The 288,358-nt window shown below is 40.8% G+C and overlaps 4 protein-coding genes across 8 annotated transcripts in view; 2 read left to right on the top strand and 2 right to left on the bottom strand.

The window, feature by feature from the left end:
- MYO1B (myosin IB) overlaps positions 1–110,310 on the bottom strand; it is a 114,196-nt gene extending 3,886 nt beyond the window's left edge. Inside the window, exons 1-29 of one of the 2 annotated variants that reach the window (XM_068407191.1) lie at positions 110,237–110,310; positions 93,753–93,893; positions 79,678–79,793; positions 61,051–61,145; positions 58,336–58,440; positions 54,023–54,069; positions 51,345–51,408; positions 42,284–42,382; positions 41,809–41,912; positions 40,776–40,923; positions 39,980–40,098; positions 39,376–39,462; positions 39,001–39,066; positions 26,823–26,927; positions 25,286–25,348; positions 24,377–24,577; positions 22,039–22,265; positions 21,661–21,861; positions 20,333–20,426; positions 19,324–19,473; positions 17,073–17,141; positions 15,311–15,397; positions 12,190–12,276; positions 8,981–9,055; positions 8,459–8,593; positions 7,444–7,550; positions 4,249–4,381; positions 2,543–2,695; positions 1,510–1,637 (exon numbers count right to left, since the gene is read on the bottom strand). In XM_068407191.1, the coding sequence (XP_068263292.1) occupies positions 1,510–1,637; positions 2,543–2,695; positions 4,249–4,381; positions 7,444–7,550; positions 8,459–8,593; positions 8,981–9,055; positions 12,190–12,276; positions 15,311–15,397; positions 17,073–17,141; positions 19,324–19,473; positions 20,333–20,426; positions 21,661–21,861; positions 22,039–22,265; positions 24,377–24,577; positions 25,286–25,348; positions 26,823–26,927; positions 39,001–39,066; positions 39,376–39,462; positions 39,980–40,098; positions 40,776–40,923; positions 41,809–41,912; positions 42,284–42,382; positions 51,345–51,408; positions 54,023–54,069; positions 58,336–58,440; positions 61,051–61,145; positions 79,678–79,793; positions 93,753–93,887 (3,200 nt within the window). In that variant the 5' untranslated portion in view covers positions 93,888–93,893; positions 110,237–110,310. The remainder of the gene's footprint in view (positions 1–1,509; positions 1,638–2,542; positions 2,696–4,248; positions 4,382–7,443; positions 7,551–8,458; positions 8,594–8,980; positions 9,056–12,189; positions 12,277–15,310; positions 15,398–17,072; positions 17,142–19,323; positions 19,474–20,332; positions 20,427–21,660; positions 21,862–22,038; positions 22,266–24,376; positions 24,578–25,285; positions 25,349–26,822; positions 26,928–39,000; positions 39,067–39,375; positions 39,463–39,979; positions 40,099–40,775; positions 40,924–41,808; positions 41,913–42,283; positions 42,383–51,344; positions 51,409–54,022; positions 54,070–58,335; positions 58,441–61,050; positions 61,146–79,677; positions 79,794–93,752; positions 93,894–110,236) is intronic. The other variant, XM_068407192.1, reaches the window with a different exon arrangement.
- A 37,905-nt stretch (positions 110,311–148,215) lies between these two features.
- STAT4 (signal transducer and activator of transcription 4) lies at positions 148,216–188,875 on the top strand. 3 transcript variants are annotated; one of them, XM_068408237.1, is made up of 23 exons: positions 148,216–148,343; positions 149,835–149,979; positions 163,387–163,485; positions 164,253–164,345; positions 166,304–166,382; positions 168,323–168,408; positions 169,200–169,351; positions 170,551–170,709; positions 171,533–171,625; positions 172,431–172,490; positions 173,288–173,305; positions 173,387–173,480; positions 174,301–174,345; positions 177,598–177,681; positions 178,430–178,528; positions 179,782–179,917; positions 181,067–181,116; positions 181,926–182,020; positions 182,464–182,600; positions 183,014–183,205; positions 184,389–184,455; positions 185,005–185,078; positions 187,224–188,875. In XM_068408237.1, exons 1-23 carry the CDS (start codon positions 148,216–148,218, stop codon positions 187,244–187,246), a joined length of 2,208 nt encoding a protein of 735 aa, XP_068264338.1. In that variant the 3' UTR covers positions 187,247–188,875. The 3 variants fall into 3 exon arrangements, with proteins under 3 accessions (XP_068264338.1, XP_068264337.1, XP_068264339.1); XM_068408236.1 differs by having other exon boundaries at positions 184,970–185,078; XM_068408238.1 differs by having other exon boundaries at positions 148,231–148,266; positions 184,970–185,078.
- Positions 188,876–191,404: 2,529 nt separating this feature from the next.
- On the top strand, positions 191,405–216,646 carry STAT1 (signal transducer and activator of transcription 1). The gene is made up of 24 exons (XM_068407351.1): positions 191,405–191,461; positions 193,492–193,620; positions 194,261–194,405; positions 194,916–195,014; positions 196,897–196,992; positions 197,729–197,807; positions 198,950–199,041; positions 199,659–199,810; positions 200,085–200,243; positions 201,616–201,708; positions 202,212–202,271; positions 202,806–202,835; positions 202,924–203,017; positions 203,919–203,960; positions 204,493–204,576; positions 205,091–205,189; positions 205,719–205,854; positions 207,702–207,757; positions 208,943–209,037; positions 211,349–211,488; positions 212,843–213,028; positions 213,668–213,743; positions 214,199–214,301; positions 214,890–216,646. Exons 2-24 carry the CDS (start codon positions 193,493–193,495, stop codon positions 214,911–214,913), a joined length of 2,268 nt encoding a protein of 755 aa, XP_068263452.1. The 5' UTR covers positions 191,405–191,461; position 193,492; the 3' UTR covers positions 214,914–216,646.
- A 783-nt stretch (positions 216,647–217,429) lies between these two features.
- GLS (glutaminase) lies at positions 217,430–284,532 on the bottom strand. Of its 2 annotated transcripts, XM_068407531.1 has the most exons (18): positions 284,177–284,532; positions 276,801–276,897; positions 276,161–276,282; positions 269,957–270,086; positions 269,139–269,218; positions 267,087–267,250; positions 260,149–260,207; positions 252,472–252,504; positions 252,159–252,217; positions 250,959–251,025; positions 250,368–250,418; positions 247,739–247,915; positions 245,796–245,927; positions 244,673–244,765; positions 222,428–222,489; positions 221,277–221,353; positions 221,048–221,111; positions 217,430–220,748 (listed from the first exon to the last, which is right to left on the bottom strand). In XM_068407531.1, the coding sequence occupies exons 1-18, from the start codon at positions 284,515–284,517 to the stop codon at positions 220,592–220,594; spliced, it is 1,965 nt and encodes a 654-aa protein (XP_068263632.1). In that variant the 5' UTR covers positions 284,518–284,532; the 3' UTR covers positions 217,430–220,591. The 2 variants fall into 2 exon arrangements, with proteins under 2 accessions (XP_068263632.1, XP_068263631.1); XM_068407530.1 differs by lacking the exons at positions 217,430–220,748; positions 221,048–221,111; positions 221,277–221,353; positions 222,428–222,489 and adding an exon at positions 243,546–243,842 and having other exon boundaries at positions 284,177–284,517.
- Positions 284,533–288,358: the final 3,826 nt, after the last annotated feature.

The raw sequence follows: 288,358 nt of genomic DNA, 5'->3' as shown, positions 1-288,358 counted from the left end.
TTGTGTATATAAACAGTGTGTCTCTCACTAGACATACCCCTGGATCAACAGCGCTCTTGCTTGTATCAGCTTTCTTCCCAAAAAGTAGTGACCAGTAGTCAAAGTAAGGCCACATTTTCTCCTCAATCCCTAGTTGGGCTTGTATCTAAACTCTAGCAGGGAGAAGAGAGTACTGCCTCACCATCAGAGATGGAACTGCTAACAGCTTAAAATTATTTAGTCTGGATAAACTCAATAGCAATACACACTTGAATGTTTTTAATCTGCAAGACAAGAAACAAAGCCACATCCCAAAATGCAAGACTCCCAGAATGCAGACTGTTTTCCAGAGCTAAGGCAGGCAGTCCAGACTAATGCAATGCATGCATAAACTCTGTTTTAATAATCTATTCCTTTGTAGCCATCATTAAACTAGAAACTTACTGGGGACAGCCACGCTCTTTTAGAGGCTAAAAACACACACCCTGGAGCAAATTAAATCACGTCTGGTAACAGAACGAAGGAAAATGGCAGTTGTCATTTTCAAGGAAAGAGCAAAATTAGCCTTTAAATAAACCCTCAAATCTGAACAGATACAAACTGTAATTGCAATCATGACTCTAAAATACCAGCAGCGCTGTGCAGCCAGATAAAAGGTTTTTGCCTACGGAAATTTTATTTCACTACTGTTAAAGGGTTCCAATTTTTCTTCTTTATTCAAAATTAATAAACCCACCAAATCAACACTACTGAAATCAGGGGGCACTTCACACAACAAACTGAGCGCACAACAATGGTGGACTAAGTGAGGGACTCTTACTCAGCAGGCTTTAGGACTTGACACACACAAACATTTTTATTCCATGGCTATAAACACTGCAAGTGCAGTCCTTGCTTAAGGCCAAAGTATGAAACTGCACCAAGCAGAAAGAAATACTAATTTAAGATGCAAGTTTTTTATCAAACAAAGCTTGTTAACAACCAAAAAAAACCCAAACAACAACAGGTGGTTCAAACACCATCAGCAGGAATTTTAAGAATATATTTTTCACCTTCACAAAAGAGAAGGTAGAGCTTTACAGACCTACATTACTGGCACCACATCATTACGTGTGCTTGGGAGGAGTTTTTCATTCTGTTTTGGTTGTTTTCACTAGAACTTGGCACCCAGTGTCCACTCTAATCAATGAACACCTCATAGGAATATGTGAACTTTTCAGTCACATGCAGAATTCTCTCAAATGTAGCATCTCTTAATTATTTCTACAGCAGCAATTCTGCTTCATAGCCCTATTTGAAACTACCTTAAGAAAAGTACATTTTCTGTAATGACTGTCAAGGAAATAAGAGCCAAAATGGATACTAGAAATGAGTACACATTGAAAATTGGACCCTTATTTACAAGTATGCTGTCAAGAGAAAAGAAGTACTAGTTACACAACAGTGTTTTGTTTTTCTAACATTAGATACTTGACTTTTTTAGCACGTTGCATTGAAGGAAATGCACTTTTAAGCAAGCAAGAAACATACTCATCAGATATCTCAATGTTGAGTTTCTGTTTGGTTTGGCTGAGAGTAGTGCGGTAAAGTTTAGTGGCCATTTCAATAAGGTGATCACTGCTGAGCAGGAAATCTCCTTTACCAGCTGCTCCTGAACCCTGAAACAGAAAGGAAAGTAGTCAGGACTACTAAAACCTGGAATATGAAAAATATTTAATGCTAGCCCAGCAGGAGGTTTTACAAGGAGTCTTCTTTTCCCAGAGCAATGAAACAACAGTCTTTTGTCTTCTGTAAATCAAATAGGGATGCAGTGCAGTGTATCGGATCAAAATGCAATTCACTCTCAAATAAACTACAAACCTGTTGAGAAAGTTAAAAACTCCTTCTGACCCTAAAGGAGGGTCACCTTCATTTGTCCTACAAAACTGTAGTGTTTCTGTATCCCTCCTTCTGGCTACACCACAGCAAGCTCTCAATATTTTCAGAAAGGAAGAGAAACCAATTACCAACAACAGTATCAGGACGAAGGTGGTCAGTATGAAAAGACACTATATATGACGTTCTTCAAATTCATTTAAGCTAGAATACAAAGGCCAGCTTAATGATTTTAGCAGAGCAATGCTGACAGTGCAGTGAAGCAAATATAGCACTGAACTAAGTTCTTTAGAACTGAGTAACCAAATCAGCTGTGCCATAACAATGATTTCTTGGCATCCCATAAAGAAGAGAGAAATATTCTGCCAGTGTGTCAGGAAGAATAGTATGAGCAGCTAAAAAGGAAAACGCTGCCACAAGGTATCCCAACCAGATTAAAGGTCCATATTACAAATGGAAAACTTCAATCCTGAAAAGGCTACAGTGAAATACGAAGTCTGATTTTCTCAAGTAAATGATTGTTCATACTGTAATACCTGGTCTCATTTGGCTTCAGTAGTTTTAAATCAAAGCTTTTACAGAGAGGGCAAAGTTCAATAAACCTACAGGCTAACCATTACAACTTAATACCACAAACATCACTGCGTGTAAACCAGTCACATTATTGTATTATAAAGTTGTAACCCACCTCCTTGAGGTGCACTGCAAAGAAGCCATCATTTTGGGAGCTCATGGACACTTTGGTAACATCTCCCAGTGGAACCTCTGACTTGATATTCCCAGATTTCTGATCCGCAAGAAGAACGTTATTTTTGGTTAATAAGAGAATCCTGGATGTAGCCTGTGAAAACACAAGAGCACAAACCATTATCTATACAAAGAGAGAACTGGTCTTTACTGAGCACCTACTAAGACTACAAGCAGTTCACAGAGTTAATAAGCTTGGCCCACATTAGTAAACATCAGCATCTGATGTTCAGTAAAAGCTGCAGATCAGTTAAAATCAGGTCAGATTTATTTATGTGTCTAATTATAGATTGAGAAGCTTAGCTCATTTTGGCACATATGCTTAGATATAAACAGTTCCTTTAATTACTAGCTTACAGTTATAAAACTCAGAAACAAACTCGGAAACTATGCAAATCAGGATAACCTCATTTCTCATGCTCTGTCAGTCCTCAGGAAAACCAATGTGCCTTTTCAGCAATAGCTAATTCAGGACTAAGCCTCACTGTTATTCACCAAAACTGTGTTGCAGAACACCACAAATCATGTAGGTATTTTCAATGTTATTTTCTCCTCCCTTTATCTATTGGAATTATTCTTTAGGAGCACACACATTCATATTGTCAAGCAACAAATATTTTTAAAGCGTGAATGTGTGTTCTTAAATTCATCTTAGAAAATAATAAGAGAAATGAGAAATTAATCTACATATAGCTTTTTCTCCTGTAAGATTTTACATAAAATCTTAACTATTATAATTAAGAAGTAGGTGTCTTAAGCACATAGAACCATAGCTCATTATTAATTTTTTTTTTAATCTTGAGAGCTGTAGCCTATGCAAGTACAGGAAAGGTATGGTCTTCATTTAATTAGTTTCTTCTAAACCAGAAAATTAACTTGGCATCAACAACAGGCAATCTAATTTCACTCCTACAAATGCATGAATGACATCTACATCCGAGAAGTTGAGATCTACTACTTCTAATATTTAGACAGATATGGTGAAAACAATTACATTTACTAAGGGAGGATAATACTTCCTGTTTTAATAAGTGTAATTTAAATGCAAAACAAGTTCTGTGTTGGCAGAATAAAAAAGTACCCGGCTTATTTAACAGCTTTATTCAAATGATACAAGAAACTTGCCTCTTGCTTCCAAAAAGCTTTTGGTATCAATCAGAAGACAGGCAAAGCTGGCAGAGTATGCCACTCACAATTTTAAAACACAATAAAATGTGATAATCAGGAGCTTGAACGACAGTGTGAACCTTGGAAGTTTAAGTTGTCTAAAAACTTGAACAAGAACAATATTCTCTAATATTTATTTTCTTCAATAGGCAAATAGAAGATCTAAGTTTGGTACTACATTTGGACTACATTTAGTTGTGAATCAATACAGCCTGTTACCAGTTGATGAGATACCATTTTTGTTTGCAAAAGTCGCTGAAAACGACAAACCTAAACAAGATTTTAGTAATCTTTATGTAAATTTAAAATGGGTGCTTAAAATCACCAGTTTATGGAAATCCAACATTTCCAGTCTTGCCCTTAAAAAAGGCACTTTTTAAAATCCTCAGACTATTACATGACAGAAACGAAGTCTCCCTCCCAGTTTATTTATAACAAAAATTATCTACTCTTCTGGATAAAGCAATGCCATTTTATTACCTTCCCATTAGCTCTGTTGATCTTATTCACAACTTCTGCAATAATGATCTTTTCATCCACAGCATCTTTAAGTTTTTTGTACTTGGGGTTTTTGCTGATTTCCAGGTAAGCCCCTTGGAATGGCTGCCCAACACTGCCCAACAAAAAGGCAAGAGAAACACGAGTTAAACATGAATCGCAGGGAAGCAGTAAACCTCCTGAAACCGTCACGTTCTGCTTCAGGCTCCGTGGAGCCAGGACATGAACCAAATACAGTTTTCAATGACTCTACACTGCCAGAAGCTTCCTTAAACTTTGATACACTCTCTGCCACGGAAAGTCATTTGCTGCCTCATTTTTAGCGAAAATACTCTCATCAACCCAGAAGCCTCTACTCACATTTTCCTACCTGTTTTAAACAATAGCAACGCAAAATAATTTGCAATTGTATAACAGAATAATTAGAGCAATACATAACTGAATGCAAACAGGGCTCTTAACGTGCTGTTTGGTTATGCAGCGCAATTGTCCTTGCAGCAGAGAAGCTGAAAACTGCAGCCCCCCGAGCTCTGCCCCGAGACTCTCCAGGTGGGTACCACCGTTCACTCAGCGCGGTGGTGTCGGCATCAGTCTGTGCCGTGGAGGCATACTATGTCAGCTGAAAATAACTTGGGAATTGCTACAGTGTGGATATATCTCCCAGCACATTATCCCAGGGGAAAGGAGAAAGGAGGAGGAGCGGTAAGAAACGGTATGTGTATTAGACACAGAATCTTGTACATATTAACAGCACAACGATGGTGAATAAAGAGAAATCTATCACCAAAGACAGTAATAGGATCTTTTTTTTTCTTGCTCTGGAAACATTTTCCAATTAAACAGGCCAAATTGCTATGGATATCAGACACAAGTACATCCTTCCATATGCAATCAATTTTGATTTAAAATCACCCAGTAAGAGTCTCTGTGAAAACAAAGGAAATAAAACTTCAGTATGACTGACACCTCTGCTCGTTCGCAGTATTTCCGAGTGACAGACAAGAACTTGCCTTCAAGATCTGCTGCTGTTTGTTAAATGTGTACCAGCTCTTTGTCAAGACTTGTTGTGCTTACAAATCACCCCATCTTTATCCACCTCAGGGTTATACAGCAAGAGCTTCACTATCAGTTAGGAACTGGTGAATACAGTTGCTGCTTGCTTTGCTTGGAAGTCACTTTAACTAATCACTTTGATTAAATGACAGTCAAAGCACTAAATGCAAAGCTTTGCCAAGACTAGAGCCCAAGAGGAACCAATATATTATGTGGAATAGCACTGCCTTTGTAATTGCATCTCTGGCACACAGGGAGATGGGAGAGAAAAGGAAGGGTACTGGTATTTTAGTACTCACAAGAAGTCCCTCTCTGTTCTTAAATAATTATATTATACACAGAAAATTAGCTACATCCTATCAATCATTATCACACTAACTAACTAGAAACTTTATATAGTAATTTCCTCCACCCTTAGGCCGATTAAAAAACCCAACAGGAGCTAATCAGCTCTGAATACAAGACAAAAAGAGATGGAAGTGTTTCTAAATGAGTGCAGGGTGGGGAAAGCATTCTAACTTTCTACCATGTTGGAGCTGTGGGGTTTTTGGTTTTGTATTAATTAGCATTATGAACCACAGTCACCAAAACAGAAGATTCCCTGTAGACTTAGTCCCTAATCAAACTATGATGACTTACAAGCTAAAATTGAAATGAATCCACAGTTACCCTCTATCACATATACCACTTAAGAATGTCTTGGACAAAAGTAACTCTGATACATATTTTTCTGTATAATATTTCATTGTTCAGTCTTGGTGTAAAAAAACCCAGGGATACCAAACCAGTAATATAAATAAAATTCCTTCCTTCCCAAGGAGCTCTACGCTGATCAGATGTATACTGACTCAAAGTAAAAAAAGCCCTGTTTGCTCCTAGAAAAGTCCAAAGGCAGCATCTTTCTCTTTTCCCAGCAGCATAAAGAGACTTCCCAAAGCAAATAAGGAACAAACCACAGGCTAACATATACAGCCATTAAATAAGTGATCTACTGAAGGAAAGAAAGAGAAACATATACTGAGCCCATTACAGGGAAAAAGGAAATGTCTCAATGAAAAATGAAACAAAACAAAACCAATACAACACACAAACAACCAAGCAGAGCTGGTCCATGCATGGAACTGCTCTCATCAACTCTTGCAGATTCCTGTCCCTCCCTCTACTGAACCTTGCTTCTTGCTTTATAGTGCCTTGTTCCTGCTGAGCTCAAACTATGGCTTCTAAAAAAAAGCTCTCCTCAGGTGGACAAGACCTTTGTTTTCAAGAAAACCACAATTTCTAAGCTCATAGTCACTTAAAAAGTTCAATTCAACTTCTTTCAAGGACATCAGATCTCTATTTTGTCAGTTTTCTTGCATACAAAAAAAAAAAAGAAAAAGTGCATTCCTTAAGTAAAATTAGATACTACTGCACTTTCTGGAGTAATGTTAGCTCTTCAAATAAAAACTGATAAATTCTTGTCATTGCTAAGAACTCAATAACCTGAGAAACAAAAAAAAACACCCCACTTATTTGCAGGGACTTCACATTTTTAAAAACTCCAATTAAAAAAAAAAAGATTCTAAAATGGAAATTAACTTCTAAGCACTTTTTGTTTAAGTATCCTTTCAAAAAGTTATATACCAATGTATTTAACTTAAATTACCTAGTTTTCACATTAGAGCATTATGCTGAATGTACTAAGTTTGAACAGAGGAGAGCTCCCTGGCACGCCTCATCTGGGAGTGACATTGTCACTTAGAGCCTTGCAGTTCACTCCACATTTATTGGTTGCAGGAATCAGCATGATGGAAACTAGGGGAAAGGCCGAGAGTTATTCCCTTCTACAAGTTCTCCAAACTTTTACGATGTGAACAGGTCACGGGGGGTTAGAACAACAAAACATAGTGTCTTCTGGGTAGAAGTGCTCAGTGTCACAGGATTAGTGGGCTGCAACAACATCTAAGTTAGAAGCAAACTGAGGTCAATTGCCAGGATTGTGAAGTAAAATGATGGAGGGACTTTGTCAAACAAGGAAAATGCACTTTCCTGCTGAAGATAAAAAGCAAAATCTTGCTTAGTTTCCTAAACCTATGTAAGCATATTGAATTTACTCTACACTAAACCAGCAGAATAGGTCATTACCTGGCTGGATATAAAGCCTTCTTGTCCTTGAAAAGTTCACTTGCTTCCAGTTTTTCTTCATATATAAGCTTCTGCTGATCTGTGAACTGGTCTCGGTACTTTTTACACTACAAAACATGATATATTAAATAAACCAAAAAGTTATCCTTCCAAATCTGATTTGAAGCAGCAGCACCACAGACCAATGTTTGCTTATTGCTCAAGATGCACATTCTTTGTATACTTCTGAAGTGACTCATCTCCATCCTACATGCCTCCATGTGCCTACAGCACAGTAACAAACAGCAGAGGTGTTTTTCTCCTCACCCGTTCTAGATACTTCTGAATTACACCAAAACCAATATCTAAACCATCTCATTTAAGCAGGTTGTGTTTGAACATGAGCTTAATCTATCAGATACCCATCATTGGAAGACTACTAAAAACATTCACAGAAACATATATAGTTCCACAATTGTGGAAGTTCATGTAAACAGAAAGAAACGCAGCTGAGAGAATGAATTTTGCAGGCTCAGAAAGAAAAACTGTGCCTTGACAATTCACGGAAAACATAGCCCACAAAGACCAGTAAAATGTCTCATCAGCACTTATACAGATTCTCGCCGTTCTCTCCATCCAAAGATCCAAAACAAATCTCAGCTAACCACAGTTCATAAGTAAAAAATTCCACCCGGTACTTCCAATGTTGGTCTAAGAGCTTGGTCCCAGTCCTGGCCATGGACACAAGTATTATAAGCTACCAATTAACAGGCAACAGGCATACTGCTTTACTATTAAGTTAAAGCCGATGGCAGGAAGCAATCCTCTCTCCCTAGCCCCAGAAAGGAGTAGGCAGGATAGTTATACCCCTTGCAGGCCAAAGACAATGATCAAAAGACACACTTCTTCCAAAGAAATAAAATCATCCTGGCTGGAATGGGAAGAAACACAACCTAAAAATAGGCTCTTCATGAACAAAACTACTGAAAAATCATGTAATGAAGTTCTGTACAGACTGGACCAGAATGTGTCCTACCCTCCACAAATGGAAAATCCTCTTTAGCTCCTTGTGAGTTGAGTCCAAGAAAAGGTAAGGTCTTGCTGGCCAGTTTTTATCTATTGGTGACAAAGAAGGCACCTTATTCTTCATTTCCAGGAAATATTTTTGCATCTGTGATAAAATTGAAGCAAGATCTTTTATTAATGTTCAAATACCAGAGTTATTGACATAAGCAAGGAAAAGCAGATGCTCTGTGATTAAAAGCACAATTACCAAACTGCAACGCTCAGTTTTAATAAACCTGAATATGGATTTAAAAAGCCAGCATCCCGACACTGCAGCAAATGCTTAGTTAGTGCCATTCTCGCACCTTCAAAACACTATTACTATCCTTTCTTTACAACATCAGAATATTTAAGTTGCCCATTTTCCATATGCTTAGCGTGGACATTTCCTTACAAAGACTATCAAGGCCATAATACAGCTGGTACTCTTGCTAGAAAACAAAAATTTAAAACACAGAAAATGAACATGTGCTTTGTATGGAGATATACATACAAGTCTCTGAAGGGTAAATTCATAAATTTTTCTTCCGGCATTGGCTCTGAAGAATTTCCTGTACTCTCTACGGACCTGAAAAGTTAAACAAACCCTTGAAGTGAATACAAAGAACGAATTTGTTTCCACAGGTACTCTTTTATAAAGCTCTATGGCAGAAAACACCAAAAAAGCATACAAACATGCAAAGTGTTCCCTGAAATAGGAACACGAACTGGGTACATTTAAAATATATGAACCAGACTGGGGACCAAGAGGTCAGAAAGTCACCTTGGATGACCTGAGTACAGTCATTTGCAAATCTAACAGAGCATTTTAAATACTTTCCTCTGAAAAGGCAAGATATTTAAATATTGTTGAATTCACAGCATGAATCCACTTTCATAGGCTTTTGCATAAAATTGGGCTGGAAAAAGTGAGGTATCATCAGTAATACATATTTTATTGTGTCTGAAGCAACACTGATATTAATTATATAGTTAACTGATGAACTGCTTCTGATTTTTCTCCTTTAAGATTCTTAAAACACAGTTTACTATAATAAAAAAGTGATTTTTTTTTTTCAGAGCAGACTTGTGCATGTCTTTTCACACAAGCAGTCTTCTTTCCAAAAGCAAAATAAGTTTTTGGTCTTTGATAAGAGCAGAGAATCAACACAAAGGTTGCTTAATGTCAGCAAGCTTGATATTTGCTCCTAAAATTTATTAAAAAACAAACAAACAAAAAAGTGATCACTGAGAACCATTTTTGCAGGTGATACTAATTTTTTACACGTGCTTGTAAACGCAAGAGGACTTGTTTTGCCCTTGGTATTTCCCTCCATGCTAATTAGCATAGTACCTAAATTTCCTGCCCTCAGAAAACCCAATCTGAGAGAGAGCACAACTGGTTTGCAGTTGTACGTGAAGCCCAGGCTCACGTCAAGTTAGCTGAAACATCCCCCAACTTTGATCAAACTTTGGCACAGCCTGCAACACACCTGTTAAAAGTTTGAGCAAAAACCAGGGAAAACATCGTGGCTTTGCATAATTTACCCCAGAGCAAATTTAGTGGTTTTAGCTAACTCGCTCTGTGTTGCTGAGTTCACTGGAACCAGAAAATAAAGGGAAATCCACAGAGGAAAAACCCACATCAGCTTATTAAAAAAAGTGCGCCTGACTTATCCTGGCACACCTTCTGCCCCATACTGAGTGTCATGCATTTTAAAATAAGCCAGCATTTTGAAAGCGAGAATCTGTCACCTTTCTGGGATTAAAAAAAACCCCACAGATGAATGGGCTTTGCTTAATTACACATTAAGATGCATCAACAAAATAAGGACAGCATTCAGCTGTCTTCATTCTATGCAAATACAGCACATAATTTTTTCTTCCTCATTTTATAAGAAAAATTATTAGAGTTCTTATTCACCAATCTTCTGTAAGGTTTAGTGCTCTATAATTAGTGTACATCCTTTATCTATTATTCAGGGATGGAAATTACACACTCAAAGCCACTCCTCCAACCACAATCATCACCATGTTCTCATAGACTCTCTCTAATGATGTTGCTTTGTATTATTCTTTGTGAGCTGCAAGGTGTGCAAATTAATTTGGAACAGAAGGACTAATATACACCCACACATCCTATTGGCGCTGCAGGGAAGCTGCAAAGCAAGCGCTGAGAAATGCAAGCCGTTCCAGAAAAGCCTAAATCCGGAAAGTACCGCAAATGCTGTTAAAACCTACTTATCACACAATCAAAAAAAAAAAAAAAAGACTCAAGAACTAATGGTTTAATCTTGGTGACTTGTATCAACTTTAAATCTTCACCAGCATATGTCATGGGTGAAAACACTTTGCCATCAGACAAATGAGAATTGCCTGTGGTAACAGGGATATATTGGAATCACAGCCTATGTTCTTATTCAGAAAAATCTGTGTGTTTCAGGTGAGAGAGATGTGCCGCTAACACTGCTTAAAAAATACATTGAAAAACCACACCACAGACAGGCAGAAACATATTCCTGCTGTAATGTGCCTTAAAGGTTTTGGATTCATCAGTTCTCATTTAAATGCCGCTGTTTGACATAAAACAGCCTCTAGTTCTCAGGAGGGACATATTCTTGTTTTAAACTCATAAAAACAGACCCACTTTGGCAGTAATACCTAAAGTGTGATTCTGATCTGCAGAACGACTTCTTAAAGTGGCTCCTTTGTATTTCCAGCTCTGGTTTCCCTGTATGTATTGTAATGGATTTTTTATATACATAATACACACAGATTATATACAATTATATGTTCTGTAACTATTTTTTCCCATTTCATCATTGTTAGAATAAGTATGAGAATATGAGAGCTGGGCTTTACTCTGCATTATCAAGCAAACTGGTCCCTTTTATACCTCTGTAGTCTACAATATCCGTATTAGCCAAAGCAACACCCAGCCAAACAAAACCGATTCGGATTTCCGCAGTTCTTCAGGACTGCATCTGAAAAAATATGTTTGAAAACTGGGTTGTGTAAATCATTTGGGCACAGACCTGAAACATCTCAAGGTGCCATTTTCATAGTCTATTTACAGAGCAGAACTACATTTTTCCAGATTACAAATGTGTTTTCTTTTGCCAACCAGTCCTTGAAAGCGAGGAACAGAAAACAAAAGGCTCTTGTACGTCTCAGTTTTTCTGGGAATTCACGGCTGCCACGAGCCATAGGTAACTGCATGCACTGCCATGCCCTAAAAAGGCTTGATGGAAGTGACAGGGCATTATCTTTAGCTTTACACCGTGCCCTCCACACTGGGGCCAGGGGTCTATCGTGAGCAGCAGTGGGAGTCAAACAGCTCCACCGTACTTCCCATTCAAACAAGCAGAGGTCACAATAAGAAAACACATCCTTGTAATCTTTCCGGATAGGATCTTTGCCAACACAGGTCAGGTTTTTAAGCCAACAACCATAATAGGGTCCCTTTAATCTGACATGTGTTTTTCACTTGAAAACTGAAATTCCTGATATGACAAAAACCACTGAGGCCTAAATATCGCTGTAAATGAGGCATTTTCGGCTTATGAGTTTTTCAGAAAAGCCCATGACAAAATTAAGCAACGTAATTCTGTATAAAAATCATCCCTACTAGTAAGCCCACATAACTGCTTGTTTATTAAGTGTTAGTAAGATGCCACGCTTTATTGAGTTCATGTTGACAGACAGGAGTGTTTGAGAAAGTACCTTCAGTCCAAGCCAGTAAGCCCAAATGACTGCAACAGCATGCTTACGCCTAGCCTCCTCCTTCAAGCGTTTCAATTCCCTTCGAGCCTAAAAGGTTTAGATAGTGAACAAAAGAGACAGCCCGATGCAGGTAGCACAACCAGGAAAAGGCTTCTCCCACATAGAACAGCCAACTTACAATCAAGGTATAGGAAGATGGAAGAACAGCCTTCAACCTTTAAAACCCAACGTGTCAGTGTGAATTGGTGTGAGGCCACATGGGAGGTTGAAAAAGCCTCCACTGCTGCTTAAGTGTCATGTACAGGTCAGAATTTTGTCAGCCCCACTATTCGCTATCACTGTTTCCATCTTCTCTTCCGTGCACACCTCACAACCAGTGGTATCTCATAACTTGATTCTAATGGAGAACTTTGCCTGCAGTTGCGTGATCAAAACGATGCGTATGAAAATCAAAAGACTTACTAAAATCTCCCTATCTAGTCACTTCTTCTATGGGCAAGTGCCTGGGCAGAACAGAATCAACTCTGACACTACGTATGTAATGATGAATTACCAGCGCTTTTATTCTGGAGGTTATTTTTTATTCTGATCTTTATGTACTTTAAAAAAAAATTCTCCAGCCTGATACATTATGTCTGTCTTTACGGAATGAAGGGGTTAACCCCGCAAACCTAGTGCCTTCCTGGTGTACAAAGAGACAGGCACCTACCTACCCTTCATCAATCATTCCCAGTTTAGGAAAGCAATTTGCAAAGTATTCTAAACACAAAGGCATGTGTGGGCAACTCAACAGGATCTCCCATTGTAGGAGATACCAGCATATCTGTTATTCAGTTATCTGATGATAAAAGTGAAGTAAAACGAAGAGTTCCAGTATTATGGGATCAGCAGCTCTGGCGATAAATCTGCAGTTGTCAAGTTACACGCTGTCAGACAGACTTGTGCAACAGCAGTTCCAGCCTGTGCCAGTTACACTTTTCTGATGTAGCCAGAAAGGTTAATTTGCATTAGATGTAGGCTCCCATAAAGAACACATTTTCCCTCATCAAAAGCTCCTACTACACAGCACTGTAAAAGCAAGGCCTCTGCAAAGCTACATGTTTGTCGGCCTTGTGAAAAGCAAAGAAACTGAGTACTTGAGGCCTATAGCTTTTTTTTTTCGGTAAAGCAAGTGATCTCTGAAGATAACTTTCAGAGATGTTTGTTTTAAATATTCCTCTGGGAAAAGATAAAACATCACACCAACAACAAGTTTTATCTTTTATCAGATACTCTTTTTCTAATATTAATTCAATTTAGATTATTATCTTTAGGGTTATATATATTGTTTAGATTATTTACATTTAAGGAATGTCACAAAATTCCTGTGAGCCAATTGATAAAAATAACTACTAAAACATTATCCAAACCTACTAAATATTTAAATCAGGAGCTCTAACAAAGTTAACACTATTGCAATTGCTTTCTGGATGTGTCTTTTTTAACTCTAAAGAACATGTTAAACCTAGGAAACAAAATATCACTTCTGCAGTAGTGAGCAATTTTTGGGGTGAAAGGAACTCTGGTTAAAAATAAAATAAATTATCAATGTATTGCATTTAAACAAACATAAGGGAAACAGTGTGTCCCAAATTACATAGCCACCTAAATATCAAGCTAGAACTGAGAAGATGCAAAGTCTCTCTAGTATGAGGGAAATTCCATACGTGTTTGTTTGGATTCCCAGGGCTGCCACTTCATTAGAAATCAAATAGATTTATATCAAAATAGCAAAGGCCAAACTCGGCATTAGTACTCCAGATGTAGTTTGAGCACATTTCTCCATCTGGTTGGCAAGGTGTTGTGACAACACACACCCCCCACCCCACCAACCTAAATAATAACTGGAAGATGTTTTAAACTTAATGTATTTACTGAAGGTGGTTTGCAACTAAGTTACAAATTTATTAATTGAAACCAATAAACGTTTGACCTCTACTGAACAGCATTTCAAATGTTCATATAACCCACAACTGCAGGCTGGGGATTAGCAAGAATCTTTCAGTGGGACTTTGCTTCTGAAAACAAACAGCTGATGCTGGAATTCCTGGGATTTTTCTAGGGCTGTAAGTTTAGAATTGCAAACTAACATCATTTTCTGCTAAAAGATCAGGTCATAAAACCGTGCTTTACTTGTACTTACTGACATTTTCTTACTGGTTCAAATCACAGCCAGAGAATCAATTAAACCAATTATAACTAAAATTTAGTAAAACTTAATAGCGTTGGTTTGCACTTGTAAATGAAGACTGTCCAGGGTGCAGAATACACAGCCCAGTGAAAATCTCAATTGGATCACTAACACAGTGTCACTGAAAGCACTTGTTGGGGGAGGGGGGAAACACACCAAAACCACCCAACCTTTTCTCCCCCCACAAACCATGCTTTGCATATTTACATGTAGTTAAGTGCATTTCCTAATTGGAGAATACTGTAGTCTAGTTGTTTTTAATCTAGTCTAATGGCTTGTTAGTGCAAATCACTACTTGGCTGCCATGCAAAGAATTTCCTACTGTACAAAAACTGACGTACAGAATGTTGTCAGATTTATTAAGTGTAGCATGAATGGAAATGGAAGGAATCAATGATCATGCTCCATTATTTTAAAGTCAATTGTTTAGTCATTAATTCTCACTGTTTATTACTGATTAAATACTGATGTTGTTGGGTAATGAAGGGGGGCATGTGATATGTGCATGAAGTACCTTATATCCAAGCCAGTAAGCCCAAATAACAGCAATAGCATGTTTATTTCTAGCCTCCTCCTTCAGTCGTCTCAGTTCCCTTCGCGCCTGTGATGCATTTGAAAATGGGATATAGAAAAGCTTAGGAAAGAAAAGGTTACTGCAAGTTCCCAACAGTGCAAGAAAGAAAGAAAGAAACCATTCACTACAAACAGCAAATATTAAAGCGTGTCCCAAGCTTCCCAGACTGCACCAGCTAAAACATGTTAGCAGCAAAGAGAAACATAAAAATCAGTAGTTTAAGCCACTGAAAATATCCCCAGATAACTTTAGCCTGAAGAGCCTTCTTCATTCTATGTAGAGACAATTATGTGCACAATTTGTTGCCATTTTCTTACCTGGGTACCATGCCAATAAGCAGCAATTATTGTGGCAGCCTCATTACAACGCTTCTGATGCTTAAGTTCCCGAAGAAGCTTCCGAGCCTGTGAACAATTAAAAACATTATTTTATTCAAATAACTAACTATAATTTCTTAATGATTTTACACTAAGGCACTGCAACCTGTAAATCTAGGCAAAACCAAAACACAATGCCTCCAAATCCCCAAGCAAATAAATTCATAAATGCTCCACAGCCTAACATTCACTGGTCCAGGGAGGATTGTGTGCACAAGTCAGAGCTTGGGACTGGCAGCTCAGGGGATCTTAGTTCAACGTTTAGTTCTCTCCCAGATTTGCTGCATCACCTGTATGTCTGTCTGTACAATGGCAACAATCCTTTTCCTCCACAGAGTATATGTCTTATCCATTTAGACTGCAATAAAGAATAAATCACAAGTAAATTGCCTGGCTTTCTGCCGTCATACCAGGCTTTTATCCATGGCAGTGCTACTGCAAAGGAGTGTGTTTTCCAATGACAAACAGAAAACCATAACTCAAGATGAGATGATGCTTTTACCCAGTTTTCTTCAAATTACACTCATGGGAAAAGACAGCACATCAATAGTTAGACTGAAAGGATATTTTAAACTCATTTAAACAAAATAATAAAGACAAAGTAAAAATAAAGAAAAATAGTAAAATCAAATTATGCTAGCTTATTGCTGGCAAACTTTAAAACCTTCTGGGCAGGAAAGGGCTGTTTATACCTACAGCTAGTAACTGCAGCCCCTTCCTTCTCTGCCTGACAGGAAGGGAACTCACTCCAGGATTAAAGGCAGTTCTCTCTTCCCTAAATAGAGGAGAAAGCCACGTTTAGTGGGGTGGAGAAAGGTCAATAAGGAAACAGAGGAGCCCAGGGACATTTTTTCTGAAGCTGGACAGCAGTACTTGCTTTAAGCACTAGGGCTGCTTTCATCAGAGTTGTTAACCTCATTTTTACCTCTTATTACAGCATCACTAAGTCTCTACTATGGCTGCAGGATTATCCCTTCACGAAGTACAAACCTCTCAGAGAAGCAGCAAAGTCGTAGCAAATTGAGGCAGAGGACAAGGAAACAGCAATAAAGTACTTGGCTCAACACAAGCAGACTACAGCACACTTCCCCCCTCTGCTTAGCACACAGAGGAGAACTGAAGTCTTAACCCAAGTAACATACGGCCCAAACTCTTGGTGATCCAAACTCTTTATTTTAAGCCTGCTTTCAATTTTATTCACTCTTTGAGACTCCTGCTAGCCGTAAAATAACAACCATCCACAGCTTATTTCTTCTAAATCAGTTCAACATTACAGTTTTCCTGAGCCCAGTGGCACAGTCCCGGACGATCCTGCTCCAGAGCTGCCAGGCTGCCTGGTTAGCACGTACCTAGGTTTGCTCTGAACACCACACTCACTCATTCACACTCCAGCTCATGTAAAGAGGGCACCTCTCTCCAAATTCTCTGGCAGAAGACGTGCCGAGGATAACCCAGTAGTTTAGTGTGGTCCCAGCCTTCCACTTGCACCATTTGCAGGGATTTAGAGGCCAGGCTACAAGCAGATATCCCAAACTCACCTCTCCTCTATGGCAAACACGAGTGTTTAACAACGGCTACGGCACAGCCACAGCTCAATGGACAGAAGGCATGAAAATCAGGAGGCTCAGGGCACTAGAAATGTGTTTTCTGAGCTGCTCCTTACCTCACCATGCAGACACAGCCGCAGTCACAGGAAACTCACCTTCCATCCTCTGATGTAAGACTGTACTATAATAGCCGAACTCTTTATCTTCTGATACTTTTTTTGTTGCTGTATTGGAAATAAATAAGTGATGCTTAGAACAGAATATTGCAACTATAAAATATTGTATAATAAAACTTTCATTACTAACATTTGAAAATATGATTAAGGATACAAGCACTAACTGTAAAAAGTGAACAAATTTTGACCAAGCAGATCAGAGCATAGATTCTTTGTTCAGCTCGAGGGGAAACAAAGCACATCAACAATGCTGCATGGACAATGTCACTCTCTCTTTACAGAAACACTAAGTTCATGGTCAGCAGCACAAAAGCTACATGGATTAAATACTAACAGTAACAGCTTTATTTGTCTTTCCCACCAACAGAGTAGCACACAAGCTTGTCACAAATGCTCAGGTTTGTTGGCTAAGCTTTTTACCACCTTTTCACAAAACTTGTGCTGTTCCTATTACCCACAGTCCCTTTATAATATCAAAAGTTGACGATAATTTAGGAATAGGAAAAAAAACCCCACGGATTCCTGAACAACATGCTGGAGTATTATCCAAGCATGCCACTTTGAACAATAAACTTCCTGGATAGCTGAGCATTTTCCTTCTAAAAAGCTCAGTTCTCCAGCAGACCAGTGGTTGGTATAATAGCAAGTGAACAACAGTTGATAGACTTTGCAACAAGGCTTTTAGACTTCACACTCAGCCCACTCAATTACAGTGAACATCTCTCTGAGTAAGCTGGAGAGAATCCCCTCTAGGCCACATCAAGGCCATGACCGATGCCTGCCATGCCTTGTGAGGGAACAGACAGACGAGTATCTGCAGATCCTTTAACCAAGCCTCCAGCACAAGCTGTTGTCAAAAAGCTTTGGTCATGGAAGGAATACACATTCGTTATGAAACCTTCCAAATCACAGTGCCGAGCAGTCACGTTGGGTTAGGAGAATGGTGCCCTCCATCTACACGAAGACGCTGAGGAAATATCTCTGTTGTCACTCGTAAGTAATTCTGAGGGTCTTGCTATGACTTCATCCTGCATTCAAAGATGATTGCTGCCATGTTTCACCAGTGAACCAATAAAGGTCTACAGTTAAGCAATCAACAATGATCTGAACTTGGTCACGTATTTGTTTTCATTTCTTTATATTAAAAGTTGTGCCAATCTAGCTATGGTAACTCCATTTTTAATTCATTAAGATTGTATGAGATCATAATGAAGCAGTATGGGCACAATGCAATTCTGTAATGATGCTGTTTGCAGAAACGGTGAATTCAAAAACAGAAGTTCAGAGAGAAGAGTTTTTACAGCGAAAAAGCATTTATTCATACTTTTCCCAAATTATCCAAGGTAACTGAACCAAATGCTAATGGCTTTCAAGATGATAAACAGAAGTGCTTGTCAACTGAAAAACAGTGAGTGTCAATTCTACAACTTGCAGTTTAAGAAGATGCGTTCTTTGCATATACATTTTATCAGGCTTCCTGATATGGACACAATAACAAAACGCAGCAGAGATGTTTAAGAATTGTTTTAAAACTTAAAAACAATAAATCTTTTTTTTTTTTAATCATATAAGTCAATGTTACTAACTGATGAAAAGACATGAAAGAGTCATATAACAGTACTGTTCAGTTCATGACACAGAATACTCAGTCTACAAACAGATTTGAAACTGGTTTAGAACTGTACCAATAACAACTACTAAACTATGAGTCTTATGAGCTAGAATTAAAATAAATCCCTGGGATCCTCCCAAGCAGCATTCTTGAGCCTCAAATGCAAAGGTTCCAAATAAGGCAAAAATACAAAAAGCCTTTGGAATGACTGAATTCCACAGAATTGCACATGTATATAACCGAACATTTTTTACACATTAACCATATGTTTTGAGAGCACTCTAAGCGCCAGGCAGAAGAGCATTTCAGCTGAACGAAAAAGACTCTTCCCAGCTGGGCCACAAAATCCTGCTCTCCCAGAGCTAAAGAGCTCTGGTGAGCTTTTTAATTATTTAAGCACAAAGTAAATACTTAATGGTGGTCTCTAGAAGCTAAATTTTCTTTTATTCACATTTTTGGTTCTTAAATATTAACATAAAATTAAATTCTTTCAACACTTCTCCATACATATCAAGGAAAAATATCCTATGAGGTTACAGAAATACCATATCAAGGTTATACAAAAAACCATACTAAACAATAAAAAGAACCCCCCATTTAGTAAGGATATTATCTTACCGCGTATCTCCTGTACCAGGAAGCAATCACAATCTGGCTTTTTTTCATTAACAAGAAGCGTGTGCGGCACTTCCAACCTCTATAAATCTTCTCAATTAGAGTAGCCAAGTCCTCCAACCGCTGCTTTCTCAGATCTTCTAGTTTGAAGAGCTGGGTGTGGGGTTTTGTAGGGTTTTGTTTGATGTTGGAAGAAAAACAGTAGGGGAGAAAAGACCAAAAAACCCATAAGCACAGCTATTGTAGGACAAATCTCCCCTTTATTCAAGTGCCCCTCAGACACCTTTTGGTTTATTCATCTTCAGAGCTGTAGGCATATACATCAACAGGGTTTGTGGCAGATAACGTTGCCACAAGTCAGTGCCCGAAAGTTACATTAAATTCAGGCTGACAGCTATTGTAGAGTCTTGATTCACATCAATTTTAATGGGTCGAACATTAAAAAATTTCTTTTTTAATGCTATATTGCGAGTCCAGAGGAGGGCAACAAAGCTGGTGAAGGGTCTGGAGGGTATGTCCTATAAGGAGCGTCTGGGGGAACTGGGATTGTTTAGCCTGGAGAAAATAACGCTCAGGGGAGACCTTATTGCTCTCTACAACTACCTGAAAGGAGGTTGTAGCAGGGTGGGGGTTGGCCTCTTCTCCCAAGCAACCTGCGACAGGACTAGAGGACATAGCCTCAAGCTGCGCCAGGGGAGGTTCAGGTTAGACACTAGGAAAAATTTCTTCACAGAAAGGGTTACTAGGCATTGGAATGGACTACCCAGGGAGGTGATGGAGTCACCATCCCTGGAGGTGTTTGAGAGAAGACTGGATGTGGCACTTAGTGTCATGGTCTAGTTGACACAGTGGTGTTAGGTCAAGGGTTGGACTCAATGTTCTCAGAGGTCTCTTCCGACCTAGTCGATTCTGTGATTCTACAGCAATACATCACAGCACTGTATCTAGAAAAATTGTAGCAACCAGCTAGTGAATTATGCAGTTCACAACAGGCTAGACATTTTTCACTTACCGTTCTTGGGTTGCGGATGAATATCTTTGATCTACCAAATGAAAATTCTTCTTCAGGGATTTCCAATTCATTAAACAGTACCTCTACTCCAGCCCTAAGAAGAAGTAAATGAGCTTAACAAACATGACTTCCAGCTCTAAGACTTCTTAGTTTACATATTCACAGATTAACTTACGGAAAGTATATGAAAGCATATTTTAAATTCTTAAATAGTGCTTGACATAAGAAGATTGAAAGCCTAACCCATTTACTCATTGGTTATTTAGCTAAAGGCAAGAATAACCACTGTAAAGATTCAGAACAATTTGATGAAAAAAGAGCAATTTTTATTTCATATCATCAGCAATGGCCTATTTTTTCCTCTTACATCTATACTGATTTTACTTTAAAAAAAAAAGAAAGAAAAAAGGTAGGGCGCTCACACTAACGTCCAAATGTGGAACAAAGACTGACGAGTTTGACAAATGCTAATGTTCCACACTCCACCAACTGCATTTAATAAATGTCCACAGAAAAGAAGAGAGGAATTGCACAGAACTTCGTGAAGATTGTATCGCTATTGTTGTCAATACTGCACTTCCACTGTTATCTTGATAACCTAAAGATTTAAATTATAGCTAAAGATATTAATTTATTATGAAAGAAGTTTAAATCATGCTATTGGTGGCCATATATAAAAAGAATTAAACTCATTTGCCTACTCAAGACCTCATCTGTAAAAACACATGTGAATACCATGCAATTTAAGATTACATATTTAATACAACTGATTTGAAAGAGGTATTATCTCATAGCTGTTCACAAATCATTATGTAAGATTTTTCTTGAAAGGACAGAGAAAGATTTCATGACTGTCTTCAAAGAAATGGGTGTTCCTACACTTTGAAAGCTGGTTATTAAAGGTAAGTGTCCTTCTGATCATTCCAGACCTCCTCGTCATTTTGATTCCACTCCAGTCTCCCTCTCCCCTGCTTTCTTTCAGGCCTAAATCAGTAAAGGCTGCAATATACTCTAAAAACAACATGCTCTCCCTGCTCACATGCAAAATCTTATCCATTAGTAGATTAGTTCATCACTAAAATCATCTCCTTTGCCAAGGAACTGTAATTTTTAGCCTACTGAAAAGTACAGGTTTCCCAGTAAAGGAACTCATCCAAAATCAGGAGCAAGATGCTAAGGAGCAACATACAAGTAAAACACTTCAGCCACACTGGCTCAGTTTTTAATTTACTTTTAAAATAATTGGAAGTTCTTTAAAACAGAACACATGGAAGATAGTAATTTCAATCATTGGAACAGGACAGGTAAGAATATTGATGGTTTCCTACCTGGCTGGCCCTCTCCAGTGGGGCCACGTCTGCTTACACAGCATTTTGTACCTTTCCAGGCAAGGCTCGTACGCCTGCCTGAATGCATAACCTGCCCTTCTGACCCGGACGTTCTCCAGAAGACCGAGGTAGCGGATCTGGTGGCACACCAGGGCGTCATTGAAAACATGTGCAGCCTTTTTGTCATTGGGTTTGATGCACCTGGAGAGGGAAATGAACAGGGACATGTGTTTGTTTGCAGCACTCTATGTGTCAACAACTACTATTGTGAGTTTAAACCATAGATTTCACTAGTTTGTCCTTTGGATATCAAGATTTTTTTTTTTTTTAACTTCACCAAACATAAATTCACCAAAGCTTTGTCACAGGGTAATTTACCTAATGTAGTTTGGATTTTTTGTCTGAAGATTTTTCATCAGGGTAGCAACCGAAGCCTTGAACTGTGAACCTGCCGTCGGTGGTCTCTTTAGATTGATCTTAGCGGGGTTACCTTCTGGGAACAACGCTTTGATAAGAGAGTGACTGGCCTTCCACATGGCCTGGGAGAGGTCACGGTACAGAAGATCATTATTTTTGTCAACAAATCCTTCCACCTGGTACATAACCTGGACAATACAGAAGGGTCTTATCAGAGCATGTTTTGAACTATAACATAGGCCAGTTCAAAATTGAACCAAGAAATTGATTTCTCCTTCTTTCTCACTATCCAAAACAAAGGAAAGAAATTTCAGCTTTCCTTTTAAATTTGACATTTGGAAGACTTTTTGTTGGATAAAATTCCTGTGAACATGCTTCCTGAGAGAGATGCATTTTCTCACACTGCTAACAGTTCTTTGTGCTGATCAGTTCTGGTTTCTCAAATGGAAAAAACCCCTTCTTCCATAACTCTGACACGCCACCACTTGCCAATACTCCAAAACAATCCTTTTTTGGCTGACAAAAAGTTTTCTCCCTCTCTTTTGAATCACAACAGCAAAAATACCCTTTCCCTTCAGAGTACTAATGCTTATTTGCCTAACTAAAACAAGACATGAAATATCACCTCTTGACATCACAGCAGCAAGCAGCTACCTGTGTAGTCCTCAGGGGACTGTTATTTTGAAGGACTTTGACCAGGAAAACAGTCCAATGATGACAAGCATGAATGCAAAGCTCTGTCCTGCAGCTGGAGACCCAGGAGGCATCCAGGGGAACTTCATGTAGATCTCAGATTGCTACTGGCTTTAGTTTTTGAGGGTAGGGAATTTAGTGTGATTAATTGTGACAAGTCATCCGGCTGGTAATACAGATTCTTCAGCTTCATGATTTCTCAGTTCTGTGTAGATATGTACTATGTACACAGAATACTGAATAAAACTAATACTGACATAGCCATATTTTACAGAACAGCAAGTGACTGGGAACTCAGGCGGCATTTTTCTTTGGAGTACACATTTCTGTTTCTGACAGGTGTGGTGAATGCCGCTACTGAAAAAAACTATTCATATGAACTTGCCTGTATTTCATAAAAGGAGAATCAAACTTTTGTTGTCCAGTGACTAGATCAAAATGTTCTCAGCTGAGGATGGAAAGAAAACATTCCTCCCAAAATAGGAGGAATTCGCTGACGGCTCTACTGGGTAAGTGAATGCCAATAACAATCGAAGACCCTGACTGCCGGCTAAGACACAGTCTGTTTGCAGTCCTGCTCAAAGCACTGGGGTATTTTCAATTCACTTTGAATTTGGGCAACGAAAGTAGTATCTAAGTATTAATCCCTGATAGATTATATGCAATTACAAAATATTCTTAGCAAATACATAACATCAAGTAAATGAATGGCTGCCTCAAAGGCAGAAAGTATGACATTTCCAGCACTGTTTTGAATGAGCAAATTATTGAACTATTCAAAATTGTAAGATTGAGAAAATGTTAAAAAATAGGGGAATATTAAACAGTCCTAGCAAAATGAAACACTTTCCAAATATTCATTACTCTGTGAAACTAGCACTTCAGCAGATTCAAACAAGAGGTATAGTTTCAGACCCTATGCTTACTTTCAATTTTTTTTTTAAATAAGTTGTCTTCTTTTTACAAATTTAATTATTTTTATTTTCACTAACAAAAAGTCATACTGAATTACACATCAAAAACTATCAGACTTGTATTTATTGATACCGCTTATGTTGTAAAAAGCAAATGCATTTGCAAGCCCTCTGTATAGCTTTCTCCTCCATCTGTTTAAACACACAGACTGTCAAAATAAACTCAGTTCCTTCAACTGTACAAAAACTCCACTTTCTCATCAACATGACTAAGGACTTCAGCTAGTTCAGTGACAAAGAACGTGTTTTCCAAAATATCTTGCCTTTAGATGTGTGTGAATTTTTGTCATTCTAAACAACATTTTTATTTCCAGAGACCTAGTAGCACAAGCAGTTCACCACCGAAGCACATGGGACATCTTTCTCCTTTGCTGAAAGGAGTACTGCCCTTGATTTCAAGTAGAGCAGCACGATCTCTGAAAACATTCCAGCCCAACTCACAAATCCTAGGCTTAACACAGAAAAGATTAAAAACAAGTCTGGATTTTTTGATCAACTATTGACTCAAGCAATTCTCCTCCATTACTGTAACACCATTTAATGGATGAAGAGCCTCCCCATTGTACCAAACCTAGGCTTCACACAGGTACAACACCCTCCAAACACCGCGTACTCCCCGCTTCACCAGGTACCTTGCCAGCATAATGCTGAATCCTGAAGCAGCTGTGAGGCAAGGAGGTGTCGTTGAGGAACCGGGAGCACTTGCTCATCCTGCTCTCAAAATGCTGGTGAGTGGCACAGACTTGGTTCAGTTTTTCTAAAAAGGTGTCATCGGTAACAGTTCCTGGTCTCAGGCATTCTTCGTCTAGCATGGCCAGGATTCCAGTTTGGTTCTGAAGTTTCGAGACAAGAGCTTTAGTGTTTCTTTCCATCCCATTTCCATCAAGGCATAAAAAGAAGACCGCTCTCCTGTTTGACTTCGGTTACCCAGAAAAATGTCCTTCAAACCATCTCAAAGTTTGGCTCTTTTCCTCATCCCCATTTCCAACAGATTTTTAGTATCTGCGTTTTTGAAAGACTGCTTCTGAGATCTGAATCTTGAACTTCGTGTTGGAATTTCGTCTCATTTACTCAGACTGTAGAAATTCCAACTTAACTTTTCCAATTCTTAAGGAATTTTATCTTTCTTGCTGTGCTAAGTCCATAGGAAGTCCTTTTATTAGATACAAGTACTTTCTGTACCTAAAGCACTCAGTAACAAGTCATTGGATTTTCTAGTTTCCATATAAAAAGAAATGTCATTTATAACGCAGCATGTGGTATCTGCTATTGAAAACAGCACTAAACGTAAACATTTAAGAGTTGTTTGGTAGGATTTTTTTTGAGTAGGTGCTGCTGAACATTTCTAACAAAGTAACATATAATCTTATAAAGAATTTCTTTTTAGCAAAATAAGCTTTTACCATACAAAATAAGATGACTAATACAATGAGTGGCTTGTTTTATAAAATCAAGGTGTGTGAGGATGCGTACAGACTTTACAGCTAAATTCAATCCATGCATTAAAAAATTATTCAGAGAGATTCTTCAATACGACTTACATTTTCTATTAGGTCACAAATTATAGCATTGTTGAAATATTCAATATGAGTCCATTCAATCCCCTATTAGAAAAAAAAAATAAATGTATGAACAGGAAAACAATCGAGGGATTTTTTCCTCTAGGCAATTTTAATTATATTCCAGTTAACTCCTGGAAAGATACTACTTTCAAATTTAATTCTATATGCTTACCAACATTTTATTTATTAAGAAAGAAATGCAATCATCTGCGACTAACAGTATCTGCGCAAAACGCCCGTCCTTGAGCGGCTGCCAAACGCGCTCTCCATTCCTTCCCCCCTCCCCGTGTCAGCTTCCCATGCACTCCCCTGGCACCCCGCCAGGCCCCCCCACCACTCTGCCCACGCTCCCACCCATTATAAGGAAATAAGCCCATTGCACTGCAAGCATCCGAGATCAAAATTTCTAAGCTCTTACTCGGCTTTTCTTAATGGGAGGAAGAAAGAGGGCTAAATTTAGATGAGACTATCTGAAAAATCTACAGTCTGGCTGTTGTTCGGATATTTCTAATACCCTAATTTTTTCAATTATCAGCGATGAAATTTCCAGGATGAGATGCCAATGCATCAGGAGGTAACACTGGTAGTGCAAAGGACTGGAAAAAGAAAATATTAACTTTGTTGTTAATTTGCATTCTGTGGTACATCTTACAGTTTAGTTTTTTCAGAGTGTTTGAAATACCGTTCAAGAAGCAAACTGCAGTTTCAAGAGTTTCACTGCTGAATGCAAAAATACAAAAAGACATTCCCAAACTTCATATTATCCTCAGGATTATAAGGCAGGAACTTTATTCAATTTTTAAAAATGTTCACGCAGCAAAGTGGTATCATCCAATTTGAGTACGGACAGCCTACAGTAGTTTCTACAGCTGTGAGCTGGTGTTTTGTCTGAGCTCTGTATATCATGGGGACTTACTGCCAAAACCTATTAAAACTTTAACTCCACGTACACTCACAGAGTAACAACAAACACCAGAGTCTGGGCTCCAAAGCACATCTTAAAATTTACCTGTAAAGCTTACACAGCTCCCTTCAGTACTTAACTGAAAGAAAACTAGAACCAAAACCTATTTGTAGTTTCTTTCATCTTGCATGCTATTATTTCACCCACCCAATTCCCTTTGGAAAGAGGATTAACTGCAGCCACTGTTGGGGTGTATCCCAGACTGTGTAATCCAAAACACAGGCTGTGGGGTAATGGCACTAACACCAGAAAGCAATATTAGTCTTATAATAAATTAATCAGCCCTTGCTCAGAACTGCCAGTCACTGTTGCCAATGAATGAGAGCTGGGTCTGGTTTATACCTGGAGAACTCATAATGTGAAACAAAACCAAAAAATAATGTTTTGCTTAATGTAACTACCATGCAGTCCTGCACAAACATGCTCCATGCCAGGCCTGCACTCGAAAAGTGACTCTATTCCCTGAAGAGAGGTTCCAGCATGCATTCCTGTGTCTTCATTACAGAAACAGGGGCAAGAGTACAGGATAAGGAAAGATCCATTAAGTATTACCTCTCGGATGTATTCCTCCTGCTCTTCTTTGAGGGTAAGTTCAATGAAGATCTGCTGCAACTTCTCATTACAGTAGTTGATAATGAATTGCTCAAAGCTGTTGTCCTGTCAGACAAAACATGTTGTGTAAACACCCTGGGACTCAGCTGGAGTAAGTTACTACAGCGGCTGCAAGTCAACAAGCCACTTTAGTAACTACTCCTTCCAACTTTGCGATGTGAAGGTTTGAGCAATATTTTATTGAGAATGAGATTAGTTTGGAAATTTTAGACCAAATCCTTCCCTGAGGCTTTCTCCATTGGGATGGACAAAAACTCTGTAGGTTTATATTTGTGATGCCTCTGTATTGATTCCTTGGGACAAGTCGTAAGGAGGCCTCTGGTGTCAGGGAATAAACAACAAAAGCTTTGCCTGCACTAATCTGTCCCCATGTGTAAAACATAGTTTCCTGCAGGTTCTGATAAATAAAATTATGAAGGTAGCATTAGCTCCTTTCCAGTCAGGCTCACTCAGTAGCCACTAAAGCATCCTATTTCGCTACAGATCGAGGCCCGAGCTGCTATTCTGGTTGCAGCGGAGCCTGGGTTAAGAGATTATTGACTCCAGAGGTCAGCCCACCTCCTCCCTGCCAACGAACTGCTCCTGTAATTGCTCCCTGAAATGATGGGAATTAAAAGAACTTTATCAACAAAAAATCCTTTAAAAGGCTAACTCGTATAAAACTGGGTTAGGGAGCAAGCACGCGTGTGACACTCCGCAGAAGGGACCAGGGAACGGAGCAGGCCCCAGGAGCAGGGGTGGCAGTGGGAAGGCTGCTCAGCGGCTGCAGCCTGCTCCATCAGAGCTGCATGGCAGGAGCAGGGCTGCGACACTACTGCAGCACGCTTCAGGAGGGGACACGTCACCATCGGAAACGATGGCCGCAGCAAGACACAAAATAGCACGGATAAAGCCCTTGCACTCGAGTCAACTGAAGCGTTGCTGCTACCATCACCAGGGCCAGGCCTGCAGCACAAAAGCTGCGGCTCACCACTTCATCCCAGTGCTTGAAAGAGTCATTCATATTGTAAGAATTTCATACACGTATCTGCAGAAATATCTGCAATCCAAATCCAAAATAATTTTGCAAATCCAAATCTGCAAATCCAAAATAATTTTGGATATCTGCTGCTGGTCTCTTCTTGGCTTTGTGGTTGTGGGGTTCCCTCCCCCCTGCCCTTTTTTTTCCCTTTCTTAATTCCTAGTCATCGAGAACACTTTGGTTATTTAGGAAGCCTGAAAATGTGCAGAATAAACCACTATGCCTTTTTACACTATCAAATAAATCTGCTATATAATAATACCTGTGAAGCTCAAGTTATGGTGACTTATTTTTATGACTAAGGGCAACTGCAAGCATTTAAATGTTTTAAATTAAGGATCTGGTTGCTAAAATGAGATTAAGAACACACAAGCAGATTAGAAAATATTGAGGTAGCACAGATTACTTTTATCATTTTAGTTTTAGGTAAAGCAAAATCATAGCTGATCACCAAACTTTCTCAGCCACATCAAACTCTGCCCCTCACACCAATTCCAATTATCAATCAGGAACTGCAAAACTTGCACAGCTCTAGATGAGAAAGTTAAAATTTGGCATGCATCAAAATCAGCACTGCAAACAAGTCATACTTACTCCACTCTGTTGCAAAAAGAAATTAATAAACTGCAGTCAGTACTTATACTACTTCCATACAACACAAAAAAAGATCTATTAGCATTTATTTGGCGTACCAAGTCCATCAGTCTTTTTATCAGACTTATATTTGTATGTCACTGAAAATGTGAAGTACTACATAAATGTTATGCATTACTTCTTTGTAGGTAAGTGTATCTTTAGGTAATACCCAAAGATTATCAAATAAACCAAGGGATTGAGGCACATCAGAGTGTAACACAGAACAGTATTCTTGCACCGTCACATCTCTAAATCACCATGTATCTTTTGTCTCAAAAAGCCACATATACAACCTTTGGTAGACACATCTCAGTAAAGGGAGGGCAGAATGAGGGAGTGAAGAGAGAGTACTGGAGGAAGAATGAGTAAAAGTGTATTTGATACATTCACATAAGGCCATCACTTTAGTTATATTGAGTGTGAAGTAAAAGTAGTCCAACTGACACATCACCTTGGCAAAGAGGAAGGGTAAAACATACTCTGCATCCTCCTGCCAGGCACACGCCACGCAACGCAGGAGGACTGTTTCTCAAAAAAAACATGTTATTCCAATTACAAGGACTGCACGGCTTTTTGCTCACACATTATACACAGTCTTTGTCTTCAAGAGAGGATGGAAACTGAACTGCATATCCAGCTAAACCACCTAACTAAAAGCTCATTAACAATATATTAAAGTAATTGCTGGATGCTTTTCTGATCTGCTATGTATCTGTCATACTTATGGTTTGCCAAAGAAAGGCAAACCAAAATCCACAGAGTTCTTCACAAATCCCTCACTTTAAGCTATGAAATTCTATCTGACATTGCCAAGCCACTGAAAATTGCTGTTCCAGGAAAAAAGCCATTGAAGACCAGTGGCGATTTTGTTCTTTATGTATGATACAGAGCAAAAGGCTAACAGTTAATTACAGCAAAGAAAATGAGGAAAAATGTTTGGAATTACTGAAATTCTCAAAACACTTAACTCTGAACGAACCAGAAGACATTTGGTAAATTAAACACACTTCAGAAAGCAGCATTTCCTTTCACAGGTTTTAAGAGACTGTCTGAAAAACCAATTTGAGTGTTTATCTCTGGGCAAATCCCAGTAAGGCAACAGAGATCGTGAATTTATTCTCCCTTACTGTATATCTATAATTTTTAATTATGTGAGGGCTTCACAAAGCATAGACGAATGCTCACAAATGAATTATCCCCCAATATGTTAATGGAGGCTCCTAGAAATTAATATGACAGAACTAGAAGGGTTCTAAAGGACTTCTGACATCGTTTTTTGGAAGGCAACAGCGAATGGTTAATATCAGTGATAGCTCATCGCTAAATCCATTCAAGAGAAATGGGCTGGAAGGACCCAGCTGTCAGAGACACTACTGGCTCCTTACGCTGACCATTCGCATTAAGTGACAGAAAGGGTTTTGACCAACACAGAAGCAGCACGGTCAGACCCAAAATTTCAGGAAGAGTTAATAAATTCAAATATTCTTAAGAAATTTGGGGGAAAAAAATTTTAAGACCAGCACTTCTCAAAGTGTCAGCTTCTCTTCCAGGCTGTAATTCTGCTACTTTAATGTTGAAAGCATCACTTCAATCCCTGCATTTTTATAGCAGCATTTCAAACTATCCCTTTGAAATCACTGTGGAATACAAAATACAACCTTTGGGGAAGAAAAAACCACTCAGTCTCTCAAATTAAATTAAAGGTGCTGGGAAACAGAATGTCACCTGAGACAGGCCTAAAGTCATGTCAAATTTATAGATACAGATCAACCAACCACCCACAGCTTATCCTCTCAGTCTTTTATCAGGTGCAACAATAAATTTAGACAAGCAGAAAAATTCACTGACAAAAATCAAAGCCTACTTCACAGTGTCTTGCTCATATAGTTTTATTCTTTATCAACCTTCAAACTACTGGGCATCAGGGTTGCAATTCATGAATAGCAAGTTTTTGAACTCTAAAAAACTCTGCTCCATGCAAAAATATAGTGCTTAGATAACCAAGCAGATCATGACGTTGTACTCAGGTTGTTAGAGTCAACCATAAAAAGATAAAAAGTTCTAGTTTTGAACCACCACTATTATGTGAATTACATACAGGTGCTTGAAAGTCTAAGGAAAATATTTTTCGTTCTTTAATATTTTACCTAATCTCTTCTTTGGAAGATTCCAGTCGTGTATCATGGAATTATCTGAAAAAACATATATAGAATCACAGAATCATTTAGGTTGGAAAGGACCTTTAAGATCATCAAGTCCAACCATTAACCTAGCACTGCCAAGTCCACCACTAAACCATATCCCTAAGCACCACGTCTACTTGTCTTTTAAACACCTCCAGGGACGGTGACTCCACCACTTCCCTGGGCAGCCTGTTCCAATGTTTGATAACCCGTTCGGTGAAGAAATTTTTCCTGATCTCCAATCTAAACCTCCCCTGGCACAACTTGAAGCCGTTTCCTCTCATCCCATCACTTGTTACTTGGGAGATGAGACCGACCCCCACCTCACTACAGCCTCCTTTCAGGCAGTTGTAGAGAGCAACAAGGTCTCCCCTCAGCCTCCTTTACTCCAGGCTAAACCCCAGATCCCTCAGCTGCTGCTCGTAAGACTTGTTCTCTAGGCCCTTCATCAGCTTCATTGCTCTTCTTTGAACATAAGGATGTTCCTGACCCTACACATTGTTACACGAGTAAAATACCAATAGCAAATAGACCAAAACAAAAAGTGGGTACTTTTCCATACTAGTAGGTAGGAATAAATTCTTATCTTCCATCCACCTATGTCACCTGCCTAATAAAGTCCAAGTTCACGTGTTCCACTTTCTTCTGTGCTTTCCACTTCACTGTCTTCCCCAAATAAAACAGATTTTGCTGACCCAAATCTACAGACTTTGCTATATCATCGGTATCACACCTTTAGAAGGTGTTTCTCAATATTTCCTCCTCCTTCTTAATCTTTCATCACATCAGTTCTTGTTGAAAGCCAATTAAAAAATCTACATATTGCTCAGTCTACAACCACACTGACACAAAGATGTCCAGCAACACCTTTTCAAATACTTTCAATAAACACATACATCTAAAAAATAGAGGAGAAGTAATTAAGGGAAAAGCACCATTTAAAACAAACCCCAAACATTTCAAGTCATGAGATTGTCTGTTGAAATAAACAGAACCAATGCAATTAAAATGAACTTTTTTATCAATATGGGGGAGAAAAGAAGACATACAGAGACTGATGCTTTTGCTCTAACACATACAGCCCCAGAAAGGAGCTTTTTTCAACATCAATGCAGCCTCAGGCATCAGAAGTCCCTGACCTCTTACTATCATAGGCAGATGATGCCAGGTGGTTCCATTAGGCCCCTAGATTACTACTGAGGCTCCGAGAGAAAAAGCCAGATGGCAAAAGTAATGATGATAAAAGACCAACATGCTTGCTTCACTGAGATGAATGGTGGAATGACTGGTGAAACCAACCAGTAAATTTAATTTATATCCTACTGTGGTGTCTGGGGATAGGGATTTTTATGTATGACCACAGAAGCGTATGAGTTTATGAGATGAAACTAAGAAATATAAATGCTAGAAAATGAAAATGAGCAAAATGGGGAAAGTGCATATAAAGAAAATGAAAAAAAGACACTTTTTATCTTAGAAAGTTATAAGCTACATGTGACCCAGTTATAACAATTTTCTAAATTTTTTTGCAAAGTTAGGGAAGATATGTTATCAATATTTATCCCTTACTTTTCTGTTTACATATACAAACATTTGAGTAATCAAACTTACACAAAAAATATCTCATGTAAACTAGAATGAGCTCTGTGCTTTTGTGTTAAGTATCTCTATAGGCAAAGAACCAGAGAAGCACATCATTTAACTATAAATACTCCACATATATGTAATCAAATTCAGTTTATCTAATGGAAGCAAGAAAGATATATGCCGAATCTTCAGGGATTATCCATTTTTTGTGTTTGTGTAGCACAACCAACGTCGGGCCCTATTGATGCTACTGGCACTGGCAGAGAACCAGGCACTCTGAAATCCACCTTGCTCTCAGCTGTGGTGTCCAGACACACAGGTCTAAACCAAATTTGAAGTTAAAAGGGCAAGAAACTACAGGGAATCCAGTGCGCACAATGCATGTGTGATCACGTAGAAACCCATGTCAATCACTTCAACAAACTCAACCTGATAAATTACAGTCCTGGAACAACAGGACTTACAAATAGGCAAGAACCTACCATATAATCACATCCATTCCTCTACTAAGACAGAATAGCTGCTGTAGGGCAAAACGTTGTTCTCGCAGCCTGGAGCAGAGCATTTGTGTGTATTTGCTCCAGCATTTCAAATATTCCCTCTGATGAAAACTGCCAGCCAATGGGATTTACTCCCTAAACCTGCATTTTGCAAAATAAGCCTCTCTAAATACTTAAATTATAATGTGATTAATTAAATGGTGATTAACTTCCTGGGATGCACCTCTGCTTCTGAGCATTCTAGCATTGAAGGAAATTATTGCTTTAACTGTATTTTAAAATCTCCATAGCACCTAGGAGCCCAGCTAAGGGTCCCTCTCTGTAAAGCTCCCCTCTTCCATAACACTTGCCAGCAGATGTAGTTGATCAATTATAGATTAAAAACTCAGTCCTCCTCTTTCACACTAGACTGGGCTTTGCCCTGTGCAATCAGATTGAATAGAGGGCTGGGCACACACTTTTTGGTGCTGCCACTTGCCAGTATATGATATGCTGATGGGCATCAGAAAAGGGTTGAACAATTTTGAAACAGCAATCTGTTGCAAGGGAGAACGCCTAGAAAAGGCGGCTGGAAATTACGATCTGCAGATCAAGGCAACTACCAGGACACCAGATAACCATGGCTGAGTTAGAGCCAAAGTCAAGACACGAATGAAGAAAGGGTCCCCAGAGCCTAAAAAGATGAAAATAACAGAAGATCCTGATAAGTCAATTTTCTCCATATGCTTTTTTTTTCTCTTATAAATTGTCTTTCTAGTAAATAACTAGACCCTTCTCCACTAAAACCATCCTTGAGTGGTGGGGGTTGGGGAAAGTCTCTGGGCCAGCAGCAGTCTCTCAGAGCTCAGCATGCTCTGCAAGTGTAACTTCCTTCACGGAATGAACAGCATAGAAAAAGGCAACGCAACTATTTAGCAACTGGACCAAGCTGTCGTATAGGTGTATGGTAAAAGTGGAAATACCTCCCCAATTTTTTCATGCCTTAAACATCTCTGAAACATATTTTCAATGTTTACTCCTTCCTTATATGGTTACCTCTCTCTAGAAGCAGATAATTACCACAACTATGAACATGTTAATATAATAAAACTGCATTCTTCATCTTTCTAACAGATTCCCACAAAAAAAATATCAGCATTTTACCAATGTCCAGAGGACAATTTACGTATAGCTGTCCATGCAATATGACCAAGCTTCTTTCCATCATCACAAGGGGCTTCTACACACAAGAAACAAGTTAATTGCCATAAATAAATAAAAGCACTATCAAAGTGCATCACGGACTGTGAGAAATGGACCTGGTTTTACTGCTGGGTGGCTTGTTTGGCTCTTTTGTTGGTGGTATTTTTATTTACTGCCGGGTTTTATGCAGAATGTGATGGATGCTGGCACGTCTTTGCATGTTCTTGTGTACCTGGAGCAAAAGGAGTTGGTCAGACGCTGTCCCAAAGACAAGGCGTCCACATCACCTCAGGTCAACCCTCAGCAGACGTCTGAGAGCCAAATGGAAACAGTCCCTCTCTTTCTGCAGCCTTTACTTTTGCAGCTATATCCCCACCGCACCCCCGCTTCTCGTCAGGCTAAAATACATGGAACAAGCTGCTCCGCCAAGGGACTGAGCAGAAAGCATTCGTACTCTCAAACTGTCTTCTCAGGGCCTGGCAAATTTCAAGAATAAGCCTTGTTTGGCAGCCTTAACTTTCATAAAACTGCATTCCAAATCATTAGCTTCATTGTATGGACTAGCTACCTCGTGGCGCCTGAAAATTCAGAATAAAGCCTTTAAGCCAACTAGCACAGACAGACATTTTTATCTCTGAAGGCTAGGCAGGATGCGATAGTCACACTTGCTCCGTGACATTCATTTTTACATACCCCAGCCCTTATCTACACAGGAAATGTACATGACAGAAAATTAGGTGTTCGAACTGAACAGAATGAGTCTTCTGCTCACCTCGGTTGAAACCTGCCAGGCTCTCAATCACAGAATGGTTTGGGTTGGAAGGGACCTCCTCTGCCTTCCACAGCCTTCATTTCTTTTCCATAAACCCCACTCCTTCCACAACCCTACCTCGATATTTGGCAGAGATGCGGAAGCTGCTTCTGCCCAAAAATACAGAATCAAACGTGGAATAAAATGGGACCAGCCCTAAACCTACCCCAGGAGGTAGGCTCGACCTGCAGTCAAGCTGGTTCCAAAATTCCCAGTGCCACCAACCATCATCCCTGCCCCATCTCAAATCACAGTCTAGACTGCAGACTGACTACGCATACAGTTGTTCAAAAATGTAGATAAACATATTTGGAGCAATTAATGTCAGGCTTCAATCCATTGCTCAGGCTCCAGCAGTGTTACACAACCAACCTGGTCCTGCAGCCTGCACACTAATCCTAGTCCCTAAATCCTTGCCTGCAGACAATCGACACAGAGACAATCGAAATTTCAGCATTTTGCCTTCAAAATGTTCAGTCCCAGCATACAGCTTACCACAAAGGGCATGGCAGGATTTAAAAAATAAACACAGCTTTACTGCACCTATTTTGTGGATTGTTTAGCCAAGCTTGCTGTTGACATCTGCCAAACCCACAGAGGCTGAGGATTATCAATAGATTTAAATTCCCTAATCGGAATTTTTGGACAGTCAAGTCCTTAAATCTGCTTTCTTGGATAGCTTTTGGGTTTGTCTGAAAGACGGGGTTTGTGCTTGATAAAAATACTGGCAGCAACCAAATCCCAAAGAGTATATGCCAGCATTATCAATACTCCAGTATCTTTCCTTCGTTAAGTTTCAAGAAACCTCTGGTGAATTTGTAAGTTAACTTCAGCTAAATTACAGAAAATTGTAGAAATTACAGTTGACAGTAAATAAAGTAATCTTTCAAGAATAGACGAAAAAAATCTCATTAATATAAGCTTCAATTTGCATGTAATAGAACAAGACTGCTATTGTCACCAGAAGGTGAAGTACAGGATCTTTCGGAATGGTAGATCTGGATTTCTTTATTCTTCTTATAGGAGGAACTGTAGGATGATCTAAGGAGGTATAAGGCCCAAGAAACATTGTCTGCCCTGCCCATTATGAAACAAACCAAAACCCTCAAAAATCTGTAGCAACCTAATTTTGCAGTGGAAGCAGACTAGTCCATAATGTATTCCAATAACTTTTGAGTGAGAACCTCAGGACAAAACAGGTGAACTAGAATATCATTAGTTTATTCTTTCAGCAATCCTGAGGGCTAAGTGTAATATTACAGAAAAAAAACTCCAAACCAAACCAAACCACCCTTCAGTAAACACATATCTTGCTACTTATTTCAATGGTCTTAAGCTTCCTGTGTAAATGTTTTGCATGTATATAAAAAAACCCTATTACACCCTCTGCGTTTTTTGATATGCTCTGTCTCCAAGGTACAAGGACACTTTAGGGCAAAGAACATGCACTAATGATAAACCTACCTGCTTCCTGAGTAGAAACATGATTAAAGTAGACCTTTTTACCTTCAGCGTATCAAATAGCTTACAGGTTTTAAATGTACAAGTTCACAGATAAAGAAGTCATTCAAATACATTTTTGCCAAAAAAACATTCTTTGTAGAGGTCATGTTCATTCTGACCTTCAAGGACATGAAAATCAAAATCTGACTTAAAAATTAGGTTCAAAAGGGAACTGCGCATTTTTAGTCAGAGGTTTTAAGTAATTTATAATTAGATGGATATTGTTACTGCCATTAGCTACACCTCAGCTAATACTTTGAATGTTTAGCCATCATGTTTACAAATGTACCACACAGCAAAACACTCCAAATTCCACTATACGTCTTATGCTATAAATCTTCAGACATTATTGAATTTTCCTTGAGTTACGGTATTGTACAGTGTTAAAATTGCATTCATTTATTGATTGGTTTAATATCAATATATGCTCCGTGAAGCGGTTACTTAAATTCTCAACGGTATTTGGTTTTTGTAAGCATTTTCTCAAGATCTTTAATAATTTTTGTGAGACTCGATCATTTATTACAAAACTCGACATAAAAATATTTGGCAGGCATCCTCTTAATTGACCTTACTACATGACATTCATTCAGGTGACCACGAGACCGGTTACATTTTGCCTATACAGTGTCCATTACAGAATTATTTTACTCAATTTAAGGATTATGACATAACATCATCTTTTGTTCCAACTAGAGCTGCACAGAAAATTAATTTTGCTTTGCCTTGAAAGAAGATCTTTGCTTTTTATTCAATTGAGAATAAGTCAGCAGTTTCTGATGATAAAATTAACCTGTGTGGAAACACAGGGATGGCCCAGTGTGCAGTACTGGAAATACAGCTGATTCAGGATTTTCTAATGGATTGTTTTTCTATCATTCATCCTTTGAATTACAGCACTGCCACACAGTCCCAATACCAGTAACTGTACTAGTTACCTCTAGAAACCTAAACTAATCAGGTCTCTTTTTCAAACGTCTTTAAATTAGAATATGGTATAGTACAAGCCATGTATGTTTCTGGCATACTACCTGAATCCCATTTTGAATGTTCAGAAATAATTCCATTAATACTCCATTAATTATTCAGAAATAATTCCATCATTTCTGTAAGGCTGAACCAAGCTGCTTGCCTACTGCTCTCACCACAGGGCTTAACTCATGAGAGGAAGAGTCCTGTCTTGTATGAATGTACGGATGAATTTGATCCTCAAGTCACAAGGCAAACCTTTCCCACCTTTTCCAGTAGAACCAACACTCAGCATCTAAAGGAATGAACAACTACCCATATTATTTTAAAGCTTTTGAGTTTGTATGAATCAGGAAAGCTATATTGTAATTTAGTATGTAAAGTAAGTGAAAAGACCCTCGTTTAATTTTTCTTCTGCAAAACTACATCTCCTGTACTCAGCTACTTACTTATGACCTTCTAAGATGTTGAACGCCTACAAAAAAAGAAAATTACATGCGAGAAACAACCTTGTTTCTGCAACACCATCCCACAAACACAATTACTCAGTTGGCTTGTGTGCTAGTGCAAGGTTCTGTCTCTCACCTCACCCTACATGTTTATCCTTATTCAAACATAAAAGAAAGAGCTAGTGAAAACAAGAGTCCTGCCCGAAGATGCCAGCAGTACCATTCCAGTGTCCAGCTTTCTAAAGGCATGCCAAGGACCAGCTCCAAAGAGATCTGGCACAGAGATCTCCCTTCAGCCACCTGACTACTTGCAATATATTTTCATAAATATGCTCTTATGTTTAATGCAAACAACACAACCTAGCTCAGTAAAACCCTTGAAGCAAGTATCATCTTTGTTTTTCCTCTTCATCGAGGTATTTTGATTTGCACATACTTTGATGTTATGCTTCTGAAATAAAACTTACACCACCCTCCCATGTATAATTACTCATCTGGATTATTCCCATCTTCTACACAATTTAAACACACACCCTGGATTTTCAAGAAGGATGTAGGGAAGTGGGTTAGGATTGCAAGTTTTGTACTGATTTTTCTCCCCAATTGAGTTTCTAGTTTAAACACTATATACAGTTTCCAACCGAGATCTATAAATCTCTTAAAATAAACTGTCAGGAGCAAGATTTATGAAAACTGCTCCTCCATGGTGTTCTCTAAGCCAATTAAGGATTCCTCATTGATTGTTTTTGTTTCAGAATACCACCAGTCTAAAAATACTATCATAAACAAATGGCAGTGAGCCACAGATTGTTAGCTAGGAATCGGTACAGAATATTTATCTAAGTGAACCGAGATGAAATGGAATTATAAACCCTGGTTTAATTTTGACAAGAAAAATGTATAGTTTTTGTTGTGTTTCTTAAAGGATACAAAGCTTGTTCAAAGGCATCCACAAAATGCCTCAGGGCAGAACTAACACTGCTAGAGTTTCTCTTATGCTCAGAATGTATGTCTCAACAAAATATATTTTGTTTACCCATCATAAATATTTATTTACCTGTGGTGTAAAAGCACAGGTTAGGCTTTCACAAATTTTTGTTTCATTTGCCAGACATGCTAAGACATCTCTCTTTGGCTTACTTTTCTATTGTTTTTTTTTGTCAGGAATGACACACTTGATTTAAATTACATGTATTCTGATTACACATTCATGAACTACTCTATTAAGCTTTAATAACAGCTTTCATGTTAAATGTTTACCATCATAAAGGCCTTACCTCAAAAATTTCAAAGCCATAGATGTCCAGCACCCCCATTACCTTCTTTCTCACTTTTGATTGTGCCTTTAAAAAAAAATAAAACATTGAGTCAGTCATCTGTACATTTCATACTGGGGAATCAAGAAAACCAATGTATCTCATAAGTAGGCTGTCAAATTGTGTAAACTAAAATGTTAAGTATGGTTTCCCAAAATGCACTTACCACGACTATTTTTTTTAGCTTAAAAACAGAGCAGACAGCAATTTGTTATTCACCTGTACCACGTGTAACACTGTACGACCACGAAAAATGACATTGCAAATACACTTTTACTGTCCGCTTTAATTTAAAGGATTTCTATTGATTTTTTTACAGGCACAAAACAACAATACCTTAATGCTCTCATTGATCCTGGCAACAAGCCAAGAAAACAGTCGACTGTACAAGTTCTTTGCCAGAGCATCACGGGCGTAATAAGCCTAAACAGAAGAAAGAAGAAAAAACGTTACAAATGCTGGGCTAATCCCAAACTTTTTCTGTTACTGCCGTATCTTAAAGGTGCCGTGAACAGAGTGAGAGTGGCTTGGGCAGCAGCAGTGCCTCCGCCGAAGCAGGCACTGGAGCCAGGCCAGGGGTGCCAGGACACTTCAGCAGCCTGGGGCGCACAGCTCACATCAAATTACACCAGTTGCTCTAAACGAAAACAGTCTGCCACAATACTTGCAATGTGCGTTTTGTGCAGAAATGTTTTATTTTTTCATTCTCTGCAACATTTTCCTATCCCTCATCTTTTTGAGGTAATTCACACATAAAACCAAAACATCCAGTATCTTTCAACACTTAGAAACTGCTGAAGAAAAAACACACCTATGCTAGTGATGTGTTTTATTCAGGACAGCCTATTGTAGTTTTTATTCAGGCAGTTATGGTTCAGACATGTAGAATAAATTGCCATTTAAAATTATTCTTTCCTTTAAAATCACAGCCTCCTTTTACCTGAGCCACATTTAGCGTTGTTGAAACTTTCTCTTGCTTGGCTTCAACTGTCCGGAAGCTGAAAGCTCTTTCCAATACAGACTGGTCTATACCCGTCAACTCGCAGATTTCCTTGAGTTCTAGCATGAAAAAGGACAGTGTAAATCTAACTAATCCTTTCATCTCTCTGCTTTTTCTTCCCCAAAACTACTAGCTTTTAAGTAGTTGGGTATTTTCCCAAAACAGGTTTTCTTCAACAGAGGTGCCCCCCATCTACACTCTCTCCCCCCTACCCTGCACCAAGCGAAGTGTTTAAAAATACACACAGCATGAGGAAACAGAGTTATTAGTTTGAAAGCACTTTGTATTTTGTTATTTCTGTGAAGAAGCTTTTCTTCCATTTATCACAGACTACTTTTCATCATGAAAAACTTTCAAATGAAAATAAATGAACTTTCAAAATGTATAAACTGCAAAAACTTGACCAAATGAATGTGATATTACAGACAGAAATGCCCTACTACAAAAGAACTAAAAGCCTCCACTGCAGAACAACCAAGCAGTTACACAAATGCATAGCACCATTTAACATTTCAGAAGGAAGTAAAGTGGGAAAAAAAAGAAAATAACCATTTTTGGAATTTCTAACAGAGCAACTGAAATTGTACAGAATTCAACCCATATTTGCCTGCAGGTGAGTTTTGGAAACAATCGAATTTAATTCATCTAAGAATATCGTATGTCTACAGAAACTACAAAAGTAATAATGTCTTCAGAGAAATTGGTGTTTTTCCTCCCATCACTGATCTCATCTTACCATTTTTATCTTTGATTTTACTTTCATCTAAGCCATTCACACGAGATTCAGGCTTAAACTCAATATTTCCCAATTTCAGAACGGCCGCCACCACTTCAAAAATGGACTGTGTTTCATGATCCATAAAACCAACAATCTGCATTGCATTCTGTAAAGGTGACAGATAAAATTATGAGATAAAAGAATCTACATTTAAACAGATCATGCTTGCAAAATTCACCATTTATTATTAGCATAAATTAGAAATGTTTTATAAACACTTTTGCTACAAAAAGAACATGATAATTACTACGCTTAGATAAGTAAGTTTTTTAATACAAAAGACAGCTTAAAGAAGATCTGGTAATGGAGTTGTCATGCCAGTCCAGTCCGCTTCTAGGATTCATTCAGTTTATGGGTTTCTAAAATGCAGCACTTTTTTTTTAGCCGCTTAATTTAGTTTACAACCCAACCCAATTTTCACATTCAAATGACCAGGTACTGCTGTCTTCTCAGTCCACTCTGTTGCTCTAAAAGCCAGTAACTTTTAGAAGCTAAATTTGCACACGCTGGGTAACAGGGTCCTGGATTCTTCTTGTCCCTGAGTACAACCAAGCAAAAAATTCACGGTAAATCATCTTGAGAAGCATCCCAGCTCTGTTTTCTTGCGACTTGGCCAGCATCATCTGGTTCATGAAGCTCAGCCACTGCCATCATAAGCAACTACACAATATAAGCTTTTCCATGATCTGATCAAGGGGTCTGGGCTTTTTTCTTTGCCCTTCCTTTTTTCTCTTTTCTTTTTTTTTTTTTTCTTTTTTAATATTCTCACTAGAATACTCCAGAAACCTGGTTCTTTCTATTCTCCAGTTGTAGCTAAGCTTCCCTGTGCAAGCATGCTATACCCTCGCGTGAAGAGCGCATAGCACTCTGAGAAGGACTCAGAAAAGGTGGTTGTCCCAGCACAGCGCGAAGAGCCAGACCGAGGGCGTAAGAACTCTGCATTAGCGTTGAGCCCTTTTGTGGTTTACACCCGACCCTTGTTACTTCTTACCCTCACTGTTCTGAAGTTTGCAGCATCATCCACTCCATTCACTTTGGCAGAATCAAGGCCCAGGTAGTTGTACCTGCAGAAGTCCCGCTCCAGTTTGAGTTTGCCTAATAAATCAAATAAAAATATCACTAGTAACAGCATTCTTGTTAGCAGCTCTTTTATCCCAGAACCAGTACTGTCAAGAACTGTTGTTATTAGTAGGATTAAGTTTTCTTTAGGGATCTTTTAATTACAAGCCTTCTGAATAAAAACTGGCTTTCTTCTTTGTTTATAATATATTGCAAAGCCAATTCTGACTCAGACACCTGGATAATACCAAACCGTAGATTTACTTCAGGTATTTCTATTGCCACTACCACCACTAATTTGAAAAATGAATCGATATCACATTTCCCACAAAAGAAGATGTGCACGGAACAGCACATTAAATATAAATAAGACTCATATCTGAAAATGGCACAAGGGCAACACTCACAGAGGAAGTCTTCCGAGGCACCAGACAGTATCTGATAGAAAATGTGGAAGTTTCTTTCACCTCTTGGCTGCTTAACAACACGAGACTTCTCTAGCAGATCTAAACAAACAAACAAAATCTCAGAGGTCAGGGAAAGACTGTTGGAACAAAACACTTCAATATGAATATAATCCCCCATTATTTAAATAATATATATTTATTAATATAATATTAATATAATCCCCAGAATTTAAACTGAATGATCATGTAGCACTTTGTGATCCTCACGTGCACCAGACTATGAAATAATCCCAATGGGACTGACAGAAGCTCCATCATAAGACATTTAAAGTGTAACAGGAAAGCAGAACTTCGAAAGCATCACTGCACTGACTGAGTAGTCTGACGAGAAGATCGCTTCATCCGCCGCCGTCAGTGACCAGCACATTTCTAAGCCTTGCCAACAAGGGCAGGAGGCCGGGAGGACAGCAGACGCGCGCTGACTTGTAACACACCGCAGCCCTTCAGGCTCTCCATTGTATTGACTGTGGCGGCGACAGCACAGAGGTTGCTCAGCCCGTACCGCGCTCACAGGCTGTGGAACCCAGCGCACCACGAGAGGGGACGGGTATCAGTGTCACTTGCTCCTTTTGTACAGAAAAAGGGGTTTTCTTCCTTTTCTCAGTGGCACACCATTTTTCCAGACAGCAAACCTGCAGTGTCCAGTACGCTCTTAAGCTACGTATATTCAGTCACATGAAGACAGAGACATTCAGTGCTGCACTGCAAGGGCGCAGCAAAGGAGCTCCCCACGCCTCTGCTGCTGCCTACGCACCACAGCTTGCTCTGACTGGGGCTAAGTTCTCTCTACATGGCGCCCATGCAAGAAGAAAGCCTCAAAAGGGAAATTACCACAGCTTGGACGTCACGCTTCAGAAGAGCTGCCGCAAAGCTGAGATCAAGCTTTCATAAAGGTAAACCACAGGGAACACATATCAATTTAAGGACGTGTGGGGCTGCTAAGCACTTCCTTGCCTGACTGCTCTAATATCTGATGTATATTCTACTGTACTTTTCCTCACATTCTCATTTCTGCTGAAACTCAACCTGTTTAGTCTTATCACTCCAGAAAGTTAGCGGAGGTGCTCGGTGCAGCCCTCCAGCCCCGCCACGGAGGAGCAGCTGGGCACGGTGCCTCTGCGCCGGGCTGCAGCCCCCAGGCTGCGCTGGCCTTCTGCCCTGCGGTGTGCTCCACGAACGGAGCAGCACGGAAGAGCGCGACAGAGTGTAGTCATATTGTCACTAGCTACAGGCAGCACGTTGTGTCTGTGGTGCCCACTGCAATTACCTAAGCTCACACCCCTTCTCGTGGAATAGGAACCAAAGACCCACAAAACTTCAACCCACAAAACTCTCCAAGCCTTAGGAGGCCAGCCTCCAAATGAACTACAGCAAGCCAGAACAAACAATTAATTTCTGCTCTAATAATTAGCCAGTGACAACAATGACAAAATTCAGACAGTATTATTAATCTTCTGGTTGGCTTACAGTAGGAGAAGTTTCAAATACTTTACAGACCAGCTGAACTGTTATTCCACCAACATGCAACTGCCGGAGAGAAGAACTGTAACCAGCGCAGCACGTGACAGCAAACGGAGCTCCCAACAATCAGAGCATCTGACTGTATCCGCACTTCAAGAAAGATGTTGAGGTGTTGGAGCGAGTCCAGAGGAGGGCGACCAAGCTGGTGAAGGGTCTGGAGGGTCTGACCTACGAGGAACGGCTGAGGGAGCTGGGGTTGTTTAGCCTGGAGAAGAGGAGGCTCAGAGGTGACCTTATTGCAGTCTACAACTACCTGAAGGGAGGTTGTAGTGGAGTGGGAACTGGCCTCTTCTCCCAGGCAACTAGCGATAGGACAAGAGGACATAGCCTCAAGCTTCGCCAGGGGAGGTTCAGGTTGGACATTAGGAAGCATTTCTTCTCAGAAAGGGTCATTAGACATTGGAATGGGCTGCCCAGGGAGGTGGTGGAGTCACCATCTCTGGAGGTGTTTAAGAAAAGACTGGACATGGCACTTAGTGCCGTGGTCTAGTTGACATGGTGGTGTCAGGGCAATGGTTGGACTCGATGATCCCAGAAGTCTCTTCCAACCCGATTGATTCTGTGATTCTGTATGAAGACGAACACCTCTTCACCAGCGAATGCATTGTGTGACCATGTCAGATCTTCAGCCTTGTTTGAATAGACATCTGTGGTTTTCTAACTCAATAACCCTACAGTCTCCTTCCTTCCAGAGGAAGGCTTAACTATCAGATACCTAATCCTCTCTAGTTTTTAATTCATAACTGAAAGGGAGAGGCTGGTCCACCATCCAAGTGTTAATACTTAGGCCGAGAAAGGCAAGGTGAGCACCAGGCAGCTCAGAGTCACGCTGGCTATTAAAGATTCTCAAGTGAAGTGCTGGAACGGATCGCAGCCAAATTTAATCTCAAAGAAATAAACAACTTCAGCTCCCGCAGTGGCTACACACACTTCAGGAAACGGCTGTATTCTCAAAGGATGTTGAAGCAATGCAGCTTGTGAAGCGGTTTGGCTTACTGGGGTTTAAAAATATTCTATATATAAATTTACTCAAATGCTGTCAGAAAAGCTTAGCTACATATCGTGGCAAAATAGCGTATGTAAGCCGCCTTCTAACTACATGCCTGCCTTCAGCAGATTTAACAAACAGTTTCTCGAGCATATGTCAAATGAGTTATGTCAGAAGGATAACTGCCTTGGATTTTTCACCGTAGTTTATCTTATTTATATATTTTTAGAAGCAAGGAGGTCAACTAATTATCAGTCAGCTTTCCAAAGTCCCAATATTCCATATTCTGTCAGCCTTCATAATTGAGGAAAAAGGCTCCAGAAAGCAGTTACTGACAGAAAATCAGGTATTTACCTTAACAAAGCAGCTGCTACCAATTCTTTTTAAATCTGTATAAATTTTCTGCCTTTTTTTTTCCCCTCTTTTCTTTTATGTTCACATGCAGACTGAAATCAGACTGGTAGAAAAGATCCAGACCATCTGCCCTACTCTTAGGAAACTTCTTCCCTTTGTTCGCCCTAATTAGCATTTTAATAAATCAACCAAATATATTTTCCTTAAAGCAGCTACTGCACAACCAGTAACTGTTGCGGTAACTCTCACATGATTACAAATTCCGTGGATTGAACAGTCAAAAGAGACGACACAACGGTGCACATCAGATTTCTGCACGCATCCACTTGGTAATTCTCTTTACAGTGGCACATGTGGACAGATGGTGCTTATCTATATGAAAACACACACAAGCAAAAACCCCAAACCTCTATACATATTACATTTTTATATTCTATATAAATTATGTATAGGGGCTATACAGAATAATCTAGTGAGAACGTACAGAACTACACACAGTGTATTTATGGATTGGGAATTCTTTCTGCATTACCTGACAATGCTTCTGCTTGAAGTGAAACTTTTAACGTGTTGGGTGTATCAAAGCAACTGTAAAAATTCAATTGCTTTTGAAAGGTCCACCCTGGAAACACTTCTGAAATCATATTGTTTGAATATCCATCGATTCAGATGACTCCAAATCCAACTACATCCCCCAGGTTCTGAAGACTACTTGCTATTCCTAGGTAACACTTGTTTAAATGCAAGAGATCTGTGTAAGCATCCTGCTAAACCATTCAACTGAACTCAACGTGAAAAAAAAAAATGATGCTGAATACCTCTGCAAATTCTAATGTACAAATTTACACTTCTTTTTGGTTACTTGACCAATGCAGAAAAATTTAGGATATTTGTATTCCTCTAAATATACTAGAAATTGAATCAACATTCAAGAAAGCAATAAGTAAACATTACAAACAAAAAATGACATCACCTTGGTACATTCTGAATAATCCAGAAAAGTTTCTTTTAGTCACAGTCTCTTCAGCTGGCCATGACCAAGGACCTTTTTAGCTATTCAACCAAAGTTACAGAACATGTCCTAGTCATGGAAGCTTATCTCTACACCAGCACTATGTTAAATTACATTTTCTGTTTTCCTACCTTGATTCTTCAGCTGTCATTAAAAGAAGTCACTGACAAAAATGAAAATACAGTAGTGGTTTCTCAGGAACTTTTTCCCATTATTCCCACCAAGTTTATAACCATGTTCTCTTGAATGAAATGATCTATAATTGTATCAAACAAAAACTACTATCTGGGCAGTATGTGCAGTGAAAATACCACAATGATTGCACAATTTTAAGAGTGTTAAATCCTGATTACTTAAGTGATAAATGATGTTTAAAAAGGAGCTAATCAAAATATTTAGTGTTGTTTGTTGGTGGTTTGTTTTTTTGGGGGTTTTTTTGGTTTGGTTTTGTTTTTTTTTTTTAAACACTTCCTAATTCAGGCAAGGCAATTGCCTAAACAGGGGCAACTGTGCTAACTGAAACACCAAGGGAGATGCTGGAACAAGTTAAGATTAAAAAAAAAAGTCAACAAGGATGAGTATCTCTTTCCATAATGCCTACTTGTAAAATTTGTGCAATATTTCCCTGAGCAAAGGAGATTACTAACAGCAATCACATAAGTAAAATCTACAGCCCGAGCTGTAGATTTCTCAGTAAGTGGGTAATTCCTTTTGTCTTTTAAAATGAACAAACAAGTTGTAAAGAAGAACAAGTTGTCAAATTATCGCTATCACTTTGGTAACTTAAAAAAGCTGTTGCTTTAGACAAGCATCATAGTTTTTTTTCATGTTGTTGTTGGAAAAGATGGTAAACCAGGGCCCTTTCTTAATCACTCATTATTTGGACTTTAAATACACCGTGCTGGTTAAAAATGGCTTTTCAAAAGCAGGCAGTACATACACTGTACTTCACCACCTGCACCACTGTTGTCTTCTAGTTAATCATTAAATCACTGAAAGGCTTAGGCAGATCAGGAAAGATCACCTAAAGCTAAAAAGCTAGGTACCTTTCACCAGGAAATCCCAGGTGAAACGTGAACTTTTCAGAGTTACAAATATTCTGGGAAAGATATTATAAGATCCCTACTTTTGAAAAGATCTACACAACTGCAAGTGTGAAGCATTTTGCACTGTACCATGCAAAACTATTTCAATCATAAAATCTAGTGTACGCAGAACCAGCCACAAAACTAGCGAACCAAGTGTACACACAAGCATCACCTGGAGTACAAAACAGAGGCAGCATCTGGGGACAGTCATATTTTAGAGCTGTACAAACTATTGCAATTAGCACCTATTACTTTGAAAACAAACATAGCTGTTTTTACATAAAATATATATTTTTCTGTAATTACAGAAGAACGGTAGTTTATTTTCTACCTTTCTCCTGCTCCTATCCCCACTATGCCATGGTAGTTATAATAAATGGAAAACAGAGTATTGATGGTTTCTGTAATTTATTTCCACAATATTACAGCCAGGTGAAAGCAAGTTAATTACCCAACACTCCAACTGCCTTTCCTCACAAGTCCTCTGGAAAAAAAACCTCTGAGCACGTAAGTGCTGACAAGAGTGTTCACTGCAGCAGCAGCAACTGTAAACACCCCACGGGAGGACAGAAAGAGCAGATACACCTTGGACTCAGTTCAGTGAGAGAAAATGTAAATGCAATTCACCCGTTTGTGACTGCATTTCAGAGCAGCAGCACACCTTTAAGCAGGGACTGGTGTTTGTTACAAGATGGCGATGGGATATCTACAGTCACAGGTGACCCATACAGCACGGGTTTAGTGTTCAGGAGAGCTCACAAGAGTCATTTGGGCTTCCCAAGCCCACGCGCATGGAACAGGTCAGCCCGTGAAGGCTGTGTGCCTCGCCTTACATGGATTCCAGCATTTCCCACCCGTCAGGAAAACGAGCTGGGACCTTCACAGAAAACTAACAAAAAGGAAGCATTCGAACGACTCAGGCCTACTACATACCTGAGCTTACTCAGCCCGTCTTTACCCTCCTGCTCACCTCCACGTCTCAGTTGCTGCCCATGTAGGGTCAAACAAGTACAACACATGCTACCTGGAATCATTTTTCTTTTGTAGTCTAAAGGGAAAAAATTCCTGACTGAAGTAATATACTTAAAGATTACATAAACCTCGTTCATCTCAAATTTTTCACTCTCAGTTTCTTTTTATGACTGTACATCATGATATGGCAATATGCCAAATGCCTCACAAATCAGCGCACTCAGAGGCTCTGAGCAGCCATGTAATGTACATGTAATGAGTCTGTACGTATTTTATGCTGTTCAAATATAAAATTATCTTACAGCTTGGGAACGTACCAGTTCTGACTCAATAGATGTTACAAACCCCTTCCATTACAATCCCTTCCATTCTATTATTCCCATTCTAATTTTACTCAAAAGATTTACCCTTCCATTTACGACACATTAAACATCCCAGCTCTATCAGCTCCTGCTAAAGCCAATGGGCACTTCCATTCACTGGGAACTGGACAGGACACACATGCAGTATGCATTGTCATGATAATCTTACTCTCTAGCTCCATCCCGTGAAAGGTTCACTTGTAGGTTAAACCTTGTCGTTAAGAAGTAAGAGCTCCTTGAAGGGCACCAGAATGGCCCAAGGGAAAGTCACAATAGCATCAGCTGCTACGTGAGGCGTCGGGGGCAGATTAAGTAGCCTTTCACAGAGCTTCACAGCATTTCAGAGTAGACAGACCAGACCATTTCAAACAAGACCTTTTAGCCTAATGGGTCTCTGCTTATCTTTACCCATGTGAGAAAATTAGTAGTTTATTTTCATTACCCTTCTTGCCATCAGAATAAACTAGATGTTCACCATGTCTGCTTCCAGCCACTCACAGTACGAAATACAGCTTGGCGACATGGGCTGTGATCCAAAGAGCCCACTAACTTCACTGGTGTTTGGAAATCAAGCTCACCAGACATAACTATTAAAGCTTAATCAAAATATTATGATATCATCTTCACATCATGTTAACACCAAACCAACAGATGGTCAGAAAGCAAAGAATATTTATGAACAAAATAACCATACTTTCCCTTTTAAGGATAGGAGACTTGAGCACTACTTGACTTCCTACTTGATGAATTAAGATGACAAACCGTAAATTTGACTAAAACCAGAGTAAATTATAAGTGGTGTAAAAGAATTTAAGCCCTTGATATCTCTAGAATGGAGATACCTCACAACAGAAACATTTCTCATCCAAATAAATGCTGTAGATATGTGGAAAAGTGTAAGGCAGGAACTGCACAGAATTCAAACCTGGTTTTTAAAGAGAGGTGGATGGACTATCAAATTTTGTGAGCATTAAATCAAAGATGAGATATAATAACATGCAGGTACAGGAACTCGGTATTTAACTGTGACATACCCTGTCAGTATGCGGTGTTTCATAGTTCAACAAGTAACATCTTTTCCACAACAGTGCTTACACATAAGGTCTTCATTTTTAAATTTATATTCATCATCTTGCTATTAGATATTTACTAAATGTGAGAAGACAGGGAGAATGCCTGATAGGAAGGAAGATCTAAAAATATGTCTGCCCTTGATTACACGTGTCATCACATCATTATAATTACATGTAATGCTGTAATTACAACATGCAAAGATTTATAAGGCAGATAAACTACAGAGTAACTATTTTCATCACCTTTTGATATGACACAATATTTTAATTAGAGGAGTCAGCACAGTACTTTCAAAGACAAATTGCTGAATGTCCACTTGGAAAAGAAGAGTTCATTTTTATGTACCTGTTTTGAATGCGAAATAAAAAGAAACAAACACCACAGCTAGCCTGCTAGAACCTTTTTGTCCACATTTAATTATTGATGAACACACTATGTTTGGCCTCTAATTTCTTTGACTGCCAAATGTCAAAGTTAAAAGATAGCCGTAAACACTTACACAGTGACTGCTTTGAGTTTCAAGACCTACTCTGTCACAAAAATCATGCTCTTTCAGGCACATGTCCAAAAGGTGACCTGGTCTAGAAAAAATGTTTGACCTGTGAAAAAAAAAAAAATCAATCCTCTATTTATGCATAAAAGCCTTCACAGTGTTTTAAAATGTTGATATTATATACGGAGAGTTCAGTTGAACGGTTCTCATTTCACAACCAGTAAAATGGCAGTGGAGTCAAAAGCCAGTCTTTACAAACCGCAATGAATTTGGCTGAGTGGGAAGAGAGGTTAAGGCTAGGTCAGTGACACCTAGTATAGTCACTCAGTGCCCTCCTCCATCCCTTTTTAAAAATAAGAAAACCAAACAAACATAGCTTTATATAGCACAGAAGAGCAATTTCTTTAAAAAGCTGCATTTCAGCTCTCGAAAGAAAAGCAAGTCAAAGCATCCTGGGCTGGCATTCAGTTCCCAGCCTCTTTCTTCCCAACAGACAGGTAGTTAAAATTCCTGAATTTTTATAGATTTCACAGCAGCATCCTCACATCAAGTAACAAAATCTGAGGCCACCTTTCCCTCCCTAAACTCAAGAGCTGTTCACCCTCCCTCATGATAAGCCTTCTCCTATACTGTGAGGTGTGTTAAAATCAGTACAGAATGCTTTGATTTCAAATAAGCACATCCACCTCATGGTCATGTCCAGCATACTTCGTGTCACTCTTATGAATTACAAACCAGCTCATCTCAGACGTCATCTATCATAAATACATGACCTACCAAATCAAGTAACACAACTGATCCCAGGGATTCAAGTATAAACAGAGTCTCATATACACTTTATCCACCTGCTACCAGCTTCAGAGACAATATATGGACCCATGCACCTTACTCATTACCTTTTAAAATAATACAATACATTCATTACTCACGCTTACTTCTTCAGGTCTGTTTTCCCTTACTCTAAGGTACTCTTTTCAGCACCAGAACAACAGCAAAATTAAAAAGCAGAATTTATCACACAGTGGAGATAGGTTTGATTAGAAAAACACAGCCGATCTTTTCAATAATTTAATCATCTTCCTTTTTGAACAAAACGTTTTAAGCTGTTAATATGCTGATACGAAGAGTAATACTCACAGTTGCTTATAACTCCTCCAAGTGGGTCACCCTTGAAATCAAACTCAATATCCATATATTTTCCCTGTGAAAGCAACATATTTTAAGACTGTAAGTTCTGTTTAAGAAAAACTGCTCAAGACATTTTTTAAGAAGCTAGTTGGTCATTTTTACAGGCTGAGAGAGCAATCTGGCAACCTCCTGTACACTCTGTCAAATTTTGAAAAACAGAAAATGATTCAAAGCTTCTAAGACAATTGCATTATCACAGCCAGAGATTTTCATGAGAACAGCTTTAATCAGGTCTGTAATGCAACCCAGTAATTTGCTCAGTTTCTAAGGTTATGTGAAGAAAAAGCACGTTACACAAACTCTCACCAGAATGCCAAGAACACCAAACAATACTTGTGGCCGTGTAGGTATTCCCATGCTTATCAGTGGAAAAATGCAGGAAGACATTATCTTCCACGGTAAAATCACCTCGGAGCGTGAATCAAGGCAGTTGAAGGATAGCCGCTCAGTTTGGCTCTAAGGACTGGCTGGCAAGGATTACTGTTAGCAATCATGGAGTGGCTGTCCCTAAGCGTGTGCCTGCCTTGTAAAAGTGATGGATTTTCCCCACTGAACTCTTGCCTTGTAACTCAGGAGACCAGAGGCAACAATTAACAGACTGTCACCACAAAAGCGATTTCATTTTTAGCTGTACTGGCGCAGCGTGTCTCCTTGACTTCTGTTTGACTTTTCCACATCGCAGAAGATCGGTCTGGTCTTTGCATCATTTAGATTTATCTGACAAGTGTTTAATGTAGTAACAACGACGTTTAACAGTGACAAAATGGACAGACCCATACTGTGTAGAAAAGGCAAAAGCAGCGTAACTCCCATTGGCAAGGAAGTTTAGAAAGATAAAAACTGCTGGTAGTAATTCAAACAAATTCGGCATACCACGCACAGAAATGATCTCACCACCCTCTGGTGCTTACTTAACAGAGGACAAAGCCAACCCAGTGAAAAGAGAAGCCTTATGTTTATACTTCCTTATTCACTGCATTTATGGAGTTTTCTTTTTTCTTTCTCTTTTGATTTTAATTACAGAATATAAAACCCAAGCACTTTACACTGGCTCTCTCAAAGATATTTTCTAATTTACTGGGAATTTTGTCAAGACTGGCTTGCCTCTATTTAAACTCTATTCTTCTCCTTGCTGGGAGCTGAGGCAGGCTAGACAGCACTTGTACTTTCTTGTTTGAAGTCATTTCTGAGTTGATTCAAATTTCTGAGATAAAGAATTAAACCAGATAATTAAATTTTAATTTCCCAAGGACTGGGCCAGCTGGACGTTTCCAAAAGTATTTTTAGCTTCGTGTTTATAAGGAAGGACTTGAAAGGCGAAATAGTAGTTGGTTGCACTTTGTCCTGGAAAGACTTTTGTTTGCAAACAGCACCTCTTCTCCTCTTCACTGTCTCCTCCTGCTTTCTGTAGTAGTCATCTCTGACAGTTGCAGTTTTTCTACCCTTTCTATAAAAAAAAAATTTCTACAGTGCCTCAAATTTTGGCCCTGACCTTGTGATGAGGACCCTTTGCTCTGTTCACAAGCAGGGGCAAAGACAGCACAGAAGGAGCATTCATAGCCACGCGAAACAGTATCATCAACCCTCGAGAATCAGAAGGAAGGGGAGAGAAGTCTCCCACGTGGAAAAAAAAGCTGCTCTCCAGTGTCACAATATCCCAGGCTTTTATCCATTTGCTTTTACCCGCAACACACCGTTTCCCCAGTGTATTAATGCGTCTTCTGTTGTCTACGCATCTCACGACATTACTTTTCTGCAAAGAAGTGAGCAAATTACAAAGTTGCATCCAGTCTTCTGATTTTAGAAGAAGAAACTATGATGAGTACTCACACTTCTGAATCTCCCAACTCTAGCTTCAACTTTTTTTTTTTTGGCCAATTGTCAATTCCTATAATTTCACATTCAGTTTCATGCTGAAAAAGCCTGAATTCAACCAGTTGATTATAAAGAATATAAGCAAAAAAGTAACATTACAAACGCTTATAGTAAAACTCAAGTTGTAAACACAGTTTGAAACATCACAGAAAGAAAATGAGAACCTGAAGTAGCAATTTTAACAAAAAAATGTATACATATGGATGGAAAATGAGATCACCCAGAAGGATCAACTTGCTAAGCAGACCAGTTGCTAGGCACATGTTTGCTGACATTAAAGTCACTAGTGCCAGAAAATTAAAGAATCCAGCTGCGCTGTAATTATGTTTTCATCCGGTCACAGACTGTCACATCCTAATTTTTTTTTTTTTTTTATTTTTTTTTTTTTTTTTTAAGCCTCTATTTTGATTCTCAATAGAACTCTATGCCCATATCAGAAACCAACAAGATTTCTGACACGGAGGTGAAATACCTGTTAAAACAAGGGGTGACCACTAATAACGCACTACTAACACACTGGGGAAGGAGACCATGCTCAAACATACAAAATGAAATACTGATCGCTGCTGAAGGTGTTTGCCTTCTCCAAACACCATAGTCCTCAGACAACTACAAGGAAGTTCTCTCTCCAAATTCTTCATTCCCTCCTTACAGATGCCTTGATGGCTGACACAAGGTAAAACAGAAATAGCCAACACTGTAACATGCTCCCCCAAAAGGAATTCAAATTGAGCCTTGAAGAAAATACTTACAAATCTAGAGGAGTTGTCATTCCTCACAGTTTTGGCATTTCCAAAAGCTGGAGAAACAGAAGAACAAATATGACAACCAAGTCTACCAGCAAAAACTATTTAAATGCTAAAATATCTATGACTGTTCATATATTTAAAGGAATCATAGACTTCTAAGAAACAATACCCTGTTCATTGTATGGGTATCAGTCACTGCGGATAGATAGAGTGTGACAGGGATGACCACAAAGGAGAAAACACCTATGGAAGTTCAAAGAAGTTTCGTCTCAATGTTTCCTTTGTTTAAAGAAGTGAAAGAAAAACATACAAGGGGAAATGGTTCCAAGACAAAACTGCACCTGGACTAAGCATATATCCCTGGGGTATGAATCATCAAATTTAAAATTTTACTACCCAAATGACTTTAAATATAGGAAATACTTCTTTCTCTTCAGCTCAGAGAAAGAAATTAATCTTAGTTCCCAGAACTGAAGATGGCAAAAGATGGAGGCCAGAACAGAGGAAATTACAGAATGACACTTAAAAATTGTTTGCACGGGACAGTTTAATCAATGCTTCAAAATTTATTTATTTCTGCTATTCCAACACATTCATCCCAGCTTAAGCTGAATATTAATCAGCTAAAATAAATCTGATTTACAACAGAAGTTTAACACACTCTCTTCAGCTTGATCTAAACTAGCTTTTTGACTAGTTTTGGTTTAATTTCTTCAGCTCAAGTTTTCTGACAATGAAAACTCTCTGAGAAAGGACTTCCCAGGGCTACAGGCAGATGGGCAGACATCAGCTGAGAACACAGGCACGATAAGGACTCAGACCAGAGGACAATTCAAGCTCTAAACATCACATATGTCAAAGCACAGAGAGTCAAACAGGAGTGTCCCCTACGTTATTAAGTATAGCACTCCCACTCCAACAGGAGACTTTATTTATCCCAGTATTTATTTATATAGCATATATATTTTCAAAGATAAGGTCAATGTTTTTTGGACAGAAATAAATACATGCTTTTAGGATTCAACAAACTTGCATGAGTAGACTTATTCTTGATCAAAGAACTGAAGCCAAAAGGAAAAGTTTGCTGCTCCCGAAGGCCAAGGATAAGTGAAAGAATTGTTTTTAAAATCTTTATGCCCTGCAATAAATCATCTTTTCAACAACCAAATCTCTGAGCTGTATTTTCTTAAACATAGTGCTGAACAGTAGCGTCATTTATAACTGCACAGAATCAAGCACAAGTGTTCCATTATAAAGCACGAGACACATTCCTCAGTTTTCATTTCACATTCCTTAAGTTCATTGTCTCTAAAAGTTAATTTACAGTAGCAACTGTAGTTAAAAAGAAAAGAATTCCCATAAGATAAATTATGCATATGTAACATTTATGTCATTTTCTTGTACTGCAGCTGAAACAGAACTACATAACCAAAGAAAACCAAATCTAACCACAAATGCTTAATTTCTGTCTAAAATGTATATAAGCAGCCAGGCTTGCTCAGCAGCCTCGTGGAATAATCCAGTGTCTTACCTTCCAAAAAAGCTAAACAGGCAGTTAGCACCACACCGAGCAGAACAAATAATACCCTAAAATGATAAGGCACTCTTCTGTAAGCTTACTCCATTCCTCTTGCATTAAAACAAAGATTCACAAACCAAAAAGAAATCCAATAAATCTGGCAGTCCCTGAGGAGAAACCTAGCTTTGGCAAGAAAAGCCTCCGTCCTTCCCATACTAGTTCTGTCTACATCTGAGATCTGCCTTCCAGGACAGTGATAAAAGCAACACAGCTCTTCATTGTGAATCCAAAACAATGGGAGACTGCAATCCCCCCATTCAGCTTTACGTGGAACGTATCTGATCATCAAAGGCTTATCCAGCATTTTTATTATTCTTAAATTTTAACATTTCATCCTTTCTTTACAAGTCTTTGCTTACAATATTTGGTTTGGGTACAGTCAATGACCACATTTTACCCATCCAGTTCACCACTCTTACATTCCCTTCCCTTTCTTCTATTTTTCTTCTCTGTTCTCACTTGTATAATACGTAGTCTCACTCCCTATAGACTCCAAATCCTCGCATATATATATAGAGATAGCTAGGCAATACATAAAAGGTTGACACTCAACAGTCTTACAAACACTGCATATCATCTAGCCATAATGCAAAATTATGGTACAGCAGTCATGAGAATTTGTCTCAGCACTACAACAGCTTAAGAGAACTGTGGGGAAGACCAAGCCGGGAACCAACACAATAAACCTAAATAAGTCAGTGCTAACCAAGGCACTTCTGAAGGCAATTATTAGACAATGGGATAAAACTGCAGGCTTTGAGGATCATATATCCTATCTCCAGGAAAAATGAAGATCCTGTTTCTGGCAGCCAACATCTTTAAATTAAAATGACTAATTAAAAAAATAAGAAGTCTTTCATGAGAGAGCAGGAAAGGCAGTTGTCAGGAAGACGGGCCAACAGAGTCACCAGACCCAGGGAACAATAAGTCTCAGGGAACAACATATGGATTGGCTTAGTTTTTTCTAAGATCCATTTCTTCACTTGTTTTTTTCCTAAAAGAAAAATAATGCTTTACAGAGCTTGTTTGTTTACTAGAGACTATAATAATGTAATTTGGAAGGAAATGAATCAGAGGGACTGAAGTTAAGTCTTTTGATACAGCCAAGCATCACCAAGGCAGGGTTAAGAAAGGGTACGTCCTCAGAGAGCAGCAGGAGGAGCCTGGGAAATATGACCTAACTTCCTAAACTCTCGCTTTGTGAAGGAAACAGTGTTGTTCTCATAGAATCATTTAGGTTGGAAAAGACCTTTAAGATCATCGAATCCAACCATAAACCTAACACTGCCAAGTCCACCACTAAACCACATCCCTAAGCACCACATCTACTTGTCTTTTAAATCCCTTCAGGGACGGTCACTCCACCACTTCCCTGGGCAGCCTGTTCCAGTGCTTGATAACCCTTTCGGTGAAGAAATTTTTCCTAATATCCAATCTAAACCTCCCCTGGGCAACTTGAGGCCATTTCCTCTCATCCTATCACTTGTTAGCTGGGAGAAGAGGCCGACACCCACCCCGCTACAGCCTCCTTTCAGGTAGCTGTAGAGAGCGATGAGGTCTGCACTCCGCCTCCTTTTCTCCAGACTAAACAACCCCAGTTCTCTCATCTGCTCCTCATAAGACCTGTGCTCTAGACCCTTCACCAGCTTCGTTGCCCTTCTTTGGAAGGGAAGTAGTGAGGGGCCCAAAACTGAACACAGTATTCGAGGTGCGGCCTCACCAGTGCCAAGTACAGGGGGACAATCACTTCCCCAGTCCTTCTTGCCACACTATTCCTGATACAAGCCAGGATGCCATTGGCCTTCTTGGCCACCTGAGCACACTGCTGGCTCACGTTCAGCCGGCCATTGACCAACACCCCCAGGTCCTTTTCCACCAGGCAGCTTTCCAGCCACTCTTCCCCAAGCCTGTAGCATTGCGTGGGGTTGTTGTGACCCAAGTGCAGGACCCGACACTTGGCCTTGTTGAACCTCATACAGTTGGCCTTGGCCAACCTGTCCAGATCCCTCTGCAGAGCCTTCCTACCCTCCAGCAGATCAACACTCCCACCCAACTTGGTGTCATCTGCGAACTTACTGAGGGTGCACTCGATCCCCTCGTCCAGATCACTGATAAAGATATTAAAGAGAACTGGCCCCAATACTGAGCCCTGGGAAACACAACTTGTGACCAGCCACCAACTGGATTTAACTCCCTTCACCACAACTCTTTGGGCTCGGCCATCCAGCCAGTTTTTTACCCAGTGAAGCGTATGCCCATCCAAGCCATGAGCAGTCAGTTTCTCCAGGAGATTGCTGTTGGAAATGGTGTCAAAGGCTTTACTGAAGTCCAGGTAAACAACATCCACAGCCTTTCCCTCATCCAGTAAGCGGGTCACCTCGTCACAAAAGGAGATCAGGTTAGTCAAGCAGGACCTGCCTTCCATAAACCCATGCTGACTGGGCCTGATCGCCTGGGAGTCCTGTACATGTCATGTGATGGCACTCAGGATGATCTGCTCCATAACCTTCCCCAGCACCAAGGTCAGGCCGACAGGCCTGTAGTTCCCTACATTCTCAAGAAAACCTCTCTGTAACTGAATAAAATGCTGTAGCTGTCTTCATAGAAAGCATCTCCTATGGTTTTGGACACCAAATAACAATGAAACAACCACTGATACAGTTCTCCAAACCAGCTCAGCAGGAAAGCTGATACACACAGAGGTAATACACTCATACATGCTCTATGAGATTCTTACCTTCAAGAACTGGATTTGACTGCAAAAGTTGTTCTTTTACTTGATTAACCTCTGCTCCTTTTCCACACACAGCAGCTACATATGACATGACAAGTTTGCTTGCCTCTGTGGGGGGAGAGCAAAATAAAACAGTGATAAGTATTGGCAAATAGGCCATAAAATTATTTGCAAGACTCGATCTCCATCACATTTTCACTATGCCAGACAGGAACTGTAAGCACATTTCATTTCAGTTTCCTTCTACATTGTTGTACCACCTAGAAATGAGGAAGGAGCATATCCTGCTGTGAGACCCATGTCATTGCATCAGCAGCCCTATCGACTTAAAATACCTAGAGCCCTCTCAAGCTAAAGAAGCCACCAGTGGATATGGCACATTACCCACTGCTTTTTCATTTAGCCTCAGTAAGAGGTATTCAGTAAGGAAAGAACATTATCCCTAGCTGACACGTTGGAAATGTTTTAATCTAGACTGAAAAAATAGGCCCAAGCAGTTTCAAGACGTAAAATACCATCAGATTATACCAGCAGATACACAATAACACGAGTGTAACCGTACAACACTATACACATGTAATAACAACTGTAAAATACACTACAAGTAAATGAGTGACTGCAACTCAACATCATATAACGTTATGCAGTCAGTTTCAAAGTACCACGAAGAGAGAAATCGAAGCATTCATTTAAACAATTTAAGTAATTTGAAGGTACAAACTTTTAACAAAGTCTGGAACAAGTTTTGGACTCTCAAAGTTGGGTTCATATGGGTGTCAATCATCCATACACAGACAGAAACAAATATTAAATAAGCCATGCACCCCTTATGTTTTTGATGGTCAGGACAAAGAGCAGCTGAAAGAGGATTCTGTTTATAAACAGAGTCTGTGATGTTTAGTGTGATGCAAGATAGTGAAATTTGAGGCAATATCAGCTGATATACAATGTAATTACTAACAGCTGTAATCCCTATCAACTCAACAGTGGTCATAAAAAACCCATTACTACTTCTTCAGAGATCTGTTACAAATTTAAGGGCTTCATTTCAGGGAAGAACTGACAAACAAGAAGGTATCCCTTGGATTTTGATTCTTTCCTATTTGATCAAATTTCTTTGCTAGTATTAAATTACTATCCCATATTGTAAAGAAAACTGAGCAAACCTGCAACACAGTACGCAGGCAAGGAGCAAGAACTGTAGGTGTGTCCATAAGGCCTCCCATCTCCTTTAATCGTGCCTTGAACCCAGCTCCCATTTTTTACAAACCCTTTCCATTCAGAGCTTGAAATTACCAAATTATTTGATTGGAAATATTTCCTAAAACAGTCAACATCTTTAAGCAGAGCTACTCAATCACTGAGAGAAGACAGCACTGAAGCAGCAAGTAAGGTATTATACAATAATATGCAAGTCAGTTATTGACTTGAATTTCAAATCCTATATTATTCTGTATGTATCCTTATAAAGGAGTAATTCATATTATGTCCCATATGGCCATGAAAGTTACAGAACAGTCAAAATCTCTATACAAATCTGAATCTACCAGAATCTTCTCTACAAATAGAGAAGTTCAGAAACTCAACCACTGCTACATCTTTCAACTGATTAAATAAATTAATAAAAGGTGTACCTCAGTTGTATGAGGTGCTTGATAATTCACAGTTCCTGAGAAAACCAAGACATAGAACGCCTTTCTAAAGGTTGAACTCCTAGACAGAATCCCTAACAATCATATTAATAAGAACTGGATTATTTTAATATACACTTTTACTGAACACACGTGTTTTCATGTTATTGAACTGAAAAAAAGGATTATATTACAAGATTTCAAGATCTCTCAAATTGGATGCCACTAATCAGACAAAGAAAAATGAAGGCTACACTTCATATTTTCATAAAAACCTGGAAAGCAACTTCTTGTTATCCATTTTAAGTCTTGCTCAGTATAAGCACACAAAGCTCCACATTTTCTAAAAGGAAAAATCTCTTAAATTACAGGGAAACAGATGTATGAGTTCCTACCCACTGTGTCTTTTGCAAGTCACCTAATTTTAAATTGTTATTTCAGAAAAATGGCTTCCTTCTTTTTTAAGGACTACCTAAAATGTTCTGCAGTTATACAACCCTCCCTTGATTTCTGCCATTCCAGTTTAGAAATTAGCAGTCATTTTCAAGGCAATTTCAGCTTTGCCTGAGAAACAGAGTGTTCTGGTACACAGGCCAATCTTAGAATTGCAGCTGAGCACAGCATGCAAAAGACTGATGAAATTTTGAAAGTAATCAGCTACTATTATTTATTTTCCTTGGATAAATGGCATAATCCAGTTTAAATGTATCTATTTATTAAAAGACATGCAAAAGTATCAAAGGATTTTCTTCCAGTCTAGAAGACCAAGTGCATTCAGTTTTCTCTGTCTTCATGTTTCCCACAGGGAGAGCCAAAAAGTTTTCTGGCCCTTGCAATACTCTATCACAAACCAGCATTACTTTAGTAGGACTTTGCGTACTGATGAGGATACTGTATTAACACACGATAGGACTGCAGCACGGTGACAGTGTGAAAAAACACCAGTTTATGTAAGTTCACACCTACAGCAACAAGCGTGACAGCATTCATTTTCTGCAATCACCACACAAAAACATACCAGTATGTCTCAACTCTTACAGACTCCAGAGTCACTTTGCAAGACTGAGTAGCTCCGAATGCTTGTTACCTGTTTTGCCAGCTCCACTCTCTCCTGTAATAAGGATGCACTGGTCTTTGTCCTGGTCCCTTAAGGATCTGTATGCTTCATCTGAGAGAGCAAAGCTGCAATGTAAGAAAGAGTCAATTGAAAATTAGATAAAACAAATACCAACACAATAACTACAATCTGTCCTTCACATCCAGGCAAAGAAAAAAAAATACAACAACAAAACCTAAAGGAAAAACCCCCAAGTGCTAATGTTCTGTAAGTGGTGAAGCATTCACTTCTCAGAATATAAAGACCCACAGAAGCAAAATGGCTACTTTTTCTCAGGGACTTAGACTTTCTCCAGGAACAAGCAAGAATAATCTCTAAGCTTTTCTAAAGATAGCAAGCTCAAAACAAATTCACAACATTTCAGGGAAATTTAGGTAGCGTTCTTCATTGAACAAAATGTCATATTCTTTGTTGAACAGAACGTCAATGCACCAACAGGCCGCATTCTGTCTGAAGACATTTAAGAAAAAGGAAACAGGAGCATCCTGAGCACTGACAATACCATAAGCTGCAATTTCTACTCCAAAAAGTATGAAGAAATCTCAGAACCCCATAAAATACTGAGCATTTCAAGCATTCGGGTATTGCTAGACTTTTGCACAAATATGCAGAAGTGTTTCCCACTAAGTGTGTTCTTAACTCAATAAGGGTGATGTCATGTAGTGAAATTAAATAATACAGTAAGAATCAACAGCTTTCCTGTACCAAAAATGCCTTTCCATGGAGCTCAGAATATCATGACCATGAAACTACTGGGCTGAAATTTGAGTCCTGATGTGCTTTGTTGCCATGCAGCAACATATATTTTGGAGAAATGCAGATGTGTTACTTATATTTAGTTTTCTTTAGTAGTAATTTTGAGACAGAGAAAGATTAATATTGATTTTGTTCCAACTGCATTTTTCAGTTCATGGAATAAAGGACTCTGGCAACTGAGCGTTAGAACCCCTTGGAAAAACTTAAGCAAGTAGTATCTGAAAAAGGGCATAAAAGCAAAATCCAAATAAAAAGGCACACTTGTCCTACCCAACTTAAAAAATCTGATAGCCAAACAGGGCATATTTTTATGTGAAATAAACAACCATTCAACAGGCCAAGAGCTTTGTTAGATTACTGCACCTAGTAAAATATTTAGTGTTTGTATGTACTCAACAGTGGCTATTGTTTACTATTTACAGTAAACAAACCATGTATGAAAAACAGAAAGTCTCAGGTCAACACAAAATGCATAATCCTTGCACCTTCAAGGCACCTTTTAGAAACTTGATTCTTTATTCTAACACGGTTCAGAAGCTTTGCATTCAGAACGACAAATGGATCAAGTATTTATTTTTAATAACTCAGCTTTCACAGGCAACCTTTATAGATAAGCAAGCTCTTGTCCAGGCCACCCCTAACTAGCTGCATAACAAACACAATGCAAGTAGTGAGCCACACAGAGCCTTTTCTAGAGGCTCCTACTGCTGGAGCTTGAAAGCTTCAAATATTAAACCTACATATACTCAAAATTAGTTCATACTCATTTCTTTCTTGCTACCACCGTCCTTTAACTCAGGCAGTTCTTCCTTCTGGCTTCTCTCGCCCAAAAAGTTTCTGGAGAGCACGTCATATTGTCCCCAGTTGAATCATCACAGGTGTGTGCAACACCATTTATACTTCCTTATCCCTCATCAGGATTAGACACATCTCATATTTGCTGATTTAGGTTTTGGCTTTGTTTGCTTGTTTGTTTTTACAGTTGCATCAGGTTATCAGCTCAGCCATCCCACAAGAGACCAGCATACCAAGTGAGTGGTATTCTGAAAAGGTTGGAAAACGGGTAAACGAAATACCTTATGGCTCCTTTACTGTTAAATAATCACACCTTCCCCTTCTTCCCTAGTTCCTGCTGATGATGCCCATGTCATTGACTCCCCTCTTTTTGTGTCCCTCCCGTCCTCTCCCGCAGCACATCTGCCTGTCTAGTTGCATGGCCAACCCAGGGCTCCGTCTCTCTCACTGTTTTTCTCACCAACTTCCATGTCTAAGGCACTACATTACAATTCTTCTCTCTGCACAGATGGTTGGGCCATCCGCTTAACAACCACGATCAAGGGTCACTAAGTCCTTTTGATACATACGCCATCGAACCCAAATTAAGACTGATCTCTCAAAACTTAATACCGCTATGGTGACTGAAGCGTTTGAACTCAGTAGTTCACCTGGAGGTGAAAATGTGTTTACGAGAAAGTAGCAGGCTGGAATAGTTTTAGCATTACAACAAAGTCAATTTGTGATGTGGCCAATATGCTGGAGCACTAGCAAAAAAAAAAATATTCTGCTGCTGCTGAGAGGCTATGACACAATTTCTGGCATCCACTTTACTGTCCGGAATCCAAACTACAGTAGCAATAACACTTTACCAGACTCTCTTACAGGACATATTTAGGAAATGAATAATATTTGTTGAACGCTACTGCAGATATACTTGTAAATTGAAGAGTACAATGGGCAACACTCAGAAAAGCTTATTCCAGCACACATCACATTCCTTTTTGCAAGGAAAAAAAAAGCAGTAGGATGAAGAGGGAAGAAATAAAACTACACTGAGCATTCACAGGCCATGTGAGAGAAGATTAATACTAATGCCGTGGTTTCCATGGGTTTGATTCAGGAAACTGGCTTTCAGCAGCAAGGTAAGGCTCTGAGATGCTTTTCAAACTTACAGACTGGATGGCTCATTCTGTGCCTGCTGTCCTTCAAACAATCTCAGCCATCAACTAGTATTTCACTGTTGAAACAACTTTCTTGGCAGTAGTTTCACGCCAGAAAATGAAGTCAGCATCAAGCACAGAGAAAGTATTCTCTCTGTTGATACACTAAGTTATCAGTTAATCAGCTTAGTAACCATTCATCTTTTCTAATACACTGAATTTTAGTTTCCCAACAGGCCCTGTCAAAATATATTTTACTGCTTGATGTATGTATTAACTGCCTGCACTGCATAGTTAAAAGCACCAAATCATGCTTTTTCTCCTCACTCAGCAGAGAAACTGAGAGTCTAATACTGCAACAAGACCTCTGAAGTTGAAGAGAATGGGATTTCATCCAGTTTTGGTTTTATCTAATCTAGTCAGAGATGCTTGGCATATATTGTCTTTTCCTCCAATCTTCTACACAATCCAGCAAAGCCTAGTACTCCACAAGCAGATAAATTATTATTGACTGCAGGCAAAAGAAAAAATAAGTTGACTCATCTGAAAAGAAGTTTTGCGTAATCACTTATCAAAAGTTACCTAGTAGAAGTATTTAAAATTTACCTCTGATGTTTCAACCACTGCTCCAACAATTCAATTGGAGGAGGCATAACCAAGAGTGTATTTAAATAACTAAGATTTCTTTGTCTTTCTGGCACTGCATAAACAGCATTAGACACATTTATGTCACAGCCTGAACAAAGATCTCTAGCTCAAAGAAAAAGATAGATCTATTCCTTTGTCACATTGGTTTTCATGGCACATCATTACACCTCTCAGTCCTTCCTATCTAGTATTGCCTTTTGTCTTTGCAATAAAAAACAAACTTTAAGTCTTTAGTTCAAACTGTATTTGTTCCAAAAATATAATTTCATGCTGCTCCCTATTTGTTACAAACATATAAAACAATTTCATTTAAGGTCATTTTAGTTTAACACTTTTTAATGATCCGTAGACCACAAAGAATCCTTCTATTCTTTTCCTTTTAGCAACATTAAGAAACATGGCTCTGTAAAGTCAACGCTTGCAACTATAGGTTCAAACCACATACCACTCTTTGAGCCACCTCACAATTACAGAGTCCAAGTAAAATTTTAGAATTTGTAGTTTAAAGAGCAGTTATAAACCATGTGTTTTGAATTATCTGGTGAGTGTGTCAGCAGTGTCACTTACCATACCTTATAATAAGTTCTCCTTTGATTTTTAGGTTTTCATGAAAGAAGACGGCATTTTCCTACCACAACACCCACAGAAAGATTTACTGGAGTTCTCTTTTAGCTGAGACTTAAGTATAGAAGCAATTTGACATCGAAACGCCACCCACACCTAGCTCAGTAAGAAGGCTCTGCTTTTTTATAGCACGGCTTTTTCAGCCACACAGCTCCAGATGGCCAGATCTGTCACAAAGTCCTAACCCAAAAATTCTAACAAAGGGAAACAGCAAATAGGCCTCCAAGGGCGATTTCCAAAGGGCCCCGGCAATTTTCAGCGCATAGCAGCATCTCTGTGCTCTAACAAAACACCGGGGTCAGGAAAAGACATGCGCAAGGTTCCCACCCACTCTCCCCCATAGGAGCATCAACTGCTACTGCTTTGCTTGAGTGCTCAAGATTGCACCCACAACTACACCCAGGGTAAAAAGCTTGCTGTTATTGTCACAAATTCAGCTCATGGGAGCAGCTCTTCTCTTCTGCCATCTTTTTCCTTTAAGCCAAAATCACAAGGATCACTATTTGCCAGCTATCAGTACTTATTTCCCCCTCTCCTTTCCTTTAGCATTCTCAATCAACAGTAACTAGTTAACACTATCTTAAACTCCCTCCGATTGCTTTTCTCATGCACTAATAAAGTCAATTCCCTTCATCCCATCTTCACTGGCTGTTAATTTGATTACTTTCAAAGGAAATAAAGAAAACCTCTCTTCTAGACCATGCCAATTCCTCGCGAAGCAGAGCTCTGGTACCACTTCACTTCTGCTCAACTGTGTCTAAACACACTGGGCAGGAGACTAGAAGTCAGTGCTTATCAAAGACTACATACCACGCTAGACTAAAAAGAACAGCAGTAAAACGTAAATTGTACATATATTTTTCATGTAAATTTTACATAAAATGTAATTTGTATTAATTCTTTCAAGTTTTTAAGAGCATCACAATTTCCTTCCTTTCTGAACGCATAGAAGTGTTCTGTAACTGGGTAACAGCAAACAAATGATTTCCTCCTCTCACAGAACACAGTGGGAAAACATCAGAATCACAGTTTGTTTGGGTATAAATATTCCTAATAACCTGAGCTAGGAACAGTGGAAGCACATTTTCTAAAGTGCTTTGAGATTTTACATTGTAAATCATCACTATTTGCTATATATGTTCCCCTCGTCCATTGAAGCTCAGTGGAAAAATCACCATTCAGGAAAATCAACGTAAGAGATTATTTATAGTATTAGCTCACAGCGCAGAATCATTTAATCTAATTGCCCTAAGGATAAAAAGTGTACTCCCATTTTCCATAATTACAAACTGTCTCATGTTCAGCACTTTGACACACTTGAAAAGAAAAGGTTGATTAGCCTGCCGTTGGAGTGAATAAAGCAACAGCTGAATTGATGGAGCAGCAGCTAGGATAGACCTTCACAGGCAAGCAGCTGCTCTGAAAAATGCCAATCAGAAAAAAAACAACACAAGTTTAAACACCAGGAAGAAGAGGTGTGCTGAGACAGATGGAAAGCCTTTTCTCCTATTCATATTCTCCAATGTTGTTTTCCTAGCTACACGGCTAATATACCCAGCAGAAGGGTACCTCCTGCGTGTGCTTCCCCACTTTGTCATTCTCGTTAGCAACTGTGACGTTATTAGACACAGAATAAAGCCCAAGGCTGTGTAAATCAGCCCATTTGATTTGTAAAAAGCCGCCGTATTTTATAGAAGGACACTGAGAGAGGGAAAGGGAGGAGGAAGAGGACAGACAAAGCCATTCTTGATTTTCACAAGTAAAGCACTTTAAAACACTGGCTAACATTAAGCCAGAGAGATTAATTTTCTGTTCCAGTAGACTGGGAATAAATATACCCTCCGATGCTCACATACACACTGCAGGTTTAGCAGAAGAGTTGATTCAGGCCAACATTCTGAGGTCTGGACAAAAAGAAGAAAACGTTCTTTCTGAAAATCTCGTCTTTTGTCAGGATGAAGTAGATTTCAGACATGTCCAATGGACTTCACCTCAAAAACCTCCCTACAGAGAGGTCCGGCCCATGCTTCTTCCCCAAATACCGTGCCTGCACAACCTCACAGCTCCCCACAGCCCAGTCTGTCCCCGATCCTCTTCCCTCTCGCAGGGTGGCATGCATTTCCCCTCTAAGCAAGTGGGAGGCTTTATCAGTTTTGATCACTACTTTTTTACCAACTGACAGTCCAAAAAAAGGTAATTTTTTGAAAACCAACAGCGGTTTCTCCCCAGGACTGTACACAAAAGCCAAAAACACAGCCTATGATTTTCTGCCTATTTCAACAACATCTAAGGCATCTCTTTAGAGCCGCACATTAGTATGATGGAAAACAAGAAATGCCTTTTACCAGGAGCCTATGACCCAGCTGTTGCATTATTTTCCTTCAACCAGTGGAAAACAGAATTTCTGAAGTTGAGGATGACCGTGCCGCTTTCTACTTCAGACTATAAAATAAATTCTCCCTCTAAATTTTAGCAAACACTATGAACCCCAGTAAGTGCGTCCATACCACATTCAACAGCTCAGTCCTGTAAGCTGGCAGTGAAATACACCCAGCAGACTGTGAGGAGAGTGACCTGGGCATGGGTCCAAGGCTGGGTCCTCCAAAGTAACGCAGTATGGTGGCAGAGCGGAGCAGTGGGCAGAGCTTTGGTGCTGCAGATAACCAAGCCAACAGGTCAGCCTCCTTTCCTGGTAACACACGTTAACCAAGGTGAGCCCACTGGGGCATACCAAACTGAACTAACGTGGCCAGTGCCAGCTGCACACACCATAAACACCTGCAGTTGCAGACAAATAACAGGTATAACTCGTGACTTGGTTTGCCTAAAGAAGCAAATTAAAATAGTGAACTCTCTTTTATTTGGAGCAGCTGAAGCAAATCTATACATAAACCAAGAAAGGGGGAAGTAAACACTTCCATGTCATGAGCTTTTCAGAAGAGCAGCTTGGCTTGGATTCCTCCTTGACTAGTCCCATTCCTTGACATGACATCAGCCAGCTGGGTGCCACGTAACCATCACCTCCTCACCCATACCAATACTCAGCCCGTGGGTCTAGCACGAATGGGTAACTCCCATTTCCAAGGCACAGCATGAACCAGAAGAGTCTGCAACCCAACCAGCCTCTCACCCCACATACCAGGCTGCATTACCCAAGGAGGCCAACCAGCCCCTACTCGATCCCACAGGAGGACACAGCTGGGCCTCTTACAGACCTACAGGAAATCAGTCTGCTGTAACGTGCACTGCAAGGATTGTAAGTTTCTTGGGGGAAAAGGCATTTCTGTTTACAAAAATAATAATTTAACTGGGTTCTGATATCCTTGAAAGGAAGTACAGGAAATGTTTTCTATTGTTTTATTAAAACCATATTTAATTAGAGGTAGTTTATTTCCTAAGATAAATCAGCACCTGCATGCTTGATTTAACAACTACCTAAAACAGCCAACCCTTTACACTCAGTGGTTTTACTGCTAAAGTATACGCTGAACCTCTTTGGTAGCCATATTTTGTGCCAGAAGCTCCATACTTCACCTTGAGCTGCCAGCCTGACTGCACCGAACAAGCCTGCGGCCACCTGCAGGGGACCAGTTTCATGGCACACCAGAAACAGCAGTGGCGAGTTTCACGCTCCTCCGTGGACCTTCTGAAGCTTTGCAGCCCCTGAGGTTGGGCGTGCGAAAATTAGGATTTATTCCATTAACAAACGCATTTCCCAGTTCAAATGGAGTAGCAAGGGGTCAGACAGCTGAATGGGACAGTGAGGAAAAAGAGGTGTAAACTGATTCTCCTTGCTTGGCTTCTGTCAGAGTTTAACTAGAGGACACAAATTTTTTTAAAATCCCAGTTTACTCTTTCATCTACATACAGCAGATCTGAATTGCACCTCTGAACCCTTGCATGTATTTGGAAATGAAGGGCTGGTGGGACAGGGAGGAAAAGGGGGAGCAAGGGAAAAGTCATTCCCTTTCTGTGCTGAAATATCCAGACTCTCAATATTTTACAGAAAAATGAATTAGTTTCTGTAACTAATACAGCATGTATTTGAAAATCAGGGAAGTTTACTGGTCAAACACACGTGTTCAGTTCATGTCAGCTTTGACCAAATTTTATGTAAAAGAAATCTTTTTCTGCAGAACAAGCCATGCTTTGAGTATGCTGCTGCCCAGTGTGAACAGTAAACTCCTCCAGTGAAACTGTAACTCAGCTTGACTTGGGTGGCTAAGTGTAATACACATTACATCAAAATAAAACACTGAGAAACAATTATTCCTCATTTTTAAAACACTGGTTGTGACCAAACACAGGTCCTTATAATTATCCATAGCTATTTCAGAAAAAAAACGGCCCAGAGTACAGGGCCAGTGAAATACTTAGGAGACAAGACTCTCTAATACTATTAGAGGAACAATGATCATTACAGCTTGGCTTTTCCTGTACAGATGGGAATATACTGTTAGTCACCTTTTTTCCTTTTCTTTTTAAATTTATTTTTAAAATAGGATGTATCTTTGGGCCTTATAGTTTGAGCTCGTCCAAATCAGCGGCAGAGCACAGATGCTCCATGTAAAAAATGCCAGCGACTTCTTGATCTCGCAAATGAAACCACGATAGGGCTGTACTGGTTGCAGGGTTTTCCTGAGGCAGAGGAGAGGGGAGTGCTGCTCTTATGATTTCACATGGAAAAATGCTTAGCAAACAGGCAGCGTTCCGTGTTGCTGCCTCAAAAAACATACTCCTGCTTAGCAAAAAAGAAAACCCTGATTTTATTTGCAGCCCTAAGAAGCATCACCCTGAAGTCAGAAGTAAGTAATTTCCTCCCGATGCTGTAAGGAAGAGATATTGCAAGCCAAGTTTTGGCTTCCACAATAAACGTGCATTGCTACCACATGCTCACACAGGGACTCCTCTCACTGAAAAGAATTTTACTGCAAAAGTAGCAATAGTGTCTTGGACAAGCTTGCTCTGCTCCGCTAACCAGAGAATGAAAAATAAACTTATTCCTTTATTCTAAAGTAACTAAATGTGTTCCAGCACTCAGAGGAGGATGAACAGTGAAGTAAGGTGCCCAGCTTCACACTCTCACTTCATAGAAAGGGACGTGCTTTCAAAGGTCTCACCTCACAGGACAAGAGCATACTGTAGCACAACTCAACTCCAATATGCTGCGCACACCTAAGAAATGGAGCGTCTCACGTAAAAAGATGCATCTTGGAGTGACTTCATAGCTCTGCCTGGTGAGACGGGCAAAGAAACGTCAGCCGTGCGTCAGCGCAACAGACTGCACTGGAAGGCAACGCAATTTGCCCTCAGAAAAAATGTCAAGCACTGCACCAAATTCATGTTACGGTATTGGAGAAATCACAACAGTGACAAAACCGCAACTAAAGTAACTCAGTTATCCGGAAAGCATCCGATGGGCAAGTCAACATTATGTAATTACATAGGTATGTTGCTACCTTACTTGGAGGAGTTACTGAATTTTTTAATTTTGCTTGTAACTCTTAAGTACTCTTAACAAAGCAAGTAGTTTGTTAGGAAGTTAAGCAGCCTTTACACAACTTACTTTTTGCCTCCCAGCTCTCTTTTCCAAATAAAGTCCCACTCATGAATCCCTGGACAAAGTAGGCACTAAAGCTTATCTGAGCTTCTGAGAGCTTGTTAGCTCAGGTACAACATCAAGCTAACGAGTCTATTGCGTCTATAAAATGGCATTTGCTCAAATTTGTGCGTGGGATTTGTGGATACGTATCCAAAATTTTCTTTCCATGACTAGTCAAAGCAAAAAGTGAAAAGTCTCCTTCAGATTGCTCAAACACCAGGCTTCAGTCCAGCCCACAGGGACTATTTCCAGGGACAACGTATTTCAACAACTACGTCCTTGGTTGGTCTGCCGATGCTCAAGGAGGATGTCAACTGCACACATCTTTTTTTGTCCTGTGGATACATCCTCTCTAAGAATCATCTTGGAGCAATTATGACCAGTTGCAGTTTGAACTCCAAAAGGTTTAGCAACTAAAACTCACTTCTGTAGTATATAAAAGCAAACTGTGTATACAAGAAAAATGCAGATTTGAACTAATTTACTGAAATGACCACAATTAAACTCTCTTTGTAGTTCAGACTTTTGTTTGTAAACCCCAGTCCCAGCTCTCTTATCTATTCAAAACATAAGTAGAAGATTATTCAGTGTGCTAGACAGTAAATATTAGGACTGTGTATTTCCTGATTCATAACATGAAAAAGTTTATCTTTAATAACCCAAACTACATTAACCATAATGTACCCAGAGTTGAAGAACTCGGAGCCTTTTGCATGAAGTTGCCAATAAAAAGAGATGGAATGGAAAACGTTCTGCCCCTAAAGGTGGTATAAGAGCTGGAATTTTACTGAAGTTTCTTTAAGGCTTTAAGCATAGCCTTGTTTACGCTGTATCTAAAATCATGACAAAGGCTCCTAGCAGAGCAGATGGGCATTTCCTGGTGTGTGCTAAATTGCTGAAAAAAAGAAAAAAAAAAGACAACCATTAAACACAATGAGACACTTCCAATGAAAGGACGACAGCTGTTCTCAATTGCAATTTGAAATCCCAGATCTTAAGAGAGTACCATGCTGCCAATTCAGGAAAGGCATAATGAAAATTCTGGTCGACGTACACAGAATGCAGAAAACGGGATTTCTCTCACTTCTGACACGGCCTCTACCTGCCCTCACTTTTCAGCCTGCATTTAAGAAGTGAAACATAGCAGTGTCTCCTTTTAAGTACTTCTCATACTTTCCAGTGTGCAAAAAGTCCCAAAATTCTAGTGAAAGAAAAAATGAAGCTAACAGATCCTTTTTTTTAAAAAAAAATCAAGTTATATTTAAAGCAGCATGAAGTATTCAAAAATGCTTTTATTTCCATGTCCCACCATAACATCAGTTAATTTTCTAATCGGAAGAATTTCATTTTAAGCAGCACAAAAAAGGCTTGTCTTCGTTCTAGCCTAGACGTACAAATGAAGAGCTGGAAGGAGAACTATTTGAAATGTTGAGAAGAGACAGAGAGCAGTTATGTACTGACAAATTTCAAGAACTGCATTACAAAACTGAAAAATTACTGCAGGTCCTTTCCTTTAGTTAATTAAGTGCCCACTTCATTCACAAAATTCAGTCATACTGAATGGATTCCCAAGCCTTTTGTGTGAATTGGAGGGATTCTACTTTATGTGACAATGTGAATTTATTAAAAAAAAAATCTCAGCATTTTATGTCCTAAAAATATCAATGGCATAATACGAATGCTAGCCAGAAGGTTCCAGTTCCAGGAAAATGAGAGAAATGGGATCTGGCAAAAAAGCTACCATTAGTTTAGACTACTGGAGCATTAACACACATCTCCAACTATCTAACATATATTACGGTGGGTTTTTTTGCTTTTTTTTAAAATTATCTTTGCTCTAACAATCTAGCCAAACCCCAAACTTTTTTATGCTTACAAATAAACACAGACTATAACAAATACACTCACATGCAAAAAAAAAAAGAAAGAGAGATCGTCACAGATAAATGAAAACATTTGACTTTCGATCCCGGGCATGACTGAAGTCAAACGTGAAAGTATGCTGTGTACAGAGGTACGAGTAAATATTTGAAAACAGTTCTGAAAACAAAATTATTTTGTTGAGGCTCTAAGCCAGCAGTTAATTCATGAAGGATGCCCCGAGATTATTTTTTTTCGTAACCCATGACAACAACTGCAGAAGCATCTGGAACAGATCTCAGAGTTAAGTGTTTCCCTTACAAACTCACTGTGTTTTAAAGGTACCTAATTCTTGCATTTTTTGCAAGCTGCTTCAAGAAGTCCCCTGGCCACGTGAGTGTTGGCTAGAACCACACACGGCTGGCCAAATGAGAAACTGATGGATGAGCAGGCTCTGCCGGAGGCTGGTGGTCCTGCCCAGAGAGCGGGGCCTCTGGCAGAGGGACTCCAGGAGCTGTGACTGACAGTACTGCCAACTGGTACGGCTGTGGAGACCAAAACCGTCTGTGAGCCAGCGGGTCTGGTGCTTTTGAATAATTTTGTCACGGCACTATATGCTGCTCTAGCTTCTGAGAGACAGAGAGATGCTGGAGGGTGAGACCAGAGGCAGAGTCCTGTCTGCTTCCTGGGGTATTTTGGGAGACAGTTTTGTCTTGATGCTTATTACATCCGTGGTAGCCTATATATACTCCTTCCTAGCCCAGGAAGTGTTTAAATGCCACAACAGCGCAAAAACCCACCTGGACTCCAGACCGCCTGATGCCTGGGTGAGCCCATGTGCGGGCAGCTCTGGCAGCTCCACCCCACCTGCACCACGGCCCTGCGACTACACGCAGCGTCGTACATCTTCATGTTGGAAATCCCGTGTCCTGGACACTTACACAAGAATGACAGCTCCAGTGCCATACACAAAGAACTTAAAGGACCTTTTCATTTCTTGATTTAGGCAGTGCTACTTAGAGGACCAACAGAAAGGCTCATTCCAGTGAACTTTGGAATCCAGCCTAAATGTCACTTCAGACCATTTCAAAAATTAAAATAAAGCACAACGCTCATCTACACACTGCTTTTCCAGGCTGTTTATACTTCTTGGGTGTTGGATGCATTTTTTGAGCCTCCTTATAACCATATGTCTTGCTATAAATCACTCCTGTATTATTATGCATTATTACAAAATTTCAGGCACTCTAATAGCGCCGGCAAACAAGCAACCACTGTTCTTGTCAATAAGACTACGTTCACCTCTGAAGCACTGGGGTGAGATGGCTGCATTATGTGCTATCCAAACCAACTGAAATAGCCCTGCTCAAATTTCAGGAAAAAGCTCTATTTATTGTTGCGTGCAAGAGAAACCTTGCTTTATACCCTACGCCTTCAAGTTCACAAATCCCTTCCAAAACACTCTTCAGAGAACCAGACGGTCGTTTCAATACGGCCACATCACAGCTGCCTTCCTCAAAACTCTCTTTTCTCAGAAGGACTTCTGAGATCTCCTACCAAGTGTAAAATTTAGGGAACTGTGCATCCCATGGGTGGTCTGCCAGCAGCCTGCAATAGAAGAGGCTCTTCTCAGTCCTTCTGACTCTTGAAGCAAGTGCGATGCTCCATCTCCTTTTCATCTATACTCTTGAGGGATTTGCATTCATGGATACACCATATCCAGCACTGCCTCACTACAGAGGTCAAGAGAGTAATAAGCCTGACCTCTTCCAAAATAAGACTTCAATATTCTCTGTAGGGGTTTCCCCCCCTCCCTTCTTCTTCCAACTCATTCCTAGCATAGGTTTAACAATTAAATACTGGCAGTCCTCCCTAATTGCTATTTACGCTTTCTGTCAGCCATAGATGTTCCCTCCCTGCCCAGCAGCTAATTTTGCCAACTAACCTCTGAAGTGATCATCTTCCCTCGACTATAAATCTCTTCTGAAAGGGGCACTCTGCTGAGCCACATGAACAAATCCAAAGACTGAGTCTCTGGAGAAGTCAGGAATTATTAGGAATAATAACAAAAGCTGTAAAAAAGGGGATACTGCAAGGTGAACCATAGGAGGGGGATTTAAAAAGAAAACAAATACCAAAAAAACCTCCAAAAATGAGAGCAAATGAAGATGAGGAAAGAACAAACTGAAAAGGAAATGTTAAAATAAACATCCTGGGGCAATGAAGGACACCAAACTACAGCACAGGCTCTCACCCCACCGTCCCCTTCTTTAACAAATGAGAGCTACTGTGTATCTTAAAACTCTGCTGCTTATGGGGAAAAGCTTAGTTTCACATATAGGCAAAAACTACTTGTCTCAGATGGTGCTTTATCATCCCCTTCAGACAAAAATATTTGCTTTAAATCAAGAAGGAAAAAGAGTTACTGTAACCTTGGTGTTTCCAAAGTCGTGCAATCCTGAAATAGCAGCAAAAAAAGCCAGAAGCAAAAATATAATTTCTATATTCACTGCTTACATTGGCTCAAAACTTGAAAAAGGAAACAGCAAATTGTATCTATTGTCAGAGTAATTGCAGATATCCATAGGGTAATGATTTGTCCCAATAATTATTAATATGATGATCACTGAAATGGGGAACATTACTAAGTTCCTCATTCCTGCATTTTAATTGGCATCAGGTTGACACCTCTGTGCTTGTATCCTATACAAAGGCAAGCTGGTTTTCAGGAGTTGCCTGCAAAAGTTTAAGTCTCTCTAAATTTGAAAGCTTTTACTGAAGAACTATTGCCTCTTCAGAAATATTTGACTTAAAAAAACAAGTAAAGAAAACATACAGCAAAATTACGTAAGTGGAATGCAACAGATGTCTGAGAAAAGCCTTCTCCAGATATCTTCCTGCCGTCCCAATTATTCCCCATAAATACTTCAGTGCATAGCTAAAAAAATGCACGTTGACTCTGAACTCTTATTTACTTGTAGCTCGCTGTTAGTAGTACAGTTGCCACTTCCTATTTTGTCCCTCAACTTAAAATAACCCGTGATTCCAAAGCGAGCAGGTAAGGTGTTTCAGAACATGCAGGGGAGCAAAAAGCCACATGGCACCCTACCTCCCAGAGACAGAGAGCTGCTAGTAGCCAGGAGCTGAGGTTAAGATGGGAAATGCAAGAAAGCACCTACTTTGCAATCCCTTAAAGCCAACCTGTTACTGGTAGGAACGTGGCACGGCATGATGGTTACAAGTACATGGTACCATAAGCTATTTATTCCCTATTGCCTTCACCTCAAAGATGCCAGCAGCTACCTTTGTCACTGGTGGAAGTCGAGGTAAATTAGCAAGATGGACAGCTTGGGTCTCTCTCATGTCTCGCTTACCCACAAGGTAAGCAAAACAGCAATTACATCAACTGAAAGAGTAATTGCATCAACTGAAAGAGCAAAACAGAAGTGTAAGGACTGCACAAATCAAGCGTCAAACTCTTTTAACACTAAAATGTCATACTCCGCCCTGTCAAGTCAGAGACAAGTTTGATCCTGCCTTGCAGATAAAGACAAAACCAGCAAGATTAACAAAACATTGAAAGAACAATTAAAAAGCTTAGTAAACTTCCTATTACAGCTATGCAAATAGCCATAGACTCTGAAAACAAGCGTTCCAGGAGACCTACAAAAGTAACACTTTATTACGTGGTGCCAGGACAACAGTGGTGTATTTAGAGAGGAATGAACTACTAAAATAAAACCTCTTTGATCAAATTTTATCAGGTATAACACTATCCAAAATCACCTGACCAGAAACATTCTCACAGAAATTCAGCCTGGCTGCCCATTCAAAACGTGTCCGTGGCCTTACTCTATAGTTTCCAAAGAACATTAAAAACAAAAACCCATCCAAAGCCTGCAATTAAGTATTAACTAGCGTCACTGAAAGCGTCTCTCACTCTCGCAGACGCTCTTGAGGAAACACAGAGCAGATGACTAGGTGTTCACTCCCTTGTCTTTCAGATTAGGGTGAAGAAAACACAGGAACAGATTTTTCACTCCCAAGGATATATGTTTTCTTCAATGACCATATATGGAAAAAAGTCTCTAGGTATGGATTTCCTTCATGGCATTATATACTTCTCTGTCTTTTTCCTTCTGTTGTCATTTGCTCACCAAGCCTGCTATTTCACTGGTACAGCTGGCGTTCTCAAGCACATCCTCCCTATACCAATCCATCACATTGAAACGCTTGCACGTACCTCGAGCATAGACAGCAGGTCACACCAAGCTACTGGAAAATAACCAAAACATGACTTAGATTCCTCATTTCCCAGGAGCTCCCACGCTGAGCCGGAGCTCTGGCAATGTCCCATGGCAGTCTGCTCCAGAGATGCTGACGCTTAAAACCTGGGATTCCTGAACCTGAAGGTCCTCTCCAAACTGACAGTCCTTGGAGAATATGAGCTATCATGCCAACAGGTGACAGCATGTTTCTTTCTGACCGAAGAGTTTTGGTGCCATACAGACCTGGTTTCTATAGGAATCTCAAACCAAACCACTGCTAGAAATTTTTTGCAATACGTTGTTTGCATTTTTCTAGCTAGCACTAGTAATAAAATTAGATTTGCACAAAGGAGATGCAGAAGTAAGAAACACACTATATAAAATTTTATTTCTAGACACACTTTCTAGGTCATATGCATTAGTTTCCTTACAAATGGTCAAGAGTTTTGCTTTGCTCAGGATTACGCAATAGGAATCAAAAGTCTTTTCCCAAAGCACACTCAAATGGTGCAGCGGGCTTACCCACAATCAATTCTTCTGAAGAGGCCATGGCTCAACAGAGATTCACACATCAAAGAAAAATAAGTATGTACATCTCCACAAATCAGTGTGGGGTTTTTTTACCCCCATGTCAGAAGAAATACCACAAATTGCCATTTGTCCCACAGTACCTCCTCATTAAAGTTCCTGAGCAGCTAAAAAAAAACCACCTTGAAGATTGCAAGGTCTCTGTGGAAGTGTAGCAACCCCCCCAGATATGCCTGAACCCTGCTTTTAACAGTGGCCTGCTACTCCCAAGATCAGTCAACCCTAGAATTATCTGCAAGCTCCAAGGCTGGGATGATGCCGGCTCTGTCCCAAACCCAGTTCTTGGCCTGTACTGACCAGCACGGTAGGCAAGCACCCCACTGGTGATCAGCCTAGGCTTGGCTGCAGCAGGACCATATGGACACCCTGTAAGCTCACTTCATGGTCTATTGAACAGCATTCAAGTACCAGCTCTACATTCACAGAGTGAACAACTGGACTGGCATGAATCCTTAGGCTATAGCACAAGGCACTATATATTAAAGGGGATGAAAAGTTGTTTAGGCTGGTCAGAGATTGCGTAAGGCAGCCTACGTGGCCCTTATTTTAGACACCTACAATATTTTAAAGTATCTTTTAAAGACAATGAGAGGTTTACCAATTTTAGCAGAGACAAAAGTGACTCTCTTGGTTCTGCAGTTCTCATAAGCATCTACAGACAGGTGGGAAGGAAAGCAAGGTCACCATAAGGTAAGGTCATTTTATATTTCTACAGTTTGAAAAGAAAACACTGTATCTGTAAAAGAAACCATAACAAAGATTATTTTGTAAGCCTGTATTTTTAAACCTATGTTGCCTACTTAGCAGGTGTCAGAAGACAAAATTTTCATACAGAAGCAATACCAAATAAAGAACATTTGTGGAGAGATCATATCCCTTCAAGGCAAATTAATCTTACACTTTTCATGACTTGGCCAGGAAAACTTGCAAGGAAAAATCTATTACTATGATGCAGTCGAGACTCCTGACATAAGTTCAAATTCAACATTATCTCACTTCAAACTGCTGCTCTTAAAGTGGATTTCTAGTGTTTGGACTCCAGAAGTTCTTGCTCAAGATGGCAGCCTCACCATACAATTATTGTCATTAGTGATGAATGACATTTATGAAACATTTTTCTACCAAGTTAAGGCTCTCATAGTACATACAAGAATGACTGTTGACCTTTTCTATTCTGGAAAACCATCTCTCAAGTAATATGGAAAAATGTGGAGATACATACATTACTATGCACTTGATTCAACATGTAGACAAATACATAGTTCTGACTTTCAGAATGTCAGACAAACTGTAACTCCCAGATTTTATTTTTAAAATCCTCCATCATACGACAGCAAATTTTATGCAGCTGAACAAAGTTAGCAGAGCAGAAAGTTCTTTTAGCAGGCAACTGTGTTAATTTAGCAAGCAATTGTGCTTGCTAAACAAAACTGTGAAGAAAGAAAACCTGAACATAGTCAGAGTTCAGATCCAAGAGGGCCAAGAACTACCAGAAGCTTATTTGATCTGTTCAATTGGCTGTGTGCATTTCAGTCAATATATCTGGAAAAGTTACAGATGAAGCGTGAAGGCAAAAAAATTAATCAGAACAAAATAACTTCCAGAACTCTTTCCACACATAATTTGCTTTTACCCTAAAATCTAACACTGAAGGAAGATGCATAAACTTATGGCCATGTTTAGACACTTATCTGATAGCTGACCATTCAAGTCAGTCTCCTGAATATGAACTACAGAAGGTGAATGAAAGTCAGAATAAGAGATTACACCTACTTCCCAGCCTTCTATTCCTCAATTCAGACTTGGAATTTACATACACAAATCGTATTTTGCAATATTATATGTCTGTATATATGCTACATATTTTAGCCTTAAAATTTACATTATATATTTATGGCATTCAGCCAGCCTGTGCTGGCTCATTTCCACCCAGCACAGAGGAGAGGAGACGAAGTTTCAGATATCAGAAGTAACACTAGATGACTAAAACATTTTTAACACCTAGAGGCTTTCACAAGGCAATCTGGGCTTTGAAAGAAACAGATTTCCTCAAAAACTGACAACTTACTTTACAATACAGTAATAAACGCTACTGCTAACAATTACAGGGAAGTGTTCTGAAATGCACACACCAGGATCTAAATACATGAAACAGAAAGAGTAACTCATCTTGACTTCTATTTAAAATAGGGACGAACTAGTGGTGCTGTGATTTTTGTTTGCTTTAATCAACACAGACTTTTTGAAGAGAGAGACAGCTGGTACCCTCTGCTTCAGGACAGAACGAAAATGAAAACTTCTTCGCTGTACTTACATGTGAGGACTCAGTTCATAAAAGTTTCGGTTTCTGTATTCTTCCACTTTCTCTGGAGTATAAATGGGTAGAGATCTGTAGGGGTTTATTGATATCACCACGCTGCCGATGTATGTCTGTTGAAGGAAAACAAAAAAATTATGGCGGATTTCTCTGTTTAACATACTTTTGCCACTTAAATATTATTCTCCCATTTAATACTTATGCAAAAAAAAAAAGGCAAAAAGCCTAATTGTAGCAATGAATAAACAGGTACACACACTCTGAAACACCTTTTAGATCTCTCTCAACAATCGCTGTTGGGTACCAAGTAGCAATTTCTATATAACCGAAAGCCTCTTACGAACGTTTTTTAAAAGAAAGCCCAATCGTACAATATTTCTGTGACGAACTCAGATGGGGGAGGGAAAAAGGACACAGATGTTCACAGAGAACCGACTCCATCTGCATGGCAAATGTCACCCGAGCTTCGCTGCAGCCCTTGGGCACTCATACAAAACCACGTAAAGGCAAGGCCGGGGTTGGACTGCGCTCCCTCACCCGAGGAGGAGCTTCATGTCATCTCTTCAAAGCCTCGGGCACAGAGGAGCTTTGCAGAGAAGAAACCCAAAGGCTAATGGCCTCTGACAGGTTTCTGTCAAAGGAGAGATTTCCTGCCAGGACTCAAGCCAGACTAAGTCCTGCTGCAGTTCCTCAGCAGACGTGAAGCGTCATTTTTATTTCCAGATTCTAACCACACTTGCCATCACCGTTGCAAAGCAGACCGAGTAACGCGTTGGTTTACTCTGTTAGGTCCCATTTACTACCAATATCCGAACACCACGATTACCACGTCAGCACACGACACAACTAACCTGCCTTCGTCAAGCCTGCTGCTGGGTGCCCTGCAGCTCTCTGTACCTCCCTCCAGCTGCAAGGGCTGCATTCGAATACACCCGAGCGGCAAAAAACACCAAAACTCCATTCCACCCTGCCTACAGATACTGATCAAAGGTTAATTAAACCCCAAGTGCTTGGTATCTCTTTCCACAACCATAAAATAAATAAATAACACGTGGTGAAACACGATTTTCCAATAACCAGGGACTCCCTGGGAGGTGTAAAGGTGCACACAAAAGCCTCAGGTTCCCGTTACTTGGATTACATTTGCTAGTAACTATGGAAGAAAACCAGTGTTTTTTACCAGAAAGCTATGATTTTAAATGGCTTCTTCGCAGTGATACCTTAGCACCTCTCAGTCACTATTTGGGTTTTCCCCACATTTTTTCCTACAGGGAAGTGCTGTAATATGCATTTTTAAATGGCAGCAGAGGCACAAGGAGCCCAAGTTACTCACCAACAGGTTCATTAGAGCCCTGAATTACCTCCAGAGCTGCAGTCACAAATTAAAAATATTAATTGCTGCAACCCTTCCCTATCTAACTTTCATGTCTAAAGCAATTTTCTGCTAAATGCTAACCAAATTTGGTCCTAGGCAGAAAGCCAGGAGAGCATGATTTCCCATTTTCCACAGCATATGCACAGGCAAGCTGTGAACTCACACGGCATTTTCTGTCCCATTTAAACCAGAGTTGAACAAACTAGACTGCAGTGATAAAATAAGTAGCACGAGGCTTCCAGAGACACTCGTAGTTCATCCTTGTAGCGTTTACTACCCCCAGGATGAAACAGAAGCAGCCACTGCTGACAATTCGTTGTACAACTGCTGCTACAATCAAACACAATCCTTCACTAATTGGGCTCAAGACTCACCATTTCTAAACAACGCTTACTTTCTCCTCTCTTTTAAAACTGGCCAGAAACATTCTGCAAAACATTTCCCCCCACCACGCATCCGAACCCAGAACAGCCCACAGACCCTAGAAGCAGGCTGGTTTCACACCAAGAGCCCACGCAGAGTGCTGCGAGGGGGAGCAAGCCTGAAGGTGCCTCCCCCCATCTTGGCAGCCAGGCTGAAACTCAAAGAGGGACAACTCCAACCTGCCTCACACTGCAACCCAGCAGGGAAGCACCCCCAAAGGCATTCAGATACAGACTGCTGAGAAAGTCCCAAAAGAATTAGGATTTTTGCTTCTTTCAAACACACACCACAGTGTGTGCTTATACATATATTTTCTTGAAAGAAAAAAAAAATTATTTTAGTTTTGTGGTCATCCTCCCCCTGAGGAGGAAAGTGTTTTCCATCTATGTCTAATCTCTGTGGCTGAACAAGAAAATGCAAAAATTGCCTTTCCACAGTGTTTACTTTGCTCTCTGAACACATGTGGCTTTGGCAATTTGCAATCCTACAGATTCTTGGCGAGAATAACAGATTCCCAAGAGTAAGAACCTTTCTAGTCTTCACAAGTGCATGAATACCCCAATTAGGACTCTTTCCTGATAAAACATTAATATATTAACTTGTTTCCTCACAGATCTTAAAAATTTGTGAATTCAGCCTGTTGTGAAATCAGCGCTGAAAAGCATCAGCAGAAGAGAGACGAAGGCCAGATCTTGAAGACAATATTTTGAAACAGGAATTCTTTGGAACTCGAAGACTTGCCCTTTTCAGCTATTCTGCTACCATAATAGCATACAATTTAATTGCTAAGCTCCTTGAAGTACCCTGAGATGCCAAGGTAAAAAAAAGCTGAGTGAAAGTGAAAACCTTGATTTTTAATTCTGAATACAGGCGTTAAAATGAGATTTATTTAGAACCATCTCTTCATCGCTAAGTATTGCTTAGATGATGTATTTTGGGTATTCAAGTCAGCTGTTTATTGTCAGACATGAACAAATACAGACCATTTCCTAAAATACCAATATTTCAAAAGGTCAAACAACTACACAGAAACAAAGACGTACTCATGTCCATTTTAAACACCAAGCTAAGCATGCCAAGAAGTCATTGCTTTTGCGGCAAAGTCGCTTGCAAGAACTAATACATTTCCTCTTCTAAAAATGCCAGTATCTCAAAGCTGATGCCTAATAGCTACTTGCTACTGGTGGTCTGTTAGATTCCACATAATGGGGATAAACAGATCCGGAAAATAGCTTTCCCACATAACATCTGCCTTCCCACCAGAACTCTATTATAAACAAACAAAATAAATGGCTTAAATCCTTGAGCAAGCGACGAGCACAGAAACATTCCAGCGCTGAAAGCAGAACACTCAAGAGTAGTGGGAGACCATACCGTGGCCCCCCAGGGACTAAAGAGATCCTTCATTTCCCCTCTTTAAGGAAAAAAATGAAACCCCAGAGGAACGGCCTCATGATGATGAACGCACAGAACAGTCAGGAGGTTTGATTTCTTTCCTGGCTTTGACACAGTCGCGTTGTGCGAGTTTGGACAAGATCTGCTGTCTCCTCAAGTTTTGCTAACTAGAGACTCTTTATAATACTCCTTTCCTCCAAATTTCTAATTTATTGTGATAACTCACAACGGCAAATTCTACCTCCTCGGCGTGTTTGTCCAGAACCCAAACCAAGAGGACTCTCACTCATCGCTTATCAGTGCATCTCTCATGTAGCACAGCAACACTGTAATGCACTAACATTTCATCTGCAGAAAAGAGCATTCACATTTCCACCAGGGCCAATGACAACACATTCTGCATTCTCCACCAAAACAACACGGACAACTCATTCCTGTTCAATAACGGGTGTAAGACCCTGAGTAGGAAGAAAATTCTAAATCACAACTCGACTGGAAAAGTTGATAATATTTGTTACATCACTCCTAAGTACTGCTGGAGATGCAACATCCAAGACACTTTGATGCCTTATTTTCTCCCCCTAGGACTGAAAGCAAACATAACCACTTGGGGCAAGATGCTACTGCTACTTCAAGCTTGTATCTGCCTTGCAAGGCCTTCTGTGCCTTTCTAACCCCAGCAGCTCTAAGACTGGCTTAAGAAGAGGCCTGAAATAGCCAGACGATGCAAGATTCCCATTGCCCGGCAGGAACCTACATGCAGCAGCCTCTTTCCAGCCAAGGGCTGGGGAAAGCTAATGCTAGAAACTGGCAAACCGCCTGAAACGCCTGCGGACCTTTCAGGGGAGAGGTTGCAAAAACCTTACAGGGAGCCCAGCGAAAGGTCCCCAAACCCCTCTGCAGCCAGGACGCACAAGCACTGCTGTGAAATCTGATTACACACAGAAGAGGCAGTACAGGCCAACTCAAGAAGGGGAGCTTTTAGAAGACCACTAGTAGAGCATATGGGAGAATATTTCACACCCTGGGAAACAGTATATTAATAAAGCTGTTTTTCCTCCTGGCAAAGTTAGTCTTGCAATACCCCAAGGGCCCAGAAGAGAGAAGATTGCAGCTGCAGAAGCCAGGGAATGTTAATCGACAGCAGTTGAGGCTGCACCACAGGAGCTGCAGAGCTGGGGCTATAGTAACAGCCTGCTCCGTATCCCTCAAAACTTTTCTGGATCTGTGGCATCCTCTGCAAAGCAACCTTCTGCAGAATTTAAAATCATTAAGCAGCTACACAGATTTGTTGCAAACCTTGTGGAAGTGTACCCTACATCACTGTTAAATTCTAGTAAAAAAAACATCGCTTGTGTGGCTACTGATACTTCCATGTTTGCAGACCAATTTTAATACTCCAGATTGGCATAATACACATTTCTTTAGTATCAATTACACTCGACTATACTGGGTTCCTATAATTTTTAACAGTTTCATATCACACCGCTAAAACAATTCATTGAAATGAGAGACATTGAAGTAAGATCAAAGAGAAGTGTGACTGGATTTTATTCAAATGAAACCAGAACCAAGGCTTGGGCAGCACTGTTTTCTCTGCAGGGGGGAGGGCTGTGTTTTGGTTTTGTGGGGTTTTTTTACTGTGACATACGCAAAATTTTATTTCTAATATAATAGTTATTTTCCTTTGTTTTTGCCTGAACTGCTGTGGTTCGGGATCTTGCCAGCTCATAAGCACATGTGCTGCTGCATGCTCAGAATAGCTGAGGCCAAGGAGATGGCAGATGCAGAGAAGCCTGTACTTACATGTTCCCTGAACAGTCTCAAACTCAAAACAGAACCTGGCAAATTTAACACTGCAATGTTACTCCATAACGAAGTTTCTCATTTTAAAAAACATTAGCAACTAGATCAGTACCTTATTAAAATATCATCTCTTATTTGAACAATCATGCTGTGTGCTCCAATTTGTTTTCCATTGTGGTTGGCCACAATAAAACAGCTAAATGCACCCTGCTTCTCCTCCGTCGTGTTTTTTTCAGGTCGGAAACACACGTAAAGTTGCAAGACACTATGTTTGAAAAGAACAAGGAAAAGAGTAACACCAAGACTAAAAGCAAAACCACCTTAGACCATTATTACTGTGTCTGGCGCTTTGATTCCCTGTATTACTGTGTATCGCAATGTAGGTGTTTGTACTGTTTGGTGGACAGGGATGGGCTGAGTACTTGAAAAACACACAAACAAACCAACTGGGATTTCATCCTGTAACACTCCAGGGTTTGCCTGCACTGTTTCATGGCAGCACACACAAAATAAACTCTACCTGTGATCCAAGCCGTGCAGCTGCGCTTTGTGTTGAGCCAATGCCTTGAGCTTGAAGCATGAGCAGAGCCCCCAGGTACCATCTGCGGGCAGCTATGCAGGCACAACCCCAGGATTCCAAAGAGCAATGGCCAAGTGGAAAGAACAGAAACCAGCGAAGTTCAATTTCCTCAGACAGGAGCTTCTGCGTGGATTTTCCCATATCCAGTAAGGGCTGGACTCGCGTAGCATCACACAGCACTTTTTCCCTAGTTAGCAAAAGAAACTTCTATGCTTTGGGACCTCTCATTAGCATTTCCCAGCAAATACAGCATCTCTCCAAAGCTCCTGCTCACCTCTAAAGAGGCCACAAGAATCTGGGAGATCCTACAGGTAAGATAGCCTGTTTCCACCTCCCTCACTGGAAGGCAAGCCAATGCTAAATATCTACTTTTCCAAAGGCTAGTCTGCAGTAAACTGAAAACACAATCCAGACTCTCAGGTTTACTCTCTCTATATATATAAGAAGAAACCTCCTCTTCTCCTTGATAACTACTGAATATTTTTCACTGCAGGTTGGAAGGAGTACTTTCTAATTATGTTCATCCAAGTGAGGAAATATAACACTGGATTTCTGAACAAACACAGCCTATTCCCCACGATGATTAAAACTCCCTTGCCCAAGACCACCCTCCTTCTGGACATTGCATTTTCACCCCAGAAATATAGTGGACAAAGTCTGTATGTTGTAAGAGGAAAAAAGAAAAAAACAATCTTCATAAACCATTACATGTGCTTAATGCAGTTATTAATCATGATAGGCAGCCTTGTAAAACCTGGACAGGACAGCAAAGACTTAACAGAAGAAAACTACATAGAAGAGCACAGGATGACTTCCTGAAATTGGGAAGGAAAAGAAAAATCAAAGAAAAGAAGAAACTGAGGCAACAGCATCCACAGTTCAAGCAAAACCACCTTACAGCTAGGGGAAAGGTAGTAGCATGTATCACAGTCATGTACCAAACATGTCGATGGCTGATAAAATGACTCAAGAAACAAAGCTCAGACAGGTAACACAAAGGCAGAAGAGCACATGCATATCCTCCCAAAGCAAACAATCACGACACAGACCACCTACGGCAAAAACAGTAACAACGCTGCTAAAATATTCTTCAATGCAGGCTTGATCCTGCAAGTCACCTGCAAACAGCAGCAGCCCGAACAGGCTGTGGGTAACCCACAGCGACCAGGAGCAAGCCCTTAATCGTACTGCAACCTGGTTTAGAGCCGAGCGTTTGCCAGACACCCACAGGGCGAGTCGAAGCGAGCCCTTAAAGGGGGTGCATGGGCACAGATGAGCAGGTTTCTCCTCTGACTTTCCTGAGGGCACAGAATCTCTCTGCTGCTCGGTGAATATTGCTGCTAATCTCGTGATCGTTATGACAGACTCTAATATTATTAACGAAGCAGATTAATCATTTCAGCCTCTCTGACTACATTGGGATGTTTTTACACAAACAAACACAATTCCTACACGGGATGCAATTACAGATGAAACCTGTAAAGTAAGCGATGGGGAAGTCAACCCAAAGCAGAAAAATTTTAAGGAAAGCATTTAAATACCTCAGAACGTCAGTGCTTGCTCACTTTTGAAAAGATAAAAGACTTGTTTTCCTTAGCAAACAGTAGCTGGAGGTTGGATAGCCTCTGTGCCAAGAAACCATTGGGGAAAACATTAGTGAGAGCACTCATTCCAAAATGTCTTGTATTTCTGTATGAATAAAATGGGGGACGGGGGGGCAGGAGCCTCCTGCCATGCCGCAGCCAAGGCTAACCTATGGTCTTCAGGGTGAAAACCATGTTTTTACAGTACCTGGACACTTTTGCTTCTATTTCTGTTATTTACCAATCTTTCATTAATCTTCCTTTTGTGTTTTTATTTCATATAACGTGCACTGAAACCACTAGTAAATGCCCAAAATGTCATCATCACCTTAGTGAAGAACTACACAGCATTTTGGGGCAGAGCCAGCACTGTAACAGTCCCTGGGGCCCTATGGGAGGCATTTCCTACACCACCTCCTCTCTTTTTCCTCCTACACCTCCTCCACATCAGAGGCAAAAAAGAAAGAGTGTGTAGGGAAGGAGAAGACCCCTACACACAGCCCACAACATGCATATAATTTTCTATGATCCTGATTAATGTTTTCTTACTCCTTTGTGCAGATACTGGATACAGCCCTACAAACGAGTGCCTCGAACACTATGCTCAGCATCGTGGGAGCCGTACAGAAAGGAAAGGAAACAACGCACTGCCTTGAGATAAGGAACTTGCCTCCCACAAAGCACTTCAGGGTAAAAAGCAACCAACCTGCTGGCTGCAAAAATCATTACTCCCGACTCCAGGCAAGTTATAGAGTTTGTTTTACCAGAGCAGGCTGATGCGAAGGGCCAGAGGACCAACAGGATTTCTATCTAGATAACAAGCAAAGCAAGATTTACAGGGAGGCAGAACACTTCTTCTTAGACCACAAGCTATCACGGGAAAAGATATGCCTTGGGCGCACAAACCCTTCTTCACATCTGAAGGAGAAGCAGCAGGCTTCAAGGTCCTAGCCTGTGGCAGCTGCAACAATATTATTACTACAACTCAGTAGCTTCCCTCAAAGAGGGAAACTGTTGAGGCACTGCTGGGAAAATCACTCAAATCGACGACGCAGGCATGCCCCGAGGGAGGAAGGGAAGAAGATCTGAGGCAACTCGGGTCCCCCGGGCTCCCATCGCAGGCGGATGGATGACTGCTCTGCTCCAGCTCTCAAACCGTCCTGCGTTTAAGAAACAACTCAGTCACCACACCTGCCACTCCTCAAACTTCCAAAGGAAGACCAGCAGTCCAGGCTGGACTCGCTGGATAAACACAAGTAAATACATTAAGATACAAGAGAGCAGGACCAGGTCTTCTGCGTGTTGCTGCAGGAGCAGCAAAGACACAGACCTGCTACCGAGAGGCATGTGCACAGCTAGGATGTACCTGAAACCACAGGGGACAACAACCCTCTTCAAAACCCAACAAAGGACTCCATCTGGCCTCAAAAGCAACATACTAAAGACCAACATGACCATGCTGACATCAGAAGGTAATGAAATTGAAAATAAAATTGAACTTCAACAATCACTCCATCATATTACAATGAAGCTACATTTACGTATCCCAAAACCACAAATCACTGTTCTTCACTACAGAGTTATACAGAAGGATGGTCACAGAAGGCTGATCCAGACCAAGACAATTGGTCTCATTCACATAATTCTGTTCTCCACTCTCGTCTTCCAAATGTAGCATCTGGAATACCAGGTATGAGTGCAGCAGGATATGCTTGACAGCAGTTCAGTAAACTCCTAAATACTGTAAGGTAGCTGAAAAAGGAGTGAGTCAATAATATAGACAGACACAGTGGAGTAAAGTCGAGTCAGAAACACAAAGGCTACCCCTAAAATATCAAAACAATAGAGATAAACGGGAAGCAGCTCAGCCTGTGAAACAACCACACCGCAACAGCCATGCCACCAGAAGGCAGCCACAAGGATGCTACCTCAAACAGCTAACACTGAGTTATTATACTGGAATGCCAAATATTTAATATTGCAGTGATAAAACAACATGTGTTCAGTACCATGAGACTGCTCCTGCCCAAAGCAGCCCACAAACTCCACGCGCAGAAAATACAAATTAAATGCTGACAGCAGAGAAAAATTCTGTTCTGTTGGAAGAACAAAAAGCAAACAAACATTTTGTTGTAAGGAACAAAATGTTGACCTCTGCAAATTTGGTAAGGCTTCAAGAAACAACATAACTGTGGGGAAAAAATGCACAGGGCAGCAGAATAAAGCGGTATCTGGCCTCTAAAGACCTCCGCAGCACCACTCCCCTCCAGGCTCCTCACACCTCCCTTCCGCACGCCTCACAAACCAACAAGCCCAGCACAAAAATAAGTTTCTGACCAATGCATATACTACAATTTATCCCAAATCTCTATCATTCATGAGTCACTGTAAATACACATATAGACATACGGACGAGTGCCCCCCCATTTGTCAGCATCCTAAAATACAAAGGAAAAATAATTGCTGAGCTGGATTGGCTGAGCATATTTCAGCCAACTTAACAAAAAAAAAAAAAAATAAAAAGTTCAGGGAGGGAGTTCAACAGAGTGAGTCAAAATTCATCAGTGACATACAAACCGAATTTTATTAATGTATTTGAAGTTTTCCATGCGGTCTCTAGGTCACACGTTTTAACCCCACAAACTGCTCCCTGGAACCTTCGAATAATCAACATTGTATTTTTTTGCTACTTGCTAACTGCATTGCCCATGAGCCACATTTTACTCTGTGACCTTAAAAGAAAAACTCTCACGGGCTTTTGTTACTGATATTTACAGAGAAGAACTTTTGCAAAAAAGCGATGCAAATTTTATCAATGAAAAGTTTAAGAGTTGCAAAAAGAATATAACAATTATAGCTTTTTAAGGAGATTTTTCTTGGTCAGACGTATCCCAGACATTTCCAGACGTGACTAAACTCCAAGGCTCCCATTTCCAATTAACACGTGCGTGTTACCCAATGAGTCCTTCCCTCCAAAGCCACTCAGCATGAAGAATCTGATGGTCTTTAGTAGAATATTTGGCCGAACTCCAGCTCCACCAGCCTTCATGCTTATTTTTATAGGCACAGCCTCCAGCTTTGCACTCTGGTATGCAACCTAACACCCAAGTCCATTAAACTTTCCATCAAATACACATAAAATTGAACAACATGTAATCAAGCTGTAGCCTGTTCTCTGTTAGGAGTACGCTTATTGCTCTGTTTGCACCATGGCATGAAACTTCGCTACTTTTCTTGAAGGGCTTACAGTGACCATGCCCAGGATGGTACAAGAGGACCGTTGGGGCATCCGGATCTGAATGCTCTTGCAAGGGGAGCTCGTACTGACAAGATCTGGAATTTCAAAGCAGTAAATGGAGCTTGCACCAGGATCTCCAACATCAAACATTCAGCATCAAACATAACTACTGTGAAAGAGAGTAGAAAAGATAAAAATTGTGTTCTTTTCCAGTAGAATGAGCCCACTTATCTTGTCGTCTTTGGCTATGGGGAGAGATTTGGCACTGTTCACTGATGGCTTGACCTGACTCTCACATTTACCTATCAAGACTGGCTAACAGGATTATGCAACATCTGGCCAACTTTACAGCATTTTCAAAGATATCAATGTTACAGGTCTCATTCCTCACAACAAACCCTTCTGAAGTTTATAACTGCAACTCCATTTTAAAACTAACATATGTAGCACAGACACAGCCATCACTGTACAGAAAGCTCCTCAGAAACCGGTGTTGAGTAAGCCCTGGCTTACTGCTGTAGAAACACTTCAATCCATTCACATGGCTTCAGTTTGACTTAAGTTTTTTAAACTTGGACACAATTTTTGGTAATGCCTACAATGGGGCACTGACATGAGGAATGAACTTAACTCCACCACTAAGCCAGGAAAGGACAAATCCATTCCTACTGCCCTCTGAAAGGATCCTGAGAGGTCAGCTTGTGTAGCTGGTTAGGGCTGAAGAAATCTGCAGTCTTTGTTAAGCACCAACAGTAGCTCTTTAATAGTCCAATCTGGTTTCCCCAGGATAGCATGCAAACTACGGATTTTACATGGTAAAACAAACATTACTTCCAGATGTAACAAAGGCTTCATTGTGCTCATCTGAGTCTAAAAACAGAAATACAAAGTGTAGTTTTCATGAGTGAGGTTTGGGGAGAAGAGAGTGGGTGGCAATAAGGAGAAGGGAGAGAAGAGTTTGCACTTGAAAATTAATGTGTGGTTGTTACCGTGAGCGCTGTTCCAGCTGTTACTGCTTTAAAAGGTTTCCAAAATACGCAACAGTGGCATGAAATTTGCAGGACAGCAGAACTCAACTGATACGGAAAGCAGATAATATTCCTCAAGTGATTTGGTAAATAAAACCACGCAGCATCACCAACTGAATAACTTGTACACTTGGTAGCAGCATGTGGCACAGACATAAACATCTATTCTTTCCACCACTGATGTAGTGAATGTTTTAAGACTTGCAAAGATCTGCAACATTTTGCCTTCATAGTGTGGATTCACAAACAGTACTTGTTATACTTTACAAAAAGTAAATCACAGGATCAAACAAACCTGGAGATAAAAAGGATAAATGATAGTGCAACAAACTACAAGGGAATGATTCAGGGGGGAAAAGAAAAAACAATAAAATAAAACACCAACACAAAAATCCTTTGGGTTTTGGCAGCAGTTCACACTTCTCAACACAGCATGTTTAAGGATTAGGCTTTCCCACCTGCAAGGCAAAGGATCCAACATTGCCAGAGAAAAGTGACACCTCGTATCACCTCCCACAGCACATAACACAGCTAATTACATCGCACGGCAGTGCCGGGCCCAGCCGAATCAGATACTGGGGGCAATACATGCTTCTGTCACTGTCTCAAAGAACTGTGTGTTTGAACGTGCTTGTCAGCTAGTATGTAATAGCAGACAAAAATAAAACACATTACCCATTTGTCATTCAAACTGATTTCTTTCAAGAAAAAGCTATCCAGTCTAAATTAAGTAGAAACATGTAATTAAATACTTTGCAATCCATAGTAGTTTACATTAAAAAAAGTCTTGCCAAATCCACTCCTATGTGACTTAGAGCAACCCTTCTTAAGAGACTGCATAGTCTAGGCTACACTCACAGAATCGCGTTCTAGCCTTAATGCTTTAAGTAAAACTTTCAAATACGACCCAAAGATTGGGCAAGGTAGTACTGTCTTCTTCAATCTCTAGGCAAATAGCTCCCTTTCCTTCTCTTCTCCTTCATATTTTCTTGAGCTAAAGTGGAATGAGATGATTCGGTATCACCCACTTTTACTGCAGGTATTAGGAATACACAGTTAACCCTAAAACTTAAGTGAAACAGGTTAATTCTACAAGCCACTGACTGAAAAAACCTCTGAATCCCACAGGAGGCAGCCACCGTGGCTGTTGAATGTGGAGGGCTTGCCAGAAGCAGCATGAAAGAGAGGCAAAGAGGAGTCTGATATCGACCTGCCTGTACCAACGTCTAAGGGTTATCAAGAGGGAGCAAACTACATCTTCAAGGAACAAGGAAAATTTAAGACACAAATTTTTGGAAACGTAACTCTCAAAGGCATCAGGAAGATTTTTTTTTTAACCATTGTGGAAGAAATCTTTCTACAAATACAGATTGTTTTGGTTTCTTCTCCAACAAGGCTTCAATGGATACTGAGAAACCTCGTCTTACTTTAATTTTCTCGTTAATTTAAACTGTCAGTCCAAACTTAAGGAGCAAGTAGGTGGAAGTGATACAATAGCAGATAGGTGCAACTGCATATTACCAAGCTAATGCCTACAGAAAAGGGAACAGACATAGTTTAGTAGGAAGATTACTCCAGAAGAAAGATGCAGCAGACAATGGATAGCAGAGGTACAAAAGCACAGACTATAACCAAGGGATAGAAACAGCAAACAAAAATAACCCAGACCCTCCCATATTGGAGGATGGAAAGGTAAATGTATAACGAAACCATGAAGGTTCAAATGCTTAGCAAGAAGGAAAAATACAGTCACACTAAAAATTAAAGGGGGGGGAGGAGCTAAGTTATAATTAAGTACAGAACACATCTGTTTGACTGGAATAAGCTGCAGACACAATTGCTTGCAGATCATAGCTATACTTTGGCTTAAATTTTTCAGCTTTGCTCTTAAAAGACTTATCTTTCACCAGCAATCTTGGAAAGTCTCTACAAGCCATTAAGTTCACACAGCCTCAGCGGTACAGCAGATACAATACTGGGCACATTTTAACAAAAAAGGACTAAAGAGATGAAGCAGGAAATGAAGGGCTTAACTGGATCACAGTTTGCCTCTTCATTCCCAGTCTGTTTCAACTGCCAGTTCACAACATCTCTCCTATTGATCATCACTCAGAGATTAATATGCCTGAAGATTTTGATTACTTCCACATATATCCAAGCTCATTGTTTCTAGTTTAAAACCCAACCATTCTAATAAACATAACTCTTTTTCAAATTAAAGACAGCAGGCAACATTTAAGCTAGCCCTAACAGTATTCCAAGCATATACTGTTTCTGCATCAACCTGCTCTAACATCCTGGAAGTGCCTTCCCTGGGAGTGAATTATTTACAACTGCAACATCCTCTAACAACAGGAATATCAGTTATTGTCATCATCAGTTCTGGGACTGTTTTTTATGAAAATCAGAGGTCCACCATGCTGTGCAATGGGATAAAAGAAAAAGGAAAATATCCCAGATGGAAAAGATCAAATACAAACAATGAAGTACAGGAAAGGCTACAGCACAAGTAAGGTTTAAAATATCCCTAAGACAATAGATCATGTTCAGGCATTCAGTCTATGTGTATCCTTATAAATAAACACATATTTTAAAAATGACAACACAGCTCCTCACAGGATGTCATTTGTTAACATATACTCACATATACTTCACTGTGATCAAAGCGCTTTTTCAGATTATTGATGAACGAATCTTCATTAAGTGGCTCTAGAAGAACCATATCTCCCACCCCTATCATGTTGTCCAAAAGTGACGTCTTGACCTCCATTTTGGCCATTTTCTCCTGCAAAGAAGGAAATGAAAAAAAAAAAGAGCAAAGTGAGCTCAAAATTATTCTAATTATTCACGGCATTATCCAGTAACACTGTTTAAGGAATACATGTTAAAAACCCATCGAATGACACTGCTTTAAAATCTTTTTCCAAGGAACGTTCCCAAAGTCATTCTATCTACCCAGGTAGTCCACACAATTCCAAAAAATTAACTTCTAACAGTCAACAATGCCCTCTGGTTCACTATACATTAAATAATGAAGCAGCAAGAAAGAGAAATGAAGATCCCAGTGGGCATCACATCAGTTTTTTTGGATGACTTCAACACAGTCTTCAAGTGTACACAAACCCAAGTTTTTATCAAAAGCTGTATCAACATCTCCAGTGTATCAATTTGATACATCAACATCTCCAGTGTTTAAATTTGTCAATATCTTAATCTGAATTTCTTTCTCACCCTTACTTGCATTTCTCCAACCCCATCAACATTTAAATGGAAACCAAGTGAACTCATGCAGAGTCTTAATTCATAAACCCCGTACTCTAGAGTGCCTATATGCCAGTACCGTACTGCTCTTGGTTACACAAGGCTACCAAATTACTTCATTTCCTAACCAGACTTTTCAGGATTTATTTGTAATTTTAGTACTTAAGAGAGCATTTTCGTTGGACACTAACAATCCCACTCACAAGTGGAGGCTGCACCTATATAACCGCAGTGGCAAAAGGCAGAATCCAGGCTTAAACGGGGGACCACGATCAAACAAAGTAACCAAGTCTGATAAACGAAGTAATTCAGACAAAGAAGTCAAGGTCAGGCCAAAACTCGACACCTATTTGATCGTCCCAGCCTTTTATCCTTCCAATCCAAACGTTACAGAAGATTAACCAAGCTCCTCAAGAACTCCAGGCACACAGTTACTGCTTTCAGCTTTCATGACTAGACTGAAAAATGAAGATATCAGCAGAGGTGGCACACAAATGGGGACCCAGGGGTGAGAGAACGACTTTGCCGACAACGCAAATCAAGAACAAACTACTGCACAGCTACAGCTTATTTTAATTCTAAATATTTTTTCCTCATTGTTCAAAATGCCGTTGAATAGCTATTACTTATACAATCAGCGTTAACTTGCCATAGTACCTCCATCCACCAGATTGCTAACTGAAAACAAGCAAAGCCTTTTATCTCTTGCTTCTGTGCACAGCCACCGCGTTACTACATGTTATTTGATTTTTTTTGAGCAGTGAGTGACATTTGAGGGCATATTAGATCAAGACTTAAAGTCGTGTTTGATGTTTTTCCAAATTCAACGACGAGAAGCACAGCTCCACAGGCAGCTAACGTAAGTGACACAACAAGATCCTCAAAACCTGAACCAAGCCTGGGAATTACTGGAAATTCACATGGAAATGCAAAAACAGTGCTGAACTATGGTAACGAACCAAAGCTGAGTCAACTCTGCTAAACAAACAGAAGAGCATTTATTTTAAACAAAAACACTGGACAAATATTTTTGTAGAAAAAGTTACTTTTCTTCTTAAAAGTTCACCTCTCTGAATCACCAAAAAAATTTTAAACATGCACAAAAACTTTTCAGAGGTATCACTTCAACTTCTGTATCCCATTAAGACAAATTCTTTAAACTACTAGTTTTATTTCAATAACCTAATTACTTCCCATGCATCAGCTAATGCTCAAATAATTTTTGAAGGCTGAAAAAAAAAATCCTTCTCAAGTATGGAACTTATTAAATATTGGGTTTGTAGCCAAAAAAAAAAAAAAAGCCGACGTCAAAATCCTAATATGGACAATTTCAACCTAAAATTTAAGTTCGAAATAGCATACCTCATCTACCATTGTGAAATTACATACCACCTACCACACTTCATGCATCACTGCTCCGGAATTTCAAGACCAAGAGCAGCCAAACCCATCAAGAACATTCATGTATTCCCAAGCTCAGAGGCACATTTTGCAGAAGTGCACAAAGACACCGTATCTACTACTAAAAGCTGGATCAGAAAGTTGTATACAAATACAAATTTATCAATATATTTGAAAAGTTCCATTTTTACAGTCAAAGGTTTTCAGCTTGGTTTTTTCCACAATAATTTAACATCATACTTTGGTTAAAATATATCCATTAACTTGAGAGCTAGAAAATATTAGAAACACAGGTAATGAAAAAATTGGACAATATGCCTAGACATCTTGTTTAACACTGAATTCTCAAAATCATTTGCAATAGCTTAGCCTTTGCAAAATATTAATTAAAGATCATTAATCCCTGCTCCGGTTTAGCTAATAACAAAGGAAAACCTGGCAAGCCTGTGGGATAACTTGGTTGCCTATCTGAGGTAAAAAGTGGGAAAAAAAGCACTGTTAAGAAAAGCCAACAATGTTTAAACATACGTTAAACAATTAGATTTAATTTAATTTTGGGCACAAACTGAAACATGGGAAGTTCCATCTCAATATGAGGAAAAACTTCTTTACTTTGAGGGTGCCAGAGCATTGGAACAGGCTGCCCAGGGAGGGTGAGGAGTCTCCTTCTCTGGAGATACTCAAAACCTGCCTGGACATGACCCTGTGCAATGTGCTCTAGGGGAACCTGCTTTGGCAGGGGGTTGGACTAGATGATCTCCAGAGGTCCCTTCCAACCCTAATCAGTCTGTGATTCTGTAATCAATAACTGAATTTACTGCACTAGAAGAATTTAATAGAAGTAGCTTTTAAAAAAAAAAATCAAAATTCAGCACACAGAAAAAAAAAATAATAAAAACCAACGAAACCCTTGCTACATCGTAAGACTAAACTTCAGTCAAGATTTTTAGCAATACGTCACTATGCCCAGAAACGCAACCCAAATCCATGCCCAAGTATTTGTATTTGCCATACATCCAAGGATGCCTTGCAGCTGGAAACCTCTTCCCAGCAGTGCTGGTGACAGCGTGCTCCCCACAATCTGGAGAAGAGCACATAAAAGGAAGGGGCTTCTACCTATACAGGTAACCACGCACCTCTAAAAAGATGAACATTTCTCAAGAACCATTTTCAAGAACCAGAACTATGAGAGGGACGGGAGCAAAACACGCTCCCGGTGTCTGAGAGATGAGTAATGATTGAAACCACAGCTGTGCTGGCGAGAGAGCACGGGCAAACAGGAAATTAGGCTCGAGGAAAAGAACCAGAATGGGTTGTGTCCTGTAAAACAAGGACACTTTTAGTTATTTTCAAGTGAAGATTGCTGAATGGGAGATGATGTATGGAGGTACTGAAGTGAGGCTCTATTTCAAACTGGAAATTCAATAGAAAGTAACCTAAAAATGTAAGTGGTGGCCCCTCAATTTACCTAATACATTGTTTTCGCAACTATAACATCTCATTCTGTTGACGTTAAGAAAAATGACAATATTGTACAAAGATTACAGCTACAAATTATTAAAACTCTAATATAGCAACAAATTAGCTCAGCAAAAAACCCAAAATTCTTCTAAGGCTTGCAGTATGCAAATCAGATTCTTCCTCAAACACTCCCTGATGTCTCCCACACCCACCTACCACTTGAGTCTTCTCCCAAATTTACCTTTCTTACCCCTAAAGCAAACATCGCCAGCAGTTCAGAACATCTCCCTGCTCTCCAGTCATTTGTCAAATCTGTTCTTCCCCACTTTGCTCTTATATCTAGGCCTTAATTCAACGGAGTGAGGACACTTTCAACGCGTTTCCATCCTCAGAAAAATAAAAGAGATTACTCAGTAATCCTTCACAGCTTGATCTATGTTGGACAACACGCTCGGGATGAGAAGGGCTGGGCATGCTACGTCTGTAAAATGCTTTTATCCACACGCTCCCGCGTTACACGCAGCCTTTTAAAACACAGACTGTTGTATCTACTACTTGAGATGCCTGGGGTTGCCATCCAGCTAGGCTGGTCGAATCTAAAACGTTCTTGTCCCTCTTGGCCTCAAGGATGGCAAATCAAAAATTATGCTATTCCGCAGCCACAGCAGTCTTATCAGCCAATCTGAAATGAGAGCTAATGAAACTATAAATAGAAGATGACACAGAATAGGCAAAACCCCAAAAGCCTCCCACAATTAAGTTCACACATTCTCTAAGGGGGAAATGAAGTAATACCCCATTATTAGCATACAGCATGTTATGGAATTGGCCAAGGTTTTCCACATCACCCTCATACAGTAAAACAGCAACAATTGTCAGCAGCTTCCTACAGATGTGCAGTCCTTAGCACACATCTGCATTTGCTGCACTGGAATCATCACTGGCTGCAGAGGTGGCTTGGTTTTTTTCTTTTGTGGCCTTGTAGCAAAAGGACAATTTCCCCACCATCAAAACTGACACTATAGATGTACTCACACACACGTCAAGCTCTGACTATTAAAAAAAAAAAGCCTTTGGTTTCACTACCACCAACTCACTGTAGAAAATAACCACCTTTTTCTTGTAAGAGTTAACAGGAACAACCTGCAACATCAGTATCAGTTCAAACTGACTTCATATTCCAGGTCTGCTCCTGAGCCCCTGTCAGGCTGTAATCATGCTTGCCCACCCGTTCCCTTTTTCTCTGTCAGGGAGCAATCAGCCGACACATAGCAGGGACACTGACAGGCCACTGCTGCAAAAAGCAGCCAGGGACACACTGTCATTACCTGAACAAAACCAAACCAAAAGGGACTACAGCCATCTTGGACTACTCATGACAAGCGTAAGTACCAATTTTGCAAGAGGCAGGATTTAAAGTCATCCCGTTCTGCTGCCCAACAAACCCTACACATTACTGGCCTCTGACTGATGCGCAGAAGCGCAAGTTTATTGGAAACACCTTGTGCTGGTTCACCAGGTAAACTGAGGCAGACTCTGCGGCTGAGCTATTATAGTGCCCTTTTCACTCAAAGCTAGATTTCCTGACGCCAGCATGTAGGAAAAAAACATTGGTATCAGCCAAAGAAAATCTTTGCTTTCCCTCCAGACCCCCTAACTTTTTCAGTCTCTGGATGCCACAGGGGAGCAGCGCACCCAGCATTTCCTATGTGCTGCCCGGCCGCTGTCTGCTGGGAGCGCCTGCCCAGCTGGGACTGCTCACAGATGTTGCTCTGTCACCATCACTGTGCTCAAGAAAAGAGCATGCAGAGAACAGCGTGATGTTGCAGCCCGCGATTTCTTCCTGCAAGAAAACAGACTTGAGAAACCTGACAGACAGACTGCAAGCAGGAATGTTAACAGATATCACGACAGCAGTAAAAGCACTCTTAAAGAACTAAAATGCTTCCTCTGACTCTCCATCTTTCCTTTCGGTTTGGCCAAAGTCTGAATATCTTCTGAATTCCTTTTCCTCCCACAGTCTTGCTGAACAAATCAGTGTTTTCCAAACAGAAAAAGTTTATAACTTGGGGCTTTTGAATTAGCTAACGTTTCTCCCATCTCACCTACCAAGCAAGAGTTATCATTTGAAAGCCTTGTGCAACTTCTCTTTCTTTTCTGTAGGCATTGAACATTGCGTGTGCACACCAGATTCCTTGAACAGTTAACAACAAGCAGCTGCGGTAAGTTGCAAAAGTAAAATGTGGCATTACAGGGTATATTTGTATTGGGACTGAAGGAATATTTGCATTCAGCATCAGCTAAAGGGGAACGGCTCTTTAGCAACATCAGATTAGGACAGAGTTGCACACCAATGACTGCAATTTAGATGACAGAAGATTTGTCCAGCAGAATTCCAAAGGAGGAACGAACACCCCACTGGCTCCTGCTGCTGAACGCCCTGCGTGTACCTAAAGATTGGGCAATATTCAAGGAAGAAACAGGCCACTTAAAGTGCTGCTGAACAGCCGCAAGCACTTTTAGTAGTTTAACAAGGGAGGTTTAACCGCGGCTTAGAAAAACTGACACCGTGATAATTCGAGTTCCCTAGGAAATGTACAAGGTGTTCACTGGGACGTGATCTCCTACTGACATCAACAGCGGCTCAAACTGTCTTCCTTAACAGGACTCAGGCCCTTTACAAATGCAGAAGGGAGAGGTTTGGTGGTTGTTGCCGGAGTTCTTTGGTGTTCTTTGTTTTTGTTTTTTTTTTGTTGGGGGTTTGGGGTGTTGTTTTTTATTTTTACATCAGCTTGGTTACAATCTACATTAAGCAATAATCAGTTGTTATCAGTCCCCCAAGAGAGATGCCCCTTTCGTGCCTCCGTTCATATCCTTCGTCACGAGACGACGCACCACACTCGTACCACGCAAAAGGTGCACGGTGCCTCACCACAGAAACACAATAACCTGAGCCATGTATGCAGAAGACACAGCTTTGCCCTCCTTCGCTTCCCTAATAATAGACTAATCCACGAGCCTGAGGGAAGGAGTGAGGGGCTGTCTTTGCATTTCTCTACGGCTACTTTCTGCTACTTTTGCATACTAGTTTGAATAACATTAGCATGGATATTACCTGCTGCTAAGAGACTGTGGGGTGTATCTATTCTACTGTTTCTACTTTATACTCCCAGCAGCACAGGTTTTCCAATTACTCCTAATAATTATTTTGCAACCACAACACAGTAACTGCCACCAGTAATTGCACTTAGGGGTTGATCTATTTCCTAAGTCAACTTGCTGCCTTGCTTTAACTCATCTGGGTTGGTCATACAGTCACACGAGGTTTTGGGAAAAACATTTGGGTCCTTCAACACAGCTAAGGCACCCTTTTTTAGCATCTGCTAAAATACAGTGTTAAAATAATCAAAAGATGTTTGGTGCTCCATTTTTACCCTGCAAAAGTTCCTTTACATTTTGGATTACATTAACAGGTTTCAAAGATTATAGGTGTGGAGTAGGCTTTTCTGTAAATGTGTATTCTGGAGTCTGAATCTGTCCTCTTTTCTTTTTTTTAAAATTACTTCTGTTTAATGGGGAGAACACTTTGGGCATTTCCAATGCATCTGGAAATAGGTCTTCACTAACAAGGCTGTTCACAGTCCAAAATTCTGGTTAAATTCCCACTGACTTCAGCAGAAACAAGATCCATGGTGGTTTCTTACATTTAGGCTTTTCTTAGTCATTGTCTAACCACAGAGTTTTACAATCACTCCAGGTCCACATCTACAGAAAAGGATAAAATATTCAGGAATAAAGGGGGTCTCTTTTTGGCACATACCTTGCTAAGATTCTCCTGAATCTTTTCCAGAATAAGGAGCAAAATGTGACTGCAAAACCAAAAGTTGTCAAAGATCCTGCCTTCTACCCCTAAGCCAAAGACTAAAAAACCACAAAAATTAGCTTTTACTACTGGATATCCGAACTCCACTAAGCAGGGGGTGCCCTTTTAAGCTGATTATCTTCATCTTTCAAGCTGCCGCTTAAACGTTTCTGCCAATTTTTTGGGATCCTGCCCAATCCAAAGGTTATGTTTGCATAGCTGTTGCAGAACAGGGGCACAAAAACCAAGGTAGAACTTATTTATTTTGGGGGATCTTTGTTTGTTGTATGTCACACGCCAGTAGCTTGCTACCACACCAGAGCCTGTGTTCAAAAGATCCCCCAGCAGCAGAGCCTCACAAGATACTAAAAAAAAAAAACCATCCCTCACAAAGTCAAAACATTTATTTCAACTGAGGTTTCACTCCTTTGGGAGCGATCCAGCAATCAACTGTAATCTAGATCTTTCATTTATGCTTTTATTATAATAGGGTTTTTACTTTCCCTTCCACACAAGCACGCGGGCAGAGAGCAAGCCTTGCTTTCCTCCAGTCAGCACATGAACCACACATCCCTGATACAGGGAAAAGAAACCTGTTCATGGTGGGGCAACTGGAGTAAATACCAATTCACATCATGCCAGTCAGGTGGGTATTAAGAGATGCCTTAATATTACAGGGTTAAAATACCAGCGTACACGCTAATCTTCTCCTCGAATGCTTGCGTGCATTGCCTGCTAAGCAGTCGGTGATAACCCTTGAAGATATGCAGAATATGAAATAATAGAGCAGGTAACGCCGCAGCTTCACTCAGCTGCCCACAGCAGAAGGAAAAGCAGCCACAGAAAGCCGTCATTGCAGTCACTGAACCAGATTTAAAACCGGGCACAGACAAACACAAAGTTAATCAGGAGCTTCGGGAAATCCAGATCCCAGAAGAGGCACTGGTGCCCCTATCTACCCACCACCAAGCCACCCACGATAACTGAGCGTATCCGTAACTCCTGGAGCAGCTCGGAGACACCATCGCACTCACGGAGTTACCCACAGAGCAAGGTCCATGTTTCCATGCACCCGTATTCTCTTCCGCAGTGAAAGTCTGGGTAAAGCTAAAATTTGCATGGCTGAGAGCACTGTGAATTTCCACACCATTCACTTTCCTTTCCCATTTAAAACAGAAGGAAAAGAAGTCACCCAAACACCACCCCAGAGATCTTGTTCTTGCCCATTGCAATTTCCCCCTCCTGGAAACCTCACCTGATGGGCTCCTTGTAATATTTGTAAACAATATTTGGAATGTTTTTAGCCTATATTTTATAAAAATAAGACAAATCACGCTAGCTGTGCATGTCTGGGTGTATGTATCTACTCTCTCATACACGCCTAATGTTTAATTTTATTGAATGGACAGAGGAGTAAAGGACAACAGAACAGCTAATTTTCCACAATTCCGTAAAAGCAGGCAGGAGAGATCTGAGCATAAGCGTCCATCAGAGCCATGGGCTGCAAGGAGAACAAACACCTTATTAAGTACCACAGAGCCACTATAGAAGAATTGCCTCGCAAAATTCCCTAGCCACAGAAAAGCTTCTAATGGAAATTATTGTTTGTTTGCAAGTCAATCCCTCACAAGAGAAAAACCTGCAGGAAGCCAGACTCGATTAGTCCCGTTTCTCCCAGGACTAGCTGCCAAGGTAACAGAACAGTGCAAGGCTTCACCCTACAATTTGCCATCACTGTCTGTTCTGCCATCAATTTCTCTTCAGTAAAACACCGAGATTTTTAATGAAAAGCGGGGGGTGAGGCATAAAAAAAGTGGATGCAAGTGTTGCAGGAAGAGGAAGCAATATTTACCCAAACCCAAGCTACAAAAGCATCTATCTAATGGCAGAGGAGGCTTAGATAAATTACAGGTACTGTTTGGACATGTTTGCTTGTCTCAAGTGTTGAACTATATCCAGTTTTGTCATTTTCATTCTCAACAGTCATTTTCAGCAGGACACCTGAAATCACAAGATAAAAGTCAACAATTTTAAATCAAGGTATCTACAGCTATTCCTGTGTATCTCTCACCAAGAGATCTCTCGGACAATGGAAGCAGTTCAAGAAGCTGCATTTCCACACACAGTAATCACTCTCATCCAGATGTCCGTGAAGTTAGAAGCCAGCAGACACTGTTTCTATTAACATCTCGCATGATAAACAAAGGCATTTCCAAATGAAATGTAACACTTCGCAGATTTGGAGAGGAACATCTTCCTAAAACACCAATAGAAAGCACCTCCCTCCCGCAGAAGGAAAAGAGCAGACAAACTCACTGTATACTCACAGGTACTGAGTTTTCCCTCGCTTAGTTTCAGCAAGAACTACCATCTGGCAGTTTTAGGAAGCAAAAAGATCTACTCACATGAGATACAGGCAAGCTTCCCCTGTGTCAGAAATCTGTTATGAGGTATGAGGAGCTCCAGCTCTACCCTTGCTTGCCAAAAGATTTTCCAGGGTTTCTCCTGGAGTGAACTTTGTTTGAACACAGCCTTGTACTCTTTGATCACTGAAGGTAATCTCCAGAGTCCTTTTAACTCCCGCAGCCTGACAGTCTGTGAACTGAACAATGGCAATAGTAGCTACATCTGTCCTGCATGTTCGAGACCGGTGCCAAACCCACTGTATCACACAATCATGACAACTATACTGCACTACTCCAGAGTGCAATTTTTCAGCCTTCTGATGTTTCATGAGAAACAGTTCCTACAGCGTGCCTCATCTCTAGCCTAGATTTATTCACAGTCAGCTCATATCCACTTCTTGCTTGTGCTAATGCTGTTGGGGTTTTGTTTTGTTTTTAAATTTAAATGTGTTTTCTCCCTCCCAGAAAAACATTTAGAGAGGATCGTCTCATGGTCCTCATTCTTGATACAGCACAGCCAGCATTGCTCATTTTCCTCTCGGTGACTTCCCCGATCCCCTTGACCATCCCAACAGCCCTTTTCTGCTCCCATTCCTATTTGAGCCCATCTTTACTGAGCAGAGCTAACCAAGGTTGTACAGAGGATTCCTGGTACATCGTAGCAGCCATATTTCCTCGCTACAACCAGGAATATTCCTTCAGAGAGAGAGGGATGCATTTTCATTTTGACCCCCTCCAGTACTCTTTTCCTTCTCCAAAGTTTCACCTGGCATCAGCACTTCCCTAGCTTACCCTGCAGACTAAGCTCGACTGCTCTGTCAGTCATAGCCCTACTCTCACAGGTAAAAACTAGGAAGGGTCTCCAGACACTCAGTAACCAATTGGTTACTGGTTTAACTGTAGCTTCATGTGTTTAGCTTGTAGGCGTAACTACTCCCAAAAATAATCTGCCTTTCACCCCCTACCATCTTCCTTCTGACCTACGTCCAAGCCTCTCTTGATGAAGAGGTAGAGCAGCTGGTATTCCTGCCCCAAGTTAGACATCCCAGGTATTCCTTCTTTCACATCGGATAAGCATGAGCTCCACCAGAAATAGCTTTTTCCTCTGCCCTCAAACATGAAGCTCTAGCAAAGCTAATTGGCGAACGGTTAACTGGTCCCCAGAGTCCCAGAAGAAATGGCACCTCTTCATCTCTCGTCCAGCTTCACCAGTGCCTCTCTGTTAAGCTGCTTATTTGCTTCAGCAGAGGAACAACGGAGAGGATTAATACCAACTTCCCTCCCTTCAACAGCTCTCCTAAAAGCAGAACTAACTTCTCATTACAGTATTATTAAAAGAGTCCTTACGGAATAAGGACGTTAAGGGTACCTCTTTGATCTAAAAGGACACCCTTAACTGCCCTACAAATTGTTTTAACACAAAGGCATTAAAATACAGAGAGTAAGTGCAACTTCCTTTGCTCATGCTTTCCCAAGATACAGAATTCAACACTTTATCACCCAGAGGTTTCCTCATTTCATTTCTGAGATGCAGGTTTTCAAATGTCAGTGGAAAAGATTAAAGCACAGTATCAGGACATTACATATGCTCCATTGTGCATAAAAACTGGTTACCTTAGGGCCAAGTCTTTACAAAGATATTCAAACACCAGTATGTTCTTATAGTCATGAGGAAGAACAGACTCCATAAAAAAAAAAAAAAAAGGCATACAAAAGAGTAGAAACATTTCAGGATGTAACTGCTCCGTACCTGTTTTTCTTCCCATTGTAGTAAATCCTGCAGTTTAATTATTCTTATTCCTAATTCAAAGTACCCCCAGGAGCACTCTGGGGCATAGAAACTATGAAAATTACGGAAAATTGCAGAAAAAGCAGCAGACAGCAAAAAGCAAGAGTTCACATACAGAGCATATTTGTGGGCCCAGGAAACTTGTACCAATGCTGACCAGGCTGTGGTCACAAACTTTTAAAAGCTGTTTTCTGCTGACAGTAGGGAAAAATGAGTCTCTCCTTGCTGCCTCTATTTAGAAAATAAAGAAACCTACAGCAAGTAATTCTGATAGCACAGCACCCACCAACCCTTCTGTTACTTAGCACCTATCCCTCATAATTATCTCCTCTTCTTCTCCTTCCTATATACTTTTTATTTCTTCCTGGTATCTTTTATTTTCATGGTCCTCTTGCCCAACAGCATAAGGATTTCTGCTAATATAAGATCCTCATAAGGACTGCTGCCTCTACAAGAGAGGGAGAACAAGGCACAGGTTATTAGTACACCCACACCAAAGCAGTTCCGAGGCAGCACTGCACAAAGTCAGGGACACGGCAATTACCTAAACCCCAAGATACACCCACTCCCCACCCCTGCAAAGGAGAAAATCTTTGTGACAGTAAATGTTTCGCGCCCTCACTCCTTGGGACTCTGCATATTTGGATTCCTTATCTTGGGCCTTCAGTTGTTTGCTGAAATGTTAAATCTGGCTGCTTAGGCTAGAGGCCACCTCTTTGATTGCTTTCATCCCAAAGGCCAGAGCATTAGTTGTCCGTAGGTTTTCCACTGCAGAGAAAAGATGCTGCTCTTGCCTCTGGTACTCCTGCTATACTGTCTGCACAGAAGGATTCCCCAACCAGTTTGCATCTGAAAAGGGGACTTGATAGTTCTTCTTCATCTCTGAAACTGTACTTTGAAACTTCAGTCTTTCTCACTAAAACACTTCCATCACCACAGCGACTTTGCTAGCACACTTAAAACATATCAAGAAATGGACACAAGTTTACTTGCTGATACCAAATGGGGAATTACCCAGTAACAGGGAGTTGGGAGAGAAAAAGATTAAGCGTCTGCATGGTTTTCTCTAAAAGCTATGCCACTAGCTCTTTGCAATGGAAAAGGACAAGTTGGATGGTTCTAGCCCTGCAGCTGGATGATACATAAGTTTAAAGTCTTGAGTCTGCAAGCAACTCCAAAGACTCTACAGTTACTTAGAAGAAAAGTAGCAAAAGGTCAGATAAACTGCTTGGTTTTACAAGTTTCTTCAAACACAGAGCAAAGAATCAAAAAAGGCAGGAGTCACTGAAAATGGCCACGCATACCACAAAAGCTCTACTCCAGCCCTGCTCAAAGAAGAGCCTGTCACAGGCCAGGCTGGTCCCTGAGGATCAAGCCACCCCTTTCCCAGTTACCTGCCTCCCAGATACAGGATATGATTGCAACAAGCATGATACGCCAGTGGCTTCTGGAGGATGGGGGACAGGTACCAGAGGTAAGTAAAGAAGCAGAGGCCACTTGGTTAGAGGAAAAACAGCTTGGCAGGAGACTAAAGGCAAAAATGATAATGAAGTATGGAAAAGCACTAACATCCCTACTGAGGTATGGAAGCTGGGAACCCTGGAAGCTGGGAAACCCAGACAGGGTCACAGAAAGTTTTCCTTTATTTGCTCAGTGAGCAGAGGTACTTCTAATCAAAAGGAGAAACACCTACTATAATTCTTTTTTATATTTTTATACATGTGAAAAGACATGGAACAGTTTTGGAACCTCTCCTTCCTCTTCCCTCACTATTCTCCCCCAAGATGGTGCTTAAATCCAACAGCAAAAAAGAGGAGATCCTGGTCTCCACGCTTTATTCAGACACCAAAGTCCAGAGTCATACAAACTAAAAGAGCAAAGCTTTCACAATCTACAAGCAAACTGGGGCACAACTGTAAAGGGTGAATGTTTTGAGACTAACTAATGCTCAAACCCACCAGGAAAGATTCATTAAAAGACCCTTGTTGCAGTTCCAGTATCCTCTTTAACAGCTACTTCACAGCGTACGCCAGAGTTGCAGCCTTTCCACTATCCCATCAGTGCGAAATAAAAATCTTTACTTGTACTTTTTTTTTTTCATTCTAGGAACTGCAAAACAAAAGAAAATCAATGTTATCCTTTACTGCTTCTTTATGACAAAGCATGCCTTGATGTTAGTTTATACATCAGAAACCAAGCTCTGGTTTCCTTCTTTTTGGAGGGTATGAATGGAGAGGTTACATAAGGGTGTAATAGGAGCTGTTACTTCCTTTCCCAGTTGAAGAGAAAAAGCTGTGGATCAGGTTACAGACTCAAGGGCTGGCCATCACCACTGCAGCCTTCCTAAATTTTTTGCCAGTAGTCCCCCAACAAACAGCAGAAGCTACTCAGAAGGCTCTGAGAATTTAAAAGACTAAGTACATAGCTGTTAGTGGGGGGAAAAAAAGCCTTTCCTTTTGTCTTTCATCAAACTCAGGAAATTCCCCAAGCTTGAGGCGTGACTCGAGTCACCATTTTCCATTTCAGTTTGTTCTCCATTAGCACAATAAAAAGGATGAATGAAATAAATATAAGGTAAGATTTATAGGACAGTGACACGTGAGCTGCACTAAACAAGCTCAGCACACCGGCAGAGCGCTTAACTTTGGCAGGTATGTTAGAGTTTGTCCCAGCTCTTTGCCCACATTGGGCAAGCAAAAGGAAGAAACGCAGAGTGTCCAGATTGGCCTACACGAGCACTAAGCTGTTCTCCAAACCGCCCTTCTTGCGCTTTCTTCACCCTCCTCTCTGATTCCCAAGCCACTGCTATTACTGCTGCCGAAGGAAGATGAGATCAGACTCCAACACGAGGAATTTCTGTTCCCACAGAGCTCAGAGAAACCGGATGATCTCAGAGCATCATGTGAAGAAAGTCCATGACACTTCCATGAGGCAGAGTATCTCCACTATATTGCCAGCAGTTTCTTAAGAGTGCAGAGTGGGAAAAATTAATGGCTTTGCTTATGTTTCCAGTTTCTCTCTCCCACTTCCTCCCCTCATTTGCCAGACTTTTATTTTCCCTTCCCCCAGAAGCACTAGCAGGCTTGCAATGTCCATTTGTCCTTCTAAAGGGAATTACATCAAATCTTGCACACAATGTTTGAAAGGGCTAACAGGCATAGCTAAATTAAACTACCATCCCCTGGCATCGTTTCCTCAAAGAGTTCCTCCCCACAGATGTGATTTAACAAGGTCTCTTACAAAAAAAAAAGGGAAAAAAAAAGGCAAGTTTCTGTGATCTAAGATGCTTTCATGAGTTCTTTCACCTCCGCCTTGTGGAGCACTCAATCTGTTTGTGGTGCCCGTACGGGGACAGAAGCTTTTAAGATGTCCATCAAATACGCCACCTAACACCACACAGGTGTTTTCAGAAACATCTTCTTTCTTAAGGACTGGGGGAACTTGTGGTAACCCAATACACCAGTAATTGCTACACGATGGTAAACGCCGACATGAGCGGTGACCACTGCATGCTACTCTGGGAATAACGGGCATGCTACAACTCTTACACCTTCACACATCAAGCCACAGGCAGTACGTTGCAATAAGCACTAAATTAAAGACATTCTTAAACTCAGGCCTGGGACAACTGGAAATAAAAACACATGAAGAGAAGAACGTCATTACCTTTAGTATGTTTAAAAGCAGCCAAGCACTGAACTCTACTTTAACAGATGGGTCAGACTCTTTCTGTTCCCTACCACGGCACGCTTTGGGGGAAAGCCTTGTTTTTGACAGAGGGCTTGACAAAGTGATGATTCATCCAGGGAAGGATGGGCAGCTTGTTGCCAGCCTTAATTCACAATTAACAATAGGACAGCCGGATATGGGAAACTCATGATTCAACACAAAAATTGCAGAGTCAGCCATTTTACCTGACCTTTACATTATCCAGTGCTAATTTCTAATCTGCATACATTCTAAATAGTTTCTCCAACATACATTTTAAGAGTAGTTAGCTTTTATTTCATCACAGTTACGTCTGTCCTTTAGGATACTGGTCCTGATTAAATACATAGCAATCGACTTCATCACATTGTCTGAAATTGCAAAGGTTTAAATGACTCCAAAACAGCACGGATGCGCGCAGACGGACCACGCGTGGGTACCGCGGGCAAGGCAAGCGAGCGCTGCCCCTACGCGCTTGGTACCCCCAGCCCAGCTCGCTGCAGGCCCCGCTGGGATGGCCATGGCCCCTCCGAGGAACAAAGGGATGCTCTTCCCGAAACACCGCACCCCGACAGCCCCAGCCTCCACACGCGCAGACAGATGGTCTTTGTTGGGAGCCCACACCAAGCCGTCCCCTCAGGCAAGCTCTTCGGGACAACGGCCCTGCCTGGAAAGCCCTTCCTCAAGTCTCTCTCCAGAAGTTACCCGGCAGCAGGATTCTCCATCCTGCTCCGCATCACCGACCCTCTCCCCACGGCCCTCCCCTCTCCCCGCACCCCAGCCCGCTCTTTCGAGCGAAGCCGCGCACACACGGGAATTATTTTAGACGAGACGCAGCAGATGCCACGGTCTCTTTCCCGAAAAAGCACACACACGCGTTCTTATTTTAAAGGGTAAGACCCGGACCATCCCCGCGTGTGAGCACACCAGCATTCACGCCTAATTTTAAGCCGCCTGAAGCCCACAACCACCCACCAGACGCTAACGAAAGCCACAACGCCCCTAAAGCCGTCCCGAAGCCGCAGGTTTGCCCCGGGAAGGGACGCCCAGGAGGCGCCGGGGTTCCCGTGCTCGGCGCCCGGACCCCGGCACCGCCGCTCCCTTCTCCCACAGGACCCGGCGCCGAGCCCCCCCCTACCCCCGGCCTCTGCAGCACCGGTCCCCTCCCCATCCCCGCGGGGGGCGCGGCGGGTCCCCTCCCGCAGCACAGAGCGGGCGGGGGGTCCCGGGGGGAGCCGTACCTCTGCCGCCCAAGGGCGCTGCCCGCTGTCCCGCGGCAGCCCCACGCCTCCCGCCCCGAGCCGAGCCGAGCCGAGCCGAGCCGGCGGCGGACGCTGCGCTGCCGGAGCCGCGACGGAGCGGCGCGGAGCGGGGCGCAGCCCGGCCCCGGCCCCTCCCCGCCCGCGCCCGCCGGGGGCGGAGGCGCCACCGCCCCCCGGCCCCCGGCCCCGCAGCGCCGCCCGGCGGCTCCCGGCCCGCCCCCGGGCTCCGCCGCGGCTCCCCCCGGCTCCACCGCGGCTCCCCCCGGCTGCCCCCGCCGGGGCTGGGCAGCGGCAGGTGCTCCGAGCCGGGACCCTCCTCACCTGACCCCCCCCGCCGTGGGCTGCAAACGGGGCGCTCACCCGTCCGGTCCGCTGGGACTTGTACCCCTCAAACCTGTAAGCGTCTGCCGTTCTCCAGTCACCCTGTATGGTTCACCCTCAGCCTTCAAAAACTAAACAAAAAAAAGAGAAACTGACCTATTTTAGCACGAAATCGAGCATCCCCGACTAGATCTCGTCAATAATGTTTTCAGCACACACCAGCATTTTAAACGTATGCATCCCAAAGTATTTACAGCGAGCTTTTGACATCACGGATCTTATCTGCCCAGTCCTGCCCCTGATAAAGCACATAAGCCACCAACAATGCAGGGCGACTACCCCATTGTGTGGAAAGAGGAAAAAAAAAAGGAAAAAAACCCCTAAGGGCCGTGTTCATCCTGTGTCCCGGCCACTCCCTGGCCTGAAATGGGGTCTGGGGGCAAGTAAGCCGACATTGCTCCCCACCCCCATAAAAACTCCCCAACGCACAGATGAGACAGGGGAACATTTAGGTCTATATATTACACTCACACACTTCCTGGCAAAATACCCCGCATGAAAAGTTTCACTATACGTGCTTTTTGCAAGAAACCAATTACCACATTATCTTTTTAGGGGTTTTTTTCATGATTGCAAGTAGGCTTTTTCCAAGCTGTGTTGTTTTTAAACAGCAACAAGCTCCCATTCAGCTACAGGCTAACCCTACGGTTGACAGGTAACAGTGAAGAGGACCTGAACTGCAGGCACACAACCAAAACCCTTCAGGTATGGGGAAGAAATCCAGCGTACATCCCCAGGTTTAGTATGATCAGAACCGTATAGTAAAGATGCCAAATGCATTTTAAAAGCCTTTCTCATTAAAACGCTTCCGTTATTTCAAAGTAAATAATATATTTTCAGCTACATATGATCATCCTTGGTAGCCCATCTGTGCCTGGAAAGAGATTGTATGCTCATGCAGTGTTTCAAATCTGTAACTATACAGATGCTGGAGACAGCTTTTGGATGAATCCCAGGAACTAGAGTCCTACACAGCCCTGCTGATTCATAGACTCACCACTATTTTATTATCTGTAGACTTTCAGAGCAGATGCTTAGCTCCCAAGATTTGTCCCACCCTTAAGTTTTTATATCTGTAAAAATAATGACTGCTTTCATCAGAAGAGGTCAAAGTTGCTTCAGCAAAATATTTTTCCCACTGAAAAACTGAAGGATTGGTCAAAAGTCGGTTCTACGGAAACAGTGACAGTCTGATGCAGGTATTCTCAGGAAGATAATTTAGGTTTGGGGTGGTCTGAAAGAGACACAGGCAAGAACGATTCCTGAGCAGCACCCTGACCCCGTCCTTTCCTCCGGCTCTCCGTTCAGGTGAGTGCTTTGCTCATGACTCAGCTTGCGGTTCTGGGACATAGCTATTGCATTCTTTCCCAATTAATGAAGAAAAAAGTAATTTCCTTTTACCGCAAATCTAAATGAAAACTAAATTCATTTTTTTGCAAGGAAAGCAGTTACTGTCCAGCCAACGCTATTTATCAACAACGCACCCAGAACAGTAACATCACAAGACAGTGACTGCAAACCTTTCACAGAGAAAATATCTGTTTCAACTTTACACATTAAAATTATCATAAGTCATTACATTGTCACAAAAATACAAAACTTTCTACCTCAGAGGTTAAAATTCTCAATTTCATCCAAAGAGAAGTGTCAACACAGGAAAAAAGCAGAATCACAGAATGTTAGGGATTGGAAGGGACCTCGAAAGATCATCTAGTCCAATCCCCCTGCCGGGGCAGGATTACCTAGACCATATCACACAGGAACGCGTCCAGGCGGGTTTTGAATGTCTCCAGAGAAGGAGACTCCACAACTTCTCTTGGAAAAGCAGCGTAGCTTTCCTTCCACGGTCCTACCGCTGTGCTTCAAAAGGGTGAACGGTGGCTGCTTCCCAGATGCTCTCTTCATGCCCATTCGATGCTTAGATTACTGCAAATAAGAATGTCCATCCGTAACAGCTGATGCTGTTTGGTAGCATTTATAACACAGGTAGTATTACGCATCCTCGTGAGGCTGCCTGGTCCTCCAGGAAATGAACCAAAACCATCCCGTTTTCCCTCAGCCTTTCAGCACTCCATTCCCCCCTTGTTTCAGATCTGTGCGAAAGAAGATTACCCATTACCCATTCTTATTCTGGGGCAATTGTCTATTCTCACTCTTTATAACATGTGAATTCGCAGCCTATCGCCGTCTTACACGCTTTGCTTTGTCCTGGCTTAGTAAGAAACGTTGGTCCTGAAACCTGTGTTCTTTCCCTAAAGCAGGTTAGTACAATACAAGGGTATCACAACTCAATCTAGATTTTTTTTTCTTTTTAATACATCTACTACATGTACCATAATTACCACTGACACAATCTGCAGTAAATTTAAAAAAAAAAAATCTAAAATAAACTAAAGACATGCCTGGTCACAGATGATCAGGCAGATACCTAGAATTCTTTAGAATGGCTTATTTCTTAAAGCCAAATGGTATATCCTGGACCATATAAGAGATCAGGGATAATCAGCATGTAACACACATTCAGGTCTCTTTTGAACATTAGATCTAACCTAGAGGATATTTAAGGGGAATTTCTACCTTAAACATGCTTTCTGTAGCATGCACACGTCATTCCGAAAGGGCATAGGCGGAGGCTTCGTTTGACAACAGCCTCCAGCAATTTCAGAGAGAAAAACGGGAACGTGGCTGCACCCCCGTTCTGCAGCTCCTGAACCACGGACTCACCAGAAGCTGTGGCAGACATCCGTGTACATCAGAGCACTTTAGGAGCTGCTTATTTACAGATGACTTTTTTCTTTTCTTTTCCTTTTCTTTTTTTGGACGTTTCCACAGGGTGGATTATAGTCTCTTGATTACAGCCTTAAGGCCTCCAGCTTCACAAGCCAAGCAAGTAAACCAACTATAAAACTAGCTGTTGTTAAGACTGCAAGGGCAAAACCGTGGAGATTCAGGGACCTATTTTGACTGACAAACCATGAATCAAACACACAGCGGTCCTTAGATCTGCCTATGACAGGCCCTGCCAATCAGAAGAGCACTAGTTAGTGGCTAGAAGTACCTCCTAGCCAACCTTGCCAAGAAAAGAAGGCAAAGAATAGCTGAACCAGCCACTTCAGAGAACAAAACCAGAACTGCTGTGAACCATAATCTGTACTGCAAGGCAGGACAGTAATCTAGTCTCAGTTGCGTTCGTAGCTCTAGGATGAGGTTAGTTCACTAGAAATACAGAAACATCTGACATTATTAGATAAAATCAGATGGGCGGTAGAAGTGCTCTCTAATGCATTTAGTTAGTTGAACCATGTATTTAAATACTTTAATTAACAAATTAGTACTTAAGACAGATATTATTATTTATAACTTAAAATTAGCTTTCAGTAGTTAAAAAAAAAAAGGAGAAAACAAAACCAATCCTTGTTTTTCTTAATCTTTCTTTCAGACACCAAGGATAGTTACCGATTGACGTGATTTATTATTTCATATTTGTTTGGATATATAATTCCCATATATGGAGAGACTAAGTATGCGAGATCAAATTATTCCTATTCATAAATAAGGAAATTGAGTCAGCAAGAATAACTCAACCAAAAAAATATAGCAACTCCTTGACAGCACTGAAAACACAATTTAGATGTCCATGTTTCTAATCTCATGCTTAGCCACAAGACCAAGCTTCGCCATTTTTCCTGTACTCAGTGAGAAAATTCTGTGTGCTCATAAGACGTTGTGGCTATACCTCTGTTCTGAATCAGTGGGACTGACTGCATACCAGAAGGAATATACCTTACAGTAGTTATAATACTTTTCCACTTCAAGAAAAAAAAAAACAGTACTTACAAGGCAACAGGAAATCTTGCTCTAAGACTGAGCACAGGGATTTAACAATAATAGCCTCTGGCTTTTTTGTCATGGAAAATGGCCACAGGTTTGAGCTCTGTCTGCACACAAGTGAATGATTCAACAAAGCAGCTGCCAGTGGTTCAGAGAATTCCAGTTTTGTGACTGGAAAACCAGAAAGCAAAGACTGTACACGAATAAAGCTCATCCTTCACCCACCTGTGGCAAATGCAATTGCATGCAAGTTAGAATGAACAAGCAGCGGCTCTGTGCAGGCTCAGGCTGGAATGCTCCCCAGGTGCTTTGGAAAGCATCGGTTCATTCAGGACTGAGACAGATCATCTGCCTTCTCCAACTGTGGATCTTACACAGGATTTGTATTCCCATCTCTCAAAACATTGTCAGCTTCCCATTTTGCCATCATGTCTCCTCATTTTGCCAAACAGGGACTTTCCCTTTTTCTCCAGCGGAAGCAATACACCTTCAATTAGCTTAGGATTCTTCTCCTTTGCAGCAAAGACCTGCCTAAGACAGCCTGAAGGTCTAGACTTAGAATTGAAGAAAAGTCATCACCCCCGGGGAGATTTCACCCTGTGTGTTGGCATTAAGCACAGGACAGGATCTGAGAGGCAGCATTCACTTTTTTTCCAGCTAATTCAGGCTTGAAATCAGTTTGGTACATGATGCAAGTTACAAAATTCCCCAAACCTAATGCTAACAGTCTTGTGACAGCTAAGAAACCCCCGGCATGGAGGTGGTTCACCCCCCACCTCCTCCCATTGCACACCAGGCTCTGTCTAGCAGCTCAGTGCTCCCTGGAAACACCAACATACCTGGGCCTCTCAAAAGGCACATCTGCTAACACTGGTGAGATCTTTACACTAGCATGAACAAGTTGCAATAGCAGCATGTTTGAAGTTTCATTTCCACAGTTGTTTCCTTTGAAAACACATTTAAAAACTGATGGGGTATGAACCTGTGGGCAGCTGATTCAGTTCAAGAAAATTTCCCCTGGAAATGGGTTTGGGTGTCCTCCTCAGCAGCCAGCCAGGAGGAAAGATGGAAAAACTCCCAGAGAATTCAACACTGGCAGGCCCTGCAGCTCTGTGAGCACATCCCCAGTCTGATCCAGTAGTCTCAGCAGCTGGACCCAATAGCCACCAGGCAGAATGAACCTCCATGCGGCTGACCTGCTCCAAAGGGCTGAGCACCTTCCCGTTATGTACTTGGGTGATTATTTTCCAGTTTCTCTTCATAAGTACCTGGGATGCAGCACACAGAAGAATGGGCTCCCCAGAGAAGCAGGTACTACGCTGTCCGAGGGAATCACTAGCTGCTGGATCAGCACACCAAGTCATGAAACCGGGAGTCCCAAAACATGTTTTCTTCTCTTATTTTTTTTAAACAAACCATATACAACTTTCCCTGCTAACCTGCCTTAGTAACTCTTCCCAGTATGGATTCCTCAGTCGAACTACCTAAACGCCTCTGCTTTTCAGTTCAAGAGTAAATACATCCATTAAAATTAAGAAAAACACAGGAAAAAAGAAACCTAAAAACTAAGAACGCTATGAGAACCTTCTGAACTGTCACCCTGTAATTCTGCAAATGTCAACGTTTTCCAACAGCTTAAGGAAGTGTTTGCTCAGCGGTAACGCTTGCATTTTCAGATTTCCTAAATAATATTCCCACACACACAAAGGTTGGGGTTACCAACCTGCTGATGTTACAGAACAGGAGAAGGTCCCATTTTTCCTAATACAACAAATTGATCTTCCCTCCCTCTGAAAAAGAAACTTTTTGGAGACATGGCTGCACATATCCCTTCACAAAGACCCCCTCAAGCAAATCATAAAAAGCGTAATTAAGGGAGGGAAAGGCCCAGTGTCCTGTGAGATTCAAAAGTCTGTGTCAGATCAGACCTCACATTAAGTGGCAAGGGGAAAATCTTCAGTTTGAAACCACGTAGCACTAGACAGAAGAGTCTCTTTGTGCACCAAAAGACGAACATCACCAGTAAAGTATTCATGCTGCGATCTCTGTGCATACAGGGATACAGCCTGCAAATCTTTGCAGCAGAGAAATTGTGAATATTCTTTTCCCATTTTATACACTTCTCACAGAACTCTCTGATTTTGTAATGTATGTGTTTTTGTGGATTCCCAAGCACAACATGTGATGCGTTAAAGATAGAGCTGCACTTACACTGAGATTTCTAACCACAAGTCACATCTGTTTGTGGGGATCCTCCTTCCCACAGGCACCCGAACACAGCGATGACATGTTCTTGTGCTTCATGTGGTCCTCTGTTATCAAGGACTCTGCTTAGAAAGAAAACTTGGGTTAAGGATATTGGATTACGACTATTCTTGCAAACAAAACTACCCAACACAAAAGCGTTGGAATTGAACTGTAGGTACATGCAAACTTATTTTCAGAATAAACACAGGTATATTATAATAATAAATCCCACATGTCACATATTGAGTCTTAACAAGTTGCTGCAGACTGGGAATGACCATTCCTGTGTGGTAATATGAAATGATCTGAAATTTCTACAATATATTTTTCAAGACTTCTAATGAGGAGTTATGCTTTATTACTATTTTTCCCACTATTTAAAACTGGTCTGCAATTTCCACCAGAATTTGCAAAATGAAAGCCCACTTCTTCCAAAAGTAATCGACAGAAGAGTGTCTTGGAAAAGGAGTTGCACCACTTAAGCCAACAGAAGTTTAAAAGAGAATGACCTTATAAAAGGTCTCATCCCAAATACTAATACTGATGGTGTCCAGGCAGTTATAGATGAGGAGGTCATTATGCATGTATTTCCTTTAGTTATGTATGATTCTTTCACTTTTGTGATTTTCTTAAAGAAGAGTTTAAACAGGAACCGACTGTGCAAGTTTTAGGCTGTGGACTCAAAACCTCTTTGACTCAAAGCAAATGTCCAGACAGATGGACAATTCAGCCAAGCTCTTTGCTGGCTATCCACCCGTCTATGAATGGTAGCAACAGTGAAAGCAGTATAAATAATAAAGAGAAATGCAGCATGGAAAAATCAACGGCTAAAGAACTCAGAAATAAGATTTTTCTGGAGGTCCCATCTTAATAACTTTGTAAGCCTGAGAGCCTTCCACCTCCCCTGCTAGCTAAAGAAAAGAGATCAACTTATCCAAGGCACATAAAGACAATTCTTTCTTCCAACTTAATTGCAAGAAAAGCCTGTGGAAGGTAACGCAACTGTGATGGATGTGACTGCACATGCCAGACAGACATTGCCAGCACCAGAGTTCTTCTTATGTTCCCCAAATGTTAACTACTTACTGGGGATCGTGCGTGTCTTTTACGCAGGGAAATAGCAATCTCTTTGTTCTCCAGCTTTATTACAACATAGTGAACCCTTTAGGAGTGCAAATCTTTGGCAACAAGAAGCAAATTAATAGCATATGTATATGGTGTGTTTCTGCTTCCATCATAGGTGAATGCAGTGCTTGTGAGAGATGCTATTGGCGACCTTCTTGAAGCAAGGACCTTGAATCCAGCCCCAGCTACACCAGTGTGAACCGACTGCAATTCTGCTGGAAGAAACAAGGCAACAGTGATGTAACTGATGCCTCAGCCAAACTGTTAACTCTGTCTGAATAGAAACAGAGCAAACACATCATTGCTACTTTCCTCTGCCTTGCCCTATTAACTCCTCATCAATGCAGTTACTCAAGCTATTCCACTACCTGTTTGAATCCAAGAATATACTTTATTAAATGTCACCAGATGAATGGCTAGTCTCTCTGTCAAAATGTAACTTACATGAACATTTCCAACATTCACTGATTGTGTATGATTTAGCTGTTCTCTGTGATTATTATTCTGTGTAATATACAGATTCTCATTTTTACACAAAGAAAAATGTACACATTATAATCAAATTCTGTATATTTACGGTGTTTGGTCCTAAGCATGTGTTGTCCTACAATATGTATTACAAACCATTTGCTTTCATAGATCTCATCAACAGACTGTCACAGCCTGTCTTTTCTTCAAAACATCCACTTTGTTATTTCATACTCACACATTAAGAAACACTCTTATTGTGCAAGTAACAAACCATCCTTGCCTCCACTACTGGTTTAACTAAAAAGGTCCTGCTACTTTTTGAAGGACTGCAGCCAGTGAAGTGCATAAACCATGTTCATGTTTAAGTACTATTCCTAAATGTGTGCTTATTTGAAGCAGAAGAGCTGGGCTGAACCAGGCTTTGAACATTGAAAATACACTCGGTAAAATCCATAATAACTGCTTAAAAAAGATCACTATTTTTGTTCCTCAAACAGATGCACAGGCTTGGGGCTGACCATCCCACAAGCCCTGACTATTGTGCCCATTTCCAACATGGGCTAAAAAAAAAGGTAAAGAGAGAAGGACATAAATTAAAACCCTGTGCCAAGCCATTTTGGGGTTATTACCCCGCAGACCACAGCAGGTCTGAAGGTCACGTTTCACGTGCATGAATAGAGGTATTTCTAGCTGACACTTACTAAACAAGCCGACTGGCTACTTGCTTTAGACAGCCCTGAACAAATATTAATTGAAGCCATCTGTAGGACATGTTATCTCTGAAGTAACTAAAGATGTTCAGTTGACTTTGGACTAAATTACACAACAGCTTCCACATAGAAAAAGCACATTCGTGAAAGAAACTGATTTACTGCTTTAATATAACACACAACTAGAAAGGGCTCACACATGACCCTATGGTTTCTCTGATTATTCTCTTTAGGAAAGCACAACTGAGAGAGAGAAAATAACTAGAAAGCTGCTGTTTCATCTGTATAATTTGTCTTTGAGCTCTGAAGCACCTGCTTAAGGGATGAATTAGTCTTTTTGCCTTAAAAAATTGATGAGAGAGTGGTCCTGAGAGAAAGAGATCAAAAAGGAGCCTTTCCTCCAGCACATCACCCATCCCAGCAGCCAGTGGAAGTTCGACTCACTTTACTTAGTAGAGCACAAGGATTGTTCCTGCCACACATCTTATAAATAGTGGGAAGAAGATGAGGGAAAATGGTGCCTGCTCCTCTTCCCCATCTCATTTACTTCTTATGCCTGTGCAAAAAGAATGCGAAGAGTCCAGACTGCTCACTGTTACTTGCTGTACTTTACAGGGAACCATTCTGTGTAGTGGCTCAGCGTCGTACTAAGCATGCTGTCAAAGTTAACGATGTGTCAGCAAGGCCACAGAACTGAGCAGGCTGTTGAAACACGGGACAGTAAGCAATGTGAAAAGGCAAGGGAGAAGCAGATACTGAGGATACGTACGTATGCTATTCAAGCCCTTGAAAAGAACACTCATGGTGAGGGAGTTTCCATGATCCGATGAAAGGACCCATAAAACACATTTTGCCATGGTGCAAGAATTAGGGCTGGTAACTTTATCAAGATAGCATACCGGAAAAGATACAGAAGTCTCCAAAAGGCTGGATTCTTTATTACAAACAAAGCTGGTAGACTTCAAGTAAAACTACGTAGGCTATAATGAATGTTTTTGACTGTAGGGAGAAAAATGAATGGCTTGAGTCCAGAAACCGTCCCTGCCTACATACAGAACTAGGTCTGTAGGAGATCCTTATTCAGCACGTTTCCTACAAAAGACATTAATTTACATTTTCTTGTTTAAAGAACAGATAACTTTCTCCATGTGAGAAATTCCAGCAGAGACAGGCTCAGAGGAACGAACGAGCACTGCGGAGACCACTGCTCATTTCATACAAACACTCACTAACTGTTGCCACTTGGAGATTTCAAAGCTCATGAGGAAAATGCGTTGGGGTTTTTTTTCAGAGCAGAAACTAGGATATCAACCCTGATAGTCTGCAGTTGCTCACCTCCTGACAGTGCAGTTTGAGAGACTTGAAGCCTTAATCAAGCTCAGATGTAAGGAAGGATTTCTTTTAAAGGCTATCAATGTTAATGAACAGCTTAGTCTTGTTTAAACATCCAGACTGTGATATGGGTGAGTATCTGAGTTTATCATGTCCTCAGTCTTTTGAGCAGCCAGATTTTATTTGCTAAGCATTGGTCAGGCCAAAAGGAATGAGCTTATCCTGAGTGGTGGTGGCTGAACTTGAAGTCTGGACTTTAGATAGCAAAATGGTCAGGATTTGATGCAATTTTGCCTCAGCCACCTATGCAGAGTTTTGGGCTGTCCCTATAAACCCAGAGACTAAAGGAGACTGTCCTGGAGCCTTACTGGAAAAGAGAAAGGCAGGTTCTCACTCTAAAAGGCTTTTACTTTGTGCTTCTGTATCTAAAAGCTAAAAAGAGATGCTGAATCTTTGTGCCCAAAGGTAAAAACACAAACACAACTGGATGTACTAACGTTAGCTATGGTTTTGCTATTCCTCGCTTATGTTAGGAGCAGAGGATCCCAAATTAAAAACCATACTGAAAGCCAAAAACTAAATATCACACTGGTTTTAAAAACAAACCCTTCAGAAAACTAGTCTCTTCACCTCACTTATGAGGTGATTTTATAGAGGTTCATTTTATCCTTTGATTAGTTTTTTTACTGGGTTTTGATCATGCCATTAGCGTACAGCTGCAATATTGTTGCAAAAACCATACAGGTGTTTAATTTAAAATACAAAAGGCTTTTATGCAATTTTTTAAATAATGAAACTGTTTCTATTAATATGAGATTTTATGAAGCCTTTTGAACTTACAGTTTTCATATATAGCAGTTCAGATCATACACAAAAATATCTCCTGTGAAATTAGAATAGCCCTGCATGATTATTAATCTACCAAAGCAAGGTTTTCAAATGCGTACTCGCTGAGTGGTTCTGTGTACTGTTGCACAACAGCTTCTCATGAATTTATTAATCATGGACATATCACTGCTGAAACATTCAATATGTTACACTGAGGCTTCCCGCTTCTTCCCTCAGGGTAGACTCCTTTTTTATTGCTCTGGCTCACTCAGCATCTGTATTATTGACTTTTTCAGTACTACTGCAGTTTAATCTTTGAAGTTTTTGAAGAAAAAAGTTGCAACAGAAAGATGTGCATAGAAAGGGGTATGAAATACCAGTTAATATGTTCAGCCACCTGCAGAAACAAAGCCCTATGCTCTGCAAGCAAGATTCAACTAATTAAGGGGCATGTGCACTCTTACTTGCCAGTGATACTCATTTAGTCCTCTACATCCTCTCCAGCTGGAGAGGAAGAAGGGTTTGCAGCTGCTTGTGCAGCCTCTTATCCTTCTTGCATTTTCAGCCCTCGCTGCAACCAAACTTCTAGGAAATTTAGTGAAATTCATATCCAGCAAATAAACTCTTTTCTGAAAATCATGCTCTAAGACCGGAGCTTTGCAGGTACCCGGTGGTGAAGGACTTCACCTTGTAGCTTGATCCTGCAGCTGCATTAACACTTCCTCAGGAAAGTCTGGTTTTGTTCCAGAGCTCTTATCTGCCCCCACTCCAAATACAACACATTATGAAGCTCAGATTCAAAGCTATTTCCATAAAGATGTGATGGAAATGTCATTGTCAACATACTCATCCCTTGTCCACACTACACGGACATTTCAAAACAGACACCTGTTTCGGGGAATTTTGTTTAGAATAATTTTATCTCTGTACTTAAGAAAAAGCACATAGCAAGATAAACTTCCTGAAGCCCAAGCGCAGTGCAGGATCGTGCCACTGCTTCCCACAGGGTTAAATTCGCCACCACACTGATATCCAACACCCAATTATCACTGAAATAGCAAATTTTTCCTTTAGGACATAGAGCTTGCCTCTCCTCATTAGCAGAAGACCACGACACAGCTGAGGAAACTGCTCCCCTAAACTTATATTTTCCTAAAGGATCCACAGAAATGTAAGCTGAATAAGAGAAAGGAAAAGAGAAACAGTCTGCCCCCAGATGCAGCTGACCTTTTAAACTTAGGGAATACCTACCAGCTACAGCAGCTGGAACCCATGGACAGGAGCCCCCAGACTGCGTCTGAACCACCTTTGATACGGCCAAGGGCGTAGTCATGGCAGAACGGAGCGTAACAAGGACTGCTTGCATGAACTGAAGTCGTGCTTTAGTCTTCACTGCAGGCATTCCCTTAGAGTTGGTGTTTTGAGGCATAATCACTCATTTAATTTAACATTAAGCAGTTTGTCATTTTAACTAGGGAGACCATGCATACCCATAGTCTTGTTTTGTTTTTTTTTTTAAAAAAAAAAAAAAAGCAAGGCTAATCACTGATCTTAGATGTCACATTTTTTTCAGTTGGCACTTTAAAAGTAAAAAAAAAAAAAAAACCCAAATCATTTTTGTTTAAAAAAAGAGAAATCCTGCCCACCTGCTTGTGTCTCACAGAATCACAGAATCAATTAGGTTGGAAGAGACCTCTGGGATCATCGAGTCCAACCATTGCCCTGACACCACCATGTCAACTACACCATGGCACTAAGTGCCATGTCCAGTCTTTTCTTAAACACATCCAGAGATGGTGACTCCACCACCTCCCTGGGCAGCCCATTTCAATGTCTAATGATCCTTTCTGAGAAGAAATTCTTCCTAATGTCCAACCTGAACCTCCCCTGGCAAAGCTTGAGGCTGTGTCCTCTTGTCCTATGGCTAGTTGCCTGGGAGAAGAGGCCGACTCCCACTCCACTACAACATCCCTTCAGGTAGTTGTAGACTGCACTAAGGTCACCTTTGAGCCTCCTCTTCTCCAGGCTAAACAACCCCAGCTCCCTCAGCTGTTCCTCGTAGGTCAGACCCTCCAGACCCTTCACCAGCTTCCATTATCTGTGTTAAGAAATCTAGAGCAGCATCTCCTTCCCCCCACCCCTTTCCTTGTTAGCTATAGCTGATTTCAAACATAACAGTAATCTATGGTAACTCATTTTATTTGCACAAGGGGTAGGTTAAGTATTGTCTTATTCTCTTTCTTCAGTGTACTCTTCCTAAAAAAGAAGGAAGTATTGCATATTCAGCTCCACGGGATGCCAAACATAGACATCTCCTGAGCAAACAGAATAAGTTACTCGGTATAATAACTATAAAGACAAGAATAAGATTACAAGAAAACATCCTCTACAGCTGTAAACAGTAGCTGCAAGGCTTCGTATTCACCACCATAACATTTTCATGCTGGGCCTATTCTGACCGCTTCTCTTCTCATTGCTAAAGCAAGCAGAATTTTTTTCCATTATTATGGAACTCCTATGTACTATTTTTGCAGAGACGAAGGGACACGTGTTGATAAATGAGTCTGAAAGCAAATAAAAACTAACACTGGATCACACATCTCTTGTTTTAAGGTTTGACACCCCCCTCCCCCCAAAAGAAAAAGCACTTTAAAAAAATAAAATCAGGAGTGAACAGCCTGGGGAGTTTCTGCTTTGGCAGAACTAGAGTAAGGCAGCAGCCAAAAATATTGTTACTGACATCCAGTCTTGCAAATTTCAAGCCAGCGAAATCATAGCTTGCTTCTAGTATAATTAAAACAGATGCTCAAAGGGGGCACTGTAAGGCTATGTGAAGAAATTATATAAAATGTATTTTAATAATCCAAATGTCTTGAGCAATCAGGAGAGGGGGGAAATGGCATTTCTATGCTCTGAAACTAAATCAGGAAAACTGAAAAAAAAATATGCATAGTAGTAATTAGATGTGAATTCTCCCCCGTGCCCTAAAACGGTCAATTTGGACAAGTGCTATGTATTAAATCTTGTATTCTATAGGTCTTCATTTTTGCAGGCCATGCATCTTTTGCAGACATGCAAAGATTTTACAGAGAATTGTAAGCCATCGCCCAAGGTCTGCCTAAATGCGTGTATTACCGTGTTCTCTAGAACACTGTTAGATGTTGTGAGGTCATTGCTCAGATGGGCAAACTTACATCTACGTGGAAAGCGTTCACAGCCTTATCCACCACGTCTGCTTCACTGTAGTTGCTTTATCTTTATTGAGGCAGGGAAAAAAAAACATTCACCAATTTAATGATTGGTTAAGGGAAGTTCATGCCTAAAACCGTTAGGGTTATCTCAGCTATTCTTGTCAAACTCCATATGGTCTCTATAGGAAACAATTATCACCTTATAAGAAAATACGAGTTTCTGTCCAGCTTGTTCAGTTTCTAATGGAGTTTGGACGTGTCTCTTCATTCTGCTATTTAGAAGTCACTCTCCTCATTTTTAAAGACTGTATAAACAGAGCTATGAACAGGGCTATTGTCTCCTGGATAGAGCACTATGTCCAGTTTCCATCTGTATTAAATACTCCTTATGACTCCCTCCAGCAGTATAGAGGATCTTCAAGGAATAGTATGAAATTCAGCCTAACTAAGGGCCATTGACAATGCCAGAATGAAGTAAAGGGGTCTCAATAAAAAGGGAGAAGTTAGGCTCCCTGGCATTTAAAGAAAAAAAAAGAGCACTACAAGCCATACGCACTGATCCTATTTTCTTCATGGATGGCAATGATCCATATGGTGACATTTCATCTATGAATTCTGTATTTGTCAGCAATATTAAGTAATAGCTTTCTAGTCGCGTGTTCCGAACTAGTGCACCCTGTTGTCCTCAAAATGCTCTAGTGGACTTGTGGCAGGGAAGTTACATGAATCTCTGACTTCCAAGGCTTACGCATTGGTCATTTGGTGGCAGAGTGAGGGTAATCCAGACCACAGCATTTTTACGATCGTGCTATGGAAGTCCAAGTGGATAAGATACAGGAACAGCATACAAGATATAGGACAAAAGAAGCCCCCTTTCTCCAGCCTGCAATATGGTTTCTGCACTCCTCAAGATCCATGGTAGAAGCAGCTTTCTATACCCTCTCCTTAGAGAAATCTGAGGCAGGTCATGAATCAGCTCAATACGTTAAAGTTGTTAAAAGAATGAATAGAAGTATTAACTTATTTCAAATCCAGGGTATTCTAAATTGCTTTACTGAAACACTTCCAGTGGTTGCAGACTGAGCTCTGCTCTGCTAGTTGCAGAACCTAGAGGCATCAAAAACTGCTCACGGGCAAAACCGTCCTCTGCTGTATACTTCCAGCCATTTTTTACATCACCGTTTCAGTGTACTGAGCAGTCTGGTTTCTAGGCATTACATAGAGCAATTGTTCCGCATGCTAAGAGATTTCCTACACGTCACAGGCAGATCTAACTTGTGTTCTCACCTTAACTTTGAATAAACAGATGATTATTTTACCGTGATGCTTTTTGTTGAACGTATTTACATAAAAATATCACTTATTTTATCACTAATTGGGAATGAATGTGAATCCAGCAAGTATCTCACTTGCATTGTAAAATGACATTCAGTTTTTCAGAAAAAGGATAGAAGACACATTAGTCCGGAAGGCAAAGTATGGGTCTTGTGATTAATTTAAGATATCAATTCTCCATTTGTCAAAATTATTTTGATTAGCTTTATCACACATCTTATACAGTATAACAATACAATGCAGAAAATAAAAACACCATTCATTCACCAGGTAATTTTTCACATGCATAGGAAAACTATACTTGATAATATAGCGTAGCACTACCCAGTCTGAAAATCTGGTAGCCAGGCTATCTCTGGTGATCTCATGGTTCTGCTATGATTCACGAATATAGAAATCCATTAAAATGCTTTCATTAATCCCTGATGCTTTTACTGTATGCAAAAGGCATGCAGCTTAAATATCAAATTATACAATGGGCTTTAACCTTCTGCCGTGACTCCCTCCTGAGTCTCATTGGCTTAGGGAAGGAAATGAATGATGAATTTGAACTACATCAATGAAAAATTTAGAGACAAGTTAGGGCAAAATGTTTTGCAAGACATGACTATCATGACTATCACATTTGAGCGAAGAAACGATATTCTGAAGGCCACAGTTCATCACCCTTTCATATGAATGGGAAAGCATTCAGATTTACCTTGCTGCAAGTAGGTTGTGCAACCCCCATACAAACTGGTGCAGACAGGAGCTGAGGAACAAAAATAAAAAGAAGTACGTTAAGGGAGGGCAATAGTTTCTGTTATTACGAGTGAGCAATTTGTCTGTATTTCCCCCCAACAGTCATTGATGCTCATTTACGTGCAATGTTACATTATTGCTTTTGTTGTTGTTGTTGCTCTGAAGACAGTCATCTTGTAAAAAATAGGTTCCATTCCTTGTGTTTTCATCAAGCTAGCAGCTAACAAAAATAGAAAAGAAAAAAAAAAATAAAAAAAATCACACAACCAGACAACAAAGGTACACACTAACTTACCAGTTCTACATTCCCACTGAAAAGCGTCGATTGCTGTCCTGCATAGCTTCTTCCAGAGCCATTGGAACTGGTTCTACTCACAGGAATCAAAAGAAAGAATAAAATGCAGCCTTTTAAAAATTAAACACTTCTGTGAACTTAAGGATATGGTTTTCCACCTCCTACACCCTGTTGGAGGCCTCCTTTCAAGTGGCAGTAATCAGGTGGCTGCACATACAGGTAAGCCATAGAGCCAGCCCCAACAGCTAGCCAACTGCCACCATTTTCAGGCTGTTTGAAGTGTTTAGTTGCTTCTCTCTCTCTGCCACCTCAAAATTATTCACTCTTACCTGATGAAGTGCTTCGTGGGCTTACTGAAAGTCTCCAAAATACCCAGGAGGTGCTGTGGGGGAGCAGCGGTCCATCCACACGAGCACATAGGAAATCTGCCGCATGGACGTAGTTGGAGAGGCGGCTCTGGGTTCAGTGGGGCTGGGCCGTGCTGCCACCTACAAACTGTTAACCAGCCTGGCTAGACACCCGTCCCTTCTGCAGCTCTGCCTTCACCGCCATCACCAAGCCGTTCCACAGCAAGGCAACTCCCGCAGCTGCTATTCTGTCAAACCCTCGCAGAGCGGGGTCACACGAGGCTTTCACCTCGGCAGAAACACTCGAGGCCGGCATCGGTGCTAGGTCTCTGCTGCTGGCCCCTCAGTCCCACGCGACCACCGTTCCTGTCTCAAGCTGTTAGCTGAGGTAAAGGCCTCTGCTTTGTCTCCACCGTGATCCTGAAGGATGGTAACTGGATTCAGTTAGCTGCGGGGCTTGATGGGGAAGTATCTCCCCGCAGGTAACTGCTCCACCAGAAAGCACTCCTTGCTTCTCTGGTAAAACCATTGCCTTAAATGCCCAACCCCACCATCTTGATCAAGTAATTTCATTTTTGTTACTGATGCCTAGAAAACAACCAGCATGTCCATCTTTTAAAGTTCACCACAGTAAATTTAAATTCATCAGATCAAGGAGAAAAAAAAAGAAGACATCGCAGCTACGGAAGCAGTGTTTGCACCACGGGAGGTTTGCTTGCAAGCTTCTTTCAAACCTAAAGTAGCACCTGCCATCTTGTTCTCTCCAACACCACCAAAAGTTTTTCCAAGCTCTACTGAACCTTTAAAGCAGCACAATCACAACAGCAAGTCCTGTAGCATTCAGTGAAAAATGCTTTCCAGGACAAAGACAACATACATCTATAAATTTAAAAACCAAGCAAGGAAAAATAAGCTTTCAGGTCTCCTTTTGTAATATAAAATCAAAATGGTCACGTTTTTCTTTCTTTCTTTCTTACTTTTTAGGATAAGTTTTAAGTTGATGGCTATGCTGGAAATACATCAAGGGGGATTCATTCTTCTCGTTCACATTTGAAAGATTAACTCTTCAATTATTAAACTGTATCCACAGCCAATGACTCGCTGTGCAGTCTATTTTTAAAAGTACATGAAAGATTAGTGTAACCAGAATACCTGGAATACGAACATTCAGCAAAACTGCCATGTAGAAATCTGAAATTAGTGTTTGAGATGAAAACTCTGGAGATCTGCGATATCATTTCACAGTTAATCCCAGGCTTGCTCTCAGGGGGGCTCAGGTCACTTTTTAATGGCCTTTAACAGCTGCACACACACAACCCTTCCCTCCTCAAACCACCACGCAACACACAAGTGTTGTTCCCATCTATGGGGATAGGCCAAATCGTTATTAAAAACATTTGATGCCTGCTTTACATTCAAAATTACATATTAATTCACAAAAGGAAGCATATCACAAGTTTGACTTTAACAAAAAAAGAGTGGGGTGAGAGGGGACTATTTCAAGCTGGGATTGATGTATTTCTCTAGAGCCAACAGTGGGTCCTTTTTAGGTCCTGCCAAAATCCTTGTGCCCGTATTCCAGGGGGTTTGTACTCTGCAGAGTACTCAGGAGAATAGATGGAGGAACCAGAAACCTCTCCAAAGCATTGCTCTCTGCTTACCGCTCTGTGCTACTCTGCAGACTGAGGCCAGTCCCTCTAACAGAGGCATTGTTGCTCCAGGAACCATAGGCAGGTCAGAACAACAAGGGCCCGTCTCCTCTCAGGGTCTCCTAAATGTGTCACCCTGCCTATAAAATTCAGTGATTTCTGTGAGAAGACTCTTATCATGCACTTTTCAGCATCTCTTTCCCCAAGAAATTCTGAGTGTCTAAACCCACTGGAGCACACCTCCATTAAAGGAATGACACCTCATTTTGCAAGAACTCACGTTTTCAGTATCTGTCAGTCGCCAGGAAGTCTAATAGAGGTTGCCCTCAATGAATGATGTCTGATGGTCTCTTTCAGAATCTCCTTCAAAACTTACACCCCATGTAAGGCTTTACTGTTGTATCTTGGCCTACTAGCTCCAGGCTACAAGGACCTGACACAATATTCTAATACCAAACATCAGTATTACACCTCAGAACTCACTCCATAGACCTGACTACGCTGAGACACGAAGGGACATGAAAATAAGTGCTAATAAAATTATGTGACCCCTTGAGAATAAGCTTTATTTTGGTGGTAACTTCTGCATTGTGCAAGCCGAGGCAGGTGAGAATTTAGGCAAACCAGCAGCCAGCTGAGATGGCGCATGATGACTGATCAGTTTTGAAACAAGTATTACAACATTAGCAGGCATCAGCAAAGCATCAGCGGAGCAAGAGTTAAGAGCATGTGCTGTACTTCATTGGTGGGAATAGTTTGGGAGGCAGAAACAGTAGGAGTAGGATCCTTATAATGACTTCAGTTTTTATTAACATATTTTTACAGGATATCCCAGTTAAGCCAGACAGCTTGTTTACAATAGGGCCCTGTCCAAGGACAGCTTAAAACTATTATACAGTACATACAGAAGGACAATACAGTCCCAGTACAAGCTACCAGCAGGCAGTAAATCATGTCAAAGCCTCATGTTACACCTGATTAACTACTTGGCTCCAGTACTACAACCTATTCCAAGAACGCTTGCTTCAGTGTAGTTAAGAGTTGTCAGAGAATTTATGTCATCTGATGGCAAGTTACACAAAATAGTGCCTCAGTGTATCATTTAAGAAGCATTACTTGGCATGAGCTGCAAGAGTGTGTGCTTCACACCTGCAGTATCCTCTGCTGCTACATATTCCTTAAAAAGGGACTCCATTTAGATGTCTCATTTACTAGGAGAAATCGCATCACTTCTGTCCCAACAGGATTACAACTCTATCTGAATTATGCTTCATCAAACATGTCCAAAATTTTATCACTCATGAGTCAGTCCATCCTAAACATGGCCACTGCAATTAAACTAAATTTCCCACAAAATTTTTCTTGATTCTGCGAAACGGCTCAACAAACAGATATCCTCGTAAAATTGAAGAACTTAAATCTTTCACTAAAGGTACGAGCCTGAGATGGGACCAAACAGTGAAATCTTTACACCACCTGAACACAAAGGAAACCTTGTTTCTGCGAAGCTCAAAATCAACTCAGGCCACTGAAGATGCAAATTTCAAAAGCATCCTAAGGTCCATAGACTGCACGCCTGGCAAACACGCGAGACACTATGAAAACCAAGCAATAATCCTTATGAAGTCTGTGTTTATCCAACTGTCAATCAGCAAGCTGTATGGCATTAGCTGAGCTGTCATGCATCTTGATCAAAAGCTAGAGTCCTGTAAGTCAGCAAAAGTGTTTAATTGTAAAATCCATTAGCTCTGACTCTCTATGTGCAGCTTTTCCCAGAGCTGTGCAGAAACTGGAGGTGAATTTTAGCAGAAACACCTTCTACACACACACACATAAACAGATCCAACATTTCTATAGGGTTCTTCACACCTGAGCAGCAGGAGGCTTGTTTATATTCTTTTATAAGATGAACTGATCACCACCTTTTTTTAAAGTACGGTCTCATAATTATTGTCTCTTTCCCTAGGCAAGGCAAGTGATACTTCAGCTTTACCCTTGATTTCATAAACTGGTGAGCTGGTTTGTACTTCAAGTCTCTGCAGAAAACATAAACCCAGTAAAGAGGACAATTTCTTGCATTTAGCATATTGCAATACACATGGTGGGCTCAGCACCTGAATTCTTCTTCTTGCTTATTGAGTGAGGCAATTTCTTATTTTAACAATTATATCTCAAAACACAGTAAAACATTTTCTTCTGAAATAGAACAAGAAGCTTAATTAAAATAAGAACAAGTCTTCTAAAAATAACAGCAGAGCACACATCTCTGGACTGCAAACCTATTTATCTACTTGTTCTGCTCAGTCATAACAGCATTTCCACAGCTATCACAAGAAAAGTTATTAACAAGTGGGAAGCCTGATATTCAATCACTTTTCCCTGGTAGAAAATGACAAAAAAGTCCTTCTGGTTTTAGTATGGAGTAAGACCCAAACTAAATATTAAGGCCATGGCAAAACAGATAAGCAAAATCTGTCCGGGAGGGTGCTCACCCATTGCCACTGCCATTTAGTTGCCATTTGCATAGGTCAGTGTCTTGAGCAGCCTTGATCCTTGCAGATTTGAGCTGAGCATTTTAATCAGCTCTGGTTTGGAAAACACAAAATTAGTAAATTTGCTTTTACCCAGCTTGTTAATCTCCAGGGGGTTTTACTTAATGGCAAGAAAAATGAGAGGTTCAGTCTCAACTAAGGTTTCAGTGAGTTCAGCTCTTCAAAGTTCAAGGTGCAAGTGGAAATCTGTGACTAAAGCAAGCAGTGTTCACTGCCTTGCTCAATTACCTGCAAACGCTTTAAGTGAAAGCAGCAGTATCTGCCTATACAGACCTGGTGACTAAGTGCAGATTATTACTTATACGTGATTTTTCTTTTCCCGGTCTTGCAAGTCTTCACCCAGAGCATCAAATACCAGAGCCATGATGTGTTAACACCACCTTTCCTGTTGAGCTGTGCTCTACCATTCCACACCAAGTTTCCAAGAAGTTTTGTGCCTCTGGTCATTCAGCCTGCTAGAGGCACTCGTAAGGCAAAACTGAACAGAAACTGCTGTATTCCTTTCAAATGGATCCACGCAATTTTTAAACTGACTTTCAAAAATACACCAAATATACCCAGGGGAAATAAACTAACAATGTGGAGTGCTGCCCGAAATCATTATACAGACAGTTCGGGACATTTAGTGTTGTGATGAAAGAAAAGAAACAAGAAAAAGAGATTAGAAAGCGCCACAGAAATAACGTGGTTTAGTAAATCCAGCAGTTCCCCTTCCACAACAGAAAGTTTGACATCACCTAAATTTATAAACACAGTACTGTACATGTTGGTTTTCCCAGTTTGGAAGTCCCTGCCGATAAGTTCAATCATAGAAGAAACATGCCTATAGCAGAGGGCTAGCTACCGCTCTCGTTTAGACAGACCTGCAGATTTGTGATGTTATCCCTAGTTCACTGCACAGCTTTGTAAGAAGAAGTGATTTTACTCCAAATAAGACTACCTTCCCATAAAAGGCAGGTACATTCAAGCGCAGTACTGAAAGACAATTAAAGTTTTGCTTTGCCAGTGTACCAGGCTAGATCAATTCTTGCTGAGGAACAGCACAAAGATACGTAACGGACTTCGGGATGTCTCAAAGCCAGAGAGTTAGGAGCTGAGCTGTCTAAATACATAGCAAGCCTCAAAATCCTGCCAAGCTTTCTGTTATTTAACTTTATATTAACAGAATTTAATTTAATATTTATATTAACAGAATTTAAAGGGAACTCATGAACATAGTTTGATGAAGCTCTGAAAATGAGCCTCTTTTTTTTAATTATTTCCTTTAAATTAAATATTCATATTATAGCAGTTACACTTAAACAATATAGTGGCAAGTTTTAGCATGTGCACTGAAGTGGTATTTTACTACCTTCAAATAACCAACAGGATGAGATATCAGAGACGACAGTCCTGGCTGTAGTGTTCCTCCACTGAAACTACACCCACAATATTTCAGCACTAAAACAATTTGCACTTGCATCATCTTTTCCCTTATTAAAAAAAAACAACACAGCTTGACCAGTGTTTCTACAAGCAATTCTTGCTCAATTAAAACGATACATCCAAACAGATTTATGCTACACCCTGTTTCATCATGAAAGTACTTAATTCTAGGCGATGAGCACATGTGGGTGTCTCCTCATGACTCTGAACTCCTGTTTCAAATCTATGTTCCAAAGATACTTTCCATATAGTCAAGGTCAAGGGGGAAGAAGCAGGAAAAAACAAATTGTTAAAATTTCACAGAGGATTAAGAAAGTTATGTACAAGAAAAGAGTTTGTTTCAATGCCAATCTTAGCAGGATTCAAATCCATATTTTTTGTATGTTTTAGTTTTTTAAGGCTTGAAATCTTGGAATCCATGAGAGACAGAATCACAGAGAAGAAACTACAGTGTGAACACTAAAACAATAATAAAGAATCCGGAAAGTTTTCCCCCAGTTAACAAGATGCCTGTAAACATTTCTAGTACTAAACCTGCCAAATTACACCTAATAGTCACTCGTTGGTGTGATCTCACCAGTCTTTCCTTGGTTTGTTACGTATCACATCCCTACATGTGAATTTCAACAGAAACCCTGGCTGTTTGGGATCTCTGTGTCAGGGGAGCCTCATGACTAGTTGCACAGCCCCCCCCCAAAAAAAAGAGTAATGGGGAAACAAACAACAAAATGAAGAAGGAAAGAACAAAAGCTGACAGATAATGACTGAGGTAATCTTTAAAATGACCTATACTGCACTTGAATATCCTTATTTATCTATATTAGCATGATTTTAATAACACCATCTACTTGAAAAAAGTTAGATAAGGCAGTTCTAATTATACCACAAGCCCCTGTTCACAAAAATAATGCTTGTGCCATCGCAATAGCATTCTCGTGCAAACTAATGCAAAAAATCACAAGAACTTTACAAGAGGACAACACACTCGCCAGACAGATACAGCTATTTGCATTTTACAGATCACAGAACGGTTTGGGTTGGAAGGGACCTTAAAGATCATCTAGTTCCACCCCCCCTGCCATGGGCAGGGACACCTTCCACTAGACCAGGTTGCTCCAAGCCCCATCCAACCTGGCCTTGAACACTGCCAGGGAGGGGGCAGCCACAACCTCTCTGGGGAAACAGAGGCACTGAAAGCCAAACATCGTACCCTAAGGGGCTTTGCCTCAAAGTTGGAGTCAGAGAGGCAGCTGAGCAGCATGACTACTGCTTCAAAATGCTCATCATTACTCCGCTGTCACCTTTTATTCCCCCTTCTACATTTCTAGTGCTCATTCAACTGCGCACCCGTTTACCTTTAAATAATAAGCACTTTGGGTGAGAGATGGATACGATGTTTAGCAAAATTGAGTCAGGGCCTCTAGGCACCATCACTACACACAGACAACCAGAGTGGTAACAATCCTAAGCCTGGCTACAGGATGAGAGGGAAGGAATGACTGCAAGAGAGAATTTTGATTGTAATAAAGCTCATTAGATATTAATCTGATACTTCTGTTTTGCATAAATGATGCAATCTGAAGCATCTGTGTGGTCATCATCATGCTTTTTTTCCTCCAGGTCAAATAAGCATATCTATTAGAGATTAAGATATAAACACTAAAAAAGAAGGAACAAAAAAGGAACCATAATTAGAAAAAATCTCTTTGAAGACAATACCAAAATAGTAAAGCAGATACTAGAACAAATCAAAATTTTATCACAGTGAAGAAACGCTTACTGCTGTGATCTGGCAGATACGACGACATACACAAACCTGAACGTTGATGGAAGACCAAATGGGCTTCTACAATTTGAATCTGAACTTTGCTCCTGGACTGCCTGAAGTGCCTTTTCCAACCAGCACTCTCTTTATCCTATTTTCCGTATTCAGAAAGAATATTTACAACTCATGGAAGAAAATACTGAGCTCATGTTTTAATGGATAACAGCTCCTTGGATAGTCTGAACCTCAGTGTGAGACATGACTTGCTTTCCAATATACTGGAATTAAACACGCCTCATAACACCAGTTACTTTGGCTTAGTTTCAAGAGGTTCTCCACGTCCCACCCAGCTGGCAGACTCTGAAGCCAAGCCAATGTTTAGACCAGTAAAGATCTGGTTTGGATACAAGCTATATTGAGTGGGTCCAGAGGAGGGCCACAAAGATGATCAGGGGGCTGGAGCACCTCCCTATGAGGACAGGCTGAGAGAGTTGGGGTTGTTTAGCCTAGAGAAGAGAAGGCTACAGGGAGACCTTATAGCAGCCTTCCAGTACTTAAAGGGGGTCTACAGGAAAGATGGGCAGGGACTCTGTCAGGGAATGTAGTGATAGGATGAAGGGTAATGATTTTAAGCTGAAAGAGCGTAAATTTAGATTAGATATTAGGAAGAAATTCTTTACTGTGAGGGTGGTGAGACACTGGCCCAGGTTGCCCAGAGTAGTTGTGGATGCCCCCTCCCTGGCCGTGTTTAAGGCCAGGTTGGATGGGGCTTGGAGCAACCTGGTCTAGTGGAAGGTGTTCCTTGCCCGTGGCAGGGGGGTTGGAACTAGATGATCTTTAAGGTCCCTTCCAACCCGAAGCATTCTAGGATTCTACGTCCTACCAATATTATCTTAATGCAAAATGAGGCAGAGCCTAATTTTATGTACTGTCTTTCTCGACAGGACCTTTTGAATGGCAACGGAGTGCTTTTACTCTTAATTTTGGTAATTTCATCAGGATATCTCTTTATAGCCACCTTCTTGCTAATTATTCGCTACCTAGCACAACATTAGTTCTTGGTAAAGAAAGGCACACAGAAAATACAGTCTTTACCTTGGTGAACTCGGGCAATATAACCACATTGCTCGAAACAAATGCATTCATGCAACTCAAATGAGTCTGTCTCTGAGTCACCACACAACTCCCACATCAGCACACAACCTCCTGTCATTCGAGAACCTCATTAAACCTATCAACGTTTGCATCTCTTCAGACTGATGAAACAGGAAAATTTTGAGACAGCAGTAGGCTTTGCTGTCCCCTAGTTATAATCTGCTGAATTTGGGACTTCCCTTCATAGTTGTTTCCCCTTTTAACGCTAATGGACATGGCACAAAGACCACAGATTCCCACATTTATTCAGACTTAGGATCCTCTGTTTGAGAAAAAAATATGCAGTTCACAAAGCAACGTAAAGATGCTTGCTCTCAGCAGAACTGCAAAACAATAAATCTTCAAATAAGCAAAAAAAGTCTGATTTTTCAAAAAAACCCACTTTAATTACTGTGTGGTTTGCTCAGTTTTCATTTGAAGATGCCTAACATATGGTATGATTTACACAATGCTGGTAGTGAGCTCAAGACAGAAGATTCAAATCTAGCTGCGGAAGTATGCAAAATTTAACACCACGCGTTGAGATCGTTCTTCTCATCAGCTGAGTATGGACATTTAAGTTTGTATATACAGCTAATTCCTATTGCTAAATAGTCTTTTAATACTAAGGAATGTATTTTTACATTTTCATATGTATGGCTTGTCATCATAGCTGATGACATAGGAGCCACCAAGAGGCAGAGATCACTTGTTTCCTGAGACAGGGCAGTCCTCTCCTTCCAGATGTGCACTTACACTCCTGGCTCCAACAATCTCAAGACAAAAAAAGAAGTTTGTGTACAGGGGAACGGCACTTTACAAGGTGCAGTCCTCAAACTATACAGCATACAGACTCCGGCTGTACTTACCTCCCTCAAGTGTTTGTGCAGGTCCCTTCGAAAATGCCCCCAGGGCTCAGCCTGCACTGCTGTGCCAGTCATCAAGCCCCTGCAGAGCCACCTCTCCCAGCAGAGGGAGGCATGACAAGCAGGTTGGGCAAAACCCCTCAGCTGTCTGTTTTCTTTCTAGGGCTTCAAGGAAAGAAGTTACAAACCGGGCCATACGCTACAAAATACTAAACCCTTCAATAATATCACACCTTTTGGCCTCGCTCAGTGCCCTGCACCTCCCAGTGCTGTGACCGCTCCGTGCGTTCAAATACAGCGTTATGTTATTTCCTTCCCAGAAAAAGCACTTTAAAAAACAACAACACATGGTTTGTAAAACAAAGTTAAAAAAAAAAATACCACAAAAGGTATTAGCATCAGTTTAACCGAGAACCTCTTGCTCAGTTCTCAGGAGTTCAGAGGACTCAGTGGTTTCTTTTTTGACAAAAGATAATGTTAGTGGTGGAGGTTATCTGCACCGCTGTAGCTACTGGAGCAGCACTTCTCAGTCTCTGGGTCACAAGTAGGTCATAAACCTTCATGCAGCAGTTTGCAAAACAACTATACATGAAGTAAGATTTTTTTGAAAGATATGCATACATTCCTAGGTATGGAAAGAACTAAACAAAATCAGCACTGGAAAAATGACAATAATTTAAAAGCTTTGCCTCCTTTTCTTGATTGCAAATAATAACTACTGTGGCAGCACTCCACAATGCATTTGTGATTCATTTTTTCCCCCAAAGAAGTTGGGCAGTTCTCAGATTTTTTTCCAATAAGTTTATGAGGCCATGGGAATAAAAAAACCTTGAAGAACACTGGTCTAGATGGCCTCACCATCGGGGTTCCCTATCTGAAAGTCTAAGAGTCACGGATTCTCACCAGGCAGATGCTGGGGATCCTGAACTAGAGGAGGGAAGAGGAAAATTGAGATCACAGGTCTCCGCTCATGTTGGTTTTAAGATCATTGATACAAATTGTACAAAGAGGAACTCTTTATTCTGTGTTCAAAGTATTGAGAAGTGTTAGAAATACATATCATTAAGTACTAGAAACGATGAGTCAAAGAACATAAGAAAAAACATTATTTATGACTTGTATTTTAAAAGAATAGCTTCATAGTACCTACCATTTTCATGGTACAGTACTAGACACTTAGGACGGAAGAGAAGCAGCCCTTGTCTAACTCCTGTTAACCAGCGTGAGTCTAACCCAAGGCTGCTTGCTGGGATGCTCCCCCACAGAATCACACAGAATCACAGAATCAACCAGGTTGGAAGAGAACTCAGGGATCATCGAGTCCAACCGTTACCCACCACACAAAGGTCTGACAAGGACAGGTGCAGAAACACCCCAGCAGTTCTTTACCGTGCCCCATCCACCCACCTTGGCCATGTGCACACAACAGCAGCAACGCAGCAGTTTGTTGTCCAACACAAGGCAGTATATCAAAGCAAACCTTAGCCTCATTTTTAATCAAAGTCAAGATCCTAAAAGCACTTAAAATGAAACCTGGGTGGCATTTAGGAGCCGAGCTGAGGAACACAATCCTCAGAATCGCTTCCCAGTCTTTTACACACCTGGAATTTCTGGGTGTCTGAGTGATGCCACTGAAGTTGTGCCGCGCATACCCAGGTTTGTTCAACACCTTGCTGCCCACTTCAGCCCTAGCCCAGTTCTGATTCAGGACTCTCCAATTTGGCAAGAGCTTCAGCAAGCTCTAACTCAGAGCACAAGCTCAAACAACACACTAAACGCACCACTCTCGGGGAGGAATTCCCTCTGCATTGCCCTCCCCTTCAAATCCATGCACTGTTTTGCCAATAAATCAGTATTTAAAGCATTCACCGGGACTCAAAGACCTGGTGTAATTTCCTTACCAGACTGAGGCAACCCAGACACACTCTCTCTTTTCCTCTCCCAGCAGACTCCTGCAGTCCGAAACTGCAGGCTGCCTCAGAGTATTACAGTGGGGGGATGAGGAGTACTTTCTCCCACAGCTGAACCTGTGCCACTTCATCCGGACCAGGAATGAAAACATCGTTATGCCCAACCACAAAGGCCCTCAGCTCTTACTGGGAAGAAGGCTGGGCTTTGATTCCCACTGCACGTACACCAGACATGGTAACTTCTTCATATGAAACGCAAATTCCTTGGACTCTGATGCTGGACTGCCTGAATGACCAGGCTGCAGTGAATCAGCAAGCTCTCTCCTTCAATCTCAAATCTGTTTCTCCAGGAGAAATAGGAGAACACTCATTTCTACACTACAGGAGCCTCATGACCAGAGCAGCTTCAGGAACAGTGCAAGGTGTGAGCTCAAATGACCACAGACTGACAAAAGAATTCAGCTTTGGTTTTACCTATGTCCTTTTGTGGCCCTAAGTTGCTTTTTTCCCTACTGGCATTTCACCTCATGTTAGCCAGCTCTAGAAATCCCTTTTTTCTCCTTGTGAAGACAAGAGAACAACACAAGTTTTGTTCACACCATTAGAGCAACTTCTAATGCTAAATTTTCACATAGAGTCTTAGTCCTTCATGTCATCCTACACCCGCAGGCACTCCAATTGTCTCCCAGGGAAAACAAGCTCCTTTTCATTTCTGGTATGAACTGATCGTACTAAAAATTAATTCGTACTGAAAATTTTGAAACATATTATAAAAAGCCACTTAGAAAATTCACAAACAATAATGATTTTCAAAATAAATGTAGGATCATTATACTCATCCATATAATGATCCTCCTTCCCCGCTGCCCTGGGAATTGCACTGGGTGATGGACATGCCAGTTTGCAGCTAACCTTCCCATCACAAGGGCTCTCACCCACAGCATGCTGAGGGGCTGAGATCCAGGAAAAAGCAGGGTTACAGAGGAAAACTAAAATGCCGTCTGACTGGGATTTGTTATAGGAAGCCAGAGAGGAATAGAAGGATCCAAGCAAACACCACTTTCGCACATCCTAGAAGGAAGACAATCAGTCTATAACAGGCATGGGATTGCCATCCTCTTTGAGATATCCAACAATACAATTACAGTCAACTGTACAGCTGCTTCAGATTTTTTGATATCTTATTGTCTAGCCAAGGAAAAAGCTGACATTATTTCTGAAGATGTGTACTTTGTTATACAAACAACATAAAAGGATAAGGAGTTTCAGAGAGTAACATAAATCAAGAGGTTCTTTTGGTACCATCAGAGTTAAACCCCATAAATTTAATATAGAATAGTTCAAGTATTATCAAGCAGAGATAATCAGACTTTGGTTTATTTGAACCCTTTGTGAAAAGACTTTATTAAATTAATTAACCAAGTTATCTTCTCAGAGCACGATCCATTACTAGTTCTAAAATTATTGATCGTTTCATTTGGAAGCTGTTGTTTGGCATCAAACTGGTTTTTGCAATTAGCATATACTAGCAGACTTAATAAAACTCAAGGACTCCTCTAAGACCTAAGAGACAGCAAAATGAAATATTCCCAAGTATGCTCAGAAATTACCATTATGCATAGTCATCTTGATCCCAGGCAATGAAGGCAGTAAGAACTTAAGCAACTATTGACAGCACAAACCCCAAGTGAGTTTACTATGAAAAAATTCTCCTTTCTTTCATCCAGCCAACATTGACTTACGTACTGATCAAGTTGCATCACTAAGAGTCTCCATTTTGCCCTCCAAGCTGTACCTCACAGGAACACGCATACAAACCCGCAGCATTCCCCAAATCACACTGACTTTGTATTCCTTTCTCACACTCTACTTTCAAAACCACTAATCACAAAGTCCCCAGCTTCTGTGCAAACAAAAAGTTACCATTACCATTTGACAGGGAACTGTTGTATAAAAATAAGAAAAAAAGCTTCCTGAGCACCCACAGACTACACTGAGTGGAAAAGCCTATTAAAACAGCACTCCTAGCATTCCTAACAATCTACATAACTACAACCAAAAAAGGAAACCTGACTCTAAAGTAATACAGGAAAAGTAAAACTTAAATTTGCACAATATCATTTAGGAAGTGGAAGGGTTAAAGCAATCATATGTATCAAGCAATGAAAATTACTGAAAAAATAGTTACCGGAGGAGGGATACAAGGCAAAGCAGATTTACAATGATATTCCACATATGCAATTTTTCACTATCAAAAGGAAGTTTCATTTACACTACAAGGTAAGTAATACAAGGCCCACAGAGTTCCTTTTCTTCTCCTTGCTCTTCTAAACTACTTTCTTTGCCCTCATTTCTTTCCATGCTTCCTCTGTTTCTCCACACGTGCCCTTCTGTAAACAGTGACAGGCTGGCATTCAGGTGGAATTGAGGCCTTTCAGATAATTTCTTCCTACCTTAATTTTGTCAGTGTATAAGTTTGCATGGTGACTGTAGGACCCCAAGTGGCTTAACTTCTACAAGAGAGATGCACAGGCTTCTTTCTCCTTAGAGGAGCTCCTCCTTCCCAGAAAAATCTCACCAGAATACCCAAGTCTTTCCTCTTGAGAGCCAATACCTCTGAGTTTTCCCAGGATACACATTAAACTACCCAGTGCAAAATTGCAAATACGACATCAAGAGGTAAAACAATAAACAAGGCATGCATCAAAGCAACACACCTGTTGTACAGAGATAACAATAAAAGAACTCCTGATGTCCCAGCTTGACAGAAGTTGTTCTCACTTTGATCTTGCTTGTGAACTGATGCAGAAAATCTCCCCAGCAGTAGGGATGGGCATGGACCCTCCATTAGGGCCGAAGAGGTCTGGGCACAGGCACAAGCTGCAGCAAAAAGCCTCAGGAGGGAAGTCCTCTACCTCCAGGGCACTCATCCCGGCCTGCTCCTGCGTTGCTCTGTGGCTGCTCTGCCTGCACCTGCCAAAAAAGCAAAGCTAGAGACTGCAGTATCGAAAGGCCATACTGCCACCAAAGCAGAGACCTGAGCCCAGCTCAGGGGGACAAAGCTTCATTGTCTGTAATTCCTGATTTCTCATTATTCTCTACAGGGCAAGTTAATTACTTTTTTCTAGCCGATATAATCTTGAATTTGGGTGAGGTACGTATCTTTATTTCATATGGATTTATACATCTGCACATACGGTTCATTCATTACTGGAAGGGGGAAACAGTAAGTTTTTCAGCAATTGAGAACAACCAAACAGCCAAAACCCCCCACCTTTTCTAACATAACAATCATTCCTTTAGCTACACACAAACACAGAGCTAAGAGTTCTTTCCAGTATTCATAAACAGCTTGTTACAACATGTAACTTCAGGACAACATTGCTGTTCCTGCCTTTTTCTCCAAACAGAGGACAGTAAGGGATGTGACCTGCACGCACAACTGCTGATTTATGCCGTGCTGACTAGGAGGAACTACACTGTCAGCAAGGCAATTTCTCATGATTACAGTGTTTACCAGTCTCACTGAGACCAGAATTCTATGTTCTGAATGTAAGAAGAAAAGCTATGAACAGTTCAGATACAAGACATAACGCGTGGATAGCATGCACAAGCTAAGTGTCTCCTTCATGTAAAAGATAGATGACACATACGCTAATTAAAGGTTAGTCAAGGAGTATAATGACTAGAGGCCAAACATAAGAGATTATAATCTTGATGACAGGTTGGTCAGACAGATCAAAGTCATAAATTGGCTCAGTGTTCCTAGAAACAACTTTGTGAACGTTTGATGAAAAGATTACCATGTCCTGAATTCCTTCTTCATCACTTGAGTCTTTTTCTTCCCTTTAAATTGCCCATGCAAGAAACACTTGCTTCTTATTCTCCTGCTTCGACCAGTGCTGAAACACTGGTGAAGTAGAATGAAATGTTACACAGCAAAGATTAGCCTTGATGGGCCAAACTCAACAGTGGCTTGATCCTTTCCTGGGCTGTGCCTATCCGTACTCTCCAGGGCTGCAATCCGCATCCTCACCATTCTACTGTGACTCAGTGCAGGTGAAGAAACTCCTTCCCCTCCATGGGCTGCCGTAGGCTCTTTACTTCCTTGTCCCCCACTTCGCAACCATTGGTTTCAGCCTGTCCTACCTTGCCAGTGTGCCTCACTGAACCCCTCCACTGAGTGTGAGCCACAACTCCCTGCCCCTGGAGCCTCTCCTTTCAGCCCACACAGCTGCCTCCTTCACACCCTCCTCATGTGTTAGCTCAGCAGTAATCACTGCATGCCTCAAGCCATCTCCTCCAGGATCGTATCCGTGTAGCTCTCCTTCAGAGCTTCCTTGAACTGACCTAGACCATCTCTTTCTTCTCATCTCAGTTCTGCTCCACAGCAGTTTCCCTCACATCTCCCAGAATCATCGCATCCTTTGTGGTGTGCTAACACAATCCCACTGACCCTTCTTCCAAGACCATAGAGCTGAGCCATCCCTCTGCCTCAGAAGGGAACCTCTTAGCCCTCACCACCCTCCTCTCTCACACCTGTGCTCCTCAAACAGCCCCTCCCCTCAGGCTATCTTGTCTTCTCAGGCACACCTCAGGCCTTTTCACACTCAGCCATCCCTCAACCTCTTTGACCATCCAACTCTAATGCCCTAGGGCCACAAGCCTCTCTATACCCCTTCCTCCAAATAAAGTGCACTTCCCTTCCACATTTTCCAGTGAGCTTCTCTAAAGCCCTAGGGTTCCCCCAACTCACTGTAATGTCACAAGTGACTCCACCCATTTTCCTGCAGCCCATGCTGTGAATATCACACCCCTCTTCTCCTGCCTCCACAGCCATGGCTCGTATCCAGCATCCCCAACACCTGGTTTCACAGCTGCTCTCCATCCCAGCAGCTGACCTGCCTTCACTGCCATACCTGCCAGAAAGTGGGGGAAGGAAGGAGGCAAGAGGGGAATAGGAACCATCTTCCCAGAAACTGAGCTCTGAACCTCAAATGAAGAATGACCTCTGATTACCCTAGGTTTTGGGAATGACACCTAACAACTTTTTTCTCATGGCCTCTTGAAGCAAGCCTGAATAGATATTTGAATCAGATAACAGGAAGCATAGTATCACCTTAATAGCAACCACTCCACCAGGTAGCTTCTTTTCTAGGTTACGCAGAGAAACAGCAAGCAAAAAGGGGATTGGAAACCTGTTACAGTCTTATTTTATTGAGATGGTATGAACTACCTGTCTTCTTATCATTACGGATAGCAGTTACGTAAGGATGCTCAGAGAATGAGTACTTAATCTAAAAAGAAAAATAAATAGTTACCAATATTTATTTAAAGGCTAAAGAAAAAAACTACAGTGCAATAGTTCCCCCTACTGACAGCACAAAATCAAATTACTAATCAATGATATTTCCTGGGTGGTCCTCACGTTGCTAACTCAATGTCCCGATGTGGTACCTACACAAGGTTACTGGTACACAGTAAACCACATGAAAATCAGCTGCCTTAGAAAACGATGAAGATTCGCCAAGTGGTAGACAACAAAATTTGACAAAACTCCAGTTGTTCCCTAAGATTATTTATCACATATACAAAATGAAAGCATGCAGTCCTATGGAAAGATTATAAAATATGTGTGAGTGTACGTATTCTGAATGAAATGCCAGGATATCCATCAGCAAAACCAGAAACGTAAGGAAAGAGCAGCTGTATGGCTTCCTATGCTTGCTAAAGCTAAAGGACAGGTGGCAGGTCTGAGCAGAGACTTGCCAAACTCTGGCTGTATTTGGGGACTGACCTCTTTGTCCAAAGAGCAAGTCTGACATTCAGTCTGGTCCCCAGTTCCCAACAAAAGGCAGTAAAAATATTGTCATTCTGCTCTAGTGTCAGCTCTTTTGAGCCAGTGGCAGCTGAGTTAAATCAGAACCAAGAACAGCCACTTACAGAAGTCAAAATGCAATTTGGGACTAGATGTGCATCTGGTCATGAAGAGCAACAGAAGCATCCCTCTGGTCTTATATGCCTAGCTATTGTTTCTGGGTTGTAAAGCTAACATGATTTTGCACTCTGGTCATTTAGCAAAAAAATAATAGGCTAAAGAAAATCCTCATCTCACTTGAAAAAGATAACGAACAAATATGCAATGATACAACATCAAAGAATAACAGAAATAAATGTGAGTCTACTGAAATATGCACTGACCATGCTGTTCTATAAATCAGGACTTTGCAGACTTTTGTTATGATCTTGGCTCTCTGTATACAAATGCACCTCAAAAATTGCTCAATGTTATTAAATATAACGCCAAATCTCATTTCAAGCACGTGTACAGTGAATATGATGGCTACCCAGGCCATATTCAGACATGGGTCAGCTGCTGACATCTGCATACGATATTCTAGGAGTTGCCTATGTATCAAAACTGCTCACCTCACTTTCAATTCTCCCTCTGCTCTACCTGGAAAATATTGTTACACATCACTAGGGACACACACCTTCCGCTTAACTGCATCTCCAGCACCTGGCTTTTTCACTTGAACAAGGTTTCTTGTTCCTCCCAGTGCAGTGTGTATAATACCGCTCAGTTGGCTCCGTGGTGGGTTTTGTGAGCATGCCTCTTACTTCAGATTTGCACAGCCTGGCACAGAAAAACCTTGCTCATGACTGGGGTTTCTGGTAAGACAAAAATATGACAAATAAAACAATGGTCACTCAAAAGGATCCTCTTTAGGGCAGATTGCAGCTGCTTCGCATCACATCAGTCACGATCCTACCACTCAAGCTCTGTGCTGAGGTAAGATGGATTTTAAACGGTCATAATTTAGCATTTTCCACTCACTTTGGTTTTAGCAGCGTTGCACCTGCTATTATAAAAATCCTCTCTCCAATAATATACTACTTTAAGGAAAAAAATACTTGGAGCATGTCCCTGCTGCCATAACCCTTGCTGTAAGAATGTTATTTACAGACACGATGTTGGATCGTTATCTCCTTAGGACACGGACCAACTCTTTTGGAGAGAGGCTTCTGCACCCCAGGCACTACCCTGAGAGGAGGGATGCTGTAGGAAGCCACAGCACATGTCGTTTCCACGTCCTACCAGGACTGTCCTGTACCTTGTACCCGGTGCTGGGTACAGCAGCAGTGGGATGGGGAGTACGTGCAGGGGAAGCTGGCAGGGGAGCAGCAGCAGCCTGGATCCCCGGGGGCACGGCGGCCCCCACCGTACCAACTGGAACGATTCTCATGTTTTTTAAGTTTCCCGAAGACTTAAAGAGACTTTGTTAAGTCTCCCTCCTCTGAACTGTTCCTAGACAGCTGCCACGGCTTCTGCCTCTCCGGTGCCCGCCCCGCACGTCTCGCAGCACCCGGAGCCGGCCGGCACTGACACGCCGGGGGGTTCAGGCGCCGGGCCGAAGCGCGGAGCCCCGGCGGCGGGCGCAGGGCCGGGCCCGCCCGCCGCACAGGAAGGCCGCTGCCGGCGGGCCGGGCCCGGGCCGGGGCGGGCGCGGCATAAAGCGCGGCGGCGGGGCGGGGCGGCGGGCAGGAGGGAGCCGCCGCCGGCAGCAGGCCTCGGCCGGGACCCGCTGGCCAGGCAAGTGGGGCGCCCCGGGGGGCGGGGGGGCGGGCTGGGGCCGCGCCGCGGCGGCGGGGCGGGCGGACGGCCCGGTGACGGTCAGCGCGGCGGGGGGGGTGGCGGCGGCGGCTGCGCCAGCACCGGTACCACCGACCGCACCTCGATGCTGCCCGCTGCCGTCGGGGCTGCCCTGCAGCCAGCCGGGCCGCTCGGCCGGCGGGGCGGGCCCTCCTGCGCGGAGGGAGCGCGGCTGCGGTGTACCGAGCGCCCTGCGGAAGCTCCGCGGGCCGCCCCTGCGCCTCGCCCGCGGTTAGGTGTGAGCAGCCCTGCGCCTGGCGTACAGGGCCTAAGGGCTGCAGCCGGGGCAAAATAGTGCCTTTTTTTTTTTCCCCTTCAGATAATAATATTAAGTTTTCTTACTCATCTTTTTAGGATATCAGAATCACCAGAAATTGAGATTAAAAGTCCCACTGAAAGGGAACAGGCTTACAAACCTTAATTTTTTTTCTGAAACTCTCCTGTGCGTTACTCCTTCTCAGCAATTTAAAGAAACAAAGTAAATGTGCATGCAATATTTTTTCCTCTCTGAATGGAAGTGATAAAGGGGAGGGAAATGTCGCCGGGCTCATTTCCACTGACGTTATACGGTGTGTCCTTCACACCACACACAGAATCATCCCCTCCAGCCTTTGTTAAGGAGAAACTAAAACCTGTCGCTTTTACTTTTGCATGACTAAGTACTCAGGACTCTCTTACACCTCGAGATACCTCATCATCTTTTTTTTTCCCCTCTCTGACTTAAGAAAATGCAAACTGAAAGACCACAGCATTAAAATATGATGTATTCTCTACTTCAAAGTGTTGACATTCTGAAACTATGATTCAGGATTGGAAATAGAAAAGATGTTTATAGAAAGGTCAACTTGCTATAAAAATGTCAATTTTGATAAAATTTCATCTTTTTTTCAGGAAAAATGTCTATCAAAAATGTTCAAACAGATGTAATATGTTGACCTACTGCAGTGCAATCTGCAGTCCACGACTGGATTTTATGTAGTTTGTTAAACAAACATCCTAACGAAAGGGAAGATGACCTCTGGTAGAGGATCAGGGTGTGGGCAGAGCCCACGAGAAGACAGAGATCCCAGGGCGGAGGCCCTAGGACATCCCTCTCCTCTGCACATCTACGATGGCTTGTTCTTTTTATCTGCGCACCACATCTAGAATTACAGCCTGGCATAGCCCGCCCTGATGCAATGTTTTATCCTTAGTCTCTCTTGCACTAAAAAAAATCACAATGAAAATGGTGTTTTCACCAGTGGGATTAATGATGATGTGGTGCAAGCCTCAAGTGCAGGTAATGGAAACGTAATGTTCTCCTAAGTGGAGAGTCACTCAGGCTGAGGTGTCTACGTGGAGAGCCTGCTCACCCAAGTCAATCTCTTTATCCACGGAGAGGAGCAGGTATTAATTAGCCCACCTAAAATCTGGAACAACCAAGCTTCTAACTCCTGTATCTCAGTAAACAGCCAGAACTTACTTGGGATGGTTATCTCGGTAAGAATTTCAGAGCCTGTCTTTGGGTGATACTACTCTTGCTCGTCGTACAGTTTTCATATGACTTTACACTTCCCAGGGCTGGTGGTTTTTTTTTTCTTTCTGTAATGTCAAATCTCAGAATTCTGTGATAATTAAAAATTTAAAAGGTGTACTAGATAAACAATTTAGGCTGTGAAACAAACAGTACTCTCCAAACAGAAGATGTGGTGCTCTAGGAATAGCACAGTAACAACCAGCCACTAGGGCTTTAGGAAAAATTTGAGTGATATGAATTCACTAAGAGGAGAGCAAATTCATTGCTTTTTACTACTCTTTCATAAAAATAAGTTTTACCTGGATTTGAAAAGCACAATCCTAAGTTACTTCTCTTGAAAGAGAGGCTGTGGAAATCTCCCTGCTTTATAAGCATCATACAGTACCCCAAAACATTGGCATTAAGGAAGGAAATTGGCAGAGGCGCCCACTCAAGTGCAAGAGCCAGCGCTCCTTTTAATGGTCTTCCTCACTCTTCTCCCCCTTCCTTTTAACTAACTTTAGCCAAGTACCGTCCGTTTTGAAAGACAGAATAAATAGGAACATTAAGTAACTAATAAGAACTACAATGAAAATAAGTGATTTATGCACTTTGGATTATGAATTCATATTCACCTTTCAATGGTAAACATGTTTAATCTTTTCTTTTACAGTATGTCCCAATGGAGTCAAGTTCAACAACTGGAAATAAAGTTTTTGGAGCAGGTAGACCAGTTCTATGATGATAACTTCCCCATGGAAATCCGGCATCTACTAGCACAGTGGATAGAAGGCCAAGATTGGTAGGATTAAATTTATTCCCTCCCTTATGATTTCAGTCATGAACGATTTTTTACTTATCCAGATTTTAGGGTGCTCATTTGTGAGCTGTGCACTCCAAGAATAGTATTCCACCAGTTATGGATTTAGCCTGTTGAACTGTCAAACTTTAAATTTAAGGAATGCCTGGAGGTGAGGTTTCATTTGAACTTATTCCTAAACAAAATCCAATAAAAATATTTGAGAAAACTAATGGTATTACAGGTTTTTCATAGAAAAAAAAATACAAGTTAGTATTCAATGGAAATATTATACATTTACCTCTCGCAGCATAAAATTATTCATTTGTCCAAAACTGCACTTAAAGCTGGATATATAATTTTGGGGAACAAGCCAGCTATTTGTAGGAACTGTAGAAGGTGAATTTATGCACAAATTTGCATCAGAGTCACTGGATAATCATCTTAAGAAAATTCAGAACTAAATGCCAAAAAAAGTTTGTATTAGTTGTACCAGAAAGAGACATCTCAATTTTTCAAGCTAAATCCACAATACTATTGAAAAAAATCTGCTAAGGAATATAATCTTTCCTTGCAGTTTATAGCCCAGTGTTTATGGGGCTACAGAAACACAGGAAACATTAAAGTCCCCTTTTTGCAAGATTTACCAGGCGTATCTCAACCAGCATCTGCTGTTTAGAGGGCAAGGAGAGAGAACGTCCCCAGGACAAGGATGCCACGCAGTCCAAAGTCTGTCTTCCTCTATTGTGCTTGCTAATGTTGCCTTTCACGTACCAAGCTGTTCCATAAACAGCAGAACCAGTAAAGCCTCTGTGTGTGTGTCCTTTGTCCCCTACATACCCTTCACCAGTAGCTTCAGAGTCTTCCTGTATCCCCAAATAGTTTGGCCAGGCGAAGGCTCATCTGGTGCCTGGTGTGAAGATATATATCTGCTGACTGGCCATCTGGCTGTTGCCTCCTGGAGCAAGTTATTACTGCCATTTTCCTCAGTGGAGACACTAATTTGGATCCCTCTCCTCTACCAACCTGCCAGTTTTCCGTTAAATTTGTAAGAACATACTATCTTTTGGACTTGGAGCCCAGTGTCAACTTTGTTGGAATCTGGGCAGCAAATTCAGAAATCACATCTGTGTGACTGACAGTGAGAAGGACAGTATGCATAAGCCCCGTTTCCTCTGAGAAGTGGTCTAAAAATACTTAAATATTCACCAGACCAGAGACTAGTAAACCCTGGTTGTCTCCCCTCCGGCTGACTCCACAGCCTGTGCTAAGAACATCCTCACCCTGTCTCTATAGCTTCATATCTGTGTGAACATAAATAAAAGGATCATAAAAATCAATTATTCACAAACCTCTAACTATATGCAAGTCACCATATATCTAAAGCCTTTTTTTGCTGCCTAGATTTCTGAATGGATTATAATTTTCTGTACAGATAGATTGACACTTCTTACGACATTTTAAACGTGTGGTTCTCGTTCATTGGTTCTTTAGGGAGGCTGCATCCAACAACGAGGCAATGGCAACAATCCTGTTACAGAATTTGCTCATACAAGTGGATGAACAGCTGGACCGGGTTTCACAGGAGAAGAACCTTCTCTTGATACACAACCTGAAAAGAATCAGGAAGCTGCTGCAGGTGGGTCATTACTTCAGATGACAAATTGCATGCCCTCACTGGCTTCTAAAGGCAGTGCCCACCCTCTGTTGAATGCAGTTTGTTCCTGTGCACAGCTCAGAGCTGTCCCGATTGCTATAGACTCTAAGCAGCTATGGGAAGACCAAGCCTTCAACAAGAGAATTCAAAATAATAATTCCACTGTCTGTTACTTTGTGGAACAATAATTCACATTCTAATGCACGCTGCTCAGAGACAGGGGTGGTGACTTCTTAGCTCTATGCGTACCTGTGTTTCACTGATCTCTTAAAAATAAGACTGTATTGTGCTTATGGATGTTCGTATTTGTTACAAATGTAATTACCACCTTTCAAACACATACAGATATTTAACTACGGAATAAAAACGTATATTTGGGGCTTAAAGCAGCACCCTGAAAAAGGAACCCCTGTAAATCATTAGCATGTTTGCTATTTTATGCTTAGCTGGGATTATTTGTCATGAATGGCTTAAAGGATTTTCCGTTAGGCTTCTGCAAAATGATATTTATTTTGATTGGGTGAATGTTTCTCTAATAATTGTTTATCTAAGGCAAGGATTCTCAGAGTTCCACTTCATTAGTCACCTACTTCCTGACATCTCTGTCTTCTGCATAGAACAGATAGGCATCTGAGTTTAATGAAAGTTTGGGGTTTTTTCTCTTCTTTGATGGTGTTTTCCATAAGTACTTAAATGGCAATTACATCGCTTGCAAAACATTTTCTTTATTTTTTTTTTTATATATATATATATATATATACACACATATATACACACACACACACTGGTCTGGAAAATCTTAGCATGACCTTGCCAATTATTTTGTTCTCTTTATGGCCATGTGTCTTTCTATTCTTTATCCCTAATGGTGGCCTCTTAAAAATGTGACAATATTTCCATCGCTACCACATTTTCTTCTGGTGTTATGCAGTCAGTCTCATACAACTTAAAACTAAAGGTGCTTTTTGTTGCCTTTCTGGCTTGTGTAGCAGCACTATCCATAATTTCAGTACCGCTCAAACCCAAATTTACTTAACTGCTTTTAGAGTTAACTGCAGAAAGGTTAATCCTGTTATTTCTGTCATGGTCTTGGCACGCTTTACCACAGTAGGGCTGAGGCAGAGCTGTATCAGCTTACTAAAGGTATTCTCCCACAGCAGCATACACACGGAAAGAGCATTTCAGGGCACTGAGACGAGCAGTTGCATTGGTGTATTCCTGGCTTAAAACATTGTGCATTTATGATTATACCATCACAATGTGCACATGCAGAAGAACTGGTATATATTTACATACAGGCTCTACAAAATTAAAGTCTCTCACTGTTCCTTCTTTTCACACCATTTAGTTTATTCTAAAATCTTTACCAAAACTTGAAGTGGCAGCTCTGTGAAATCTGGCATACCAAGACAAGTAATCAGGCCTTGCACACACACACGTGAGTTTACATAATAGCCAGTATGAAAATGGCCAGAACGAAAACAATTTCCTTTAAGCCCTGGCATGTTTGGAAATTACATTATGATGTGCTTCCTGAAGAGGACAAAGCAAAGGAGGCTTATTCCAGAAAAGCAAAAGAAGGGGAGTTTTAAGTGATTTCTGATTAAGTGGTTTCTTGGGTGGCAAGGATCTGAGTCATGATTCCAGAACAAGCCAAGACGCCCAGGCATCCCCATTACGACTGTACAGCTAGGTTACAGTCACCATATACTGGTTACAGCACCAGCAGAGCCATCACCAGAGCTGGTCTTTTCCTTCTCTAGATAAAGCAATAGTAAAGGTCCCTGTGGAGTGGCCTAACCCATCATGTCACTTGATTGCTGGCTCTGAAAAGAAACGCCGCCCAAGTTGCGACATGTACCAGCTTGTTTTCTCGATCGCCCTGCAGCACTGTAAGGCCCTGGCTTAGCAAGCTTTCTCAAGCAGCAAGGACTCTCTGCTCCCTTGGGTTGCAAAGGTCTGCAAGGTTTGCAGCCTAAAGCATTGTGAACTTCTGAGAGGACGTGTGTGATGCTGGAATTATACTGCTTATTAGAAAGGATCTGTCTTGAGCTTTGCAGTAAAGTATTCCCAGCTGAACAAAAAAATACAACAGCTCTCTCCATCACTAACAATGTTGGCCTTTCTCCACTATATCAAGACAACAGATAGATAACCTGTATTTAGATAAAAAGCTACTTGTTCAGTTTCAAAATACACATATGAACCACCAGACACTGAATGGCACTTTCACTACCAGAGCTCTTCCTGATTTCTTACAACCTTTAGCACCATCAGCCATAGTCTATTCTGATTTCCAAAATAATTTCTGTAGGCTGAAGTAGGACCAGATTCTTGCAGTGGGTTTTTATTATTATTATTATTGATAAGGCAAATAACTTAAACTATGTCTTAAGAAATCTGTGACACAGGTATTTTTGATTTTTGTGTAAAATATTACGTCACAACTTCTAATTTTTAGAACATCGGTGATAAATGCATTTTCAGCCAAGTATGGGCTGCGTGTTCTATAGAGCTGCACAGGCAGTCTCCTGAGCTTCTGCTGTTGAAATTATTTGTTTATTGGCTAAGTAAGGACATCAGGAAAAAAATGCTATAGTAGTTGTATTCAGTTGACATCCTATCCTTGTTACTAACTGCCAGGTATTGCTAATGGACTATGAACTGTACATAACACACAGTATGGACGGTATTTGCTGTCCAATTTGAGTATGGAAGTTATGTAATTATGTGTCTAATTTTTTTAATGCATCACTGATTCTATTTTATTGCTGAATATATGAGAAGTTTGGAACTGGGCATTTGGCTCCCCACGCACAGCTGGATGCACTTGCAGATACCCAGCTCTTGCAATTTGAGCTAGTTTGTGACAGTTTCATGAGACACCACCAGAAAAACATGACTAATGTACACAGTACAGTGCCATGGTCCCTTTTGTCCCAACGTACCACCTAGGCAAAGGCAGACTGGAAGGGTACACTGTAAAACTAGCAAGATTTTTCACTGACTTTGATGGAGGAAAGGTTGGGTTCCTGAACAGGAGAGGAAGCTGCATGTGTAAACATCTTTTCATTTCTGGTGACTCTGTGAACAGTGTTGGTTTGACTTTCTCCGAAGGTTAGTTACCCTGAGCCCACCTTTTTCTCTGCTTTGCTCTCCAGCACAAGCGCTTCTTTGAAATTTCACAGTTCACTCCTCTTCCTTCCCCTCTATACCACACACACAGACATACAGACATATGTACAGCGTGCACACACACACAAAGCTCTTCAACTTCAATACACGATCCGAGCGCAATGTTTGTTCAATTATTTTAAGCAAAATTGTGTTACAATATTAAGTAATACTTGTCAAACTAGATAATGCTGGAAACCAGTATTTATCACTAAGCATGCAGAGTAGTATGTTGAGCTATGGTGTAGGCTCCTAAATACTATGACAATAGCAATAATAAAATAATTAAAATTAGAGAACACACAAAAGCTATTCAAAAGTAATCTGAGGTTCTTGACAAAAGGCAAAACGAGGGACTAATATTTAATTAGAAATACAACTAGTTCGTTAACGAAGAGCAGCCTTAGAAGTGGAAGCAATGCAGACTTTACAAATGACTTGTACAGCTGTTTGCTAGACAGCAAAGGGCTCGTTAGGATCAAGAGTCCTGATGCTGTTACTGAATCTAGACAGAATTATGCCTACGAGTTACCAGCACCACAGCCAAGCCCACCCCATCTGAAAGACCTCCCTGGGATTCATTTTTGTTATTAAATGGAGAAAATGTTCTATTCTGAGCTTCACCTGAAATATCTTTACATAAACATCTAAGTTGCTCCATGAAAATAACGATGGAAGTAGCGGAAGAAGTGAGAGCTTGCCTGCCTCCTACTTGCAATACAAAGCTTTGGGCAATTTTAGGCGTTGTGAAGGGCAAAGAGTAGAAGTCTCAGCAGGAGGACAGGTCTGCCTGGCACCCTTGGCCACAGGGACCATCCCTATTCTCTCCCCATTAGAGAAATAACTATAGAATGTGGCATTTCTGCTCAGACTGCTGACATTTCCAAAATTATCTTCAGGCAAAAAGAAACACTGACCAGGAAACATGCAATTTGACAAAGTTATAAGCACTTTTTCAAGTGCTGAGAAACTCAGTTAAGCAGCTGAGGTTACTGCTAGCTCTCAGTAATTTGCCTCTCTATCTATTTCTTGCTTTCATTGAAACATCGCTTCTTGACACTAATCTGGTATAAATGCACATATTATGTTAAAATCAGGGTCAGCATTTTAGGTTAAAATCCTTCATATTTACTTCTTACGTTATTGTTACTTCTCTAGTCAGTAAATTGGATTCATTTTTATAGCAGAGAAGCCTTTTGTGGCTGTGCTCTTTGGTGGGAGACAGTACAGCACAGTCACTTGCTAAGGTTAAATTCCCTGTCCATCTTCCTACAGAACTGCCGCTCCCCCCGCTGCGGTTCTGGAAAGGGAGGAGGAGAGAAAATGTTTAAAGGCAGTGGGGGAAAGAGGGGAGAAGCTATGTCTGTGCTTCTTTCTCCTGCTTGAAACCTAGATGGAGAAAAGCAAAGCAGATTAGTCACAAGGAGATGGTTTGTGCTGTTGCCATGACAGCAAAATGTAAAGGGCAGATGTTAAGCTCCAAAGAGCTGCCTAGCACTTCTAGGAACCAAATTGCAGATGCAACAGTCCACACGACCTTAGCCCATCAACAGTTACACCTCGGTTTTCAGCAGGAACGTTTCTAAATGACAGCATACCTCTCCCTGATGTAGGCTCCTGTGCAATACATGAGTAGATTCAATACACAAAGACAACTGGTGAAATATAGAGACACTCACGTAAGACAGGCACTGTCCATGTTCCTGACTCTCACGCCAAAATCTTTGGTTAGGGGAGAGCAGCTGGGCTGCAGCGCCCCAGGGGAGCCAAGGCAGGGGAGGCTTGGAGTAGCCTGGGAATCAGAGATGGCCACCATAGCCCAGTGTCCCACCACTCCATTTAGAAACGGTGGTGGCAGGCGATTGCCTGTGGGTCTCTGAGTAATCCAGTGGTATTCATCTCGGGGATGTTCTTCCCCCCCACTCCAAGCTGAAAATTTGGAGCACTCAGCAGGTACCTGCCAGACGAGGTGCAGCTCTGCGGGATGCAGCCTGGCCCGTGCGTGGGCTCAGGTGAGCCCCCAGGAGCCGAGGGGCTGCTGGCTGTGCTGCGCACGGCGATGGGTGCGTGACAACTATGTCAGGAAAAAGCAGAAATTCCCAGAATCGTCCTACTCATAACTGAAGCTCTCATTTATGCTCTAGTCTCAAGATAACTTTTGAAAGCAATCCCTTCTCATTAACAGTGACATGCATCTGTGTCACATCACTGATTACGGTATCCAGGGGAAAATCTGATTACATGAATCTTCCTTTATAGAAGTGAAATAACAGATTTCAGGAATAAGAAGAAGGGCTGCGCTGCTCATTTACCATTGAAGCCTGAGTTAATGAGTATAGTGTGTGCTCTGGGGAACAATTTGCTGTAAATGATGTATATTCATTAAATGCTTGCAGCAGATTCTCAGGTATCGGTGAACTTTACCCACTCACCAGCCCCTGCTAGAGCCTAAGATGAGGGGAGGGAGGGCAATGGGGATTCTGCCTGAACGAGCAGCTCTGTGTGCACACCATTAACACCTTGGCGTGTGATTACAAAGGGAGAGATGATCAGGTAGAATCACCAGATTTGCTGATTCACACCAACCAGTTATATCAAAACAAGCTTTTGGAAGCACTATAGTTATACTGTGGAGCTGGGAAATAATATTTTAGTTATATTTCTTTTTCCTACACAGCCCTACTTTTTTATGGAAAGATCTGGAATAGCATCTGAAAGTATCTTCTGTCATCTTAATCAACATATATTAACATTATGGTACTTCTTTCCATATAAAATTGACCCTGTTTCTACGTAGTACAAAGAAATAGCATCTTACTTTACACTATGCTACTTAAACCAGTACCACAGTAGTGCATTCCTGACTCTGTCTCAGGTTCTTGGTTATACTGCCCAGCTTGTTTCCATCTGTAATGAGAACTGAACATCTTTGTGCTTCTCCAGATAGAGCCAACATGAACAGATAAAGGTTTTTTAGTTCAGGGGACTGTTTACGCAAGTCACTGTACCAGAAAGGTTACATGCATGAGGGATCCTAAGATTATTTATTTCAGTACATCAAAGACAATGGACAAAATAGCATTAGATCTGAAATAGGACATTCCAGTTGGTAACAAACAGTTCTAATAAGCACTGTGCTGAGAAACAGTTGTGAAGAATGGAAACAGAGCCATTGATGTTTAAGTTGCAGTTTCCTGTTAAAGCTTACAACAGGCTGAGAATGGAACAAAACAGAGAAAGTTTCTAATACACCACAGAAGATCCATTTCAAAATGTTATTTACATGGATTTAGTGCTCATGTAACCTGCCAGATCAACAAAGCAACAAATTATGATAGGAAATGTGTTTCGAACAGTGTGTCCTGCTGTCCGACACAATTCAGACTGATTTTTCATATTAGCATCTTGCCCCCAGTCAGTTTTCCAGTTCAACCATTAAACCTGCTTACAAAAAATGTTGGTGTTCAAATGGCAAACCCTCCCCAGAAGCCCGTATGCTAAAGCAGCTCGCTGTCTGCTGTTAGTGATCACTGGCTGGTGACTGCATATCAGCTAATAAAGGGGTTTTTAAAACGATTGATACAAGACCAAAAAAAGATTACTTACTAGAAGTAAAATATTTTTAGTTCCTAGTTATTATTTAAAGAACACAACTCTAACAGTTTATAAACATTTCAGTTTGCTTTTGTAAAACGAATAAGAGTTAACTCACAAACAGAAGTAAAAATACAAGCAAACAAACTAAACCACCTCTTGTGGGCTGTGTTCATTCTGGAGCATTAAGGGCCCAGTTGCAGTCAAACATCTGCCTGAGAGATTAGTTAATAACACTCAGATCTTTGTGTCCAGGAGATGGAAAAAAAAAACCACAACCCCCAAAAACAGTCCCCTCTCTCCTCTGCTGTTTTACCCTTTTTCATAGGCAACACTGTACTTATATTTATTCTGAAATAAATCTCATTTAAATAAGAAGCATCGCTCCATTATTCATCCCCTCTGGCAGCACAGCGCTACTGCCTGATGGTGAGATGTTTTCTGTAGCTGTATCTCACCCTACCTGCTTAGAAATCTTTCTATAGACCATTCCCTGACTGGTTTTACAGTCTGCTGGAGGGACTCAGCAGTGGAATTTGGGGGCAAACTGGGGGATGGAAAAAAAGATCTCTGTCTTCACAGCTCATTCACTGTGCTTTAACAGCTTTGTCTATTGCAATTTGGTTGCACGTGCCCTAAAAACATGTACGATCTTTTGGAAGTTATGCATTATACCATACGAGAAAAGCAGAAGTACAGCACTACAGACCTGTGTATTAGGGCTTCCCACGCATCACAGGAGTTGGCTAAAACAATGAGGTTGCCTTTAAGTTCCCTCATGTATTTTGAGAGGGGGAAGGGGAAATCTAAAAATAAAAGTCTAACAAGAGCAGTCTAAATAGACAGTGTCACAGGTACTTCCTCTTAAAGACCTAGATAAAACAGAGCCATCTTCCTAGTAGAAGAAGATATTTTAGTAAGAATACTGCCTGTTTAGATACAGGCTTTCAAAAAACTCCCAAGCACTTTACCTATATCAGGGTAAACCAGTTTCTTTGTATTCTAGCACTGCCTTCATTAGGCTTTCCGCCTGGATGCATAAACAAAGGTACAAAACAAATCAAGGCGAAATGTTGTTTGTCATATTTGAAGGTGAAAACGGGAAATAAGCGTGTATGGTTATGCCTTCCCACCCACACATTTCTTTGAGATACACAACTATACTGAAGTATTTTTTTCTTTCAAAAATAAAATTATAGACAACAGGTTTTTTCTCCCTGTTTTTTCATTACATGAAAGTTGAGATATCTGCTTATATAGAAAGGTGCTGAGTATCAGACTTAGTAAAATAAGCGTATCACAAGTGAGCAACAGGGAAAGAAATGTATTTTTGCTTGACTTTGTAATCCTGTTTCCTATCTCTCTGTGTCCCACCTCCCTTCTTCCATCAGCTTCTTTAAATATTCATTCAACTTCAACAAATACATCAACAGTCATACTAGTTAACGGTTCCATGCCTCCAGTAAAGCTCTTATTACATACCATTAAAGGGCTCAAGCAGGGTTTCTCTAGCAGAACCAAGAAAAAAATACAGCTTATGTTTTCGATAGTTTAAAAAAAAAGAATAAAAGAGAAAAGCAGAGAAAAAACAACCAAATTTTGAAGTGCATTTTCAGAATTAGAAAGCACTAAAACCTACTCAAGTCCTCCTTAGATCATCTTAAAAACCAGGAGATAACCAGGTGAACCCCTGACTGACTTTCTAAAGGTTGCACAGCACATCCTTCTATGTTACAAGGAGAGAGCACCAGCCACTAATACCTAATCCTCTACTTTAATCACCGAAAACAGAGTCAGGGTACTCAAGTAGTGCATATTTAGTATTCATTTATAGATGTGTGCACTGTATAGAGACCTTTGACACATGAAAAGAAAGCTGGCCAATATTACTGTGATTGGGGTGATCCATTTTGTGATGGGGCTGCCCACAGGAAAATAAGTTAAATTTTGGAAAATTTAAAAAAAAAAAAGGAAGAAAAGAGTAAGAGAATGACTCTCTAGTCTAGATTTCTTCATTCATCTCAGGAAAAGCAGTAAATTTCAAGATACTAAAACTGACCGTTGTTTGGTGTTCTTTTTAAAAGCACATGTATTTTAAAGTGTCATAATATGTATTTTAAAGTTTCTCCCTGATCTTACAACTTACAATCAAATCTTGCATTTCCCCAGCCACTATTTCATGCATCTTAACATATCCCAAATAGTTCAAGCTGTTTTAAAATTTGGCTAAAGGGTGTAAACTCTGCACACCATAATGTATGAGTTGTTTTTGCAGAAATGCCTCTCTGCTTTTCTTCATGATCTAGTAAGATGCTATCACAACAGATGTCTCTGGAGTAGAGTGCATGCAGGGCAGTGGTAGGAAGGTTTTCTCCCAAGGAAATGTCATCAGCATTCAGAGAAAATTTTCACCTGTTCAGAAAGAAAGTTTAATTTCCCCCATTTGCTTAAATCTAGCAGCAGCATGCTGGTAGTTACCGAGAAGAAGCAAGTCCAAATAAGATGGTTTGTTGTTTGTTGTACATCATGCTATGGAAGACCTCATCAAAATGGAAGAGAGGAGAAAGACAATTTCTAAGAACAACAGAATTACAATAATATTAGCAGATAAGACTAATGTTTCCATTTGAAACTTCAGATGAATAAAGTGAATCCTCCATTTCTCTTTGTTGGTATTTGTCAAAAGACAATTATAAGTTTTCTCCATAAATAGCTAAACTTAATACAATTTTGCATAACTACAGAATCCACGCCCTTCCTCCTTTCCCGTCTGCCAACGCTCATGTCACACTAAGTTAGGATTCCTTCATCTCACGCCTTTTGTTGGCTAAATTTTCTTTACTTTCCAACTTACGCTACTCTTTCAACGATAGGAAATAATTTTCAATTAGTCATTCAGAAGCCAAGGTCATCTTGAGCAAATTCAGCCTTCAACCAAAGACAAAATGGAAGTGCAGAACAGCAAGAGTTGGCAGTAGGAGGATAATAAGGGAATACAGAGTGGCACATTCTGAACTGTAATTACCTCCAAGAAGTATAAAACATGGGGAGAAAAAAATTCAGTGTTATTATTTTAAGGGAGTCAAGCACATTTGTTACTGTAACTTTTAGTAATTACTGTTCTTTAATAAGTTACAATTATTGAGATATTTAATGTTACAACTTATTCTTTATCAATTTATTGTTGTTGAGTTGCAATCCATCTGCTAGATGACTGCAAAAGAGGCTATTGATCCAGCACGTATTGGACAAATCTAGCCGTTCTGGGGGAGAAAGCTCCAGCCCGACAGAAGGGGACGGCTGCTCAGGCTGTGGCACACGGCTCAGCTCCGTGCCAGCTGCCCAGCATTCGAGCATCTGTCTGCTGCAAAGGCAAGGTCCCTTCCCAGCCTTTGATCACAAGCGTTTGTGCTGCAGATACACCATTATATCAGCTTTTGTCTGAGGGGCTGCTGCTCCAAGAGGGCAGGTGGTAGTTCTCTGTCAACCTGCTTGGTGTCTGCTCAAACTGAATCAAGTTGAGCAACCACCAGACAGGCACAAGTACAGGAATCACTACAGGCACAGCTTATTACTAGAGCTTTACGAGTTAGAGAAGAAAGGGAAAAAAAAGTGAATTTCCACTTCATCTCTTGATACAGAAGGTTTTCTCTTAATGAAACAAAGACAAAGAGAGAGAGAAAGAGTTTTTAAAAGTTTTGCATATGAATAGTATCTAGAAATGCTAGGAAAGTCCCTAATACCTGGCATTTTTTGTGGGGGATTTTAAAACATCCCACTATCAGAATTTTTAAGTGCCTCTTCTACATAAATGCATTTTCCAGCTCCAAGAGAAGATTTTTTTTCTTCTTGACTTTGTTAAATAGCTTTTGTTTGACTCCTTTCTGTCACAGGGCAAAGACAAAAGGCAGCCATCAGCCCTTAGAGTGCTCAAATTCTGTTGGGCAGTGGTAAGCTGGGACTAAACACTCCCCACAAGCTTTGTAGCTTCAGATAGCCTGCGTGCTCTGGTTCTCACGTACTAGCCATCTACGTGGAAGGTGGGACCCTGTTTTACCACCAAAAAAATAACAGCAACAAGCAGAAATTAACAGACATTAGCTGAGGAACTAATATGCACTGATTTACACCAGTCACAGATTTCTCACCACAGCTTTCATCCCAAGCCTTATTAAAAACAGGACTTTTTTTTTCCTCTAATCGAGGTGCAGATAGATGAGACAGGCTTAGCAATACAACTGACTGCAGCCGACACAAGGCAGGCCTCTTCTCCCCTCTGCCAGCCAACCCTCCTGACTTCACATGTGCTAGTCCTTAACAACAAACTCATCCTTTGCCAAGCAGTTTCAGTCCACCGAGGAGAAGAAAACCTGTTGGGCAAAAAAGCACAAGTGGTTTCCATCCCAGTTAGCAATCTGGATTGGCTCACTAAGGAGTCAGACAGGCACTGGACTGGCATGAAGTGAGGGCTGGCACTGCACAGCCAAGAGCACAACCATTCTTTGCAGCAATTGATTTGCTCCGGTTGTTGCTGTCGGACCCTACCTTTACCTTACTTCCACACGAAGCTCCACTCCACTCAATCTTTTGGAGGAAGATCATATAGCTATTTGCTACGTTCCTGTATTCCCTTCCCAAAGTTACATCCTGACACTACACAAGGACAGCATAGGAATACGCAGAATAAAGGGGACTACAGGTATATTCCTGGACCTGAAGTTCAGTTGTACTGAAGGAAGTGTGCAGTGAGAACATAGTTACTACCCTGATAGCCAAGGAGCCGGCAGGGAGAAACCAGTAACAGCAGATCCAGATCTTTGGCATTGTCATTTGACATGGAAATCAGCAGTATATCCTTAATGTTAACCCCCCCTTCACTGCGCAGCAAGGAGCAGGCAGGGAGGGAGTGCTTAGTGTTTCATCTCAGACATAGTGTGTCCTGGGGTAGTATTACTCACCACGTCTTTTTTCCAGAGAAACTCCTAAAATCACAGTCTAGTTCATAACTCGCGTTCCTCAGGGTAACTGATACTGATGATTGCTGGAGTAAACCACCACCCTGAACTGCTTCTAAAGAGATCAAAGGAGGCACAGCACTGGGACGACTTTGGGTGTGCACTGGTTGCACTGTGGGGCACATACTTTATCTGTCCTGAGAAGACTTCAGAAACCCTAGAGACATTCGTTTCATTGCTAACAATACCATGGCAGTCAAAGCTTCTCTAGAAGGGAACATTTGGTACATTGGTTGTTTAGTTTTAAGAGTCCTGTGTCTTTCACCTTAGTCTCTACCCGGCACCACAGTATAACCAACAGCATGGTAGTTAATACCAAGCAGCTCGAACCAAATCTCCACGATTAAAATTACCATTTTTAATATAATATTTCTTTACCTTGTAACTGAAGTCAAAACATATTAAGAAAAGTCTTTCAAATTACTTAGATTTCATGCAAAAGCACCCAGGGAATGGTTCGCTTTTGTCTGTCTAGTGTTAGAAATGTATGTCACTATGACACTATGTAGTAGTTGGCATACAGAAGCAGCGTGTTCACATTTCTGTCAGATGTGTTCACACCCTTGTTTCTAATACAACAATTGGTATGAGATATCAAAGGAAAATACACCATCAATTTAAGTATGTATAGACTTACTGTGCCACATTCAGAGAATGCAAAAATAAATGAAGTTCTGAGTGGCAGCAAAATATGATGAGAATAAAAACTAATCAGAAAGAGGGGAAAATAGAAAAAAGTCCAGGACTAGAAACCATACAGGAAAAGAAATGAACTGGATTAATTCTAATGAATGGCTGAAAACTGTACGAGCACTGAATAAAGGGCATCTGAATGAATGATACGTGAATACTGAATAAAAGGCATGAAGGATATTGAGAAACACTGAATGAACACATCGCCATGAAAGAAGCTGCTTGAGAGTCCTCAATCATTCCAATTTGATAAATAAATACAGCACAAACCAACAGCAGCTCAAATTGTGCCCAGTCCTCAGTCACACATCAGCAATTCTGCACAGTATTTATGGTGATATAAAAATATAGACATTTTTTGGTTCTTTGGCTTGGGACAAGATTTGTGTCTTCTTTCATCTCTAGACACATTATTTGTTGGAGGAAGAAAAATGTTCATAGGCATTAAAATCTAAGTCGTCTGCTTTTTGCTGAGGAGGCTTTTCTGCTTGCATCGTTACCATATTGATAGGCTTAAACAATTTTTTGTTGGCAGAAGCGCTACATGCTAACAGCAACATCCTATTGACAATGGGAGACATGATAAAATCGTGCACAGAACAGGCTGACAGGAAAGCCCTTTCAAAACGGCTGTGTTAGCAGTGGAACAATTTGATCTTCAAATGATGTACATCATCTCAGAGTTGTATCTTTATAATCTCTGTAGGACATTAAGAGTATTTTATGGCAATGGCACTAACCGATGCTGCACTGCAAGGCTGAACCAGCACTAACAAAGGTCGAGAGCAGTAGGGGGGTCTTTTCCACCCACACCAAGCTGTACCTCATAGACACTGAAGCACACTGTTTGTGATTTCCAGAGGGACACCCCGAATTCTGAATTTTTAAAAGTTGTACTTACTTGTGCTTGCAGGGCAAATATCATGGTAATCCCATGCATATAGCAGTGATCATCTCAAACTGTTTAAGAGAAGAAAGAAGAATATTGGCTGCAGCTAGTATGCCTGTACAGGTAATGAATTACATTTCATTAATCTGCTCACGTGCTTTTAGGACCAAATCCCGTCTTCTCATTCCACTAGAGTGATTTGTGTGCACTAGGGGTTGCCAATATTGCCCTTTAAACTCATGCCTACACTTCATTAGTGGCTCTACTGCTGCAAACGTTGCTATAAGTGACTTCTATGTCACAGCTAATCTTCAAAGACTTTAATCTGTGGGAAAGGCTTTAAAGAGATTATTCTTTGCAAAACAGATGTGTATATTTTAAATTATGCAATGCATTAATTCATATTAATTATGCAACACAAAAGACATTCCATCTGATATGCTGCAAAAGCATTGATAGTATTTATATTGTTTGAAGAAAGCAACTTTAAAATTACATTTAAAACCTATTCTGGGAAAATTGTTACATGTTTAAAACCCAGATAGAATTTTTAAGTCAAATGTGTTCTTTTTAATCACCTGTGGATGTAATGTGTATTCTTGTATTGTGACATGGGTCTTTTTCAGAAATCTAATAATCTATGTTTCAGTTTCTTTAATTTACTAGATGTTTAATGTTTGCAGTATACCCACACACTTTCATCTTTTGGATTTCAAAGTTAAAGCAGCATGTTTTTCAAATCTGTGGAACTAAACAGATTTGGCTGTTTACACCATTCTCCAGCTGGTTGAAGACCAGCTCCTGAATTCCCTCTCTATGCTAGAACTTGCAGTACAGTTACTATCACTCGTCATTACTCATCCACCCATTATCTGTTCAATGTGTTCCAGGGGCCACTGGAAAAGTCTCTGCAGAACTCTGTGGTTTCAGAACGACAACGAAATGTAGAACACAAAGTGTCAGCCATCAAGAACAGTGCGCAGGTATTTTTTTTGTCCCGTTTGCTGTTTATGCAGCCATGATTTTCACACAGACATACTTGAACAATCTGTAAGCTGGGCAGCACAAATACTTTTGCTAACAAGCTGCACCAACCATTTTGCATTATTCTGAGGACCTCAGCCCAGACTAACGACTCAGGACATACCTGGATCCTCAGGTTTCTACAGCTGCTCTGGGTTCAGTGTGAGAGCTACCTATTTTAAAGCTATCACACTCATCCCTATGTGAGTTGCAGGCAGACCACTGAGTGCAGTAAGAATATACCTACTGTCTTTATCTAAAAAGATGTGAGGTTCAGTAAATGTATTTCTGCAACTTCACCTCTGTTAGTTGGGTCAGCCGTAGCTAGCCTTTGTGACCTGAGTCACGTATCAAGATCTTCATAAAGCTGAAGACTACATGACTTAATTACACATTTTGGAGACTTGAGGGGAGAAAAACATTGGGAGCTGATGGTAACAATTCTCTAGGAGTTTCCCATACCATTGCAGGGCAGAGCTGGGCTGAGCCAAACCTATAGCTATGTCCCACAGAGACCTTGAAAGCTCAGTCAGAGAATACCTGCCTGTTCAGTTCAAAGGAGGATAAGGACTCAGATTACCTACGGCCTTTTTGCTATCCCAGCCCCACTTTCAGCTTTGCAGCAGTCTCAGTGAAGAAGTTATATTTGAAATATCTGTCCATATGCTGTTCAAGAGCAACACTTTTGGTACGCTGGAAAGACGTCCTAGTAGCATTCTCTCATCAATGTCTCCGTACATGGGGAAGAAGGGCTAGAGAGATGAAGCCTTAAAAGGATAAAGCTAGCTTTAGAAATGTGATACTAGATCTCTATCTATGTGTAAAGTTATAAGATAAGAGTTGCAGAGCAAAAGCAGACAAAGCTGCAACCCAGCAGCCTACCATGCTGCTCCTTCTGCCTGTGTGGGGAAGCTCAGCCATCCCCGAAAGACCAGTGAAAATGAGAATGATTTCTAGACATAAGTGTTTTTTAGTAGGCAATTAAGTTGAACACAGAAGTCAGCCAGCTCCTCATGTATGTAATTTCATACCTTACACATATAATCTAAAAGTTTAGTCTCCAAAATACAGAGGAAATCAAAATGGCTAATTCTGTGTGGCCTAATTTAGCAACCGAGTTTTTGTATTTTCCACAGACACTTAACGTGCATATCTCAGGGAAGTAAAAAGGATTGTTTATGAGTTATTGGCAGAATCAAGGCTTCCTATAAACAGCACAGAAACAGACCTTGGAAGTAAAACAGCTTATTTCCTACAGTTCTATTTTCCTTCTTTTGCTATGCCTTTTTTTGAATTATCATTGTTTGGTTCCTAGAAAACACCTTCCAAACATTTTGCAGTACATATGAAAACAACCCCTTGCAACAAGCCAAAGCAGCAGCAATGTTTCATTGCTTTATCCAAATTGTTAAGTAATTCTCCAAAGCCTCTGAGATCTGCTCCTGTCTCTGGCTCCACCTTTCTTGGCTTTGCACACCCCATTCCAATTTCCACTGAAGTCAATGCAAAATTATCCATTTACCCTGCTTTAAAGTTCCAAGAAGAGAGTTACATTATTGGCATAATAATTTCAATTTAGCTCAGGCTAAATGTAATCATTCCTACTTTCCACTACATCATTGAACTAGTAAACAAGAAGTAGTTAAGCTGTATCCACTACTGTTTGACTGTGGGAAAGAGGGTAATAGTTGGCTTTCTGAACAAGTAAAATAAATCTGTAGTTATAAGCGTGCATTTATAATTCAACTGTCTTTTTAAAGTTTACAGGTTAGTAAACCAGAGTTCCCAGGACTGCTTAGGGATTTTCAAATGATAGGAAAGGAAAATACTACATTATGCATTTGTCCATTACAAAACAAATTCCTTTTTATGTCACTGTGAACACCCAAATAATTTTAGTTTCTTTTCCCGGGGAAAGATGACTGACCAAGACGTCAAATACTTGGAAGACTTGCAAGAGGAATTTGACTTCAGGTATAAAACAATACAAAGCTTAGGTAAGAGTTTTTATAATAATTTTTAGATTCTTTACGAAATGGCTGGTTCCACAGCTAGACCCGAGTATCAGGTTTTTTTGTGTGTTACCCAGATAACATATGTAAACATAAAAAATGGATTTTTAGTTTATATCATAGAATCACAGAATGGTTTGGGTTGGAAGGGACCTTAAAGATCATCTAGTTCCAACCCCCCTGCCACAGGCAGGGACACCTTCCACCAGACCAGGTTGCTCAAATCCCCATTCAACCTAGCCTTGCATACTACCAGGGAGGGGGCAGCCACAGCTTCTCTGGGCAACCTGTTCCAATGTCTCACCACCCTCACAGGAAAGAATTTCTTCCTAATATCTAATCTAAATCTCCCCTCTCTCAGTTTAAAACCATTCCCCCTCGTCCTGTCACTACTTGACCTTGTAAAAAGCCCCTCTCCTGCTTTCCTGTAGGCGCCCTTGTATAAAGTTACAGCCTTGGAACATAATGACTCTTTTGGGGTTAAGAGGGTAAACAGGATCTCATCGAGCAAGTATAGTTATTTTCTATAGATAAGCTGCATAATGGCATGAAAAGTAGTAATTTTCTTAATTTAAAGAACCTATTTTTCTATTTCCTCACCTTTGACATGGCCCTTCCTTGGCAGGATGTGGAAGAGCCTCTTATTTCCCAGTGTAGAGTTGTGCAAAACTGATTTTTTTAGCCTCTAACTTGGCTTTCTGTTCTTTTTTGACCACAGTGGTGATAACGAGCTGGTAAGCACTCTGAATGCATGTTTGACCAGCCTATGACGGTTGAGATCTGCACACGGCAACAGTCCTTGCATGATCTCTTTCAGAAAAGAAACTGAGGCCCACTTGTGTCTGCTCAGATATCTTCATATTATGTCCCCTTGAACACGCAAAGATATTGGGCTTAAAATGTTTGAGTTCTTAAACATGTCAATCCTATATGTTCAAGGCAATCAGCGGAGATCAAGTTGCCATGGTTTAATGAGTTGTTAGTCATCAGGCCAACCACACAGATGACTGAACCACACAGATGACTGAAGCCTGCCCCACTCGCAAAATAAAACATGCTTACATAAATGACTTTCAGGGCTTAAAATTTCACTGTGTCAACAAATGCCCTACACCAGCACAGCCAGCTTGCAGTACCTTACAATGTGTGTGAGCAATTGCTGTGGCTGAGCTATCGGTTACTCGTCTGACTCTTTTGAAACATCTACCCTAGCATAATGGGAAGATGTCAATCCAGAGCTTAGCAGAGACACAGTGGGCACCAATTTCTTTTTTGAAGGTAGCATGAAAGATGCAAGAAGAGCAAAAGGTGGGGGAAGTGAGAGTGGGGGAAAGAGCTGGATATAAAAGAGCATGGGGCAAGCTTGGGGAAGCTTGAAACTAACACATGATCCAGAGAAGGAAAAAAGTTACGGAGAAGGGGAAATACCCAGTGATCAGTACTCCTGGCTGCTGAAATCCCCACGGCGATGCACACGTTATCTCTTTCAAACGCCCAACCTCCATTCTCTCAGCCAGACGTGTAATTCACATCAACTCCAAAGAGCTTTAGTCTAACTGCTGACACCACGAGCGTTTTTCAGTAGTGCACAGATCAGTCATTGATCCAAGCCAGATGTACACAATACACGAGTATGCACATGAATAAGAAAATTCTAGATTTATAGGTATCATCCATATGTTTTCTACCTTTTCCTGTTCCACATACACATCTAAGGAGTGGAGTCATAAAACCTTGTCTTAAACTTGTACTAAAGTTAGTCCATTCAAATGAAACACGCTATTATGTAATCTAGTGATGTCCACAGTTTACTTTTTCACTAGTTCATGCTGCAGTCTGGTCATGGTTTTTTCCCCTGCTCCCCTTATAAACACGCACACGTACTCACACACACATTTACACTGATTTTTTTCATCCCCCTGCAGAGCAGAGTGACAAAAACAGTGCGCTCATTAAACAGGAAATGTTGGCGTTGCAGGCGATGCTCAATACTTTAGACTACAAGAGAAAGGTTAGTGACACGGCTTTGTCATTTGTGGTTCATTTGCTTTCTCCCCTTATTCCCACATATTTTGACTGGCAGTTAAGAAATTGGCAATTAAGTAATGGCTCAATCAAGAATATGGTTCTGTACACCTTAGAAGGGAGGTCAGGCCATCACTTCACAGGACCTCTTGTGTACTGTGCTAAATGGATAACTCAGTTGGCAATATATACCTTTTAAAGTAAGCAAAAGTATTCAGAGTAAATGTAATCTAATAATTGCAAAAAAAAACCCCAAAACAAAACAAAAAACACACCCTAACAACCCACCAATGGTACCTTGCTCTGTTCAGCAACTGAGACTTGCAAATATGACAAACATTCCCCTGACTGCTTCTTTGCTGGCACAGAAACAGCACATTTAGGCAATTTGTTTGAGTCCATGTGCAAACAAACAAAAAAACAACAACAGTGCACTGAATATGATGCAAAACAAAAGGAGGACTTTTTGACCTCGAGAGTACTTGTAAATGCCAACTTCTTGGAGGCGTTATGCCCACAAAGAATGAAACAATCCTCCTTCCCACCCCTAAAAAAATAATTTTTACTGAGAAAGAGTTCACAGATATTCAAGATTATTTTCAAGTACAATGGGTGATGAATCCAGTCACCTCTGAATTAAAGAGACTAAAGCCGTAGGGGCTAAATACGGCTACTTTCAAAGTAATTGAAAGAAATGTAATCAGCACTTCTATGATAATTGCTGAATTCTGTGGCTGTTCCCCGTGGTCAGTTTGTGACACCTTTCCTATTTTACAGGAAGTACTCAGTAAAATAGGGCGTGTGATTCATGAAATAGATATGCTTATGAGCAACATGCTGACTGAAGAGCTGCTAGACTGGAAGAGACGGCAGCAGATTGCCTGCATTGGGGGTCCTCTCCATGGTGGGCTTGATCAGCTCCAGAACTGGTAAACCTGCCTTGAGCTCGCGTTTCCACTGAAAACCACAGGAAGCCTGCTGCACATGAAGCGATCTTTCCTTTAGATCAGTTACCTTGCAACAGCAGCAAATTCATTAGCAGCTAAGCAAGTAAATAACAAAAATACAATTTGTCTTGGTGGACCACATTTGCTATTCAGAATTAATAACGTTACAGTGAACTGCTGACCCTGAGCTGTGGCAGTCAGTCATTTTTTGGTTTGACAGTTGTTCCAGATACATGATACATACCCTCTCGGGAGTTTTGCTTGAGTAAGAACTGTGCTGAGTGTGTCACTGAGGATGGTGGGAGTTTTGTCTAGGCAGGAGCTGGGTAGACACTTTGTGCTTTGACTCACGAGGCACATCACTCCTCCAGACTTCAAACTACACAGGAATTGAATGGCAGTAGTCTCTGTGGTGGTAACTCTAAAGGTGATTGCAAATGAAAAAAAAAAATAGCATTATATTTTAAAAGATAATGCAGCCAGAGAATGTCAATGTCCTGGTCATTTCTCTCCCATTAAACTTCTCTTCTGGAGAAGGTGAAGTAAAGAATAAGAAAAAAGGAAGGACAACAACCAAGAACCTTTTTAGGTTTGAAGAAAAGGTTTTTTTTTCCTTTTTTGTGTGGATTTTTTTTCCACTGAAGTATTTTTTTTTCCAATGAAGATGTTAAAAATAGCTAAAAGATGTGATTTTATATACACATACCCTATTAAACTGTTAGTGTGTTTTGATTTTATTTTCCTTATTGTTTTTACATTTCTGAGAAATGCACTTCCTCAGCCATCGTAACTGTTTCATTTTATGTCAATATTATCCTTTTAAGAGTACATTTTGCAAAACCACTAAGCTGTAGGAAAGAAATAAAATCGGCACAAGTACCCTGCATGTAAGAGGTCAGAACTGTATACGTATTTCTTCTAAATTATCACAGACAGCGTTGCATTGCTGTTGATGAGGCCTGCTGCAAAAATATTTATCTTTGAAACTAAAGTAAGGAATTTTGCCTGATGTATTTATATGCTCCTGTAAACAAAAGATGAATGGACACGAGTTTGGATAAAGCTAGAAAACACCAGTCGGTACTGATTCCGATTTCCCTAAGCAGGAACCTCAGTAGCCATTATGTTCTAAGCAGCCATTTACACGAAAGATTGCAAACTAATCTTTTGCCTTGCTGTAGTTTCACGCTGTTGGCAGAGAGCCTTTTTCAAGTTAGAAGGCAACTAGAGAAACTGGACGAACTGTTGACCAGACTGACTTACGATGGGGACCCTATCCCAGTGCAAAGACCTCAGCTACTGGAAAAAGTCAACTTTCTGCTCTACAATCTTTTCCGGAAGTGCGTAAGCCATTGTCAATGTACATAACCTTACCCAAACCGACACAAATTTACTGGCAACAATGAGACCATATTGTTAAGAAGAAAAAAATGAGAAAAGGTTGAGCCTCTGAAGATCTTAAAGACTGAGTTTCCAGTATAAAAAGCATGTACAGCTGTCACCAAAATTCCTAGAAGCCAAAGGTGCCGGGCAGCTTCTCATGTGTAGTAGTTAAGGGTTTGTGGTCAAGTTCTGGCTCTAGGTGAACACACAAAATCCACTTATTTCAGTAGGAGTCATGTACATACTGCTGAGAAAAGGCTGGGGTTTGGGGTGTTTGTTTTTTAAGTAAAGTGGCAGGTGCTAATTTGTTCCTTGTCTTTCCTCTTCCCCACCAAAACATTCTATTAATACATAAAAACATTATCATCATTCCTCTTGCCTTTTGTACTAGCTATACGAGAGATACCACAAGTGACTATCTGAAGGTAAAACATGGTGTCCTTGTTTAGCCAGGCTCAGTGTATTGTCATACTCCATTTTATGGGTCTGATAAAAGTCTTGGTTCTTCCAGACTTCCATCAGCCTGGTATTTTAGGAATATATTAAAAATCAAAACAAAACAAATTCCATAAGTCCTAATACCTGTTTCTTGTGGGAACAATTCAACTGTAAGTTAGACCACTGGATCATTTTGAGAACTGAGTGTTGGAATACACACCTCCCACTTCAGCATCTGTAGAGAATAAATCTCTAAGAGATAATAGCACTGTTTTCCCCTAATACAGCTGTTTGTTTATGCATATTCCTAACAATCTATTTGTTTCGCTTCTTTTTACACAGTTCATTCGTGGTTGAAAGGCAGCCCTGCATGCCAACACATCCCCAGAGGCCAATGGTTCTTAAAACGTTAATACAGTTCACTGTTAAATTAAGGTAAGGAAAGGAAATCTGGTATAAATTCCTTCATTTGTGTACTGCATTTTATCCTAGGAGACCGATTCTGCGGCCTTTTGACTCCAGGGAGAGTTTGCTGGAATGGGGATATAAAGGCCACAGGATCTGTCACTTGTATTTAGTGGCAATAAAGAGTAAATCAGTGTGAGGAAGAAAGGCAGATTGTGGCCAAAAGTCAGCATCTTCAGGATTCTGTATGGGTTGGATTCTTGTTCTAGTGACTTTGCAAACCGAGTACATGATCCACATCATACAAGCCAACATCAGAATACTCAGAGCCACTTTTGCACACAGGAAAGAGAAACTTCTGCATTTTGGGGGCTCTGGTGAATCAATCACAAGCTCGCTCTCTCCCGCTAGCTCCTAGTCTGACTTTGTGAAAAGAGCAAAGATGGGCGGGGAACTCACATCTCATTTCCACCATGGAGGGTTGGGGGGTGGAAAGGGTACATGAAGGAAAGTACACATACGTCTACGGTGCAGTCACATATTACACATATCCCTCTCTTAATTATTACCTCCTTGTTGTCTCTCTAGCCATTCCCTCAAACACATACTAACTTTTCCACACACTTGCGGGGAGGGCAGAACACCTGCCACTGGAACAGCTCAGCCCCTCTCTCTGAGTACACAACCCTGTAAATCGTGACATAATCCTAGATGCCTAATCTGTTTTCAGATTATAATAATTTCAGATACTTTGGTGTGGAGCTACTGATTTCTCATATTTTCTGGTGAGAAATTTATTCTGTTAATACTCACTTTTACATTTTCTGTTTTGAAGGTTGCTAATTAAATTGCCAGAGCTAAACTACCAGATCAGAGTGAAAGCAACTATTGACAAGTAAGAAACTTTAAAGTGAAGATATTCTCTCTCTCCCTACAGAGACAACACAGATTTTTCAATTGCTACCCTATCTGATTTTAGAAGTTGCTCTAAAAAGGAAAAAACAAACAAACAACAACAAAAACCCCAAACAATTAAAACAGGGTAATGCTTTTCTTCTTTCAAGGTGGAAGACTTCTTTGCCTTTTTTTTAAAAAAGCTGCTATTTCTAATTGATCTTTTCAAATTGGAGGCAAGAAGTCCGTTTAAGATTTGTTTCAAGACTTAGATAAAATTCATCAGTCTAAAATAGTAGCATCACACAAAAACTTTAAATCAAAGTGTATTGCATTTATGGTATAGTTAGCTTTGAACTAGCACTTATCTCTGCTTGCCTTAATAGGCCTGGTACCTTCAGTGCAGCTGCTCCAAGTCGTACCTGAAGCTTGTGCTTGAAAAGCTGGTGCTGTAATTAGTAACTGTGGAGCTTAGAGAGTTTTACCCCTGCCTGAAATTAAGACTGCTACATAAACTCCTCCTTTCTAAGGTGTTTGGTACTTTGATACCCACATATCATTCCAGTGGCAGGAAAAAAGCTAGATAAAATACACTACTTCCATCTGGCCAGATGCAAAAGTCTAACTGGACAGTACAAATTTCAGTTCTTTATTTTAAAAATGGCAGTTGTATTGGTAATATGTATTAACTTTAACAAGGCTAAATCTATCGTCTCAAGATAAGTTTCTCAGTGCAAGTTTGGCTTACGCGTTTACTGATTCACCATGTTTTCCCCCCCTGCCCCTCTTCTATTTTAGGAATGTTTCAACTGTAAGGTAAGAAAAAAAAAAATATCAGATTTCTTAATTTATCCAATACGATATTGTTTGAGTACGTAGGTGTAATGTCCTCCATAGTAATCGTAGATTCGTTCTGTGTGGAACACACGTGAAAGCAATGAACATGGATGAGTCTGCAAACGGAAGCCTGTCGGTAGAATTTCGACATTTGGTAAGTGTGACTGCTTTTTTCCTGTCATGCACCTCTGGTAGAAATAAAAGATTCTTTAGAAACTATGCAAGGAGAACTGTATTACTGTCAAGTCATGCTCATTTGCTTTTTCCTTATAAAGTTTACTCCTAGAACCTCTTTATCCCATTCCATACTTTATCCATTCCATAAAATAAGACTACATATTTTCACAGAAATGACAAAGCAAATCCTAATAAATGCCAGAAAAGACTATTCATGCTGAACTGCACAGCTTCTCAGAAACTGAGTTGTGTTAAAAAAAACCAAGCCAAACAAAAAACCAAAACCAAACCACACCACCATTGTTCTAGGGGAAACATATAATTGAATGCTTTGATCTGGTTGAAATTAATGCCTGCAATAACTGTCTTTTGAGAGGCTATAGTACTGCTTCGGCAGCTTCTCTCATACCCCAGTGAATCATGCTTTCTGACCAGACTCCCTAGTCTAGTCAGAATACCTATGGCATTTGTTTTGGCTTAACCACAGATGCAGTGCATCACTAGTTTTGCAAAAGGACGTGGAGATTGACAGTCTTTAGTGCTTTTTTGTATTATACACTTCGCAAACGCCCTAATTAACGCTTTGTTACATTAACTTATTTTCTTCAAAAATATCAAAAGGCTATTCACTGAATAGACTTTTCAAGGCATAGTGTCAGAGCCTTCGTTACAGTGTATTTGTATTTTGCAGACAAAACCTTATTATACCAAGAACATCATGGTTACAAATGACAGTCTTTATACATACTTCTATCTGTAGTTTCTTTACCACATAAATACTGTTTTGCTTTATACAGCAACCCAAAGAAATGAAATCAAGTGCTGGAAGCAAAGGAAATGAGGTTTGTGCATTTATTTTACATGTTATTTTTGATTACTCTCACATGTGTTTCAGATTAGATTTTATTTAAATCAAAGAGCAACCATATGCTGTTAGATTTTGAAATACATTATCCTTATATTAAGTATAGGACCAATTATCACACGATAGTGTAATGAGAACTTCAGAAGTAAGTATTCATTTTTATTTTAATTACATGCCTCAAATTTATGTATAAAAAGAAGTTACAGTAGAAGGTAGGAAGCAGTAATCTGAATATATGCATTCCTCTTTTAAGGCTGCAGTTTTGGTCATTTACATTTTGAAAAAAATAAGCGTTTTGAGTTTTTTGCTGAAAAAAAATTCCTATGGGAAGGGTTCTTTAAATAGATACGCTGTGGACCATGTTTACAGCTGAAGTAAGGGTATCATTATATTTGCATCAAAGAAGTTTGCTTGCCTCAACCAGGACCAGCATGTTTAGTTTACCAACACTATGTGAACCCGGTCGTAGGTTCCCCTCTCGTGGTGGCACTGTACTATGACACGTTAGCCCTGACAAACCCGCAGGTCCTTGGCAGTACCCAGATTTCAGAGGCGTGCACATACCCACCTGGCACGGAAGGTGAACAAGTATTGCAAGTGCTTGCTTCCTAGCAGAGGAGCTTAAAATCCATACATTCTTGCTTTGCAGAGAACAGAAATCAGTGGTGTTGCCGTCGGTGCTAACCCACACCTAGAACTCCATGCCCCTGCGTTCACCTCCATCGCAGAGCGCTCCCTCCATTCCCATGTTACCCTCCAGCACTCCAGAGCACTGCCCTGTGCTTCTTCCCCTGCCCAGCTCCTCACCATCTGCACAGCTCTACCCGAGGTCCTCTTCTCAGCTCTGGCTTCCTACAAACTGTGATTCCCCTGAGCGTCCTGGCTCTCACAGACAAGATCAGAATCACAGGCAAGAAAGTTGCTGCCTTCATTCATTCACCTTCTGCATCACTGGCAGGAGGGGAAGGTAGAACTGCCCTGGCAGGGGAGAAGGTGGGATGTCCTCATCCAGCAACTGAAGGCAGCAGGCAGGGAGGAGAAAGGCACAAGTACACACAAACTCTATCTAGCGTGGCCATGGACCATCATCATAAATTTAGCATTGCTATTTAACAGAAAAAGTCTGCAGATAAATCTCTGACTGAAGCAAGAGTCAGAAGCTTGCAGGCAATGACACAGCCTCTGCCAACACGACCAGAACAATTAGTGTCTCCCAAGGTAACTGGGAGGTAGCTTCTAGGAATGCCATCTGCTTACCTAGGAAGTGAAATTGTCTATACTGGTTTAAGGTATCTCCACACCAGGGTAACTTTTTTTGCACAGTAGAAGCACCGAGGGTAAAGTTGCATTGGCAAGTTTCAAAAGAAATAAAAATAATTACAAAATAAAATCACTCGTATCACAGTCCAAATAGGTGCAGTTATACAAGCACAAAAGTTACTACAAGCAGTCTTCAAGCACAAAGCAAGGTGTGATCAGCATGGAGAATTGTAACCAAAAACCTAAAGCAGAAGGTAACTTGTGCACGCTTCATGCAGCGTTTCTGCATGGAATAACTTGCAACCTGATTAGCAAGACTGAAACTCAAGGCTCGCCTCCCAATTATTTTGCTACTTACAAAGTCATTTGCATCAAGACAAGCAAAATGCAAAAACGTGGGTGTAAAAATGTTGGTGCTCTACTTTTGGTAGCATTTTACTCCCACTTCACACATTGTGCCTTTATAACCATATAAAATATAGGGCTGTGGAGAATTAGGACAGCTGAGCTGGGACATGGTTCACTGCTGATTTCCTCAAACAGAGCTTCTCCTTGGTCAAATCAGTCTGTGAAATCATTATTAGCATGAACAAGCTTTTTGATTAACAGTGACTATAATAACATTAAAACTTGGTTTGTTCCCAGGATGTTTAGTAAGCAGAGAGTGAAGTTAAGTATGACTTGCCTTGTAAAAAAGAGTGGAAGCTGTCTATATTTGAGATTTGTCCTTTCATGCAGATATGCCTTTTGCGTAGATGATTTTTCCATAATAAATATACAAGTTTTTTGCAAAATCATAATGGGGGGAGGCGGAAGGGGAGTTTCATCAACCCTTTTCAATTTTGTGTGAGTAATACAGGTTGAGCTGGATTGATTCTACCTGTATTAAAGCATTTGAACTCATTTGAGGGTTGAGTATTTCATGTAAAAGCCTTCAGCTCTAAGCTGGATTTTCCCTTTGCAAGGCAGGTTTTTTATTCAGATGTGTGAGGATCTCCTGTGCTCTCAACCTCTCATTTATCCAGTATCTTTTGTTGCAGTGTCCTGTAGGAGGCACTTCCCCAAGGAATAATTTTATTTTACATTGACTGAAAACAGAGTATTTCAGTAAATGGAAACATTTTGATTTGGGATTTTTGATTTTGTTTCTTTTATTAAAAAAATCTGACAAAACAAATATGTGATGGAAGAAAAAAAAAAAAAAACAAAACAGGAAAAGGACAAATAGATTTTTATACTTTGAACTTCTGGGGATGGAAATGTATTTCGAAAGATCCGTCTCCCAAGGGGCAGAGATTCAGATCTTCACAGAGCTATGCTGGTTTGTAATCAAAACATAACACTTGTGCTACAAACTTTAATCAACTATGACAAACATTTCTTTTTTCTTTTTCTGTCCAATAAAACTTGGGTTTTTTTAATACCAGATTTACTCTGGATTAATGATTTAGGTCTCTACTCCTTCAACTAGTACCATCTAAGTATACTTACAACAAATCTGTTGTGAGATGGGGGCCTACTCATCATTAAAGCAGTGGCTTTTTGTTTCTAGTTTGTTTCTCCTTGAAGTTTAACATCTGTTTAAATTGGAACTGTCAGTAAAGAAACTTTAGGGAAAGTTGGAGACAATCTTTATGAGACACAAAAAATAATCTGTAAACTTCTTGTGCGCAACACTGTTTAAAAGCAATGTTTTAAACAAATTAAAAGCAAATGTTAAAAGTTTAAAAGTGTTGCTTTAACAATGTCATGGGGTTTTTTTAGATTCATCAGGAAAAACCACCAGTCCTGGACTAATTTAATGTCAGTGTTTAACAAATGATTTCCTTTACTTCCTTTTTTCTCTGCTCTACTTACATATTTGATACATGTTTTCTTTCCAAGTTGCATGATCTCAGCAGTCCATGGCTAAAACAGTGCTAAATGCCAACAGTGCATACACAGTTGTGTAACCTACTTACTCCCTCAGGGCCCTCACATGGTGACCGAGGAACTGCACTCCATCAGCTTTGAAACACAGGTCTGCCTGTACGGATTGACTATAAATTTGGAAGTGAGTATTCTAGCCAGATGTTCTGGGGCAAGAATAAAAAGCATTTTCCAGCAGCTTACATGAGGACAACCGTGTGGGGCCAGACCACAGGTCCATCTATCCTGGATTTTGTCTTCAGCAGTAACCATAAGCAGACACCAGATTTGCAGAACTTCTGGACAGAAAAAAAGTATACACAGGTTCACAGCAACATTTTTAGCCCTTCTCTTCAGAAGCTCTCACAGTAATTCTGTTACGCTATGCAAAGGTAATACATCTTACTAAGCAAAGACTGTAGGATCCATTGAAGTCACTGAGAAAATCCATTGACAAAATCCATATTCGCTGGCAGGCACATCCCTCCATTAAGCACTACAAGTTAACACATTAGAGAAATTCTATGATACCAACTGCAAGCCATAGCGTAAGGACATCCCTGTGTGCCTAAAATGGACCTTTAGAACCTCTTCTAGTGATGAGGGCTGCCACAAATCACTCTTCTGGCTGCAGGCTGCCATGCCCATACAGTTGTCATGCAGCTACAGCTAGGCTTTCTGTCTAGGTCCAGCTAACCTGAGTCCTGAATGCCCTTTGAAATGCCCCTTCTCTCTCGAAATGCAAGCCAGACAGCAGTTACCAACAGTTGGTCTTGCTAAAGAACAGTATTTTGAGGGGTGGAGGAAGAGGGACCAAAAAAAAGCCAAAGCATAACACAGCACCAACACTTTACTTAGCAGCATTTACATACTGCATTTGTTCTTTCCACCAGACCAGCTCTTTGCCTGTGGTGATGATTTCCAATGTGAGCCAACTACCCAATGCGTGGGCTTCTATTATTTGGTACAATCTATCAACCAATGATCCTCAGGTAGGTCTTCAGTATGCAAGTACTGACTTTCTGTGTTTTCACACTTCTATTATATGGTTACCAAATATATTCATTGTAAAAAGGCTGTGTTTCCCTCTTAAACTGGCTTTATTTTTCTCATGTACATTGTTATCAACATCATAACTTTAATGTTGTTCACTTTACCTTTTTTTCCCTGCCCAGATATAAAATCACATGCATGCTTAGCCTTCCTTTCTGTAGGCTAAAGTTCTTAAACTAAGGAAATGCAATAGTCCTTCTCCACCACTTTTCTAGTTTGAATTTGTCTTTTTTGGATGCAGTTGACCAAAACTGTACATAGTACAAAATAATTCTACTAGTACAATTCAAAACTGTCAAAGTAGGCATATAGGTGGGTCTGTAACGTACTTCAATGCATTACAGAGTTCCTTCATGCCTTGTATAGGAGCTAGTGCTTTCTATGGAGAAGATCATAAGCGTCAGGTAGCACCTTCTAGTGGCTCTAACCATGAGCAAAAGCAGAATCATTCTTTCTCAGACTCCTGCTGGCTCAGCACATATTTTAGATTCAGTCACTGTTACTGTATTTGCAGACTGTAGAGTAGTGCTGTCAATAGCTCTCAGGCTTCTAGTCAGGGATTATTGGCAGTCACATACATGTTCAGAGGAGAGACAGGGTAAGATAGTGTACCATGGAGTGTGCCTAAGAATGATGGCAAGCCAGCTGACCAGCAGGCTGGACTTCGTTATCGCTCTGTGATACTCCAAAGAGTCTTCTGCACAGTCTTCAGTACGGTCATTACACGTACAGTCCAGAAACCAAATGAAAAACGAAGATGAGCCAAACAATTCAACAACACATCGCTATACGAGTATGTAACGGTTTGGGGTTTCCATGCACCAAACATTATAGCGAGAGTATCTACATTTATTGGAGAGGCTTTAAGCATATTTTCACTGTCTTAATGTACGATACTGTGAGAAGCATAGCAAGGTATTTTATCATCCAAGATGCACACACAGACTCTTGCTCTCTCTAGGAGTCCCCCCCTTCTCCTTCTCCTTACAAGTCTGCCCAGGCACCCAAGTGCACCTTGCTGAGTGGCTGCAGGTGGGAGGGTCAGCACTTCTCTACCCCAATATATCCCGCCCACACACACCTCATTTTTAACACTTCTAGATTCTGCTCGACTACTTGCAGCCTTCTTTTACAGCCTGTAGTGTATTTCATGGTTGCTAACTGTCTAAACAAAGCACTAATTCTGTTGCAGAATTTGTCTTTCTTCAACAATCCCCCTGCTGCCTCTTTAAGTCAGCTCTTAGAAGTTCTGAGCTGGCAATTTTCATCGTATGTTGGTCGTGGTCTCAATTCTGAGCAGCTCAACATGCTGGCAGAGAAACTTACGGGTAAGACTGTATAAATGTACACACTTCATTTGCTTTTAGGCTCTTATATTTGGTAGTCACAAGTAATGACTTTAAGCATGACCTCCACTTCCAGAGCTGACTGCAAAAATGCCACAATGACTTTTTTTTTTCTTTAAAAGAAAAGCACACGTCAGCTTATTCTTACCACAAAGTGATTCAACTTCTGAACTTCCAGGCTGCTAAACTGAAAAAAAAAAAAAAAAAAAGAGGGCATCAGAGTCACACTGAACTATGATGTTATTTTGTTTCCTTAGCAAGTAATTATCTCATGCATCTGAAATCAAAAGGAAGTCTTTTTGCTTGCTTATGGGGTTTGGTTTGGATTTTGTTTCATTTTAAGTAGCGGTCCTTGTGGGTCTGTTTAGTTCTGGGACCCATCCCTCACTGGTGACAGCGTAGCAAATAGGCCCTGTAACTTCAACGAGATGAACTGTTGAATGCTTTGGTCTGACTGTCCCCCAGAAGGCAGAAGCCTTAGGGAAAGCTGGCAGAAAAGAAAGCCTTTTCTGTTTCTAGAGAAGAAGCAATTCTAAAATATATTGTGAGCTGTAAGAAACTCCACGCTGAGGGTGTAATGATACCTCTACTGTTGGGCAAGAACAAAAGCCTTTGTCAAAGACTGGGAGGAATCTTTCCTTTTATTGCTTTCAAAGCTGGGAAGCAAAGACTCGTTTCCCTGGATAATAGCTGCTTTTTCTGATGGTTTCTTGGAGATTCCTTCCTTAGTAGAGGTAGTGGGATTGAGAGGTACCATTGTAAATCAGCAAGAATAGTAAGAAAGAAAAAATAAATTATCTTAAATTAGGGAAGCTCAAGGTGGAGTGAAGGCCAAGAGAAGTAACACTTGGGCTAAAAACTGAAACTGAGCACGCAGTGTTGCCAAAACAAAGTCCCAGACTACGTTAGGCGAATATTCCCACAACTACCATTGTCAGCTGCTTCAAAAGGATACAGAAAAACTGATCTCCAGCCCCTTAGCATGCCCCCGTCAATCCCTCTCTAAGTCTGGATGTATTGTACTCCTCCCCCCAACTATACAGATAGCAAGCTATATCTATTTCCAAATTTCAGAAAAATAGACTCACTTTGGGTTTGTTTTGTTTTGTTTTTTTTCCCCTTCTCTCTCAGGACAAGTCAGTTACAATGATTATCAACTATCCTGGGCAAAGTTCTGCAAGGTACGGTTCCAGAAGCAACGCCCGCGTGCGTGCCTAGCTCTCTCTTTCTGATGCTATGATAAGATTCCCACTTGGGACTTGTAGCCCAGCACAATCACATTCATTGTAAAAATCTAAACAGGAAAATAATATTTCCAGAAGCTTAAAGCTGGAGCTAAGAGATCTACTTAGTTACATTGCTACAGAGATCAGAAACTGTCATGATAGTGTGCCCTATATATTTCTGTAAATGATCACTAGTTGTGCTATCAAAGCATACATTTTTCATAAAGCATACAGTAAATTTTTTCATATGCTCAGTTATGACCTAAATTATTTGAAGTCGGTCGATATATTCAGTAACTTTTATGAGGAACAGAAAAGTTATTGAGAAAGAAGAGCAAACCCCATTTTATTCACGTGAACTACATTATTCAAACACATATAGAACCTTGGAAGGAAATTCAACTTTCAAATCATTTCTCTCCAAATGTAATTTCATAACCAGGAAGAAACAACAAATGTGATTTTTTTTTTTTTGAAAATGAGGCGCTTCCAATACATCTCTTAAAAATCAATTGCTTTTATGTCAGGCTGAGAGAGAGACGTTACTCAAAACAGCAGTTCAGATTTGTCATTCTTGCTTGAACAAACTAGATTATTCTTAAGAAACTGAAATAGCCATGTCATGTGGATGTTGGGTAACAATGCTCTCACAAGTCTCTTGTGTGTGTTGTTTTTGTTTGTGCTTTGGTTGTTGTTGATTTGGTTTTCTTTGGTGTTTTGTTTTGGTTTTGGTTTTTGGTTTTTGTTTTTTTTAAAACCATTAGGAACATTTGCCTGGAAAGTCTTTCACCTTTTGGGTTTGGCTTGAAGCCATCCTGGACTTAATTAAAAAACACATTCTTCCTCTTTGGATTGATGGGTAAGCAACAAGGAAACAGCTGTATATTGATATCTCTCTGCTTTGTCTTTTCTCTTTACTAATCTCAGGTTTAGCTATGCAGAAGAGAATTTGCAAAGAGTTTAATACTTCTGTCTCACTCTTCCCATTTATAACTTCCTGAATTTTTTCCCAAAAGGGAACACCATTGAATCTCTTAGAAATGCAGGTTTAGATCTGTTTATCAGTTCTGTCAGTGTACAGTCTCGTACTACGATAAATTTCATCATGCTTCATAGTACTTTGAGCTCAATGCCGTACTCCACATGTAACTCACATGAAGCTTTTGTCATAGTTTCAAGACCATGTAAAGCTTTTGTAACCAGGCTTTGAACACCTGTATAAAGTTTGGCCAGATGCGTTGCACAGATTGAAGTCTGTATTTTTTTCCAAAAGCAAACCCATGATTTCCTGTTACACTTCAGGTACGTAATGGGATTTGTAAGCAAAGAGAAGGAACGAATTTTGCTCAAAGACAAGACACCAGGAACATTTTTATTAAGGTTTAGTGAAAGCAATCTGGGTGGAATTACCTTTACTTGGGTGGATCAGTTAGAAAATGGTAAGTATAATTTCAAAAAAATAACATAAACCTCAAAACTCTGCAATACCCGTATAATACAGGGGCCATGGTTTCTTTGGTTTAAAAGTAAAATTCACACGTATGATGTCTTAGTATGGTTTTGGACAAGATACAAGTCTCATATTTACTGAAACACAAACCAAAACTCTGAAAGTCTACCTCTCAGTTCTTTATATTAGCTATACAAGTTCATTAGGAGGTGTACCTGCGTACCGCAGACTTTAAATTTGTTTCCACGTGCACGGAAAGTATAACTTGAAAGATACTACCATTGGTACGAAGAGGTAAAACCCACGCCAGTGTAGACTGCGAAAGAAAGGCAAAAATACATTCCGACTGCAGATGCCGATCTACCAGCTATCAGCCGTTACGGTGCCTTTGTATTTTTACAGGAGACGTAACATTTCATTCAGTGGAACCCTATAACAAAGGTCGCTTATCTGCGCTGCCTTTTGCCGACATACTGCGCGATTACAAAGTTATTATGGCAGACAACGTTCCCGAAAACCCTCTGAAGTATCTGTATCCAGACATTCCCAAAGATAAGGCCTTTGGCAAACACTACAGCTGTCAGCCAAACGAAGGTTGGGCTCCATTTCTGTATTTACCCTTTCTGCAAAGCAGCTGCAAAGTCAAGAGGCAATTTGAGGAACAGGGGGGAGGAGGAGGAAGGAGCAGATTAAAATGCCTCCTTTAATCAGCATCTTCAAGTGAACTGTTTTAACATGTGTCTATCATTTAGATAGCTTCATTTTGTAAATGTATCACTGGTTTTAGAGGTTAAGTTAGAGGCGATGACAACAATATTTAAAAGAAGCTGGGAAATAGATCTTTGGGTCAAAAAAGTAAAAAAAAATAGGATTTTTTTTTAACCAATGCATTGCAAAATTCAGAGCTCAGGTGATCAAAGGAGATGGAACTGAAAAGTGATCCTGCTTATGGGCTTCATAATTGTGTTACACTGTAGCAAGCTGTTTCTTTAATTCCAAGGAAATTCTGTATTTTCCAAACATCTTGGAAGACCTGCTTTATTCCAGCAGTATAACCCCTGGCAACTGCACTGGAAAATACAAAAAGGCTAGACAAGAATGGCTCCAAATACATTCAGGCCCGTGCTCTTTCTTGTCCGAGTTACAAGTCAGGCCATTTTTAGATCAAACTTGTGCTCTCTCAAAAAAAAACCTCAAAGACTTGATTTTTTTTAAAGAGATAATACAAATTCTTCTGGACTTTGCAGTATAAAAAGTTACCATTCCAATTTAAATTCCTACACAAAAATACTTGGAGGCTACAAATGTTTTTACTCTTCATTTTAATTCAGCAGACTTTGCCTAATGCTCTAATCCTCTAAAACTTCATGTATATGCTTAATTTCATGCAAAAGACATGGCTGAAGCTGTATCTGTAGAGACAGAGCTCCATGCAAGCATTTGCAGAACTGAAATCCAGCGAGTCAGAAGTACCAAGCTTGTAGAGTTACAGTATATTTGCTTTTGAAGCCCTAACGAGATCTCTTTCATCAGTTACTGTATTATGTTCTGAGATGGCAATTCACATCAAAGGAGCACAGTCAATTATACGATCAAGGCCTGAACTCAAAGACTAATCTCAGGAATTCCCCTCATTTTTATGGCTGCTTATTTAAGCATAAACAGGGACATTTCTTTTTTAATAGATTACAGTCTGCAGCACTTAAAGCAGATAAACAATTTCAAATAATAACAACATTACTAGGCAATATTTAATTTCTCTAATATTTATTTTTAGTGTCAAAGCCCTCAGATGGAGGAGGCAAAGGTTATGTTCCTTCTGTATTTATCCCAGTCTCTAAAATGTAAGTATCCTGAGAGATGTATTTCACTTCAAATGTTACTTTTCTTAAATTTACATACTGTTTCAAAGTTTTCCCTGCCTCCCTTCCCTATTCAAATAGTTCGGGATAGCAACACATCATGTGTTGTTATTTGGCCAAGGACTGCTAAAGACAAGAAAGGGAAGTAAAGAACTTCACTTCTACAGTGAAGTTCCCATCCATGTAGCAAAATATTTGTAAAAATTGAATGCAGACTTTATGGCACTTTGATCTACTTATCTTTCACTGTCTCCTTTTTCTCTCCAGCAGCTGATATACAGAGTCAGGTTTATCCTCTTTTCCCTCAGTCCTATCTCCTACATTTTTAAATGTATATTAGGTTTTTGGCATGTGCTTACAGGGCCACCACCAAGCCCAAGTGCAGGCTTCGCTAACTTAACAAGCATTCACCATACTCCACTGCTATGCATGAAGTCAGAGGGATTTAGGTTGCTTTTAAGATTATTTTTGTGGTGTGTTTTTTTTTTTTTTTAAGCTTAAATGATTCTACAGATCCACATTCTCCATCAGATCTTCTTCCAATGTCTCCAAGTGTTTATGCTGTGCTGAGAGAACACCTGAGTCCCACAGTGATCGAAACTGCCGTATGTTGTAAACTTTTCCATTCATAAGTTAACAGTAAGCAAATGGGACACGTACAACACAATTGCTGGTTGTAAAAAGGCTGCTTGTACAATTATGAAAAAGTTTGAGCTCTTTCATCACTTGCTGTATTACATTCTAAAATGATGGTGCAGACATTTCCAATTCTAAATGGGACAGGATGCTGCAACCATACTGGGAAACACTGTGTTACGTGAAATTGTCCGACACGCTGGCTGGTGAACTGTGAATGTCACGACTGAAGGATCTCAGAGTTCTTGCACAAACGAAACCTTTACACTGACAAATACATAACGATTACACTAATTCTGTACATAGCACAAAGGACTTGACTTGCTCAGGGAAGCTGCACGAGGAACATAATTTCTGTTTCAGCAAACTTGCACAGCTTTTCAGTGCTGCAAGTTTCTACATGGGGTACCAAATTGAGCAATGAAAAGTCAACTAAAAGATTTTTTAGCAAATAAAACTAATCTTCACTAAGTATATAGAAAGATTAGGGAAATACCGTACCAATGTCCTGTTAAAAATATTTTCCTTTTTTACTTACTGACTAGAAATTGTGTTCTGAATCATTGTGACTTACTGATGTACACCCGCTGGCGATTTGTCCAGCAGACTTCCATAAGAAAACACAGCAGTGGTTTGGCTTTAACAGTTTCAAAAGAAAACCCCCTCTTTAATACTAGCTCTTAATTTCCTGTATGTTCAATGATTTATGATCTCCAAATAGTTATGTATTTCCAAGCCTGTCAACTCCCCTTCAAAAATGCATCTCTGTAAACACTCCTCCTCACCCACAAACAGAACAAAACTAAGCCAGAATCCCAACTGTCGATGACCGGAAGCACAGTTAAACTTTATCTACAAATAAGAGAGTTCTTTAATATACACTAAGCTGAAGATTTGTTCAAGAGCAAAATATCTTTTTTTGCTTCTTCACCTTTTCCTCTGATAGCGCTCGTGACAAACTAGGTCTGCAGCTAAAACTGAAATACTAGCCTGAAGGACAATTCTGCGTTAAAACCTAGCACACCCAATCTGAGACACATCCCCACTCATTTGTTGCTTGATTTATACATATGAGGACAGTTCTGACCTTCTAAACTGCATTATGAACTACGTATGTATTTGCATTTCCCAGAGTTTCAGCAGTGGAAAGAACAGTTGGCTTCACTTTTGTTTATCATCAGGCGCCAAACGTTTTTAGTTTCTTTTACCATGCACAGTCATTCACAAACCAGTTCTGTCAAGACCTTCCAAACCAGCCATAACCATCAGCATCTTTTGGGGTCGCAACCACACAAAAAGAATGTGTTTGGTGATGAACTGGGAGAGTCAAACACAGTCATGCTGCAGTTTGTAAGGGTACTAGAGGAGTGGTTCAGAGCTGCTAGATAGTAGGTGGATTTCTGGAGGCTCTTGCTAGAAATGTTTTCAAGTTCTGCTAGAAATTAGGGCAGAAAATAGTTTTGGAAGAGTTTTAAAGAATTCCTTCCTTCCTTTTTCCATTCTATTTACCTTGCTAAATGGGAATGAGAAAAACACAGTTTTTTCCTTTATCATCCAAATTCTCACAATATAATTGAGCCTGGGGAAGAGCTGGCTAAGTACAGTACGCAGACAATCTGCATTATTAAAGCAACACTTTTCCTCCATGAGATGCCAATAAAAAGCACTGTGTAAGAGGTAAAGAACAAGAGTGAAATCTGCAGCAGGACACAATATCCTACAACTCAGTAACTCAGTCTTAGCAAGATACACTTTCTGCAGTCTTGCTGAATTCCCTTCTATTTCCCCCCTCTCCAGATTCCCCTACCCATCAGGAAAACACAGTCCAGCAAGAACCCCACTATACATATCCACAGGCTGCAAGAAACACAAAAGTTCATATAAAAATATCTATCATTTTTATCACAGCTGTTTCCCACACAGTGTTTCCTAATAAGCATTCCTATATTTCATAAAGAAGTAGAAACAGGATCCTCAGATCCTTATCAGTTTGTATTACATTGTCAAAATGACACTACAGTTACCTTGAGCCAAAGGAGGTTTCACCTGCAGTTATTCCTGAATGAACAGCAGTTAACTGCCGTGAGACTAATCTTGTCCTTCTTTTCTTCTAGCTGAGTTCTCCTTACTCAACTGATTGAAGTTCACGTACCGGAAAAATTAGTAATCGTATGAATGCTGGATGGCTTAAAGATGCAGTAGTTTTTTCTTCGTCATCTTTGTAAATCATCATTTCCTAGAGACCATTACGATGTTATTCTTGGGCCTGTCTCTGTTATCAATACCATGTAAACCAGGAATCTTCTCCCTAGGGATCACAAATAGCGTCCTGCAAGTCAGAATTGCTGTCCTTACTGATAAAAGGCCAAATCCTTTCTGGCTTGGAGGTTGACTTCAGTGGGGTCTAGCAGGGATAAATTTTACTTGCAGAATTAACATCCATAGAACTGCTGTAAATACGAGAGTATAACAAAATGTTTTGCTTCTGAGAACAGCAAATAAGGATAACTAAAGACATTAATGTGTTTGGGGAAATTAGGATTTATCATGTTAAAAAGTTTCTGTTTAACCATCATCTTGTATACCATTGGTTTAGCTTCTCTTTTAAGGGGAAGATTCTCATCCCTCTGAGTTCGAATATGCCACAGCTGTCCAAGGTTTGCTTGTTTTCCAAAGATGAACTACTTTCAGCATAGATTTTTATCTGCCACCACAGCAGAAGTAGTGGAAGGCAGGCAGGCAAGGCTGGGAAGAGAAGGGGTTCCAGAAAGGAAACAGACACAAAACTTGGGGTGTCAAAAAGGCTGTCTGCATTTTGCCACTGGAAGAGAGGGTTAGTAAAACTCACCCCTCTCACAAAATAGTTGCAGAAGTAAATCTATTTGTGCACAAAGCACTCACATACTACAGCAAGTACTATCAGAAAGTCTACAGAGAAAAAATCCTGATCTGACAGAGTTGGGATACAGTCTGGTAAACGCAGACTGGGAAGCACAGTTTTTAAAAACAGTTACTGAAGAGATGCAGCATTTGCTGACCACTGGGCAATTTGTGCTACATGACAGAATATTATATGCCTGTCAGAGACTCATTTAATAAGAAGAATAACTAGTTTTTATATAAGTGGTAAATTGCCTTTTTAAAATAGTCTCTTTTTTTCTTTCAGGCACTCTTTAATGCTGGGTTTGAGTTGTTTGGTTTTGTTGTTGGCTTTTTTTCCCCACAATATTATCCCTAAACCTTCTGTTAATAAAATAATAAACGAGCGGTTCCAAGGCCACTGCATTTCATGTATGCAGGCTCATTCAAGATTTAATCCTTGTCTGCAGACTATATGGTTAAAGCATGCAAAGTTCTTAAAATACATATGAACGCTTGAGCATTTGCACCTTACACTCTTCTTGAGTAGGTACAAATTAGACATCTGGGATGAAAATATAACCTCATTGAGCCAGTAAGACCTGGATTTTACTTTCATTTCTCCTTTTTTACTCACTCCTCTCACCCATACTACTGACGTTTGTTGAAAGCAAGTGAACGGAAAGAGAGTAATAAGATACTTCTGTGATACATGGCAGTAGATTTGAAACAAAAGAACACGTGTCTGTTCATTAATCTGAGGAATTCAAGCTGCAGATAGTCATTTTCTCTCAGAAAGGATCATGTATAAATAATCTTCCAGAACAACAAGAGCAATTGTGTATATAGTTTGGTAACATCTGTAATTTATATGATCAGTATGAATAAAAACAGAACTTGGCTTAAATACCTGGACTTTTGTGAAATTTTTTCAAGATACAACAAAAATAGAGTCTTGCCATCTTTTTGTTCATCTCAGGTTTGAACTACAAGCAGTAACACAGACTTCTAAAGCAGCAAATGTAACTTCACCTCGCAAACAGACTGTGCAAGGGGTAGGTTTAACATTTAATTGAAAGGCATACGACTTCAAATCAGTTTGCTGCTTTAAGGGAACACAGGAGGCATTTTCTGTAAGATAAATGTACTCCCAAGCCTCCTTCCATAAAAGGAGAATTTTGTCTTTATGCCACTATGAGTAAGAATAGGGTTCTCTAGTAAAATTATAGGGGGGAGGGAGGAGAGAAAAACACATCGAAAGGGATGCCTCATGTACTGCCACAAGAAACGAAACATCTGCTTTTAAGTACTTTTACTAACTCTGCTTGTGCTCTCACTGTGTTTTGCCGCAGCAAAATCAAAAATAACGGGAAAAAAAAATCGCATAATTGTTCTGTGCTGTGTGTCTTGCTGCATCACTGTAATGGCTTTAATTAAACAAATGTAAAAAGTGTCAGTTGCCTTCTACTATAGCTTTTATTATAGCCACATTTATATCCACTACTTAATAGCATTTCATGCCACAAAGTTTACCAAACAGACCTTATATATACTTGTTTCTTCTATGGACTAAGAATTGTCTCCTCCATCTGAAGAGAAAGGGGGATACAAAGGATACTGGAAAGGATCCAAGTATCCTGGAGAGCTGCACCAAAGCCTGGAATTTAACTCTTCCAGTCATTGTTGACACTTCATACACAATACAAGAACAAACAAAACCGCACATGTCCAAGTAGCAGCAACAGTGTCCTAGTAAATGAGACTGTTGAAAGAAACATGACACAAAGGAAAACGAACCCTCTTTATCAAAAGATGTTCAGTGGGGAGAAAATTCTCAACTGACAAAATGCCAGGAACAATTGAAACAGCTGCCTGCAGTTTTATACACATTCTTAAAGTTTCTGTAGCTTTGATGGAAATCTAGGTTACAGTTCATAAACTAACAAGTGCAGATGTGTTTGTACAACCCTTAAACGCACTCGCATGCCCATGCAATGCAGACGGTTGAGACAACGGCTGCCTTCACAGCCTGCTATGCCCCTGCTATTGCTTTCCAGAGCCAGCCTGTCACTACGCCGGCCGAGTATTTCACCAACAGGTGCTGAAAACCGGGAGATTTTCTTACTGCAACGGTGAAAAGCAGGTCGCTTTCTATTGCTTACAGTGCAGAACGACTTTTAGCCTCCAATGCTTTAAAACCTTGTAAATCGTGACGATGAGGAAAACAAACCGCTGCTACCGAGCGGCAGGGAGGGCCGGGCGGTTGGTACCGCCGTGCCAGCTGCCCCACCACCGGCCCCCCTCGCCGCTGAGGCCGGCTGCTTCGCTCACAGAGAGGGGACGCAGCAGCAGCCGCTGCCACCGGGGCAGGCCGCGGCGGGGGGGCCGGGCCGCGGCAGGTTTCGCTTTCGCTTCCCCTCTGCCGGCCCTTTCTGGGTCCCCGCCGCCTTTCCCCGAAGTCACGTGGGGCGGCTCTTCCCGCGTCGGCGCCCCCCCTCCCGCCGCCGCGCCTGCGCACTACGCCCGGCCGGGGCGGCGGGCTCCCCGGGGCGGCGGGCTCCCTGGGGCGGCGGGCGCAGGCACCGTCAGGCCGGTGCCCTGACAAGGCTCCCAGGCCGTACCCGAGCGTGAGGGGCCGTACGGCAGCCGGCATCCGAGGAGAGGGGGGAGCTGCACGGCGGCGCAGCAACCGCACCTCCGGGGATAAGGCAGCGGGGTGCATGCCCCGGGGCGCTCGTGTAGCTGAGCCTATCGCTTCCTCAGGCTACCCACTGGCTAGCGGGCCGCCCTTGGCTGCTGGCCGGAGATCGCCCACCGGGCTTCACACATCAGTGTCTTTCCCTCTGGGGCGAGGGGAATCATCTCCTGACAGTGCTCACTCCTGACAGGGTCACCCCGTTCCTATGGGACACCAGAACCGCCTCACCCACCCCGGTGAGCAGCCCCTGCTTTTCTTTCACCTGTCACACCCGCTCACACATCCTGCTTCTCACACTCTTTTAGCTCCCTCTCCACAGCTGCGCGTTCCCTCTCTCGCACTGCCCTGCTCGGGAGCGCGACAAGCCGGCACAAACGGAGGCCTGTCCCCGGGGGACGGTGCTCACCCTAGATCTGCTTCGCCTGCTGCTGCCAGCAACGCCGCGCTGCTGGGCAGCCTTTTCTTAACAGCTGCAACCTCTCTCCACGTTACACGCGTGGCCATTACGGGCCAGCGGGCCGGGCAGGGACCCGCAGCAGCCCCCCGCGGTGGCCGGCGGCGGGGCTGAGGGGGGGGGGAAGCGCCGCGCCGGGAACATCCCGCTTTCCCCACACAGAAGGTGAAGGGCTGTGGGCGGGGCAGCGCGGCGCCGCCGCGCGCCCATTGGCCGGGGCCGCGGAGACCGGGCTCTGATTGGCCCTGCGGCCAGCCCCCCCCCGCCCCCCGGCTCTGAGGGTATTTGTGGGCGCGAGCGAGAGCCCCGGCCCGGAGCGGGAGCGCGGCCTCGGCCCACGAGTAAGTGCGGGCGGCGCGCGCGGGCGGGGGCTCGTGGCCGCGGCGGGAGCGGGCCGGGGCTGGCAGGGCTGCCCGCCAGCCCGCGGGGGGGAGGCGGGGGAGCGGGCCCCGCCGGTCCGGCCCGCCCGGCCCTGGTGACGGGAGGAGGCGTGCGAGGTCGCAGGCGGCAGGGCCGGCTGTCCCCCGGCCTTCGCTCCCGGGCTGCCGTGGCGTGGTTGGGCGGCCGCTCACCCGGGAGTGACGCGGAGGAGGGAATCGTTAGGCGGCGGCGGGGTTAAATGTAGTTGGAGCGCGGCCAGGAAGGGGTCCGCGCTTGGCTGTGGAAGCAGCCCTCAGGTAGGGCTGTTACCGAGGCACGCAGACCCGCACAACTGCAAATAGACCCATTTAGGGGCTTCCAGCACGGCCTCCTCTCTCCAGAGACACCCACGGGCTGCGGCTGTATTGCCCTTACCCGAGGGAAGGCAGAACAGCAGAACGGGCCGTCCATCCTACACCGCCTCGCTTGTCAGTTCGCCAGTGGCAGGCTGAGCCCAGGGTTGGTCTCTGTCATGCCTCCTCCACAAAAGGTGCTGCCTTCCCCCTTGTTTGGCGTTTCCCTGCTCGCATCCCCCAGGATCGCGTTTGCTGTGTTATCATAGTGCTCTGTAACCGCCTCTTTGGATGGTTCTCTCACTGGCTCCTAAGTCCTTTCCCAGTCTAGCTGCTTTAAGACACAGGAAGGTTGGAGTACATCTTCATTTAAGCACTCGGGCGGGGGGGGGGGGGGGAAAGACTAAATGCATTGAGACAAATTCTTCCTGCTTTCCTCACCAGTGTCCTGTTTAACTGTTTGCCTTGGTGCCGCTACAGCATACTCAAATGCTGTGTTACCTGTAATCCGAATCCCACGCACATCAGAATCCTCAAATCCCTCATTTTTAATATATCAGAATTTTTAACTCGCGCTCGCTTCTGACACACAGCGTACACCACTCCGCAGCTGAGGGAACTGGCATATAAACACTGATGGATTTGGCAGGAAGCCATGTATATGATAATCCTTCACCCTGATGCTGCCCTGGTCCTTGGATATGTCCTGTCACCCTTTAAAAGTGGCAGATGTGAGTGGACTTGCATCTCACCACCCATGTTCTCAGCCAGTTTCTTTGACATAGCTTTACATGCCGTTTCCACTACAAGATGCTAACCTGCAGCCCAGTGAGGAGACAGTTACAGGTCTGCAGCCAGAGACCATATGTCAGAACATACAACCACTCTGTCATAGAAGTGTTACTGTACAGCTGGGCTTCTCTCAATCATACTAGTTCATTTTAAGTAGTCTCTGCCTGCTGCAGAGATTACTTAATTTAGCCTGAAAATTTGATCACAGGAACTAAAGCATATAGTACAAAAACCAGCTTTCCAATACTTCTGCATTTGAAGTGACTTGAGATTTCATCCATTGTCAGAGCAGGCAAGTGAGGACACAACACCTGAAACTGGGCTTCTGGAGGTGTCTTTGATTTTCCATTCACACTTTTTCCACCTCTTGGTGGCGGGGGGTACCTCTGCACCAACAAAAGGTGAAACTCCACATGCCGGATCTCAATCCTGCAGAGTACAGGTATGAAACACACAGGTCCTCATTCCCATATCCCTACTAAGCAAGAGAGGTAACATTAGCAGTACCCTAAATGCTCTGAAAAGTGGTTCAAAGGGAAAAAAAATGCAAGTTTTCATAGGGAAAGGTGATTTAGCTTTGAGTTATTTTTCATTAAATAGTGCACTGTCTTAATTTGCAATTTTAATTTTTTTTTTTCTAATTAAAACAAGCACAGAAGAAGTTGTATTCAGTTTTAACAATTAGCCTTCTAAAACTGTTACACAGCTGAAAATAAAGTGTTTGTGTTTGCTGGAAACAACACTTTTCCTTCCTACTCCTCCAATTTTGCCATCGTTCATGAACACTTTAAATAAGTTACTTTTCAGCAGTTCAGTCCAAATACTGCTTAAACATTTACACTGATTTTTTCCCCCCCCCTCCTCAGGATGACGCAGTGGTATCAGCTACAGCAACTTGATTCCAAGTTTTTGGAGCAAGTTCACCAGCTATACGATGACAGCTTTCCTATGGAAATCAGGCAGTACCTGGCACAGTGGCTGGAAAACCAGGACTGGTAAGCATAGACATTCGCCTTCAGGTTGTGTGATAAGCAATGTTCTTACACATGCAGTTACAGGCAGCAGCAGAATACCGCTGCTCTGAGAATACAGCAAGCTGCTAGGTGAACCTTTGCTGGTAGGGTGCTTCAGCAGCTGTGAGGGTGCTGTAAGCCCATGTTCTTGCCCCTCTTCAGGGCTTTCTAGAGGGGCCTGACACCTAGAGTAACCCATATTGCTCTCGGTTGGTCTGTAACAAAAGCAGCTGTTTTAAGACCGATCAGTTACTACCTTGGCAGTTCAGTCTCTCGCTGTTTGCAGACTTTGAACTTTGCCAAGATTCCTGTGGAGTGTCTTCTTTTAGAAGAGTGGTACAATATGCACATGCATCAGGTTCACTTTTAGCTTCTTGATGTACATGAAATGAGTAAATGACATTGCACAGAATGTGGCAAGAATAATACAGAGAAACATCATTTCTCTATCAAGGAAAGTCAAATTTGAGAGAAGGAAACTGGCTTACGTTTGAAGGTAGTTCTTATTCCTTGCATATACTACAACTAGAGTTAGGGATTAAAAACAAAGTACTCCTGCATGCATTTCTTGAATGCTGTATTGAAAGTGTATTTAACACAAACACACCTTAAATTATTCTAGGGAACATGCAGCCAACAACGTATCTTTCGCTACGGTGTTATTCCATGACCTGCTGTCACAGCTCGATGATCAATTTAGTAGATTCTTGATAGAAAACAACTTTTTGCTGCAACACAACATAAGGAAAAGCAAACGTAATCTTCAGGTACGTCTGGGGTATACGCCTATACATTTGCTTGAATTGCTTGAGTAGTGCAATTTGGATGCCTCTAAGCGAACTACCCCACCATGAGGGATTTTCACAATGTGAGAATCCTAATTTAAAAGCCAGAATTCAAATGTTGCTCCATTTTTTTTTTTTAATTGGCTACAGTTAGAAAGTTACAGTTTCATTACTAGTACAGTTACAGTTTCTGAGAACTCTAGAAAAAAGAAAGTTGTAGTTTGTAAGGTATTTACTATATGTATTTGGAGCACTTACTCGAATGTAGTTTCACTTACCCCACCCCTTCCCCAGCCAGTTTCCTCAGTGTTCTAACAAGCTTCTGATGCAGAAGAAACACAGGGGAAGAAATCCTTCCCATGTAACTGCAGAATTACAGTTAATAGCAAAGGACTCGCACACAGTCACCCACTAATCTTTTTGCCAATCAGTTCACTGAAGGACAAGAGGTTATGAGTATGAACTTTAACAATAGATTGTCACTAATGCCAGGATAACTTCCAAGAAGACCCGATACACATGGCAATGATCATCTACAACTGTCTGAAAGAAGAGAGGAAAATACTGAACAGTGCCCAGTTGTCAAATCAGGTAACTTACTCTTGAAATGTCTACTGCATCTGCCCTTTCCTGTTATTTGGGACAGAGGGAGTGGAAGAAGACTGAAAGGGGAAAGAGGCTGTCCTTCTCTGCCCAACAACATGTTTTTTAACAACAGAAAAGTGAACACTAATATGTGCCAGTTGGACAGTGTGGCTTGTTTGTGCTATATGAGGCATTTAGAGGGGAAATGGCCAGGAAGTAATTTTTATTCCTTGAGTGATGTCAAAGCTACACTTTTTTTTTTATGGTTCTGTAGTAGCCTGATGTGCACATTAGATTTTATTACAATTTAATAATTAGTGCTTGCCTTGTTTCTCCAACAATTAGCTTTTTTTGTTCTGCGTTTTACTCCTGAATTTACTCTGTATTGAGCAGCTGAGCCTTGGTGCTTCTCTGGGCTCCATCTTTGGGAAAACAATGCATCGTTCCCCTTCCCAGTTATCTCCAAGTCTTTTTTTTTTTCTTTTTTAAATGAAGCCCATTTCTTTCCTCTGAATCATAGATAAAGCCATATTCTTCTTCTTCCTCATCTGTTCTGTGACTTCTCATCTTTTTGTTTTTCCCTTGGCAAGGAAAACTCTTTTGTAATAGAAGAAATTCTACAGTTGAGAAAGGCGTGTAATCCACTTATGTAGCAATGAAGTGATGACTGACCGAGCACACTGATTTCTGATGCCAAAGTACTTCCCTTTACAGCAAGCTTTTGAATGGGTGTTGGAGAGAGTGGGAAGAGCACTCAGACATAGGCTTTCAACAAAGGGCTTAATGCAACGCTGTCCAAACCCAGCTCCTCTAAAAATGTGACTGACAAAGCCATTCCCCAATACCTTGTAGCTGCAGCGCAGCTGTTCAGTTTCTGTTCTGGCACATGATGTAAAGCACACACAACTGCCTTTCCAGCATGTGATGTATTTGGGTCATCAAAAAGGGAAATAAGTCCTCCTGTACTTATGTTGGCACCAGGTACAACACCATGCCCTACCTCTGCTTTCTGGTAAACATTCTAATTTCCCAAAACTGAGAAGATAAAATGCAGAGCAAGCACAATTCTAAGCATCACAAAAAGAAAACAAAGAAGAATCCTAAGTGTTAAGAGTATGCTCAGACTGCCTTAATGGTCTGACTTAAATCTACTATAGGGGATCTTTCCCAGGTTGCCAGAAAATTTAGATGACCTTATCTTAAGTTGAAGCACTAGTCAGTGTAACAGTGCATACCGGCCTGTCCCACATAAGAGGAACAGCAAGTTTCTAACACCAATAGTACTGCTAATGTGTGGAATGAGAAATCCTGTCTTTCAAATTACTGCGGCTGTCCCCGAGTAACATCCTGAAATGATACTGGGGTCAGCTTTCAAAGAAACCATACAGAGCTCTAAAATGTGCCTAAATGCCCTGTAGGAAAGAAATTGCATACCAGGTTACCCCGTTTGCCTGTACACAGACCTGTCTTGTTCTTGCTCTTAGCCTGTTTCTCCCCATATCCTGTATGGATAAATCTAACATTTAATGTAGATGTCACCTAACGTTCAGAGTTGCCGATTCCTTAAAATGCATTTAGAAGGTACGTGAAGATAAGCAAACAAAAGAATGGATTTGTGCAAGGAGAAGACAATATATTTCTAGCTTTATATTGCTATGATAAAAAGCAGCATCACCACACAACAGGCATTTTTAATCCTCCCTTGTTTCTTGCACATTCACTTGAACTTTATGATTTTATATCATAAAACCTTAGTATGATTTATGAGAACAAGCCATGCTTCATCAAGCTGTTTGCCAACAAAAGCCACTAACTTACATTAATGAAAAAAAGTATTTGCTGTCATGGGTCACTCTGGTTTGACTTCTGTTCTGCTTGCCTACCTCAGATGGAAGTGGGGAGCATACAGAACACTGTGATTGGGATGCTGGACAAACAGAAGGAGCTCGATGCAAAAGTTAAGGCTGTAAAAAACAGTGTTATAGTAAGTATAGTATAACTATTTAAAGTGGTGTTTGTTGATTTGTACATGTTGAAAAGCTTTCAGTACATAAGACTTTCTAAAATGACAAGTAAAAACAAGGTAATGGTTTGGTTTTCAACTCCATCACCAGTGACTGAAAACAGAAAGCATTTATTTGTCAATAGCGCCATAATGCGGATTGGGATTTGACTGGTTTAGCAAGATCAAATTTCTTGTGCTTGAGTTTTACCAACAAAACCATTTTACCCCTCTGAAATACTAGCAACTGAGGAAAAACTCTTAAGAAATCCTATACTGACCATTTTGTTGTTAACTAGAAGAGAGATTTTTAGTTAGTGTATAGATGTTTATTGTCTTAAATACTGTCATGACAGAAAGCTTTTCTCCAAGCAATATCTAAGAATTTGAAAGTTTGTTTAAAATGCTGTGTGCTGTTTCAAGTTTTTCCACTGTAGCCTAGGTTCTTCTGAATTCTGTGAACTTATATGGTTAGACAATGATGGCTTTTCCATATCTTATAATTAACAGATTTTAGTGAGCCGAGAAGAGGAAGGGAGGGTGAATAGAAGGTGATTAAGTTTAAGGATATTTCCTGTAGGGAGATCCAGGAAAAGGCATTGCTGTAAAGCTGGACTTCATCTCTGACGATGGCTGGTGCCAGGCAGTTCCTAATCAGAAGTCTGGCATTACACGAAAGTACTGAATAATTGTGGCCATTTTCATTTGTGCTCTATAGGATGTGGAGCAAGACATCAAGACATTAGAGGATATGCAAGATGAATATGACTTTAAATGTAAAACCTTGCAGAACAGAGGTGAGTAACTTATCCAGGGCATACCCTATTGCCTGTAGTTCACAAGAGTAAACTCTACTGCCTTATGTCAGGAAACTAAACCTAATGATATGTAGCCAAACTTATTGATAACATCCCTCCTTTATTAATTCTGTTTTATGCTGAAACCTAAATTCCCAAAAATGCATTCTCTGCATGTGTCTGTACTTCTAGGAGGTAAGAGACCCTCTTTGTTAACACAGCGTTCTGTTGTCCTTTACATCCACTTGCTACTAGAATTAGCAAACCCTATAGACTCTATGCCCATTCAACCATACATCTAAATAGTTAATTTTACACTTCTCTCTGCCATCTTACATTTCACAAATGCCTTCCCCACTTCAGCTTTTGTAGGCCTTTGTGTACTGAGGGAAGCACATGCAGCTGTAGTCCACACTGGTTTCATTATAAAAAAAAGACTGATCTAGACTACCTTGTTCTAAAAAAGGCTTCAGTTTCCAACACAGATTGGCAGTTGACTGTCCCTCAGAAGAGGTACATGCTCAGAAGATACTAAGGAGAACACTGAGCCACAGTCTTGCTTTTTGTACTGGGGGGCAGGTAGCACTTCCATGAGGCAGCCAGGAACCTCTAACTTAAGGTCAGTAGGCAGCAGAGGTAGTAGCTAGGGCGACTGTGTAGGATCTTTCAGCCTGGGCTACTCTCAGGAGGCTGTAGACATCCTCCCTTGAAATAACAGTTAACTTCTGTTGCCAGGTTAAGTAATATGAGTGATTCATGTCTGAAGTCAGCATGAGAACTAATTGCTCTGTGTGTATTTTTACACAATGTAATCGTTATTTTAAGTTTGGTTCTTTCTCTAAAAAGCAAGCAAACTTGTATCTCAATTACTTAACTGGGATAGTGGCTTTTCCTTGCATTAGTGCTTGAAGTGTAGACTCTGTCCTTTCAGAAGGGGGAAAGGAAGAATCACAAAAAAAAGTCTAAAGCTTAAGGGAGGAAATATTTACTGGCTCCTAAAATTTAGGATCACTTGACATTAGTCAGGCAGGTCCCCTCTTCCCCTCAGTGTTTTCCCCCCACCAGTACTTCCCTGTTCTCACAAGGGCATGACCTGTTGCACTCCTTCAGCCTCACCTTCATGGTTTGGACTTATTTTACAGAGCATGAGTCCAACAGTGTGTCGCAGGAAGAATATAAGAAAGAACAGATGAATCTCCAGAAGATGTTTTTATCACTTGACCTCAAGAGAAAGGTAGCGCTCTAGTTTTCTTTCAGAAGGTGACAGCACTTCATTTTGAACACATGTTCATTTTCATTGGGTTGACATAACAAATTATATAAAAGAAAACTTTTCTACTGCTATCAGTTGAACTGAGATTTCATTCTTTCCATCCTGACTAAAAATCTAGAATCTCTGTAAGCAATTCTCTTCTAGCAAACCTTTATCAGACTCTGTCAGGTAAAGCTAAAAGAACAGTGAGAGGGAAAAGTATCATATCAATAGTCATGTTCTTGAGGAAAAAGTGATTAAAAGTTTGCAGCTATATGAGAGTTAAACATGCTCACTCTTGTTGCAGTGCTCAAATCTACAGCAAGCACTGGGTGATCCCATATACACACTTGGGACGTGTGAATGTGAGACACTGGCTCTTTAGAATTCAGCAATACTGAATATTCAGTGTTTTGCCAGTTAATCTAGCAAATACTCCAGCTAAAAAGAAGGTGTTTTAGGAAATATCCTCTGTTGACAAGGTATTACTTTGAGGTCCTTGCAAAGTTTTGCCAGACAGATAGCATTAGCCAAAACTGTACTTAGTTTTCCTGTATAAAGTATTTTTAATAAACAGAGTAATTTAATATTCTCTGTAGGAAGTGGTGAACAAGATAATACAGCTGCTGAACACCACAGAGCACACACAGAGTGCTCTTATTATGGAGGAGCTGGTGGAGTGGAAACACAGGCAACAGACTGCATGCATTGGTGGCCCACCCAATGCCTGTCTTGACCAGCTACAGAACTGGTAAGTCTCCAGTCAAGGACTGCATTGGCCAGGAACTTGAAGTGTGTTATGAAGGAACACCAGATATGTGAAACATACCGATTGTTTATATTATGCATGTTCGTTCTGTCACAGAATAACTGCATTTTATTGATTTTATTACCTCACCACATTTCCAGTTAGCAAAAAGTGTTCTCTGTGCACTGCCTGGTCCTTAGAGACAGTCACTTGGCTGTGTCTCAGCATTATTACAATACAAAAACATGCCAAAACTAATAAGACTGTGTAATTGTAGGTTCACCATTGTTGCTGAAAGTCTACAGCAAGTTCGTCAGCAGCTCAAAAAGCTTGAGGAACTGGAACAGAAGTTTACCTATGACCCTGATCCCATCACAAAAAATAAACAAGTTCTGCAGGACCGAACATACAGTCTTTTCAAACAGCTCATCCAGAGGTAACAGACAAGGAGGGTCTTTTTGTGTTTGTGTGAATAAATGGAGAGCACCTTCCCTTCTGTTCCCTCAATATTTCCTGCACGCTAACTTTGCATTTTCTAAGGTTTTCCTAAGTTTGTCACAAACATTACACTAAATGACCATTTTTGAAGTTTACCCTATTTAGGGTTTCCACAGGTTTAGGCCTGTGGAAGGGGTTTGTGATCAGTCACCATTTAAGTTAGCAGGAACTATGCTACAATATGCATTGGTTACAGAATCAAACTCCTAGTCTGTTAGTCCATTGCTTGCTTTAAGCTTCAGCCATGCAAAGTTCAAGTAAATGGAGGTAAGAAACTACCAGCACCAAGCTATGCCCAAGATGAATACATGCTAGATTCTCCAACCCTTTGTCTCTGGACATATTCTCTTTGTCTCCAGCACAGGGAGGCCAGCCATATCGCTGTACCATCTCTATGGTGCAAGTTATTGTAACTGGTAACATAAGATCAGAGTCCCATTTTGTAAACATACAGTAGAAAAGAATTCATGCTGCAGAAGACTTGAAACTAGCAGATGAGAGCAGGGGCTTAGATACACTGGGTAACACCCTCTTACAGGGGGCTAGAACACATTTCCAGAGTCCCATTCAGATGCTTTGACCATTGATCTTCAATTGGAAAACACAGGCACTGCTTTTCAATTAAGTGAAGGCAATGAGGAAGAGCTGTAGAAGTCCAGCTGCTGTTTAGTTATCTTGCCTGTGAGTATAGTGGAAGGAAAAGTCTCCATGCTGCATAGGACTTTGTAACAGTAGAAATACTTCAGAATTTATGTCTACACAGCACAGTGCTACACAAAAGGTGCCTGAGACAGCAACAGTTCAGGGTGCATCAGAACAGGTTAGCCTCAGGAGTTTGCTTTGTGGGGTTAGCTAGCCCTCATCAAATCCCCAGCTAGCTTATCTAGCTCTTGGGCATGTGTTGTTACATAGCACTGTCTCACAGCACTGTAACGATAAGAATTTAGCAAGCGCCAGGAAGTGGCAAACGAAGCAACACTCCTCACTTGGACTATGCTAGTTACATCACAGTGTTTACATGCTGTTTGATTTCAGGGAAGTTTGAGGTAGCACTCTCTCCTAAAAGCCATCAATGTATTTAGGAAAAGCTAATGCATATGAAATCACTTCTACTTGCAATATTCTAGCACTATTGATACAAGTGAAAGAAACCCACACACAGACCTCTGTGTAGATTAAAACTGAATGAATAAAGTGTATAGTACTACTGGTAAATCACCATTCTTTTAAAGTTCACTTGTTATGTAATTTCTTATTCCTTAAGGACAACATTGATAAATCAAAGTGCCTTTAATCTGTTCTTTCCATAGCTCCTTTGTGGTAGAGAGGCAGCCTTGCATGCCAACACATCCTCAGAGGCCATTAGTTCTGAAAACAGGAGTACAGTTTACTGTAAAGCTGAGGTATGTTTTCCCCTTCCCCTATCTTGTATGTGGTCAGCCTTTCATGTCATTGGCTTCCTACAGCTGAGAGGATCACACATCTCACACAGTAGCCTAAGTGCTAAGGTCAGGAGGAGGAGGAAAGTGCCATGTGACAGGGGCATGTCTTCTAGCAAAGTTTAACTTGCAGTTAGCTTTTAACCTTTACCAAAAGTTGGTGACTACTGAGTGTCTAAGAAACACAATGAAACAGCAGAACGGACACAATGCAGACTACGGTCATGCAGAAGAATAACTCATTTGCCTGTCTAGTTTCTTCTCTAAATCAGGACCTGGGATCAGTGTCTACAGACTTTGCCAGTTTATCCTGTCACTGCAAATACGGTACCTTCCATGGAGCAAGCTTGGAGCCTGTACGTGGCCCTGAGTTGTGCAGCTTAAAATATACCTGTGATAAGCAGCGTGATAGAAGAGAACCTGTCTTTTGCAATTGCAGTCATTTTTAAAAAACTCTCTCTTTCCAGATTGCTGGTGAAATTGCAGGAGTTGAACTACAACTTGAAAGTGAAAGTTTTATTTGATAAGTACGTTGCATTTTTCTCATCCCTGTGTACAGTAATGGTAAGCAGTCCCTGTGTTCAGAAATCCAAAAGGCAGTCATATTTTAAGCGTTGAATTGGTCAGGAGCAGGCTGGTTCTCCATGGCAGCAGGTACATCCTCCCTTTTTCTTACCCATGCCCTTGCTCTAAATCGCTCTGTGCCATGAGAGACAAACTACAGAAGGCCTCAGCCCTTGCTTTAAGGATAGGGGAAGAAGTGTAACAGGCTCTCTGAGATAACTACAGTGTCTGTAAGGTCATGAAAGGGGGCTGTGCTTCTAATAAAGCAGGTGGGTTTTTGTCTTCACATTTGAATCTTTAAGTGGCATTCTGTTCACTTGAAACAGCTCTGGGGTCCAGAAACTTGCATGAAATGGGGGAAGGGAAAAGAAATTCTTCTGTGGATGTGGGAGCTGACGCTTTGAGAAGTGCATTACATATAATGCAACTCAGTAAAATCTTTAAAAGAATCTTCAAGAGATTTTAATTTTGACATTTTTGTCTTTTTTTTTTGACAGAGATGTAAGTGAGAAGAACTCAGTCAAAGGGTATGTGACATTACAGTTTGGTATATTAATATTGGGTTCTTTCAATGAATTCGAATTGAAACACTTAATTTTCTCTCTCTTTGTGAAGGTTCAGGAAATTTAATATTTTGGGAACAAACACAAAAGTAATGAACATGGAAGAGTCTACTAATGGAAGTCTAGCAGCAGAATTCAGGCACTTGGTAGGGGATTTTGTTTTCTTCTATTGACACATCCATTTAATTGCATGGGTAGAGGGTGGGGGAAGGAAGGAGACAAATTGCTTTTGTTATTAAAGTCATTGTTTAGTTTTGTATAAGAGGAACTGAACATCTCTCCTTTTTCTTTGTTCTTCCTTTTTGAAATATTTGGCCTGTTTCAATTGAAATGCTATTGGTTTTGTCACTGAAATAGGGTCAGAAAGGTAAAAGAGAATTTGCTGCCATACAGCTTATGTTGCAATGAGTTCTTTGGAGAAGAAAGAAAAAGCAGCCTAGAAATGCTATTTTGGGCTTTTCAGAGGAAGGCCCATAGGTACGAAAGTTTGGAGTAGTTTAAAGAGCTTTGAAACTGGAGAGGAAAATTGTCTAGGAGCAGGCAGCTACAAGAAGTTCAGTGCCTTCAGCAGACCTACAACACTTGATCTGCAGATTGTGAGTTAAGTCAGATTGGTTCCCTCATTACAACAGGAAAGGAAAAATGCAAGTGCTGAACTAGTGAACACAGAAGTCTCCCTTCCTCCCTTTGTTGTCCAGAACACTATCTGGAGTTTATTGTCCAATTCAGAGGGGTACTTTGATAAACCAGTATTTCATCTGATCCTTCCTGATTTCACACTGCTTCTGTTCTTGTAAGGCTTCTGACAAAGGCATCACATCAAAAGTGTGCAATATCTATCTTCACAGATGAATGGTTCATAGAAGAGTAGTAGTTACCTATAGCTTAATCCTTTGGCTTCCACAGATTAGAACCAAATAGGATCAGACACTACTGCAGCAAGTTTGAGTACAGTTGAGCAACTAGAGCATGCAAACATTTGCAACCCTTACCACTTTCATTTGTGGCTGAGGTAAATGAGTGACAGGGTTTTTTGTTTGTTTGCAGCAACTGAAAGAACAGAAAAACGCAGGAAGCAGAACAAATGAGGTAAGCAGCACTAACCTTGTTCATAAAGCTTTTGCATAGGACTAAAAAGGGGTTCAGGCATTTAAGACAATGCTCTGCTCAGTGCCATGAAGAAAAACACAAGATGACGGATCAATAGGAGAGGATTTCAGTGTTTCTGGGAAGCAATCTGTGTAGTAGGTGTCTACAAGTAAGAATTATTGCCAGAACAGTGGTCCTCTGGACTCTTCCTCAGTGGCACCTAGCTTTAACAGGAATTTCTGGCAAGGACAGATTTTTTTTTTTTTTCCTGTGGCTTTGGGTAAGGAGCCAAAAAAAGGTGCCTAGAGAGTTCCTATTCTAACAGGCAGTTTTAGGAAGTCAGCATTGTCACTTGACTTTGACTTGTAAACTGTTTCTGAGGTCCAGAGCAAGTAACCTTGGGCAGAAAAGGTTTTTCCCCAATGATAAATCCCTTACCTTCCCCCCAGGCAATTTTCTGTCCCTGAAAGGTTTTTTTAGTTTTGGGTGGGTTTTTTTGTAAATTTTTTTTTTTTTTTTTTTTAATTTAAAGGGTCCTCTCATTGTAACAGAAGAACTTCACTCTCTGAGTTTTGAGACACAGCTGTGCCAGCCTGGCTTGGTAATAGACCTGGAGGTATGTCCTAGATGAAACAGATGGACTTAAATTTCTGTATGTCACTCATGCTGACAATCTAAACTTTTTTTTAAACTACTTTGATATCAAACACTTTCATTTATTTCAAAATATATGAATGACACTTCACAACATCTCTGTATATACACATACAGTAAGAACGCTGTCAGATCTCTGGGTAAATAAGAGCAGATGTGCTTTGCAAAGCATCTGATAACCAGCTCTCTAGGTATCACTTTCTGTTTGTTTCAGAAGCAATATGCCAAGAACTCTGTTACTGTCAGTGCTCTCATAACTGACACTAAATGGAAGCCTTTATCAGACAAAAATCACCTCAGTCTTTTTAGTACTTCGTCATACTGACACTTTCTCCCCTACATACAAACTTCAACTGAAAGAGTTAAGACCATGCAAGCAGGGAATTACAATGGAAATGTGTTTGTGGGTAATCTAGAGGAGGACTGCAGCAGGGATACAGGGTAGCCTGACATGTTTCATTTTGTGTCCCTTTCAGACCACATCGCTTCCCATTGTTGTGATCTCAAACGTGAGCCAGCTTCCAAGCGGATGGGCTTCTATCTTGTGGTTCAACATGCTGTCTACTGATCCCAAGGTACTTGGAAGACACACACGCTTCTGCCTCTTTATGTGCAAGAAGAGGAGCCTTCACAGTTCCCGAAATTGTATCAGAAATACTATGTGTAATTTTCAAGTATTGTCTGTATACAAGTGGCTGCTGCATTTTTTCCATGCAGAAAACTCAGTGAAGAGAGAGGCAGTGTGACCTACTTACCTGTCCCAAACAGAACAATGTTTGAAACCACATAAGGATTTGTACATTGTATTCAATACAACACACAGTGAGAAGCCAAATAAACATTCAAGAATTCAAATACAGTGCACTTGAATAATGTAGGAATTCTGCCCGCTGGGAGAAGACCTGTCCAAAGCAAAAGCCCCAGAGATTGCTTTTCCTGGGAAAAAGTGCCTGTCAGAATAGCAGCCTGCTATTCTAGCATTATCTCAAGCTGACATCCATTCTTAAATCTGCATTTTGTTTTGGCAATATGCTTTTGTAAACTCAAGTGGCATTCCAAAATTAATGTTTATTAACTGTAGATTGTATTTCCCTTCCATTCTAGAACTTGTCCTTCTTTCTGAATCCACCTTATGCAAAGTGGTCTAAACTTTCTGAAGTTCTGAGTTGGCAGTTTTCTTCTGTAACAAAGAGAGGACTTAATGCAGATCAACTGAGCATGCTGGGAGAGAAGCTACTGGGTATGGTCTGCTTCCATCACTTCAAACCTTTTGGTTCTACTGAACAAGCAGGTGGCCTGTTTGAATTGAAGCTAATTCTACATCTTTTCTGCAATCTATTTTAAGTTTTCATTTCTTCTCACCCCTTTTCCCCTCATACAATATCACTTTATAGCAATGGATTGTTTTCCAGTTTTAAATATGGTAGTTTGCAAATGAAGGTCGGGTCATTACAAGATCTGCAGTTCTGACTTAGTTCTGTGCATTGGAGCAGTGCAGATTGGGGCTACTTCTGCCTTTTGAAGAGATACTGAAGTAATGCACATGTTGAGTCAATCTTTGAGGTGGCTCTTTCTTGTCATGTTTTTGGTTTTAAATCCATCTCCAGTAATTTTAACTTCATACATGCCCCCAAGTACAGGGGAGGGTTTACTCTATCTGCACAAACACAGTTGCAATATTAAAGTGCAAACACCATGAAACTTAAAGGATATCAAATGGAACACATCCCAGATGAAAGTCCTTAGTAAAAGCCTAATCAGCCACGAATTTTGTTTTCCATGCTCCTTGTCAGTTCGCCTGGTAGGCAGGGCACTTGACACAGCTACTGAGTTTGCATAGCAGACTATAGATAAAAATACCGTCGATTCAGTATATTCCACTAACCTTAAGTTCCAGGAAGCATTTATATTTAAAGGGATTTGGCATTAGTGGGTCTGGGTGGCAAGTACAGCATTCTAGTCTCTAATTCTCTTCCTCTAGTTTCCCCAGGACATAAGATCTGACAAAAACCTTACTGATTTAATAGATTACTTATCAGAGTTCTGCAAGGAGAGTAATTTTTGTTAGTCTAATTAACCATCAGGAAGACAAAGTGACCACTGACATATTTCTATGGTAACCTTGCATTTCAGAACTTCAAAGATTCTTCGTCGAGCTCTCAGTGGCAGTAGGGATGCTATTTAAATCTTCTCTACAGCTAGAAGTATTTCACTACCAAAAAAAATCCAGGTAGCTGAACACTATATATTCAGGATCCCTTAGTGCAAGGGGACACAGAATCTAACAGGGAGCCAGGATACAACTCACCTGCTGCTTTTGTGATGTGAAAGTTGACAGAATCTTGGTCTCAAGTATCAGAAACAAGCTCCCAAACCCAATTTATTTTTAGAGAGATGGGAGGGAAAAGCAGCAGATTCCTGACTTCATTGAAATCCATAGCGTGATCTGTAATGGAAAGAATTTGCCTCCAAATACCATCAGGGTCTGCAAAGCTCTGGCTACCGTAGTCACAGCATAGGATTTGCTGTGTGGTCTTGAAACACTGTTGACATAAAAACCAAGGAGAGGGGAAACAATTGCAACAGGAATGAGATGAGTCTTTGGTTGGGGCAGACCTAGGAATCAAGAGTTTCTGGGGCAAAAGCAAGTCACCAGAATTGAAACAGGAAACTGCTTAATCTCAAAGATGTTGTAGGGTCTGCTGAGCTCCTACAGAAGAGCTATGGGTTGCAGTTTTCTTGTTTTGCTGGAGGAAAGATGTGCAAGATTTCAGTCTTCTTCCTGGAAGCATTTTGAAACTGGCAAGTAGCAGTGTAGAAAGTGTCATAATGAATTCACTCCCATTACACAAGATCAGTTTAAATACATCTGGTCATTCTCATGCAGTGAACTTCTCCAGAGGGGAGCTCTGCAAGCCCTCCCTGCACTAGCTGTGAAAATACTGTAGCCTTGCGTTTCTTTTCTTTCTTAGTGCAACAGCTCAGAGTTGTAAATAAACACTCAGAACTTGGGTGCTATAAGTACTTCTGTTTCAGCCTTACTAAGTAACTTATGGAACATAACTGAAGTCAATTTATTTTGTTCAGGGCCAACAAGTGGAGGATCTCATGATGGCCTTATTCCTTGGACAAGATTCTGCAAGGTATGAATGCAGTTTAAAAACTGAGATAGAACAGGAGCTTTGTCTTGGGCTGTTATTTTTTGGGGGGGAGGGGTGGGAGGTTGATGGTTTTGGTTGGTGGTTTGTTGTTTTTGTGGGGTTTTGGGGGTTTTTTTTGGGTTTTGTTTGTTTGTTTTTACTCCTCTAGGGTGCTTTCTTTTTCAGTAGTCTATCCTAATTATTCTAGAACTTACCTAGTTGTGGGAGGTTTTGGTAGTGAGGTTAAATTAGCAGCAAAAGGAGGAAAAGGGCTTGTAATAGCAAGGAGTAGATGATTTTGAGATTGCTTTTGAGACACGTAAACTATATAGAAAAATGCATCTTTTAAACACAGCATCTTAATTATTATTATGCAATTGCTATTAATAGAATAGCTCTGCATTTTAACTATTACAGAAAGTGTCAAAAAACCCAGCAAGATGAGCTATTCTCAGACCAGGGGCAACTGGATTAGGGTGAGGATTAGCACAGGGCAGCCAAGAGGGTCAACATGATGGCAGAAGGCCACAGCATGAGATTTCATAACCCTGGCTGCAGCAAGACAGGGGAACTCTTCACACTTTCTTTGGCTTTAGACCCTAAACTGGTATAGATAAGCAGGAGATGACAGCAGACAGGAACAGACTCCAGGGGAAGAGCAGAGCTCTAGTGACCTACAAGCACTCAAGTTCATTAATACAGGCCTCACAAGGAATTGAAATCAGAGTCTGAACAGAAAGCGTCTAAGCTGTTGTTCTAGCCAGCCTGGTTGAAGGCCCCACAGGATGGTTTGGATGTCCAAGAGCTCCAATAAGGACAGTGCCCAGGCAGGAACCAGAGCTTTTTCTCTGTTCTTAGACCAGTGTCATTGCATGAGAGGCAATGGATCACTTGTTTGTGGGTACTGTAGGCTCAGGCAGGCATTTCTTGCACACTGCCTCTTGCCTTAAGATTCAGTACATGCTTCATTCCTAATAGTTTCTGTCCTTCTGGAGTAGAGAAACAGAAAGGGAAAAAAAGAGAGAATATGGGGATGGTGGTAAAGAAGAAAAAGGGGAGAAAAATGCAAGAACAAGTAGATGCTGGCAGGATTGAGAGCTTGCTTCCTCTTGGCTTAATAAAACTCATGTTTCATTATCCCTGTTCTCCCCTCTCCCATCGATGCCTTTTCCATATTATGAATTTTAGGAAAATATAAATGATAAAAATTTCCCCTTTTGGCTGTGGATTGAGGGAATCCTGGAGCTTATTAAGAAACACCTCCTGTGTCTCTGGAATGACGGGTAAGACCTGAGTGAAGTTAACAAAGATGTGGTCATTGCCTCAGACCTTTCATATAGGCTAGTGGTTGCATCCTCAGGTTGTTTATGCAGATACTTTGGATCCAATAAAGTGGAATTTGCAATCAGAAAATCTGAGGCAAATGAATTCTAGTAGTGAGGCAACTGCTTTTAAGCAAAAAAGTCAGATGACCAAGCTGTCCCATTTAAGTCACAGAGCATGGCTTTGAATGTCAGGGTTTGGTGGGGTTTTTTTGCCTCTGCTCCAGGTAGGTTCTTTCCACACCCTAGAACAGAGCCTCTTTTGAGCTTGACAGGGAAGACTAAAGTACAGCAAAGCATAAGTCATAAAGTGTTCATCCATCTTACAAAAAACCCCACAAACAAAAACCCTACCCACAAGCACACATTATTTGTGAGCCCCCTCTAGGTGGCAGCAGCCAGACTGAACTTCTGCATCTGCAATAGGAGTCCAGAAAGTAGCCTTTACTGATTTAATACAGTATTATTAAGCAGTAACACTCTGCCAGATAGAAAACCAGTTCCATTTGCCCTTTAATACTGGTTTAGTAAACTTTTGATTCTGGTATTGCCAATTTCAGAAGTAATTGCTGCCAGAAACAGGTTCAGCCAAGGTCACAGTCCTGCCTTTTAGGTTTAGCTGCATTATGAAACCCTATCAATAGCACACCCACAGTGGGGCACCCTAGAACCCTACAAGTCTGCAGGACCTACAACAGCAGGATTGCTCTGCCTTGCTAAATTCAGCAGCAGGCTTCAAATCACTACCCGCTAGCTCCAGATGAGTTCTGTCGAAGCCCTTCATAGTACAAGCCTTGTTTCACTGCCTAAAGCCTACATATTTCTTAGCTAAGTGGAGTCCAGTGCAGTGGGAACTTTCATCACCATTACTGAAGCAGAGTTGCAGTTCTCCCCCCTTTGGTGTTCCACCTCAGTATGGCTGTGTGCCCACAGGAGTGGTTTTGCACATGGCTTTGACAGTAGAGAGTTTTGAATAGCATTACTCATTGTTCTCATAACTGACAGCAATCCCCTGTTTAGAGTTTAACAAAAAGAAGAGGTGCAAGTTAAATCCTGAATGTAATCAAAACCAGCAGTTTAGTACTATTAGTTTTTCCTCTCTCAGCTGGCTTTGTTGGATAGTCACAGATATTTGTTTTCTAGAAAGGCAAAAAGGGAAACTGAAAGGAAAACTCTTGCAAACTGCAAAGATACTATAGTCTCGTCTCTTTCCTGCTCAAGTATTTATTAGGACAGACTCCCCTTGTATACAAAAGAATAAATATTACAGCCTCAAGAACACTTGCCTTTCTTCATACTTGAGGGATGGGAAGGCTAAAGACTATCGTTATACACAGTACATTTACTACCAAACAGATTTGTTACCTAAAGCATGCCATTTAAAATAAAACAAAGCCACCCCCCACAAAACCCCGTAAAACACAACAGCTTACAGCACCTCAAATTTCTAAGCAAAATCACAATTATTTAGTAGTTTTTGTGCAAAAAGCACTTTCCATAGCTTAATGCACAGAAGACAGTAGTAGTACTGCTTTCTAAGTAGTACTCAAAACTTCATTATTGAGGAAGTATTTTGAGGAATAAGCAGCAGTGCAAAGAAATTCTGACCTTTTAAAAAAAGCACTTGGGGTTTGACCAGGGTTATGCCCTGGTGCTGGCTTGTACAATTCCCTCCACAGTACCTGTTCAGACCCATCCATTTCTTAAAATTACCACACTGGCCTCCTTGCCTACACAATGACATTTGCTGAGCAGAGTGTATTTGGGGGGTTGAAGTCACACAAGCTTAAGAGCTCATCTAGAAAATGCGCACAAGGAATAAACCAAACCCCATACCTGTACAGATGCAATCTGGTAACTAGCAGACTTTGTTTCATCAGCCAAAGAGGAGAGACGATTGTTCCTTAATACACTTTTGAAGTTAAAACTGCTGGCTGGGATCTGACCATATTGCACACGTGTAACTTTACTTCTATTTCCATAGCCCCGTTTTGACAGCAAAAGACAGCCTCTTTTAATCCGAGCTCAGAAAAATCATTGTATAAGCCACGAGGCAAAAGGAAGAGTGCTGAGGGAAGCTGTGGTGATTCAGGGCCTCCACAGCACAGCTCCAGCCTGTGGGTCCTACTGCTAACTTCCCAGCTGTTCATAGGGCAAAGCTTTCTGTGAGGCTTTTACAAGTACTTCAGCTTTTCAGTTTTCCTAGCTAGCCCAGCACAGCTTAGATTTTATGTTGAGGAGTAAAATCAGCTTTCTCTTTTCAACATTACAGCTGCATCATGGGTTTCATCAGTAAAGAAAAAGAACGTGCTTTATTGAAAGACCAAAGTCCAGGAACATTTTTACTAAGATTCAGTGAAAGCAGCAGAGAAGGAGCAATCACATTTACTTGGGTAGAAGGATCTCAAAATGGTAAGTCAGTAACAGACAACACCTTTGTCTTCAAAATATAAGCTTACATCAGAACAAGAAGCCTTTATGCTCTTCTCTTTCACACTGAGAACCAACACAGTACACCACCCTAGCAGCCCCCACCCTTAGAAGCAGCAGGCCAGAAGCCCTAGCAGACACATGCCTTACTTGGTGTAGTTCATAAGCCACACAGGGGATTGTTCAAGGTTTCAGCTGGTATTAATAACACCTCCCAGGTACTGCTTCTGGCCTGGAAGGTTATTGAGGACAAACTGACTAGGCTGTCTCCCCTACCTCCTTAGGGCCTCTCTTAGCAAGAGACCTTCAGTACACATACACCCACCTCTCCCTCCAAACCTTGCCCATCAGAGATTTCTCTCGCAGAAAGAGTTCACTACAGCCACATTCAGCCCTCTGTACTACTGTTCTCTCCCACTACTTCACCTTGCGTGCAACACTCCTTCCTCAAACAGCTTACTTTAACTCATGGTCCAACACATTTGTTCCTTCCTTCCCATATTTTCCCCAGGTAAACCACATACTCACTTACTTCATTTTCCTGACAGTTCTTCCTCCCACTTCAAGGAGGGCTGATGAAGAGCTTGCCCCTCTTCAGTTACCTAGATTACTTCTCTCACCCTCTTCCAAGGAAGCCCAGAGACTTAAAAGCTGCAAAAAACTATAACCTCCCCTGTATCCAATCAGGGTTCTTCCCTTATCATACTACTTAAATCAACCCCACCTGCCAGGGCACTGAAGCTGTTGACACTTCACTTGGATGAGTCCAAGACCTACAACAGCTGGAAGAGAAACTGCTGAATGTACTTGAATGACTTCTTTCCCTTTGCTGCCTTCATACCTGAGGCATTCAAAAATGGAGCAAAGGAGGATGATGGCATTTAGGATGCCTTTATCTGTCTCTCTTCATGATTCATAAGAGGGTAATGATTCATAATTCATGATTCATAAGTGGTGTATTGGGATCAAACTTCCTAGTAGGCAATAGAGTTTGAATGACGTAATTTGGAAGAAGGTTGAAGAGGTAGCACAACTTTAGTTGATGAAATACCACAGTTCATTTCTGTGGACGGGTCATCCTAGTCATTTTGAATACAAAATACATCAAAAGCCATTCCTATATGCTATCCCCCCATATGCCTTCCTACCCCACAAAACAATTGTCCTTTCCCTTTGACAGTCATTAAATATTTATCTGCAGCACAGTAGGTGTCATCCAGGTAAACCTTTTGTTCACGTGACCTCTGAATTTGTGGAGGTGGCTTCAGCTTTTCTGGACAGTTTTAGAAAAACCTTTGAAACCCCCTTTAAGAATTGCTGGTTCTCTCATCTGCAGAGCCCCAGTTCCATTCGGTAGAACCATACACCAAGAAGGAACTCTCTGCTGTTACTTTCCCGGATATCATTCGCAACTACAAAGTGATGGCAGCTGAAAACATTCCTGAAAATCCACTGAGATTCCTGTACCCAGATATACCCAAAGACAATGCCTTTGGCAAATACTACTCCAGGCCTAAGGAGGGTGAGTGCTGTAAATGGCTCATACAGTCTAAGTGTGATGTTTGTTCTTGAGATACTTGGGCACTGGATCATCTCTGTGGCCTGGAAAGAAAGGGTGGCAGCTGGACTGAATGTCTTGGCAGCCTAACCCATGCTTGAGTGCTGCTCAGCTGAAAGGTGAGAACAGGCACCTAAGCTTTAGCAGGTTAAGAAAAGGTCTGGTTCTTAAAGAGGCACAACATGAGATCTAGTCAGATCAAAAACTGAAAACATAATTGTTGCTGGCCCTCTAATTCAGCTTTCATGTGAGCCTGAGAGATATTTCAGAGACGTGGGTTCCTACTGACAGCTGGAACCATGACTCTCATTTGACTATTACACAGGACTGATCCTGGCTGTATGGGCCTGGCAGGGTGTGTTGATACAGCTACATCGAACTTCAGGGGAGGTTTTATTCCCCATTTTCTATAGGGGAAAAGCAAAAAGGAAAATTTGATTAAAAATTGAATAAATTAACCATAGTGCTGTAAAATGCATGAGAGAGACTTGCACATTATCTGGGTCACAGGCTTTATTTTTGGTATAATAAAGAGAGCAATGTGAAGTAAACTTGCTAAAAAAAAAAAAACACAAGCTTTTTTTTTTTCTTTTCTCCTTGAAGCACCAGAGCCTATGGATTTGGATGGTCCCAAGGGACACGGCTACATCAAGACTGAGTTAATCTCTGTATCTGAAGTGTAAGTTGCCACAGAAATGCTGGATTTCTAGGAAGTGATCATAACCTTTTAGCTGTATTCTTGTCTCTTCACAATATTTAAGGTGTAGGTGCCCCTGTCAAAACTTTCTGTCTGAGGATCTGATCACACCACATTCATGCAGTACTGTGTTTGAAACACCATTTTTAGGTAAAAAACCCTGGAAACTTGCAGGTAGTTGTACTGGCAAATAATTTCTTGAAAAGCAAGTTCTTAAAAGACGTGTTGGACTTGACTAGAATGTAGATCACTGAGCAGTCCCAGTTTTCATTTAAAGCCATGCTGGCTTTGCAAAGCATGGCGTTTTTCTCACAGGCTAGGTCGTCTTAGCCAGAGACCTCGTTAGTGGCCCTTCTGGACTCAGAGCCAGACATGGTAGCCCAGCTGTGCCTCACTTCTTTAGTGAAGGTTTGTCCCTGCTCTTCTCCTTCTATTAGCCACCCTTCCAGGCTCCAGTCTCCAGAAAATCTGCTCCCCATGTCTCCTGAAGAGTTTGATGAGGTGTCTCGGATGGTGGGCCCAGCAGAGATTGATACTGTGGTATGTGTCACAAACCAGCCTTTTGTGGGAGGGTAGAGCCACAACTTGCTTTTTTCCTTTTTTTTTTTTTCCCTTCAAACATCCATCAGACACTTAACACAAGCCAACACTTCAGAACGCGTTTCTGCAAACGCACTGGGAATCCAGAGTGAGACTGGGCTTGCTGTCAGTTGTTCTTTCCACTTGTTTGTTGGGGTAGGGGTGAAGGACAGGCGAGCAAAGCTGCCAGGGTGTATCTTGCAGGGGGAGGGAAGACAGGAAGGGAGGAAGGAGCAACGCTGTAGTCCTTCCTGTGGGGTCTGGGGTGGGGAGGGAAGCCAGAGCAGGTCAGCAGCTTGGAAGCATTGCCCTGCCAACGCTGGCGAGGTACTGCCTGTTAACAGAGCAGTGCCGTCCTTTCGGGGTGTACTTCAGAAAAAAAATCCAAATTAAAGCATGGATTTTTTTTTTCCCCAGTGGTAGTTTGATCCTAAGATGTGAATCTGGTGCTGTTTGGGGAGGACCTGGTTATGCTCTGTGCTTAGCAAAGACTAGAGTGTTCGGGCTTTACTTGGCTTGTTTAACTGACATTTACTTTTCTTGTTGCAGATGTGTTCAGCATATTCAACTTAAAGGTTGAGCTTTTCACTGCATTGCTAACACAGCTGATGAGCTTATGCATCCTGCTCTGCAGTCAGTGACTTGGTGACATGCTTCACGTCCATTCTTTGGTTTCTCAACCTGCAGGTTCAGTAGCAATTTTTAACTAATGGGAATATAAACAGCAGCCTTGAGTAGTCTCCTTACGTGCACTTTTTTTGTTTAGAAGTTCTTTGTTAAAGAATTCCATAGCTTTGAATGTTCATCTGCATCACAGAAAGGAGAAGAGAAGCACTCTGCAGGTATATGCCACACCCAATCCACGTGCTGCTGAACTTTGTCCTGATTTTGTCTTTTCTAAGGGCATGCCAAAAACGTTACCCACATTTCATTTTTGCTTGTTTCTTAAGGCAAGGTCTTCTTGTGGCGGGTGTTTAGCACAATCTTTCTCATGAAGAACACTTCTTAACACCACCTTAAAGCTGCACTGGCACATGCTGAGCTTGCAACTCAATGTGTACAATCAGACTAAAGCCTCTACAGGTTGCAACTGAGCTGTCGCAGACAAAATGAGAACCCACTCTCAAAGAGTGCCATAGGGGTTGGAGTACAATTTTACTCCCTGTGCTTCATTTACCAAGGTGAGGATCTGGCCACTCGTATCTTTTACGATAATACGTGCCCCATTTAGGTTATAACAGGTGGAATGGAACTTAATTTTCTCATGCACTGTGAAGCAGAGCATTTATTTAACTGTTGATTTGAATAGCTAGAGGACCCTACAGGCTTTGATAATTAAGTGTTTTTGCAATTAGGGCTAAGGCACAGGAAAGTGAAGTTAAATTCTGAGTAGTGGCTGCAGGATACGCAATCTTTAGTACTTAAGGGATGAGGTTGTGCTTCTACCAGAGGAGGAACAGGTTTGTTTCTCAGCATGTTTGAAGATAATGAACAACTCACAGTTAAGAGGGAAGGTTGTCTTAAGCAGCTGGGCTCTGGGACTAAGGGCATGTATTAGTCTAGACTGAATTAGCAGGCAGCTGAGCAGAGGGACAGCAGAACACTCATGCTGGATCCCACGTGTTCAGGTACAGGACCTGGGCAAGCCAGCTCTAGGTGGCCCTGCTTGAGGTCCCTCCAACCTCAACCCATCTCTGACTGTGACACAGTTGCTGCTGCAGCTTCTCAACCCACCGCTGTCTCTTCCCAGTGCCTGGAAGGGCAGCAGTGGCCAGTGACTCACAGGGATTGCAGGGCTACTTCTCTGCCAGAGTGAGCAGCTGCTGCATAGAAAATAAACAACTGGTTCAATGTAGTGTGTGGTGCCCAGGAAGACAGATGTGCCCCCTGCCAAAGCCAGAGAGAAGGAGAATGGAAAGGCCCTAGAGCACGTAACGTATGTATTGAAATGGAAAGCATTGCTAAACTGACTGATCTGTGGTGCCCTGGGTTAGCGAGGGTAACAGTGCTACAGAATATCACAACTGTAATGCTTTGATCTTATAACTGAATGTGTATCTTTATTGTCATACAAAAATCAAATATTTGTTTCTTGAGCTACACCATGTACTTGTGTTCTATGTGGAGCAGTTTTTCATTGCTTTTATACTTCCATTTTATCAGCCAGGGTGAAATTTTCTTGTGAGATTTCAAGCAGTGGCCTTATTCATGGCTTTGTCTTTACACAGCCAGTAGTTCTAAAAGCAATGTTTTTCCTCAATGGAATATTCTTTTGCCGTTTTAAATAAATGGAACTGTCAAGTTGACACTTTTGTCCTTTCTCGTGTTTTCTGGCTACTTCTATTATAAAGGTGACATGTCTGACAGTAGTTTGCTGTATATCTCAGTTAAACTTTCTTTGTGCAACTAAACAGTTCTGGCTCTGAACCCTAAGGCAGCATAGATGCTTGTAATTCACTGCACTGCTGCAGGTCAGTCTGCATTAGAGTTCTTAGAAGGTGGCTGTTAGAATAATCTTTTTAATTATTATTGCTTGTGTCACATCACTGATTTTTTTTCTTCCCCAGACAAACTTCAATAAACTCAACTTGAATTTCTAATTTGAGTTGATCAGCAGGGTAATTGCTGTAGAGCTGACCTTTGTGAGCTATCGAGCTGGCACACTACTGCATCATTTTTCTTTGGGGCTATCAAGTGACACAGTCCCTTGTCTCACACTTGTCAGGCTTCTATATTAACTACACAGCCAGAAGAGTAACAAAAGGAAAGAAACTGTCGGTGAGATGAAGGATAGCAGGAGTACAGAGTAGGCAAGAGAAAGCTAGAGCTGTCGAGGGCACGTGGCCAGTCCACTGAAGAATCCCAGCATTAACAAAAAGCAACCAGTGAAAGGAGACAGCTCTAGAAGTGGTTTAAAAAAAAAACAAAAATTAAAATAAAAGGCAGCTAGATCAGATAAACTCATTCTGATTTCCTGTAAGCTTTGCACAATGGAAATGACCAGAGTAGGTTTTCCTGGCCAGCCTTCCCCATGACATTGTTTCAATGTCAGTCACATAAATGAGCAATAAAACACACCACCACCTTCATCATCTTGGTATTTCCATTTATTACGCTGTAAAAAGCAACACTATCTGGATTTTATTTCTTAAAATAAATAACTTTCATTTTCAGAACCAGTACAGCTCAAGTTTAGATTCATTCATGGGAAACTGCTAGAAATACATTCATCACTGTCTATTCCCCACATTACAGAATCTAAAAGTCAAGATCAGCCCAGTCAGTTACAATGACCAGAAGTACACTGCCATTAAGTATCACTGATAGTCCAGCTCTGAAGCAAAAAAAAATCTGGTACAACACATTTTGTTCACAGAGAGGCTAATTAATGCTAAGACTATCACAACATTTCTGAGTACAAAGCATTAAGTTAGCTTAACGATTTCAGGTTGTGATACAGAAGAAACATACATGACATAAAAACAAAGGAGTGGGGGGGGGATCCTCTTTGGAGCAGAAGGAAGTCAGCATTTGATAAGGTAACCAAAAGCTATTTACGGTAAAATCTACATGTCAGTGTCATGAATGATAGAACAGCCAAACCAATGTACTGCATATATTTATATTTATAAATAACGCCATGTCTAAATAGCTGCATCGCTGAGTTGGACATTGCAAAATAACGCATCTTCTCACAACGAGAAAATACTAGAACTAACCAGCAGAAATGCACTGAAGCTAGGGCTGGCTGCAAGCGCTCGGTATGATTCAGGAAAGCGTTAAGTTTAGGGACAGCCATGACCTTTACTGTTAACTCAGTTAAAAACGCCTTCTTTTGGTTTTGTGTATATATGTGTATTATATAATATACCTATCTTCTAACAATGCCAGGATGAACAATGCAAATTTCAATTAAATAAAGCTAAACCAGCTATTTTTTTTGAGAAGCCAAAGGATATGTTTTAATAGGGAGGGAAAAAAAAAGGAAGAAGTCAGATTAGCACTGAGATACAGAATACTGAACTAGAGTCCCTCTGAAAACATTCCTCTACACTAAAGCTGCCAGAGAAAACATGTTGGAATTTAGATGAGGGTGCAGCAGAGAAGAGGCCTTGTGCTACTCAGTGACCGACGTGGCTCAATAAAGAGCCAGAGGCCATTTCGTTTATTCTTGGTTAGAACTAAGGTGGCTGTGACACAAGATGTGAAAAGAACGGGTTAAAAGCCTTCAGAAAAACAGCTGATCTTCAGGAAAAAAAAGAAGGGGGAAAAAAAGCAGCTTTAGGAACAGTAAGATTCTTGAGAGAAAGTGTTTGATAACCATGCCAGCCAGCTTCGAGATGGGATTTCAGGGCTTTAGACTTTCAGACTCTTCCCCAGATTTCATCCTCATGGAGACAGTCACTGCTTGTGATGAGTATCAAGCACTTTTCCATGTGACTTGTGCTCCCTCCGGGGAGGCAGTATGGCCTATCGACGAGCCTGTACAGGAACTCGAGAGGATTTATTCTCAACTACACTGACCTGCTGGGTCACGCTGGAGAAGTGAACTTCTCTCTATGCCTTAGTGGACTCATTTGCAAAAGGAGGATAATGGGGTTCAGATCATCTTTATAAAGTGCTTGGGCCATTCTAGAAAGAATTTGGACATTATTTCAGGAGGATTTTGGTGCCTAAACAGAAAATTTGAACTTTGAGATCTACTAATGGCTCGTACACTATGTGCTAGGATATAAACGGCCATATACGCAGTTCTCAAGCACAACCTCCTTTTCCACGTGCTAAACAATTCTTGCCTAAAATTCTTGTGCTAAAATTCTTAAGTCCAACACCTGTGATGTTTTGTGAATATCAAACTCTTTAATTTTAAGTGACTGCTCACTTTTGAGGTTTTATGCCACAGTATTGGCAGAAGCAATTGCATGTGGGACAGGGAACTGTTGTAACATCGTACTTCTGCAAACAACAAGTATCTGCATCTACATTTCCCACGCCGGGGCACGTGCTGAGCTGGCTTCAGTGGCAAGACCATAAATGCCACCATTCACCACAAAAGGCGTCACCTACTTGTGCTCTGTTGCTGAACTCCTGCTCTACGCCAGCAGAATTCCCCTGATGCAGTATCCTGCTCCCTGGTTGACCTAGTGCAAGAAGAGAACAAACCCCAAAATTTGGCTTATCTCCTGCTCTGCTCATGCTTTGATTGGCTCTATGCTCCTTAAAGCTGTTTCACTCCATCCGTGCTCCTTATCACAAGTCAAGTTAAGTCAGATTTACATGTAATATTTGGTGTAGTACTTTGCCATTCACATACCTCCGTTCCCCTCGCTGGTTCCTGGTGCGAGTGCCAAGAGCACCACACCTGAGCCCAAAAGGGGGTTCTGCAGCTTGCCACGGCTTGCTGTAGTGCAAATACACCTGCCAGGAACACGACTGCACAGAGTGGAAGCACCCGCTTCCCCCAGTGATGGGGAAGTACTTTAGCAGCTGAACTGGAGAGAGAGGAGGGAGGCGAGACAAAGGGAAGTGAAAGAAACGCTTCCAAAACAAAAACAAAAACCCACTAAACACTGTTTGATGTTACAAGTCACATTCCCCTACGCCTTTTGGTCAAACAAACCTTAAAACAGATTCCCTGACAAGACTATCTCTAAGAACAAGCCTATGCCATTGACAACTGTCACCGATATACTCTGTTGATATTTATATTATGTAAACAAGGTTGTGTGGAAACTTTTTTTAAATTTTTTTCCCCAAGATAAGTGCAGATCCTTCCTTAACACACCCAGCCTAAATCTACATCAGCATCCTCAGCTTTTGAAAAACCTCACTGACGCTCATACCTGACAGTACGCTGGCTCACCTTGGCCATACTGGAAACAGAGGGCTATAGAAACAAAAACTCAGCAGAAAAATTCCTGACCACAGACCAGAGTTCACATAGAACACAAAAATAAATTAAGTAGTGCACAGTAAAGCCAACGACAGCTAAATATTTTTATACATCAATTATATGCAGCATGAGGTAATATTGCTCACATTATGGAGGGAGATTCTTAGTTGGTTTTGTTTCTTTTGAGAGAGATTGGATTTGTCCTGTGCGTATAGAAACTCCTGTAACATAACACTGAAGTAACAGAGACCTCCGTAAAATATATACCACTATCAGATAGAAACACACACGCTCTTCATTACTTATGTATACCACAATTAAATAGGTGATTGGATTCTTAGGATCTAGCTGAAGATTATTATAATAAGCCATCTAGGTTTTTGTGAACCGTTCGGTTCTCCTTCCCGTTGTTGGAATCCTCTGACGGCGTGTATTGGACCTGATATTCTTGAAGAATTTTGAAAACATCATGGTGTCCAAAGTGTAAAGCTTCATCCATAGGAGTGTTATTCCACCTACAGGAAGGAGCGCAGTATTTCTGTGATCAGCACATCAGTACAGAGCCAAAACACCACTTCTTTACATTCTGTGAAAATACTCCGTAAGCTGAGCACAACCTTTCCAATACTGGCTGTAATGGCTTCACCATTTTTTTATTCCTGTTTGCTCTGCAGAACCCACAGAGAACCAGCAGGATTCTGCTCCTCCTGCTTCAGCCTGCCAGCTCAATGCATTCCACTCTTACTCCTCTCGTCACAGGGGCTAGTGATGCTACAAGAGCACCTCTCCTCCAAACTGGCAATAAAACACTCACCTGTCTTTGGGGAAAGGATTCACTTTGCATGCTTCCAGTAGAAATTTAACAACGTCCACATGTCCTGTAAGAAAAGTAGGATTGTGAGTGTATGTATTTCTATATACCCACGTATATACATACACAACATTTAAAAAGCAGGTGTGCATACACAGAGAGTGAAGTTACTCTGAAGAAAACTGACCACGTTCCATTAAGGGATAGCAAATGGCACACGAGGAGACATTACCTTCTGCAGCTGCTACATGCAGGGCTGTTCGTGAGTCGTAGTCTCTTTGTTCCATATCCATTCCTGACAGAGCAAATCTAAAAAAAAAAAACCCAAAACGAACCCAAAAACGATTACAGAGAAGCCTTACATAATTAAACAAGTTACAGAACTAGCATGAAACACCCCCCCTGTGCTAAAGCGATGAAACACCTGCTGCAAGAGGAGGTATCGAGAGCACATCGCATCTTCAGTTGTAACTACAGGGGCCCTCACTGCTTTGCCTTTAAAAATAAGGTAGGGGCTTAACTTTCTGGTCTCTGGTTGTTATAAAGAAAAATAAAATGTCTTTGCAGGAAACTTAACAGTCAACTTATCTGATTTAAAATCTAACATGGACAAGCTAAGTCATGTAAGGCAAAGTAAATCTGTGCCAGCTGAGGAAACCCGGGGAGGACTCCCAAGTCTGACAGTCCTGAACAGCGTTACAGTATTGGGAGAGATCTTTCATCACACTCTGCTGTTCCACATTTTTCCAGCCTACATTTTTCAGCTATATTCTAGGCAAATTAATACATTTATTTAGTCTCTTACTATTATTACTTTAAACGCTGCCAGATTCTACTCCAGATTTCGAAAGCAAAGCTACATTTTCTAATCTCTCCACCAACAATGTGCATTTTCCAGCCTGATTTTCTGTGGCAGTTTCAGAATTGAACTATAAAGCAGGCTAGAGCAGGCTAGGATTTTCTGCCATCACTATAAAACGACTGGTTAAGGAAATTATTTCACTACAATCCAAAGAAACGGAAAACAATGGGGTTACAGGACAGTGTGGGGGCACCTTTCTGAGGGTTGGGTTTTGGAGGGGCTTGTTTGTTTGTTTGGGTTGGGCGGGTTGTTTTGTCTGTTTAAAGACACATATTTCTCTCTCTACTTGTGTATAGGAATTATTTCTCAAACCTTTTATTTCCAAATGCATTCAACCAAAGGAGGAGTCAGGACAACATAACTATTAAAATGCAGTAATTAAGCCTGTGTTAATAGAACATACTGAATCTCCAGTGCAGCGTGGACGGCCCCAACACAGACAATATATAATCGTAAGTAAACAGCAGCAGCAGGTACCAAACCAGCAGCTTGCCCATTCCCAACCCCACACTGATTTTTACCTCCGGAGTGCAGACACATCCCCCGTGTAGGCAGCGAAGAGCAGATTTATCACAGACTTCACCTACAAAGAGAGATGAGGTCCAGTTTATTTAGCTCCTTTCCTCAAAACAAACAGAACACACAGAAAAGCCCAGCGTGGTCAGACGGTCCAGTATTTATGAACCTGTTCATTTTATCCCCTTCCCTGGCCACGTTTTGTGGTGTAGTGTAAAACACCGGAATAATTCACACCAACTCGCTTTGCTACCAGCACTTGTATGTCTGTCCTTCCAAGGCTGAAGTGATAAGGACAGTAAAAGAATCACAAAACATGGATTTTTCTATTCTATTGTGGTAAAAAATACAAACTGTGTTTCTCTGATTGCCCAATGATACCGAGCATTGAATTAAAGGCAGCATCACTCTGCACAATTCAGAAACCATAAATACCTTGCACGACAAACTCATGCTGGAAAAATAAAGGGGTTTTAAATTTTGTTTTGATTTTACAGAGGAGGTTCATGATGCTGGGAGAAATCTATTGTCAGCAGAAGAGAAGAAATGGTACTGGTTTTCCTTTGCATTACAGATTTTCCTTGCACACATCTAATAAAGAGGCTTTCTTAAATAAACAGTTTTAAGCAATTCCATGACATAACGAACCGCTACAAGAAAAGCGAGGTTTAAAGGCAAATGAAAGTTAAGATCTTTTTGTATCAAATACCATAGGTAAAGTCTCAGGCAAGTAGTGCTTTTCTCAGCTGTATTAATTACTCTGATAAGAAATGCTACTGTTAGGCTACAAACCTCATCCCGTGCACATTTTAACACGTCCTGGCTATAACAACTCCCCAAGTTTCAAAAAGAGCCAAACCTGACAAGACAGATGGTTTTAAGCATCCCACATCAGCTTCTTTCATCAACAGATACGGCCACTTCTAGGCACCATTTCCCAGCGTTTTCCAGTCAACTTTCTAAATGCCATGCTGCTTTCTAAGTTGAGTCTACAAGGTTCTGTCGTTGCTACCAGCCAAGTAACAGAGATAAAGGGGAAAACTGATGCTGCGCTGACCTTCCACAACAAGGAGGAGAAACGAAACAAAACACATCGCCGCCCACAAGCAAGGCTCCCACAGATTCTGCAAGAACACTGGCATTGTTTTCACAGGGCCACAGACGAGCCAGCATCTACGCCTCTTATAAACCCCAGTAGGGGAATTGCTTGTTATTTCCGACACCTCAGATACGCAAAGAGAGACTGAAGCACAAGGAGACAGAGCCAGGATGGAAACAGAGCCGCTCTCCTCGCTCCAGTATCCACAGACCCCTGCAGCTCCTTTTCGGTTGGCACCACGAGGCTCAGCAGGCTCGGGAGCTTTGCACAGCAAGTGTGAGACCTGCTCACCAGGGTCTGCAGGTCTCCATCCCTTCTCGGGGGGCTCGGTATCCCCCAGGCTGCTTCTAAACCTGACCGGCTCCACAGGCTGGGCCCCCAGGCTCTTTCAGCACTGTCCCCACTGCACTTCAGTCACCTTTAACTGGGGCAAACCTGAGATCATTTCCCAGACTCTCCTCACAAGCACCACAGAGGACAGGCCTGAAGTAATTCTGTTCCTCCCATGAAGATTTTTTTGCTTAAAGCTTCTGGAAAAAACAACCAACCAACAGCAACCAAGAATCACACAGCATGTCAGGGCGGGCTTTGCTCAGGATGACTGAGGAGTTTCAGGGCGACTGAGGAGTTTCCCTTGCGAGAGGGAAGCTGAGCCCTGCTCTGCTGCTGGTGCCCTGCCCGTAGACCCGGCTGGCTGCCTTTAGACATCTCGGGTCCCGCAGGTCCCAAATACTCTCCCTTCTTCAGGATCTAGGATGAGCAAAGGACATTCTGTCTTTAAAAAAAAACCATTTCAGGGGTAGCTGATCCTTTTGGCTGGGCTTTGTTATGTTTCTGGGAAATGCAAATGTGTATTAAAATAATAAAATAAAAATAACACGCATTCCTTCCTTACAAAAAATAACTCCCCAAGTGCAGCTGCAGCCAAGAATCCCTCTGGAGTCTGCTGAACGTTTTGCTAAGAAGCCATTTTCATTTTCTATAATGATGTGACAAAATGTAATTTGGAGATTCCTGGGGCTTTCTAACACAATAATCTTAGGCCACGTCTCTCAGCAATCTGGGAGAGGTTAAAGCCGCTCCTTTCTTGAGATAAATAACAAAATCCAAGGTCACATTATTATAAAACAACTTCTTGACAGATCAAAACAAGTTCAGACAAAAAGAAAAAAAAAATCTCTGCTTGTTTAATTCAGAAGGAAATTTGAGAGGAAATATGACTGCTCTCTGTACAACAGTAAAGGTAACGGGATACAAAAAGCAGGATACAAACACATGAGCAGGACAATTATTAGCAGAAAAATTATCCAAAACTGGTCAGGAACGAACTCAAGCTGGAAAAAGCAGACAGAGTCTAGCCATCATAGCTGAAACAAACCCTCCCTAGGGCTACCTGTGCCCATTTCCAGTGAGACTTTAATGATTTTATGGAAGAATCAGGCTGGATTTGCTAGCAACAAAATACACCTTGACTCTGTAACTGCACCCTACTCTATCAGCAACATAGCCCAGGCCAAAAAATTAACAAATTTTATAAGGTATGAAGTGAAATTGCTCGAAAGGCAGCCACAAACAACAAAGACAGACATAAAAAGGGAATTCAAGAACAAAGTTTTAAAATCCACAAATACAAAATACATTTTGAATTCAAAGTAAGAATATACAGCTTCCATGAGCATCTTCTGGAACATCTCTTACATTTCAAGAGAATATTAATCTAAGTAGCGCATATATCAAACCATCATGTGAGAGGTTATCATTTACATTGAGAAAAAGTTATTATGTGAAAATAACTTGCTGCCAGCAGCTTTGTACCTGCACAAAATCTCACTTAGGCCACCATAAAAATCAAGCACAATCAAGACTTCAAGAATGCAAGTAAAAAATTCTCCATCCCCAAACTCACAGCTTACTAGCCTGAAACAACAGGTCTGTTGCAAAAAACCAAGAGCCAAAGAAACGCTGAAGTGGGAGCAGCAAACACATGATTGTGGGGGGGGTTTAACTGTAGGGGAAGGGGAACAAAAACGTGAAGATGACAGATGAGCTGTATCCATTCAAACTAATCAGAGCACAAGGGACAAGGCAACTAATTTAAGTGTTTAGAGACTCTGCCAACGCGTTTCTCACCGAGTGGTTCATTATCTCCTACATGCCACATTCAGTACTGGTGTTTGTGTTAACTCCCTCATCTTCAGAAATGGGAACAGAAAGTTTACCTTCAACCCAACAGCCATGAATTACCTTTTTGTACTGCACAGAATTCCTTAACTCTGAAAATTTAATAAAAGGAGAAGGGATGGAGTCCCTTCGCTATATATGAGATGGATCAAACATTACCATATAGCTATATAGCAGTATCAAACCCAGAGCAAAAACTGTTCCACCTTATGTCAAATGGGAGATAAAACCTGCATGTGCTGCACCAGATTAACCGAACAGCTCTCTTGTCACTATGCCAGAGATACAGAGCTACCAGGAAATCATCTTTGTACACAAACACTTCTTCCCGACTGCGGGATATAACCCTTGTCGCCCAGGTGGTGAAAGCAGCAAGGAAAGGTTCCTCAGGAATAGCTGTGTCACCCAACGTTGAAGATCAGAAGTCCCAGACCACACACCTTAGATATTCCCCTTCAGGTTAGTAGGTCTTAGAGGTCTCGGACTCAGCTGGATGAAGCTATGACTGACTCACTCTAGTGCTGGCAACGGTCCTGCCTCACGTCACAGGTGGCCAAGTGACCATGACCTCCAGAGGTCCTTTCCAACTAACCGTTCGCTGAGTCTGTGGGTAAGAACGTGAGCAGCACAAGACAGAAAAATCAAGGCTGTTGTTGGTGAAGGACTACACCGAGGTCAAGTTAAAGGAAGGAAACACGGGGAGTTTGGAGTGGCAGGAAGTCACACCGCTGCGGCAGGCATTTCAGATAAACACGGGGGCCACAAGGGAAAAACAACCCAAAACCCCAAAAGCGCAAACCAAGTGAGATATGGCATTGCAAGTTACAACGGAAAATTTAGTGTTAAAGTGACTTTAGTCCAAAGCTTTCATACTGCAGTTATTTTAAATATCTCCTAAGCCTGGTTGTGCTAAAAGCTTCGAAGAAGTCTCCTTGCAGCAGGATTCGGATGTGAAACCACCTGCACATGAGTGGAGGAAGCGCAGCAAAACACACGGGCTGCCTCAGTGTTTCAGGGAGCGTGTGCCCAGTGCGCAGCAACTACTCCTCAGCCCCCCACTTCTCTGTGGGACACACCATCAAAGTACTCTGGGGTAAGACATGATTGGTCTTGGTTTGTTTTTCTATTTCTCAGTATAAAAACCTAATGAAAAAATAACTTCAGTATTAATATGCTGAAGTTACTTATTGCAAGTGAAATTTCAACACATCTAACTGATCTGAAAGGCTTGGCTGGTATGTGGGAACAGCCTTGGTGGAGCATTTGTAACAAAATGGTCTTTCCTAGTTGAGCTGCACACCAAAATAGTCTTAGTCTCATGAGGACTAATAGCAAATCCCCATACATGACTGAGATGAGAATCACTTCTCTCTTAACACAGAGCAGTTTAGAGGATTTTAACGCAGAAGAGCAGCCTGTGCATCACCGCTGACTAATGCTCATCAACAGACGATCTCTCTGAACACTTCACTCCACTAAGATGGGAAACTGAGGCCCAGAGATGGAAACGAACTGCTACGGTCTCATGGGGAGCACAGAGCAACTCGGCGCTTTCTGCCCACTGGCTCACGTGCTTCAGCGTTATTAAAAAACAACCAGACCTCAAGTAGGAGCCAAACCCAAGCAGCCGGCCGTACCAGCCCCGTGCTCGGTACCTGCCCACCTGTCCCTGTCACTATGGGGCTGTTTGTCCTGCTCTGCCATCACTGCAACGACTCCAGCACAGCCCGGCGAGCCTCTGCTCCGTACTCTGCTTGGGGCTGGAGAGAAAAGCCGAACAGCTGTGCAGGCAAAGAAAACAAATCCTTCAGAAAAAAAATAATTTAGCTCAGCACTGGATTAATTCCATGAGAAGCTCTTAAATAAAAGGTCACTCAGTCTGGATTTTAATTTCCTACTGTGTCCTGCTTCCTGAGAGTGCTCCCCCCCCCCCAGCTTCTTTGAAAACATTACAGAATTTACAGTCTAAAAAAATATGACTTCCAACTTTACCATTTCTCCAGGTGGCTGAGCCCAATAGTTTAAAATGGTGCTGCTAAAGGCAATACAAACAAGGGTAAATAAACAAAACCCCCTAATCTTTCCAATGCTTTTTACATAATATTTAGGGACAACACCACAGGTTAGCCTTCAAAAAAAGATGTTCAAAATGTTGGAAAAAAAACGTTGTCTGAATGCATATTGTTTCTCAAGAACTTTGCCATACCTGAACTTGCCTGTGCCCCAGACCCAGTGTGCTGACAGGAGACTTTCAAATACAACAACGAGGGGGGGGAAAAAAAAAGATAGTAGAGGTAGTTGAGAAAAAACGGCGACCACTCTCTTCTCTCACGCCTCGTTTTTTGTGCTTAAAATGGGACTCAGCGTTTCCTTTTGGGAACCCTGCCCTCCTGCCCAATGGGCTTGAAGAACAAAGTTTTAAACGTTCCCCTGCACAGCACAGAGGGATGGAGGTAAATCAGGATACAAACTTCAGCTCTTTCAGCTCAGGAGTTCCCTAATGCCAAGCAACTGCCATACTGACCCCAGGTCCTGACGCGCTGGGATGTCAGAGCGGGTCCCAGGTAAGCAGGACTCCTGGTGCGTGATATCCTCCCAGTTCGTCTCCTGACAAACGTTCCCAGCTGCACTGAAATGGGAATAAAGTTCTGCAGCTCCTCACCAGCACAGAGAAATGAGAGCGCCTTGTCTGGAGGTGTCCCTGAGGCACAGGTCTCCACACCGCTCAACCTACCAACACAGTCAATCTGCATTTATGATACCTCGGCTATCTTCCTTCGGCACCTGTACCCACAACCGAGGACGCCGCTGCACAATTTCCCTATTTATACAAAAAGTCTGACAGATATTATTTCAAAACCATGGCTCCTGGTAACTCGGTGTCACAACCAGGAGAAGGTTGAGCGCGCAAAGCACTCAGTGACTTCCCCGCCACAGGCCGGGCTCTCTCCTCACCCCGCTGAGGGCCACCGACGTACCGGCCGCGCGAGCCAAGGCCCCGCGGGCCGAGGGAGGCCCAGCAAAGGCCCCGCGGGCCGAGGGAGGCCCAGCGAAGGCCCCGCGGGCCGAGGGAGGCCCAGCGAAGGCCCCGCGGGCCGAGGGAGGCCCAGCGAAGGCCCCGCGGGCCGAGGGAGGCCCAGCGAAGGCCCCGCGGGCCGAGGGAGGCCCAGCGAAGGCCCCGCGGGCCGAGGGAGGCCCAGCGAAGGCCCCGCGGGCCGAGGGAGGCCCAGCGAAGGCCCCGCGGGCCGAGGGAGGCCCAGCGAAGGCCCCGCGGGCCGAGGGAGGCCCAGCGAAGGCCCCGCGGGCCGAGGGAGGCCCAGCGAAGGCCCCGCGGGCCGAGGGATGCTGCGCCTCTCCCCAAGGCCCGCTGCAGCCACTGTGGAGGCACCCATTGTAACAGCGCACGGCGCCGCTGAGCCGGCTCAGCACCGGATTAACTCTGAAACGCAAAAAATAGATTTTTAAGCCGTCTAAGGTTAGCGTTTGCCCAGTGAGCGAGGATTAACGCTTCATACCAGGGAGAGACCCCCTACTACAAAGTCTTCCTATTCTCCTGACCTTTGCAAATGACCAAGTACCAACAAGTAAGGCAGGAGCAAAGAGTTTACATGAGCCGAGGAGGACTGCACAAAGCAATAAAAGCTCCAAAATCAAATTCGCCTTCACAGTAATGCTGTTCTGCTGCTTTTCCTAACGCTGACCCACTGATGAGGGTCATCTGGGTATGTAGCAAAAAGCAACCATTCCTCCTGCTCTCCAGGAAAGCTGCAGATTTTTAGATGCTTATTTTATCAATGGAAAAAAATCCTGAAATCTAAGATGCCAATATAAATTCTGAAACAGCAGTAGTGACCTATAAAAAACAGAAGTAAATCTAGAGCACAAATTAAACAATTCAGTCATTCAGTTTTTGCACACTGTACTTGTAATTCAGCTATGCTGTAGCATAGCCTATAGATAACTTTCTCCCTGCATGTAAGGATTCAAAATAAAATTGGAAAAAAAAAAAACAAACAACAAAAAAAACCAACTCAAACCTGCTCAAAATGGATTTTGAAGCTTCAGCTTTGAAATTAAACCTAGAATGCAAGCAGTCCCTAAAAGGACTAAAATAAACCAGGGATCAGTCTCAGAGAGAAACATGTCTGTACATGCAGACACTAGACAGGACCACTTATTTTTAAAACTGACCTTTTTTGTATTTACAATTAATTTGCAATAAACTGGAATCTGCTCCCCAGGGTCCACTGATGGGAAAAAGAAAATCACTGCTCAGGCCTAAAAGACAGCCACAGTTTTCCTTTGAAATACCATTCTTCATCACGAAGGTAAGCTGTATTTTGTAGGGAAAGAAATCTCAATGGAAACTCAAGATTCTTTCCAGCTGAGCTTCTGCTTTATTTCCCCCGATATAAAGTGAAAGTCATTACCTAAGGGTAAGTAAAACATTTACTTTTAAAAGTAAAAACTAAGACTGAACCGTAAACAAATATCCAACCAAAACAATATGGGTTTGTCAAAAGCACTAGCTATTACTCTGTCCTCCCACTGAAGTTTCTTACAGCTTTTAAAATGGCTGGTTTTCAGGCTGGCACAAACAGATCTCTGCAACATCCCGTGTATTTGAAGGACTGAAATGGATATTTAGATGGCCCCAGTGCCAGCGCTGGAGAAGTGCACGTGCAGCACCTCTCACACAGCGATCTCCAAACTCAGCCAAGCATCACCCCCGTTCCACAGCAGAGATGCCAATGTCCATACTTACCCGCCTGCCCCACGCCAGCACAAGCAGCCTGCCAGGATCCAGCACCCAAACCTAAGCGCTGTGTTTTAGTCACCCCATTTCAGAGTAGTTGAGGTGCCACCCAGGTGAGGGCCAGCTCTCAAGCAGCCTCAGGGCTCGCCTGGTGAGGTTTTTCTAGGGATGGACAGTCCATGAGGGCACTCTAAGCAGCCTCTGGATTAAGCCACATTACCTTATCATACAGAAAACTAACAGTTACATAAGAAAAGACAATTTCTCTACATAACTTCCTGAAGCATGCAAAAAGTAGTCTCTCGGCTGGAGTAAGAGTGATGGACAGACCACACCTACCTCTACAGCAACCTAACGCCAATTACCTCAAACAGAGCCTCCTGCCCGACATTAAATGAACACAAGGCTCACAAAAAGTTTATGAAGTCAGAACTCCTTGGGAAAGTCTCTGTTCCTATTATACTACAAATAATTAGAGGATATGTGAATAAATTCATGCGTACACTTATACACATCAATGACATGCAGAAATATTTGAAAATACAAAGTTTCCTTACTTCTTCAGGACTTTTTCCCCCACCCCTTTAGCCTGTTTTCACAGAATCAATCAGGTTGGAAGAACCCTCTGGGATCATCGAGTCCAACCATTGCCCTGACACCACCATGTCAACTAGACCATGGCACTAAGTGCCATGTCCAGTCTTTTCTTAAACACTTCCAGGGATGGTGACTCCACCACCTCCCTGGGCAGCCCACTCCAATGCCCAATAACCCCTTCTGTGAAGAAGTTTTTCCTAATATCTAACCTGAACCTCCCCTGGGCCAGCTTGAGGCTATTTCTACACTACTGATCCTTGTTTCCTCACGTAATTCGAGGAGAGTGCAAAAATCACTCTAGAACCTGCAAATATTTACTCTTCTGTGTTTTGAAACTAACACAGGCAACAAGGCTTGGTCATTTTTTTCTCCAGCCCCTTTTCTAACAGACTAACTACCATTTCTTTCCCTCTAGATGGTGCAAGCTCCTCTTCACAGCTCGGGACAGAGAACGATAACCCAGCTCCCTTAGTTTTAGGAGCTGTGCGTGCAGCATTTATTTTTGGAGTCAAAGCTGCAACAGTAAGTTTCAAAGCTGCTACCATGGAGTTTATTTTTGGAGTCTCCCTGGTAGAATTAAGTTGAAATGCCTCTTGCACAGCAATTATTCACACAGCTTGTGCTGTTGGTCGAAAGCTAACAGACTCATAAACCACACACATACTCCTCAGTAACTGCCTCACCGTTTTTAGCAGTCATGTTCAAGCTGCTTCTCCCACGAGTTATGCCCAGACTGCAGCCACACACAAGGCTGTACACGTAGCCAAAGCAGCTTTAAACCAACTGTGCTGCTACAGCTGCAAAAACCTCCAGTGAGCCAGCAAGCCAGCTAGTTATTCACCCAGGTTCACAGAGGAGCTTCTCAGTCTCCCCTTGGCTATATTGCATGGCAATACAGTCCTCACAGCTTTCAGTCTGCAATCCCTTAGATAACTGCATTTATGACCGCAACAAAGACCTGTTCCAGTGCTCTGCAACCTACACACAGACCCTTACTGCATCTGGAGAGTCGAGCTGATTACACAGGAACACGAGGAACGTGCTATTTTAGGTAATATTACTGCTTTTTGGTGAATTTATACTTTCTCAAAAATGATACAAATGTGCTGGATAATTTTGTAAGTTAAAAGGGTTTTTTTTTTTTTTGACCTTTAAATTGTTCGTCTAACTACCGATCAGGCTGGCAGCGGTCAGCAGCTGCTAAGAGGTAGGCTCTGGGAAATGAACGGCTGCTCCGTCAGCAAGTAAGTGTAGGAGAGAGAACGTGCAGGGCAGCCCTCGAAGGGCTAGCACTGCGGCTACTGCCTCCCACCTCGGCACCCGACTGCACTTCAGACAGAGCCAGGAGGAAGGTGGGAAAAGAGATGAGAAAGGTCCTGCTGTTTGCTAACAAACAGATCAACTCAGCAGAAAAAATTATGCAATCCTGAGATTATTTTTTAAAATTGTATATCAAGCTGGTCAAAAATCCCAGTATGATTTTAAATGTCTTCTTATTGCAACTCAGATTTTAAAATGGTTTCAAATCCAAATCAGACCTTTTAGAATAAAGCTGGTCATTTCTTCTTCTGACTTTGTACATTTTTAAATTGGCAGGTAGATACTGACAAAACATTTCTATGGTCCTAAAAGTGCCCCTTTAGAAGTCTGAAAACAGAGCAAAGAGTTTTGACTAGGTTCAATTCAGACACGGGAGCACTAAGATACTAACAAGCTCGTACTGGCAGCTCTGTCTCAGTACCTGCCACAGACGCTGTTCATGTAAACCAAACATATATATTGAAGATTTCTCTTGACACCAGGAAAAAAAATATCATAAACCTCTTCCTTCACCCCGAGAACAATTGTCAGTCTCCTTTACTGGACAATGTGTAGGCTGAAGCCACAAGAGGAAAAGGGCAGCCTTCCTGGAGGTGAAGGCTGAGCAGAGATGGTTTCCGTCTCTCTCCCTACTCATCTAATATTTTTGAATGGGTTTCTACCATTCACATTTCCTTTGGAGTCCAACCTTTTAGAGGTAGGTCAAAAAACTCTAAAGTACTAGAGCATGCCTACCTGAAATTACAAATAATCAGAACAGTAATATTGCATTTTACAGCAAACTGATTTTCTTTGCCCGTCTCTGCCCAAAGTCCTTTTTTCATTAGAACACTTTAGAATAACCAAGGTATTTAAAAGCATCTAAAAATACTTGCTACAAGCTAGCAGAATACCGTAACTGTTTGTCCATCTTTTCTGCTCTGTTACCATACTATTTTGCATAAAATTTTAAAAGCCTAACAAGGTCACAGGAAGCAGTAATTGGGAGCAGAAGGTCACTTTTTCTTCCAACCACATTTGAACTACGGAAGACAGACTAAACCAGAATTCACCTCTTCCAGTACCAACCTCTTGCTCGTAACATGATCATCACCAGTTCTGGAAAGAGTCCTTCTCACTGGTATTCCTCAAAACACCACCTCTCTACCTGTGAAAAGTCTAATTCATCTTAAATACTAATAGGCAGGAGGTGCAAGCTCTTCAAGGAATCAAAAAATATCCTTTAACTCATGCAGAGAAAAAGCAAGAGTCATAGACAGGACTGAGCTCAGTTCTACAACAAATACAGCCAACTCATGCTCAGAGATTATTACATTTAATTCTTCTAATTTTTAAATTATAAATGAGATTTAATATCTTGCAAATTAAATTTAAAATACTATGTATTTCCAATATAGTTTGTGAATCCATAAGTAATAGTCTACTTCAGACCACGTTTATTTTTCCTCAAGTGCCTGAAAGACAGTAACAAGGGCACTGACTGACCTGTCCTTGAAGATGGCAAGCTATGGAAGCAGAGACCTTATTTCATAACAAACACTATGAATTTGCAATGACTTCTTCTTAACAGTTCTTCTGGTTATTGATTAATTCTAAAGCATTAGTAAACTGATTCTGTTTAAATTACAGATAAGACTATTTAATTAAAATGAATTAAGAGTTACATAATTAAACAAAATGTTTGCTAGATTAAGTGAAACATCTACTTACCTTCAGTAACTGAGATTCTTTCAGAAGGAACATGCCCATCTACTCCACTCCCGAGATGTGTAAGTGCCACAGGGTGAGCCGAGGCTGTTCTGGCCAGCCATGTTTCCCAACTCCCACACTCCCACCACTGCCTCCCGCAGCGGAGGCAGAGGAATCAGCCCTTCACCAATACTGACTCCAGAACTTGAGCTCCACAGGTAGAGAGCAGGTCACACAAACCAAAGTTTAGTTGAATCCCTGCATATAAGCCTCTCCCCACGAACCAGGGCATTTAAATTCATTTTTTATCTAGAAAAGAGTACGCAGTAGCATAACAATGTACTGAGTGCACGGATAGGGCAGCTTCTCCTTGCCTGTATCATCATCAGGGTCAGGAGGTACTCAGCATGACGGTGCGAAAAGTTGAGGGAGGAGCAGTGCATGATTGGTTGTGTCTTTCCCCTTCTAGCAGAGAAAACCACCGTTAATGATGAACTGGTTCAAGGGGTACACAGAAAAAAGAACACGCAAGTCAGAGCTCAAGATTCAGAGCCATCAACTCCATCAGCATTAGACTACAAGATCCCAGGAACAGAAACTTCTCTAGCTGGAAGACAATTCCTGCAAAAAGGCCTCAAGATTCCCTTACACACAGCTGCAGTATGCAATATTAAGAACAGGCACTAGGATGGACACAGCCAATATTGCTCTGTCACAGATACCTCTGAACAACTCACAGATGATCCTAAATTTTTCAATACTGAAGGCCTTTAGTAACCAATGCTGAAGCTTCACCAGGGCTTAGATGATGATGATGTAGTGACTAGAGCTTCCCTCCCCACGCACATGCATGCTTGGACAAATAGATGAGTCTGGTAGAAGAGCAGCTAATCTCTAGTGCTACTCACTTACAATTACTTACAGATGTCTGACCCTTTGCTTCACACCCATGACCTTTGTTTTGGGGATGATTACGTTGATTTGAAAAGGTAAGAATACTGGGAAGAGGAGAGAAACTTGAGTACCAAAATTGCCTTGACTAGATTACAATAAGCATGGTCATGCTTAGTTTCACCTGCTGTTTCTGACTTCTTCTGGTATCAATGAATTAACACACTTTTTACTTTTGGAGACAACAGAATTAAGCACATCACTGACAGAACTCCCATAATATGAAGTAAAAATTTAATCACCTTTCACTAGACTTAAGACCTAAAGTTAGCTGATTCCACATACACATTTTTTTTGAAAAAAAACCTTTCCTGGACATTCATAAACTCATAAATCGTGCCAGCGAGCAAAATTTTTGAAGACCTAATAAGGAAAATCAAGTTAAAATAACAAGTGAATCAGGCAGTTCCAGAGAACCATGACTTAATAAGAGGGAGTAGTAGAAAAATCCGACCTGGCTCCTGTCCTGATAACAAAAGATGTTACTGTTGTGCTGTTTGCCAGGAACAGTATGACAAAGGAGTACAAGGTAGACAAATTATTTCAACAAAAAGTTTTCTAGACCAAGTGAAACATTTAAGGCATAAAGAGGCATAAAGACTTTCACCCTTCAAGTCAGAAGATGAAGACCAGGCAAATTTTCAGTTTTAGGTGGTACACATTTGCCATCAGTATTTTGGATGGAAATACTTGAATCTTGCTGCCACGTCCAAAGCATAAAAGTTATGTGGAAAAAAATGAATGACTCTCTCAAAGGCTTTAACTTACTCTGCTGTCAAAGTTTTTCAGCACTTCTTATCAGCAATGAAGTAATGTTTCGTCAGTAAATTATTATGACTGGAAGTTCCAAAATGGTAAAATAATAATTCTTGCAGAAAACTGTTACAGGAATCTTAGGGTCATCATCATCTCATGATACGGACTTTGGCAGTTCCTGTTCTGTCCCTTCATAGGCTAAGCCCTGCAAACACTTCTGCAACGAAAAGCATAGAGAGTATATACAGAAATCTTAACAAGAAGAATGAACACTGACCAGTTGACTCTGGATGCAGGAAAAAAAAACAAGAGCCTTTGAAGTAGTGGATACAGACATTACTAACACTGCAAGATTTGGGACCAAAGGACTGGGATCAACGATAGTCACATGAATAAAGCAGAATGCTGATGGGTGCTTTAGTGACGCTAGCTGCATTAAGCAGACAGGACAAAAGAACGTCTGCCTTTTCAAGGACCTATTCACTAGGACTGATACCCACACAACCGCGTAGAGTAATGCTCCGGCTTTCCGAGCAGAGTAATGCTCCGGCTCTCTGGGTTGTCGGTACTTTGCAATTTATAGATGACAGTTTAGTCTTAACTACAGGACTCGGAGGTGGAATTATTCCCAAAATAAAGGGGGATGTTCTCAAAAAGATATTTACTAAAACTTTACAAGCAAGAGACTGACTACGTCCTACAGGCTGAAAGCAGAATAGGGGAAGTCTTGACAGAAATTTGCACTCTGCTCTCGTTAGGTTGTTTCTAAACTATTAGGAACAAGTTTCTAGAAATCTTCTTCTAATTTCTAGACTATTTATTCAGCAGCTGTTTTTCTTGTATCAGAAATATTTATTAGCTTAAATAGATCTTCAACCTCCACAGTTTCACCTCCAAATCCTAGGAACGGTCATATTACTCCCCATCAGCCTTTGGTACATGGGGCCAAATGTACTCAGCTATTTTAGCCTGCTTCTACATGTCCTCAATCGTAATTCTTAATCCTTTTCTGCAATGGCATGGGTGCTTTTTTTTTTTTAAACATGTCTGATCAGAACAGTTTATTCTCAGACCGAGATTACATTTTAACTAGTTGTCTTGAAACAATTACAATTGGGGAAGTTTAAAAGACAAGTCCTTTGAAAGAAGTGTGAAATGCACTTAACCACACAGAAAGCCAAAGCTACACATACAACCAAAACCAGGTCTACCAGTGGAAAAAAATAGATTTTGAATGAGTAATTCCTGAACAAACAATAAAGTTGCCTGCCTCAAGGAAAAAGCTGGACTAGTGAATGACATCAACAGGAAGCAAGCAACATTATCTCTTCCTATCACTCCACTTGTGTTCTCAGTTCATTGTTGTGATAAGCGCTCTGATCACAAGGGGTCCTAACAGCAACATGCTGTCCCTCAGCAAATAACATACTTCCATGTTTCCATTTAGCCTGTTAACGCTTGAATAGAAAAATAAAGGGAATACAGAGCTTTCAAATCCTTAAATGGCTTTATTTTCAATGATATAATTAAAAAACTCATTAGGATCCAGCAGGACAATACAGCAGGAGGTGCAAATGTTAGTTATTGCTGACCAAAAGCCAGTTTCACCTATGCCACTTCTAGGACTCCCTAAAGGTCAACACATTTCCCCATGATGGTAAGCTCATCATGCACAGCGAAAAGACAGGAGTCACCATCACAAGCTGCAGAAAGGGAAAATTTCAACTGGAGGTTAGGAAAAAATTCTTCATGCTAGAAGTGGTAAAGCACCAAGATGGGTTACCCAGAGAGGTTACCGAAACCCCATCCTTGGAGGTTTTCAACACTTGACCAGCGAAGTCCCTGAGCAATGTGTAACTGACGTGAGATCCTGCTTTGAGCAGAGGCTGGACTAGATGATCTCCAGAGACCCCTTCCAAGCTCTACGACCATATGGTTTCACTCTTAGGTTGCTTATGGCCACTAGAATCTCTTGCACTTCCTACAAATGGGTTATGATGATCACACCCAGCTAAGTAAAATTGACCTGATTTAAGAAAAGATACAGTACGCAGAGAAATTCCCAATTTATAGTGCACACAAGAATACTTGAAATTCTGTACACCAGCTGTTTGGCAACTCAAGTGAAAAGCCTACTTAACAACAGCACTTAGCTACTAAAGAATCTTCCAAAGAAAATGACAGATATTTGTTGACTGTATTATCAAAACAACTATTTCAAATTTCCAGAACATTCAACAATGTAAAAATAAGAATAAAATTCAAGCAATTTCACTGAAAAATCCTGATGCCAAACAGATTTAGAGCAGTGCAAATATGGGGGGGAAGTCAGACTTTATTCGGAGTCTGACCAAATATAGTAACAAAACTAATGTCCACTGATCTCTACCAGGAGAAGCATTACCAACCGCCCATAATTCACTAAACAACAGTGCTACTTAACCACAGATGATCTGCTGTAACTGATCAGATAAAGGCGTCAGAGGAAATCTGGAAAGCCTAACTGGTATCAGGAAAGTATGTGGACAACACTACAGAAAGCACCAGCCATGTGCCAGCTCGGTCAAAATCAGAGCGGAGCAGCAGCTACAACAGGAAGCGTTACCTTACAACAGAGATGCTCCCCCCCACGCCCACTGCATAAATGAAACACGTGAAAGTGCAGCTGGCTCAAACGCTTTTGAGGGTAGAAAAGCACTCTAAAATTCTTTCCTTTCCCCCTTGTCCTTCCTTCAACGCTGTTTCCTCATCAGCCTTACTGTCGAGGTGCCGATGCCTATTATTCTCCCAACATGTAAACGTGCTTGTCTGTCCCTTTTTAAAAATCTGCATGGTCCAGTTAACTCTAACACCCTTACTATAGATCATGCATCCACGTCAGCTTTGTTATCTAAATTAAATTCTGTTTAAAATAATTAAACTGATGCAAAAAAACCCCAACTTGCCACCACCACACTCCTGCCAGCCTACACTCTATTGTAGGGCTTTATTTAGCTCAACTGCAGCTTCAGATGTAACCATTACGCAAGGCCTGCTATGCACTGAAGAAATGTATGTGCATTTTCAGAAGCAACTGGACCATGTACAGAGCTGTGCCACTTAAGTCTTGCAAAAACTTTTAAATGCCAAGTGTGCAAGTGCTATTCAAAAGTCTGCACAAAGCAGTATTAGAAGCCAATAATAAAATTAACTTCTACTTGCATGAAAAGCAAAAGGAAACAGGACATTTCTATTTTGCACACAATATTCTCTAGAAGAAGCAAACTGTAAATTGGAAACCACACTTGAATCAAAGTAGGTAGTTTAATAATTTAGACTGCAACAAACTATTCAACATACCAGGACACAAATTCCTGAACGAAAAAGGGGCTGTGCATGACCCGTCCTTTAAAAGCATGTCGTTATGCACATTGCTTAGTCATGCGTTTTCTGGAGAGGACAAGAAGAGTGGAACAGACAAGATACTAGCATGATGAAAAAAATAACTAAGCTTTAGTTAGATTGGTACCTGGTTTAAAGCCTCTTGCCGTCCCTGCAACTACTACACACGTGTGACATTCAAATTCCCCAAAGAGACTCTGTACTAAAGATAAATTATTGGGTGTATTTAGTCATCCCAATAAGAACTCTGCTGAAAAAGGTCTAATCTTCTTTCGCTGGAATAACTGCTTCCGAACTCCCACCAGAAAACTACAGAAATATTTAAACAAAATTTAAAAAAAATAAAATATCAAAAGTCTACAAAGACTGTTTTAGGATACTAAAACTAAAACATTATATACAAACTACGAAGCTGATAATTAACTACTTTGCTCACAGCTAACTACTGTGCGTCAATGACATGTATGTATCAAGACCAATAGAAACAAGTACAGTGAAAAACCAGCATACTCTATCTCTCCTCCCACCCACCCTCTTCTGACTCCATTGCCTTTTTATTCATCTACCCACCCACTGGTCTTTTGACACAAATGCACAATGAAAACCAAAACAGGAGAGCCAAAATAATTCTACAATCACCTGTTGGTCTCTCTTTGTATCTACTACTCTTCTACCTTTCCTCATCTCTCTGACTTTTGGAGAATAAACTCTTTTGATATGCGACATTTTATGTACAATGAACACACAGCTAATGTTAAAAACATAGTACAAGTAACTGCAGTTTATAAATCAATCTACAGAAAAGCTAAATTAATTAATTACGGCCATCCTCAGCAGGGGCATGTCTAGTGACAAAATCTTGCCTCGGAATCATCACATTATAAAACACATCTACATTTATTATCTCGAATAAATTTTCATGGAAAAAAAAAAGTAAGCCTGTGACGAAGGGCAAGTGCTTTTGCCAGGAACCCAGACTCAACTAACCATTGTTCAGACCCCACTGCTGCCACAACAAGGATGTGATTTTTGGACCACCTTCCTTGCTATGCATGATTTATTACAAGCTATATTTTTCAGTTCATAATGCTCAGGATCAACAGTTACTACCCAGGCACCGGTACCATTAACCACATATTTTCCAAATGCCTGAATTAGTATCTTCAAAACCACAGAAATACACAGTGACATTAATATCCTACTGCACCGTGACATTTTTATTAGGAAAGTCACGGTGAGAAAATTTTGCTATTTTGATTCTTGCTTTCAACTTTGTAAGATAACAGTTCAAAGAGAAAAATAATTAGATTATTGTACAAAATGTTTAAGAAATCTTAGGAAGGTTTTCAATGACGGGTTTAACTAAATTGCTTATTCCACCTACTTCTCCAGAACTTGACCTTCTTTAGAACAGAGCGCTCACTATCTCACTTCATTCTCAAAAATGTGTTTGAACAAGTATGTTCTCCATTGAGAGAAAAAAAATACAATAAAAATCAGCTTAAAATAAATTTATTAAACAATACAAAAATAAGCATGCTGGAAATCAAGATACATAAATAACATACAATGCAAATGAAAAATGGAAAACGAGACAGGTAACTTAACAACTGAGCCAAAAAGTACAACACAAATGCTAAAATAAAATCTTAAAAAGCATTTACATTTCTAATGAAATGTTAATGATGCTGACAAAGAAAAACAAACAAACAGCTAAAATGCTTGAATATCAAGAATTGCTATTACTGCAGCACAGGTGAACACTAAAACCATTGCAGACTTCAAACATTCAGTGACTAGCCTCTGTCACCGCGCTCTCTCAGACCCGCTCCCCAGACGTAATGCAGGCAGGGGTACGGCGTCACGGCAGACCCGACTACGGTCCCAGCTACCCGTGTACCCTGCCGTGAACAAGAGCTGTCTGCAGACACGGCAGGCCAGAAGAAGAAACTCTGAGTGTAGGCAAATTACAAAGTAGTTGGTCCAAAGGAGTCTCCTCCTGACCCCTCCTAACTAGAGGCTGGCTTAAATTGAGAGACAGGCTTCAAAAGCATATATTACAGAACTGTAATATATATATCTAAAGTAAAGATTATGTAAGCTGTACCTAAATATTCTTATTATGCATATTAAAGATCTAGTAGTTTCCTTAATTTTGTATTTCCCATGCAGGACTTGCCTCTACCACAAGTTTTGTATGTAACTGACAAATATGGTAAAGATTTTTATTCTCAAGTTGAAACCCAGATGGAACAATTTTCCATCTTCAAGCATGTTTTTAGAATTAACTACAAATAGTACTAAAAATCAGAAAATAATGTGTGGAGAATTAGATCAAGCAAATCCTGCATCATACATCTTCCTTTTTTCAATTAAATCAGTAATTTAACCAGCAACATGTCATCACTGTAAATACTTTTCATTAGCAGCACAGACACATTACGCTCCCTCTTGCAATTGAGGGTATTTCAGGTAAAGACACGTAGTTTTGCAGGATCTGAATACTTGTTGTCTCTGGCACTACTAGCTTACTGTAAAATCCTCAAACAGGTGAGACATTTTTATAATTCAAGACTTAGCTTTTACTTATTTTACTTTATTTTCAAGATAAGCGCTGACAAGCCTAACCTCATCATCAGTGATAAGGTTATAAACCAGCTATTATTCAGCAGTTTATGACTGACATGTATCACTGACATGTGCACCACAGATTTACCTCTTCATCCCAGCAGGACTTCAAACTGACTGAAAATCGATGTTGTGGATTGTTTTGCTTAAACTTTTTAATCCCAGGCTTCAAAGGCAGGAAGCCCATCCTTTTACAATACACTGCTAGATGAAGGTTATTCAGGGTTTAGTCAGAGTTTCTTTCAAATGTTTATGCAAAACTAAGAATACCCAAACAGAGTAATTAAGAACAGCTCGCTTTCTCAGAGAACATCAGCTTTGCTTTCTACATCTTCCTTAATTCACAAACATCCAGATGGGACAAAAAGGGGCAGGAATAACCCAACTCTCCCCTCATGCAAAGCTCACGTATGAATGCATTTTGGAGTTTTAGACAAACTAAAAGGAGAGGGATTAGGAGAGGAGGCAGGGAGAAGGGGCAGAGGTGTTACTAAGGAATTATCTGTCATTGTCTCTTATAACATTCAACCAGCTAATACCATTTATCATTACTTGGACAAGTTTTCGACAGTTTTATGAACGGGATTCTGCGTGATGTGTACAGGGGGTGGGCTACATCAAGTTCTCTGCAAGCTTTTAAAGGGGAAAACTTTACAAAAATAGAGAGTAAGTCTCTAAGATTTTTAGCATCACTAAGAATCTAATAGCTACAAGTGTCAAGAATTTAGCAAGTCTGTGCCCTCTGTCCAGCACTGCCTACTGAGCCTATCTGAAGCTTATATACAGCATTTCGAGATGCCCTCTACTCGAGATAGTCAAAATTATCAAATTATGCAGATGAACAGATGCGGTTGCCTGTAGAAGAATGCAAGTCCTGCTTCTTAGCAAGCTGACAGAGCTGCACACTCACTATGATTTTAAAAAGTAGCAATTAATGATAACTTTTAAAAAATTTACTCCCGTATAAGTAAATGAAACCTCTGATCTTATATATGAACATGCACCCACATTAGTGGTCGAAAAATAAGTTAATTGTAAACAGTTTTAATAACATCTCCGTATCTGCTTTGCTCTGAATGTGTTTCCTGCTCACTGCTCAGCTGGGTACGACTCTAAACCCAGCATTGCTTACATTCCGCTCTGGGGTGGAGCACAGCATTATTAGTAAGGCAGACAGACTTCTGAGTCATAGCTACCAGCTGGCAGTACAAGCAGCTAGCAAGACACTCAGAATAGTTTGGCAAGAAATCTTTCTGCTGCATTAGTTAATTTGCAAACAAGGCAGGTTTTTTTTTCCCTCCCTTCTCCCAGTCCTCTCCAGCCATTTTTGCTCATCCATCAAAGGATCCATTTCTGTTCAAAGCAATTTGAAAGTTCATGTTAAAAAAAAGAGGATGCAGTAATAACATGACTCAAAACCTATCTCCACTTAATATAAAATTATTTAGAGATTCATGAATTTGCTGTATTTTGCTGATACTATTTAACTTTATATTTTAATTAAAATTCTTCTATCTTTACATGCTGACCCTGATCAGAGGACACATCGTAAGTTCCTGCTTAACTCTAAAGTTAATTTCCTTAAAATTCTCAGATATAAACAAAAATAAAGATATACACAGAAGTGGTATATCTTTGAAAACGTTCAGATTTACCTTTTTCTTTTTTTTTAAAAAATGTGCTTTAAGTAACTACAAAAGTCAGTTAACAGTTTTGATTTTTGCTGTTTGCATGTGCTTTCCCCTCCTCCCCCCCCCCTTGAACTTTGACAGTCTTTTTGGTATCGCATACAGAATTTACACAAAATGTATATATAAATGAAATACCAAGCAAACAATATTCAAATCAAAGTTAAATCTAGAGATGCTTGAGGGTTTTTAAAATGAAGAATTTAATGAAGCTAGAACCCATGTGTTTAGTTTTGCTCTCCCCGACCTTCCATTCTATACACTACGGTTCTGCAGATGTCCTCGTTTGATTCAGGTGACACTTTTTTCCATACTGTTTCTTTTAAAGCAAGTTCTTGCTGGAGATTCTCATAGTCCATTGGTCCAAAGGAATGCTAGTTGTTCAAGCAACATACATTATTTATTAGTGTATTTGAAGGAAAATAATCCATACTTGCAGTCAATGCTAACAGACTTATGTTTTCCACCTCTTCACATAAACTGTTATTTTTCTCTTTTCCAGTTATAAAAAAATTCAAATTCAAAATTTAGTATTTTTTAGATGTATACATGCAAATAGAAGCACTTTAAAAATCATTCTATTGTATCTTCTGTTGAAATCTTCGTGCCTTAGTTAAAACATCAACGGTAATAAAAGCAAAGAGGTTTTCCTGATCTCAAGCACCCTCACTTTTATCTTCTGTACATGTAGCTGGAGTGGATTCAGTTCATTCCCAGATTGCTTATACCGCTTCCTTAGCAACAGGCACTTGTCTACAGCACCATAACACCTGAATTCACTGCCTGTGCAACTCAGCAAGTCATGCTCTCAGATGTATCACTGTGAAAACACGCTAAACGTACCTCTCGGGCATTGCAGCACAGAACAGAAAGGCTAAGCCCACCAGCTGGTCAAATCTTTATTAAAGGCAACCAGTACAGTAAAACTCTTCGCAACTTTTATCAGATACCAGATACTTACTCTAGCGTGGGATGAACTGCATGAAATGGAGTTATAAATCTAACATGAAATTCTGCTATACAAAACCCTGTGATAGAGTGGTCCACCCAGGTAAGTGTCCACTAATAATGTACACTAACTAGCTGATCTGAAAGCTTTGATGCAATACATGTCATTGAGCAGTTTTGCACTTAGAGGAGAACTTTGCATATATCTCTTCTGATGCCTACAAGCAATACTCACTAAGCACACATATTAACTTACCCGCTGATCACCACCTTCTCTGCGAGGATCAAGCTTTTTTGCAAAGTGTCTCAAATTATCGTAGTTATGGAAATTGCACAAAGAAACCAGATCCTGCAAATATTTAGTGAACATACGTTATTATTTGCGTATGATAGTCAAATGCATCTGATGTTATAATAATACTACCACTTATGTTTTACATCATAACCTAGTAACTTAAACCAGTAATAAGAGAAGCTTATTTAATAAATCAATAGCAATGCCTGTAAGGCCCTTTGAACATAATACAATGATACGATCAAGTTCTACTAACACCTTTAAACTCCTTTTTAAAGAAGTACAAAAAAGTAGCAATTTGCAAAATATCTATTTTAATATATTTCTACTCCAGCTGTATGAAACACTTCAGGAACAGGAAGAATAGTCTGGGGCTAGTCTAGTACATAAAACTTCAACCAAACCAAGAAAATGCATGACATAATGGATTTTACATCAGTTTGAATTACAACATGAAAGGTTATCACTACAGAACTTTGCTATGTTGTTGTGTTTTTTTAAAGTGAACGTTACACTCGCGTTAATTGTATGCCACGATCATATCAGTTTTTAGGCCTCATTAAAGCACAGAATAAATGCAGTAAATCCTTCATCTACCTATTTTCTATGATTTTATATTTAAATTATCAAGTACAAGATTTTCATATGAAACTTTAAAGTATCTAAACTAGAATTAGTAACTTCTTAGTACTCTTAATTTGCAGCTGTACAGATGTTAGATAAATAGAAATACAAGAAGTTTTAACTGCTACTCATCCACATGAACTAAACCCTTGCACACTGTAAATCTCATGCTGTTGTTGATAAGCAAAGTGAAGACCAGTCACACCAGTGTTCACCCTAGGAACTGAAGTCCATCTAAACTAGTATCACTGCAGCTTCACTGTCATCACTACTTTAAAAAAAAAAAGAGAGCCTAGTTATGCCTTCAACTTCCAAAGCATTACCAATAACCTTACATTTCCTATGAGGCTCTAGATAGCCTATTATCTTTTTTGAGACTAACCGAAGCTCAGCAAACATCAGCTGCAAAAGGAAAAACAAAACAAAACAAAACCACCCCACTAAAGGCAATGCTGCTTACATGACAAAAGTGAATTCCTTTAACACTGTTGCCCATCTTGTCCAAAGGAGGTGACCAGCACATTAAGCCCATGACATTAGGAACAACCAGAAGAATCCCACCAGCAACTCCAGATTTTGCAGGAAGACCAACCTATAGAATAATTAGAGAATTACTGTCCTCTGCAAACATTTTTCACTATTGTAACACAATGCGTTACCATTTTACTGAAGATTATGCTGCAACATTTATAAAATGTAGATCTGGAAAGCATTTTAAGCTGGGAAAACTTATCTCTTTTAAGATAGACAATAACCTGAAGCACAATTTGTGGCAATCCAAGGTACGCAATTATAAAGTTATTTGCTCTCAGTAAAACAGCGAGTCGGTAATACAGCAAAAAAGATAATTCAAATCTATTATTAAAAAGCATACTGACTAAGCAGTAGTACATGAATGTATCTGTCATGAACAGTTTGGAACAAGGCAGTAGTACAAAGCTATATACCAAAAAAAACCCCAAACTTTGACTGGAAAAGGTGAAAAACAAAAACCCAAGAAAACAAAGAGCCTGTCCATAAAGTCATAGAATAGCCTACTTATATACAATCTGGACAAAGGTATTGCTTTTTTCCCAACAGGAACTAACATGTCGCGTATCCCTATAGCTCTGTAAGCAATAACTTTTAGGTCACACAAAGCACCGTCATCAATTTTACATGTATGCAATGAGGAAAAACTAAAACAGAATCACAGAATGTTAGGGATTGGAAAGGACCTCGAAAGATCATCTAGTCCAATCCCCTGCCGGAGCAGGATTGCCTAGACCATATCACACAGGAACGCGTCCAGGCGGGTTCTGAATGTCTCCAGAGAAGGAGACTCCACAGCCTCTCTGGGCAGCCTGTGCCAGTGTTCGGTCACCCTCACTGTAAAGAAGTTTTTCCTCATATTTATGCGGAACCACCTGTGTTCCAGCTTGCACCCATTGCCCCTTGTCCTGTCAAGGGATGTCACTGAGAAGAGCCTGGCTCCATCCTCATGACACTTGCCCTTTACATATTTATAAACATTAATGAGGTCACCCCTCAGTCTCCTCTTCTCCAAGCTAAAGAGACCCAGCTCCCTCAGCCTCTCCTCATAAGGGAGATGTTCCACTCCCTTAATCATCTTTGTGGCTCTGCGCTGGACTCTCTCTAGCAGTTCCCTGTCCTTCTTGAACTGAGGGGCCCAGAACTGGACACAATATTCCAGATGCGGCCTCACCAGGGCAGAGTAGAGGGGGAGGAGAACCTCTCTAGACCTGCTGACCACACCCCTTCTAATACACCTCAGGATGCCATTGGCCTTCTTGGCCACAAGGGCACACTGCTGGCTCATGGTCATCCTGCTGTCCACTAGGACCCCCAGTACTGCTCAAAACAAGATGCTGAAAACACAAATAAGATGCAGTACATCTTGAAATGCTTACATATAAGAAACACACTGCTGGAAAACAGAAGCATGGTACATATGCTGTGTATGACAGCCACTTCTACAACACACAAGAGCAGTTCATGAAACAGCCCGAGACAATGAAGAAAAAGCAATTGTCTGCAAAGGCTTTCTGCTATCCTTTACCACCATGCAGCGGCATTTCTTCAGTTACACTGTTCCCAGTTACATCTGCATCAGTCACCTGTTTCTCTCATGAATACCCTTTCTTAAGGGACGGTATTTATGTTTCAACGTGAAAAGGATTCGCAAGTGTGAAGTGGCAGAGAATAGTAAGTACTATAAGGTACGGTGTGCTAGTAGTGCCATGAATTCTAGATGAGATTTTCCCATATGGTGTGTTCAATTTCTAAACGGTTCATGTCATATCCCCTCCCCCAGAAGCAAGCAAGTAAGCCCTGGAACATGGAAAACAATAGCACAGATTAACCTTCCTGGTCAGCTGTAATTAATAACTGAAAACTACTCACATGGAAGGCAAACTGCCCTGAAAAGTCATACATGCCACAGGAATGCATTAAACTCAAGGTATTCCGGACTGCTTCAGGACTCAGTACTCTTTCACCAGTGATTGGGCAAAAGCCACCATTAGCCAGAGTTGCTGCCATCACACTTGCTGATTCACACGTTACTTCTATTGAACAAAGCTTATGAAAAAGAAATTGAGATTATGAGAATGGATACTTCCAGCAAAATAAGGCCAAATATAGCAGGATCAACAATACGTCTCTATAGAAATAACATTTCATAAAATAATCTGTAGCATAACATCTGTTACAGGTGATGCTAACAGCATCAATTAATATGCTCTGAATCTTCCTACTATAAAGATCCCAGCAACAGTGTTTGTAAGCCCTCTTAATAGTTTGGGATAATATTTCACATGGGTTAGTGTCTCCACTTGATTCCTCCCCCCACCCTCCCTTTTGTTCCTTTGAGAGGAAGAGGTCTGGAAAACTCTCTCAGTATTTTGCATCTGCTTCAAGGGCAAAGCCACAGAATGACTGGGTTTTTTTTCAATTTTAGTTTGTTTTGTGTGGCTTTTTTTTTTTAAGCCTTAGAAGACCACACACATCTATTAAAAGTACATTTTAAAGCTGCAAACTTTAGCACATGCAAGTCTTAATGCCAGCACTTCCTGCTGATGCAGCCTTATTTCACCTTTCTCTCATATATACTTTTTGATATATTAATGATACGACCACATGATAGTTTCTCCCAGGATCCCTGCTTCAGTACAGTCTATACATACTTTGGTGACACATCAGGAAATGTGATATGATGCCATCACCTGATGCTGCCTCATTTCTGCAGAAACCAAAAGATAAGCTGGTTTCAACCTGAAGCTGCAATGCTACTCTGAAAAAATAAACAAACTAGTGCTTGTATTCTTGCTTTTGCCAAACAGTCATTACATGATACTTCATGAAGTTACCTAAGCCAAGTTTGCATGAGTAGTTACTACCTGGAATTCTTATTTTCCGGGTGCCAAACTCAATACATCCTAGTCCAACCAACTGGAGTTGCAAATCAAGACATTGTCAGAGACGCATCTAAAATGGCAACTGTGTTTTAAACATATGAAGCATTACATAATATCACCTACTTTGAAAAAAAGTGTTTCTAGGTTCTCAGTTTAAGCACCTGCATTTTGTACCTCAGTTCTCTAAAACGAGAATAAGCCATCCTCACTTTACAGAGACAACAGGAAAATAAGGTTATTCCTGTTCAGAAACTTCCCAATTACACAGGGGAGAAAGGAGCATTACAGAAAACCCAAAGAAAAGAAATAACTAGCCTTTTAAGTAGACTGAGTGTTGGAAAGCGAGCGTTGTACAGTGAGAAGAAAAGAAAACAGAATCGCCGCTCGTGTATGAGCTGCCCTTTTTCTGAGTATGGCGTGAAAAGGGGATTTTCAGGGGGGAAAAAAAAAAGAATGACACGTAGTCGTGAAATTAGAGATCACAATGCACGAAAATGAGGCCAAAAAAAAATACATCAGAAAAGTTAGTTTTGGCATTTCTTAACCTATGGATAGCTTTGCACTTCGAAGCGTATCAGGACTCGAGGCAGTGGGATAGGAAGCATTTAAGAAGCATATTTAAACAGTAAATTCAAATAAATTATCGTTCTGTTCTGTAGTAACAACAGTTCAGAGTAGACTATTGGCTCGTACCTTGTTTCCAACTCCACAAGAGGTCAACTAAGGCTAATCACATATACTTTACTTCATAAACAGTCATTTGATTTAAATATTAGAGCAGGCACATCCCAATATAAAAAACTCAGATGGAATTTGCATTTTAAAAATATTGTTTATAATTTCATAAGTAAAAGTAAGTCTAAGGAATCAAAACCAGGTTAATTTTGAGAACTACACTCTGGATTTTTTTTTTAACTATCCCAGACGGACTGAATCCGTAACACGACTTGAACTGCCTCTTGAGAGCTCCATGTAGCAGAGCTGACTGAGCTGTGAATGTTTTAACATTAGGAAACCCTTACTGAGGAAATACCTCACACTTGCCAAGTTCTCATTTTGTGACAGTTGCAAATAACTCGCTGAAAGTGAAAAATAAAAAAAAATGGGGGAGGAGAGAATATATACGACCAGATTCTTTGTTTTACTCATGAGCATTGAATTAAACAAAAAGGAGGAGATATTTGTATTATTTCATTTATAACACTACCCTTGAGCTTACAACAGAGCATGCATACACTATTTTAGTTATACATGGAATTTAAAGTACTTCACAGTACAATAAAGAGCAGCAACCCAATGAAGCAAAATATTTTGTCAAACTCACTGAAGTAATAAGACGTTTTAAGCTTCTAACTACTAGTGTTTTAAAGACTATTGCTAGTTTGCTTTAGCAATAAAGACACCTGAGCACATCACCTAAACAAAAGCAAATCTAGATACATCAAATGTACATCATTCATTTCCAGAGCTGACAAGTTTAACTGTATGACAACACTCCCAGCTGACAAGTTTAACTATACACCATTAAAGCCTTCATATCTATGAACAAATCAGCTTCTACTACTTATAACAGTAATTCTAAGTCTATAATGAGTCTCAATTTTAAAGTCAGTTACCTGAAAATAGAAGTCTAGTATAGCAACCATATCCGTGCCTTCAGGAAAGCACTGAGGAAGAAAAATAAAGAGGGTCAAATTATGAGGTAAAATTATGATAACTTAAGCTATATTTTTATTCAACATACTAAGCATTAGGCAGATTTAAAATTAAGTATGTATTTAAATCTAAGAAGTAGAAATATTAAATCCCGTCAGATTTTAAAATAACAGTGCACTGAGGTCAATGAGCTGGGTATTAAAATATTTTTCAGTACAGCTGTCAACATCTTTAAATCAGCAAACTGCATCTAGGAGTTTTATAAAGTCATCTGTACAGCACAGATTATGCATTTTATGACAAATAAATTATGGCTATAAATAAAATTATAAGTATTCTATTAGATTACAAAAAAGATTACAGGTATTCTATTGGAATGATGTAAGTATCACACTTTCTAAATAACAGCATTTTGTAATAGTATGAAAACATATACAGTGTTAGAGGAACTTATGCCATACTATACATTAAATAAATTAAAAATCTTCACAGACTATGAAAAAAATCCCTACTACACAGCCTTCAAAATACAATAAACAAAAGAGATCAACCTTTTTTTCTTTCAAGTAGTAGCCGATTGCAAAGTTTCTATCTCCACTCTCTCTTTCAGACTGGAACCTAAAAATTAAAAAAAAAAAAAAAAGACAGGACAACACGTTAAACTTTCCAAGAACGCTGAACTTCAGAGATGCATGATGTAACTCAATAAAACTGCACATAAAGGATACATTACTTCTGGACACAAACATTCTACTAACAGGACAAAAATCGCAATAGTAGCTTACCCCAGTACACCCAGTTGGAGCAAATTAGCTTTGACATCCTAATACACACAGTACTGGTTACCTACACATACATAAGCTGACTTGGAGATAAGGCAGAGAGGTGTATGACCCTGCTCTCAGAAGCGTTTCTGAAAAGGCCATAGTGGAACGAAACATCCCACAATGAGCTGTCATGGAAGGGTCGTTCACTGACAACACCGACCAAACTAGACAGGAACCTGAGGATCGAGCTGCAGGTCAAATAGCAACCAGACTGATGGCTGCACTGTTCATCGTGATGATTACGTTCAGGATGAAACCTGAAGGAGGAATCTGGGTGGAAACAAGGGTAGACAACTCTCACCTGTCTGGTTCCTTCCATGGTAAACACTTTTACATTAACAAAGCTCAGGAAAAACACGAGTTAGCTCATTCTGCTTCTCTGCACGTGCATGCCTACCAGCAACCTGGAAGCAACTCTGCTATATGGAATCTTTATGATTTTTCCGGTGCTGCCTCCAGAAGCTCGCCAGATTTTTTGGAATGCTATACACTGAGTTAATGGGGAGAATGGTTTTAGAAAAGATTTTAAACATGCGAAGTAAAAAAGCGTAACAAGTCCCAATTGTATGAAGTATGCTTTGTAAACATCTGATGTGCAGCCATCAACACACATTTTTAATATGAATGCCAGGAAGATAAGAGTTGCACTTACAGCTCTCACAGCTATAGCACCAACAGAGCGCTAAGAATAATGAAATTTCAAAGAGGTAACCAACACTTTTACATGAGATTTAGCCACACTGACGTCAAGAGACATGCATGACTTTAGTTCTCCTAAATTTTAAGCCAAAGACACCATCTAATATTAGGGATGAAATGACGGTTTCAATGTAAATAACTGAACTTTGCCATAAACAAAATATGCCAACTATCAGTTGAGGCACTTCCCACCTAACTTCATTAAGTAAATAAAAAAATACTTACGTAGCATTACTGAATCCAACATATTCATTACCAGCCATTTTATTCATGAATTGCATCACCTGTTAGAGACAGAGAGGAGGGGGGGAAAGCATGCTAACATTTTCAGACATTAGAAAGTTGTAACTGATGAACTTTCAATCCAGCCTTACCCTAAACCTTGTAACGTGATTATACAAATGCAAGCCAAATCACTAAACGTTTAAACAACCAAGTACAAAGACAAAACATTTCTAAAATTTCACTTGCAATTCCTTTGCCATCTTGAGACTTTTTATAGTGAATTTAGTTAAAAAAAGGAATAACATTAACTTACGTAGTCAAATTTTTCTGCATTATTTGCTCCTTGCTGCAAGGAAAGAAGAAATAATTTACAAAAATTGTTAACGTACGAAAGAAGTTAGTTCACTTAACAGTATTAGGATTTTTAATGCATATAACTAAGGTATGAGACTAATTAAGAATAAGGTACTACAATCTTTTCATATATTAATGAAAAAATTAAAGTGTTAGATAAGTAAATCTTTAATTATCATTTAAATTAAATAATCCTATAAGGCTCTTATCAAACACCTGTTATGTTGGAAATGAATTTAAACTGAAAAAGGTATGCTTTATTTTAAGTGCTCTCTATTTAACTTCACATGTTTACCATAAGTAAATGCAGTAGTTAAAGTAAAAAATACAAAAGTAACTACAATCAGGATAATTATAATGAAAACACTAACTTTTTATAGATTAGTAACCCAAAGGTATTCTTACATTACCAACGGAGCTGAGCATAGGAAAGTTCAGGCTACTGGAGTTAAAGTATTTCCATGGCTAGCGCCCATACTAAGAATTTAGATTGAAGACTTAAAATAAAGTGTTACCCTTACTATGAAAATAATTGCATTTAATCAAAAATATCCGATTTGATTAATATCTGATTAATGTCCTGCCTATTCAAAATTAAACAGTTAGCAAAATAGAATTTCACATCATAGAGCAGAGTACAGCATTGTGCTAACAATGTAAGGAAAAATCTAAATCCAACTTAATAAGGATGCCAGTGAAACCTCATTGTTAGGGTTGGTTGGTTTGGGTTTTTTGAGAAGGAGGAGCGGAGTTATTTTGGGGCTTTTTATTTTTTTTTCCCCATTTAAGAATATTCTCAAATTTAGTAGCTGCCAGTTAAAGATGTATTAATTCTTTACAGGTGTCTGACAGGCGACCTTTCACAAATCCTAAAGCAGGACATTGAAAGAGAGGTGGGAGGTAAAAAAATAGTGCATGGTCTATGGGGGAATTTTTAATTTGTGAAGTAGCCAAGTAGAATTTTTTGAGGAAGTTTAAAAAACAATGGCATCACGTACACAGGTGGAAACAATGTATCTGGAGGAGGCATTTTTATAAATAATTTTAGTATTAAAAATACTCAATTTAGATGACAAAACTCTGTTCAACGTATCTCAAACAATTCAAGACGCTACTTGCACTGTGTTTAGTATGAGAATGGGGAAGAAAGTGGAAAAAACTGAAGCTTTATATCAACCAGTATTTTACTTAATGAAATGCTAAAGCCAGTCTCATTTCCCACTCTGTATGCGGATTAGGGTGTTGCAGATAATCTTTGAAGCCCATGCATCAGCTCCTCTGCGAGAGGATGTGCAGTCATACACGTACAGTCACTAGCTGAAGGGAACACCACACTGCTTCGTCAAAGTTATGCATCAGTGGCTACCTTATGCTTCAAGGCTAATAACCCTACTCTAAAGGCAACAAACTCTAGCTAATTTGTAATAAGATAAAAAAAAAATCACGACACATTGCATCAAAATGTTCCTGTATAATATACCAGAACACAAGTCTTAAAAATTTAACTCCAAATCTGTTCAATGAAAAATAATTAAAAGAAGAAATTACCAACTTCATTGAACTGTTGCAGTTGTCAAAATATTCCATAGATCCTAATGCTGTAAAATATGTAACAACATTTAAACCACAAAAACCTTTTCAACCTTTCAAATGCACAATGAACATCTTTTTCTGGGAAAGTGGGTCAGCATTAGTTATGGGATGCTGCATTGATAATTGTATGGTTAGACATGTATAATAAATTGAAACAAGTTCTTTTGTTAAAAAAAAGAGGGAGAAAGGGATCATGCTTTCTGCAAAAATAAAAATACATCATACTTTACTTTTTTTTGCCCATTTGAAAAAAAATTCCTCGCCCTTCGACAAAACCCTGGCTTTACTAGCAGCATATAAAATCAGTGGGCAAAAGCCTCAATGCAAACTTTTTCCACATCAACTTGTTATAAAAAAGGTTTCTTTTTAAAATTTACACCTAATCTCGTATTTTGGGAAGAAAATCTTCTATATTCTAACTCGGATCATGCATTTTTAGTCCTTGATGTTCCACACACTTGTATAGGTACTTTATATCAAACACAAAAGTATTGTTACTGAAATTACAGTGCTCATATACCTGAAATATTTGCTTGAGTAATCATGTGACCGAGACCTCACACGTAACTAAAACAGAAACCTTTGCTTCCATACCCAAGATGACAACTAAAAAACCCAACATACAAGCTTCCCTCTTTCAGCAGCTCACAGAGGTATGCTGCTTCTCCTAAAAAGCTGAAGGGACACAGAGGCAACACACATTTGGTGATTAAAATCCAACTGCAGGGGTAACATCCTAACATTAAGAATACTGAGCATCTTTTCTGTAATAATTTAAACAAACAGACAAGAAAACTTCTGTTCTTGCCCAAGTGCTTCTTATTTTTAGCTTGATTGTATAAGCTTACAAGGTTGGGGGCTCTGGGACAACGTTTCTTACAAAGCACTTTTATTTAAGTCCCGATGCAATCCATCTGCCTAGGACACCAAAGGGGACGTTCCATGCACTAACTCCACAAACACTTAGTACATCTACTGGAACATATGTTCATATACACACTTACTGTATACATGCTCGTGTGTATATACATATGAAAAAACACTTCTAAATGAATACAAAATGAAACCGAAAATATTAAGATTGAAGCAGTCTGATAGGCAGAAAATTCAAACTTGCAGAAGACAGCTCAATACCGTTTTGTAAACACTTAAAACCACGATGGCCACTGTGGCTGTCAATCGTAAATTTGAATTTTTTGACTGTGTCAGGTTTTGGTGATCTTCCCTTTTTTTTTTTTTAAACAAGGTACTTTTATTATTTGTATTTCTACTAAAAAAAAAATAGAAGCAGTTGCATAGATTGCATGCCTACATGTACACAGGAAAGGAGAGACCCATGGATACTTACCACAGCTTGCAACAAGAAAATTAGGCAATTTTTATTAGAAAAGTCGTTACTATTAGCCACTTTTCATTGATCAACATTCAGTGTTTACATGATCAGACTACATAAGCTCTTATCGTGTCTCTTGTTAAAATAATTTTTCAATTTTGAATCTAAGCCAAGCTAATAAAAACATATGGATCATGAGAAGTTTATAATCTTCTAATAATAGAAGATTGTTTATAAAATAATTTCTGGAATTTTTTATGCCAAATTTACAACCTAACAGTATACTGTGATGAAAACATCCAGGAAAAAAAAATCATAACACTATGTCAGAGTGCAAGAAAACATTTTTTAAATTTGTGCATTTTATATTAACTTAATTATTGATGTCTTTATTTTAGTTTTCTGTACGTACACACATTTTAACCTTTATTTGTTAATCTGGGCCTGTCCTGTGAGAACTGGTGTCTTGACTGCTTAGCGTGCCACTTTGAACTCTGAAATACTTGAGAGCACACTGTCACAGGCAGTGTTTGACCCGCTAAGACCAATACTATTACTATTTCGAATATATGTAAGAATTATTTGTGTGTCCTTCAGGTATTAAATACTTGCATATGTGACCACTGAATACACGTCATTCCAAGTATCGCTACTCCATATGCTGTCAAATAACACCCCATACATTCGAGCTACAATAAAAAGCAAGTGCAGAATAATGTGAACGTACATTCTATCCAAATTTAGTTACTACAAGGAAATCAATCACCCCGGAAGAGAGGAAACTTCACCAAAATGAAGACAAGCATCTGGCAGAGAAGATCCCAATGCCAACACATGTTTTAAGGTGGTATGTATGCACATTTACACATCAGTCTATCAGGAAGGATAACTGGAGTGGGTAGCAGAGAGCAAGTAAGCAAATCTGTACTATTTATTGTAACTATATTGTCAAGTAAACCCAATAAGCTGTGCATCTTCCCACCCCTCAAGTATTAGACCGTAACTGTATAGGCTTCCCAATTCACTGCACCCTGACAGCAAACAGACCCTTGGCACAGCTGAACAGGTTTTTCCACCACTCTTTGCCTCATTTATTTCATGACTTTGCAGCATATTTAGAAAGCTCTGAAATACATCGGATACACCTCCTTATGTTTTGTACAAAAAGAGAAAAGCTTTCATTGAATTAAGCTTTTTCAGGGTCAGTAAGATCAGCATTTTCATTTTCTCGTACACCAATTTTTTTGCAAGGACTATAAATACTGCTATGCCCCCCCCCCCCCCACCCCCCCACCATGTCTAAATGCTTCCCACATTAATTCACTAGCACAGAACACCTCCTTTCACGGAGCATTCCAGCCTATTGTCACTGTGTAAGACTGTGCATGTGGTTGTCAGCACTTACAGCACTTATACACACTGTATTTGCCCAAACCTTTGCTGTTACACTAGGAAAGCTTTTACCTACAGGTGGAATCTTGAAGCATACAAAAAATTACTTAAGATTAACCCCTCGTCCTCTGGTGATTCCTTCCACAGCCATCTGCCGCCTTCTACGTATTTCTCTCTGGACCCTTCCCTCTCCATCCCATTTGCACCTCTAATGCCCTGCCCTTCCCAGCCAGTGAATTATGCTGACACAACCACTGACAGTCCTGGAGCTGACAGGCTTTGAGAATTGAGTTTAAGGTTTAAGAAAAAACAACAAATCCAAGCACTAAAATCCATCCATACTACAGGCAATAAAGACTTTTCCCAGTCAATGTGATGTACAGAAAGCTGTGTGGTTACGGAACACTGAATCTGTACTAAATCTGTACAGGGGCTGAATCCTCTTCTTTCCAGCACCTGTATTTCCTTGAAGACATGGAATAATTTACCATTTTATCTAATACCACTTTTCCACAAACTCCTGTAATTGCCACTAGAATTTTCTTTTGATAATAATTATTTGAACATTCTTATAACTATGTAATTTATATAACTAGTAATAAAGGCAAAGGGCTGTATAATTACAAACAAGGGAAATGGTCCTTAGGGTTTTTCAAAAATTTTATTTCATTAAAACTGCCCCGCAGGATATCCTTTTGTTAAAGCATTTTTATTGTAAATACATGCTTTAAATTCCTGGAACAGTCTGTGGGGTGTAATGCAAATACAGTTAGGACAGAGCCATGAGTTAAGGCACCGAAAGGTAAATATATCGTAGTTCCAAGCTCCAAGTAGGAGAAAAATTTAAGCTGGTAAAACTATGATATAGTCATGCCTAAGCCAGTCAAACAAATGTACACTTAACATGCTTTGTTATTTATTATTATGAATAGCAAGGACTATACATAACATTACAGTTTAGGTCTATGCTCTGCTCCAAGGTGCATATACCAAATTCTTAAGGCAGTCAGGACTGGGCATGTGATGTTAAGAACCCTTTTTTCCCCCTCAAAATGCTAACATATTACATATTCTGACAAAAACATTACTCCAAGCATCATCTCTTATCCACAAGTAATCATAATTTATGTCAGATTCTAAGGGTAGTTGTGTGCCAGATCATGCATACTAAGAGCTGCTAAATTCAGTACAATGTATGCAAATTTTGAAACACACTTCTTACATCAATTTCTCAGAAAGAGATAAAATAATGAATATCAAAGGAGGTAAAAGCATTCTTAACACTGAAATACAGCAACAATCTCTCCATAGCTATCAACGTGCTGTCACTAGATAAATCTGTCAGACATGGTGAATTCCACCATGTTTAATAATCCCTTAATTTTCTTGGACTCTAGGAGTCATACACAGCCTTCAAGATATGCCAGTAACACGTTAAAGAAACGGAATGAATGCAGAGGAACTGAGGGCAAGACATGGGTTAATGAAGCAACCTTTTCCAGGAAAAAAGTCTTAGATTAGATCAAATATAAATGTGAATTACTTAAATCATGGAATAGTTAGTAGGAATATTGTTAAGTTGCAGATTGTAAAGGAGTTATTTCACAAAAAATACAACTATTAAGTAACTTTGTACCAGTGACCCTCTATGTAATTTTCTTCAGAATATGTTTAGTTTGGTTAGTTATTCAAATGATAAATGGTATCTTAGTGGAAGCAGTACATAAAATAATCTACATTTTAATCACACTGAAAACAAATAATGGAGTGTGATAAGTATGATATGCGTCCATTAGACGTGCAGTTACCACATGCAAAAATGTCAATGCAATGCAATACTCTTCATAAGACCATTACAGAAAAAAAAAAACAAAACCAAACAAATAATAACAAAACACCCAGCAAAAACAATCCCCCAACCTTCTAACAAGTATCACAATTGCATGCAGTAAACAAATCCAGGTTATCTATTTAGAAGTACACCATTTATCAAGAACTACGTGCCTTCCCCAGGAGGCACATGCTTGTGTTTTGCCTTATGACCAGTAGGGCATGTTGTAGGAGGACTAACATTTTGACATTTCAGACAAATGTGTTAAGTCAGATTTTAAAATTCACTGTTATCCAAGTGAATTTCAATGCTCAGTCAACCTTGAAAAAATATTAAATGTGAATAAATTTACCTGTCATACTTAAGGCCATTTTCCTTCACCTACAGCTATTAAAGATAAATGTCTTTAAGCAGGAGTTCTTACACCTTCTTTAAATATAAAATAACAGAAAATCATGATCTAAGTAATTTTAAAATCAACAATTTGGAAATAGGAGGTAGGAAACACACTGTAGCTAGTGAACTTTGAAACATAACCAAGACAAAGGCTGTAAAGAAGATTTTTAGACCTCTGAAGTAACAGTATTAAAGTTTTCCACTTCAAAACTCCAGGGGACTGACACGTTCCCTACAATTCCAAGCAGGTACTCTTAAAAAAAAAAAAATTTTTTGTACCAATGGCTACCAAAAAAAGGCAGGAAATACAAGTAAAGTATTGGGCAGACATCAGCGTTACATGGAATTTATGCCATTTACAACATCAAGAGATATATACAGCTATGCTAAGGAAAAATAAAATACAGCTTTCCAAAAGTCACAGATCATGGTCTAAAGATGTTAAATCATTATTCAGCTATGGTTTACTCAGCAAAATACAGGGAACTGTTTCCAACCACACTCATTTAAGAAAGGACATTTAACATCCTAACAGAAACTACATAACATAGAACTTAAAATTAATTTAGTTGTACAGTACATTAATAGCAGACAAATTCAGTATTAAGACTGACGTGCAAACACAGCTGCATTGCTCCTGCACAGAATATAGTATCTTCCATTTCTTCTGCACAGCAAGAAATACTCTTGTAACGTTATGCTCTATAAGAGCATCAGACATTCAGAAACATATTTCTGAGTGCTATGAAGTACATTCCTGAGGACATACTCTTGGCATTTAACAAGTATGAGGCAATTCTCTCAAGAGAACATCAAGTGTTGTGCAGTTAAAGAAGGAAGCAAAGTAAAAACACTAAGGAAAAAGTCTTTTCAGCTGCACTGTTTAAAGTGCAGCAAAAAATTGCCAGTCTAGTATTGCATTTGTTTGGAAGTGTTACTATTTCCAAAACACCAGAGCTTGTCTACCTGCTGATAAGTAAACTGCCATCAGATTCCGCACCCATAAAATGAAAACCGTTCATAATCTGTACAAGATCCTTTTTCTAATTCTATTAAAATACTCCAAGAGAAACTAACAATCAACTTTTTACCTTGATTAAAGACGTGACAACAATTGCTCCAGCATTCACCATAGGGTTATGAGGCTTGTCTGTGAAATAAAGTTTTCAATTACAAACACATCCCAAGACACATCTGTCAAATAAAACCAGTCAAGTGTTTAAGTGAAAAATGATTAATATAAGGTATGACTTAAAACTATGATTATGGAATACAATCCTAAATTAAAAATACTGTAATCCAACATTATATACATTTTTTTGTAATCCTGAGCAAAGTATTTTACAGCTTAGAACACACTCAGCCTAATGTTACCTAACAGTCCAGTAAATTAACTGGTTTGGCGTAATTTCTTTTCTTGAAAATTTTGAATCCTCTCCAGTGTTCCAATATTTGATCAATGCAACATTTGCAAGTGGAACAACCCCTAAGGGACTTTCAATTTTTCCTCCAAGTTACCAAGTCTCGGTGATTTTAAAAGTGTTCAAACAGGTCCTTATTAAAAAAAAAAAAATCCAGCTCTTGAATTTCCTTATTGCTGTACATAAATACAAAATCCTGATTCTTTCTAAGAATTAGAGGTTCTATTGGCAGTTTATGAAATACAAATAACAATTTACTCATCCTCACTAGAATTTAAATTACTTTATAATTGACTTGCATATACCTGCTACACTTCAGTTTTTCTTTTTATCACTAATCTGTGTTAACAGTGTTTTTGCATTCCCAGTCATTCTTGGCTGATCATGTGAATGAATCACCTTTTTTTTCTTCTTTTTCCAAAAATCTTTCCATATCAGTTATCTTACTTTTCCCAAATACAAGTTTACATTCATCAACATCTACCTCCTACAGTTATCTTTTATTTTTTTAAAAAAAAAACAACTAACATTTTTGCTGTGCCTTCTAACTACGATGTTGATTTTTGAGGGTTCTGGTGCCTGAAAACCTCAACCAATTCTCAATATATTAATATTGTGACATATTAATATTAATTTAAAAAACACACAGTGTTCACTATTTTCATATATAATACACATGCTAGAAAGAACTTGAGATGACTGCTTTTTGGAGATTAGTCTGATATTCACAGTATATATACACACACAGATATTTTTCCATGAAAATTACACTGGTCATGGTCAATGACACTTGGCCATCAATGACTATCAGATAATCTCCAAAAACTAATCATCTCAAGTTCCTTTTAGTATTTTTCAGAAAGTTAATATTAAGGAACTTTTAAGAAAATCAAGTTATTCTATTAGTGAGAAGACCAATACTTGCTGTCCAAACAAGTGAAGCTCCCCTAAAACACAAACTTAATGGCTGTATACTATTTTTAAAGTTGTTAGTGCCATTCCCTGCCTCTCTGAAACACTCATGAATTGTTCTGATTTCATCTGATTGTACTGATGATCCACCTATATTGAACATCTTGTTCTACTCATATGTCAATAATGCAAACAACTTGGGTCAAACACATTTGACTTTTGATTAAAACCAGATTCTGAGTAGGAAGAACGTAGCACTTCCATAGCTTCCATACTCTGTCTCCTTAGGGACCAAAAACCTGAACACCAGTCAAAGATGTTACAGGTCAAATGACTAATCACAGCATCACAGACTGCTGGTCAGAAGGGACATCTGGAGGTCATCTCCTCCACCCTCCCACTCAAAGCAAGGCTACTGCCAAGGTTACATCACGTTAATCATGTCCTTCATATGTAACTGGGTCTTGAAAACCTTCAAAAATGGCAAATCCTCTACCTCTCTAGAATCCTGTTCCTCCTAGAGGACAAGTTTACCCTAATATCCAGCCTGCATCTCGCAAGCCACAGCATGGGGCCACTGGCCCTTGTTATATCATCTGCCACTACCAAGAAGAGTTTCACAGATCTTCACCTTTGCAATTGCTCTTCAAGAGTTTTAATTGGCTCCCAGGGGAGCCCCTAATCTCCCCTCCCAACTGTTCCTTGGGAGTTATGTGCCCTGGACTCCACAGCACTTTGGCAGCTCTCAACTGGAGCCCTCTCCTGTTTTTCAATGTTCTCCTTGAACTGGGGATCCCAACTCCAGGCACATAGTCCAACATAACATTCGCCTCATGCATGATGAGAACACACTGTCACTCTCATTTCTTGCTCTAGCTACGCTTCTCTTTTTTACAGCTTCCTCTCATCAACATCAGGTGTCATTCCAGTCCATAAACACGTTAACAACTTAATCATATACAGCCCACTCTAAAAGTATTTTTATAAATGTTTTGCTCTTGATTCTCCTGCATGTCTCTATGGTTTCCATCTGCTACACTGTATAAAGCAAAAAAAAATATTCCCAAACTCCACATCACATGTCTATTTGAATAAAAAGGATGTGTAGTGTTTATTTAGAATCCAGCAACTCAAAAACTTTCCAGTGTGGTAAGTCCACACACAAAATATACCCTCAAAAATTCTACTGCATCTCATTTCCTTAAAGATGTCACCACTTACCTTCAATGTCACATGGCATTCTTGGTTACCTTTTTCTTTACTCTGAAGACTCCTATCTCTCACTACGTAACATCTCAAACTACATGTACCAGTTCTGGCTGCTTTACAACCAATACGCCACCATATGCTGTCCTCACACGAAGAATGGCAAGAACCTTCTGATGAAATGAAACATGGACTTTCCTGGATGTGCTTCTGAAATCAAGTTGTGTTTTGTTCCCTGCCCCCTTTGACGAGTCAGCAAGGAACAATCATTGTGGGAGTCTTAACAGCTATGGGGAGGTGCAACAGTCTGGCTTACCACACACTAACAAAAGCTCTTCTTTGAGGATCTCTCCTACTGCTGCCTGACATCAGCACATCACAGAGCTGAGTAGAACACCTTCCATTAATCCACTGCTGCCTCTTCTAAGAAGAATAAACCCTGTCAGGGTATCCAGGTCCCAGGAAAGCAATTTTCACTATGATCTGGATAGCATCAGATAATACTATGTAAACACTTCCCATACTCAGGTATCTGCAGTTGACAGATAACCCTTCTATCTTGCCGTAACAGTTACAGGCTTCCTAGAGAGGTGGTTGATGCCCCAAGCCTGCCAGTGTTTCAGAGGCATTTGGACAATGCCCTCAATAACATGCTTTAACTTTTGGTCAGCCCTGAAGTAGTCAGGCAGTGGGACTAGGTGATTGTTGCAGGTCCCTTTCAACTGAAATGCTCTGTTCTACTCTACAGACTTAAGATATACTGGCCTCTTTTAAGGGCCAGGATGCCTAAAAAAAAAAAATCTTACATCCTGAAAGATGCCTGTTGGTTTCAAAGAGATGTCTTCCACTCCTGTCAATAATACTTCCAACTCCCAGATTTTTTTTCAACTCTTAGGGATGTACAGGCTCTGACACTACATTAATTCCTAAGGAAAGTCATACATAAGTCTCCTTCTAAAGCAGCAGCAGCTACTGATCTACCTCAGAATGGGTGCCATCAGCAAGGGGATTCCACATTGTACAACGACAAGAAATGAAGATTGATACTGTAATTGCAACAGTTTGCCAAAGAGGTGAACAAATTCATCAATTCATCTTTAGAAAGAGGCATGAAACTCTGCAAAGCCAACTGACATACATCACTAAAAAACGAACACACACACATACTCTCTCTACATATAAAATCAAATAACAAAAGCAATGATCTGCTCAGACTAAAAAAAAAAATTTTACACAGCCTCTCTGCAAGTCTCTTGTATTGCTGTATGATCTCGTTATCCTTTGGAGTAAATGCATCATTTTATCCTTAATGAAAAGCACAAGTCATAATAACGCTTTGACTTTAACTGGGGTGCCCTGATTAAGTCTAGCACTGATTCAATGATTTGTTTCTTGCACAAACCACCCACCTAACAGCCTCTGAATAGTAAATGTATTCTTCACCAATACAGCGCTCAGTTTTTCCTGTAGGAAGGAGGTATTTGTCTAGAGCAGCCTTTTACATAGACAACTGCAATATATTTAGCAGGTGTATCTAGATTCAAAATAAAAGAAAATATAATTTATTTAGTTACCTAAAAATCTCTCCACTGGACATCACTACTGAATGGTGAAAAATACGCATTTTTTAATACCTCAAAACTGCCTGACAATTAGCACGATTGCTTTAGTAACCTGCCATCTAATTATGCCATACGTGAACTAGACCCTTGCCCTCAAAAGCTCAAATTATAGTGCTTTTCCTCTGCCAGATCTTCTGCCCTTTTTGTCCACCATTGGCCTTAGGCCTTTCTTGCACAACTGGCTTGCAGTCTCTGAGCTCAGAAAGCAGAGGTTGCCACACATACACAGTACAGACGTTTTAATACACAGACCAGTTCATCATGCCAAGTTCTTTCTGAAGTGACATCAAAATGTGTTTGTCCAACAAAAAAAAACTTACAAGAATTCCATCTTTGGCTAACAAAATCCTTCAGCAGAATAAACAATTTCCTGGCAATCCCAATGCAGCATTTATTCCTGGACTAAGTTCTACAAACAATTATAATACTGAACTAATTCTACAAATAATTATCATCAAGAGAAGATACGGATAAGAGATACTAGCTGTACATACATACAGGTATTGTCAAGACGTGTTGCATCATGAACCCAACAGGCATGAAAAAAACTGCAAACTGCTCGATGACCATAAAAATTATTCCTGACGATGCCTATTTCAGACCCACTTTACTATGTAAAATTCCTGATCTACTTCAATCAACTAGAATATCTGTTTTTAATTAACATGGGAATTGCTTTAGTCCTCCAGAAATCTGAATTGTTTGATGGGCCATATGTTCCTTTTGATAAAAAAAGGTGTTAAAATTAAAATATTCACAAAGCTGTAGAAGTTTCCAAATTTCCATTGCACAGCACAGATATTATTTAAAACATATATGATTCTTAGTAACACTTTTTTTGTTTTAAGTTGTCATTTTTAGCTATGACTTAAAACTGTCTTGTAATATTCTCCATTCTTTCCAGCTTGAATCTCAATACTAGTAAACAAAGAAATGAAAGAACACCCTGTTTTAGGATTCTTTAATGTAGCAACTATAAAAAATACTTTCAGATGCATGTCTAATCAGTTTTCACATACTTGCATATCACTTCATAAAATCCTGATTACTTACATGAAATTGAACTATATCAGAATAATTAAAAAGCAAATAGATTAAACATCTATGTTATATATATTTATTTATTTTCAAATCTGATCTTCAAACTAGTTATGTATGGTCTAACTGCCAAATACTCTGCATATCCAAGCTTCATACATCAATTTACAACTAAGTAAAGTGTAATCCCTTCTTCCCTCCTCCTTCACTTGCAGAAACTCAGCTTCCCTTTCTCTCCCCGTAACTGAAATGTTCCTATTTATTAGGCTTCTACCTTCGTTTTAGTCTTTTGTTTAAGGACTGTATAGATAAAAGGCTGTTCAGGCTCGTTCTAACACATCTTTCTCATGCCAGGTATACCAGCCACACAAGCACATACTTAAAAATTAAAATTTCTACCATGTGAATTAGTGGTCTCTATTAATTTCATGCACACTGGTCAAACTTTCAATGATCCCAATTCTCTTATTGCGTAACAGTCTTATAAACACTCTTCATTCTAACAGTAATATAACAAAAGACCATAGCCTAACAACTCACCTTCTCATAGCTCAATTTTAAATGTAGCAACAAAAAGAAGAAAATAACTACTATACTTTCTGTCATTTCATTAAAAATAAAAAAGACAGAACACCTATATTGATCCAAAGGAAAAAATGGGCGATTTTCAGCACCATCAAAACTTTTTTATATGAAAGTTTCCTTAGGACACCAAAGGCAGTCTTAGTCTTCTTCACACTGTACAACATTGTATTTGGAAAAACTAAGAAAGCAAAAACAAGACAGCAAAGCCTGACAAAATGCTGAATTCCCTTTTGGCAATATATACGCACGTTGGTATTTCATTACCACTTACTAACATAATAAAAAAGCAGAAATAAATTGTCAAGATCTATTTTATTTTTAAGTTTGGAAATATGATTTTAAGGTATGTACTAAATATAATTACGTATCACTTATATATTAATAATATAGATATTTAAGTCAGAACTCAATACAGTCCTGCCAAAAATATCATCCAAGTCCTATGCTGTTAATTAAATATTAATTGCAATACCATGGCAACAGAAACATTGTCTGTTCTCTAGAAAGATCTGCTAGAAGAAACATTTGTGTTTCAGAGATAACATCCAGTATTTCCTCTAAGGCTACATGAGTCATCCTTCTCAGATTTTTGCCATAATGTTTTTAAAAATAATATTTTCATGCTTAAGAATTAATACAATATGAAAAAGAAATTATCTAGGTAAGTACTGTATGAGAAATTCTTCCCAAAGCACTCCTGCCACAGGAAAAAAAATAAAACCTTGTTTTGAATCTGTAGCCAAATTGAGTTTAGAACAATCTGTGGGAAGATGTGCTCAATTTCGTCTTCTGGAAACTAGCCAGCGCTGGCCTTTAGCACTACCACCTGCTTCTCAGAGGGGTGGGAAGGGAAGTGATACACGTTTCTTAAAATCAATTTAACATCTTTGATTCTTTCACCATCATTTTACAGAACGCGTGATTAAGGAACACTTGCTACCCACTCAACCAAATAAATATACATTTCAAACACCTGCATTATCAAAATTCTTTGGTTTTTCCTACAGCTGGATACTAGCAAATAGAACAGAAGTAATAAAGCACCTTTTACTAGCATTCTAAGTTAGGCAGAAGCGAGTGACAAAGGATAAGCGTACCTTGCTGGGCAAAATATTTTGGGACACTGTCTAATAATAACACTTAAGAAGATACAATAAAATGAAAAGACTGAAAAAAAACATGTAGCTTGTTTTATAATTTTCCAAAATTGAGTATTTGCATTGTTAAGAATTATATATCTCTTACCATCTTCATTCAGGAACAATTTGTTGAATCTTAATCCACTAGGTTCTTTACCAACATATCTGTGCACGTACTCTGTGCCGAGATCGTTAACAGCAATAGCATATTTCAAAGGCTTTACACAGGACTGAAGACAAAATGGAACTTTGGTATCGCCAACAGAATGCCTGGGAAAAACACAGATGAAGAGGTTTGAGATTTCCCGTTTGTCAGCTGTGGCAAGGAGAGTGTTAAACGCCTCATCTATTCTTCAGCATACTAGGGCTATTAACAAAAATAGTCCACACGCAAAAAAACAAAAGCGCATTATTATTAAGTCTCATGTTAAAGAACAGAACAAAAAGATTCAAAGGTTTTAACAATTGCCTCCATAAGCTAAGCATAATGAAGTCACTTGCTGGTGATTACTACAGATGTAACAAAAGCAAGTTCAGAAATGGGTTTGTACCAGTGCAAAAAAATCACCTCAGAGCTCTAGTATCGCACTTACCCTGCTCAATTGCAAACCACACACTCAACAGGGGACGGCTGACCTGAATATAGCCACTATACACATTTATGTCTATATAAACAAAGATGAGATGCAACTCAGTTTTGGAATTCCAGAGCAGTAATTAAATAGCTGTATTTACATTCCCTTTGATAATGGCATAGATATTTTACTACAATCATTAAATGCTATCTTTTGGAAAGTTTACTTTCAACATCTAACTCAGACTGCATGGAAGAATGACTCATACAAGCAGCATATGCCTCATCTAGAGCAAAAGGCTCCAAGCAACCATTTGTCTCATGGCAAAATCAGAATTTTATTTACTTCTTTTCTTTGCAGAAAATACGAGAAGGTTTCAGAAGGTTCACAAAACCATTTTGGCATTATAAAAACTAAGGATACACAACATTAAACATTATAAAAATTAGCATTATAAAAACTTTCATTAGTACACGTTACAATATCCAAAACAAAGCAAAATGGTAATTTAAAATATTCAAAAAGGGGAACACTTTTACTTTTAAAGCTGTTTTACTATGAATAGATTATAATTCAGACATTTAAGCAGGGAGCTGAAAAATACTTCAACTCACTCGTACAGTTCTTCCCCTAGAGATTATAGAGCATACGGCTAGTAAGAAACAAGCATACAGATCATAACAGATCACATTAAAACGAACCCCAGTCCATAGTCACCATGAGCAAGCCTGATGCTCTCTCAAGAATGCCCCATTCCCTCGGGACATACCAAACACCTAAAAATTACGGTACTCAGAATATGCAGCATGACTATATCAAACTGCAGGAGAGCAGAGAGGTGCAAGCTGATGAGTACCTCACGTTGTCTAGTCGCAAAGGTGGACACAAAATATTTAACCTTACTTCTTAGTTAGACAGTGTGAGATACTCTATTACATTTGGGCTCATAATTTTCAAGAAAAAATAAAAATAAAATCACTCTAGCTATACCTAAGACCTATATACACCCATACAGGAGAAAGTTTAATAAACCTGAAAGGCAAAATCATGTTAAGTTCTGTGAAGTTTCCACGTCTTCATTTTCTTTTTAGAGAATATAGACTTGAAATTTTTCAGTGATGTACAGTGATCATATAATGCTAGAGTAAGAACATTAAAATGCAGAAAAGGAACTAACTTGTAAGTATAACATGACTTACAGAAAAAATAATACAGCTCAAGGCATGGGTCCTTTTAGACAAAGCTCTTCAACTTCCAAAGATTAATACTATGTAAGCACTGTCTCTATCTGGTCCTTTAGTAATCACTGAAATTACCCACAGCTTCATTATTGTGTTTGTATCATAAGCACAATATAATCCAGCCTTAAATACAGTATTTACAAATACTATTTAAATAATATTTTATAAAAATTGCAAAATAATTCAGCTTAACCAGAGAAGCTGAAAAAATGCTAAGAAAGATGACCAAGGGAGTTTTACTTCTTAACTCCAGTAAAGCATTAAACCAAGAGATATCATGAAGTGCTACATGTGTCAGATAGTTTAAATAATTGAAAGCAAAATCTAGAAGTTAGAACATACCTCTGTCCATCCACTGTGCAAAGTGACACACCCCACAAATCAGGGCTGAACTTGGCCAGTTGTGGAATATAATCAGCAACCTAGCACAATGTGAAATAAAAACAGAGACATTACAATATCCAAAGTATTCCACTAAATGTTAACATACCTTAATTAAAATAAATGCCAATGGAAAGAATACACAAGTTACAACTGGATCACTCCACTAATAATCACGCAGTGTATCTAAAACTTTGTTACAAATTATTATACTCACTAGATCATTATCAAATCAAACATTTTTTAAAAGCACAAACTTCAGCACATTTTAAGAAGAATCTCTGTTCTATGTTACAGCATGTTTAGCATTTTCAAATCATATAAAATTTTGGCTTGTAACAAAGTTTGGGGTTTTTCAATTAATTTATTGAAAATAAGCACTAGAATAAACTTTAATTACTAGCATAGGTATGGTGGTGACAATTATTTCTGTCACACAACCCAGTCAGTTGCATAGAGTAGCATAATTCTTTTATATACTACATTTAGTCTGACAAATTGTATAGCAGTTTTATAGTTTGTGTAAAATAAAGAATGAACACCACTATTTTCTCATTCTAACCTCAAAACTGTGAGAGATTCTTAGAGGTAAGGAGCTGCATTTCTGACACAGTTTACAAGTTGCAGACATAACTGAATTTCCAAAACTATTTTATCAAGTTGTCAGTTTAACATTTTGCTAAAGATGTTAAGAAAAATCTGTCTACTTAACAAAGAATGAATTGGGTTAATATCAAGAAATCTATAGCAGTTTGAAGTTGAATTTACAAACAGGTTACCTTTCCTCCAGATTGTTTTTTAGCACTTTCATACAGCTCATCAATATGTGAAGTAAACGACATAAAATCTGGAATTACAAACTTCCTCCTGAAAGCTTGAGTAAGCAACACAATATTACTTTGTACACACCTGCAAAAAGTTGAAGAAGTTTATTAGTACAAAAGTACAGTCAACAAGCCTACTTAAGCAGCAATTACATGCTATCTAAATAAGGACTGTCAGGCCCTTGAAGTTATATGCCTACAAGAATAGGTCTTTATTGGAAAGACTTTTCTATTTTCCACTCCATAAGTTATAAATAATTTTAAAAAAACACTTAAAATTGTTTCATTGCATTTGCTTTTATGCCTTTTCATTTAAAGCCCTTATTTGGAGTTTCAACCATAGGGCTGTACTGCAAGGTACTATCAATTTGCCTTTGAGTAGCATCTAAGCTTGCAAAAGGGATCTAAGTCACCCATTTCTTAGGATCAAGACATGTCGTGGCCATCTAACCCAGCCCTTGTCCAAAGAAGTGCTCATTTCAGAGTTCGATCAGACTTCTGAGGTTCAGAGTTGGTTTCTCTCACTTCCAGCTGGTTTCACCATGAACTGAACAAGAACACTACCGACAGACCAAACTGGAATGAGTTTCCACTTTAATAAGAACAAAACCCTGTGGAAGTACTCGATAACATCTTCTAAACTAAACTAAAGTTAATAGGGAGCAGTACTACAAACCACTTGCTTCAAACTATCACCAGCTGAGGAATCTTTGATGCCTCTTAACCCACAACACATTATCGCCCACACCCTCCTGCACATCAGCCCATCTGGTACATTAAAAAACCTGATGAGTTAAAAGGAAAGGACTTATCTAGAAGGAAACAGAAGAAAGGAAGGATCAAAACACAAGCTGAGACATGCTGCTGAAAGTGGTGTGTCTGTGGGTGAGGGGTGAGCAGGAGCAGGGGTGGGAACTGGGAGCCATTAGTTGAAATATGACCTGATAAAGGGCCCTATCCCAGTGCAAGGAAGAGAAAGGGAGGTTTAACAGCAAACAATTTCGTTAACACGTTCATACTATGCAGAAATGAACTGTTAGTTCAGATAAATGGAAGGTTAGGAACATCTAGGCCCATATTACAAATGAGCACATACCCTTCCAATGAATGCTTATTCAGAAAAGCAAAAAATTAATTTTTAGGGAAATACTTTTCACTTGGAATAGATACTTCCAATAATGCTACTATTAAAAGTCATTATCAGTTCAAAATGAAGTTGCATGAAGACCAGTGAACAGACAGAATTATCTTCCCCTTGAATCCCTCTTTTTTAAAGCTTCAGTTTGAACTCCTTGGTACTTAGGAGACTTTACCCCAAATTCGACTGACAACCATTTCAAATGCAGTAGGCACTACTCTCCAAGAGTGAAAGAAAAACAGCAGAAAAATTTTCATTGTACCCACTGGCATCTTAAGAACTGCTCTGTCTGTAAGAAGCTGCTCTGTTAGTCTATGTTAAAATAGAATTGAGTTGGTTTTGTTGTAATTTGTCATGCTTATGCACTCCTTTTTTTAAATATCTTGCAAAAAAATCCTGTTCATTTTTGTTCCCAGCAGCCTCCAAGTACAGTTACCTACTCCAGGTGCAACAACACCTTTTCAAAAGTAATTAATAAGTTACAGCAGCTACATGTGCAGAAGAAATAACAACCTTCAGATGCACTTCTACATTGTCTGAATTGCCTGGACAGCATTAAGTGCTGTTGTAAGAAAAAAAAAAACAACAACAAAACCAAATTAAAAAAATTGAAGTTCACCTAAACCTATTAGAACAACTCAAGAATACGAAGTGGGGAAAACAAGAAGGCAGTATGCAGTAAAATACAGTCCTCTGACACCACTTTATGTTCCTGAAACAGGAAGGGCATTTACACACTTACCAATTCACACCAAGTTTAGGATGCTCACTTCAATAATTCAATCATTTTAAGCTAGAGATTGAAACTCACTGCAGAAATAGCTGTGCTGCTTAACGACATTACCCATTTCTGCAAGAAGTCATTGTTCCCAGACTTCTGTCGAGGTCAGTGTCTGGGTATCTATCCTGGTACTCCTTAACCCAGGCAAATCATATGAATTCACAGACATTAAATACAGGGGTTTGATTAATCTAGATGGGCATTCAGAACAATTACTGCATGGACAAAATGACAGGGGTCTCAGTAAGCACCAATTAACAGGGCAGTAATATTTCAGTCAAGAGGACACTAGCCTTGGCAGCCTCTAATATTCTGCAACTGACATCTCCTCCCCACCGGAGTTTCTAACTGGTTTGTGTTCCAGGTAACCCTTCAGAGATGAAGGGTCTGAGGCTCAGAAGTGGAGCAGTAGGAAAAGATAGCAGGTAAGAATTTAAGTAAATGAATAGCTGATAAATAAAATTCTTTCTACAGTCAAATTTTACGAGCAACGTAGCCCTATCCCCCACATACTTCAGCGGTGTTCACGGTAAGTACACTAAAAACTTCCCACCTCAAATTCTTCCATTTCTCCAAGCTTTGTAATCTGACTCTAAAAAATTCTGTCTTGCCAAATCCCAATCCAAGCACTTCTTCCCCCATTTGAAAGCATGTCTTTTCAAACCATAAAACTTCCCTGATGCATTTGGGTTAGGAAGATTAGGATGCAAGTCTTAGGATCTATAATAACTTCCAGCGAGTTGTATAACCTGAAAGTAACAGTTTAGGGGTTTGTTTTTTGGAAACAATCTTTGGTCTCTAGCATAAAGTTAGGATTACTTCCTTTCCTTATCATACAGCTTGTTACATTTATCCATTCTTTTTCAAGTTCTGGCCTGAATTGCTGATTATTGCTTCCCTACACAAAGCAGACATCTGCTAAAAACACAGGCTGAACTCCCACCCATTCTGAAGAGCTGTCAGGCTATCTATATAGCTGAACAGACACCTTTTTTTTCTGTTTAAAAAGCTACAGCACAAGCATTACAGAAAAGAACGTGAAACTCCATTTCCAACTAGCAAGACTAGGTCTGTAGAAGTGTTCAATGTGTTTAGGCATTTTAGGAAAAAAAAAGTGACATTATTTTGATAAATGAGGTATAAATATTATAACATAGCAGAAGTCCGCTACACCTTCTGTCAAAAGCTTTCTAATTGCTCAAACAGGATGAAAACATTTATTAATACCTGGGTTAAGCATATCAAAAATGAAAGTCTTCCTCAGGATTTGCTACCTAGATTGAGAGAGCAGCACAGCCACTCAGAAGCAAATAGATAACCCTGTTTGAGATAGCAACAGACTGTCGGGTTTATGCTTAAAACATCACATACCCAGATTGCTGCTTCCTACTCACAGATCAGAGGAGATCTGGGGCAAGACTACAGTTCTAGGTCAATAAAGCGGGATAGACAGCACCTTGTGACAAATGCTAAGTCTACAAGGCCGAGTAAGTTATTCTGAAAGATAATCAAGTTGAAACCTCAGAGTTAGAACTGTCACTCAGTAGCTATCATTTCATTCAAGTGTACATCATTTTCAAAATAATTCTGATTGCCTCACGCCTTTCCTTGCCCCCACCCCACCGCTGACCAAGATATTGTTAGTTAAGAAATAGGGCTTTTTGCAAGTCTTCTATTTTTCTCTTAGAAACAAGCTGTGAGTTAAAGGAAAAGCTAAGAAGGGTAGGAGGATTTCCTACAAAGACTATCAGAAATTTTTATACAAATTAGCTACAATGTCATAGAAACAGATGTGAAAAATAGGATATGTCAAAATGTGCACACTTCATGAGGATGATTAAGAGTGTAAATGCTTCCACATTGGTTAAGTTGCCTAAGTCTCATCTAATAATAGTTAGATAGTACTACTACTACTTTATTAAGCAGTACCACAGCTAGGGTACCAAACAAAAGAAAAAAATTCACGTAGCCAGCTAACTAGCATGCTGCGCCGCCTTCAGTAAGCAGGCTGTTCTCAGCGAGGTCCACGTGTTATATTATACACATGCAACATGAACAGCTAATTCAAGAAATTTGTCAAGCACTCTCCATAACGTGCACCAGTGAAGCCTTCAATACAAGAAACGATGGAGATGAAAGATTAAAAACCCAAATTGTTCTGCCTGTAGCATGGAGATTTGCTCCAAATTTTTATTTAAGTGGAGACTACTGTAAAGCCAAACATCTTCAAAATAAAGCAAGTTTAGTCAAATTGTAGTCTAATGTTTAGAACCACTAAAAAAGGTGTTGAAACTTCTGTTACAAAGATGGACAGTACAGATGCAGGAGCTACAATATTTTACAGGTAATTTCTACTAGACTTAATCGATTTAGTCGAGCTTATGCTATCGCTACTCCATGTCACTTATCCTTGATGCTTTATTTGATCTAAACAGAACTACACCACTGACTGTCACATTTAGGGAACCGAAGCTTCAAAGTCCTGAGGTAAGTACAGCTGAGTAGATACATTATTATATTTCACACCTTAACCATCTGGAGAATAACAAAAAAAATATAGGAACCTTGTACGAGTCTCTACACAGCAAATGCAGCGTGCCTAGGAGGAACAGATAACTGAAGTTTGAGGGTTTTTAATTTAGAAAACGGTTAACACCTGCTGCTGCAAAGGGAAATTGGCTATGTGAAAAGAGATTCACCTCTCCACCCTCTGTACAGTCTTTACGTTCAAAACTCTTCCTACACAAGAAGCGACCCTGTAAGCTTTCCGCAAATTATCACAGTAACAACCACTCCCCAGAGGATCAAATCCTAGAGATATGACATAGAACACGGGCTAATCTTCAGCCCTCGAATTAGCAATGGCTTGTCCTTTTTTTAGTATAGAGCCCTTGCCTAAAACATAATTCATAGTTTACTACTACAAACAAGCCTTCTAGCATAAACGTAATGCATAATAGCAAAAGCACTTCCTTTCCAATCCAACCATACACCCAAGAAGTTTTCTGACTCTCTAACAATTTAGTTTTCACTGTGCTGACAAACAACCAGTGAAGACCTGGTCTTGAACTTAAATACAGGAACAAAGTTAGTCTGTGTTGTACCTTTAAGAAGTATCCCACATTTGATTACTGAGTTGACTGGTTTGTTATTTTGTCACACAGACAGACATTCATTTTTTCTCAATGTACTTCCAAAAATGTTTATATATATTAAAAAACATATACACTTTATGTTTATCTTTACATAAACTGTGTAAATATATAAGTATATACTGTATACTATGTATTTTATATATTTATATGTATATAATATATATGTAATTATATATGTAAGCACACCTTTTTTATACACGTGCGTATTTTAAATTGTAACTGAGAGGAAATAGCACTAAACTGCATTAGTTCACAAATTCAAAAAATGCTACAGAACAACAAAAATGTACCAATCTTGACAAAAGTATACTCTTCATGAAAGAAGCAAGTTTTAGATATGATGTCATTTAGCCTGTAAAGGGAATACAGACTCAAAAACAGCCCACAAATTTCATTTCAAGATTTAAGAGCCTCTAAGCTTCCAATCTTTTGGCACACAAAAACTCTAAGTAGGGGAGCAAAGGAGTGTGCTTGGAATGCACTGAAGACAACCTGAACAGTGCTCATATTGTTCAGCTAACTGACCACAGACTACTTTTCTTAAAAAAAAAGTATCACTAAAATATTGCACGTAAATCTTTTCCAAAACAGACCAAAGCAGTGTCTACAGTCCTAACTGCTCTCACCAACACGTATCGTGCAATTTAACTTCACTCTATTTTTCATATGCTCACTTTTAGAATTAACTACATACATACAACTCTGAACATGTCACTAGACAGAAGGAGCATCCTGAACTTCAGATTAAAAACTGATGCAGCCAGAGAATTGTTTTATGTACCCATACTAAATAATTCATGCTGCACCAATTAATTTATTTGGCATCTGACCAAGAGCTGCAGTATGGGGTCAGATACACATGCAAACAACACAGACACATTAAACTCTTGTGGAGATCGCACTGCCTGCTGCATGAAACCAGAGGACAAACTCATATGAAAACAGCATCAGTAGGAGGGTGTGTTTGACTCCCTTTCTGATTACACGTAGATTTATACACCTTATGTCTCTCCTAAGACAGCAGTCAGTAACACACGCAACAGTAACTCAGGATTACACAGTTACACTATTGACAGAAAGTTTACTTTTTAAAAAGGTCTTTGTCCAGCATAACACCATCTGAAGTTGTTTGAAGGGTCAGTCTTAACATATCCATGCACTCTTTCAATCGGGGATCAGCTGTACGTAATCCTGTAGATTTGAGTGCCTATTACAACAAAACAATAATTACCAAAATGAAAAAATATGCTACTACAATCAAGTTCTCTACTGCTCAGTCTTACTTATTAAGATAAGAGACATCGGCCACTGCGTTATCAACAGTGAGATATTTTGACACCTTATTGATCCTTTGGCCATTTCCTTTTGCCATTTTGGCTGCATCTGATGTCAAAGGTGTCAAAGGACCAACGTCACTTGAAATCCACAGTGGTCCAACTACATTTTGCAGAAGTGCAAATACTACCAAGCCCTGCCACACACACAGATGCTTTCAAGCATACTCTTTTGCACAGCAAAGAAGTGATTAACAATACTGGTACACTCATCCTCTTACTTAATTACAGAAACAGTGTTGGGGGCAGGGGGAATATAGTGACATTCCTTGCTGCAGCTAACCATGTATAACAGAAATTCTTTGCTTTGTATTCTTGCATTTAGAATGTTAAAAAAAAACAACCTTGTAGTAGCTAGCTTTCATACAGCACTCTGGAACAGTAAACTTACAGTTATGAATTTATGAACTGGTATTTTTTCTTGTCCTTCTGCAATAGTATAGAAAAGTAGATCTTCTAAGCTAGGAAGGAGACCTTGCTTGATTTTACTGAAAAAAAAAAAAGAAAACACATGCATAGATTAATTTAGTGCACATTTTTATTTACACAGATTTTTGCATTGTTCACAAGGAAACACATTTTCACTACCAATATAACTGCTACCATTAATTTCAGAGAACACTTTCATCAGTGAACGCAAAGCTTAATTCAGCTTTAAGTAGGAAAAAATGGTAATATCAAAAGTAGAAGAGATACTTTACAAAGCAAACATTTATAACTGCAACATAGTTACATTTTTATTGACATACATTTATTGCTAAGATTACATTTACAATTTTTTTTGAGCAGTTTCATCATGTTTCCCTCTCCTCGATGTTACAGAGGACACACATGTTACTTGCAGAGAGGATAAAGTACTTGTAAGACTCAAAGGCCTACATGCCTCATAATAAAGCGGTAAGAGCAAACTGACCCGACGGTTCCAGAGGCAAGAGAAAGCAGACATGACGAATGTGTATTATTTTCTTCAAAATAGTCCTGCTTTTAGGAACTCCTAGAAGGAGTCCTAAAGCCCTTGCCTTCTAGAAGCTTACGGAAGCCCCATCAGTTACAGTGAAAGCAAGCAGAGCCATCTGCCACATCATACATAACCCAAACCAGCTTAGGCACCAGAAGCAGTAACTCTCACCGTGCGTACTTAGAGTAAGTTACCATGCAGTGCAGACGCATCTTTATCAATGTCAGTACACTGGCTCTCGAAGTATTCCACGGGATAACTCTTTTACTCTGAGACATGCTTCCCATATGCCTGCATTTTTTTGTAGCTTACATCTCCAGTTTAAGTGAAATGTGAAGGAAACCTACCAGGTTAAGCACCAAGAGTCCCTCCAAGAGAGAAAGCCGTAACACTCACAGCTTTCCCTCGAAGCCTGTGGAAGTTCTCTAAAGGTTTAACCTCAGAGTTTCACCTTTCCTTGATATTCCCAAGCGTCCTGCAGCAGGCAGGAGCACAGGTCTGTACTCAGTTCTTTGTGCATCCCTGTAAGTACAGCATCCTAGGACACAGCTGGAATGGACACTTCCAGACTGCCAGGGGTAGTGACAGCAAAGGGCTCCCGATCAAGTCTTTTAGTCCCCTGAAGTGCTCAGGTTTGTTTCTAGACAAAGTCAGTTTAGAGAAGGCCAACGTTCTGATGTTTGACAAGCAAAAATAAATAAAAACAAAACCAGTTCTCTAGTAAAGTAGACATAAACTAAAATGCAGAGTATGCAGTCCTACATACTATTTTAGCAATAAATTTTAAAGCTCAATCTCACAATCTAATAATATTGGCAATACTTTGTTACTATACTGTAATATATAAAGGTTATTGCCTGAAACTAGAACATTCAGTGGCAATTTATTTATTTTTATACATGTATGTGCATGTGTACAAAAAGCAGGTCTAAATTGTAGCACAGAAGTTTTCACAAGATCAGCAATTCTTTAAGTGTCAGTACTCAGGGTTATAACTACGAAAATAAAATACTACAAGTAAGCACAGAACCTAGGTAGGCCAATGCGATCGTACAGACTGACGTCAGTGCTCCCCTCTCTCCCAATACTAGCTTACTCCACCTCAACAACAGGTCAGATTTATGATTATTTTTAATAAAAATCTGATTACATCCAAATACCCTTTTAAATTTAAGACAACCTTTAGATTGCACTCGCCTCTCTCCTTTCCTCATAACTAGCAGTGAAAACCAGTAGTACAAATCCCACTTCTCATTTTCCGATTCATTTAAAACACTGTACTTCCATACTAAGAACAGAAGACAGCTTTGTAAGCCAACAGAACTTTCCTTGTCTTCCAGTCTGGATATTTTTTTTTAAATGATGCTGGCTGACTAATGCACAGACAGGCTGGCAATTCAACCAAGACAAACGCTTGCAACTACCTCAAGCAAATTACTGAACACCCTTTTTCCTAAAGAAAATTCAAGCCTTCCACACAGCACATTGTGCTTTCAGTCTTGAGCACAGTACGTCCAGTCAAGCCAACAGAACCCGAACTACTAACATACCCATTACAGCTTCACCCTATATCTGCATCCTAACGCTGCAGCTACGCACTTTGTTTTTTAACGCTGCGCTGAGTTACACAGTCTGCGTGGCTACGTTTCCCCCGTTTACACAGAGCATTTGACTGAGCTCCCCAAAGCGCTGAGATTTCATGTTTTAAGGAATGTCTCTGCCACAAGACTCGTTACTGGATTGCTGAAGGTCTGACAGAGGAAACTCCCATATCTCACTTGGACAAAACAAGCTGGCAAACACACAGAGAAATTTTAACTGATAACCTATTTAATTTCAAGTTTCCAAGCTAGTACTCAGAATTTTACAGCTGTTCCAAATATGGAATTTCTATCTGGAAGAGTGCAGAAAAAAACTTCAGACATTTGACCAAGATTTTTATCTGTCTCTCTGAGACTGTCATCTATTAAAGGGATGTGCACCTTTCACAGCATAACGTCTCTCCTGACATAGTTTCCATATCTTTCACATCTGCTGCTGTTCCATATTGGGTCAGTCAGCCTAATTTAACAATGGATCTGCACTGACTGCCAAAGCAAAGAGGATGGCATTCAATATATTTACAGAAAATTGCTCTCTGTCAAATAGCCCATCTTTTGATAAAGTTTATCAGCTAAATAGAGGTGGAAAGGCTTGCTCTGCAGTTTATCAGGTCAGTGATGTCAGTAACTCATGTTTGCTTAACCTAAAAGCTATGTTTTGGCACTGGGAGCACACTTAGCAAGACAGTGCTGTTCAGCACACTTTGTGAAGAGCTGTTTTTCAAGTCAGGGAACTTGCAATTTCCACAGTCAAATTAAAGTGGAAATTCCCGTTTATTTCATTTCATGAATACAACTTTTGATACTTATTTCTCTTAAAAAAAGAAAAATAAGCACTAGACTATTACACAACTAGACTTCTTCAGTAGTACCTAACCTGTGGGCTAGAATGCTGGCAGATGCTCCACACTGCTCCTTAAATACACAGAAAAACAGAATGCAGGGATTCCAAGCACAAGGACTTTGTGGTCTATATTGTTCCTTCCTTCAACTCTTCCTTTTGCACCAGTACGATGCTTATACCAGATTCCAGGGAAGATTTCATTTTAACAAAAGCTGACTTATAATTTCTATAATATAAGAGGGATTAAACTTCAAATCCAGTAAAGCATTCCTACTTTGTACTTCGAGATGTAACTGGCAAAATGCAGAACAGGATTCACAGAGTAACAAAAGATACAAAGATATGATACTACTAATAATAGTATCAGGCTCATTATTAACCATAAGACACCAGTCATAAAAATATGAGGTCACAACCGAAAGCTGCAAGGGCTGCAACCCGCAGTCAGCAGCCGCTCCATCTAAAACAGGCGTCCTGAAGAAGCTGTCACAACGCTACAGACAACTGATCTCCAGCTAAGAGATACGAACACCTGTCAAGTCACTAAATAACTACTTCATGTCCACTTGCATAGACACTGTTCCCATTAACAGTGGTAGGTAACCATTTACCTGAGAACTTACAAAGATTCAGATAAAACTATGTATTTATAAACTTAGACCAGAGATGGACATGTTTTAGTAGATGTCCCAGTGTGTATGGTAAAAACAAGAACTGCTGCTGCACAGCCTTAGCCTCGAAGGAAGTGATGAAAGGTCTAATGAAAGCACACTTCTGTTTCTTGCATCTGCGAGTATTATATCCACACTGACAGCATGAGATGAACCACTGCCTGGTTACTACACAGTTATTCCTCTGGAATCTGGCCTGGCTGCAAAAGCCAAATTAATTTTAAAAGGTGTCTGCAGAATTCATCCCTGTCCTTAAACAGGAGTGCTACCACTCCCTTGTCATTTTAAGGGGGGAAAAAAAAAAGTTAATAAAACACTCCCATTAACCATTTTGCTATATGCCATATACTAGTACCCATCACTACTGCAATTTAGCTCTACTTGAAAAATCAGGGCTGCTCACATTTTGCTCCTCCCTCTCACCTTAATTAAGGCCTTTGTAATTTAGAAATAGCTTATACTAAGATGAACTATGTTTGATCCTACTACGGTCCAGCGTAAGGTGCAAGAACAATGCACACTTACACTGAAAGTAAAAGTGAACAATGCACAGTTACACTGAAAGCAAAAGTGAACACTTAAATATTACACAAGTTTATAATTTAGGACTGTACTGAGTTATCGTGGTTTAAGTATTTCAGCATTAACACAGATATGATTGCATTTTAATCCACAGCCTTCATTAATCAAAACTACCAGTCTATGACCACTCTCAGTTTAAGCTCAAATATTTTTCCTTTCCAAATACAGTCAGTTTCAGGTGGGTACACAGAGTGAAGGCCAAACAGCTGGGATAAGGAGGTTGTGGAAGACGTTTAGGAAAAAATGCACACGGAGATCTGGTTATGCAATGGGATACTAGTTATTTCATCAGCCACAAGACCTCATAATTTATTCACCTTATGAGGAATTAAACTGTTCTGAATTTCTGTACAGTCTTTGCACAAAATATTTCAGGTGTTCACTTGCAACTTCTATTCTTTCTACACAAGGACTGTTAGGCAAGCAAACAAGCAAGAAAACCTTAGTGCTGTCTTTTGACACTGTAGGTTATCGCAGTACACTAGAACCATGACCTTACAACCCAACAGAAAAAAAATAATCCCCCAAAACAAACAAAAAAAGAAAGCATAAAAAGGACTATTGTCTTCCCAGTCGGGTCCACAAACCATCTGCCAGAGACTACTCAAATGTTGTATCCTGCTGGATGGCAAAGCGCTGGAATCGGCAGAACACACAGACCACACTGCCTTAGCCCAGCTGTCAATTCAGTCCAGAAACTTGTCTGTTGAAGAACTTCTCTTCTGAATGCTGCACTCTGTCTTAACATAGCAATGATTTCCACATGCAATGTACCATTTACAAATGCTTAAGGAAGATTTTCATAATTCTGCATTAAGAAAAATAAGAATGAAAGTACCCAGCAGCCCGACTAATGTGCCACAGGAATTCCTGCTCAGCCTGAACTGAAAAAAAACTGTTTCCAGCTTTTTCTTGTTCATGACTGTATGCTGTATGTTTTATATAATTGTTCCTTGTTCATTTTGCAGCAAGGCTCAAAGAACAAGCATCTGACTTTCAAATACATCCTTCTGTCAAAAAGCCAAAAATGATTAGAAGTGTATAACTCGTTTGTGACTAGAGTCTTACCAGACCTACTAGAAATTACAGGATTTCCCTAATTGATGCTAGCTGGAGGACGCTGTTTTAAAAGCTCAGTTTAAGAAAATGTTACCTCTTTAATAAATCCCCTTTTCAACATCCTCAAAAGCCCCTCACAGCTGGCATACTGTTTTTTCCTTAGGTTTTAACGGTACTGTCTGTATTTCTCACTGAAAACAGAAGTACAACCTTTACAAACCACACCTACTTGAGCTACAGCTGGATAATTTTTTGGTTCCAAAAAATTATGTATAGACCTAATACAAAGAGGAGACTTCATATATGTTGAGCAACAGTATAAATATAATAATAATACACATGATTGTGTATTATATTGTATATGGTTACATAACCGGGTATGCGTGCATTTTTTAAGGAGCTTTTTTAAGGAGCTTACGGCAGAAATTGTAAGTGATGCCTTTAGAGAAGACTATATCCCACTGAAACAAAAGGCTTGAACCAGGCAGAGCAGCTAAGACATTTGGTGGGAGAAAGAGGAGAACAAGAAGATAGCTTCTTTCCCAACCTGCCATGTTGAAAGAGTACAATATCATGCTTTAAAAAAAAAAAAAATACCCACAACTCTAAAGCAGAGCTATTAACGAGCGAAGGGCTGAAGCCTTCCCAGCTGGCCTTGTGGAATCTTTTCCAGACTTCCTCTTAGCATTAGGCTAACAGAGACTTTGCTCAGTGTTAAAACAAGGTACTCCTTTCTCAGCCCTATTTCCTCTGTCTTTTGCTTTTTCATCTAGGTAATAAGCATAGCAAAGCGGCTTGGTTTTAGATTTTAATTATGCCGCCTCATAAGCACCGCAAAGAAGACACGTGGGCTGCCTACGGGGAAGCCAAGGGGCATGTTCCAAACACACACAAAGGACGGGGATCTTCATGGGGCTTGCAGTTAAGCTGTCAAACTTCTTGTAAAAGGCTATCACAGACACAAAGCGTACCCAGTTTCAAATAAGATCAAATGGGGGGGGTAGGAAATGAACAAGACTTTTTCAAGACTTGCATAATGCTGAGGAGTCACAGAGCAGAGTGCTAAGGAGAACCATCAATCCATTTACCTTGTCCTCATACTCTGTCCCTGGTATCCACTACTGGTCACTACCAGGGACATAAACTGGAGCTCTTACACCTCTCCCTGACACATTCTTTTAAGAACGTTTCAGGTTTTATGTGAAGGAATATTAGCTTCCTAAACATACACAGTCTTACCTTCTATTACCTGCACACACCTTTGTCACCTAGAGACAAACCAGGACCTCTCGGCACAGGAGCACGTTCTGCAGCACCCACGAACATCCGCACGCACCGCTAAGCGGTGGAGACATCCACCCCTGACTGCCGGAGGTGTGGACGTGGAAGAGAGAGTGCTACAGAACTTCCAAGGCAGAACTACACACCCCGCACGCGGCCTTTAATAATTAATGTACGGTGACACAGCTTCCACTTCTCTCGGGAAGGACTTTATGCAGGTGGCGGCGCCAGAAAAGACACGGTAACGCACGCCGTCCCCTCGGAGCCCAAACACGGGCACCGCCTGCCGCGGGGGGACCCCAGGCCAAGCGGGAGCCCCGGGCGCGGACGGGACCGCGGGCAGCCCCCGGCGGCACACGCGCTGCCCACGCCACGCGCCTGCCCCTCCCCCCCGCCCCGAGCCCGCCCTCCGTGACCCGCGGGACCCCCCGGCGCCCCGAGCCCGCACCCGGCGGTAGGCGGCAGCCGGGCCCGCAGCGCACAGGCGCCGCGCCCCGCGGCCGTGACAGACCCCAGCCCGCCGCCGTTGGGCCCCGCCAGCCCCCGGCAGCCGCGGTGCGTGCGCCGAGCAGCGCCCTCCCCACAGCCCGGCCCTCGCACCTGCCGGGGAAGCGGCCCGGCGGCCCCCGCGCCCCGCCCGGCCCGGCCCGGCCCGGCCCGGCCCCCTTCCGCAGGCACCACGCGTGCGAGGGGGAAGGCGGCGCTCACATGGCGCCTCCGCATCCCCCGCCGCCCGGCCCGGCCCGGCCCCGCCGCCCCCCCCGTACTCACTTCTCGCCCCCACCGCCGCCTCCGGCCAGCTCCTTGCCGCCGCTGTGGTTATTGTTGTGGCCGCTGTCGGCGGGAGGTTCGCCGGGGGTCGGCGGCGGCGCCTGCGCCCCTTTCCCCGGCTCCTCCAAGGCTCCCTCTGAGCGAGTGCACAAACCCCGCGCCGAAGGCGGCGGCAGCCCCGGGCCGCGGCAGGAGGCGGGCGGGCTGGCGCTGAAGGCGGCCAGCGGCGGCGGAAGGCGCCTTGGGCCGGCCCCGGGACCCGGTCCGCCGCCGCCGGCCGCCCCCGGCGGGCCGAGCAGCAGCAACTCCCGCAGCAGCGCCGAGCGCCACAGCCGCATCATGCTGCGCCACTTCCCTCCGCCGACTGCCCCAGCCGCCGGCCTGCGGCGCCGCTCGCGCCGCGCCGCGCCCGCCCCCTCTCACCCCATTGGCGGCCGCCGCATAACTGTCAGGCACGAGGAGTGCTCATTGGCCAGCGGGGACGCCACTCCGGCTGGGCCACGCCCCCCCGGCGCGGGACGAGCCGCCCGCGGGCCGCTGGGGTCTCGGCGCGCGAGGCTGGAGGCGCGGGGCGGGGCGGGGCGGGGCGGGGCGGGGCGGGGGGGGAGCGTGCGGGGGCCCGCGGGCGGACAAGGGCGCGTGGGCCGGTACCGCCCGCGGGCGGCGGGGCGCGAGCGGGGCGGGGCAGCGCCCCCCACCGGCGGACCCGCCGCAGTGGCGGGCGGAGGGGAGCGGCGGCGCGCAGCGGGCCGGGCCGGGCCGGGCTGGGCCGGGCCGGGCCGGGTCGGGCTGGGCGGCCCCTCCGCACCGGGGTCACCGCGCCCCGCCCGCCGCCTCCGTTCGCCGGAGGGCGGGAGGTTGGGGTGACCGCCGCAGGGCGAGGGGCGCGGGGCCAGGCCGGCACCTGCCGGGCGGCGGGCGGCGCCGGGTGCGCCCGGGGGTCCCCGTGGGCCCCGGCGCGGCGTGCAACGCTGCCGGCGGCGCTTCGGCGGTGTCAGGTTGAGGTTGCCATGGATACGGGCGATTTTTTTAAAAAAAATTATGTTTTTATCACGCTCACCGTCTGTACCGGCCCCGGGGAGCGGGCTGGAGCCCTGTGGGCAGGGTGCTCCCACCTCGGGGCCATGCGGGCTGTAGGGCCGGCCACAGGCCCGCGTGGGCCACCTCGTCCTCGGACAGGGCTCGGGAGACCAGAGCGTGTTAGAAACACCCTTGGCGGGAGGAGAAGGGCCCACGCTCTTGGGGCCAAGCGCTGCTGTTGACGCGTGGATCTACCAGTGGGTTTCAACGCACTTGTAATAAAAACGTAATTGCACGGCTCGTTGCCAAAACGTGCTGGGGAGGCCAAAGCGTGCAACTTAGGGAAAAAAAACAGTCAAGAAGTGAAACACCTGAACACCCAGGTGAACTGGGCACGGCTGTTCTTCACGTTCACGTCCTCAAACATTGACTTTTGCTACCACTCATCTACAGGTCTCAGCTTGGGAACCACCGACCCGCAGTAATGCGGTGCCGTAAGCCAAAGTGGGAAGCACAGCAGCGAGTCACTGGGGCTTCAGCGCAGGGTGGAAAAGTCACTCCTGACATAGACTTAAGCTCCTGTCACAGCATCCCAACATGCTGGCTGCCAGCTTACAGCATCTTGGAAGTCACAGATTTTGCAGTTACTCAGTGAAAGTTTTTGCTCACGTAACCAATTGCTAAATTTGCCCTAGATGAGTACAAACCTATATTAGTAAATTGTATCCATTATGGGTAACAGTAGAAGAGGAGATCTGTTGTCATCTTACTTCATCAAGTAATACCAACGTGGAAACTAGTATTTAAATTGCCACCAGCTTTCTCACTTCAAGAACCATAATTTTCCGAGGAAAAATGTAAATACTTCTGGCGTTCTGCATCTATTCCTGCTAAATTGCCTTGTGAACAGCTTCCTCATGCACTGAGGTTTATTTCTTTGGTATGTTTATTATGACTGGGGGACGTGGGGGTGGAAAAGTTGTAGTTCTGAGTTAAAATGCTCTTGCTGCACACTTCACTGGAAATGTTTTACTCTGAAGATACTGATATTTTGTTTTCCACCACCCCACACATTGAAAGTTTCAGCTTAGGCATAGTAAATCGCTCTTAAAGAACCACGTACAACACAGATTTTTTTGTTACCTGTTTTCCACGCATGCTGAGTCTGAGGTAATCACTACAAGCAGACATTCAGAATAGCCTTTGCCTGCACTTAGGCCACAGCACACATGCCCACAGGAGTTCCCCATGCTAATAAATTGTCACAACAGCCATGAGAGTTTTCGGAAGCAGATTTGAAGACAGCTGATGATCTATGCCTATAAAATGAGCCTCAGCGCGCCAAGGGTTTTCCTCCCCACTGAACAAGGAAACTCGAAATACCAGTGTGGGATGTGTAATCCTGGCCTACAGCTACTTCACATAGAAAAATGCAAAGTACCTACAGTTTTCACATACTTATTGTGTTACCCATTATATTTTCTGGAACTGATTCTGGATTTCCATTTGCTAAGTCTTTTTGGCAAGCCAGTAACCGCCTCTTTTATCCTGCCACCCAATAGTAATATTTCTCATTTTTAAAATTCCATTACGTAAAATACTCTAGAAAGAGAAGTCTCTCAAGCACCTTTTCCCAGGGGCTCCTGCTGTAAGGCCAGAGACAGCAAGCACGCCTCCAGCACGTGCATTTGGTCACTGAACACACAGTTCTGCAGACACTTACAAGATTCCCCGCTGATTTTTAGTGCCAAGGTGATATTTTTGGTGTGACAGCTGCACCCTTTCACAAACCAGCTGTTTAGCAACGCCCTGGTTCAAAAACTTGTCTGATTTGTCTCTCGTGCTGTAGGGGAAGAAGATGAGAAAAAATGCGAAATATAATGATGTGGGTCTTTCCTTTTAGTGCTCTGGTTTCCGTTCAGAACATTGCAAATGAAGTTGTGGGAAGGAAAAGAAAAAAGAACTACATTAACAAAAATATTTGCCTTTCATAACAGTACCCCGTGTTACACATTCTTGACCCTACATGAACTCTTTAATTTTACTCATTTCCTTTTTTTTTTTTTTTTACTTCTCATGCTATTGCCTTATTCCTTTATTTAAGTATCACCTTCGCATCAGTAATCTCCTAACACGAGTATTCTGCAATAAAGCTTTTCTTAAAACCCACTTAAAGAAATTCATCCTCAACTTCTCTCCCTGGAGTTTCCCATGTGTGTGGTTTAGCTCCCGGGGGCAGAAAAGGCAAGTTGCTCTGTGTGTGGAACTACAAATGTACAGCTCAGGAACAATGCAAAATGATAAATTTAGTTTCAGATTCACAAAGTTCAAGGGCAGCAGTGACTCATTCCCTATTCTGAGAATTTTTGCTGCATATTTCAGGCCGTCACTCCTTGCTCCTACTATGACTAAGCCTAAGAAGTTTCACCCAGTGATTCTTTCCTCTTCCAAAGGCACAGACACACTAGAGCCTTAATTTAAAGATGAATTCTTTTTCTTTTAAAATAAACCATAAGAAATGTAGTAAAGATAACATCAGAAATACATCCACTTGCTTGTGAAAAGTGTTATGCATTAAACCAACTCTGATTTTTGTTTTGATCCCGGTGTTAGACTGAGCTTTCCCATACCTCAGCGAAACCCCCTGTAGACTTCCCCCTTGAACAGTGATGCTACTCGACTCTTTGGACAGAGAAGAGAGGCCATCTGCTCTGCCATTCTGTGTTTCACACAGTATCCCAAGAGAAACAGAGAATTACAGAAATGGTTTCCAACACAGTGCAAAGAAATTTGAAATTAAAATTCCCTGTAGCTTTTATTTTGAGTTGGTTACACAACCGGCCGTAACCGTAAGCCAATGATTCTCTTTGTAATTTCCACAACTATACATGTACTTTTGTAAGACAAAGACTATGAGAATTTAAGACAACATGGTTCTTCTGTAAAGAAAAAAGTGAATCTTTTAAATAGACGTTATTTTTTAAGTATTTCCCTTCAGCAGTACTGTAGCAAAATATTCCTAGTGTATACCTGTAAAAATAATCCGTATTTCAGAGGTTTTTCTTTCGAAAAGGGGCACAGCAGTGTTAATCTTCTAGGAGAAAGGGCTCTGGAAAGCAGGTGGAAAGAGGTCTTCCCAGTTCAAGCACATACAGGGATAAC

Source organism: Nyctibius grandis, chromosome 9 (genome assembly GCF_013368605.1).
Source record: "Nyctibius grandis isolate bNycGra1 chromosome 9, bNycGra1.pri, whole genome shotgun sequence".
NCBI classification, from domain to species: Eukaryota; Metazoa; Chordata; class Aves; order Nyctibiiformes; family Nyctibiidae; genus Nyctibius; species Nyctibius grandis.
This window is presented reverse-complemented; position numbering and strand designations above follow the sequence as displayed.

Excerpts from the sequence above, each read along its gene's own strand:
- STAT4 (XM_068408236.1), top strand. The coding sequence starts at position 148,216 with ATGTCCCAATGGAGTCAAGTTCAACAACTGGAAATAAAGTTTTTGGAG. Across the intron at positions 169,352-170,550 it reads CTTGATCAGCTCCAGAACTG|TTTCACGCTGTTGGCAGAGA; the intron begins GTAAACCTGCCT and ends GCCTTGCTGTAG. Across the intron at positions 181,117-181,925 it reads CCTGGGCAAAGTTCTGCAAG|GAACATTTGCCTGGAAAGTC; the intron begins GTACGGTTCCAG and ends TAAAACCATTAG.
- STAT1 (XM_068407351.1), top strand. The coding sequence starts at position 193,493 with ATGACGCAGTGGTATCAGCTACAGCAACTTGATTCCAAGTTTTTGGAG. Across the intron at positions 196,993-197,728 it reads CTGTAAAAAACAGTGTTATA|GATGTGGAGCAAGACATCAA; the intron begins GTAAGTATAGTA and ends TGTGCTCTATAG. Across the intron at positions 203,018-203,918 it reads CAGCAGAATTCAGGCACTTG|CAACTGAAAGAACAGAAAAA; the intron begins GTAGGGGATTTT and ends GTTTGTTTGCAG.
- GLS (XM_068407531.1), bottom strand. The coding sequence starts at position 284,517 with ATGATGCGGCTGTGGCGCTCGGCGCTGCTGCGGGAGTTGCTGCTGCTC. Across the intron at positions 260,208-267,086 it reads ATTGTTCCTGAATGAAGATG|ACAAGCCTCATAACCCTATG; the intron begins GTAAGAGATATA and ends TTTATTTCACAG. Across the intron at positions 251,026-252,158 it reads GTTGGATTCAGTAATGCTAC|GTTCCAGTCTGAAAGAGAGA; the intron begins GTAAGTATTTTT and ends TTTAATTTTTAG.